This window comes from Falco biarmicus, chromosome 8 (assembly GCF_023638135.1).
Source record: "Falco biarmicus isolate bFalBia1 chromosome 8, bFalBia1.pri, whole genome shotgun sequence".
In the NCBI taxonomy this organism is placed as follows: Eukaryota; Metazoa; Chordata; class Aves; order Falconiformes; family Falconidae; genus Falco; species Falco biarmicus.
Window position 1 is genome coordinate 45,445,588 of NC_079295.1, and position 245,542 is coordinate 45,691,129.

General features: G+C 53.6%; 19 protein-coding genes and 1 long non-coding RNA gene across 30 annotated transcripts; 13 read left to right on the plus strand and 7 right to left on the minus strand.

Annotated features, from left to right (window-relative positions):
- Window positions 1-8,497: 8,497 nt before the first annotated feature.
- On the minus strand, window positions 8,498-17,969 carry LOC130153631 (uncharacterized). The gene is made up of 3 exons (XR_008823464.1): window positions 17,831-17,969; window positions 13,421-13,560; window positions 8,498-12,163 (listed from the first exon to the last, which is right to left on the minus strand). It is a non-coding gene; the product is annotated as an uncharacterized LOC130153631 (long non-coding RNA).
- A 14,353-nt stretch (window positions 17,970-32,322) lies between these two features.
- On the minus strand, window positions 32,323-62,062 carry UBE2D2 (ubiquitin conjugating enzyme E2 D2). 2 transcript variants are annotated; one of them, XM_056348720.1, is made up of 7 exons: window positions 61,756-61,925; window positions 52,103-52,166; window positions 47,584-47,615; window positions 47,415-47,492; window positions 47,228-47,333; window positions 35,441-35,534; window positions 32,323-33,595 (listed from the first exon to the last, which is right to left on the minus strand). In XM_056348720.1, exons 1-7 carry the CDS (start codon window positions 61,777-61,779, stop codon window positions 33,550-33,552), a joined length of 444 nt encoding a protein of 147 aa, XP_056204695.1. In that variant the 5' UTR covers window positions 61,780-61,925; the 3' UTR covers window positions 32,323-33,549. The 2 variants fall into 2 exon arrangements, with proteins under 2 accessions (XP_056204695.1, XP_056204696.1); XM_056348721.1 differs by lacking the exons at window positions 32,323-33,595; window positions 35,441-35,534 and adding an exon at window positions 35,542-36,838 and having other exon boundaries at window positions 61,756-62,062.
- Window positions 62,063-76,456: 14,394 nt separating this feature from the next.
- On the plus strand, window positions 76,457-82,507 carry STING1 (stimulator of interferon response cGAMP interactor 1). Its single transcript, XM_056348726.1, is given in 7 exon segments — window positions 76,457-76,850; window positions 77,188-77,432; window positions 77,841-78,009; window positions 78,876-78,984; window positions 79,142-79,380; window positions 80,992-81,178; window positions 82,036-82,507. Coding segments are annotated over 6 exon segments (1,143 nt in total). The 5' UTR covers window positions 76,457-76,850; the 3' UTR covers window positions 82,230-82,507.
- Window positions 82,508-89,907: 7,400 nt separating this feature from the next.
- SLC35A4 (solute carrier family 35 member A4) lies at window positions 89,908-91,108 on the plus strand. The gene is made up of 3 exons (XM_056348722.1): window positions 89,908-90,041; window positions 90,171-90,269; window positions 90,400-91,108. Exons 1-3 carry the CDS (start codon window positions 90,027-90,029, stop codon window positions 90,595-90,597), a joined length of 312 nt encoding a protein of 103 aa, XP_056204697.1. The 5' UTR covers window positions 89,908-90,026; the 3' UTR covers window positions 90,598-91,108.
- A 67-nt stretch (window positions 91,109-91,175) lies between these two features.
- Window positions 91,176-92,929, plus strand: LOC130153623 (probable UDP-sugar transporter protein SLC35A4). The gene has a single exon (XM_056348714.1). It carries the CDS (start codon window positions 91,182-91,184, stop codon window positions 92,127-92,129), a length of 948 nt encoding a protein of 315 aa, XP_056204689.1. The 5' UTR covers window positions 91,176-91,181; the 3' UTR covers window positions 92,130-92,929.
- A 7,295-nt stretch (window positions 92,930-100,224) lies between these two features.
- CD14 (CD14 molecule) lies at window positions 100,225-105,653 on the minus strand. 3 transcript variants are annotated; one of them, XM_056348707.1, is made up of 2 exons: window positions 103,632-105,653; window positions 100,225-102,649 (listed from the first exon to the last, which is right to left on the minus strand). In XM_056348707.1, exon 2 carries the CDS (start codon window positions 102,637-102,639, stop codon window positions 101,296-101,298), a length of 1,344 nt encoding a protein of 447 aa, XP_056204682.1. In that variant the 5' UTR covers window positions 102,640-102,649; window positions 103,632-105,653; the 3' UTR covers window positions 100,225-101,295. The 3 variants fall into 3 exon arrangements, with proteins under 3 accessions (XP_056204682.1, XP_056204683.1, XP_056204681.1); XM_056348708.1 differs by having other exon boundaries at window positions 103,583-105,653; XM_056348706.1 differs by having other exon boundaries at window positions 103,706-105,651.
- Window positions 105,654-105,726: 73 nt separating this feature from the next.
- On the plus strand, window positions 105,727-113,360 carry TMCO6 (transmembrane and coiled-coil domains 6). 3 transcript variants are annotated; one of them, XM_056348701.1, is made up of 12 exons: window positions 105,727-105,850; window positions 106,342-106,466; window positions 106,714-106,823; window positions 106,962-107,145; window positions 108,388-108,492; window positions 109,159-109,244; window positions 109,808-109,924; window positions 110,615-110,726; window positions 110,811-110,985; window positions 111,125-111,219; window positions 111,816-111,983; window positions 112,423-113,360. In XM_056348701.1, exons 1-12 carry the CDS (start codon window positions 105,766-105,768, stop codon window positions 112,585-112,587), a joined length of 1,527 nt encoding a protein of 508 aa, XP_056204676.1. In that variant the 5' UTR covers window positions 105,727-105,765; the 3' UTR covers window positions 112,588-113,360. The 3 variants fall into 3 exon arrangements, with proteins under 3 accessions (XP_056204676.1, XP_056204677.1, XP_056204678.1); XM_056348703.1 differs by having other exon boundaries at window positions 105,751-105,846; XM_056348702.1 differs by lacking the exon at window positions 109,808-109,924.
- NDUFA2 (NADH:ubiquinone oxidoreductase subunit A2) lies at window positions 112,931-114,404 on the minus strand. Of its 2 annotated transcripts, none has more exons than XM_056348725.1 (3): window positions 114,247-114,404; window positions 114,055-114,156; window positions 112,931-113,124 (listed from the first exon to the last, which is right to left on the minus strand). In XM_056348725.1, the coding sequence occupies exons 1-3, from the start codon at window positions 114,351-114,353 to the stop codon at window positions 113,076-113,078; spliced, it is 258 nt and encodes an 85-aa protein (XP_056204700.1). In that variant the 5' UTR covers window positions 114,354-114,404; the 3' UTR covers window positions 112,931-113,075. The 2 variants fall into 2 exon arrangements, with proteins under 2 accessions (XP_056204700.1, XP_056204698.1); XM_056348723.1 differs by having other exon boundaries at window positions 114,050-114,156.
- Window positions 114,405-114,452: 48 nt separating this feature from the next.
- On the plus strand, window positions 114,453-123,585 carry IK (IK cytokine). Its single transcript, XM_056348697.1, has 20 exons — window positions 114,453-114,567; window positions 115,319-115,385; window positions 115,614-115,706; window positions 116,171-116,230; window positions 116,804-116,971; window positions 117,056-117,170; window positions 117,412-117,482; window positions 117,597-117,643; window positions 117,910-118,073; window positions 118,178-118,286; window positions 118,695-118,734; window positions 119,140-119,359; window positions 119,720-119,738; window positions 120,242-120,319; window positions 120,603-120,684; window positions 121,234-121,291; window positions 121,709-121,797; window positions 122,081-122,189; window positions 122,877-122,911; window positions 123,344-123,585. The coding sequence occupies exons 1-20, from the start codon at window positions 114,552-114,554 to the stop codon at window positions 123,369-123,371; spliced, it is 1,668 nt and encodes a 555-aa protein (XP_056204672.1). The 5' UTR covers window positions 114,453-114,551; the 3' UTR covers window positions 123,372-123,585.
- A 584-nt stretch (window positions 123,586-124,169) lies between these two features.
- On the plus strand, window positions 124,170-126,462 carry WDR55 (WD repeat domain 55). Of its 2 annotated transcripts, none has more exons than XM_056348709.1 (7): window positions 124,170-124,422; window positions 124,531-124,631; window positions 124,700-124,787; window positions 124,935-125,114; window positions 125,232-125,331; window positions 125,437-125,606; window positions 125,749-126,462. In XM_056348709.1, the coding sequence occupies exons 1-7, from the start codon at window positions 124,208-124,210 to the stop codon at window positions 126,104-126,106; spliced, it is 1,212 nt and encodes a 403-aa protein (XP_056204684.1). In that variant the 5' UTR covers window positions 124,170-124,207; the 3' UTR covers window positions 126,107-126,462. The 2 variants fall into 2 exon arrangements, with proteins under 2 accessions (XP_056204684.1, XP_056204685.1); XM_056348710.1 differs by having other exon boundaries at window positions 124,171-124,422; window positions 125,785-126,458.
- Window positions 126,463-132,960: 6,498 nt separating this feature from the next.
- DND1 (DND microRNA-mediated repression inhibitor 1) lies at window positions 132,961-136,899 on the minus strand. Of its 2 annotated transcripts, XM_056348713.1 has the most exons (5): window positions 136,801-136,899; window positions 135,651-135,768; window positions 135,069-135,530; window positions 133,918-134,313; window positions 132,961-133,643 (listed from the first exon to the last, which is right to left on the minus strand). In XM_056348713.1, exons 1-5 carry the CDS (start codon window positions 136,816-136,818, stop codon window positions 133,627-133,629), a joined length of 1,011 nt encoding a protein of 336 aa, XP_056204688.1. In that variant the 5' UTR covers window positions 136,819-136,899; the 3' UTR covers window positions 132,961-133,626. The 2 variants fall into 2 exon arrangements, with proteins under 2 accessions (XP_056204688.1, XP_056204687.1); XM_056348712.1 differs by lacking the exon at window positions 136,801-136,899 and having other exon boundaries at window positions 135,651-136,725.
- A 312-nt stretch (window positions 136,900-137,211) lies between these two features.
- On the minus strand, window positions 137,212-152,088 carry HARS1 (histidyl-tRNA synthetase 1). 2 transcript variants are annotated; one of them, XM_056348704.1, is made up of 13 exons: window positions 151,946-152,088; window positions 151,024-151,113; window positions 148,516-148,635; window positions 148,230-148,325; window positions 147,530-147,655; window positions 145,320-145,427; window positions 143,730-143,828; window positions 141,668-141,761; window positions 141,385-141,512; window positions 141,040-141,282; window positions 139,637-139,753; window positions 138,711-138,857; window positions 137,212-137,722 (listed from the first exon to the last, which is right to left on the minus strand). In XM_056348704.1, the coding sequence occupies exons 1-13, from the start codon at window positions 152,021-152,023 to the stop codon at window positions 137,663-137,665; spliced, it is 1,506 nt and encodes a 501-aa protein (XP_056204679.1). In that variant the 5' UTR covers window positions 152,024-152,088; the 3' UTR covers window positions 137,212-137,662. The 2 variants fall into 2 exon arrangements, with proteins under 2 accessions (XP_056204679.1, XP_056204680.1); XM_056348705.1 differs by lacking the exons at window positions 137,212-137,722; window positions 138,711-138,857 and adding an exon at window positions 140,727-140,891 and having other exon boundaries at window positions 139,643-139,753.
- A 123-nt stretch (window positions 152,089-152,211) lies between these two features.
- LOC130153616 (histidine--tRNA ligase, cytoplasmic-like) lies at window positions 152,212-157,836 on the minus strand. Of its 2 annotated transcripts, XM_056348700.1 has the most exons (12): window positions 157,543-157,836; window positions 157,329-157,448; window positions 156,847-156,942; window positions 155,973-156,098; window positions 155,719-155,826; window positions 155,443-155,541; window positions 155,016-155,109; window positions 154,733-154,860; window positions 154,388-154,630; window positions 153,465-153,581; window positions 153,056-153,202; window positions 152,212-152,815 (listed from the first exon to the last, which is right to left on the minus strand). In XM_056348700.1, the coding sequence occupies exons 1-12, from the start codon at window positions 157,750-157,752 to the stop codon at window positions 152,759-152,761; spliced, it is 1,545 nt and encodes a 514-aa protein (XP_056204675.1). In that variant the 5' UTR covers window positions 157,753-157,836; the 3' UTR covers window positions 152,212-152,758. The 2 variants fall into 2 exon arrangements, with proteins under 2 accessions (XP_056204675.1, XP_056204674.1); XM_056348699.1 differs by having other exon boundaries at window positions 156,847-157,761.
- On the plus strand, window positions 157,814-167,715 carry ZMAT2 (zinc finger matrin-type 2). The gene is made up of 6 exons (XM_056348719.1): window positions 157,814-157,947; window positions 160,934-161,027; window positions 161,540-161,663; window positions 162,819-162,892; window positions 165,184-165,329; window positions 166,862-167,715. Exons 1-6 carry the CDS (start codon window positions 157,930-157,932, stop codon window positions 167,003-167,005), a joined length of 600 nt encoding a protein of 199 aa, XP_056204694.1. The 5' UTR covers window positions 157,814-157,929; the 3' UTR covers window positions 167,006-167,715.
- Window positions 167,716-177,584: 9,869 nt separating this feature from the next.
- On the plus strand, window positions 177,585-183,756 carry LOC130153608 (protocadherin-10-like). The gene is given in 5 exon segments (XM_056348686.1): window positions 177,585-180,683; window positions 181,793-181,851; window positions 181,956-181,977; window positions 181,979-182,045; window positions 182,294-183,756. Coding segments are annotated over 5 exon segments (2,895 nt in total). The 5' UTR covers window positions 177,585-178,196; the 3' UTR covers window positions 182,554-183,756.
- A 12,259-nt stretch (window positions 183,757-196,015) lies between these two features.
- LOC130153612 (protocadherin alpha-2-like) lies at window positions 196,016-204,072 on the plus strand. The gene has a single exon (XM_056348691.1). It carries the CDS (start codon window positions 201,412-201,414, stop codon window positions 204,016-204,018), a length of 2,607 nt encoding a protein of 868 aa, XP_056204666.1. The 5' UTR covers window positions 196,016-201,411; the 3' UTR covers window positions 204,019-204,072.
- Window positions 204,073-208,880: 4,808 nt separating this feature from the next.
- On the plus strand, window positions 208,881-212,201 carry LOC130153815 (protocadherin alpha-2-like). Its single transcript, XM_056349166.1, has one exon. The coding sequence runs from the start codon at window positions 209,622-209,624 to the stop codon at window positions 212,199-212,201; it is 2,580 nt and encodes an 859-aa protein (XP_056205141.1). The 5' UTR covers window positions 208,881-209,621.
- Window positions 212,202-217,991: 5,790 nt separating this feature from the next.
- Window positions 217,992-225,995, plus strand: LOC130153609 (protocadherin alpha-3-like). The gene has a single exon (XM_056348687.1). It carries the CDS (start codon window positions 221,798-221,800, stop codon window positions 224,474-224,476), a length of 2,679 nt encoding a protein of 892 aa, XP_056204662.1. The 5' UTR covers window positions 217,992-221,797; the 3' UTR covers window positions 224,477-225,995.
- A 4,343-nt stretch (window positions 225,996-230,338) lies between these two features.
- On the plus strand, window positions 230,339-233,431 carry LOC130153610 (protocadherin alpha-13-like). The gene has a single exon (XM_056348688.1). It carries the CDS (start codon window positions 230,377-230,379, stop codon window positions 233,050-233,052), a length of 2,676 nt encoding a protein of 891 aa, XP_056204663.1. The 5' UTR covers window positions 230,339-230,376; the 3' UTR covers window positions 233,053-233,431.
- Window positions 233,432-240,194: 6,763 nt separating this feature from the next.
- LOC130153606 (protocadherin alpha-2-like) lies at window positions 240,195-245,202 on the plus strand. The gene has a single exon (XM_056348685.1). The coding sequence runs from the start codon at window positions 241,947-241,949 to the stop codon at window positions 245,094-245,096; it is 3,150 nt and encodes a 1,049-aa protein (XP_056204660.1). The 5' UTR covers window positions 240,195-241,946; the 3' UTR covers window positions 245,097-245,202.
- The last annotated feature ends 340 nt before the right edge of the window (window positions 245,203-245,542 follow it).

Genomic DNA, 245,542 nt, shown 5'->3' on the forward strand with positions numbered 1-245,542 from the left:
GAGGTATCTCCCCACCACCTCCCCATTGCTGGGAGACTTGGTGTCTAGCTGTGCCCGTGTTGGATTGCATCATCCACCCCCAGCCCGGCGTGGGGGTCCCATCCCTTCTCTGGTGCTCCCAGCCCCATGGTTGCTGCAGACCTGCAGGTAGACCAAGGATGTCCCCCCATCCTGCCCCCTCCAGGCCCATGTTCCCCTGATCTGGCAGGGACCCCATTCCCTGGATGGATGCCAGCACAGGCTCCCTCCTCCATCTCCTCCTCCTCCTCTTCCTCCTCCTTCTCCTCCCCCAGGGCATTTCTGCTGGAGCCCCAGCCCTGCAAGGAGAACACAGAGCAGCAGCCATAAATCCTTCCCTGCAGCCCAGGGCTCTGCCAAACTCTCCCTTCCACCCAAATTTATGGAAAAGCAGGTCCCTGCCAGCGAAGCACAGTACAATTGCGAGGTAGAACGGGCAGTGCTTGCTGGCTGCAGAAAGGGCTCCTGCAGCCTCCTCCACTGACAGCCCTTCTCTTTCTCTTCCTCAGGCTGTCACCCTCAGTGGCCTGAGGACAGACACATCCCTGCACAGACAAAGCACTTGCGGCACAACTTGCCTCCCCCCATCCTGCTTCGTCAGGACCCCCAGCCTCCCAGGAGTGCCCCAAGACACAGGCAGGAGCCAGGGAGACCCTCCACAGACAGGCACAGATGAGCCCAAACATGACCTTGTGCCACAACCTTCCCCCTTGTGCCCCTCAGTGCTGCTGGGGGAGGGTGTTCCCAAATGTAGGTGGGGAAAGATGAAGGGTTTGGGGAGGGAGGTGAGAGCCAGAAGCTGAGCATCACCAGGGATTTCATCATAGTAGCAAAGGTCAACCACGTGCCAGCCCCTTCCTCCACTATCACAGCAGAAGTAGAGCTGACAGTAGACCCAAGTATTTGCATTTCCTGATGGCTGTGTGCTGAAATTTGCAGTCTTAATGGTGCATTAATGCTGGCTCCTGCATGTCATTACTTCTGAGAGGGAGAAAAGGCACAGAGCAAAAATTAAAATTCCTCTCAACTCGGCCAGCCTGGCCACTGAGTCCTTTCTCTGGCCGGCCAGCTACATACATGGTTGCAAGCCAGCCCCCAGCCATGAGCCACATGTCTGCAAAAATCCCATTAAAAGACATCATGTCTTTTCTTCATTTATCCTTAAGCCCAGGATGCGCCTTCCAAGTACAGCAGTGCCCGGAGCCTGCACTCCCCTACCCGGCCACCATCGCAGCTGGGCTGCCCCAGGTCCCCCCTGCAAAGGCAGGGATGCTTTGGAGAGGCATCTCCTCAGCTGTCTTCCTGGTTCATGTCCCATGCTGCACAAGTCAGGGAATTCAATATACTTTTTGCCCAAATCAAACTTGGCTGCTGCTTCTTTGCCGCAGCCTGGACATAAATTTCTGGGCCTGAGCTTAAGCGTAAAGCACTTGGAAACCTCTCTGGCCTGAAAGCCCAGGGAAGAGGGGCAGCCAAGGTTTGTGCAGGAGGGAGCAGGAGGGAGCAAGTGCAGCACAGGCACCAGTGCTGCGGGTGGCTGAAAGGAGGGATCAGGCAAGAGGGAACTTCCTAGGTGCTCAGCATGGGCCACAGCAAAGCTTGCCTGCTGGCCATGTTCTCTGCAACACACCTTTTGGGGTGAATTTTGGGGTGTCCAGCATGCCAATGGCCAGCACTCTCTGTGTCCCTCAGGGCTTTGCCTCCCACACTTGTCCAAGCCCGACCCAAGGGCACACCGAAGGAGTTAACAGCCCAGAGCACATGGAGGAGAGCACCCAGGCAGCATCACATCTCCTGTGGCCTTCAGATCTGCAAACTTCTGTGCCCCTACCCACTTCGACTTTGAGATCCACCATTAGCAGAATGCAGTACCTCTATACCTTCTCTTTTGTTTGAGATTCACGAAGGTCTCTCAGCCATCAGCACCGGCCAAGGGTGGGAGAATTAGGCTGAATGTGACTCCACAATCCTTCAAAAACCAACCCCACCCACAGGCTCCCTGGACCCTCCTTCTTGAAAGTGAATGGCCAGAGCTGACCCCAACACATCTGCCCCCCCAGCCCTGCACTGTCCCTCAAGCCAGGGAGGACCATTAGTCACCACCATTAGCCATCTGGGGTGCCTCAGTAGCGGGGGTCTCTTCCCGCATCCACCCCAGCCACTGGGTGACTTTCCCAATGCCCAGCCTGAAATTCTCATTTGCTCTCCTGAAGCTGGTTTCCATCTGCATGGCCAGCCGGCAGCACCCTCCTGCCCGGGCGGGCCTGCCCTGCCTTTCCTGGCTGAAAAAACAAGCCAGTGGTGGAAATACCTTTCGGAAACACCTTTTACAGTTCTTTAGACAGGGCTGCAGTTAACCCCTAAAGGCGCTGGCTGCCATCAGGAAAAACAATTTAATTCCAGCCAAATTATTTCACAGGAAAAGGCTGATTTTGGAGCCTTTTGTAATGCAGATGACTTCAGCATTGCTCCCTTGGACTCTGCCATCTTTTCCTGTTCTCATTGTGCAATGATCCAGTGCTCTAGCATTACCTGGATCAAATGTTTACCCTTGCTCTTCATTCAGCAATTTCAGTTCCTCAGGGTTTCCCCATTGAATTTCCCTGTTTTGCTGGACTGTGGTGCTGTGCCATGGCAGCTCAGGTTCAGGAGTGCTGCTGAAACCCAGCCCCTGCGACCGTCCTCCAGCTATTTTCAAAGGCACCTACGGAGCATTAGGTCACAGCAACGAAAATAGCAGATTCTGGTCCAAATCAGGGTGATGAGCACATTTTGTCCAGCCCTTGCCCTGGTCCCCAAGCATCCGAGCTCCTTGCAGCCAGGAGCACTGTCATGGCTCAGGGCAGGGACACCAGCCACACCATGGGTGCCCATGCCACCTGACCGTGGGGTAGCTTATGAAACCTCTTGCTTTCAAGAGCACTTCTCCCCACCTCAGACCCGCTTGAAAAGTCCAGCACCTGGTCAGGATGAGACCCTCCACAGCTAGCTGGGGACCTCCACTAGGGTCTAGGCACAGCAGGACAGGAGGGACACAACCTTCCACAGCCAGGCAGTTGGGAGGGTTTGGGGCTTCGACACCCCTGGGGAGGTCCTGAGCTGCTTTTGCTCTGCATGAACCACGCAGATGATGTCTGAGAGGGGTGAAGCCAGTGAGCTTGGCCCATTGCAGCTCCTCATGCTTCTTGGGTACCAGTGGCACTGACCTCCACCAGTGTGTCCCACCCCCCTTGGCCACTCCTGGAGACGGCAGCACCAGGACGTGACATTCCCTTCGTTTTATCTTCACACATGGGCAGTTCTCAACAAGTGCTTCGCTCTGCCTGCAGCAAAGGCCAAACTTCCACAACCTGGCACGTAAGCAGGGATGAGGGCAAAGCCAGGCTGAATGCACACGTGTTCCACAATCAGCCGGGAAAAGGGACACCCGGTGCCCAGCACTTGGCTCGAGCCCACCAGCAAGGTCCCCAGGAAGGGACGAACACTGCCTGGAGCTGGAAAACAGGTTCCTTCAAGCAATGCTGTGGCTATGAGGTCAGATTTATGAGTCCCATAGCAGCTGAGTCCTCATCCCAGGAGTGGTGATTTGGTGCTGCTTTGGCCACTGCACACTCCTGGGCCAGTCTAGGGGTGGGCACAGAGACTGTCACAACAAGGACCCTATCTACACATGGCACTTGCAAGTTGTACAAGCTGCCCCGAGCTCTCCAGGCATGAATGACCTCCTGTAAGGGGACTGCCATGTGCCCTAGCAGATGTTCCGTAGAGATCTGGCTGCTGACACTCGCTCCAGTTCACAGATGATCCCAAATACTTCTCTCCAAAATGATCCTGAGGAGGACACCATCTCTGTCCCCTGCTCCCCCCTGGCTGGAACATCTCCTTGTGTTTGGGTTGGTGCTGCCCTGAGAGACTTTCCACTAACTGCTCCCTCCTTCCTGAGGGCTCAGCATCCTCAATGGGTGCTTCAGAGGCAATCAAAAATTGCTATTTTTTGCCTCTGGAAAAATTCAGCAGCGATTCAGAAAAGAGCCTGGGATCCGGGCCATCTGCATTTGACATCAGTTACCACCCATGTCACACATGGCTTGTCTGAGTCCCTAAATCTTCCTGTGCCTCAGACTCCCACCTTTATAAAACAGAGAGGCCATTTCATTAGCTGTCCCACTCTTTAGCATCCCCTTGCAAACCCTCTGGGGCAGAGGCTGCCTCTTGTTGTGGGCACAGGCAACATCCTGGCTGCAGGAATGGAGCCTTCGGGCATCCCATTGTAGTGTGGCAATCTGTCTGCACTTGAGAAATGGTCCTACCCTCATCCAGAGTGGGGGCTGGGCTTCCCCCATGTGATTGCTTGGCACTGCATGGACTGTGGGTTTCCAACAGCTGAGGGATTGCCTAAATGTCCTGATTTGGGAAAGGGGCTCAGCAAGGAGGCAAGGGATGGAGGCTGTCACAGGAAGGAGGGGAAAACGCACTGCCAGCCAGGCTAGGGCTGCAGGGGTGGCAGGTGCCCAGAGGGACTGGTGGCCTTTGGAGAAGTGGGGTTACCCTGCAGCATCCCAGTTGCTCCTGGAACCAGGAGAGCATTTTTAAGGCACTGAGTCACTCCAGACCTTCAAAAAAAACCCCCAAAAAATAACCCAGCATTTCCCTCGGTACATCTGTACCTTTATAAATGGCAGGGCCAGATGATGCGAGGACAGTACTAATAGCCTCACAAACGCTGCTTCAGTTTCATTTCCTTCCCTTTCCTCTCCAGTCTTGGCAGAAAACCATCTCCTCTCGCATCCTCCATGGCCCTTTCCAGTGCCCACAGCTCATGGAGCCCAGACCCATGGTCCTTTGGAGAGCCCCTGCAGCAAAGGCAGAGCAAGACGATGGGTGCTCAGGGTTCATGGGAGCTGGCTGAGGGTACTCACACTGCTCATCTTCCCAAGGGACACCAGACATGCAGAGACCTACATGCCCAAGAGAGCATCTCCCATCTCTTCCCCTGCACCTGTACAAGGCCAGGGGGAGATGCTGGGGCTCCACATGACAGTCAGCAACATCCATCAGGAGTCCCAGGGAAGGGTGCCCAGATGAGCAGTGTGGACTTTGCACCCTGCAGCCAGGCTACAGGGGCTCAGGAGCCCTGGCCTCGTTAGACTTCATGTCATCTTCCCAAAATTCCACCCCCACTCCCTGCTTTGGAAAGGACAAAGGTCTCAACTCCAGCTGAGGCACAGGGAGGTTCAGTGTGTCCTGATGGGATGTGTCAGGGAAGATGGGAAACGCATCTGCCCCCCCTGAAACTGGAAACAAAGTGGGGAACCGCCCGCTAAATTTGGAGCCATCACAGGGAGGGATCAGCAGGCTTCGATGGCAAGGGACTGCCCTGTGGCAAAGCCTTCCTTTCCCAGAAGCTGATCTCCCAGGGCACCAGGGGCCCGTCCCCACCATGGGGACATCCCAGCTGCATGGGGTGGGGGGTGGGGGGGTGGGGGGTGGGGGCAGAGGCAGAGCCCCCTGTCCCTGGTGGAACAGGGATGGAGGAACCGGCAGAGTTGCCATGGAGATTTTCTCCCTAGCAGATGCTCTGGGCAGGTGCAAGAAGAGGCTCTGCCCCCCTCGCTGTGCGGCACAATGCCAGCCGGATCCTGCAGAAACAGGAAGCCTCTGCAACCACCCGCCTGCCAGCCCAACGGCCACCATCGCTGCCACCACTGCCACCAGCCTCCCAGAGAGTAGGCAGGGGCAGCCAGCCCCCCTGCCAGCATCAGTGCAGGGGAAACTGAGTCACCTCCCCAAGCTACTCCAAGGTCCTGGCTTCACCTCCGCTGGCACCAGCCACATGTGACAATGGCACATGTGGGGTGCTTCGACCCACCCTTGGGACCTGGCAGCCCCCATCACTGCCTGCTTTGCCTGTCATCCATCGCTTTCTTGCTGAGAAGACTGGTTGCACGCAGCACTTACCCAAAAGACTATATGATCTACAGGACCACCCCACGCTGCCAGGGTGCTGGCATGATCCCACATGGGAAATCAACCTAAGCCAGCCTGTTCAACCTGCCCACAGGACTGGAGGGGCACAGGGCATCCCAGCAGGAGATGGGTGTTGCCGACCCAGGGTCAAGGTCTGTCAGTGGGGACAGGTGCTCCATGGCTCTGAACCTACCCTGGGAGCCTCCAGCTTTGTGCCACCTTTCCTGCCACTCTCAACCCTTGTCCCTCTCCTTGTCCTTCCAGCTACTCACTGCTTCTTAAAACCGTCTTTTGAAGTTCTTAGTGCCGCTGCATTAGATAGCTAAAAATCCCCTTTCCCCAGCTTTTTCACAAAGGATGCCTGAAAAAACACCTTGCCAGTGCTTTCATCTTAAGGTATGGTTTGAAGCGCAGCTCCTCTGGTGGGACCTTTATTAGGCACTTATTCCAAATCAGGCTCTGGCCAGCCTTGTTTTTCAACTGTTTGCACTGCCAGTTGTAAAGCGGTTGAGGCGAGCAGCGGGAGGGTTTCGAAAGCATTACCCACACAATCAAAAGCTGCTCTATTAAGTAGGTGGTGAGCGTTTCCGTGGTAAGCAAAAGTCGCCGGTTTGTGTACCTAGCGCAAAGGCTGCGTTTCAAAACATGCTCGGGTTGCTCTCCCGCTTGTGCCGAGAACCGAGAAGGAGATAATGGAGGCAGTGTTTGGACATATTTTGGCGCTATCACGGAAACAATGCAAGCCGGCAATCCTCCTGCAGCTGCACGATGGCCGTGGCACCCTCCCAGTGCTGCGGGCTCTTGGGGGGACCACAGGCCTGGTCGTGTTGTGGGGGCTGTTGGGGTAAAGCTGGGCAAAGCCCCCAGCTCTGCAGGTCAATCTCCTCCCCAAAATCCAAAAGGCATTAAGGGCAGCGGGGTACTGCTTCGCCCACTCTGGCAGCCCAGGAGCAGCAGACCTGTTGCAGCAGCACCCAGTTAACTGTGGGTGGTCAGTGTCACTTGCACCCTTCGGACAGGCTCTCGGGGCAGCAGTGCTGGGCGGGTGCAGGTGCAGTCCCTCACAGGTGCCAAGGGGACAGAGCTGTGGTGTCAGTGTCCAGGGGTCACACATGCACCTTCCCAGGGGTCTGCTGGCAGAGGGAGCAAGTATGACAGGAAGCAGCGTGCAGGGTGGGGACCTGGCACAGTGTCACACTAGGCGGCAGGGTGGGGTGCTGGGGTGGGACTGGAGGAGGGGTGCAGTGTCAAGTAGGGGTGTAGAGTGTTGGTGTAGGGTGATGCTGCAGGACAGTGGTGCAGTGTAGGGCAGCAGTGTAGTACCTGCTGCGGCAATGCCCACTATTGGTGCCCTCTGCAGCACAGCACCCAGTAACCAATGTGGTGGATACATCCGGTGTGGTGATGCCTGATGCAGCACAGTGGCCACAGTGATGCCCAGTTTTGTCCCCAGTTCAGTAGCCGGTGCTGCAGCACGTGGTTTGATACCTGGTTCAGTGCTGACTGCAGTGGTACCTGGCACAGTGCTGGGTTCTGTGCAATGCCTGGCCTGTTGCCTGATTCCATGCCCGGTTCTGTGCCTGGTCCAGTGCCCAGTTGTTTGCTCAGTCCGGTGCCCAGTTGAGTGCCTAGTTCAATGCCTTGGCCAGTACCTGGCACAGTGCCTGGGCTGATGCCCAGTTCTGTGCTTGCTCTGGTGCCCAGCTGTTTGCCCAGACTGGTCCCCAGTTCCGTGCATAGTTTGGTGCCTGGTTCTCTGCCTGATTCCGTGCCTGGTTCTCTGCCTGCTCCAGCGCCCAATTGTTTGCCCGGTCCGGTCCTCAGTTCAGTGCCTAGCTCGGTGCCCGGCCCTCTGCCCGGTCCAGTACCCGGCGCGGCGCCCGGCCCGGCTGCGTGCCCGCCCGGTGCGCGGTGTGCGGGGCGCGTCCCGCCGCTGCCGGTGCGGCTCCGCGGCGTAGTCCAGGCCGGCTCTTCGGGGCAGCGCGGCGCGGGCGGCGCGCCAGGCGGGGTGTGCGGTGCCACCGGCGGGGCTCCCCGGGCCGTCGCCGCCGCCGCCTGACATTGGCTGGAAAGTGGAGCAGCGCGGCGGGGACGGTCGATGCGGATCGATCGCGGCGCGGGCGGCACCGCGGCACGGCACGGCACAGCTTGGCACGGCTCGGCACGGCACGGCTCGGCTCGGCACGGCCCCCGGCCCCCCGGGACCCCCCGCTCCGCGTCGCCCCGCAGCCCGCGGGGGCTCCTCCGAGCCCGCCCGCGTCCTCCCCCGGCGCTCCGCGGGAGGGGCCGCGCTAAGGGCGCGGGGGGGGCAGCGGGGGATGCGCGGCCCCCGGGACCGGGCAGGGAGCTTAACGCCGATAGCTCAGCTCCGGGAGTGTCCTGCCAGGCCCGGGAGGACCCCCTGGGGGCTGGGAGTTGGGGGGGCACACGGGCCCCCGGGGTTGCGGGAGCCAGCAGCAAGTTTTGCCGCGGTGATGCTGCCCCGTCACCCGTGTCCTTGTGACCCGGTGGGACGCCGGACAGGTGGGCTCAGCCCTGCCCCCCCCCCCCCCCCGCAGCTCGGGCCGTCCCCTTGCCCACCCGGGTCCTTCCTACCGCGGAAGGCATCAGCCGGGACGTTTTGCTCCAGTTTTGCTCCCATTTGCCCTTCCCCAGTTCGCGGAGCCGTTTCAGACACGGCGGCTGGACCCGGCCCTCCCGCCGGTCTCGGTCTGTGACCCTGGGCCTCGCAGCTCCTTGCAGGTGTCTCCACCACGGGCTACAAAGAGCTCCACGACCGGCCACCGGCGCGGGGACCAGACCCAGAAGGGCTGCGCCCCCGCAGACCCCCACGCTCGGCCCGTCCCTGCCAGCTCCGAGCATCTGCCGTCCCCGGAGCTGGCGGGGGCTCAGCTCCGGCTGCTGCTTCCAGGCTGCTGCTTCCAGGCTGCTGCGCAGGGGATGTTGCCCAAAGTTTCCTGCCTGGCGGCAGGGAAACCTTTCCTCGCGCAGGGAAGCGGGGCGGCTGCGGGCAGCGCACATGCGCCGCAGCCAGCGCAGCCCGCAGGGATGGCTGTGTCCCTGCACTTTGCCTTTGCCAGCCAGCGCCGGGTGTTCGGGGCCAGGGACACGCAGCAGGGCGGAACGGCGGCACCGGGCACGGCAGCAGCAACCCCCTGGCTGCCTCGGGGCGGGGGGATGCGCCCACATCGCGCGGTGCGCGGTGACGGCTGTCCCCGAGCGCTGGAGCAGGGACAGCTACTTTTTCCAAGAGTGCCTGTAATTAATGGCAGAAGGAGCCGACGGGGCGGCTGGGCAGCACTCAGGGAGGGTGTCAGCCTGGGAGCAGGCAGCCCCGCCGACACCCCCTGCCCTGGGCAGGCAGCCCCTCGCTGGGTGACGACGGGACCAAAGTTTCACCGGCTCTGGTTCTTGTCTGACAGTGATTTTAATAATAATGCCGCGGGATCCCCTTGCAGCAGGCACACCGGGGGAGGCTGATTTTCCACTGGTGGGGTGGGGGGAATTAAAGCTAGGGGACTGAAAAGACTTGGTAAGAAAGAAGAAAACCTGCTGAATAAAATGATGAATCGTGCTCCCGGGTTTGGTCTCCTCTGCTTTTTGCCCCTGCGGCACTAGCAGGCTGGCTGGGGAGGAGGTCACACCGTATCTACGGCGCTTTGCATCAGGGGAGGCACAGGCCCATCTTTGCCTAATTTTTTTTTTTAAAGGAAAAGAAAAATCCCTTTATTTGGCAACTCCTGCATGAATCAAGTTAGAATTTCACAGCTATTTAACACCTGGTTACAGCTTTTGCAGCAGAACCGATGATACTCCACGCTCTGCACCTGCTTCGCATCGTGGGCTCTCACCCCTTCCTGCAGGTGGGGATGAGACTTATTTATTTCTCCTTTACCAGGCAGGGATTTAGGCAGGAGGGGCTTTGCATGACTTCGGCAGGGGGGTTCCCCTGGCCCTGCCCAGTGGGGTGAAGCCCCAGCTCTCCCCCCAGCTCGCAGCCATCGCCACCGCTAACCCTGTCCAGCTGCCAGTATGGTCAGGTGGGAATTGACTCAAGTCCTTAAACCCCAAGAGTTAATCAAAGTGCTTTGAATATGTAAATGCTGAGTATTGTTTATCATTGCCTAGAGCTGATACAGCAGTTTTCCTGCTCAAAGCCCTGTTCAGATGGTAGCTCATGAAAATTCACAACAGCCTCGCAAATAGGTGATGGGTATTATTACCCCCGTCTTCCAAATGAGCAGAGCAAACGGAGGAAGAGCCATCAAATGACGTTCCTGGTGGCAGCAGGAATCAGCGATGAAGGCTGGTACAGTGCTCGGGAGGAGGTGGTGGTCTGCCCCACTGGGTGTAAATCGGTGCTCTCCCCTCCACTGCTTGTCTCATTTCCTCCGGCCAAACCGTTTGTCCCTCGCTGCCCAGCCTTCAGACGGCGTTTGGTAATGCAGCCAGCAATGGCTGGGTGTGATGCTCGCTTAAATATACACACTGCAGGCTCTGGGCAGATAAATCTACGCAGGCAAAATGCAATTTTCCATGAGGCTCTTCTGCAAGGTCTCCAATAACAAGCACTCCATCAATTAATAAAACAACATGGTTCACCAGGAATGCACAGGGTATGCAGGGGTCTGCAGGAACAAGCAAGCGGGGAGCCTGACGCCTGTGGAGGTGGATCACCAAGTTGGGCTTGGCAGGGCTCCCCAGACACCTGCACCCTTGGCAGGCAGGGCAGGGGCAGGTGGCCCCAGGGCTGGCTTTCTGCCCTGGCCCTGGCAGTGCCCTGGCTGGGGAAGGCATGGGTTCCCTCATCACTCAGCTCCCCCCTGTAAGGGCACTGAATAGGGAACTGTGGGGCTAGAGACCTCAGCTTGCTTCAAACCCATCCATACCACGGGGATTCATCCCATGGTGCTTCCCACCAGGTTCCTGCAGGCCAACCCATTGATGCCAATGCTTGGAAGAGTTTTCGCTGTCAACATGAGCCGGGTGCCTCTGTGGCTGAGAAGATGCCCCCGTTTTGGCTTCCCCTTGTGCAGGACAGCCAGCCCTGGAGGTCCAGGGCAGCCTCCTGCATCATGAGAGCTGTGCCTGCAGCAGAGCTGCCAACCTCAGGGGAGGCTGGGGGACAGCTGGGAGCAGGACGTGTCTCAGCCAGCCAAATTTAATCCTCCTACGTTAGCAAGGCTTAAAATAGGCTCCCTGCAGCATCGATGAGGGTGGTGGAGTTGGCCTACTCCAGCCCTCCCAAGTATTTTGGGGAAGCAGGGATGGCTGTATTGCAGACAAGCACAGCTGGGAGAAACTGTGCCATGCTGCTAGGGAGTCCTTTGCTAAAGCCATCCAGGGAATTAAACACACCTTGTTGCATCTTCACCCCTCCAACCTCCCACCAACGCAGGCTTCTCTCAGGATGCCACCTCCTCCCTTGACGCTCCTCTACAGCCGTCTCCTGCTGTCTCCCATGGTTGGAAGGCTCCTGCCCCGGCTTATTTTTCCCTGCACCTCATTGAAATGATCCCTTTTGGTCAAGCTCAGCTCACAGTTTGGTAGCAGTCCACTCTCCATCAGCTGTTGCCCCCAGGAGATGCTGTTCTGAGAAGTGGTTGCCCATGCCATGACCTTACTCATGGCATTTCAGCAGCTCTTGGGGGTAGCTGTCCCTGGGGACCAACTCCTACATGGGCAGAAAGCCATGTAGGTGGCCCCACTGGTGGGAGGTGGCAGGGTCCTACTCCTTGTGGTGTCAGGACAGAGAAACCCTTGAAGCCAGGCAGATGAGGTGACACGCTTGAAGAGTTGAGCTGCCAACACTGAAGACATGAAGGTATTACCAAGTGGGCATCTCGTAGAGGGACTCACTCCATGTCCCAAGTACACCAAATGTCTTCTCAGTGCTGGATTCACATTTCTCAACACAAAATGGAGCTGCTGCAGGGCCAGCTCCAGCTGTTGACAACCATCTTATGGTGAGGCGCTCCCAGGCTTCCCTGGGCTTCTGGCTTTGCTTCTGAGACAGCCAGAGAGATGCTTCCCGGGCAGAGCCAAGCTCTTGTGGTCACCAGAAAGCAGCTGGCCATGCTTCCTTATGGGTGCTCCCAATCCCTTGGGAATGGGTATCAGCACTCATGGGACAGTGGACGAGTCTGTCACTAGCCATCACCTTCAATCAGGGAAACAACTGGTGCCAAACAGGAGAGGAAGGATGCACAGGTGGACATAGAAGACATGTATAGAAGAACAGATACAGATTAGCAACATGCTCCGCCTCTCTGGGCCATACATGTATCACCCCAGCATGTACCCAACTGTCTGGAAGAGATGTCCCACTGCAGCCCTGCACAGCTGGAGCTCTGCCCCCCCTGAGCCAGAAGGTCTGTTGTGAGTCAGGATCTAAGCCCAGAAGGTCTGAAAATACTGGAGTGGGAGCCTGTTCCCTCGGGCAGGTCCCAGCACCTCCCTGGGCAGGGCAGGATGGCAGCTTCAGGAGAAAGGGCTCCTGTCTGCACCTTGCCCCCCAGGACCTGGGCTGGGGTGGGGGTGCAGTGGCTTAGCCTATGTGTTGGTGGCTCGTGGGGACCAAGCTTCAGTGGCATTTGTGTGTTAGTGGGAAAATCTTGCTCCAAGACCAGCAGCCGCATTGGCAATGCCTGTGGTCACTGGTGGAGCCCAGCTGCTGGAGCCTGTCCAGCCCCATGGGCTCCGCCTTCCTCCCACCCAGCTCCCTGTCAGGACACTGCCCCACTGCCCCACCAGGGCCAGAGGCCGAGCTCCCCTTGGGCTCTGCCCTCCCTGCCTTGCCCTACTCCTGCCTCCCCAGGCACCTGGAGCCCGGGGATTTAAAGAAACCGTTTTCCCATTTCTCCTTCCTCTGTGCAGCCTCTCTGTGGGCCCACGCACCAGCTGGGCCCCCCACCATGCTACTCCCACCGCCCCTGCTGTGCTCCTGCCTGCACAGCCTGCTCGGCTGCCTGCCGCCTTCCTGCTTTCACCTGGCAGGGCTGAGCTGAGCTCGGGAAGGCAGCAAGCGCAGAAGCAGGAGGAGAAGCCCCGTCTCCCTTTTTGATCACTGCCATCTCCATGGCGGGTCTTCACTTATCTGGTGGAGCACCTCATGAGCTGCCCCTCTTCCCAGTGAACCACCAGTGCAGAGACATCGATGCTGTGGGCATCCCCTCCAGGGCATCCACTGCTCAGCTGAGCCCCCCTACCCTGGGGTTTCCCTTGGCTCTTTACAGGAGCAAAACTTCCTCAGGAAAGGGTGCAGGGGCAGAATGTGCTTTGCTGGGCTTCCCCAGCTGGCTGAGCAGTGAGCCACGAGCATCACACGGTTGCGTCCCAGCCAGCTGACACCCCAGTGTTTGCCACCTTGCAAGGCTTTTCTTTTTCCTCCTCCTCCTTTGGAGGAGACTTCTAGACCTGTAAACTCATTACCTACATGCAGCCCAACTGTGTCCACTCACGTCTGCATCCGTCCCTGCTGAGACGCTGTGGTCCTGCGGCAGCAGCAGAGAAGACCTGCCTATGCTGCTCTGTCTGCCCAGTGTCTCCAGTGTCACCATGTGGACGTGGCTGGCTCTAAAAGAAAACAAAAAACTCAATAGAAGCCATTGATTGTGCATACATGTATGTGGAGGAAGAGTTATTACTGAGAAGTGGCAGCACATCCATTGTTTGAGCCGGCAGGGGTGGCTAGCGGGCAGCCAGGCTGAGCACCACACCAAGTGGTGGTAGATCTGCTCCACAACAATTGCACAACCTCGGTGGTGTCCACCACTCCCCTGCCCCCCTGCCCAGTCCCAGGGGGCTTGCACAGCTCCACACATGGACAGTTGCCCCATTTGTCACAGATCTGAAGGTTGTTACTGGGTGATGAGGGATGATAAAGAGTTTGCAGGAGCTGGAAGAAGTTGGTGAGGGAAGCCAAGGGATGCAGGAGTTCCCTGGACCACAGAAAAAAGGGAAAGGGTGACCGTTTCTCCCTAGCAGCCATAAAGAAGAGGTGATCAGGGGCATTGCTAAGGAGAACGAGTGATGGTGGATATTTACATTTGTGTTCAGAAACTCTGCTGGGACAGGGCAGTTGATATCCCAGGATGGTGCCAAAACACCACCACCCCCACAGGCACCAGCAGGACTTTGTCTAGCTGCAGGTACTGGTGGCAGCCACTCAGCTGGTGGCTGCTGGCACACAGGGAGCACTTGGGATGCTCAGAGGCACCCTGAAATCCACTGCATGAGATGGCATGGGAAAAAAAGAGCATTTTGCCAGTATTTTAAAGGAGGGCATGGGACGGCCTTGTTTGCAATCTCGGTAAATGGGAAGAAGAGTGAGTGGGGTCCTGTTCAATCAAGAGGGGATGGAGAGCTGAGTGGCTTATGCCCATCCAAACACATGAACTCGGTCTTGTCCAATCCCAAGGAAATCTGCCGGAGCCGATGTGTGGGTTGGTAGCAGGAAGACTGCTGCCAGGATGGGCTTCCGCAAGACTTCCTCTCTCATGGCCCTTCGTTAGGGAATTAGAACGTAACGAGATGAATGCAGTGGAGAGGAAACAAATGCCAGGGGAGCTGCTGCTGGGGGAGTTTCAGGGGCTCTGCCCTGGCCCCGTTTGCTCTCATTAGGGAGGTGGAAGGAAACACAGGCAGACTCTGGCAAGCAACCCACAACCTGGGGAAAGCGAGACAGCAGGGTTACCTGGAGCAGCCCTGTGCCCCTGGGAGCACGCCCAGCCAAAGGCCAGCCGAGCCGCCCAACGGGCTGAGCCAGCCGCGGCTGGGGAAGGGCTGAGCCACGAGGCTGCTGGCGGGGAAGGCGAACGAGTGTGCAGCTGCAGGTGCAGCAGGAGTGGGCACAGCGGGCAGCAGCACTTGGGCTCGCAGGCTCCATGCCGGCGCGATGGAGGGTTGATCAGGGAGGTGACAGGCTTGGCACAGGGTATTGGGTGGGTGCTGCTGGCTAGACCTGCATGGGGCCACCTCCAGCCTCAGCACGGGCGGGGGTCCAGCACCTTTCCCAGCCATGGGCACCTTCAGGGTGGTAGGGCTGAGCCCCAAAGAAAATGGGCTGGAAACCTTGTGGGTTGCTCAGAGCCCCCCACCTGGCCCCAGAGCCATCCTCCCATCATGGCCGGCTGGAGGGAGACTGTAGGACATTGCCCTACCCAAGCCCCCCCAGGGACAGCCTGGCCTTTGCCCTTCTGGGATCCAGCCTGGACGCAGCCCCAGCTGCATGCCAGTTCCAGCTCAAGAGTGCTGGCAACTGGCTGGGGAAAATGGTGGAATAGCCCCAGCGGCTCTCCCTGGGGGGCTTTAGGCCCACTGCCCCCCTTCTTCCAGGACCCGGGAGGCTGAATTCCTCCCCATGACACTCCTCCTGCCCTGCCTTCGTTGCTCCCGACCCTGCTGGTCTTTCCAAGCTGAGCAAGGGAAAACACCTGCCCTCCAAACCTGGCTCTCCGTATGTTCCCTGGGCAGGAGCAGGACAGGCAGCAGGGACGGTGCTTTCAGTTCTTCACTATTTTTAATTGCTTTTTCCCAGAAAGGCTGGTGTAGGCTTCGAAAGCCGCTTCCAGCTGGGAGTTTGGAAAGCTGGTTCCAGTTAGGCGCCCAGCACTCGCCACGCTCTGAGCTGTTATTTTTAGAAGGGCTGAAAGTGACGGCCCCACTCCCCAGGCTGCTGCTCGGCTCTGGCCACGGCTCCTGGTAGCCAGTACCTCGGACCCTCAGCTGGGGACGTCTCGGTGGTGTGATTTTATGACTGCCTTTTTTCTAGTGCTTTTTTGGCAGGGGGGGGTGACTTTCATCTCCCCACATCAAGCTGTGCAGCCAGGAAGACCAAAGGCAGAGGATGTGAGCCGTGGTCATCCCTGAAGGGCCAGGGTGCAGAGCAGCATCTTCTGGTTTTAATTAAAAACCATCCGCTGGCAAAGTTGTAAGGCGTGAGCGGTGCCTGGGCTAGGACAAGGCCAGCAGGGAATGGCTCCGGGAGAGCGACCGGCACCAGGACCGCTGGCTGCCTGCAGCACTGCCAGGACCTCCTGTCCCACACCAGGGTCTGCCTCATGCCTGGGTCTGCCCCATGCCAGGGTCTGCCCCACACCTGGGCTCTTCCCTCACCCCTTCCTCTGCTGCCTCTTGCCTCATTACCTCTTCCCAGGGACCCCAGAGCCACTGCTCTGCCATGCCCTGGTCACCCCATCGATGGCCATGCCCCCATGGGGAGCCCTCCCCATGTCCAGCCTCACTGGGGCACTGCTGGGCACTCCAGAGCAGGGCACCCCAGGGGAGCACCTGCCCCCAGCCCTCTCCAACGGGCCCCAGCACTTTGCGACAGGCCCTATCCCTCCACTGTGACCCCCATCCCCCTGCCACAGGGTTTATCCCATCACTATGATCCCCCCAGTCCTCTTCCATGGGCTCACCCCTCTGCCACAACCCTCACCCCTCTTCCATGGGCTCACCCTGTTGCAGTGACTCCTAATCCTCTTCCACATGGCTCATACCATTGCTGTGACCCCCGCAACCCTCTTCCATGAGGCTCATCCCATCACCGTGACTCCCAGCCCTCTTCTGTAGGGCTCAACCCTCTGCACAACCCCCATCCCTCTGCTGTGGGGCTCACCCATCCACCCTGCACACCGCCTCCAAGCCACGCTCACTTCCCCCTGGCAGAGATTTTTATCCTCGCAGCATAACTCCCACCACCAAGACCGGCTCAGCATCTCCTCGCCATAGCTGCCTCTAATCAGCTATATTATCTTCGTCCCCATTATTCACACGCTCGCTGCTGTCGGTCCTCCCAGCCCTGCTGCCCCCCGCACTGCACCCTATCCTGCCGCCCTCCGCCTCCCACAGCAGCCACCTCCAGCCCACCCTCCAGCCCGACTGTCCCCCCCAGCCAGCACCCGGCACCCCTGCTTGCCGGGCCACGGCCAGCTGGTTTCGCCTGCATTTCAGCTTCAGCCTCCCCCTAGGATTCCTAAATCTGATAACAGAGGGGGGGGTGCTGCTTTCAAAGGAGCAGGGTTGACCTTTGCCGCTGCAGTGAGAGCCGCATGGAGGAAAAAAATCGGCTGCGGCGAGAGAGGGGGAGCGAGCGAGCTGCTGTGGTTTTACAATCCCTAAATAACGCCGGGAGCTGAGCTGTAAACACATGGCAGTATTGCCTGAGCGTGTCTGTGCCCCCCTGCTTGAAACCCAGCTTGGAAAATTCTACGACCTTAAGGAAAAAAAAAAAAAAAAAAGAAAGAAAAGAAAACAGCTTTCTCAAAAAAAAAAAAAAGTAATCTCCTGAATTATTTAGCAAACAGTTCCAATACGACAGCTAATTCTGCTGGCAGACGCCGGCTGCCGGAGCCTGGCTCGGGAGATGGCTATCGGCGAGGGCCGGCGCGGCGGGCGCTGGCGGTGGGAGCCGGGTGGTCCCAGCCCAGGGCAGCTCCCGCCCGCCGGGGGGTCCCAGCGGCGCCGCAGCAGTGCAGGGAAGAGCAGGGGTCCCTGCCTGATTTTCACCCTCCCTGCTGGGTTTTCGCATCCCCTTGCTGCTGGCCGGCCGGGGCGAAGGACAGAGCCCCCTCACCCAGCGGACGGAGATGCTCACAGCAGCCCCGCTCCCCCGCTCGTCCCCCAGCGCTGCCCGCAGAGCCAAGAGGAAAACCCGGCTGGGCCGGCGCAGCCGCCTTCTCCGTCACCTGCACAGAGCCACAGCCCGAGCACTCCCTCCTCCAGCAGCCCCAGCCCAGGGTGGGCAGCCCGAAGGGTCACGTCTCCCCAGCCAAAGCCGCCCCACCAGCTCCCCTGTGGCACCCCCATCGCAAGGGAGAGCTGCCACCCCTTTCCCTCTCACCTGTTTCTTCCCAATTGTTTTTTTTCAGAAGCAACTAACACTTTTCTTTGAAGAGCAACAGATGAGCGAGACCCTCCCAGTGCCTTTTATGATGCTAAATTTATTGCCTGGCTTCGCAATTGCCATTTTAATGATGAACGCTCCCACGGCTTTAATGCATCTTGAGTGCTGGCATTAAAAAATGAAGCAGGGGGGGACACGTTGTCTCCAGTCTTCTGGAGGAGAATAAACTCCAGCCCATTTCCTGGTCCTTGCACAAAGTTTTGCCAAATAGATAATGTGTTTTATAATTTTGTGCTGGCGTGGTGCTCTGTTTAGTAAGGGAGGCCCTCTACTGGCACTGGGCTGGCCGGGGAGCCTGTCCCCAAGAGCCAGCTGGTGAACCACAATGGAGGCATCAAGCCTGGAGAGCCACCTCCAGAAGCTGTGCCTGGAGAGTTAAGCCTGGAGAGCCATGTCCAGCAAGCCATCCCCAGGGAACCGCGCAGAGGTGAGCACAGAGGGACCTGAGCCCAAGGGAAGGAGCCAGGGAAATTGAGTCTAGAGAACTGAGTTCAACAAGCTGAGCCTGGGGGACTGAGCCCATGGAGCCGTGATCAGAGACCTGGACCTGGGGAGACATGCATGGCCAGACCAGCCCTGGAGAGCCAAGCCTGGAGGGCCATACCCAGGCAGACAAGCCCATCTCCAGTCCTGCTTCATCCAAAGATGAGCCCCATCCCCGCTGCCCATGCTGGTCCACCAGTGTGGTCAGTGGCTGTGCTCAGTGCTGTGCAAAACCAATGGGAGCACCCCAGCCCTTCCCCTGCAGCTGCTCTAGGTGTGGGGAAAGCCCCCAGGCACTTGCCCCAGGGTTGAGGGCTGGGCGGGATCACATGGGGACAGCTGGGATGCCAGGGGGAGCAACAGCAGCTTGAGCATGGGATGGGTTGGAGCTGCAATAGCTCCCACCTTGTCCTAGATGGGGCTGGCGGCCATTCCCTCTCCACTGGGCATGGAGCCCAGGGGTGACAGCGGGGAGCCACACCATGAGCCCCCATGGTCCTACTTGCTTCTCTGAGAGGGCATCAGGTCCCTGGCTGGAGGAACCCACTCCCTGCCAGAGGACAAGGACAAGGGGGGCTGGCAGTGGGCAGCACTGGCTAGCCACAGCACAGAGGGGCCAGCCACGTACACCCACACCTGGGGACATCAACTGAGGATGTGTACTTTTGTCAGCAGATGCTTCTTTATTTTTTTTTAACGGTGCCTGAAACTCAGCCTGGGTTATCAGTGAGATATTAAATTGCTGTTGGAAGCAACACCAGCGGGGCGGAAAAGCTGTGATGTGCTCTTACCTCTCCCCACAAGGTCGAGCCAGCCAGCCCCGGGGGACGACACGTTTGCCGCGTCCTTCCTGTAACGAGGATCACATGTCAGAGCCGAACGAAGCCTTGAGAAAATTAAACCCGTGAGCTCACTGCTTTCCTGAGCGCAGGCGCCAGCCATCCCTGTGGTCCCAGAGCCTGGCCTGCTGGCTGTGGCGTCCAGGCAGTGGTGCCAGTGCTGGGAAGGTTGCCCACCTCCCTGGGGGCTGGCAGCAGTCCCCGCCAGTGTGCCTGCAGCTGGTGCTGGTGTGGGATGGAGGAGCTTTGAACCCCACGATGCATCACTGGGTGGTGGTGAAGGACCTTCCCATGGGAAGGTCCCATCAGCCCTGGCAGGACACGGCCGGCAAAGTCACCTGAAGGTCTTCAGCCAGATCTCCCCCTGGGACCCAAGTTCTTGCTTGGGCCAAGGGGGTTCAGATCTGGTGGGACAGATACATGGGCAGCCACTTCTTATCCTTGCCAGGGCCATTCCCCACACTTGGAGACGGCCAGGGATATGGGCTGGGTTTCTCCCAGGGCAAGCTGAGTCCTGCTGCATCATTCCTCTGTGACACAGGTGATAGACAGAGTCAGCAAGAGCAATGCAACACTGTCCTCAGCAGAGCCAATATGTGTGTGGAGGTCACCTGCAGAGTCCCCATGGACCCCAAGCAGCCCACACCTCTCAGTGATTTGGGACCAGCACCGACGAAAGGATAACCATGAGCAACACTGACTGGGGAAGCCAGAGGGCCAAGCCTGGGAGTGTGGGAACAGAGGACAGCCAGCCATCGGCCAAGGCAGGGAGAGGACCAGGGAGAGGACCAAGAAGAAGGCCACCTTAGGGCATGGCTGGAAAAAGCCCCAGGGCTGAGCCAGAGCTGTTCCCAGGGCACATGCCGCTCCCCTATCTTTGCTTGCTCTCTCCAGCTCAGGGGAGCAGAAATGCAGCTAATTTCCCCTTCTAGTCACTTGCTACTTCATTACGCTGTTCCTCCTCGCACCAGCCCAGCTCCGTCCCTTGGCTCTGCCCCATTCCAGCCAGCTGGGAAGCACCAGAGCTGGTGTTCCACTGCCACACTGAGCATCCCCACAGGGGACAGGGTTTAAATGCTCTCATCGGCACAGCCCTAGGGATGCAGCCGGCCCCTGGCACATCCTACCCCAGCTTCACTCATGGCCAGAGACCTGGCAGGCAGTGCACACACCTTCCCCTCATCCCTTTCCTTGCCACCACAGGGACCCAGATGTGCCCAGGCTCAGCAGCCACCTCCAAGCCCTCCCCAGGGCCCTGCGGACTCATCCAGCCCCTTGGCAGAGCCCTGCCTGGGCAGGGGCCCCAACCCAGGAGCAGCAGCAAGGCAGGCAGGAGGCGTGCAGGGATGCTCCAGCAGCTGCCGCCAGCATGGCTGGCGGATGCCCTTTGGCCAGCAGCAGCCAAGGTTTTTTTCCAGCCCTGGCCAGAAAAAAAAAACAACCAAGCCCCATAACAAGCTGGCTGTAGCGAAGCGGCGAGGAGGCGGCAGATAAGAGGCTGGAGCCCGTGCTGAGGCCTCACAGAGATGAAAGGCGATTGCAAGCGAGCCTCCCCATCCCCTGCGGACAAAAGAGCTCCTAAAATATTAACGAGGCCCCGTGCCGCCAGGTCCCCTGGCCCCCAACGCCGGCAGGAGCAGGCAGTACCCGAGCTGCCGGCCAAGGGGTCCCCGGGGGATGGAGGCACAGTGGGGAGCAGTGCAGGATGCTCATTAATTACCTTCTGCGCTCGGTGTTAGCAAACCTGCCCCCCGCTTCCCTCGCTACCCCAGAGAGCTGCTGCTGCTCCGACCCTGAGCCGGGGAACTGCTGCCTTCCCACCAGCTCAGCATTTAAAGAGTACATAGCAGGGGGCTGTGCTGGTGAAGGCAGCCCTTTGCTGCCATCTCAGCACCCTCCGGTACGGTCTGGTCCTGACACAGCTTGGGGTGAGCTGGGGCAGCTCACGGAGGTATTTGCACATCAGCTCCATAGTGAGGAAAGGAGCAGGGGAGGACAGGGCTTGGTTCTGCTTTTTTTGCATCTGCATGTGGCTCAGGCAGACCCCGGGCTGGGGGACAGGGTCCCTGGTGTGGGGGAGCAGGGTGTGCGATGGGAACAGCTCAGTCCTGAGTGCCACCCACCCGGCCAGCTGGCACTCACCCTGCACTCAGGACATCCATGCTGCTCCAGGGGCTGCACTTGCCTCCTGCCCAGTTCCCAGTGCAGAGGACCCTGCGCCACCGGCTGTGTCAGCTGCTCCAGCAGCTAACTGTGCCTCAGTTCCAGCCAGTCCCCATGCTCTGAGCCCACAGCACAGCCAAGCCATGCAGCCACAAGCCCAGGTCTGTCCCCAGGTGCCGAGCTTGCTGCCTCTCCTCCTCAGCCCTGGCCTCATAACTTGTGCCTGGGGAGGACAGATGCTCACAGCGTCCTGTGATACTGGCAGCCTGACCCAGCACCCTGGAGCCCCAAGGTGACTGGTGACCCAGTGGCACAACCTGAGCCCCCACAGCCGACCAGATCCATCCTGACTCTGTGGGCCAACTTGGGCAGAGTAAAGACCTTTTGTCAAAGGATGTCAGGCTTCTTTCCGTGGGGAAGGGTGATGTTTCTGCTGCTCCAAATCTGCCGCTGGGTGCTGGAAGGGAGGAGGAGCAAGATAATAACAGCTCCCAGCACTGGGTCCGGAAGCGGGTCCACACACAACCGTCAGATTGGGGGATTTGCATAGCACAGATGGCAGCCCAGGAATTTCAAAGCATCCCCCGTGCCACAGCAGCTGAACGGCTCGGTGGCCTCGTGCAGCTGCCGGAGGCAAGCTGAGCTGCCCTGGGCCGGGCAGCCAAGAGGAGGATACATGGCATGGCATAGCACGCACAGCACAGCATCTCCCTGCCCTAGGAGCGCTGCCCATGGGCCAGGGTGGGCAGCAGGCAGCCATGGGGGGGAGCAAGGGGGCCGCAGCAGCAGAGCAGGGACGTGAGGGCTCCAGTCCCTGCTGGTGAGGAGCTGCACAGAAGGGCTCCTGCAAGGACTGGAGGGCATGACATGTGAGAGACGGTGGGAGCTAAATTTACACCGCCGCGAAGCAAGCTGCCTCCAAGGAGACGTGATCACAGGCTATAAATACCTGCAAGGAAACAACGGGGACAGAGGCGGTGAATTATTCACAGGCACAAGATGGCAGGACACGGAGCAAGCCAGGCCGGGGAGGGGGGAGCTGGCGCCATGGTGGCACCCTAAGCCACAACCCATCCGTGGGGCATGCGGGCAACAGGGCCAAGCCACCCCATGTGTCAGGAACCACCAGCTCCTCAGCAGGGCTGCGAGGGCCCCAGGATGATGCACCAGCCCCAGCTGCACCCAGCCTGGTGCTGTGAAGCCCTGAGGTGCCTCATGCCAGTGGCAGATGGCTGGTGCTGGTCTGCCCAAGCCACCCCTCACGACCAGGCTGCCAGGATGGCTGCTGGAGGCCAGGGTGTGGGGCGGTGCTGGGGGTGGTGAGCAGATCCAGCATTCCCCATCCTGGTCTTGTCTCTGCAAGTGAATGCTGCAGTAAGGTGATGTCTCCTGTTCTCTGTGTGGAGCACACCATGGCCTCCCCTGTACGGCTCAGTGGGTTTCCCAGGAGGTGCTGAGCTGTCACAGCAGCAGGACAAGTGCTCCACACCTCCTAAAGACACCTTGGGGGGTGGGGATTTGGGGCACTGGAGCATCGCAGAGCGCATCTGCTCATTTAGGGAGGGGGAAGCTTGCTTTTTATAATAATAACGAACAATAATTAACAAATAATAATAACAACAGCGATAATTAACTAATAGTAACAACAACCCTAATGAAAGCAGCGTCCCACACCCGAGGCCCCCGGTGCCCGGCCCGCGCCGTCCCCGTCCCCCGGCCTCTGCTGCCACCCCCCGGCAGCGCGGCGCATCGGCGCGGCCCCCCCGCGGGCGCAGGGACGCGGGGTCCCGCCCCAGCCCGGCCCCGCTGCCGGGCGGAGGAGGGGGCGGCGATACCCCGCCCTTACTAGGGGGATATTTTCTATTTTTGGTCCTGCTGGGGGAATAATTCCTATTTTCTGCTGTATTTTTTTTTCCACCCAGATCGAGTGATGCAATGGGCTCACCAGTAGGGTGGAGGGTCGCCAGCTACTGTCCCCCAGCCCCCTCCCCCTTGTCCTCACCTCCCTCTTACCCCGGCCCCCACACGCCCAGCAGCTGGAAAGACTAAATCCGCCCCGACAAACCCCACCTAAATGATAAACGCCCCGTTCCCACGGGGGTGAGGCTGCACCCACCCCACCACCGCCGCCCCAACCCGCCCTTGCTTTCCCTGCAGTGCAGCTGCAGGGGGAGCTTCTGCCCCACGACCCCCCGGGCCCTCGAGGGGGGTGCCTGCAGCATCCCCGGGCCCTTGGCAAAGGTGCGACATCCACGCAGGGTGATACATCCCTGCTTGGAGCCGCAGCCCTGGCCTCCCCACTGCAGGCAGCTGCCCAGGAGCAGGCACCACTGCATCCCCCCTTCTCCTGGGAAACCTCCAGGCAGCAGGGATGTGACACTGACGGGCCCCTGAGGGAACTGGGGAGGGCTGCAAGCCCCAGGGCCAGCACGGGGCAGGGACTTGTGCAACCTCAGCCCCAGCCCACCAAGCAGCTCAGCAAAGGCAGCACCAGATCAGCTTCAGCCCCCCACCCAGGGAGGAGGTGGGCCCATTCTTGGTCCTTCCTGGAGAAGACCTTAAGCTTCCAGCAGCGGTACCCATAGACAGGCAGTCTCAGGGCAGGATGGATGGTTTCTCTTTGGGAACAGTTTCTGGGGTAAGTTTCTTCCCTTGTGTAAAGGCTCGGTCTGGGTCATTTCACTTCAGGGGTAGGTTTAGCTTGGGAGCCAGGAAAGGGGCATGAATTCAGCAGATGCCCTATTTATACCAGAGGTTTGAGGACTCCTGGCCTCATCACCAGCTCCTCTCCCAGCAAACAAAATTGCAGTAAGTCTCATAGGCACAGGCTGAAAGGCAGAGCTAGGAAAAAAAAATAAACAACACACCACAAAAACGCCCACAAACAAAACCCACCAAACCTAGAAACACTGGGCCATTTTTACAGCAGTTGGACAAGCAGATTTTCCCTCGGTGGCTGGACAGCCCCAGGAGACTTCCAGCTCCCCACCAGCCCGGTCCTATAATGCCAATCTATCATGGAAGCCGGTCCCATAGCCTTTGCCAGCTGCCTTCCCACAAGCGAAGCCAAGGGACCCTCTGCAGTCATCAGCTCAACTTTATGAGGAGGAAAGGACCAGGCTCCCCCATCAGTGGGCTGGATTGCCTGCGGGCCATGCCCCTCCTCCAGGCATTCAGCACACCTGCCTTCCTAGGAAGGACACAGGAGCCATGTCCAGGCAGGGGCAGGGTATTTCATCCTCCATGCCCAGCTTACAGCTGGTCTGCAAACCCATGGCAAAAGCAAAGTGGCACCTTCCCACGCCTGCAACCACTGCTCCCATGCCTTCCCCACATGCACCTCACGCCCAGACAGGTTCCATTAGCTACAACCAGAGCAGCAGCCTCGGGTTTGCATTCACCATCTAGCCAGCCCAGCGCGTTGCGATTATGCGGCCTTGGCCCATATCATCTCTGTGCAGGGCACGTGCCCTCAGCATGGGGCTCGAGGAGCTGCTGGCAGAAGGTGCTCCCAGGTCTGCCCCACCAGCTCCTCCATGGGGCTGAGCTAGGGCACCATCAACTCCCAGACACCCAGCCATGGCCACCTCTTCTCTAGAGGCGGCACCGACACAGGGGAGTCTCACAAATAAGCCTCTGAACAAGGAATATGGTTTTCCTTGTGGGTGCCTTACAGAGGCCAGTGTCTTTTGTGAGCAGAGTTACTTGACCAAGGCAAGATTTGACTCGAGAGAAGATTTTAGCATTTACATACAGAGTGTTGATGCTTACTTGTTGTACGTGATCTCAGACTACAGCATTTGAAAAGTTACCCCACAATGAACTCAAAGTCTGCCTGGCAAAAGCCTTTTCTCCAGTGAGGCATCCAACATTGAAATGGAGAAGTTCCTACAGTTTTTTCATCAGCATTTTCCAAGAAAGGATTGCAAGTTGAAACACCAAGTACTTCATGCTGGTATTTAGAGTTACAACAGGAAAAAAAATTACACAGAGCTTTACACAAGTGATAAATCCAACAGGGTCAATCCTAGTCACTAACTCAACAAGATCAACATGCAGCACATGCTGCTGACAGCTCACCAGGGACCAAGGTGCCATGTCTGGGCTATGCACGCAACCTTTATCTCTGCAGCCGAGTTGCCACTTGCACCTGCTTAGTTACAGCAAACAGCCCGAGTATGTCCAGAAGCAGGCTGTCACAACACCATCCTGCATCACCCTGCTCACCCATCTTCACCAACCGTTCTGCCCCATTCCATTTGTTTTCCTGAAGATCCGAGCTGTTATCCTGCAAGGTGTCAGCCACGGCCGATAAAAAGAAAAGGGGGTAAATCAGGGAAGCCACACACAGAATTAACAAGAGGACAGCGGATCAGACATTTCAGAGCACCCTTTCCCCAGCTGAGCAGGGTCAGGTCAACATAAGGCAGCCATGCGACAGCCAAGGCTAAGTCATAAGGTACAATGTTGTTTTTCTGGAAGCTCTGATGACAGAGTTATTTGTCTGCTCAACATGACTCACAACAGGACTGCTGAATTTCCTGGGCTGCTCCCAAGCACAGAGTGAGGACATACATGATGCCCTGCAGAACTGCAATCTTACTGAGCCCCACATTGAACTGGCAATACGAAGACCTCACAAAGAACCGCTGACGGTGTCACTGCATCAATTCACAAAGCTCTAGGTCAAGATTAAGGGAGCGGGGTCACACTCCCAAGCTGAACAAGTTTTAATAAAATGCCGAATGCTGGCTCTAGAGGAGACACAAGGCAGGGAAATCAAGTGTCCCAAGAAGCACAACTACTGAGGGTGCCTCAGGAGCTGAGCAAGGAGAGGATTTAGACACAAAACACCATTTTTAAGGGAAAGGAGGCCAGAAACTTCTGCATGACAACTCCAGGCTCATCTTTGCTCCATCAGACCAAAAAATTAATGCTCTCCCCATCTAGAACACCAACACTGGCACTTTTTCCCCCATCTTGCCACCAGCTACAGTGTCTCAAGGCCAGCTTGTTCCTCTCCCCCAGCCTGATCAGCCCAGGTGCCGCCTCCACCACTGAGAGCAGAGAACAAGACACTGCCTGCTGGAGCCGGAGCCATCTCCTGAGTCACCTCCAGCAGCCGGGGCTGGTGTGACCATGTATGCAGGTAAGAGGGAAGTTACATGCATGGTGTTCATGGCTTCAGGGCACCTCTCATCTTGGTATCACAGGAACCTGGAAAACACGCTTGGAGGAAGAGCTCACACTCCCCAGCAGCCACCGCTGAAACAGGCAAATCCCTGCAGCATGGACACAGATGACCATGCCCGTAGCTTCACACCCTGCCACCTTCCTTCATTCCATGAGCTGGTCCAAGTTTAAGACTGATTTCTGTAATGCAGTCCTGGTTACTCTGCTTTATACTCTCTTCCAGCTTTGCTCTCAGGGGAAGGTATTCCCTAACTACTCTAACATGATGCTTTTCATATTGATCTTGTAACAACAGCCTGAGAGTACACAGGTACACAGCTCCCCTTGGTCTGCTCAGCCCTCTTATCAGTACCAACTTACGAATAATATTGCATAAATCACTATTTAAAAACAAAACCCAAACCAAATAAAAAAAAAAATCCCCAAACTAGGTTTTCTTCTGAAAAAAAAAAATGTCAAAGAACAGCAAGAAAAAAGCCCTAAAAATTTTGCAGACTGTAAATCCACTGTTGTCAAGACCAAAAAGGAGGTGAAGCAAAGCAGGGTCTCACGTCAGGGCAGGGGCACCATGGCACTGCCTGCCTGCCACCAGGCTTTGGAAGCTGTTCCTTCTGTGTTTACCTTCCATTAAGAAAAAATGCTTTTCTATCATGGGCATCATACACCAGTAGTTTTCTAGGGCAGACGTTTAACAGCAATTCTTATGTCAGCTCTGACCAACGATGCTATTCCAAGTCACTCAAGTTCCCTCCATCTGACTGTCCCTGGCTGACCACTTCAGAGAAGCCCCGCTGCCCCCAAACCCTGCATCAGCACCACCTCAGCATCAACTACTTTGGATTGACAAGATCAATTTGGGATAAAAAAAGAAAAGGTTACACAAATGTAAGGACAGAGAGAACACAGTCACAGAAGTCTACTCAAGATAACCAGAGAGGTTATAGAGCCCACACCTCCCTTCAGGAAACTCTTCAGCTGGAAACAAGTGCAGATCAAGCATCACAGCTGCCCATTCTGTTCCCATCTTCGCACACACGCCTGTATTTTGGTCAACTGTTGGAGTTGGAGAAAGAACAGCATCCAGGTGGACTTCCAGTGCTGATAAACATGGTTTCTCTCAGGCAGGCAGGGCAGAGCTGAGAACACTAGGGCGTGTGGTGACCAAATGAACTCAAGTTCCCAGCTTATTCAAAACACCCACTTGCATCTAAACCCTGTGACATCGTCTTCCAACACAATCCTGCACAATTCCATTCTGAACCTGCTCTGCAGGCTCAGTGGCCATCTACAAGAAGCTTGACACCAGCAAAAGCCTTCATCAATGGGAGCTGACCGACTTCACCACAGCTGGGAGCAAGGAAGAAGCACATACAGCTGAGCAACCTGCCAATAAAGCTCTCACCTAGCAACTGGGCAAGAGATTTATCCTTAAGACTAGTATTCATTATAAATACATTTATTCATGAAAGGACAAGAACTGTAAATACATCCAATCCCCACTCAACCCGAGATGTTTTGACTTTTGAACTGTATGTCAAAGAATTGAATACTGCCACACAGGAAGGGGACACCAAGAAGCCACAAGGGCAAGTCCTGAGTTGTGGGAACCCCCGAGCAGCCAAGATGGCTCTGGCCTCCCCCAATGCCACACGTGCCTTCTGCTCTTGCACCAGAGCTGACCCCAGCTTTGCAGAACAGCAAGACCATGGAATCAAGAACACAGGTGCTGGCAGTAGCACTATGGAATCAGCACACCAATAAGCCTGCTATTAAGTCACAACTTCCAACAAGCAGGATGACAGCTGTGGGCTTGGTGAGAGCACACGCATTTCTGCACCAAAAAGTAGGCAGAAGACCACCAAGGCCACACAACAGTGCCTGCAATGCACCACCCACGTTCTGAGAGGAAGCCAGGCTTTGCAGGAAGTTAAAAAAACAAGATGAAGGTGACTGGAGACAGCTGAGCTGAGGACAGCACAGAACTGGATCATCAGGGAGAAGGAAGACAGTAGCCACGAGGAAAGAAAACAAAACCAGCCAAAACCAATAATTTAAATGTGTAAAAGGCACAGGTAAAGCAAAAAAAAGCAATCAAGCCACAGTAAGTTTAAGGGAATTATTTAATGGTGATGAAATTGAACACATTACAACAGTACAGGTAGTGTTAGCATAGACCTAGTCACACACACTTCCAGGTGAGGGCAGGGAGGCAAGGGCTGCAGGAATCCCTCCTGAAGCCTCGCTGTTACTCATGCAGGGGCTGGTCTCCACACATCCAGAAAGCTGGACAGCAGGTTTTGTCCCCATTTTCAACCCTCTATCAGATGCCCTCAATGCACCTCTTGTCCCTGTGCATTTCCTGTAGGAAAACAGCTTCTGCCAACCCCCAAAACAACTACAGCTTCCAACTCTGATCACAGACCTGCTCTAAGTCTACACAAAGGAGCCAAGGAATGGAAGGAAACAATAACGGGGGGGGGGATGAAATTATTTTCTAGTTATCTGTAGAAAACAGAGGTAGGCTTCCCCAACGCTGAAAGGATGAGAGTGAACCGCTCCAAGGTTATTTGTAGAGGACAGCCTTCCTTCTACTCAAGTATACAGTGGGGCTTTTATTCTTGCTGGCAGCAGCTTCCAAGCCCTGCCTGGGCAAGCAGGCATGCCTGGAGCCTGAGCTTGAGCCCAGGGCTCCTCCACCTAGTGTGGACATGCTGAGCACCCTCAGAGATGTTTTGTTGTTATCCTGGCTCATTAGAGCAAGGTGACATATCAGTAAGTTTTAACTGCTTTGAGCAGTCGTTTTCTCCTGCACCTCCCACACGCCCAGGGCTCCTGCCATGCACTCCCCAGCAAGAGCTGCTCAGGGCACAAGGAAATCCCTCTAACTGGGCAAAGCACTTCCCATCATCCTTCCTTTAGGCTTCTGATCTTCTACTGTACATCAGAACTGGGAACAAGAACAGCTCCAGAGCTGTTTTGCTGCTGTGAATAGCAAGATGACTAAGACTGTCAGAAAATACAGCCAGGCATTTCTGTCAGCAACTGCAGCTACTAAAAGCTACGAAAGCCTTGGGCCTTCAGTGGCAAGGGACAGGCTATGGTTTGCTTTACTGAGCACACTAGGGACATAAGATCGTATCTAGCTTAGTCCCACTGTTTTTTCCACATCATTCAATGTGTGCAGAGCGAACAGAAGAGTCTATAGACACTTCAGTAGGCAGCCAGCTTGAAAGCATTCGTACAGCAAGGTAGTAATACAAAAGAAAAAGGAAAAAACACAATTAAACAAAAAAATAAGTCACTCTTGCACTGCCAAAAAGCTATCAAAGAAAAGTAGCAGCACACTCCAAGCAATCAGGTCACCACTACTGATCAGAATCGGCTCCACCCGTCTGTAGGTCCAGGGATGTCAGACTGAGCCACAGTAACATCTAACTGGCAACACCTGCACACCCCTGAGTGGCTATTCAGTACTGAGCTAGAGGAGTTTCTGAAACACATTGGATCATGTTCTCTTGTATGCAAGCACAGCACAGATACACAAGCTCCCCCTGAAAACCTGGGTTACAGGCAATGCACAATACAGTAGGTGCATGTACCGTTCAGTAATGCCAGCTGCTCAGTGGAGGCAGTGGTCATAGAACAGTTACAGGTTGCACGGCTCACTGAACTTGGAGTTATTTGTCCTCTGGTTCACTCTGCATTGGATGGGTGCTGATGAACACAAGTAACATATCCGAGCACAGCATTTCAGCTTTACAGCACTGCCAGAGCTGGAGGAATCTAAGCAGTCCAGCATTTTTTATGTATGTGGTTTTTGTTTTTTTGGTTTTTTTTTTTTTTTTGACTAAAACACATTTGCTTAGCACATGACATGAAAAAAAAAAGGGGGGGGGGGGAAATTGCAGGTACAAGCTGTATCCATAAAAGTCCCAGTGCAAAGAAAGCCATGCGAAGTGGTTACTTTTTTTTTTTCTCCTTTTACTTGATTTAATACTTTTAAGTTAAGACAGGGACTGAAAAAAATTCACGACCTGACAAAGCTCAGAGTTCCTAGAAAGACAACAATCAGAGCCCCTGGCTTCTTGTGCTGTTTTACATTAGAGCATGCACAATACACAGTTTCAAAAGAACAAGTTTCTAGTCCCCAAAAAAGGCTAAGCTGGAGCAGGTTTTAAGTTAAAACCTAGAAACAAAGGTTCCTTCATCTAATTCACAGTACAACCCTCAACAACAAAGAGTCAACTCACAAGGGACAGCATATGTACTCCCTACTTAAAGATCTCCAGACTTGCTTTTATTATGCCACAACTTTTTGTCACACCATCAGCAAGGAAGTCTGAACTGTTTACAAACACTTCACTGCAAGAATGAGAATCATCCCAACACAGGCAGGTGTGTTAACGTATCACCCAAACTGAAGCTGTTGCAACATTCAGGACTCTACTGTTTCAATTCACATATGGCTGTATTGCCCCTGTCACCTAGCGCACCCAACTTCTGCCCCACCAGAAAGGACAAACACCACGCACCCTCAACCTCCACATGTGTCACTGCTCCTTTTTCTCTCTCCTGTACAGACCCTTCAATCTCTTCCAGTAACTACCAATGCCACAACCAAGCCAAGTATGCCGCAAAAACAATTCTCAGGCAGCTCACCTGTAAAGCAATTAAGGGGAATCCCTCCCCACCTCCAAAAAAGCATGCTGCAAGGTTTGCAATCATTCCAACCCACCCTCCCTGTCCTCAGAGCAAGTACGTGGTTACCCCACTGCAAAACGCAGGAGGCCAATTCCACCATCACTGATGCACGTTGTCTCCCTTGGTCACACAGGGTCTAGCAGGAGTGTCAGCCTGTGCGTTAGAAAGCTTAGAAGGTAAGGCCAGACGTGGTTAAAGGTTAACACAAAGCCAGGATACACAAGCAGCCACTAGCTTACACTCTAGTTTGAGCAACGCAACAAGCTTTTATCCCAGGGCTACACAGTGCTTTCTAAACCAGGAAGAACACCAACACCTTGTGGAATGAGAGTGCCAAGAGCTCAGGATGACCCAATACCCAGGCCCATACTCCTGCCCACCATGTCACTCCCCCTCCCCCGTACCCGTCATCCCTGCATTGGCACTCAGCCAGGAAACACCCCCACGTGCTCCATTTCAAGTGAAGCTCTGCTCCACTGCTTTAGAGCTGCTTCTTCCCCAACCAGCAGTGTCACCCTGCTAGAGCAGGGGTCTTCGTGCCTGCTGGAGATGCACACATACCTGGCTTTCGCCTATAGCTTGCTGCAAGAGGACTCCAAGAAACACTGCTAACATTTACATCCAGCGGTGCATACACAAGGACATTGAGAGATGAGACAAGTGGAACAAATTTAGACCAAAAGCAGTGGACATTTATTCCTCATTTGTGCAAGAGTGTAAAGATGCATTTGAAAATGGATGGGACAGACCCCTGTGGCTGGAAAGCTGGAGGCTACAGCCTCTCCTTCGGATGGCTTTGTTTACGATTCTACTAAGAGGAGATAAACTTGTAGACTCACCTATTGTCACACCAAGGATGCTGGCAAATACACTTGTATACAAAGAAAAGTTTCAAACTACATTTTTTCACTAGATTCAAGTGAAGACTTTGTTCAAAAAAGACACATACAAGTACAATTTAAAACTGTATGAACATTTGCAAATGTTTAGTGCAAAGTAATTATGTAAAAGCTACATTTTATGAAAGTTTGTGCTGATGTGTTTGGTAGGTTGTTTGTTGTTGGTTTGTTTTTTTTTTACCCTTTTACATCCATTATTTTAGTTACATAAGGTTTCACTTACCTACAGTACATATGCATTGTGTTAGGTCCCATGCAAGTGGGAGTAATACCATTAGGCTTTGTAAAATATCACTCAAGATTCTCATTTAGTAAACTGCTTATTTGGTTTAACAGTCAAGTTCCTGGCACACCACACATCCTGATTTCATGTAAGTGCTTAAGCTTACGTTTGTCCTGTTCAGGTGCATAGCCTTGTGTGATGCAAACCAAACTGCTTCATGACTTCCAAATGCAACCATTCATGAACGCAAAAGTCTTAGAGAAATCCACCATTAGTTTTAGCCTGTAACAAATTGCTCTTAAAATTAAAAGCCTATTCACACAAAGTTATATGTAATGACTGTAGTAATCAGTTTATTACACAGATTAATCATTCTTGAACGTACAAGCTCCAGGGGAGCAGCTGGGTCTTTAAATACACACAAGTTTTCTGTCAAATGGATTTTTACCCTTACATCCAGAAAGACCTAAGCAGTTAAAAAACTTAAGAAAAATAAGAGCTATTAGCTATGTATTAACTGAGAAACCACATACAAACCAAAAGAAGTATGAAGGAAGGGAGAGTTGAAACAAATCAACATCACTTGATGCACTAATAGCTCCAATCCATTTATATGTTGACCGGTTCAACTTAGACCTTAAACACAGGATGTGGGTACAGTTTCTCTCATTGGTCATAACATTTACCTAAGGTGTAGGTCCTTCAGAATAAAATGAATACAGAAACAGCTTCAAGTTCTTCACCTTGCTTTTCATAACTGTTATGAGTTTAAAAGGATTCCACTTAAAATCCTTCATGGATCACCACCACTGTCCCTAGAACTATGAAATCCACTCTAACTCTCCCATTCACATTTTATTACCCAATTTAAATCAACAAGGAATGCTTTTAGGCTCACAAAGTTATGACTGAAGAACCAGCTTTTCACACACACACTTCTCTGCTAGGAGTCAATGTTGGTACGGGGAAATACAGTATTTCTATTTTGTTGTTCCAAGTATGTACAACACGCAGCACTGCTGTATCAGGTAAACATGTGCACAGGGGAAGATGAGGCGTGGGCTCATAGAAAGCAGTCAAATGGAAATCAAAAGGACTTTCTCTTTCAGAGTTCCCCTATCTTTATTTGTAGAGGTTATCCAATAATTTCTTTAATTACATCGCATACTTCTGAGTCCATTCCCGAGCTATTCTGTTGTACCTGTATGTATAAAAAGAGGATTTACTTAACATAGCATCTGAACAGTATTTCATCTCCAGCAGCCTAGTCTACACATGGCATGAACTTACACTCTGTCCAGTAGTAACATGAGTATGTAAAATTTAAGAGCAAACTGAAATTTCAGGCAATCAGAGGAAAGTAGAAAGCCCACAGTTATTCATGGAAAAGTAGTTAACTAGTTGTATTTACAACAGTAATAGATCTTTGTGATTCAAACCACAAAACAGAGCTAGAACAGGTCTGAGGGAAAAGTATTTTCAGGAAGTTTTACCTGCACCTCCCCCTGCCCCCAGCTGCTGCATCCCTGAGAAAACTATTACTGCAGGTTTTCATTTTGGTATTCTTGAAAAGAAAACAGATTAATACATCCCTCCCACCTCATTACTCTTGTTCCCTTAGAAAGTTTAGTATACCTGTTATCTACCAGGCTGCCAAACCCTGATACAGACTTCTTGTTTCTTGCTACACATTGCATTTGGCTATTTCTATGACTATCAGGGCACAACTATTTCTCCACCAGGATTTTTTTTATTCTGAAGGCACAATATGCTGTTTCCCAAGCCACCTGCAGCTTTTGCACCCAAATACCCTTTATAGTCAGAGCCACTGCTAGAGGAAGCTCAGGATACTTATGTAAAACAAAGCAGTCGTGACTAATAGTACTGTTAAAAGCTTATTTCTGACAACAGAAGGCAAGTTGTTCTTATTCTACAGAACTTGTAGAAAAAAAGCGTAAGACACGTAGCAAGAAGTTCCCTAGTTATATATACCAACTAGGTTCTCGTGCTGGAATTTAGTCTGTAGATAGTGTTCTTTAGCTTGAAGAAACTGACAATCCACTTGCCTTCACGCCACTGTCCAGAGTCTACTCAAGAAGCAAATCCAGTTACGTTTAAGCACAAACTTTCCCTATTTTGTGGAACAGTCAACGTTAGCTGCGTTTTGAAATACGTACTGCTACTCTTGCAGCTCTCATTAAAAGCAGGATGCATGAACTTCTCTAACACTGCTTCTCAAGTATGCAAGAGTATGTAGAGTAAGCAAGTTTGTGGATCATTTTCCCTTCCTATCTTGTTCTCATCAGATGACCATGTAGCTTCAGAAATTAACACTACTGATCAGATCTGGAAGGGAACAGCAAGGTAGAAAAGTGTTTACAACGGTCATTAAGCTGTTGCTTTTAAAGTGCTCATTAGCACTACAGTTCTCTCTGGTCTTGCTGTTTACTTCATAGAAGCCTGAAGTCCTCCCACCCCACCTCTACACCACTTGTTCTTCCCTCAAATGAAGGGGGTATTTTTGTTATTTCTTTCCTTGTATGATCCATCACCAACAGCTAGTATGGCAATGTTCTCCCAACTAGAGTAACTTGTTCTCCCTCTGCTGGTTATGTCGAATTAAAGCAGGCAGTGAAGGCTCCGAAGAGCTGGTCACATTCAACTTAAAGAGCTCCTTATGAAACAAATTCGCTTTGTTCACTTCACATTTTCATTAAATCAAGCAAACATGGAATTAACAGCTACAACGCTAACGAAAGACCATTGTATGGAATGAAAATGCAGTAATAAAATCACAGATGTACAAGGCTTCTACATCCTTCACTTCTACTGGCATATATACCTTTTTCCTACAACAATGCAGTGCTGTTAAGATAGTGATATTACAGAACCCAGGAAAAGAAATCTGTAAAAAGACCAGAGCGAAAAAGGCAAATCAAACTCCACACTTTTCCAAGAAGCAGGTCCTTTTCACCTCCCCTTTACTATTTAAGTGTGGATTCTGCCCTGTCAGGAATGGTCGAAGTTTTTTGGCTTCCATACTCACTTTTCTCTATCTGTTTTGTAGATCCGTGCAATCTCAGGCACTAATGGATCATCTGGATTGGGATCACACAACAGAGAACAGATGGACAAAAGTACTAGGGAGAGAAAAAAAATTGAATTAGAGTTTAAGTGCAGCTGAAGACACCCACAGAAGTCAGCCCGCACACTTGCTTCCCCTCTAGCCATTAGTATTAGCATCAATTTAAAAAAAAAAAAAATGCCAAGGAGCAGCAATCCCACATACTTCAGCCAAGTGATTTTGAACAGAAATCCTTACCATTTAGTAACGCAACTTTGCATGACTACCCATTGTGATATTTAAAAACTTGTTATCTCCTGGATAGCTGTATCTGATTACTGCCTTAAATCATAAGGCAGAAGTGTTGTCTGAAATAGTACCCAAAAGCCTTCTCAGAAAACATCCTTGATTTTGCACTTGAAATTCAGCTTTTCCCTAAACTGGACAGCCTCATTGTTAATTACTTGCAGAAGCACTCATAAGTAGTCAAACAGCAGACAGGTCCAACTGAGATGAAGGAAGCACAAGCTGCTCAGTTACTTAAGAACCGTTTTTAAAAATGCTAGTCTTGCAGAGAATTAAGAGGTTTTATCCAATTATTTTTTGAGCATAAGGAAGGTTGAGATGGATTAAATGTAGAATAGTACTCACAATGAATCAAGAAAGAATAGCTTACTGCACTTATACCAACCACAAGGCCCCAAACTTTAAAGTTTCACTATAAATATATACTGTATATATTCCAGAAGCCACATCCCGCTCATATGATGCCACTCGGCATAGCATCAACCTTTGTCCATATAAGGAGTCAGGAGGCTGCCTGCAAAGCTACAAATAGCACATGCACATTCCTACGTTCACACCAAAGTAGAAGAGATGAGAAGGCACTAAGTAATAAGCAAAGCACATTGGGACAACACTACATGAGGTATGTCAGGGGCATCTTGCCCCCCCCACCCCCTCCCAAGAAATGCTAAACATTCCTTTCTATTGCTTTCTCTCAGCCTGTTTTAATCAAACAGCGCCACTCCATATGTCCCTTCGCCAATGGCAGCAACAGCAGAGTTGTCACAGTGCATCCTCCAAGCAAGTTGGAGATGACAGCAGTTGCAAGTCTGAAAGCACTAAACACAAATCTGTTCAAACTTCCATCGGTTGCTACTGTGCTGTGGAGCAGGCGGCAGAGCTACCACACCAAAAAGACAGCAGCTGAAAAACAAAAGAGAACAGCATGCCTTCCGAAACCCTCTTTTGATGTTAAGATAGGTTAAAACAGAGGCCACAAAACAAAGAACAGCTAGATCAAGCCAAAGAGAAGCAGGTGAACAGATCTGATAATACACTGGAATTGCAGAGGATTTTTGAAGCGGGACAAAAGTAAAAACTTTACTAGGTGTTAACTGAGCTAGTGGCTCCATGATGAGAGCACCAAGCAGCAAGAAACCCAGTTAGCTCAGTTTTCCTACCTACTTCTGTAGACCTTTCACTAATGAATTATCAGTTTCAAGTTAAAAGCTCCTAGAGCAGGTTTAGTAATAAAATGTTCTTGATTTAAGTGAACATATTTCTTGTTCCAGAGTAAAGAACAACCTCTTCCTCCCTCTCCTGATTTTCTACTTAGACTTGTGAAGGAGTTAAGAGCTTAATTATTCTCTACCATCAACTGACACTCAGACCATTTATTCACCCACCTTTCAGAATACAGCTTCAGAGCATGAAGACTTTGATTTCCTGCAGGTGGCACACAGACCACTAGTCCTGAACTGCTGTCCCTTTGCAAGGGACACAGCAGGTTTATTTAGTACCTGTAGGGCTTTCCAACAGCTTCAGCACTTTTTTCCCCCACCATGTACACCAAGTAAAACTCACATTAGTGTTCACTAATGGGAGTGTCTCTGCCACCTCACACCCAGCTAGTGCCAGTCCATTTAGCTTTAAAACAGTAATTTCTCCAGCTATTTTCCTGTAGTTTGTTTCTTTATATTCTGACTCCACTGGTGTCTTCAGGTGGTAGGGATGAGTAGAATAGATAACATCTGTCCCCTTCCTTTAACAGAAGCCACAGGAAACTCAAAGTTTTCTGGTCAGCTATTATAACTACTCCTTCAAGTTTTATCTTAACACAGTTCTTTAACCAAGGACTTACCTTAACAAGATAGCTCAGTCTTTGTCAGCAGAACCAAGCTGCTGGTTTGCCCAGTTCCCTCTGCCTACCTTCTCCAACCACCATAATGACCCCAACACTCAGGGTCCTCGGTGCAAGTTCCTTCTTGCACACATCGCATCAACCTTGCAAAACCATCACCATCTGCTCTAAGCACCAGACAAAGGTGGTGTTCAGCTGCTGGTCAGCATGGGCACCAGGATAACCAGGGTGTTGCAGAGCAACATCAGCCAGCCTGACACTGCCCTCAAGTCAGTTTTGTCTGGCAAGATGCAGGTCTGCTTTGAACAGGACCTCCTTTGCTGAAAGGGAGAGTTAACCTCTGTCCCAGTCCAGGAGTTTTAGTTCTTGGTTTACAGGCTATCAACACAAGTGTATCATTGCTACTTGCTGGCCATTAAAAAAAAAAAATCACATGCCACTAATACTCTTTACTAAAAATGGGCTGTGGTTTGTTATAACTCAATCTTCACATGCTGAATTATGTCAAACTAGCCACTTGAAACAAATTTCTAGATTTCATTCCTCAGCAGTTCACTACTTTTGTAAGCATCACTCCAAAAACACTGAATTAAAGTGAACACAATGACTCTGCTTCAAGCCGTACTGCCACATTCAGCTGCTTTGTTTTATTTTTGTAATTCTTCATTAATCAAAACTATTCTCCATTATGCTTGCTCTTGCTGGTAACTTCACATCTTTCCCTTTTTAGCTGTATAGCCTCAGCAGGAAAAACATGAACTCAGTTACCTAAACTGGTTTAATTTTAATAGCCTGCTGAACCCAGTTATTTGTCCAAAAATAAATTCAGGAAGTTTGTCTCTTGAGGTTTTCCACCAAAAGATTGCATATACGCACATGTTTTAGAGCAACCAACATAACCAGTCTCCAGACCACTACAACACACCCCTTGGAAAAAGGTACCTTCTCATAAAGTTTAAAGAGCCAAGCACATGAGGGAAGAGGAAGTAATCCTTTAAAAGGTCAGTTGTGTATAGTCCTTTGATGCATCAGAGTAACTAATTAAACCAATAATGTGGGGTGCAGAGAGAATCACCAGACCACCTTCTTCTGCAATCAAGTGTTATTGCAATAAGTTTCATAGCAAAGCCTTGATATTTACTAATCAAATGACAACCACATTAGAAGACAAAATAGTTCACAAAAAATCAAGTTCTGTAGTCACAGAATCAGGTTGGATAACTACACAAGACAGGTAAGTGACATTGTTTTGCACCTTGTTCTCATCCTGCATGACAAAAGCCGAAGCTGCTCTAGTGGTATCTGACAGCACCCCTTCTTGAGTCTTTCACTAAAAGAGATATAGTAGTACCAGTGTGTACTCTTCAGAATTTAAGTTTGGATTTTTGTCAGTAAAAGCAAAATAGATGAATTTTACTTCCCATTGATTCAAGGGGTTCACGTACAGTTTTTTCCTCATATCTTCAGTTAAAGCAGTCTAGTCTGCAACAAAACATTAAGCAACTTAAAACACTGTCAAACTCCCTTTCATTCAAAAATTGTTTTTTCTTTAGTTTCAGCAACTACGCAGCCTACTTAACTCCAATACTTCAACTGTGATCCCCATCTACCTCCTGCAGACAACAAAATCAACTTATCCTATAGCAGGCTTCCTACTGCTGTGGACCAGCATGGACCAAGTACTTTACAACGACCAAGGAACTGGGTGAACCAAACTTATCAAGCAAAAGTGTTTCTACAAGTTTAGCTTCCCCATAGAGCAGTGATACAAATGCATTCTCATCAAGCAGAACGATCACTTAACACTTAAAATTAAGAATACTCCAGCAACATACTCTTTGAAGCAAAATGAAGTCTACCAGTGTAACAGAGCACAAGTCTGCTTCCGCTGCAAGACTTCCTTTTGCAGAGCTCATACCACCTCAAAATACAAGGACAATCTTTTGAGGCTCCTCCATACAGAGCATCATGTAATTTACAGCTGTCAACAAGTTTAGCTACAGTTTACCACCACACCATCAAACTCATCTTCTCAGTAGGCTTCTGTGCTGTGTTCTTACACCACTAAGAGTAATCTGCTATTTCTGATGAGCAATTTAATCTTCCTGGGTTTGCCACACCCCAGACTGAATGTGCAGGTAAATGCAAATTCAATGTGTAAACTCCATGCCTGTGTTTGTTTTGCTATGAAGCAGCTCGATCATTAGTCAGGACAACTCATGAAATCAGCTCTCCACCACTAGCCAAATGGGCAATACAGAAAACAGTTTAAACTCCCACCTGCCTACTTGAACATCTATTGGCTCACACTAATCTAAGATGCACATCAAAGCTCCTGGAACTGAGAAGTGAATAGACTCATTTAAAAGCCACAAGACTCCAGCTCCATGTGGAGAGAATAAGCTCCACAGCCAGAAGACAAGACATCTTCCCTATACTGTCACCAGGGGAAGGAAGTCAAAGGTGCCTAGCAATTTATACATGGCAATTAGCTTCTCTTGATGTTAGGGATGACTTTATAACCAAGTGCATCACGCAACTATGACACACCCTGGTATGTCCAGAACACGTAGCTGCAGCTCAAAGTGGTCTTTAGGAGCCAGAAGCAGTTGTGTACAAGCCATGGTGTTTACCACATCTTTACACACATCGTGTTGATGTTCAAGTCATTTGGGTTGATTCCTACAAAAGCTCAACAGTCCAGGTTATCACTGAAAAAACTATTTAAGCTTTGTTAGGGCATGACCTAAGACCCAAAAGCTACACCGTCTGGTTTCTTTTGATATCAGCACTATAAAGGCAAGTGATTGGTTCTGCCCTTTCACCCTGTACCAAGACAGTGACCCCAGTTAACCAAGAAGTGTAAATGCTTTTCACATAGAAGCCTGAGACATGACTGGTAAAGCACAGACTTCCAAAAGAGTGGCAAAAGCAGCTGCTTATTATTTCTACCTTCTCAACGCAGAAGTCATCTTCCAAATGCAAAACTCAAATCATTCCCTTCGTTTGCAAAACCTGAACAGCTCTAATATCCATCACTTCCAGCTGTCCCCTTAACATAGGGTACTAGCCACTACAGGCACTATTATTTAAGTCTAGCTGGAATTGCAAACAAAACTTGCCCCAATAAAGCACTCCTCTATGGGAGCAATGGAACCTCCAGCTGAATTACAGCAGGGAGATAAAAAGCAAGCATCAATTCTTCCAAGGTAATGAGCTACCCAGAAGAAACATCTTATCTGGTGTGTTCCTATTCAAACCGTTGTTTGGTACGGTTATTGCTCTCTAAAGAAGAGCCAATTTAGAATTCATTTAGGAGTAAAGGGTATTCTTGGGCACCAAGCAGCTTAGGTCAAAAGCAAATGAGCGAAAGCCTTAGCTCTCTCCTTGAAGGTCCCTGCCACCCAACTTTTATGTTAAAGGCAAAGAGCACACCACTATCAGTAGCATGAGAAGGAGAGACAAGTAGCTTTTTAAAAAAATAAAACGTTATTCCTGTAAGCAAAACTCCTGCATGGGGCAAAAGGCTTCAGCAGACCCTAAGCCAGTCTTCTCCCACCAAAGGAAGGCCCATTTCTAAGCAAGCATAAAGACTGCACCAACAGAATGTTTGTTGGAAGTACTGAGAAGGTGATGAGTTACTTTGTATGGCAGATTGTCAGGACGCAGGACAATACTTACCCAGTTATCAGTCCTGGCTGAAGTTGCACAGTAGTGTCAAGACCACCATATAATCAAAAAGCTCACGCACTGACAGGATGCGGTCAGGTAAAACCGGGAAGTCTAAATTCTTGGACACCATGCCAGTATCATGAGCTCACAGTAAAGGAAGTAGTCCATCCTGCCTGTTCTGTTCCAGGTGAATGACAAATACTGTGCTAGTCAGTTCTTTCCAAGGAACACAATTTGTCACCCTCCTAGAGACCAGGCCACAGACTCTGACAAACAGTGCTAGTGCTGTGCTTTTTGATCCAGCTCATCCAGCCAACTTTCTGAATACGAAAGTAACAAAGTTTGTCATCTCAGGCTTAATTGAGCCTGGTACTCAGGAGATTATGAAACATCTCTACTAGCATAAATTTGAGCTTTGGACACAATACTGCTGAGGAATTTTTAATCCCATTTCAGAGGCTTTATCCAGCTGTCCTACTTCTTACACCAGCTAGGGTTCCTCCTTTGCTAATCATCAGCCTGACAGCTAAAGCCTACACATCAAAGTCCACTACTTAGATCTGTGCCTCAAAAATAGGAAGAAATCTGACTCCTGGAAGGAGTCTTTGCTTATACAATCACTACTTTTGAGTACGAGGCCCCAGACCCTTGAAACCTTTGAGGCATACAGTTGTCAAAAATTTCATCTGTCTGACAAATGTTAAGCTTGTAACATGAAAACACAACTTAAAACACTACTGTCCACCAAGTTCAAGCACTAACTACCAAGTGACTGGCTTCTGACAGAATGGGCAAGATGCATCTGAGTAAGTTAAAGGGAACTCCAGACTCTGCTCAAGTTACATCCTGTTTCTTAACCATAGTCCCATTTCAAACTCTTCCAGCAATCTTAGGAGAGTCTTACAGGAAGTGTACCTTTAAATCTGAGCAGTTTAAACTTCTTGCTTCAAAGGAACTTGAACTCCTGCTAAGTCAGTTCAACAATTTCTGGTAACAAGAGAAGAAAAGTTAAGTATTGCTCAGTGTATCACATGCTGGTTGAGGTTCAAAGGGATCACTGCACATCATCTTGTCCAACCCCTCTGCTCAAACAGGGCCACCTAGAATAGGTTCCTCATGACCACATCCAGACAGCTTTTGAAGTCTCCACTGTGGGAGATTCCACAACCTCCCAAGGGAAGCTGTGCCAGTGCTCAATTCATCACAGGAAAGGGGAAAAAAAGTGTTTCCTGATGTTCAGAGGAACCCTCCTGTGTTTCAGTTTGTATCCACTGCCTCTTGTCCTGTCACTGGGCACCACTGAGAAAAGTCTGGCCCTCTTCATCTCTACACCCTCCCTTTAAGTGTTTGTATACATTGGTAAGATTCCCCCTGAGCCTCCTCTTCTCCAGGCTGAAGAGCCCCAGCTATCTTGGCCAGTCTTCATAATAGGAGATGCTCCAGTTCCTTCACCATGTTCACAACCCTTCACTGGACTCTCTCCTGTACCTAAACACCTTTCTCATTCTGGGGAGCCCAGCACTAGACACATACTCCAGGTGTGGCCTCCCCATTGCCAAGCAGAGGGTAGGGCCACCTCCCCTGACCACCTCCCCTGACCTGTGGGCAACACTCACTCCTAGTGCAGCCTTCTTTGCAGCACGGGCAAAGCCACACAGAGAGCTGCATTAAAGTTGCAATGCAAGAATGAAAGTTTCCCTTAGAACCTTAACTCAGCACATATGGAGAGACTAATCCATGCTGTGTGACAAAGTCATGCCCCTGCCCCAGTTATCTGGGTAGGCATTACAAGAGGGAAATTAAAAGCCAGAAGGATGATCAGAAACAACCTCCCAATTTTGAAAACTGCACTGTGAAGATCAAGTTTATTTAGGTTGCTGGGTACTTGGGAATTCCCACCCACTAAGTCTTGGTAAAGTGACTCTTGAACATCTGTAAGAGCAGCACCACAACAAATCCACACTGTACTGGGCTCATAAGGGTTTGAACAGTACGAGCTAAACTCATGAATGAATGAGACTGAAGTTACTCACTGCCACTCACCAGGCAGGGTCTTCCAATACACTTCACAAGCTCCATGGTTCATTAGCTATAAAACACAGCAAGGAGAAGAGGGACAGGACTGTGCAAGTTAGCCTGACTTTCAGTGAAGTAGTACTTCAGTTTAGTATTAACTCTTGCATATCCACTCACTAAATTCAAGAGAAAGCACGATTTTCCCCAAAATGGCTGAGAACAGTTATAATTATGTTAAAACACTTTATTCTAAGGTAACAGGGATTCTTATTTATGCAAGCTGAGATTACATTTTCAATTTAATCCTACACATTCTGCTTAAGCTTTGGAGTTTAAGTTAACCACCAAAGTGTGTTTAAGACTGAATAAACCATTTCAAAATACAACAACATGCATTCTTTAAGGAACACTTACTTCAGAATTACCAATATAAGCAAGTTAGCTATTCTACTGAGACAGTGCTGTTCTCCCAATTCTTCAGAACCTGTTTTAACAGGTCTAGGAGGGACAAACATTTAGAAAGACACAAAGTCCAAGATGCTAGTCACCTCTATTATTGTAGCCAAGATCATTTTATCAAGTTGCTTACAGAGAGGAAAACTTCCTTATCTATTCAGCAGTCTGAAATAAAACTGCCCCAATAGCCCTCACACTATTTTACCCAGCAAACAGGGTAGGGACAAGCTCCCAAGCCAGATACTCCTAGTGCCCCCGCGAGCAGCCACCTACCATCCTACAGAGCATGAGGAGCCAAGACCCCTACCTTTACTACTTAACAGGGATGACAAAGTAGCAGTGACATGATTTTTCATAGCCTTTCCACCAAGAAGTAGCACTACAGATAAAAGGATACCCCTTCACCTTTCTTCTTGCAGGTCAGGGTGAAAAACACATTCATGTACTGCATGTTAATTGCAACATAAACATCTAGCCCATGCAAGCTGCTGACAAGGGTGCCTACCAGATGCCTCCGGAGCAGGAAGCTGCGTAGGATAAGCTGTTTCCTAGAAGGGCCATTTCTACTCTTCCCTGATTATCAGTAGATAGAACACAGCTATTAAAAAAAGTGTACTTATTATCTGCTTACAGATTTTAAATTCAAACAGTTTGCTCCCAATAGCATCCCCTTTTAAAAGGTAGCATAATTTAGGAAATACTCTTAAGAAATTTATGTAACAAATACTAAATTCCTGCTTTGGAAGTGATGTAAGCTTCATGCTGAATAACTTATGTCTTAAGTCTTGTTATTCACTTTAAGTTACCTAATCCAACATCTTTTCCTACTAGCAACACATTTACTCTTTGATAAGGCTAATCAAACAGTTAACTATAGACTTTGCTGCTATTTCAGGCTCTCTAATGACACAGTTTTAACCTGACTAAAAACAAGATTTCCACCCTAAAAGATTCAGGTTGCCTTCATGGAATTTATTTACACTTGTTCAAGATGGGAATGCTTCTTACAAGCATCAGCTCTCTCTTCTTAAGTTGAGGTCTGCTTTCTGGCAAGCCATCCCTGTTATTTCTGAGGAGTATTCTGAATTCCTATGGAGTCATCTCAAAGAATTTCTTTTGCTGCCTTTAATTCCCTTAATGAAATGAACACCAAGGGAACTCAGACAAGGTAAGATTGTTTTCTCACTCGTTAGATCTGTATGTTTTGTGCTATAAGTAGGAGTTTATGTATTCACACAAGCTCTTCTGCAATGAGTGAAAAACGATCAGCAGTATAAAGGCACCTCATCTCAGGGAGCATAATCTGGGAGGGAGATGGAGCAACAGAATGGGCTAAGTAGCACAGAATGGCCACATCGATCCCATGACTTAGTCCAGCCAAGCCACAAGGATGCAGTTTGGAGAAGGTAAGAAGTTCAAGGCAGAAAACAGGAGATAAGAGATGTTAAAAGCATATTGCAACAGTATTTGGGTTGCAAAGTTAATGAGGATATAGGAGTGATTAAAGCTGACTACCATTAATAGACAAGTTTACTGATGCCCTTAACTAACCTCTTACATTCTTGCCCAATCTTTTTCCCACTATCCTAATTGCAGGCTATCACTCCACTGCCTATATGGTAATTTTAGGCTCTCTAAAAGAAAAGATACACATTCTCCAATACAACATTCTAACCAGTTATAAAGCAATTTAATCAAAACATAGCAGGTGTCAGTACTTACACTAACTTAGTGCTTTAACAGTCGCCAGTACTCAACTGAAAGAATTTGTAATGAAAGCTGCATCAACCTGACAATCATTTTCCCTTTACTTACACCATTTCTTCAGATCTTTCAACTCACAGTGAAGACTTCCAGCTTCCTGCACTAGCAGATTCACTTCTGTCAAGAGGCAAGTCAACACATTGTTTTGCCTTTCCAACTGTTTCTACAGAGGCAGAAACCTTTAGCTGGACAGAGAAGGTAGGAACTTTTGTGAGTTCAGTAGAAGGGAGGCAATTACGATGTCCAAGGGAAGGGTACCAAGAGTCAGCTGCTGAACCCAAGAGTATCCAGGAACACCACAGGCAGTTGAAGAGAAGAATTACAGGCAACAGGATAGCCTCATAGAGGTGGGACATGATGTGGAAGATACTGTAGTTAAATGCTGCAGTTATCACATATTTAATTACAAAGACTGTGCGAAGCTACAAAATAGAATGGTCAAGACATGGTCCATGCATAGAAGAGACCCAAAATATTCCTCATAGCCATGGCTACATCTACAAACTGCAGATCTACAGTTTCAATAGCCAGAAAAATCAAAATTCAAACCTGAGTCTTCTTTCAAGGTGTTTAATGTAAATAGTAGGCTTTAAACATGAATACTGCTTTACCAGGCAAAGGATATATTCCAGTGCCCCACAACCTAACACAGTTCACACACAGATGTTTTTAGCTAAGCAAAAAACCCCCCAAACTTAAGATAGTGCAAGCTAGTTAAGTTTCAAAACATATTTTAGCCCATGTCATAAAATCCTAGAGCAGTCTGGGTTAGAAGGGACCTTAAAGATCATCTAGTTCCAACCCCCTGCCATGGGCAGGGACACCTTCCATTAGACAAGGCTGCTCAAAGCCCAGTCCAACCTGGTCCTGAGCACTGCCAGGGACGGGGCACCCACAGCTTCTCTAGGCAACCGGTGCCGGTGCCTCACCACCCTCACAGGAAAGGATTTCCTCCTAACATATAATCCAAGTCTACCCTCTTCAAGCTTAAAGCCATTACCCCTTGTCCTATCACTGCATGCCCCTGTATAAAGACCCTCTCCAGCTTTGTGGTCAGCCCCTTTAGGTACTAGAAGCTGCTGTAAGGTCTCCCCAGCGCCTTCTCTTCTCCAGGCTGAACAACCCCAACCCTCTCAGCCTGTCTGCATAGGAGAGGGGCTCCAGCCCTCTGATCACCTTCGTGGCCCCCTCTGGACTTGCTTCAACAGGTTCATGTCCTTCTTAAGTTGTCATTCAAAGATTTTGTTAAAAATGACCGACATGGAGTTCTGATGTTCCCTTGAAAGAGGGACTTTTTTTGGAAGATGACAGAATCAAAGCAGCTTGACCATTGAAAAAGCTGCAACTGTTCCCCTATGTATTTTACTTGGTGTGTATTTTGAACATTGAAGTCTTCCATTTTCACACACTACATTTTTATTTTTTAGTTAAAGTGTTCAGAGTCTGAGGTGAAGTGGCACAACTGTGTTCCAGTGGATCAGAGAAGTTGTACTACACTGAGTAGAGTTGAACAGTGTCCCTATGGCCGCAGGGAAACTGGATGTCCAAAGCATCCTGTGTTCATGAATTGGCTGCAAGCTAGATGTAGAGTCACAAGACTGAAGCAGTGAGCACAGAAATGGTTGACAGCGGGAATGCAGTAGTTTTTACATTCCAAATCCAAATATCAGTAACTCATTTTAGCAGAGTAAAAATTAAATGAGCATTGGAGGTACCTTTTGAAATAGTTAGTGCTGGGGACCACTGTGATCGTAGAATATCAAGACAAATGCTGCCATTACTGTTAATATTTGGATGATAGATTCTTGTTGTAAATGCAACCTGCAGAAGAAAGAAAATTTCAGTATGGGATACACATTACATCACATGGTAATGAATAGATTTATGGTACCAGCCACTCACCTTAGGTGGTTTGAAGGGATAATCTGTTGGGAAGTGAATTGTCAAGAAAAATACTCCACCTTGATAGGGACTGTCATTCTGTTAATGAGAAAGAATCATTGCAGTTTGAGAAGTTACTACAAGAAGACTAGTCATAAAAAGCTATGAACATCAATTCCCTCATACTTACTGGTCCCATTATTGTAGCTTGCCAGTGGAACACTGAAAAAGAGAAAGATTTACTTCAGTTTGTAGAAGCTCAAGTAATGAACTACTTTCTTCCAGACAAAGCAGCAGAGAAGTCTATTTTAAAAACAAAGCCTTCTGAAAGGCTGCAGGGAAGCCAGCCAACGAATTAAACAGACACAGAGCAAAGTACTCAACACTCCACAATCGCTTGGTCCACACTTTGGGATTGCTGTGGTACCCCACATGTGCCCTGCAAAAAAATCCCATTACAATGAAATCTAGACAGTTATAGTCAGCTTTTCAGACCCAACAAATTGTTACTTCAGCTTTGTTGTTTCCAGTGAAGCACCCGAATTAAAGTCCAGTCTCCGATGACTGCCCTCTTGGAACAAGCTACAACAAAAGTACAGTATGAAGTCATACCTTTCCTAGGTAGGATCTCTCCTACACAGATCCTTAGTCAAATGGAGAGTAAGCCTAAAGTTTGCATACACCATATGTAAAGAGGCAAAACCAGTAGTATCTTGACTGAATGTTTAAGCTTAATCTCCACAGACGCCTCAAGATTTCATTAAAGCAGCAGAAAGCAATACAAGTCTTAAGAGAATGCAAGAATGACAAGAGTCTGTCTGCTCGATACTTGGAGCCAGGATGTGCTAGTACACACTTTAGGTTAAATGGAGTCTCACTCATATGCATCTGTCCAAGAGAACATCTTAATCTGGTAATACAGAAGATTCACGAAGAATGTCTTTATGCTGCAGAACACAAGGAAAACAAAGCTGTTACTCTGTATAATGCATGTTAGGAAGTTCTTGGGGCTTGTGTTCTCTAAAGGCCCTACTGCTAGTCCCTGCAAAGAGTACTAGCTTAACAAATTATCTGTGAAACAGTACCACGGGAAGTTTCCCTCTGTATGCATGTCAGCTACATAGTATCTTCAGAACTGGGGAACTGTACAGAAGACTCCTGTTGTTGCTTCAAGACACAGAAGCTGAAGCCACCTGCAGCTGCATACTTCACTTGCAGCTGGTGTCTACAGCTTGCAGGACTACCTGGGTCAAAAGCAATCTTGGCCCACAGTGGGCTACCTGTTCTAATCTAGCATGAGCAGTTTTTAACTACCTGTGGTACAGGCATTACAGCTAGGAACAGCCCTGCCAAGGTAAGGGGAGAAGAATGTTTGGTTAGAGCAACATGTTTGTTACAAAGGGTACTGCAGCTGGTAAAACTCTACATTCAGTGCAGAATCAGCGAATAGAGAGAGCGGTTCATGTGCTCATATGTAGCATTCACTCATTTTAAAAGACTCCTGTGAGGCTGTCTGAACCCTATCACCCATAGCAAGACACTGAGAAACCTAGAGCAAGAGGACAAAGGAACAGCAGAAACCCTGCAGTGGAGATGGCAGGTCACCACAGAAAAGCCACCATGAATTCCCTAGGCATCAGTAGGATGCTGATAAGGTTCACTGTGACTGCAATGGACCTTAACCCAAATACCTCTGCACACTGAAAAGAGAAGCTGATACAACCACATATAGTCTTAAACCCAAGAAAAACCCAGAAAAGAAGAACACTTTCATAGTAGAACTTAACATTTTACAAGCTAGAAGGGCCATTTAGTTGTCTGGATCCATCCCCTGCCCTTCACTCCCACTCAGACTCAAGGAAAGTGCTTGTTTATACTAAGCTTTGAATTCTCACAATATCCAGGACAAGTCTGATGAACTAAGAGATGGATTTGTCATGGAGGGCTTTTTAAAATTGATTCTTTACTTTGAAATCTGCCACTCAAAGTTATTTACAAAGTAAGAGGATTGCTAACTTTCAGTAGCTAAACACAGGTGTACGTCTGGAAGTGAGCTAAGCTACCGCATAGCATTCTGCGGTCCCAAGCATATTTCCAAAACAAAGGCCAGAGGTGGGTGGAAGAGGGCTAAAATTATTAAGAGAAAGAAAATCCTGTCCCCACAGTTAGCAAGGCAGGAATGGCTCCTCACTTTCCAAAGTTTATGAACTATGGGGATGAGAAGCTTATAACTGGGGACAGTTTACATCAGCAGACTAACCACAAGATGCCACTCTGCAAGCACAGTATGTTCTGAGCTTTCAGAAACGTCTTTCTCTCAAGACAATTAAGGCAGACCTAGAACACAGGTATCTCAGAGAAGGCACATTTCCATTGCTGCCACTGCTATCCACTTACATACACCCAAAGGGCTGGTCTCAACAGTGTCTTTCATCAGAGGGCTTTCAGAAAGGTGGCACAGAGGAGAAGAATTGAGTATTACTTTAAAGCTTTCTGTATTCAGTAGTAACTTTCCATTATAAGCACTCAAACTTACATTACCAACTTCACCACCAGACAATCTCCACCTTTGATAGTCTTTGGAAACTACAAAGTAGTTTATCACGGCACAAATCACACTTGCTAATTTAAGGGAAAAAAGCCTCAGCTGGCTCTATGCCCTAGTAATTACTCTTCCATGAAACTACAACCTTCTCCAAAATACTATTTCCAAAGCAGAAATAAGATGTGGAATAGCTAGAAGCTTAATGCTGCTGTTGAAAACCCTCAAAACAAAACACAGCTTTCACTTGTTGGAAAACATTGCTGAACAGTAAGATCTCCACTACTTTCAGTATTTTCGTTCTCAGGTTTCAAGTGCTTTTTTTTAATCTAGTCCTAGATTTCCAAAGGAACATACATTTCTGTACATTTCAGCATTTCTGCATAGTTCACAAATGATTCAGGAAGACCTTGCCAGGTAATTTTTTCCTTTTAGAAAGTATACCTAAGCTTAGAGCTCTTAGCACGTAGATTGAGGGTTTCCCTACCTAAATATCCCCTACTCTCACAAGCTTGGATGCTTTGCTGAACAGCACACTTGTCAGAGAGACCACACTGCACAGCAAGTTCAATGCATGCTATTTAATGGGCATGCCAGTCAATGCCTCCAAGTAGCCTTCTCTACACAGCAGAACCGTGTAAAGAGTTCTTACATAGAAGAGTAGAGAGTTCTTACACAGAAGGCTTCTTACATAGCCTTCTCTACACAGCAGAACTGCTAGAAAGAGTGTAAACACATGCCCTCATCTCAAGCATTTTATAATGCAAGTACCTGAATTTACCCCAGGGCCCATGGTAAAGTTATAAAGCAGGTGGTGAATTTGCAAGTGTTCTTGTCTCATTGCAAATATCCTACTGATCTTGCTCACCTAACCAAGAGTTTAATGCTGCTACAAAAAAAGCAGTTCACCAGAAAGTGTAAAATCCTAGTCAATACAGGTAAGACCGTAAAGCTTGCAAAACCATTGCAGTTTAAAGGCCTCTCACAGAAAGCCACCGTAATGTACAGGGCAACAATTACATTGCCTCATTCACAGCTAATCAAAGCAGACTGGGGAACATTACCTATAACCAAGACAAAGAAGTATCCATACAAACACCATTAAGTCAAATCACACAATGTATCTTGCCCTCCTCCCTAGGCAAAAATGCATGCACAAGGTGACAATACATCTTCTTACTATAAAATTATGTTATACAAAAAAATTCAGGGTAGGACTTTAAAGTAACTGCTTTTTTCTGCTTTAACACAGCTCCTTGAGCTTCAAAAGGACAAAATAAGAACTCCAAATCATGCACCAGGTGAACAATTTTGCATAGGAAACATGACCAGCTGATGTTTCAGCCAAAGAGACTGTCCTAGGCTGCCTTACATGGAACCTGGCAGGGCCAACTGACTTGAGTACAGCTTTCAAACATAACAGTACTATGTGATTTAAGGATGCTCTGCCTGCACTTCCTATCTCATACCTAAGCAGCTATGTCCAAATCAAACCAGAAGCAGGATTTAGACATTTTGATTTTGCTTACTGAGAAAGCCACAAGCAGTATTCCAAACTGTGTGAAATCCTGCCTAAAAATTAAGAAAACTAACATTACTTTATGATTTAAACTTTAATTTACCAACTACTTTTTCCTCTGTTCACTTTTTAACCTCTTATCCCCAAAGACTGCATGTAACACTCTTAAAGTGTTAACTCACTCCTGTGCAAAATACAGTCAGCCCTGATTTTGCTGTGCTAGCATCTAGTATTAGGAACAGACTGTTTTGCTTCTACAGGACCATGTGACCACATCATATACAGTTCAGATATCAAAAAAGTTCAGAAAGCTGTATGCAGCTGCTGGCTGGTTTGGCCACAGACCTGCAGAGTTTATAACTTCACACCCTATGAGAACAGTTAATTCAAAAGGTCTAACTTGGCATGTCTTCAGTGTAGAGTTGCTCAATCAATAAAATGGGAGTAACACAAATCTTCAATGATACATAAGGCAGGTATTCTGTAATATATACAGAAGGGCAACAAATTTATGATTAGCATGTGGAGTAGCATCTAGTACTCTATAAAGAAACAGAAGGGTTCTCCTTGCTAAGGAGCTGGACACCCCGTTTTAGAAGAAAGGAAAAGAGTTAAGAGACTGCAGGTGTCTGATAGCAGCATACTTACTGTCATCACCAACAGGCCCTGCTGAACACTGTGCTGGAGGATCACGTGCCAGATCATTCAACTCCTGAAAAACATGAACAATTTATATAATTTCAAAACCAATCACACCATTGCTAAAAAAAACCAAACCCTGTTGGTGGCACTTTGGCCATCATTCTTGCTCACAAACAGAATGCTCCTATCAGTTTCCTGAAACCACAAGAATGGCAACAGTACAAGACTAATAGCCAGGACCTCAGAAAGCAAAGTTGCATCTTAAATTCAGGAAACACATTTGGCATATGCACTAGTTACCCCTCTAGGTTTCCACAGAGGATTAAGTAACAGCAATCCCCAATCTTTTCAGATTTAAATTCTTTGATAACAGAACTTAAGAAATCGCAAGCACTACCAAGGTGAATATATATTCCACTATCTCCAGGTCAGAGCGCTAAAATGGCCTCAATCCAGCAATTCTCAATATCAGCTGTATTTCATCCCCTGCATTGTAAGGGCTCCCAGGCTGCTCCAGCTATAGTAATCTAGTTTATCATCCAAGCCTGCAGTAGCCTTTATGCAGTATGCAAAACTTCAATAGCCTGTGGTTGTTCCGTTTCCAGATGTGTGCATCTGTGGATACAGGTGGTTAAGTCAAGCGTCAAGTCAAGTTTTCCTCTGAAAAAATCCTATTATGAGTCTCAATTGCTCTGACTGGACAGCTTGAGTCATTCAGAGTATTTCTGAACTATATGCCAAGTTTCAATTTGAAGCAAAATCTCAGCCCAGATCAGAGAGGCCACACATTGTCACCAGTAACTCACATGGGCAATCTGCTCAGGAAGTGGACGTTTAGTGGCAAGTGCAAATAGAGTAAAACTTTAAAGTCAAACTTCGTCTGCTCTATTTCTGGCTCAGCCACTGACCTGCTTTGCATGATGGACCCAAACATACCAACTTTTTTCTGTGCTAGCTCAGTCTAGAAAGCTAAACAAACACCAGACAACCATTACACGGACAACTAAATCTAGCATTCAGGAAACAACATCCTATGCTGTCCCTGGCCCTCTGCACATTCAGCTTTTCACCTCACAGCTTGCAAGGGTTGCAAGCCACAGTCCACAGTGGACTCTCAGATACCAGACTTATCTGAAGTTTTGATAGACAAAACACTTAAGTACAATGACCAAGACAAGCTGACTGCAGGAATGGAAAAAGCTTGCCACTTAACAGCCTTTTGTTATTTACAGGCAATATTTAAGTTCTTGAATAGATGACCTCTAGGAGTTCCAGCTTCTACTTCCCATGGACTGGGTGGGAGGCCACCACTAACCAAACCCTCTTCTACAACACAAGAACACTGCCTTACATCAAACAGGTGAATCTCAGGATTTTCCTCAGTATGCACTCCCCCAGAAGCCTGGCAGTGGAAATAAAGCTTCACATACCCTGAGTACTGGTTTTGCTTGCAGTAGCTCCCAACTTCTAAAGAACCCAGCTGAAAGTCTCCTGACACTCTGCTAGTGCTCCTACCAAGCTTCTTTGCTGACCCAAGCAAACCTTGCCCCCATACTTTGTGGTTCAGCACGAACTTCGGCAGGAGTAGGTACTGAGCATGCAGCACTCGCTCAAGAGCCTACTCCCTCCTGAAGGTGAGGAATACCTCCCAGATACCCTCTGAAGGAGGAAAGCCCTTCACAGTTGTCAGTTACGCATGTAAACTCAGAGCAGCCAACCTCATCCACCTGAGGACTCCCTCCTTACTTCCTGGTTGCAACCATCAGCTAGCACAAAGATCAGTAATGCACTCACTCCCCACCAGCACACTTCACACCACCTGCTGTACACCTCTGTTTTAACTCCAGAACATTAAATGTGTCAAGGAGCATCCTGAGCAATGAAGAATACTGCTCTAACCTAGAGAAGTGCATGTACTACAAAGTTCTCAGATGGCAACAGTCTGAAAAATACAGAGTAGCAGACACCACTGTGTTCTACTTCAGCATCAGCAAACCAAGAGACACCCTGTGCCATCAGTGCAGTGAAGGAACATGCAGCCACTTACACACAACTTCACTGGCACTTGAAGGCCACACCTTCGTAATCAGTCTAGCCACAGCTAAAAAGAATGAAGTGAGTCTCCACATGCACAAATCCAGAAGCATGGGCATGAAAACTTAAAAACAGGAATATACCCACTCTTACTAAAGGTGTATAGAGTATGGTCGACTTCTAAATGCTATTGAACTCCTCTGAAAAAAATAATTTAATGCTACGGTACTCAAAACCCCAAACATCTGTTAAAAAACACCATATATTGAAACCTCTCTTCCTTACCATTTCTCATCCCCTTCACTCCTGTTTTACACCTAAATACAATGCAACAACACTAGATCCTGAAGAAGCACAATTGTAAGAACCCATGTTTTCTGTGTAAGACCACAACCTACTATGAACTGTATTTAAGAACCTAGTACACACCTTCCCTCCTACAAAGGAGAAATAGTTAAAAACACAGGCTGCAGCATGAGCCCATACTCTACCATCTAGTACAGGGGTCCTCAAACTTTTTAACCGGGGGGCCGGCATGTGGATGAAGTGGCAGGCAGTCATCTGCGGCTGCTTGGTTCCCCCCAACCCCTGGCAGGGAGGTTCTGTAAATACTGAGGGCCAGACTGAGGACCCTGGGGGGCTGTATCCAGCCTGCGGGCTGTAGTTTGAGGACCCCTGATCTAGTAGATACACAGCTCTAAAGCTGCCCTGACATTTACCTTATGTCCCACTGCTAAAAAGCGCCACTTAACTGAACTGGATGAAACCCACACCTTCAGTGACAGCACAGTGTAAATCTCACAACATATGCAGAGGCAACTATGAAGTTCAGTTAGTAGCAACCCTGTTTCTCATCAAAATACTATTTCTTTTCAATCTTCAGTTCCAGCTAGAAGGAATACTTCAGTGTTCTGAAGCCATGTGTAGTATCTTACTGGGAAGAGATGACTTACAGGGAACACTCATACCACTTGTCTCAGTGATACAGTTCTCACCCAAAGCAGCATTTCATGTTCTGCTCTATAAATTCAGACTGCAACATCACAGATTAAAAGTACCATGTAAAAAGCAACATATACACTCCTCACGCTTGGAAAAGTCTAGCAACTATTCTCAACTCAAGCCCATGCAGAACAATAGCTCAGGTAACAATGAGGGAGCATAACCTCCACAAGACATCTCTGGAGCACAGCCACTAGCTGCAGTAGACTGGCAGTTGCCTCTGCCCACCGGAGAGGCTAACACATTACCAGATTTCCTGGAGGGCACAGATTATCGCTTTAACAAGCCATTCTCTCCAAGCTGCTGACACACTAGTAATACTCCCACTATGCGCTTGTCAGACCTGCAGAGCCACATTTAAAAACAGGAATGGTAGCTATAGAGAGCTGCATTTATCCAGGTACAAATGGAGGGGAGCATCCACTGCTGCAGCACAGTGCCAAGCCTCTACATCTATCAGAGAGGTTACTTTGCCTTTTGAAAACTTCTGTGCAGTTTTCCAAGGTACTGCTAGCCCAACACCAGACCTAGTGAGGTCTTTGCTTCCAGATGCTGCTGAAGGAGACTGACAACCAGCTAGTTGTAACTCAGAACAAGTTACTCTGGAGTTCACATAAAACTGGAACTCGCAATACATGGAGGATTCAACTACAGCTTAGTATCATCTACAAGCCAGCCATTACTGCATGAATCTGATCCTAAGCTGCAAAGTCTGCTGTGTTTCCCTGCAATCTGGGAAGGCTTGCTGGTCAATGATCCAGTCTGACCTTGGCAGCACTGATTTTGAACCAAAACCTGAAGAAAGCCATAGCTGGTTACCATTTGAGACAGTTTCTGATACTTAAGCACATGTAGAACATTTTGCTTTAGGAACTTAAAAGTGAGGATTCAAGCAGCCTTTGGATGAAGTTTCAGTTTGAGTTACTCAGCTTCCAGGAGGCCACCTCACAAGCTGCCTTCAGCTAGAAAGCCAACTTACAGAATTTAAAGTTTTTGCCATCTCCCCTACAGCAAAATACCCTTGAGGTTGGGCCCACTGCTGCAGATCATGCCATTAACTTCACCCATCTCACAGCTAAAAGTATTAGTTCCTCAGCAAAAAAATGAAGTGGAAGCATGGCACAAAGGTTTCAAGTGTCCTGCCCAAGGCCAAGCTGAATGAAACTACTGTTGCATGCATAAACTAGATATCCCAAAAGCTACTAAACTCGCACATGGAACTGACATTTAAGCTCCAAAAGTAGATTTTATTGTGCTCCTAAGCTCCCAACACTACAAACTACTCAGGGGTTCCAGGAGAGCATTTTAAGGAAGATGGGAGTGTGCTTATGCCACTGAATCCCAAGCTGCACTTCCCAAACCATGAAAAGCATCAGCAGCTAGCGAGGCCTCAGGGCACACAGGGAAGTCAGTGCCTCAAGTCTCACTCAGGCCCACACCACCCTCCTCCCCACAGTCTATTTCCCAGCAGCCATAACATTGCATCTCAAACATGTCTTGATCAAGCATTTCACAAATTGCACAGGAAGTTTTTAAAGCACTACCACACACAAGTGTTTAAAGTCTTACCTTAAAGTTTAACCCTGCACATGTTTAAAGTTATAATTAGTTGTAACTGTAAACTCTAAAGACATTTGTTGCAGTTTGAGTTATTCCTCTAGACAACAATTCCCTCCCCAGTCTAACATAGTACTGGTAAAAGCTGGTCTGGCCAGAATAAGGCTGGTTTTAAGGATTAAGTTAATGCCAATACAGCCTTTAGTAAGAACCATCAACGTAACTAGCAACATCAAGCAAGTAAAGCGCCAGTTATTTCCAGCAATTTTAATGCTTTGGTACACAGCACAGTTTCTCAAATACACTCCAAAACACTTTGTATATGCCTACAAACAGTCAAAGTCCTTTTAGGTTGGACTCCATGATCTTTCCTCTCTACTACGGTTTGAGCTGTTTTCAAAACCTAATTTACTCAGGGACCACATCATTAGCTTGATCATAAGCCTAATTTTTGCTTCAGGTTGCTGCTATAAGCAAAGCAAACTTTTAATTAAACTTCAGCAAGTTTATTTGCCTGAACCCTTCTGTGACAGGCAGTCTAGGGCCATGTTACAAAATCGTGACTTACCCAACCAAAAAACAACTTTCAGCCACTCAACCATGAACTGCTAGCAGCTTTCACCAGAGCACTGCCAAGCAGTACGGAATCAGGGCCAAAGCCAAATCAATAGCACTCTGCCTTACCTCAGCAGCGAGACCATGGCGCAGACAAGCAGCTGCCAGCTACCTGTGCAGGTCTGATGCAGACATTAGGTTAGGCCAGACCCTGCTGCACACTCCCTGGGCCAGCAGGTTCTACCTTTACCTGTTGCTGAAGGTACTGTGTCAGGTGAGGTGCAAGAGCATACATCCATCATGCATTTCATCAGCTGCTCCCTACTTGCCAAACAGTACCTCCGTACAAGGTAGCACTCACACATGCGCACCGTGGTCAGATCACCAATTCCCTACAGCATCTGTCGGTGCTCTCCCAGTCTACAGGACTTTTGTGATTCCAGAGCATCTGCCGTTCTAAGGCTGCTACCCCTATTAACAGAGCATTTTAATCTTCAGAAATATTTTAATCCTTTCCCTTTGACAGAATCTCCTTTCTCAATGCTTGAAGTGGCTCAGATCCACTGACTTTGACTTCTTACAAGGCTCTGCAAAAGTCAGAAGGCAAGCAGTTAAGTGAGTAGCATGAGAAGAGTCAAGCTGCATTAAATACAGGAATAACCAAAGCACAAGTTACAAACAAGCTCTGATGTAACTCACTTTTTTAAAAGCCCAAACATCAAGAAGATCACCAGAGTGATGTATAACTTCCTCCTGGTGTGGAATCCAAGTATTAAAAAGCCAAACTAGCCAACAGAAGCTTAACCAGTAGTCTCTGTACTAGCAACACACAAGATATTTAACACAGATGGGCTGCGCTGGCAGCTCCACAAACACAGCAAGAGGCCGTAACGGAAGAACCAAGTTGTTCCCACTGGCTGTTGTAAAGCAGAACTGGTAGCACAAAAATAACACAAAGTTTGCTCCAGCACAGGTGGCATGCATACAATTCTGTGAACATTGTTTACCTAGCCAATCTATCCAACACATCCCATCCACCACTAGTGTTCATTTTGGCAGAAGTGATACTTGAGCATCTCAGGAGGTCAAGCAGCTCTGGACTACTGGCAAGCCCATTGTCTTCTGCACTTTAACAGGGAAATAGCTGTGGAACATGCAGTTTAGTTCTGCAAAGCATTACCTGTTTTTTGGGCCTCCACGTTATAAGCAGTAATAAGCCACCATTCCTCTGCTGTAAGAAAATGTTTTACTTCAGCAGGGCTGAAGCACAGCATCCAACTGCCCCCCACTGCAGGGTCCATCAAGCAGTTAACATGGGGGAACCCATAAAAGACAATGAACTTTTTACTTGCTCTCCCACTCAAAGCGCTACAAACAGTGCCCGCTACAAACAGTGCCCTCGTTATTCACTTTCAGGTAATGCATTTCCTAAAGATAAGCAACAGATGAGGATGCAGCTGAATCCAAAGTACTTCAGCTTAAATGTTAAAATGGAAACTATTCATTACAGGCCTCCAGTATCACTCCCATCCTACCTCTGGATATCTTCACAATCCATTTCTTCTAAAATATATCCATGATAAAATAGATCAGTTTTATATATATAAAAAATTAACAAGTGTTACACTTCATTGCTATCCCCACACTTCATGAGGACTCTGGCTGGCATGATTTCTTACACATCAAACATTTCTCACAAGGGGAAAAAAAAAGTTCCAAGTTTTAGATTTGCAAGCCAGCAAGCACCTAAGCAAGAATCAAGTCCACCACTGCCTCAAAGATCGTAGCAAATAATACAAGCAGCAATCTGATAGCAGGTCTTAAGTCTGAGCTCTTTCAGAGCATCTGCTTAAAGAACAGCTGCTGCTTCATGCACACTTATCCCAGCTTGAGCCTCTGCACAACCCCAAGAGGAACTGCATCACCAGACACCCTCGGATGAAACGCACAGGCTCTGGCACTACCTCACACATCAGTAACAACAGTACTTACCCAGCTGCAAAAAACTTCTTGTTTACCCCTCTTCCAGCCCAGAAGAGTTCAACATGCAAGAGGCCATTTCAGTAACACTGTATCTAAGGTTTACTCTTGGGATTTTCTGCTTGCTTCGGAGCTCCCATCCTTGTATTATCCAAGGACACAAAAATTTTGGAGAAAGCCTCATAGCCTGTGGTCAAGAACAAAACCACCAAGCACAAGAGCCAGTGGCAAGACTGAGACCTGAACCCAGATGTATCAAGACTTATAAAACTCTCTAAAAATGCCTAAGCAGCAGCTTTCCTTCCCATCCTTTCTTTGTGCTCAAGTCTATTGGGATTATTTCTACTTGATCCACATTCCGCAGGCTTTTGTTCTTGCCACAAGGTGCAACAGCAAAGGTCAGAAACTTGGCTGTTTCCTCATTACCTTGACAGGGATGGTCACTATGCTTAAGATACCACTGCTTTTCCCAGAAATGAGAATAAAAAGATGATGATAGGAACACTCTCCACAGGGTTTAATAGCAGGAGTGTAAACAAGCAGTGATTACTACTTAAGTGAGACAGCCACAGTAACTCAAATTAAGAGTGCTCCTCCTTCCCAGCCTATAGTTTAACTCCCATATAACTTTTAAAGCATCTGGACTACTAGAACAAGCTGATTCATTTCCCTTCATATGCTTCGTAACTTTACGCAGCCCCCATTATCCCTCAGGATTCTTTTATCTTTGAAAAGCAGCACGAAGAGTCGGTCCACAAGCACCTAGCATTAACAAAGGCCCAACACATCTGGCTTCTCTCCTGTCAAAAACCACCGGCCAGCAACAGAAGCGCTGAGTGTTGAATCTTGAACCTCAGCACGCACCAAACTACAACAAAGCAGCTTTCCCTGCTTCACAAGTTACCCAATAGAAGATATACCCTCCCCACAAAAGCCCTGTGCTATCTGCACGTGTCCCCCCACCCACAGCAGTCACATTTACCCTGTGCAGCATTCGCTGCCGTGTCTCCTAGGTCTATTCCGATGGCAAGCACACGTCCCACTCCCAAGGAGGACACATGCTCTTTCAAAACACCTGCAAGGCCACACACATGCCACAGAGCAGTCCTCACAGTGTACTGAGTATCACTAACGTGACAGAATGTTGCAGACAAGCAATACTCAGCTGCAGGCCAACTTCCTTATGTAGCCCCCTACCATACACTTATCTGGAGATTTCAATACACTAAAATTAAAATCCTTTCCTTTCAAGCTCTATTTATTCCACAAGCATACATAAGCTCTCCAGTTTTCTTCTCCACCTTATCTTTAATTCGATCAGTATTACACATGAAGCTTCACAAAAACTTCAAGATAACCTACAATCAAAGCAGAGATGTAAACGCATAAGCCAAACCTGACACACCACACAACAAAACAGAGGCAGCAAACCAATGCTGAATATTAGGTAGCTGGTTCACATCTGGTTTGGGACAAAAACTACATTTACATAGTAACAGAGACTAGAAACTCTACAGGAGGGACTGGCTTCTACACCTGAACCTTGCATGGGGACTCCAAACTGACAGTTACAGGTTTTGCAGGGAAAAGGACAGAAATTCCCTGCCTGACTCGACTCACCAATGTAGTAAAAGTATACTTCCATAATCCGTTGTTTGGGTTTTTTTTTGCCTCCTGGTAAAAGATACTGTGCGAATCCAGCAAAGCATAGTTCTAAGACTACAGGGGCGTCAGCAGCAGCGTTCTTCTAAAATGCTGGGACACCAAGTGCGGTGCAGCTCCTGCTCCGGGAGAAGGCACCTCGCGTGGCTTCCCCTACAAGTCTACTAGATGACTCAGGATGTTCCAACAGAACCAGCTCCTTTAAAACCACAAATCACACTATTTTGACTAGTCTAACATGACAAGTTTACTACGCTTGGCTCACGCTTCAGCACCCGGCACCGAACACGCGGCCCCCGAGGGCGCAGCGGGGCCGCTCGCCACTCCCGGGGAGCGCCGCCAGCGCTTCCCGCGCGGGGCCGCCGGGCCCACGCTGCCCCGCTCCACGCCCGGTGCGGCTCCGGCACCCGCCAAGCGGCGGCGGCCGCTGCCACCCCCGGGCCCGCCGCCGTGCCCCGCCGCCGGCGCCCCCTCGCGGCCCCCGGGCCCGGCCTCCGGGGGCCACGTTGCCTCCGAGGGGCCCGCCCGCCGCGGAGAGCGGCCCCCGGCCCCGCCGCAGCGGGACCCTCCCGGTCGGCGGAGCAAACAAAGCGGCCCGGCAGGCCTCAGCCCCCGGGCCCGCCCCGCCGGGGGAACTTCGCCGCCGCCTGCCCGCGTCCGGCCGCCGCCGGCCCCTCAGCGCGGGCGGGGAGTGGCGTCCGCGGACCCGGGGGGGGGGGGGGGGTACGGGGGGGCCGGGGACCCCGCGCAGCCGGGGCGGCCCCGGCCCAGCCTCCCCCCCCGCGCCAGGCCCGGGCGGCGGCAGCGGCCCGCGCGGGTTATGTAAGGCGAGCCGGGGCCGGGCCGGGGCGGCGGGGCCCTGCCCTTACCTTGTGGATTCTCTTCAGCGCCATTGTGTGCGCGAGGCGGCGAGGAGGAGCGGGCGGGGAGGGGGCAGCCCGCGGGGACTATTTTCCGAGGGGGAGGGGGGGAGGAGGAGCGCGGAGGTGGCGGCGCGGAAGAGGGGGGGGAGGAGAAGGGGGGAGGGGAAGGAGAGAGAGAAGGGGGGGAGGGAAGGAGGAAGGGAAGGGGGCCCCCCCCTGAAGGCGGCGGCGGCGGCCGGCGGCGAGCCGGCCTGGCGGTGCTGCCCGGCGGCGCCGCTGAGCTAGAGCTCGCTGCCGCAGCTCCTACCGCATCCCTCCGCCGCCGCTTTATGCGCTGGCGCCTCCTCGCCGGCCTTCCGCGTATCACTCCGCCGCGGCTCCCCTGCCCCCGCCGCGCTCCGCCGCCCGACGACGGCCCGCACTTGGCGGCACGGAGGCGGCCGCTGCGACGGCGCGGGAAGCGGGGAGCCGAGGGCGGGCTGGAGGAGAGCGGAGGCGGCCGGGTGGGGGAGAGGGAGGACGGAGGAGGACTATTTGTCCTGCGGCCGCCGTGCAGAACTCTCCAGAAGGGGGAGGGGGAGAGCGCGGAAGGATACGGCGGCGCGCGTGACGGAGTGATCTCGCGAGAAAGCGGGATGGGAACGAGTCCCGGCCGCGCCGCCGCTGTGGGGCCGGGCCTGAGGCGCCGGGGCCGGAGCTGAGGCCGGGTGGGACCCTGCGGCCGAGGCGGGACCCTGCGCCCGAGGCGGGAGCTGCTGCTGCCTCTGCGGCGCTCCCCGGCCTGGGAGTCGGTGTCCGGTCCCAGGTGTCCGGGCTGAGGCCGTAGGGAGCCCGAGGCCGCATCGGGGAGGAGGGCCGCCGGCGGCCAACCCCCCCCCGGGAGGCCGGGAGAGCACCCGGGACAGGCGGAGGCCCTGTGGGGACGTGTTAAGTGGCGCTAAGAGCGATGTTGTGACACCTCGTGCCTGGCGCGGTGGCGGGCGGCTCGGCTCAGCTCCCCTCGCCGCGGGTACTGGCACGGGGCTGGGACACCGTAATTCATTTTTAGGCCTGGGAGGGCGCACAGACAAAGTACATCAAGTAGATCACAGAGTGGCTGCATAATAAAGGTTTGAACCATCAAACAGCCTTTTATTTGCATAGCAGAGTATCTCAAATACCAGGCTTACCGAGTGTGCCAAAACCTTCAATGTGTGTACCACGGCCTTCAGTGAAGAACACGAGGGAAGTGACCGAGGGCTTGGCACCCAGCAGGCCAGCAGCATGGAGGGAGGCAAAGACTCCAGCAGCGACAGCATCCAGAGCCCCTGTGGCCAGAGATGGAAGAAATTTCCATCCAGCATCCCCATGGAGAACACCAATACGGGTGAAAATAACGATTATTCTTAGATGACTGAGCAGCTTGTATCAATAAAAGTTCATCAAATAATCCTTCTGATGGCTACCGACAAGCTGAAGGGTTCTGCACGGCATCAGCGAGCCGAACCCTTTAACCACGTCCTGTTTGTGCAATTGCAAGATGAAAGCACAAATGGGTAATCGCCGTAAACAGCCAGCTCAAACAAAAGGGCAACTTCCCTTCAGGTCTGAATCATCAGCAACTGAGTGAACGAAACTGGGAACAGGGCGCTGCTCAGGACAAGGACTTTGTGCGCATGTTCAAACAAGGTACCTCTGGAGGGGAGTTCAGCCTGACAACCAAACTGCCCGCCTGTACATATTCCCATGGGACATCTTGTAAGACTAAGACATTTTAACATCTACATTAAATTGGAGTCTTTTCTGTTGGTCCTGCTTCTCTTCCCATTGTCTGCTTTGCATCATGAATTGGAACTGGATGCTTGCCCCTCTGTCTTGGGCTTGTGGTGCCCAGTGCCTTGTGCTGTCTGGACCCTTCCAAGCTGGCAGTCCTGCTACAGAGTTGAGTAAGAAAAATGCCAAGAGCATTTTTTTAATCAGGTTGGAAGTCATAAGATTTTCTGAGAAGATGTCAGTTTCTGTTCCTTTCCAGGAAAGCCTGGTTTCATATGGATTTCTCTCATTTTTAGTGAATTATGATTTTCTGTTATTGCCTCTCTGTCTTCTCCTTACCTAGTACTGCATCAGGGTTGTTTTCCACAGTTCTCAGCAATCCCATACCTCCTGTGCATCTCTCGGCAGAGAGCAATGAAAGGGTTAAACAGGAAACTTTAGAGGTAAGTAAAATACTCAACTCCAAGCAGTGACAAACAGTTCTGTGCTTGGCGCTCAGCTCCAAAATGTCCCCTGGGGTCAGACTGTCCCTTTGTTAAAGCACCCTTCTGCCATCTAGTCCCTGTAGCCAGCAGAGCTACCTGCAGGATTAATTTGCTTGCTGCTTTTGAATGGGCAAGGTTTGGAAACCCCACACTACTTCTGATGCGTTGGTGATGATGAACTCATGCCTGTTGCTCTCAAACCACCTGCTCTTCCCTCCTGCCTGCATATCTGCTGCTCAGGGCAGAGGTGAGGATCTCTGATACTCCCACCCTGGCCTCACAGAGGCCTGGGGACTGCTGCCCCCCAGCAATAGCTGTGGTCCGTTCTCATGCTGACTTTGCTGCCAGCCTTTCTGCAACAATTCAAGGTTTCTTTTCTGGTGGCTTTAGCATAGGGTGTGTTTTGAATTAATTTCTCTTTCCTCTTCCACATTTGGTATGGAGAAAATAAATCACAGATTCATAAAAATGGTTTCCTGACGTTGGGGGGGGGGGGGGGGGGGTGTCAACTATTTTGGTTCATTTTGTGGCTTCTTGCACTTTTCCCTCTTTTTTGGTGCCTTTTGGGTTGCTGGACACCCTTCAGTTGCAGAAGAGCAGACAACAACCTTGCACTGCTCATTGCTCTGCCACCAGGGAGCCTGCAGCCCTTCCTTGCCACACCAGTCTCCACCAGCACGGGGAGCCAGAAAAGCTCAAATACTACTCCCAAGTAGTCCTGGCCTTTAAGGCTCCCCCCAGTCCTGGGGCAGAGGCAAAAGTCCTTTTCTTCCAGCATTTTCTGTTTTCCTCTCTTATTGCCCAGCCAATGTGGGATCAGTCAGGGGGGTCAGGCTGTCTGACCGGGGTCAGGCAGTCTAAATTCCTGCTTACTAGAAGTGACATCGCAAATTCCTCTTTACTAGGAGGTGCTCCCTTGGTCCCTGAGAGCAGTACGGCCATGATAGCTTTGGACAGGGCTGGAGCTGCAGTCCTACTGGTGACTGCCGGGGACACAAAGGGCTTCCTTCTGCTCAGGCATCTCCGGACGCAACCTTCTCATGTTTATGGGGCCGTTTCCCAAAAACCTTCAAGTCACAGCCTCTAAGGACTTCACTTCTCAGAGGTCTGCACATCAGCCAAGATTAATCTTTTTCCAGTATTCTCAGGAAAAATGCTGGAGTTTGTCCCCAAATTGGAAAATTATTTTTGGTTCACAGTAGCAACAGAAACAGCCCAGATTCTACTTTTTCCTTACCGAGCTTTGAAAAGTTCTCTCTGAGTAGTACAGCATTGTAAAACTCAATCCAGAGAACAAACAATTTTGAACATAAAAAGATAGGAAAATAGTTTTGTTGTGGTTTTAGTACCAGTGATAACTATGATCTGCTATTTCTTACCGGATGGATGTGAATTTCTTTAAGAGATAAGTGGAAGCAGAAAAGTGATGTTCATTGTTGTTAATCACAAGGTCAGTCCTCTTAGAATTGCTGAAAGGCAAATCTCAGTTGCAACTTCTGTAGCTGTAAATGGATAGATGTTAACTTGGCGTAGGCTGCAGGAAATTGAAGGTTAGGACGTGTCTTATCCAGAAGGTATTTTCCTCAAGATTCACAGTTAGGTCTTTGTCTGATGTGGTAGTAGATTAAGTAGCTTTCCACTGAGGCTCAAACATGTCTAAAAATGCCATGAGGTGCAAGAAAGATCAGGCACAAATAAACATTAACGTAAGATCACAGGGAGTAGAACAAGGGAATACCTGACCCTGTTGAGCTCAAGCTCAGGATTTCCCCTCCTGGCATTTCACTCCATCACACTATGGTTTTCGTGTCCTTTGCATTCCCTTCCTCTTTGCTTTCTCTCTTTGCTCAGGTTTTTCGTTTACGTTTCTCCTTCATGGTCCTGGCTGCAGCACTTTATCACCGCCCATCTCCCTGCTGTCTCTTGATTTCTACTTTCTCTAGTTAGGACTTTCTTATCCCGCTGCATTTTTTATCACTTCTCTGCCACATCACCTGCAGCTTCTGCAGCTGTCCTGCAGGTTTCGGTCTCTCCCCACCCCTGCCCAAACATGGAGACAGTGGGATTGACCCATATGCACTTTTCTGTACCCGGCATGAGATCATATCCTGGCCCTGTTCTCCAAAAGGATGTGTGCTGCTCACCAGCACCAGAGAAGATGCTTTGGGCTACATCTGCTATGAAAATTCATGGCTGGTCCCCATCCGTGGTAGCCCTGCTGCAGAGAAAGCATTCCTTGTTAGGCAGATGCTGTCTCACCCTGCCAGTTGCTGCTGGACCCTCATGCAGCACCCCACCACAGCATTTTAGGAGGTGTCCCACCTGCAGCTGCCTGCCTTCTCTCTCTCAAGGAGATAGCTGGTCCTGCAGACCCGGGGCACCGTGGGGTACTGTGGTCTCTCATCCCAAGGGCACCGCTGTGCTCTTCGCTTCTGTTCCAGAGACACACTGAGAGATCTGCTGTCAGTGCCTGCCAACATCATCCCGTGCCAACATCACCCGCTACAAAATAGCAGAGCATCACTGGAAGAGTTAGCTGAGTCCTGCCTTATCCTTGCATGACTCCTGCCTCCATGTGCCTTTCCTTCACCATCTTCCTCTGATCAGCTCTGCTCAACAGGGTCAGGTTGCAGTGCTGTATTAGGGGAAAAAAGCTAGACATGCTTAGGCAAAGGCACAAAAATTTAAAGAAGTGCAAACTTCCCAGCCTAGCTGGCTAAATCTGATTTTTCTAGGCTTTGGTAACCAGTGAGCCCTTTGTTAGAAGGTGAAAAAAGATAACTGTAAAGGAGGACAGCTCTGAAGACACAACTGGAAAAAGGAAAACCCCACACTTTTAACAAGGTTTGGCGCACACCAGTGGGCAAGCCTCAAAGAAAATAGCTCCCAGAAAAACAGACCTGGAGCAGTGGAGAAAGTGAAGTGAAGGGTTAGGGAGAAGAAAGCTCTGCCTCTGCCCCTTGGCAAACAGCAAAGGACCTGCAGCTATGAACTGAGGAGAACTGTGTGTCTCCATAGCTGCTAAATCCTTTGTGTCTAAAAAACAGACACAGAGGCCACCTTTCCCCCTTGTTCATTGGTGTCTTCGGGAGCAGTTGAAGCCCTGGCTGCTGACCTGCAGGCAGAAGAGTTAGTGCAGCAAAGGCTGCTCTCAGCTGTAGGCAGCACAGCTCCTGTCCCACAAGTACTCTGCCCAGCAGTACCACTCAAATGTACAATTTCACATGAATTCTTCCCTGCGTTATACCCTGCAGAGTCATTTACCAATGAGAGTGAGCTGAGGTCCAATCTGGTTCATAGTTATCCATAGAAGCAGAAACTATGGTAATTCCAGTGCAGAAGCTTGCAGATCCTGGGGTGCCGGCCAGGCTAGCAGTTGAAAAAAAAGCCTTTCAGTCTCAGATGGGATTCTTCAGCACCTCAGTTCAAAGTGTTTCTAAAAAAAAAAAAACCTTCTGGACTGAACTTATATACATAAATTGTTGTTTATGTCACATAGAAACACACCTTTTCCGTCTCCTGCTGCAAATCCTAGGCTTGTCCGTACTCAGATGCCAGGGCAACCTGTAAGTCAGCCATAGCATTGTTCCTCTGTTGTTCTCTCCATTAAGAGACCAGCCAGATCAGTATCCGCAGCAACAGTTATCAAGCTGATATGCAGGTTTTCAGCCCAGGTGAAGAGCTCTAGAAATGCTCTTTTTAGTCTTGGCCCAGTCCTGCAGAGTATGTGTCCATGACTGTGTATCAGTGGAACATGGCAGATCACAACCAGGAAGAAAATACGTGGAATTATTCCCATATTAGTTTTGAAATCCGCAGATGAGTCTTACTCCTCTCAAAATTGTTCTCCAAATCAAAACTGAAAATAGGACCTTGGGAAGAGTGAGGGAGCCCCGAGTTTCTGATGGTATATGGCAGGAAGGTGAAACTGGCCACCTGAGCCCAACAGATGTACCCTTTCCATCACTCACTGAGGCAACAGAGTGGCAAGGTCATCTGTCCTGTGGCAGCAGTTATCCCAGGCTTGAACATGACCAAAAGATTGCCAAGTGTAGGAATACAGAAGATAGGATTTCATATAACACATCAATATAAACTCTTACAGTCTAGCATCCTGCTGCACAACAACCTGAAGTCCTAAACTTCAGAAAAGGCAAACAAACAGAAACAACTACACAGCAAAATCCACAAGCTACCACCACCACCTTGTCCACGAGAAAATTTCCGCAGGCAATGCACTGCCGTGGGCTGAATGTATCGTAACTGTAAATCTCAGTGGTACTTCCACCGGTGTCACGGAAGAGGCATGGTGTCCATCTCTAGCTCTCGCATGACTCTGGATATCCCAGACCTGTTGTAACAAGCTTCTCCTAGCAGGACAGAACCCCTCTCCTTGAGTACTATTATGCACTGTAGCCTCTGGCATTGGAGGCAGAAGATACAAATTCACAAATGGCTTTAAATGATCTAACTACAAACCATTGCCGAAAGCAGCAGTCCTGCCCTAGACTCACAAGAAAATGACTAGCTGTTCTCTGACATGCAGTTGTGCTTAAGCTGGATCACGTGATCGAAAAGTAATTTCTACCTTCACCCAGCGTTACTTGGCTTCTAGGGCTGTGATTTGATCTGGTTCTCTTTGAAATCACTCATGCCAATGCAAAGAAACAGGCTGGAGTAAGCCCCACAGCAGAGGACAAAACCATCTCTTTCACTGTCAGCCTTGCCTGGAAATTCACACAATGCAAAGAGGAGCACTGAGGAACTTCCTAAGTTGCATTTCAGGCTGCCTGGAGGCATCTCAGAGAATGTTCTCAAACCTGCCATTCACCAGCAAAGTCTGCTTTGTGAAGGCAGAGCCAACAGCCAAGCCCCAGAGTCCCCTGGTGCTGAGCCCACCTCCTCTGCCTGCAGCACATGCTCACACACCCAGGAGTGTTCTCAGAGCTGAGCCATATTCCTCCTCACCAGCTCTGCCAGGTCTGACATCTCCTTGAGGTACTTCCTTCCTTCCTCTCTCGTTGCCCCCCATTAGCTTTTACTGTGCCTTTTCTCATACTCTCAGTCTCTATTTGGCCCTCTTTAGCCACTCACCGCATTGTCACCTGCCCCTTCTGAAGCTGCCTGGCAGCAGCAGGCTCTGCTGGGGCTTGTGGAGCATCTCTTCCCCACCTTCTTGCCCCTCTTTGACTGTCTGGGTGGCAGATGCCCAAAGTAGCTGCTAGAGCTCCTCACACAAATCCAGCATTTTTCTCTGCCGCAGAGGTGTGCAGAGGGGCTGGATTTGCAGAGGGACCCTAGCTGCAGAAGTCCAGCAGTGGCCAAACAAGTTGGAGGGTCTCTAACAAACCCCACAGTGTCACGTGCCCCCACTTCAAAGAGATCTTCCATTTCTGGGGTCCTTTGCCCTGTGCTGAATGAATCAAGTCCAGGATTGTCACAATTTCAAAACCTCAGAGAAGTAACTTTTAAAGTGACTTGCTCTTGTTCTGTTAGATGTGTTTAAAACCAACTTAGTCTGAAAAACTGTTATTCTTTAAATAAAGCCGGAATTGGGGGTTTGATTTTTTTACTTTAAACTTAATGGATTTTTCTACAGGAAATAAAGGTATTAATGGACATTTCAGTGTAAAAAGATCAAAACCTGAAAAAAGTATTGGCAGGTTTTACAGATTCACAAAGGTCATCTTGCTGTTTTGCTGATGTGGCTTTCCTTTGGTATTTACCACCCCATCTTCTCTCATACTCCAATTTTTCTTTTGAAGGCTTTTGCTGGTTTTGGTGCAAATGTAAACGTAGCTGACCACACAGCTATGAGCCGGGGGCGGGGGGGGGGGGGGCGGGCGTGTCACACTGAGAACCTCAGCCTGCCACCACCACCATGTGGAATGCAGGAGACAAACTTGAATACCAAGACCCCTTGACCAAAATGGTCAAAAGCTCCTCCATCACCCATCAGACTCATCTTCCCCAACTCCCCTCCCTGAGACACGTTTCTGGAGTGAACAATCTCAGCGTCTTGCCCCACTTCAGGCTCATTGGCCATGCTGATCTCAGCAGGAGGCTGTGGGATTCGCATCAGAGGCAGAAAATAAAAGAAAGGGGTAGACCCAGACCTTCAAGCTCAGTTCTAGGCTGGGAAGCTGCTGAGCTCCGCCAGCATTGCAGAGCTCTCTATGGGATATTGACGACAATGACTGGCCAGTTGTGGAATGGTTACACAGTCAAAGAGAAACAACAGGAGTTTTTTGGGCAGAAATCCAGGCCATGCTGACAGCCATAGGTAGGCCCCAAATTGTTCATTCCCATGTTCCCAGCTTGCTAAATGCCTTCTTGGGCAGTTTGGGCTTCCATGGGTATTTGAGTGAGCACCCTAGCCGTGCTAGTCAGCCTGGTCATATCTCCATCATTTGCCACAGTAAATCAGAGACTTCCATGTTATGCCCTGGGTTTACCTGTCAGTGCTGCGAGGATGGGCTCCTGTGAATCTCTCCTCTGGCCTTGAGAGCACCAATAAATCTCCCTTGGATGCATGTCCTGACCAAGAAGGCAACGTATATTTCCTGTAAGTGGCTGAGAGAGGAGGAACAAGGAAAGAATTAGGATATTCACACATGTCATTACACCTGCTTGCATGGAAAGAGAAATCCTGGCACCTGGGTCTGGCTCCATTTTCCACCCAGCCATTGCTCCTTGCTCCAACGCCACGGGCTGCCCTGCTCAGTCCTGCTGCATGCCTGCTGCCCTCCCAGTGCCGCCCAGGCACTGCTGTGCTGGGGGTCCCTGCTCACCCCTGCACCTCCTCATGTGTGTACAACCCTGCCGTGGCTGCCTCCTTCTGCGTGGGAGCTCACAGAAGAGGGCCCTGGGAGCTGCAGGCACAGTGTTCATTCTGCTCCCTGCCACTCTTAATTCCCCAAGTACTTTTTTCAGAGAGACAATTTACCTCCATACCACACGCTCACCTTCTCCTCTTTTCATCCCCAAGTTGTTTTATCCCCCTTTCATCCTCCTCAGCTGTATGAATGGTAGTTTTCTAGGGTCAGCTGCCAGGTCTTCTGTGCCTTTGTAGCACTGCCCCAGGGGGATCTGGCCTCGCTTGGGGTTTCTGTGCTGCCCTGTTGCACAGGATAATTCCGGTAAAGCTGCAAGCCCGCTGCTGCAGAGGAAGGAGGAACACTGTCACTGAAAAGCAGGTTCAGGTGAGGAGCAGCGTTTTCCTCGAGGTCTCACACTGACTTCAGAAGATGCGCTGCTGGCTCCCATGACTCCCGTTCATGGAATCCTGTCCTTGCAAAGACTGTCCCCTCCCTTGCTGCAGAGCTGGAAGTCAGGCTGCATTAGGGCACGAGCAGCTTTCCAGAGGTCCCTAGGACTGCAGCACTGACTAGCCACCTGCTGTCAGCAAGCTTTTGGTGGCTTCATCCCCAAAGCCAGCTTTGCCAGTCCTGCAGGCTGTAAGATACCTGTAAAAAACCCCAAAAGCGACCAAAACATGTACGCATGCACAGCCATTTATTCAGTTGTAATTTCACTTGTTCTCAGCTCAGCCTGGTCAGGTCCCCAGGGGACATGAGATGGGAGGCCAGAGGTGACACAGCCACTTCCCTTTCCTCAGTCTCAGTGCCAGGGTGACAAAGGGCAGTAAAGTACATGACTGTTAGAGGACAGAGGGCAAGAGGTACACATGAGTGCAAGGGGAGGGGTCCCACCAGGAACCCCCCAGGGATCTGTGCTGAGACCTGAGCAGCTCAACACATGTAACCTGAAAGAGTCAGACCTGGAAGGGACCTGGAGGAGCTATTCAAAGCATTTTGACCAGCACAATCAAGTAGAAAATAGCTTTTTTTTAATTTTTTTTTTTTAACAACAACAGAGTATCTGAGATGCTCCAGCCTGGAAAAGACATGGCTGTCATCTGAAGCCACCAGTGATCTGGGGAACAGGAAAGGGCTGGTTGTTCTTGTCTCTCCCAGCACAAGAACAGCGGCACCCCAAACAACGCTAGCCTGTGACAGCTTCAAAACAAGCAAAATGACTTCTCCACCCAATGTGTAATTGGGGACTCAGTGACACAGGAGACTGCAGGTGCTGACAGTTTACAGGGGATCAGTTGAAGACTGTGTAAATCACACATGGATCCACTGACGTTTATTAAACGGACAAAACCCCTCTCTCTTAGGCAGGAAGTTCTGGTGCCACAAAGGAAGGAAGAACCTTAATGGATAAGGGACATGCAGCGCTCGGAGCAGCCTCACAGTCAGGGATGGAGGGGTGGTGCATGCTGCCGTAAGGATTTTAAATTCATTGTTGCTGAGGGGTCACAGCCTGGGGTCAAGGTGAGGCAAAGAATCTCCCAAAGTGGGCACATCCCTGGAAAGGCATTCCATCTGCATGTGGACTTTGTGAGTGAAGATCAGGGCCTTGCATAATCCGGAGATTATGGCAATTACCAAATCCTTTGGACAGGACACCTCCCTGGCTCCCCTGACTATCACCTCTTTTGTCCCACAATGGAACTGCTTTGCTGAACGAGTGAGAGACATGTGCTTGAGAGCTGGAAGAAGCAGGTGGCCTGCTTCCATAAGGTCTTACCTAGCACACAGATGGCTCCTCACTACACCAGAGAGACCGATCCAGTTCACACAGCCCAGTGAAACACAGAATATTGCAAAGCATTTGATTTTTGCTGGGGTGGGCAACAAAGCAAGCCCTGTCAGTGCACCTGAGTGATGCAACTACAGCACTAAAACCACCAACTGCAGCACTTTTTAGCCAAGGGAACAAAGCCACTTTTAACACCAGCCTGGCATCCGAACCCTATCCCTGCAGGCATCCCTGGTGTAAAGCTGTTACTGGGCTGCCTGCCTTTTGGCTGCAGCCAGCAGCTCTACCGCCTTTTGCAGGGCAACAGCACACAACACAAAAATCAGGGGAGTAAGCAAGCACTGATGCAGTGCCCATCCTGCAGCAGGAGCAGGCTCTGTTACACCTGCTACCTGCATGCTCACCAGGAGCAGTCCTTATCCAGGAGATACCAGGGAAAGCACCATTTTCCTGGGCTGGCTTTTGGTTGAGGACATGCCACACCAATCCAGCACCTGCTCCTAACCACCTCCAGCCTTGCACAGGGCCAATGGCCAGGCCCAACTCCTGGGATAGTCCACCTAAAGCACCTCATACAGAGCAGCCAGTGGGTCTCCAGAGGGCAGGGGAGACTTCAAGCAAATTCACAGCATCTGGCTACCTCCAGAGAATCCTACCTCCTATCACTGTGGGATTTTAACATTCTTTTTCCAGGTTACTACAAATTCTCAGACATTTCACTGAGACTCTTCCCTGTCTAAACCAAGTTCTGGCTACAGCTGTCCACTCCACCCATGGCCATCTGGGTCTCAGGAGAAATCCCTTCCCCAGCCCCAACCAGTACACCAAGGCCCTTCTATAAACCAGCCTGTGTTGTGTTATGGGCCAGCTCAGCTCTTTTGGATGCTCCCAAGAGTGGAAGTTGTCTTTCCTTGCCTTTTTAAGCATCTCTGCCAGCTCAGCAAGCAGCTTCATTCTTGCTGTGTTTGGACAGTGACTAAACCATGGATAGCTTGGACAGTGAGCTTGGACCACAAGCTCTTACATCTCTGCCCAGATGTATACAAAGAGAGCAGCTGCTCAGAGGGATGCTGTAGGATCCTCCAGGTGCCCAGAAAGGTGAGGCAGAGCAGGCTGCAGAGACCAGCCAAGATCAGGCACCCAAGTAACACCCAGCCACAGAGCTGCCCCGGCCCTGGCCTGTCTCCACTCAGAGCAGCACAGCAGCAATGGGGAAACCAGCAAGGCCAGGCTGGGCTGGGAGGTTAGTGCTAAACAGTTTGATAAGTCAGTTATCCAGCAAGTGACCAGGGACATCTCAAATAACACAATGAGATGGTTTTGCTGTGATTTGCCTGCATCAGGAGTGTCCCAAGGGTGTGTTGCCAGGACACCGCCCTAGGACAATGCATGGCCTGAGACATGGAGTGTGGGGAAGGTGAGGATGCCCTGTGCATCCAGTAAGCACCGGCTGGTGCACACGCTGCTCTGTGGTTAGTAAAAGGCCATGGCACATGGTGCATGAGGGGTTTACACTGCCTGCCACACTGGTGGTTTAAAAACCTCTATGGTGAGAAACTACTAATCTCAGTGAGGTCTGTGGTGTAGGTGTGCTCTTTGAATGTGTGTGATTTCTTTGCCCAAATGAATGTCAGAGAGGTGTGTCAGCACTACCTGGTTGGAAGTGCCATGGCACTGGTCTGGGAAGGTCACTTGCCAGGTGTTTTTTATGCATCCAAAATCTTTTGGTGTCATCCATGACTTCTTGTTCCCTCCACAAGCAGGGAAAGAGGGGACTTCAATCAAGGACCTGGAAATGCAAATTGTTGGCTAGAGCAGAAGGCCAGGGAGGACAATGCAGGCAGTTTCGGTGCTGCTGCTTCTTACTGGCTGTGCAGAGGTGCCAGGCAGAACTGCACTCTCTGATCCCACGTGAGTTCAGGTGTTGCAGATGCCCAGCCTCTGCTGGAGACACTCAAATCTCATTCCTGGAGTTTAGGTTCGGCTCTTGGACAGGGCACCACAGCTCTGCTCCGAGCTGTGTACCGCGAGCCCAGTCCCATCTGCAGCATGGCAGGGAACCTGCAAAGGCTGCAGGGTGGCTGGGAGGATTGTTCAAGAGCAAAGTGGTGTGAAAGTGATGTGACATGGATGAGAGCATGAGAACTCTCATTTTGTCCCCATCTACAGCTGGCCTGCAAGCTGCAGATGCAATTCCTCTTTGCTTCAATCCTCACCTCCCTCCAGCCTTGTTTTCTGCTTCTGCAGGCTCTGGCAGACAAAATGGCTCTTCCATGCTGCTTTTTTATTGCAGTTAGCACCCTGGCAACAACAGCTGTGTATGAGGCAGGTCTGGGGCTGTGGGGCAAAGGCTGGCTCAGAGCAGAAGTGAGACAGAAATACCCCAGGTGTTAGTGTGCTGAAGGTAGAACTGAAAGCAAGAGGCCAGGCTGCATGGGCAGCAGGGCCACCCAGCTGCTCGGGGACCCACAAGAACAGGGCTGGGGAGCCAGGCATCTTCTGCCACTGCACCACAGGAGCCAGCCAGAGCTGGTCAGTGAAGCTCGCTGGCAGGGACAAGCCAGTGCAGGAGGAGGAAGTGATTCACTTGAAGTTGTAGCCAACCTTTGTTTTGAAGAAACAAACAACTCTGTTTGCTATATCCACACACACAGGCTAGGAACACGGGTCAGATGCCCTGTAAAGTGGGTTTTCTGGGGTTTCTAAGATACCACTGAAACAAACTCTGACAACCTTGAGATGAGCTAGCACACTGCCAGTCTCTATGGGCATCTAGCCCTTCCACCCTCTGGGTTTGCAAACGCATGAATTAAATGTGACCTGTGGGCACATCTGAATCAAGATCCTTATACTGTGTGCCTGCTGCAGCCTGCAGAGACTCCCAGCAAGATGCCTGTGGGTCTGGGGGGACTGTGAGGGTCTCTTGGCAACCTCCCTGCATCCACAAGCATTCCTGGACAGAAAGAAATTGGACCCAGAGCCCCTTCTGGACAGCTACCCCCTTACCCAGTCTGGCTCTACATGGAGGCTGTAGAAGACCATGGTGAAAGCTCTGCTGAAGGGAAGGTTCTCCCTTCATCCACGTGGCCAGTTACCTTCTCCCGTATGGCACCCAGGCTGGTCAGGTGTGATGTGCCCTTTGTAAGTCCCTGCTGGCTGTTCCCTGCTTGTCCTTCAGGTGCTTGACAGTGGTTGCTGGGAGGATTTGCTCCATCATTTTCCCAGGGACAGAGGTGACACTGGGCAGGCTGTAGTTCACCAAGCCCTCCTTCTTCCCCTGCTGGAAGCTGTGTGATGTTTGCCTTCTCCCACAAACCAGGAACTTCCCGACTGCTACAATCTTCCAAAATTATGAGAGAAGAGCCTTGCTGTGGCTCCAGCCACCTCCCCCAGCATCTTCAAGTGCATCCCACCCGGACCCATGGGCTTGGGTATGTGTAGCCTAAGACAATCTTCCCCCAGGGTGGGTAATACCTCACTGCTGCACTCTGCTGCTAGGACAAGGGCCCTGCAAGGCTTGAGGGCAAACCTCAGCAATAACAAGAGAGTCAAAGAAAGCTTTGAGTACCTTGGTGGCTCTGGCTCTGTGGTCACTAGGACCAGGGCTCTGAGAGGCTCGAGGGCCTCACTGGCCAGCAAAAGCCCAGCTGCAGGAAGTCGCTGCTGTGTTGCCAGTGCCCATGGGCACTGCCTCCTGAGCCAGCATCTCCCAGAGCTGCATGGGGTGGGGGGATCCACAGTGCTGTGAGTCACCCTCTTTGCTAGAAGGAATTGCTTCTGTTTTGCCCCTGGAAAACTGCTGCAATTAAAAAATTAAATCTCAATATATTCTGGTTTCCTTCCTCATTCCAGCTCGACTCCACCCCACTATGACCTGAAGATACCTTGGGGCTTTCCAAGGGTGTGAGCTCATGGATGTTGAAACCTGCCACGTCCACCCACTACTGCCCAGTGCCTGGATTTCCTGTGGGCTGAGAGACCTCATGGGTGCCCTGTGTGGGAGGGCTTTAGTGCCTTCTGCAAGCCGCCTGCAGCTTTGATAGCTACTTTCATTTTCATTTTTGTTTTCCTTGGTGCTGGGAACTGTGCCGCTCCATCCGTGGCACAAAAAGCCTATGCAGTGCAGAGGCTCCAGTCTCTGTCTGTGGCAGCAGCCTCCAAAAAGAGCTGTGGCTGCCTGGGCTGGGGCGCAGAGCCCATTAACCGCAGCGCAGGAGACCCAGGCAGCATCCAGTCTCACAGCTGGTAACTGCTCTGGTGAGTACGGCAGGAAAAGCGATGGCCCTGTGGCTGCAGAGCAGCGGGGCTGGCGTACGGTTGACATCGATTTGGGGATGGGGTGGCCAGCCAGGCTCTGTCTTGCCAAGCCCATTTGGGCACGGGGGGCAGCCCCGAGGTGGCCTGGGCAGCACACAAGGGTGCCACCTCAGAAGTGGCTGCATTTCAGGAACTTGCAAAGGAGTGGCTCTGTTGTGTGCTTTGGGGTGCTCAGTGAGCACTGTGTGTGCATGTGTGCCCCACTTCTCCACTCCCTACTGTGCTGCTGTGGTCTCTGGGGACAATAGCTGCTGCTGACCCACTCTCTCTGCCACAGATGTGTCAAGAATCACGGCAGCCAAGCCACTCCACTGCCTTGCTCATCCCCAAGGCCCAGGGAAGGCGAGCGCAGTGTGCCATGTACCTGCTCCTGGCCCTGAATGCCACAGTGCTGTACCTTGCTGAGGAGCCCCTTGTGCCCACCACCCGTGTCTTCACCTTCCACTTTGTGGCTCTGGAGATCAAGGAGCTGCTCAAGGGCACCTGCTACCTGGCTGAGGAGATTTTTCACCTCCAGTCCAGGTGAGCTAGAGCGGTGGTGGCTGTCTCTCCGGCTCCTGGGACCACCCTGGGGACAAGGACACAGCAACCTCTGGGTGTTGGGGGGGGGGGGGGGGGGGGGCGGGGATCTGCTCCTTTTCTCTACTCCCACACCTGTCCTCTGCGGCACAGGGTGTTGGAGACAGCCTCCCCTTGCTGTCCAGGGTGACATTGCATCTGCTCCCCTCTGATGTCCATGGGTGCTGCAAGAGACCCAAGTCCTCTCCTGGCTGAGGGCACCCAGGGTGCACTGAGCAGGGTCCCACAGAGCTCCCTGGCTCTGTACTGCTCTAGAAAGTCAGTGGCACTGGAAGGGAGGTGGGCTGACCAGTGCCCTGTGGGCTGGTCAGCCTTTCGCTTGTCTCCCTCTCCCATCCAGGTACCGCGGAGCCTCTGGAGGGCCCTGAGTGCCTGCCTTCCCCTGCACTGGCATGGGCCCATGCTGCTCATCTGTGGCTCAGCCTGCATGGCTCTTCTCGATGGAGACGGGCAGCAGCTCAGCCTCCACTTCAGCCTGGCCGGCCTGTACCATCTCCTTGTCCTTGCTCTGGGGCTCCATGTAAGACACCAACACCTCTAACCTGGCCAGCTTCCTGAGGAGCACTTCAGCCCTGGGCACGTGGCCCGGCTTTGCACGGCCCCTGCAGTACAGCCATCCACACGCAGCCCTGCAGCGGGAGAAATGCTCTCCTTAGCTCAGCCCTGAAGAGCTGATCTCCTCAGCCCCACATTGCCACACTCGGCAGGAGGGCCAGGCTGCCTTTTAATGAGCACAGCCACCCTGGGGTTCTGGCAGCAGCCCCGCCACAGCCAGAGCCCCGCTGACACAAAAACCAGCTATTTTTAAATCTGTCAGCCAGGCTGATGCTTGAGGGAAAAGGGTAGCCTATGCGGTCTACAAAGGGTTAATTATCAGGCGTGCTGTGGGAGGCAGAGCCAAGCTCTAGGTACCTCTGCAACACTGGAAGGGCTCTGCTTTACCCCAGCAGAGCTGGAAGGGGAGAGGGGTCATGCAGGCTTTGGGGAGGGCAGCCATCAGGTGCCTCTGGGGACTGAACACCCATTTCCATATAAGTGAACACACAGAGCCACTGGTGACCCTGGAAATTCCACCATCAGGTGCAGAGATGTCTCCTCCCACATGTTTGCAGCGCTGGGCAGATGCACAAGTTGCACAGGGACATGCAATCCCAAAGGAGGGTGCAGCCAGAGAAGTGCCTAGCTTGCCCCAGCATCAGCTTCCTTATCCACAGGAGCCCTGCTGCCTGACACGGTGGTGTGAGGGGGCAGCAGCAGGGCTGCTCACTGTCCAGATCTCTTCAGAGAGGGCAGCTGCTCTGCAGTCCCTGTAGAGAACTGACTGCTGCAGAAGAGCCCAGGTGGCTGCTTTCATCCCCACTGGTCTGTCTTTCCTTCCCTCTGCAGAAGTCCTCAGCAGTGGAAATGTCTGAGATGTCTGAGAGGTCCAAGCAGAATGTTGCTCATGGGCTTGCCTGGTTTTATTACGTTGGGTACCTAAAAATAGTCCTGCCACATACGTAGCTGCTCCCCTGCATTATCGTGCCTACAGCTAGAAATAGCTCCTAATAACAATCCTCCCACTTTTACAGTGTTTGCAGGGAAATGGGGAGCAAGGTAGAAAGCATCTCTACTCACGCCAGGCACCTCTGCCCAATGCTGTCTTCCACCAGGGGTGAAAGAGTCAATGGAGGAATTCAACAAGGCCAACTGCAACATGCCAGCATGCAGGGAGACCTGGAAGCTCCACATATTGGTCCCTCTGAGCTGTGAAATCTATGATGACCTGGAGAAAGCTGACAGCAATATCCAGTACCTGACAGACCTCACTGAAACCACCCTGACCCGAGCTGGCACCAAGAACTGGGTCTACAAACACAGCCTCTACACAGTCAGGGATGAAGACAACAAGGTATACTGAGTGCAGAGTCAGAGGAGCAGTTGGCATGCCTCAGCCCAAAGGTCTTCCCGGCCTCACACCCTGGCCGAGAAGTGGCCATAAGGGCAGGACAGTGTCCCTTCTGTGAGACACTCCCAGCTTACAGCAGGCTTCCACGAGATGGAGAGGTCCTATTCGTGGCAGCCAACTGCACCCCTTCCTCTTAGCTGCCTCCTCCCAGGCTCAGCCCTTGCAGGGATGCTGGGCTCACTTAACCGCTCCTGGAGTCGATTTAAGTCCAGAAAACAGCAGAAAACTCAGCAGAAAAACAAAGCATATGTGGGGTACAAGACCTTCCCATCACTTCCCATGAGACAAGTGAATATTTCCTTCTGTTGGGAAGAGGTGCTTGAAAATGTCTGTGTGTCACTATATAAATTGACTCTTGCATTCCCCCAGTCACCTCTTCTCTGGGCTGATGAGCCCTAAATCTCTCCATCTCACATTGCATTCATCTCCTTCCACATCTCCAGACAGATGGGCTCCTGCCCCTGCACCCTTGGAGGAGGGAACACACTGGTCCTGCCAACACGGCTGTGGAAGAAGGCATCAGCAGAGCAATGCTTCTCACCTGGATCCGCCTAATTTGCCTTTTGATGGTGGCTTAGGGCTGAGCCGCTGCTTTTAAAGCCCTGTCTACAGGGACTCCAGAGACTCTTCCCTGGCCCTGCTCCTGGGGAAGTACAGTCAGCATCAGGTTTTTCCCACTACGATGCATGCACTGATGCTGTGTTTCACCTGCCAGTCTCCTGCTGAGTCACTCACCACCAAGTGAGCTCCGGCAGCTCTGCAACCTGGACCCGTCCAGACCCCCTGCATCTTATCAGTAAAATCTGTCCCTCAGCTTGCTGCCCAGTTGCTAGTGAACACGTGCATGGCAGCGATGCCAGCTCCCGTCCTTGGCATCTGCTCTGGGTCATTGTGGCAACTGCCTGCCAAGGCCGGTAGCTCTTCCTGCTGCTCCACATTTACCCAGGGATCCCATCCCTCTTCCTGTTAATACACTTTAGCAAGCTTTCCAGTTTACCCAGTATAAGACTTACTGGCAACACTGCTCCTCCTTGGAATTTTTAAGGACTTAACAAATCCCTCATTTGTTTGATCAGCCTCCTCCTAGCTATGCGTTCATCTTGCCAGCGTTTATCCTCTTCTCTGTTCCACTGCCCATAAGAATGCTCAGATTCCCCTTGTCTAGCAGAAAAGCCACCAAGGTGTGATCAGACACCGGCAAGGTGTGTCTCCATAGGAGACCAAATTCCATAGAGAAAATTACCCCCAGGTGGGGCGCTGGCAAAGCCTGGGGCCCCACAGTGGGAAAGCAGCTCCCCGAGCCCACCCGGCACACGGGGCACGGCTGTACTGGCCAGTGCTGCTGCTCCTTTCCTGCTCAACACAGCGTGGGGGGGTGCTGGTGCCAGAACTGGTGCTCCTGTCCTGGTGGCCTAGCACAAGGCACCAGTGCAGGGCAGGCCAAGGAGCCACCAACGGGTCCTGAGGGCTCTGCCCAGTGCCAGGGTTCCCCAGCAGCCCTTTGCCGGGTGTTCAGCCCTCCTGCCCCCATGTCTTTTACTTCCATCCCTGCAGCTCTGGCACTGCGCAGTGGAGTATGCCACCCCACGGTAGACCCTCTACGCCATGTCCCAGGATGAGTGTGCTGCCTTCAGCCGGGAGGACCGCCTGGAGCAGGCCAAGCTTTTCTACAGGACCTTGGAGGAGATCCTGAAAGGCTCCAAGGAGTGTGCGGGTGCCTACCAGCTCATTGCATACAAGGGTGAGTGAGGAGGACAAGAGGGTAGCATGGCAGCTGTACACTCCCAGCTTCTTGAGTGGCCTCAGATCAGGGCAAATGAGGGGAAGTCAGCAGGATCTGTGCAGCACTTGGCTGATATGCCCACTCAGATGGCCATGGGGGTCCCTGCTGCAGCGGAAGGGGCTGCCTCCTGACACAGAAGGACCTTTTGCTGTGCGTCTCAGAGGAGCAGGGAGGATGCTAGCAGAGGTGGTCTCTGTTGAAGTCTCCAAAGGCACTTCAGACAAGCAGTCTTCCACATGGGCAGCCAGAATGCTCCCTTCAGGGATTAAGTATAACGATGGGCTTTCCAGGGGAAGCAACAGCTCCCTTTGTGGCTGGGGCTGCCAAGTCTCCCCAGCAGTGGGATGGGGGTACAGGTGTGTGCTGGCTCAGTGGCATTCCTCCTGATGGGATGGGAAGGAGCGAGGCTTTCCCTTCTTCCCATCTTCCTTTCATTTCCCTTCTCCTCACCTCCACCAGAGCAGCAGGGCTTGAAAACAGCTTGCTGATGCTTGCCAAAATGAATCTCATTGTTTTACAGAGGAAATTCAGTGCTCTCCCTGATGGGGAGAAGCATTTCTATCCATTGAGGTAGTTCTCATCACAACAAGCACTGCTGGGAACCCAGCACATAGTGCCTGTATTTTACTCTCCTTCCTGCACTGTGTGCTTTAATTTCTTTCTTATGGCATGCTGAAGGGGGGAAGAACGAACCATATTTTGACTTCTTGGGAAATTCTGCATAATTTGGGGCATCTCCCAGAGTTTTCTTCCTGCCCAGACCCCTGCCTCAGGCCGGACCAGTGAAGGTGGGTTTTATCTGTGTTCTGTTCCAGAGTCAGGAGAAGCAGAGACCCACTTCTTGTCCAGAGAGATCCTCTGGCACCTCCAGCAGCAGCGTCACGAGGAATATGCTGTGTAAAAGGGAAACCACCTGCATGCTGCATCCACGACCCTCAGCTCAACAGAGCTCAGCCTCCAGATAAGTGAGCCAGACCTGCCGCAGCCTCTGTGAAGTGACTGCTTCTAAAGCACCAGCACTGCCCAGCCCTGCACCTCCACCCCCGAGGTGCTCCAGACCCCTTCACCAAGCCCCCTCCTCCTGCAGCAGCAATCCCCAACCTCCAGCAGGAACTGCCCATCAAAACCTCCTGTGCATTATATTTACTGGTAAAGCAGCTGACTCAAACCACAGTCCTGTGACATGCTTCCCATTTTCTTTGTCATGTATATCAAATATTAACCAGTGGGTATCTGGGTTCTTTTTATCTGCTTCAATTTATGTCATATAAAGCATCTTCCTCTGGGGCAAGTTGCATTATCCTGAATCTTGGGCACGATGTGCTGTCTGCCCTTGGACATCCTGTGGTGTTGGATGGGGCTTTGGAAATCCCAGCCACAACTTTGTATGTGTGTGCTTGGTCCAACGCACCCAGACAGTGTGGCCTGACTAACCCAGTGGCTTCTGCAGGCACAAGGAGTGTGTGCAGGACCTCCAGGGTACCCTCCAGCCTGATGGACCCACTGTATAGTCATACACAAACATCCTCACTTTCCAACCATTTGGGATGCAGAGGTGGAAGGAGAGGTCAGGCCTGGGCATTCAGTGGTCCCACACCGCAAGAAACCTCCCCGCCTTTGCTCCATCCGGTAATTTCACACTGAGAGCCACCTGCGTTGCCTGCTGATGCCCTTCATGCTCACATTCCTCCCAAGCACTCTGCAGAAGTGTTTCTCCAGCCCCAAAGAACGTGCCAGACTGCCTGCACCTCTGAGAAAGGGGCAGGGAGCAGTCCTGGGACAACTTGCATGGGGTTTTCAACACAAGACATCACATGCTGGGCTGCTCAGCCCTCCATGCCTGGGGGTGAGGTACCCCCAGCCAGCCCAGCAAGCCAGGCCCTTCCTGCCTACTTGGGCCCCTTGCGGTCAGGCAGAAGCAGGGCAGAGGATGTGCAGCGAGTCTGCTCAGCATGGCTCGGAGATGTATGATTTCTTGGCTCTGCCCACCTACCTGCTCCTCCAGGATCTGCCTGGAGATGCCTAGGCTGAAAAAGAGGCCGTTCCCGGGCCAGCCCAATGCCTGGGCACCCCACACAAGGCCACACTTGCTGAAGAGACCCAGCTTTCAAGAGGATGGAACCTGCTTCCAAGGGGCTGCCAGGGCCAAGGAAGTGGCTAAGGAATACAGTCCCTTTGGTGGGCTGCTGCCAGGAGCCTTCCCAGCCAGGAAGGCAGCAAAAACCCAAAGGTGCCCTGTATGACCTGGGCCAGCCACAGGGCCAGCAAGCCAGCCAATCCCTCAGGCAACCCAGCATGAGTGACACAGTGTGTGCCATGGGGCAGGATGGTGACCACAGGGCTTGTTGCTTGCCAGGTTACCAGAGACTGTGGCAGAGCTTTGCTGTGGTGCAGCTCGGCATGGCCAACCCAGACGACAGCACTGCTTCAGCCTTATTTGTTCCACAGGGAACTCCCTGGGCTCATCTCAGAAGCCCAGCCACACCACCCAGTAACCCCCTCTGAGTGGAAGAAGAAAAATCTGGGCATACTGTTTTGAACAGTGGGATGAAAGCTTGGCTGACTGCAGTTTCTGTTGGAAGGAAGGCAGTCTGGAAAACCCTCACCCTATACTCAGCCACCACAGGCCACCAGTGGCTCAGCCATGTGAAGCCTGCGGAGCCCAGTGCTCCCCAGCCACCCAAGGAGACCCGACAGCTCAGCTGGCACACTGAGGCACAGACAGCCTATGACCCAGCTCCTCAACCACCTTTTGAAGCCTCTGGGATTCAAAAGGCCCTGAGGACCTGCTCAGACGCCCAGGCAATATGCAGCCCAGGGCCAGCCAGCACCCAGATGTCCTTCCTCTCACACAGTGCCAATGTAGCAAGGCTCCAGGGATGCCTGAGAGGCCTGTAGGACAGCATTTGCTGGCCCTCACGGGCTGGTACCACTCTCCTGGACTGGAAATGCTCTCTGTGATGAGACCTTCTGCCCTCAGTGTGACCTGAGTAAAGAGGGATCAGCTATAGCTTATTCCTCTCATTTAACTAAAGTCACTCATGAAACAGCTCCAGTTCCTTGTGTCTCTCCCAAGCTTTCCTTCCCAGCATAAAATTGTTGTTACGTGGCAAAGCACCCCAGGGCAAGTATCAGGGCTCCATCTTTTGTGTATATGGAGAACAGAGTGGGAAATGCCTCTCCCCAGCTCTAGCCCAGCAGGCTTTCAGAGATTTGGCTGTACATTTGTCCCGCTGGGACTGGGAGTTGGAACCCATTTCGGGATTCAGTAAAACCTTAATCTGCAGCCTAATCTCTGAGTACTGCATCTGCACAAAAGACAAAAACAGTAGATGAAAGGGCTGTTAAGGGAGGGTTTGTGACAGCAAAGGCCACTACAAAGAGCCAACTCCTCTCAGGCTGCTGGTTTGCAGAGGTGTCAGGGCTCTTTGCTGAGGCCTCCAGGATGTGCTGAGTGCCTGGTGCTGCACTGGCTAGAGCGGGGAGAGCTGTGCTGCTGTAGGTGAGGGACCTCCTGCTCATGGTAGGAGATGCATACCCCTGGGTGCAGGGAGCCAAGCACTGCGCCCGAGGGATCTGGCCCTGGGGCACGGGCAAGTGGATGTGGCTCCTGATCACCCACCTCGTGCTTTGGAGCAGTGTTCCCAAGGGCACCGAGCAAACACTGCAGGCACTGCTGAGATTCAAGGTAAATGTATGGCATCAGGGCTGAGCTCAGCAATATGGAACAGCCAGAAGCAGCTGCATGAGCAGCAAAGCCAATTCCGCTGTAGTCCCTGAGGGCTTCCGCCTCCAAATCCACCGGAGATCCTCATGGGGCACAAACACCTCCTTCCTGGCCCCCTGCTCCCTTCCCATGTGAGTCCTTCTTATCTTGCCCATCACCACCTTCACTCAGGTTTGGCTGAAGAAGGCTGATAAGTTCAGCTTATATTAGCACTGGACAAGTAGAAAGACCGGCACAAACCCAGTGGAAACCTGACAGCACAGCCTTGTTCCAGCAGAAACCGTGCTGCCAGCCAAAGGCTTAACTCCTGCCACTGGTCAAGGGCAGAGCCAGGGCCGAGCAAACAGCAAGGTGAAAGCCTTTGCTAGCAGAGTGAAATCCAGGCAGAGCTGAATCAGAGGCAGGAAAGTCAAGCCTCAGAACAAGTTGAAGCTTGTCACCCAAGCTAGCAAACAGGATAACCAGATTCCCCTTGAGGTCCCCCAACAGCACACATAAGCTCAGTTTTTGCACTAACTGCAGCATCCTACATTAGACGTGACTTAGGTCTCTCCAGCTTCTGGGGCAATTGAAGGTGCCGCAGGGTGTCAGCAGCACAGGTGCAGCCTGGCCCACTGCTGGCATGCACCAGCAGGGCAGTGGCATCCTTCCCGCAGCCCCATGCCCACTGCCATGAGCGGGCAAATGCCCTGGATGTCCCTGGCCATCACACAGTGCTCAGGCACAGCCTTGCTTCAGCAATGCTCCAGTGCCACGGCTGCCAGCAGGAGCCAGGGGTGTGCAAGTGACACGGGCACTACCCCAATCTGGAGCCCAGTGTGCAGGGACCGCCGGGCCCATGAGGGGTGATAAGCAGATTTAAAGGGCATCTTCAACACGTGCCCCTGGAGCACAAGCTGTGGGGGACAGCAGCATGGCCCCAAGCTGACCATCACATGTGTGACGCCTGACACAGTGCTACAACCCCCAGCTATTGCTCACCGCTAAGGCAAGCACAGAGCCACAGAGGGCACCCTTAGCAGTGAGAGGTGGCACTGCTCTTGCCCTACCTTTCCTTCCCTCCACTGCTCCTCCACTCAGGGAAGATGTAAGGGATGAGGAGCTGAGCTTTGCAGCCAGCTCTGCAGTGGGATTGATGGGTCCCAGGCCTCAAAGAGCTAAAAACAAAGCTAGCCACAGCCATCAGTCCCATCAGCAGCAGGGTGGTCTTGCTGAACATTTTTCCCCAACACTCAGACTGCTCCAGAGCCTGAGAAGCTCTCCCCTGCCCTCAGGATGTAGCAGAGGCGTTAGGGAGCAGCATATCCATATGTGAGCCACAGAGAGCAGCAATGCCACCATACCTCAGTAAGGTGAGCTGAGCAGGTCCAAGGTCCATCACCATGCAGTGACAATGAGGTAGGTCCAAGCTCAAGCAGGGAGGTAGGTTCACAGTCAGGGTCCAGGTGAGCAAGGCAGAGAGCCAGCCACAGCATGGCTGTGCCCTCCCTCCAACCAGGCCTGAGGCCAGGGCTGAGCTGGGATGTAGCAAGAAGGAGGCTTCTCACAGCAGTTCCTCACACCTCAGCTCTCTGCCCATCAGCTTTTGTTAGTGCCATTTGGATGTAAATAAGCCCAGCTCCTGTTCATTGCAACTACAGACCTAGCCAGGTCAGCGGTCCTTTCTGAGGCACACATTGGTCTTTTCTCCTTCCGAGTGACCAGAAAACACTATCACTGCCTGTAGTGATGCATCCATCCTGCTTCATACAGCAGACATTTTTTGACCTCAGGGTGGCTGGTATGTGAGTTGTCTCAAAGACCCACTGCAGAGCAGGTGCTTGGGCTTTTGCCATGAACTTAGAAAAACTGATCTTCAGTTCTTCTGCGTGAGATGCATGTGCCTGTTACAACAGTGTCTTTACCCCTGCTCTTGTACATCTTCTCCTTTACCTGGAATGAAAAGACACCAGTGCAGTCTGACGCACTGCACAAATACAGCAATTGTCTGGGTCAGATGGATGGGGAGGATGGAGAGAGTGCTCCCAATTTCTAGCCTTTTGGTTTAGGAATTCTTTTTATGGAACTTGCATTTCTATTACAGCCCAAAATCTCTCTGGATGGATGCGTATATCACTGTACTGGAAGTCCCAGAAATTTTCAGGCTGACTTCAGCTACATGGACCAATATTTAAAGAAGAGAATGGAGCTGAAAGCTGCCTTGCCTTTGCTAGGTTTAGGATGAGAAATGTTTTTGGCTTAGGAGCCATTTCCATCCCACAGGGGCATGGTGGATGGCAGAAGTCAGCAGGAGTGCTGGGCACTCACCACCAGCCTGGCATCAGGCACATGAGCATCCTTTGGGAGGACAAACACATTGCCCATGAGGCTGCAGTCTGCCAAAAGCAGGGCAGCAGCTCTAAGGAGCTGCCTTTCCCAGGTGTTCTTTGGTGGTTTTTTTTGGATCCTACCTCTTTTGCACATAACTCCCTGCTGATGCTGACATCTTTGTGACTCTGGGTTTAAGGCTAAAGGAGAGTTCCTCTGTTATACTGCTGCATTTTGGGGTTGAGAGGTTAGTGTCTATATCATTACCAAAAGCCTGTCCCTGTAAATGACAGTGGCAGCAGGCACCATCATTCAGCTCATCGGAAGCTTGACAAGAGCTAGAAAGATTTACCAGGACTTACTTTTATTTGTATCTGTAAATCTTGTATCCATGTAATTCCCAAAGAGCAAGTCAGTCCGGTTAACTGTGCAGAATACTTTGAGCATGATGATGCTTTACAACAGACTTGTGCAACGGTGGTCACTTCATGAGGCTGAACTAAACCAAATTATCGGCAAACAGGCGTGCATGCCAGCCAGGCAGGGTTGCGTGCCTCAATGGAGAAAAATCCGCACATGGCCTTGCTGCAGAAAAGTGCTTGTGAGGTTGGCACTTTCCCGAGGAAATAGCTACAGCTGAGCAGCAACGACTGTTCAATAGTGCTACGCTGCCCTCAAGTGTTGCTTTTTAGCACCATTCACATTTACGAAGCCAGCCTGCACTTCCCAAGTTTTGTGGTTGTGCTCCAAGACAGACCCTTGCAATCACACCAATTATTTTTTTTTCCTTTCATGCAGTAAAACACCTGCTTGAAAGTGGGCTTGTTTGAAGTGACTGAGGAAAACGGCAGGTTCACGAAGTTCACACTTATCTATGGTTAAATCTTGGCATCCTGCAAAGCAAGGAAACCAGTGACGGTGGGATGCTCACATCTCTTACTTAAACTGGCTATTAATTAACTGCCTCTGCTTCATGCTGCACCTGCTACTGACTGCACAGTCCCTTTCATTTCCTCTTCTCAGTGGGAGCAGTATAATATAAATGGGGAATGTGTCTAAATTAATTTTGAGAGCCAGCAGCCCAACAGCCCAGAAGCCTTCACAGGGCTGTCTTGATGCTCTTGCACGCTTCCTGTATTAGTGCACAGCTCTGAAAATTCACACCTAAAGGTGCAGCATCCATGGGGGTACCATGTACATAAAACCCAACATCCCAATTTTTAACAAAATTGTTACCCAAGCATCTGAAACATGCATTTGTCACAATTCCTGCGGAGTGGCAAGTCCCAGCAGCCTGGGGGCACAGCTGGGCCCTGCCAGCCTTGACAGTGCTTCCTCTGAACCGCAGCTCTGGACTTTCTCTCTCACTCAACTGCCTTCACTCCATGTGGTTCCCTGGCATTTTTCTTTACATATCCCCTCTTCTGACAGCAGCCCCTGCCCACAAGCAGATGACAGCATCTTTGGGAGGCTGTAGGTAGAGGCAAACAGACCAGCAAGGGATTCCCTCAGCCACAGCCCTGTACAACTTGCTGTCACCTCAGCTAGCTTCTGAGCTATGCTGAAAAGCCACAGCAAAGCACTCACAGGCATGAAGCACAAGGGCAGAGGAAGACTAAAGTTTCCATCATCAGGGACCCCCCATTGCTTCCCTCTTCAGCTCAGGAAGCAGGAACAAATGAAAGGCAGTGGCCCTACAGCTGGGCTCAGCCCGCTCCTGGCCCTCTGTGCAGCAGATAAAATGTTCCTGCAGCAACCTCTGCTTGCCAGAACTGTCCCTGTAGGGCTCACAGAAGGCTGTTCCCACACCGTGCTGCAGCTTGTCCCCAGGGCAGCAGCATCCCATCATCACTTCTTTCTTGCACCCCTCACAGGCCCCGCCCCCGCTCATCTTCTGCTGCTCCCTCCTCAGACCTGAACAAACTCAGCGTCAGGGTATGTCGTTCCCACTAGGGTGTGACTGGCACCCCAAGGCAGAGCTTTGCCTGGGTGGGGAAAAGGGGCAGGTGGGGTAATCAGAAGTGCAACAATACGTGGGGCTGCCCCAGTGCCGCAGCCAAACCCCAGCACCACGGCAGCACCCCCTGGGACAGAACCAAGGGAGCTCCCAAACACCGAGCCCAGCTCAGGCAAGTCACTGGGGTCCCCTCTGCCAGCCTGCTGGCCCAGGGCAAGGAGCACACCCTGTGCTGGCCAGGGCGAGCGCCAGCCCGACCCACAGGCCCTGGCAGCGGGGGTCACGTGGAGCGATCCCTCTGAGAACGGGCATGCATGTGCACACCCACCCAGGCCGAAGGCCCCTATGCCCCAGCTAGGCCAGGCCACGCACCCCCTGCGCCTCCCACCTGCTGCTCAGGGCACAGCTGGGCCACAGGCACAAGCAGCTGCCCCCAGCCCCACTCCAGGGCCACTGAGGCCGTTCCCTCCCGCGCACACAGGGCCCAGCGATGCCCTTGGGGTCTCCTTCCCCAGCACCAGGCACCACTCCGTGGGGCAACATTAGCAGCAGACAGAGCCACCCCACACGGCGGGAAGGCAGCCGGGCCCTGAGGAGCCCAGACCGCGGCCGTGAAGCTCGGGGAGCTCTCGCTGCTCTGCGAGACCCGGGAGCGGCCCGGGGGCCAGGGCCGGGCCTCGGGAGGAAGGCGGCAGCCCCCACCGTGATGGCGGCAACCCACCCGCCCCCGCCCCGCCTCAAGATGGCGGCGGTGAGGGGTGCGGCAGTGTCAGGTGACCGCCCACCGCCCAATCAGCGGCGCCTGCGCGGCGAAGATGGCGGACGATAAGGTGAGCGGGGCAGCGGGGCAGCGGCGCGGCGGGAGGGGCTGGGCCAGGGGCTGAGGGGGCGCCGGGTGGGTCCCCGGTGCCGGGGTGCTGCCGAGGCGAGACCGGGCGCAGCTTGCGTGTCTTCCCCAGGACCCGCTGCCCAAGCTGAAGGACCTCGCCTTCCTGAAGGACCAGCTGGAGAGCTTGCAGCGCAGGGTAGAGGACGAGGTCCACGCTGGTGTGGGGCAGGTAACGCGCGGCTCCTGCCGCTCGGCCCGGCCCCCCGGCGTGAGGGGGCTCGGTAAAACCCCCCGCGCTGTGCGTGCCCCGCACAGGCCCGCCCTGCCCAGCAGCCTCCTCACTCTGCTCTTCTCCTCAGGATGGTTCCCTGCTGGCCTCGCCCTTTCTCAAAGGCTTCCTGGCGGGCTACCTGGTAGCCAGACTTCGCTTCTCGGCTGTCCTGGGATTTGTGGCTGGGACCTGCACCGGGATATACGCTGCTCAGAACTACAGCGTTCCCAATGTTGAAAAGACAGTCCGGGACTATTTCAATTCACTGAAAAAGGGTCGGGACTAGTGAAAAGCCCTTTGGCAGCAGCGATTGTAGGAATGGTACTCCTTAGTTACAGGTGCGGAAGTTCCTAGGGCTTTCAGAGGCACGTCACGTACAGCGTTCTTTTCCACTGGAAAAGGGCTTTACGCCACTTCGTTGTGAGACACCAGTGGGTCTGGTTATGGGTATTTATTAGAGCATCGTGGCAGTGGATTACTCTGCTAACTCACAGTGGCTTGGAAGCGCTGGTGGCTGACAGTTTGCCAGCTGCCTTTTCCCCTCATCTCTCTCCCTGTGCCGCTGCAGACTGAAAGGACATGCCTGGGACATGCCATCATGCTCACCACCTGTACGCCCTTCCGCCAAGTGCGTGCTTTGTCTTAGGAACATGCTTTGTGTGGCTTCCTGGGGAGGCTTGTAGTTCTCTTCCTAATGAAAGACAAAACCATTCTCTTCTGCAGCATCATAAATGTAGCAGGTGACATCCTGTTTTAATCAGGCTCATTAAATTCATGGTATTTGGTCTCTTCTTGAATGTTCTAGGGTGCAAGTCTGTCTGGCTTCCTCTGCACTGATAGCAGCTCACCCTTGCTGGCTACTGCCTGAAAATGGTGATGTTTGGTAATGCTGCTGGCTCTACAAACTGGGTGCTGCGGAGGGGGCTGTGGGGACTGATGCTGGTCGCATCCATAGCCATATATGGCTCTCATGCTCCCCTCCTGACCCGATGCAAGGTGGACGGGAGGATCCCCTTCAGCTCCACGTCTGTTGTGGTTCTCGTTGAGCTGACAAAGCTGGTGTTCTCCCTCGTGTTCCTGCTGACCTGGGACCGGGAGCTGCTAGGAGTTACTGTGTCATGGCACCATGTTGCCCCCTTCGCCCTCTCTGCCCTGCTCTATGCTGCCAACAACAACCTGGTGGTTCATATGCAGCTCTTCATGGATCCCAGCACCTACCAGATCTTGAGTAACTTAAAGATCGTCAGTACTGCGCTCCTCTACAGTCTTTTCCTGCGACAAAGACTGAGCATGCGCAAATGGCTGGCTCTTTTCCTGCTGGTGGCTGCTGGGGTGAGCTACAGCTGTGGTGGCCTGCAGGATCCTGGCAGCCCCTCCAAGATGCAGCTGCACATCACGCTGGTGGGTTTGCTGCTGATCTTGGTGTACTGCCTGATATCGGGCTTGTCAGCTGTCTACACGGAAGCCATCCTGAAAACCCAGGCACTGCCTCTCAGCCTTCAGAACCTCTTCCTTTACTTCTTTGGGGTCCTACTCAACTTAATCGGCTACTTCTGGAGCAGCACAGAGGGCAGTTTCTTGGAGGGCTTTTCCTCCTGGGTGCTGGTGATTGTGGTCAGCCAGGCCTTGAACGGTTTGATCATGTCCGTGGTTATGAAGCACAGCAGTAACATCACCAGGCTCTTCGTGATCTCCTGCTCTATCCTGGTCAATGCCCTCCTGTCTGTCACCCTCTTCAATCTGCAGCTCACCCTCCTCTTCTTCGTTGCTGTCTCATGCATTGGCCTTGCTGTTCACTTGTACTATGGGGTGACGTAGCTGCTGCCTTCCTGCCCCTGCATGCTCCAGGGCAGCCTTTACTTGTTCCTCAGGGGTGTTTAGTGTTTGTGCTGGGGCTGGTGTTAGAAGCAGGGTGGTGCCCAGGCCACCGGCCTCCCCACACTGGTGTTCATGGGGAACCATTACTGGTGGGTGCACGCACAACTAGCAGGGACCTCCCAAAGGAGGAGGGCTGAGGAGGGGGGTGCCCTGGCCCTGTTTCCAGGGGGTAAGCTGGGCCCTGCCCCAGCCCAGCCAGGCTTTGTGCCCAGTCTCAAGGGTGGGTCCTGAGCCCCTTGTTCATATGGCGTGTTACATTCTCAGGCTGTTTCCCCCCTCTTCCCCACACCAGAGTGCACCTGCTCTTGTGGCTGTAAATGCTCCAGCTGCAGTTAGCTCCACTGTGCTACAGGCTCATCTGTGTGCAGGCAGCCTTGCATTGGTCTGACACCTTTTTGGCTCTTGTGGATGGTGCTTCCCCCCACTGTCTGCACGAGGCCAGGTGCTGCCGCCTGGAGACCCTCGCACTGTGTCCAGGACTCTCTCCCACCTCTGCAGTTTTCCAGCCCTCTCCTTGCTGCAGCCTCTGGCTGAAGGGCTACTGTCTTCAGGCTCCGTTTCCCCTTCTTGGGCATGGTGTCATTGCCCTGTGTGGAGCAGATGGGGAATGGGGGGATGTGGGAACTGTTTCAGTGGGAAATGGCACCTAGATTTGTACTGATGCTGAGCTGGTGAGCTCCTGGCAGGCAGAAGTCACTGCTGGTTCTGGCCAGGGTTATTAAAGTTACGGTTCAACAGCATGTGTGTGTGTCTGTCCTCCCTGCAGGAAGGCATCTGTTGCACTTGACAGAGGTTTGGGGGCCAGGGGCACATCTGAGACTGACAACACATATTGGTGAGAGGCACCTGCTTTATTCCACATGGCAGCAGCTGGGGGCCACCAGCCCTCCCACTGTGCCTACCTTGCTGCTCCTGCAGGGCTGTACCTGAGCCTATGCTCCTGCAGGCAGGTGCCCAGCAGCAGAGCGTGGTTTTTCCTGTGGGAGCAGAGGGGTGAAGCGCTCCCCTCTCTTCTGATAGCAAGCCCCCTCCCTGGGGCCAGATTTCTGCAGGGATCAGCTCTCAGCAGGCAGGGTGGGAGGCCCTGCCCTGTGTAACTGCTGTAGCTGGGCCTGGCTGGTCCCCTGACATCAGGGCTGGGGCTAGTGGCTCACTCCAGGAGTGGGGGTTGAGGTGGCAGGGGTCTGCAGGGATCCCAGCCTGCCTGCTAGGGCAGCTGTCCCCACCACCCTGGGATGCTGGCTCAGCGTGTCTGTGAGGCAGCATTGGCCAAGTCCAGCTGTTGGGCATCCTGCAGCTGCTGGTTGTGTGCAGCAAGGTCTGCAATGTCCTGCAGCAGCAGCCTGGGCCTGCAGTCCAGGGCATCCCTCTGCTTCTCTGCCAGGCACTGCTGGTCCCGAAGCACCTGTGGGGATGCCTGGCATGGCCCCAGCAGCTTGGAAATGAGTCCCCAGCCCTCCCCTACCACCTGCAGCAGGTGCTGCCTGCAGGCCTGCATCTTCTGCTGGTGACCCTGCAGCAAGGACTTCTGGTCCCACTTGTCCTCCTCCCACCTCCTCTGCACTGCCTCCAGGCTCTGGCCAAGTACAGCCACCTCCTGTTGGCAGTGAGCTGCATCCCACTGCAGGGAACAGGGATGAGGAAAGGGCAGCTCTGGGCTGTCTCTGCTCCCTGGGGTGTCCTACATACGGAGAGCAGTGCCAGGGAAGGAGGGGAACCTGAAGCCCACAATGATAGGCTCTTTTCCTGTGCCCACCTCTCCACTCATCTCCTGGCCCGGCACTGCCCAGTACCTGAGCTCTCGCTGGAGGAGCAGGCAGCGCTGAGCCTGCAGCTGCTGCTTCAGTGCCTTGGGCAGGGCGTACTGGGCCTCCAGCGATGGGCACAGCTGGCACAGGCTCCCAGTCTGGCAGGGAGCAGAGTGGGCTCAGACAGCATCCAGGGACACGGTGCAGAGGGCTGCAGGCCCTGGGCACTGCTCTCGCTCAGGAGCAGCAGGCAGGAACCCAGTGAGCCCCCACTCACCAGTGGCTGTGGCGCTTCGCTTGCCGAGGGCTCTGCCAGCAGACCCTGCCCTGTGCTCGCCAGGGCTCAGCTGCCCCCCGCCCTGGCTGCTCTCACTGGGACACTGTCCCATGGGGGGAGAGGGAAGGGGAATGATCATGACGTGGTGTGGCTGAAAAAAGCAGTTTAAACAAAGGACTGAGGCCTCTTCTAGCCCAAGGGAAGCCTTTCCCCAACATGTGAAGTGATGCTCTGTGCCCACATATCAGCCACCCCGGTGTGGAGTGCATGCCTGTCCCCATGCTCCAGACCTGCTGGCTCCAGGCTGGCAGTGATCAGGGGCTTTTGGGTTCCAGGCTGCTGGCCCAGCACTGTATTCCCTGCAGAGACCCGGTCCTGTGGGAGAAGGAGATGTTATAGGGATGCAACCAGGATTCAAGGCTTCTTCACCTGGGTTGCCCCTGGATGAGGGGTTCATGGCCTGACCTGTGCCCACCTTGGTACTGGGTTGATGCATCTGGCACCTGAGCACCTCTGCTGCTGCCTGCTTCTTCTCCTGCCTTTGGCTCTTTAGCACCTGGAAAAGGGGGCTAGGGGTCCTTGCTGGGCTGATTGAGACCTCCAGGCATAGCACAGCTCCAGGGACACATCCCACCCTCATGATCTCATCTGCCAGCAGGCAGCCCCCAACGCCTGCCCTCAGTGCTGTACAGGAGCTTTAACACCAGGACAGAGCCCAGAACTGATCTGACTGGGGGATATCTGTGCCATCCTGGTCCCATCTGGTGGCCAGGGGCATTCTCCCACCTGCAGCTCCTGCAGGGCTCTCCGCAGCTGGGCCACGGCCACCTTCTGCTCAGGGAGGCCAGCTCTAGCCAGCAGCTCCATCCGTAGCCCTCAGATCTCCCTCCAGCGTGCTGCCACCTCTTGCACAGGGTCCCAGAATGTGGCTGAGATGGTCTTAGCCAGCCCCTTCACCCGCTCAGCCAACCCCAGGGCCGCCAGGATCTCTTCTCTGGAGGTGTCTGGGAGAGCAGCAAGCCCTGGGCAGGGGCCACAGGGGTCCACCAGCACAGGGACATGCCGGTGCCTGGCCCAGGGTCAGGGCTGATGGGGATGAGTGGAGCTGGTGTCCAGCCTCCAGTGACTGCAAGTATCCCTGGGCAGCAGCCAGGGACCAAATGCCAGGCAGGGGGTGGGATGGGGGAAAACCTCAGGGAGGGGGCACCCAGAAGCAGTGTCCCCATCCCTGGTGCTACCTGGCAGCACCACACACGGCAGCAGGAATATCAGGCTGTTCCCCTCCAGTAGCCGCTTGACAATCCAGGGCAGGCAGCCAGTGTCAGGCAGCGGGTGGCCGGTGGCTGGTGCCCTTGTGCATGGGGTGAGAGACAGCCCAGGAGAAGGATGGGGCTGGGACCCATGTGCCAGGCAGCTGAGCCCCAACCCACAGGAGCTCGAGGACAGGTTGGCCATGCTAGGATCAAACCCACATTCCCAAGGGGTGGTGGCAACCCCTTGGCTCCCAGCCATGGGCTCCCACTGGGGTGTCAGGGTCCCTCCTGCTTCGCTTCTGGGTACTGAATCCCCCCAACTCCACAGCAGGCACTATGGGGGTGCCAAAGAGGTGACATGGCTCGGTCCCAGCTCAGAGCCACAGCTCTGGTACGTACAGCTTGGGGCAGAGCCCGGTGGCCCCAGGGGATGCCAGGATCCTGAAGGCTGAGCGCTGGTACCTGCCACCCTCCAGCTCCCACTCCACGGTAAGAGTGAAGAGGCTGCCAGTGCTGGGGAGAGGCCAGCGCAGGAGTTGGGTTGCAGCGGTGCCTGGAAGCAGCCCCAGCACTCCATGGGCCAACCCTTCCCGACCCTGCAGGATATCTGCTGAATCCCTCACCCCTGCATGGCTGAGTGCCCATCTGCAGGGGGCTGCTGCACACACCCCTGGAACAGTGCTGGGATAGCACCAGTTGTGGACACTGGTGGCAGCTTGGGCATCAGACATGGCAATTTCTGTTGCCTCCTCCACTATCCTGGAAGCAGAGGGAGACAAGGGTGAGCGAGGAGGACCATGTCCAACCACCTCCTGCATGCCTGGGCTCCCTGGCTGGGCACCATGCTCCCTGCCCAGCCTCACACTTGACATTGGGGTACCAGCCCCCTAGGAGTACCGGCCCGACCATGGGGCATCAAGTACCTACAGGCCCAGGGCTGTGACATCCATCACTTGCAGGGCTCATCCATCAGGATGGAGCAGGTCCCAGGCTTTGTCATGGGCACAGACCTGGAACAGGGCTGTATTAAGCAGGGGGGCAGAAAGAGGGGGCTGCTGGCATCCCACGCTCACCAGGGACCCAGATTGCTCATAGCTATCTACAAGTAAGGCCTGAGAAGGGAGAGATCTCAAGGTCAGCTCCCAGCTTGGTTGGAAAACACCCAAGCCCTGTGTAGAGCTTGGCAGGTCTCTGGCAGCATCCTGGGGCCAAAGGGCAGGGCCCAGGCTGCTGACAGGGGCTGGCATTACTCCTGTGCCAAGCAAGGACACACTGGGGAGACCTTTAGGTCACAGGGAGCAGTGGTTGGCAGGAAAAGCCCAGCCGTGAGGCAGGCAGGAGGGTGTTAGAGGGCTCCCCTGTTCCCACCGTGTTGCTGGAGCCTGGGAGATGCCCCATGGGCAGCCGAGGCTTCCCATGCCTGGGAAGTCCTGCAAAGAGGTGAGAAAACCTGGGATCCAAAGGTCTCCAGCCCCTTGTCACCCTCCGGCATAGGGGACTGGATGCTAGTACTGGGGCAATATATGCCCCTCGGCAGACCAGGGCCTGGCTGGTGGCAGAGAGGGAATGGGACCCCCACCCCAGGGCACCCTGGCCTGCCCTGCTCCTGCCCTACCTGGACCAGGCTAACAGTCTGCAGGCTCTGTGCATCGCCCCGCAAGGCCTCCAGCTGTTGGAAGATGGTGTTAATCACCTGGGGACAAGCCAGTCAAGCTGGCAGCCATTGGTTCTTGGCAGCTGTGGCTGGGTCTCACACCCATACCAGCTGGAATGGGGTCAGCTGGACAACCCAGGAGCCCAGCAATGTGCGGTTGTACTGTCACCTGTGCCCTACCATGCCCTGTGCCCTCACCTGCCAGACGATACTCTGGAAGGATAGCTGAGTCGCAGGGCCTTGGGGGTCCCACAGCAATAGGGACATGCTGTAGCCAAGGGGAACCAGGGTCAGCTGGGGTCTTGCCAACCCCAAGACCTTCTCCTGGTAGGAGAGACGTAGCCAGCAGAGCAGGGATGGCATGGCACAGACAACATGGTGCAGATGGCCCAGCACAGAGGGCATTGGCATGGATTGGGTAGCACCACACAGGTAGTATGGCATGGGTAGCACAGCACAGGTAGCCCAGTGTGGATGGCATGGTGTAGGTGCACAGCATGCATGGCAGGGCAGGGCACAGCACAGTGGTGCACAGCATGCCACAGAGAGCACAGCACAGGCAGTAAGGCACAGTGTGGCAGCCATGTCCCAGCACCCAAGAGGAAATAGGGAACAGGTGAACAACACCAGCAGAGCCAGACATACAACTCAGCCCCGGGTCCCCATCGCTGCCTGTGGCACCTGAGGAGCTGGAAGAGGTGCCCAGTGTCCCCAGACAGCAGCGGGGTGCCCCAGCCCACAGCTTGGGCCAGCATGTCCCTGGCTCATCTGGCTGGGGACAGGTGTGCAGAAGAAGGACCTGGGGCCCACAATACCTGTCCTGCATCCAAGCAGAAGATGCCATCAACAGTCAAGCAGCTGTCCTGGCACAAGGGAAGGAGAGTGATAATGCTCAGCTTTCCCCTGTCCCAGTCTGACCAGTGCAAGGTAGAGGTGGACTGGGCACACTGGGGTGGAGGTGGCAGGGTGCCATGAAGGACTTTGTATAGGCAGGGTTGGGGGAAGATCCCCACCCTTCCCCTGCTATCTGGTAACCCCTAGGAGCCCCCCACAAGAGAGGGGCCCATAGGGGTGTGGGGCAGGATCAGCTTAAGACCTCAGCACCCATCAGGGTCCCAAGCATGGCAGGTGGCTAGGACAGAGCCCCCTGCTTCCATCTGCTTCCCCAGGGACCCTCATCCCATCGACACCCACATCCCTGCCACTCTCACCTGGACCTCCTTCCCAGCAAAGAGAAGCTGCATGGGGTCTTCACTGCTGCCCACCCAGCTTTCTCCCAGCCCTAAAAACACTGGGAGTGGGGTGGTGCAGGGGGGTCAGCCCCACCTGCCCCAGCTCTGTCTACTCCCTGCAGCCTGCGGCCAGGTCCCAGAGCTTCACATCATCCCCAAGCCCTCTCACTATGACCACGGTCCTCAGAGTCACCAGGGCGGACAGGACACCCTCTCCCCGTCAATACTGCCCAGGACAGGCCCACCAGTGTGGCCAGTGGTCCCAGTGCTACCACAGCTGTGGCTGCCACCCTGGCCCGGTTCCCTGGCATGGGTGTTCAGGCTGAAGGCACTTGGGATGCTGTAGGTGCCTGAAGCTCCATTGCTACCTGCTGCCTGGTGCGGTCCCACAGCTGCTCCTGAGCAGACATCCTGCTTGGCCTGCTGGGACATGGGGCAGCAGGGGAATGAGCCATGTCCTGCCCCATGCACCCAGCACCTGCTGGGAGCTGGACAAACCCCTGGGCATTGCAAAGCCATGCCGCACTGGAGGCAAGGGACAGATCCCTCCAAACCACCCTGTGACGTCCCCCATGATGGCACTCACCTCTCCAGCATCCATGGCCAGCTCAGCAGCAGCAGCCCTTAAGCTGCTGTTTCAGACAGGGCAGGGGATGGGGTTACACGGGAGGATCCTGTTTCCCTGTATTATTAATGGGTGTTGAGCACAGTCATGTGGGCAGAGACGGGCAGAGACAGGCCCAGCCTGGAGGCACCGTGTTCCAGAGGATGAGCCCTGCTGGCCAAGGAGTTAGTGGGACCATGGGAGCCAGGTGGGTGCCTGGACCTGCTCACATCATTAGCATGCTCCTGGCTCCAAGAGGGACATCTTTACAAAGCGGGGATGGGAGATGAGGGACCTCGGACTATCACAAAGGTTTTCTATGCACAAGAAGCAACCACAAACCACAGAATCACATTTACTACTGATCAGTCATACCAAGAAAGCACAAAAGGAAATCCTGAAGCTGAGGATCTCTGGTCTGTAGAAACACAGACTGTTGGAGACAGGAGGTGCCAGGACAGCCCCTGCCCCTTGCACTTGGACAGGACCAGGCACAATGAGGAGATGCACGTGTCCCTCTGTCTGCCACCATTCCCTCTATAGAATGAGATTATAACGCTGCCCCTGCCTCCCTGAGCCCCTGCCTGCCCAAATGTCTTCAGGCACGAGGGTGACACCAGGCTGGACATGAGTTGTCATTGCAAATGGAGCAAGCCACACTGGGGGCTTCATCAGGAGCAGAGCAAGGGGTGAGGTTGTGCTTCACATGGGTGCTGCTAAGGGAAAGTAAATCCTATGATTCAGAGGGACAGGGATTTCTCCTTCTTCATCTATTAGACAGGAGAGAGCAGCTGCTGCTCCCTCTTCCCAGGTCCAGCCAGTAGCACGGCTGAGCGCAAATTCCCAAGATGCAAATACAGACACATGGTGTACACATGTCCACACATGTCAACACAAGCAGAGCAGCGCCTTTGCTAGCACTGTCTAACCACCAACGGTGCTCTCATGAGCACAAGCACACAGGCAGCACGGCCCCATCCCTCCTCTCTAGCTGGTCAGGGCTGATGTGGGCTGGTGGCACAGCCCCACAGCCCCAGCCTTGGCCCAAAGGCAGGTGCACACACGTGTGCCCTCGAACGCATGGCAGACCCCAATGCCATCACAGACCCACAGCTGGACCCTGGGCCCTGTTTAGCCACTCTCCAGCTCCAGCCTTGGGTCTTTCCACACTCTGGTTTCTCATCCACCAGCTAGCCCAGCCGGTGTTTGCTCTCGGGTGACAGGTACACGTGCACAAACAGAACAGAGAGTGAGCTGACACAGAAAATACCCAGGAATAGATTTTAATGAGAAGGCAGGACAGACCATGGGGACAAAGTGCAGGGCTTGGCCAGGCAAGCATTGCCTACCTATGACCAGCCCCCTTCTCCCCCATCCCTGTTTTCCCATGCTTGTTCCTTCCCCACCCACCCACTGTGATCCTCCCTTTGATCCTTCCTGTAAGCATTCCCCAGTAAGGTTTGCATGCCCCCGATCTCCCTCAGCATCACATAATCAATGCTCTCTTTCCTATGAGACATTTCCTGAATCACCTGAAATGCAAAAAAACCTTTTCTTCTTATCACTTAAGAAGTTTCTAGCTAAACCTCTTCAAGGTCACACTTGGGGAGTTCATCCGCCAGTGCCTTGAGAGCTCAGGTCTTGGTTGCTGCCTCTGTTACCTCCCGCTCATTAGCATTTGTGTACGGGGGTGTTTCATTTATTCTTGTTCCTGTCTTTTGTGGGTGTTCTCTTATGCTGAATAGCTGTTAGGCAAACACCCTTGCAAACCAGACATCCTCCCCACCCATGGCCCCAGGTGAGGATAGGTGGAGGGTCAGCAGAGAGGCTGTGGAGGCTGCAAGGGTGTCTGGGCTTGGGGGCACAGGGATACAAGGCTGCGGGGTGCTCTGGATGGGGACCACCAGACCCCAGTCAGGCTTGGGGCATCTGAGTGCTGCCTGCAGTGGTGCAAATATGATAGAGCTGAACTCCTCCTGTCCAGGGCAGATGATTCACAGGGGCAATAGGTGCGTGTTCAGGCTTGAGGAGTCATGGATGGCCATAAGGAAAAACCCTCTGGGAGGGTGCAGTCATGGGACAGAGTATGGCAAGGGGCTTTGCTTGGGGGTTTCCCCAAAACTTGGATGGGCAAAGCCACATCCACCGTGGGATAATGCTGGGAGACAGTCCTGCACCACAGGGGAGTCTGGGCTGAGGGGTCTGAGAGAGCTCCCCACCAGCACTTGAGGGGTCTTGTGAGACTTCCCATGGAACTCCTGGCCTTGCAGCCCCTGGAGCTGAGCCCCTGTGGGGAAGCCCTGGTGGGAATGGTCACATGTCCCCTTCACACTCTGCATCAGGGCCGGATGAGCCTGGGCCTGGATCTGAGCAAGCAGATGACCCCAGCCACACCAAACAGGGCAAGGGCAATGCATACAGGGGCAATCACTGCAGCACTGTTACACTGCAGCACCGAGACCTGCACGTCCTTCACCAGCCTGCCCTGGTAGTGAGGTGGGGAGTGACACGTGTAGTCCTGGGGCCAGCCCTGCCCAAGGTGCCCCATGCTCACCAGTGCCTGGAGCCCCCCGGCCCCGGAGCATGAGCAGTTGTAGGGATTGTTAGCCACAGCCACATCCCGCAGCTGTCCCAAGAGCTTCACCTCATCCCACGGCAGCTCTCTAATCGAGTTATTGTCTAGGTGGAGGGTGTCCAACATGGGACAATTCCTGATGGAGGGGGCAGCCTGCAGCATGTTTTGGCTCAGGAATAGCTTCTTCAGGGAGCTGAGGGAGATGTCTACAGCATGGAGGTGGTTGCAGCTCATGTCCAACACTTCTAGACTGGGAGGCAGAGGTGTGAGGACTTCATCCAAGCCAGTGTTGGACAAGTTAAAAATTTGGAGGGACACTGGCCACTGACAAGAGGCAGACAGGTCTGCCATGAGCTGGTTCTGGCTGAGATCTAGATGCTGGAGCTCATGCAGCAGTTGAATGCTTCTGCACACACCATGGTAGGACGTTAGGTTATTGCGTTGCAGACTCAGTACCTGGAGCTGAGGGAAAGCCCCTTTACAGAAGGCGGGCATCAAGCTCTCATCCCCAAGGCTGTTTTGTGCCATGTTCAGGTACCGCAGAGCTCTGAACACCCTTCCGATGCCACAGGGCAGGCTGGTGACATGGGACCCAGTGACAGCCAGCTCCTGTAGGGTCTCCAGCCAGCTGCTCAGACTAGAGAAGTCCTGCTCACGGCCTGTCAGTGGGGCAGATGTCACGTTGTGGAAGTGCAGGGACAATATGGGCAAGTTCTGGCCATCCATTTTATCCCAGTTGCCTCTCCCATCGAAAATGCAGTTCTCAAACACCAGTTCTTGCACCTGGGTGTAGGAGAAGAACCTCAGGACTTGGGCAAGGAGTACCTCAGGCACCAGGAGATCACCAACAATTATTTTCCTGATGACAAGGGAGCCCAGCATGTCAATGGCGGAGGGGTCCAGGTTTCTGATGGGGAAGTCTACATATGTCTTCAGCTCTCCCCCGTAAAACTCCACGACAGAGGCTGGGAGGCACCGGATGATGCTGCTTAGGCTTTCCTGGGACAGGCTGTAGCACACACAGTGCTCCTGAGTGCGATTGAAGAAGCACCTGCCTTCTGCCTCCAACAGCCACAGCCACAGGACAGGGAGAACAGCCACATTCATGGTGAACAACCTAAAAAGGAGGAGAGCAACGGTGAAAGGCAGAACTGTTGTGGAAGCTGAGTGGACCGTTCAGATCTAGCCAGCTGGAGGGCTGGTTTGGGCAGGTTCAGCCCTGGAGAGCCACCCCTCAGGGACACAGTGCTGCCCTCATGCCTCCTGTCCAGCTGCCCTTTGTGTGGGTTCAACGCACACCATCGGCACCTGCCTGGCTACTCAGCCCTGACTCAGGACAAAGTCCAAATCAGCAGTGAAACACCCCAGAGCTACACCTGTCACTGCTCCTCGGCACAGAGCCCGTGGCACTGGTGTTTCCCCACCCCAAAAGCAGGGTTTCAGCAAGGCAGGGTGGCTCCTCCTGAGGCAGCAGCCGCTGGGCTCTGCGCTTTCCTGCCGGTGCTGCCTTGCTGCAGACTCCCACTCCTAAGCAACCAGGAAATCCCACAGATGAGGAGAAACTAGAAATGTTGAGTTGCAGACAGTAAGCCTGATATATCCGTCTGACCACAGGATGTGAGAGCCACAGCTCTGATTCTCTGTGCAGCTTGCTCTGTAATCTGGGACAGGAAATGGCAACAGAGGACTTCATATTTTCCTTTTTCTCAGCCAGTGACATGATTCATTACCAGCCTCCAAAGGGACAGTAGAAAATAATTTCTGAGGGTCTGTAAGCATTCCTGTCAGCACCAAGTACTGCTTTGCTGTCCAGCTGATGGGAGAGTCTATCACCAGATTGCAAAAAAGCAGCAAGCAAAAATTAAAGGCTTCTAAGAACGTGCTGACTCAACTCTGCCCGAGCACCCAGGCAGGGCAGCGGTGAAGAGTCTTTGGGGGTCTACAGCCCAGCCTCCTGCTTCGAGCAGGTCTGTTGCCAGCAGTAGCCCTGATCAGCCACAGCTCTTTCTGGCCTCACCTCAGAAACCTGTGGGGACAGAGGTCTCCCTACCTCTCTGTACCGTCACGGGGCTGCACCACGCTCCCAGGGAGAAGCTCACCTCCAGCACTTGCAGAAAGTCCCTCTCCCGGGGGTGGCAGCACAAAGCAGGGGTGCGTTTGTCCAGTGACTCACCAGCCAGCTCACACCAAAACGTTTCCTTGCCCCAAAGCTGCTTCCTCTAGCTGCTGCCAAATCCAGGGCTTAGGTGCCAAAGGCTATGCAAGTGCTCAACTCTCTCCTGCGCCTGATCCTCCCCTGCCTCCAGCTGGGGGAGACCTCGGTGCCTGCAGGTGTCTTAAAGCTGCCGTTGGAGCTTCTGCAGCCCGTCCTGCTTCTGCTTATTAGATCGACGGGGTCGGGGCTAGTGGGGACCTGGAGGCAGGCTCCCAGGCACTGCCTTGCTCCCACTGCGTGACTTCCCGAGCAGCACGGGGCTGGCTGTGCCACAGGAAGCAGCATGCCACGCAGCAACCACCCAAGTCACTTCTGCTTCGCTTCTCTGCAGCAAGGGCTCTTGCGGCTGCCTGTGGCTGCAGGCTGGGAAGGATTTTGGTCTAAGTAGCAATGCTGCTCGCTTTCCTAGGAAGGATGAGGTAAGACAGTGTAAGACAGGGCCCTAAATGCACCCTCAGGACCAGCCTAAACACACCTTTGCTTCCAGATGCTCCGGGTTTGTTGTGCCTCAGAGCTGACTGCGTGCTGAGCACCCTGCAGGAAGTAATGCAGAGGGGTACAAGACTGTCATACTGGTATCCAGACCACCCCAAGATGCCTGTGTCCCATTTAGGATGGGGACAGGACAAATTCCCATCCAGTGTGTGCTAAGCTCAAAGCTGCAAAAGGCACTTTTTCACCCAAGGTCAGCTTCCTTGGCAAGCTGGCTAGTTTGCCTGGCCAAGGAACTCACATCACTTGCCCTGTGCTCCTTTGGCAGGTGGTGGCTGTGCCTACACCAAAATAGTAACACTCCTTGTCAGCAAGTGGAAAGTACCAGGCATTTGGAAAGATCTGTCAGGGATTTTTTTCTTCCCTGGGGATTTCTCTGCCTGTGTTGAATTTCAGGGAGGGTTTCAGAAAGGCAATGTAACTGTATGGCTAGAAGATGCAACTCCCAGTTTGTGGATGTTAATGCAGCATCACAGAGAGACACTATCAGTGTGACAACAGCTGGGGCTGGAGCTGCCTGTCCCCCGCACCCTGGCACGCTGCTGCCAGGCTGGGTGAAGGGAAGGTCTCCTTCTGGTCGTTACATCTACTACAGCTCATTTTCTTGTTCCTGGTGTCTCAGGTGGCATGCTGCACTGCTTTGCTGCCTTTCCTTAAGCAATTCCTTGTGCAGAGGATTTCAGCAATTCCGTGATTCATCGCCTCCATCCTCGGGTTACACAAAACTGCTGCTGTGTGTACAGTGGAGGAATCAGCTTTCCGAGTTCTCCTCACCACTCCTTTTGATGAGGCCGGTGGCCCTGTCTGGGCCTGGTGCCTTTTGATTGCTCATTCCTGGCCACCACCAGTAAATTCCCCAAAATGCCTTTCTGTGGAGAAGCAAGCTCTTCAGCCAGCCGCACCCCACTTCAAAGCCACGTGGTTTTGGAATGATCTTTCGGGTGATGACTTTCTTGTTCTCATCGCCACCATGGAAGATCCCAGGATACCGAGACCTGTTGTCTTGACGTTTCTGGGAGTCTCTGGCCTTTTTCGGCTTCCACAGACAAGCAGGCCAGCCCGGGGGGCTGAGCCTTGCCCGAGCCCGGCGGCCGCTGGCTCTGGGTTCGTCCCCTGCCCGGTTTGTGTCGCTGCGCGCAGGCCCCGCGCCCCGGTGCTGCAGCCCCGCCAGGGCCGGTGCCCGCGGCGGGTGTCACCGTGTGCTCCGGCCACCCAGCCGGCAGCTCGGCCTGCCCCGGCCGCGCTCCCCTGCAGCTGCGGCAGCAGCGCGGCGTGGGGTGCCCGGCACTGCCCCTGCCCCACCGAGGGCTGGTCCCGCTCCTCCTGTGCTGCGAGCGGGGGGGACCGGCCCCGAGGCTCCCCGGGCGGATACGCCGGCCGGGCCCTCTGGGGCACAGCACGCCCCGGGCCTAGCTGCCGGGGGCTGCTCACCGCCCCCGCGATCCGGCCCTGCCCGCCGCCCCGCCCCGGGCCCGGCCTCCGCCCGCCCCGCCTCTCCCGGGCCTCCTCCTCCTCCTGCCGCCGCCATGTGGGGCCGGCGGCGGCGCGGGGCCGGGCCGAGCGGCCGCGGTGCGGAGGAGCTGCGGGCCCGGCGGCGGGAGCGAGAGGCAGGTCCGCGGCGGGCCCGGGCCCTGGGCCCAGGTCTCGGGGCCGGGCGGGTTCATGGGTGGCGGGGCCCCAGGTGGGAGCCCCCATGGCGGCCACGTCCGCCCCACAGCGGGGCCCGAACGGGCCCCGGCACCTGCGGGCTCCCGGCGCGCTCGGGGAGCCCCGTTACGGCCCCTTTGTTTGCAGCCCGGCTGGGGATCCCGCCCTGGCTGCCCCGTGTCCTCGGCCGCCTCCCTGTGCTTTGGGGTCTCCGGGGTCTCGCCTATGCAGAACCAGGCTTGACCCCCGCCCGCGGGGCCGCCCCGGCCCCCCCGGCCCCCGCCCCGCCGGCTGGCCCGGCCGTGGCTCCCTGCGTGCCCGACCCGCAGCCCTGCGGCCGCTGCCGCCCTCGCTGGCTCACTGGGGGTCTGGCAGTTCCCCTGTCAGGGCTCTGTGGTGGGGTGGAAAAGCTTTTTGACCCAGGCAGGCGGTGATGGGGACCGATTCAATCGCAGCTCTCAGGAAAGCCCGGCGGCAGGAGCAGCTGGTCAGCAAGCGGCTTCTGCGGGAGGACGTTGCAGCAGAGGAGGGTGGACAGGATGGAGCGGTGGTTGTGCCGGACCCTCTCTCAGTGGATGAGGTGAAGAGTGGGATGTTGTTCTCCATGCTGATGGAGGTCCCTGGAGTCTTCCCCAGCCTCTGGGGCATGCGGAGGAGCCTGGGTGGAGGTGGGTTTGGGAATGTTTTCTGAGTTGCTGCCAGGCATGGTGAGAAGCAATAAGGTTCTTTGTGACCATCTTTGCACCCTGGGTTTCTTTGCCTCCAGGATTAACGAGATGAAATTGTAACGTGGCTTTATGTTCACTCATCTTTTAATTTTCGGATAGGTTCTTGAGCTGCTCAGAGACGTGCAGAGGGGCTCAGAGGACAGGAAAAAATCGCTCAGCCGCCTCCGCTGGGCTCTGCAGAACAAGGAGACTCAGCAGAAGTTTGTCAGGTCAGCCCAAGTCTGGCACTGCATGGCTGTTATCAAGTGCATGTCCAGAGTGGCCCTGTGGCCCAGTCATGTGGGTGAGCGGGTGTGTGGCCAGGGGTGGGGAGGCAGGAGGTGACAGTGCCCTTTGGATTCCACCAGGCTGGATGGCAGCATCCGGACACTCATCGGGCTCTTCACCAGCAGCCTGGCTGACATGCAGATGGAGGCAGCCCGCTGTCTCCATGAGCTGTCCCACTCCAGTGACCCTGATGTGGCTGAGGCATGTCTGCCAGTGACCTCCTATCTCCTTACCTACCTCTCTGGACACAGTGTTGAGCTCACAGTAAGATCCATGCTTGCGTTTGCCGGGGCTTATACTTCTGTAGTAGTTGGGTGTTGATCTCTTTTGGCTAGTCTTAGGCTAACATGGCTTGCATAGGAGTGCTGGTGGGAAGGGGCCCTCTGGAAGTCTCTAGTACAACCTTCCCCTTGGAGCAGAACTGTCCCCAGTGCTAACCCAGGGCAGTGAGATGCAGTGAGGCTTTGTCTTGTCAGGTTTTGCAAATACAGAGAGCCCTTTCGCTGTGCCCTGTCCTGACACCAAGAGAAATTTGGCTCCATTGTGTTTGCACCTCTTTCCAGGTAGCTTCATGTTGCTCTTAAATGCTGCCAAAGCTCGCCTGGGCCAGAGCAAACCCTCCTGCCGCAGCCTAGGATGCAGTGGTTTGCCCCATTTGTAACGGGTGCTTCCTCTTCAGCTCCATGCTCTCTTTGGGGAAGTGGGGATTGCAGGCTGTGGCAGTTGTCCTCCATCATCAGATGTGTGGTCCAGCCTCTCAGCACCAGATGGGCCTGCACAAGGGGGTGCCTTGGTGTCTGTGTGGTGAGTAAAGCAGAAATACTAGATGCAGGTCAGTTTAAGTGTTATAAAAGATCTTGGAGAGGTGAAAGAAATGAGCAGCTGCAGGCTGGGATGCGGGAGCAGGTACTTTGTCAGCTTACTTTCAACAAGCAACAAGCAGGCAGGCTTTCATCCAGGCTGGAAGGAAGAGCACTTGTGGCTCCAAGCTGTGCAGTTTGATCCGGGCAAATGAGCGAACAGTTGGAGTAGCTCTGGAGCGCCTGTGTGTCTCGACTTGTGCAGCACGCTGTGCACCTTTGAGAAGCAGACAGGATCAGAACTCAGGAACAAGATGGGGAGTAATCCCAAGGTGATGATCACATTTTAATGTAGCACGAAGAGAGTCTCCAGAATACTGTGGAATTAGAGAGGTCTCAGGGAAGCGTCGTAGCAATAATTAGAAGACTGAAAAACCTCCAAAGCAGAAGGGATCAGATCCCAGCCTCAGCCAGATAGAAAAAGGGTAAATTGAAGCTGATACAGCTGGAATGGGGGTAGCTGGAGTGTCCAGCAGTATCCATCCATGTTTGCCCCTCTGAAGAACAGCTTATGCCCTGCTCAGGGGAAGTGTGTGCCCCAGTCCCTGGAGTGCAAGGATCTAGAGGCCTTGCTGGCTGCCCAGGCTGGCCAGAGTCCTGCTGTGGAGTGCGGAAGAGGTGACCTCCTCTCTCGGGTGTATTTCAGGAGCTGTGTTTGTACACACTGGGGAACCTGGTAGTAGAAAGTGAAGCTGTGAGGAAGCAGATTCTGCCTCAGGGCATCATTCCAGTGCTGACATCCTGCATCCAGGTGGGTGAAATAGCTCAGCCATATTCTTCCCTTGCTCTGCCCCAGAAAGGCACCTTTTCTTATGCCCTTTAAGACACTGGCTGACAGCACTTGAGTTATCAGCCTTCCTTCCAGCTGTGGCCACAGGCAGAGACCCTCTTCAGAGTGCTCTTCCCTTGAGAGTGAGGGTCTCTCATGGATGCTCCTGCACTCCATTTTTGGGGCTCAGGTCACCACCTTGTGCTCTCCTCCACCTGAATCCCTCACATCTGTAACTGCGGCTTGCTGTTAAGTGGTCTGTAACATGGGGAGCTGCAGGCTTCTCCCCTCTGCCCAGCTTGGGTCCAGCAAGCATACGAGGCCAATGCAGTGAGCAGAGCTGTTGTTTGCAGATCTGAATGCTCAAAGCTGCACTGCTGCTGCGTTTGGGCTCCTGGATCCCTACAGCTGCAGCCCATGTGAGTGTGGGGAGGGGGGACAGCTCAGCTTTGGTGTGGCCACGGGTTGCTGTATCACTGCCAGTCTGCTGCTGTGTCCCCTCTTCTCCAGGCATGGAGAGACTGCGCCACGCAGCTGCTTGGTTGGGTCTTACAAAGAGGTATCACCCCTCTCACCAGCACAGCGGCTGGCACCCTGGCGTCCCCTGGCTCTGTCATGTGGGATTAGCTTTGTTCTGTTTGATTGCAGTCCCCACACGAGGCTGTGTTGGAAGGTTTGGGCTACGTCCTCTCGCAGCTCCTCCAAGCCAAGGAAGCCCCCACAGAGATCATACCGTGAGTCCAAGCCTCTTAACCCTGCATCAGGATAGGCCCTGGGGTCTGGCGTGGTATTTGCATGCCAGGGACAACAACGCCTATCCCATCCCTGTGATACTAATAGTTCAGAGCAGAATCCTACCAGAGCTACAGAGGTTTTGTTGCAGATCAGGGTGCAGGACTTTACTCTTTTCCCTCAGCCTCATCTGAACAGACAGCTGTGGTATTTCAGTAAAGGACAGTGCTGAGCAGGGTAGGCTTACAGGGAAATTCTGACTGTATTCCTCCTGCGAAGGAAAAAATCAGCCTGACAGTCCCTAGTGCCAAAAATGTGACCCCAGCCAAGGTGGCCTGAGCGTCCCCAGGCCCTGCCACAGACAGAGCTTGTGCTAGGCCTTAGTGGGGCCTGAGACTGTAGCCTTTTAATAGTCTCTTCAAGGTGCGTTTTTGGAGCACACAGCCCCCACAACAGGGGAGAGCAGCTCCCTGCTCAGTGACCAGGGCTAGTGTCTCCCTGTCACTTGTCTGTCCTGCTTGTGCTCTGGCCTGTGCCTCCATTAACTCTGCTGTTCTGACCCTAGCTTGGTTCTGGACTCTGTTCTCCCCCAGTACATGCTTCGACTGGTTTGCTCTGGCCTCCAGGCTGGGGTAGGAGTGGCTGTGGAGTTTGCATGGTGCCTCCACTACATCGTTTGTAGGTAAACACACTTTTCTCCTCATTTTGAGTTCCCTTGGGGCAGCCAAACAGAAAGGCACAAAGGCTCAGGGTCCAGTGAGGGGACCTGGATTGCCTCCGTTGCCCCTTTCCCTTGGGCAAGCAATTTCCCTGCTATCCTGGGCATTCCCACTCTTGTATCTGAGCACACACATGCTGTTTGCAGCATCACTGGGATCCTTTACAGGGTAGTAACAGGTTATGAACCTGAGGAGGGAGTTCCTAGTCCTCTGAACCCCCCCCAGTTGCCTCTCCATATCTGGAGTTGTCCCCCACACTGCTGAAGGCAAGTTCCCTCAATCCTCATGCTTCTGGGGTTGGCCCAGTGACACCTGGCAGGGCTGGCTGCTGTCAACAATCTGCCTGCCTTGGTGCGGCTGCTGCAGTGCAGTGCTCTTTCAGCAGCCCCAGCAGAAAGAAACGTGTGGGTACCAAAGAAGGATCCAGGGCTGTTACTTCCAGACCTGCAGAGATAATTCCAGCAGATCTGTTTTCTATGGGCTTTTAAACTTTCTTGTCTGCTCAGAAGCAAGCTGCTAGTTAAACGTGAAACAAGCCCTGTGGTGGTTCAGGAGAGCACTCTGAATTTCCAGGCCCCATTGTTTGGCGGGGGCTGCAGCAGTTTTCCCTCTCTGAGTGCCAAGAGCAAGCATGCTGTCCCTTCCTTTTGCAGCCATGCAGCCAATGCGGTGCTGCTGTCGCTGGGGGCCTTGCCAGCCCTCACCTCACTCTTGTTCGACCTGGCTTCTGAAATCCCCCAAGATGCTCCTGAGGGCCTGGAGCTGGTAAGATGTGGGCAGGGTGCTAGCCATTCTTCGCATTGCTGTGGAGATGCGGTCTGGTTAGAGGGCTGTTTCCCATCGTTGCAGCTCGTCTGTCCAGTGCTGCGGTGTCTCAGCAATCTGCTCGCAGAGGAGACGGGCTATGAGGTCCAGATCCAGGACGAGCGCCTGCTCATCGCCCTCTTCCTCGTCCTTCAGTGCTTCCTCCAGCAGCACCCGTTCATCGTACAGGAGTGTCTGTGGCTGCTGAACAACCTCACGGGTGAGTGTCCTGTGGGGCTGTCAGCAGAGGCAGAGCTACTGCTGGGACCTGCCTTGATGGCTGCCAGACTTGTGATGTCTTGTCTATAGAGACCTCTGAAACTGGTTTTATTGACACATTCCTTCTCTGCCCACCCTAGCGGACAAGCCCTTCTTCTGCTCTGCTCTGCTTTCCCTGGACTTGCTCCCAGCCCTGCTGCAGCTCCTGCCCTGCTCCCAGATGGCCAGTGTGTTGGTAAGATCTCACCTCGTGCCCCAGGGCTGGGGGGAAGCACTGGACTTACCAGGAACACGAATCCCCGCCGCCCCCCCCCCCCAGTGATAAAGCTGGAGGATGACTTGGGGCAGTAGCAACAGCTTGGTGGAAGGTCTTGTGTTGTGGTAGTGTCAACATCCACCTCCCCTCAAGTCGCTATGTCTGTATTTACCCTTGACAGAGTCTTGTCCTGGCAGAAGAGGGGTCCCAAGGTAGATGTTAACTTGAGACCAGGCCTGCTGGCACCTGGAGCAGGCCTGGGGAGGCTGCTGCCAACTTTAGGGAAGACCCCAAAGTTTTAGGGGGTCCTGGGGGGATGCTTTGACAAGGGGTGCATGGTACAGCTGTGTTTGCTTGGCACAGGGATGACCAGCACCTTGGGGTGGGGATGGAGGTGGCTTTTAAAGAGCACTCAAAATCCAGCCAGCTGGTGGGCACATAGCTTTGGGGAAGCGCCTGGCAGGACTTCCACGGAGGATGTGGGGAGTTCTGTGGAGCTCTCCTAAGCCTGTCAGGAATTGGCCCACTAACAAAGTGTTCATTGCTCATTCCCCTCTCATGGCTTCTCTATCCAGGTCCTGACAGTTCTGTGCAATATAGCAGAGAAGGGGCCAGCCTACTGCCAGCAGCTGCACTGGCAGCCTGCCCTGCCCCTGCTGCTGCCTACCCTCACACTGCCCGACCCTGAAGTGGTGGGGCAGTGCCTTGAGCTGCTGCACCTCCTCTTCCTGCACTGGCCAGAGGTAAGAGAGGGGAGTGCCTGCCCCAGAATCAAGCATGAGATTTTAAAGCTGGTGATGATTACTATTATTGCTTAAATAATACTGCCTTCAGTCATTGGCAGGCTAGTCCCCTCCCCCTCAGCACCAGACACATGCCTGTAGGGAGCCACTTGTGTGATGCAGAGGGTAGAAGCCCTTCTTAGGTCTCTGGGGAAGCTCCTTTTCATTGACAGTGAGTGTTTTTTGGGCAGGTTGTTTGTATCCTTTTGAGGTTATTATGCAGGGATTCTTTTGGTTCAGTTGTACTTCAAATTGACCTGGCTTGGGACTTTAGTGTCTGATAGTGCTCTGGGGAGTTTCTTCAACCTCATTCCCTGGGCTGTACAGTGGTGTACACGACAAGCTGTAGCAGCTACTCAGATGGCAGCCAGCCAGCTCTCACCCCTCTCCTGTCACCCAGGCTGCTGCTGACTTCCTCAGGCAAGGGGGACACCATGCCCTTGAGCAGCACCAGAGCACCCCAGAACTTCAGGAGCGGGCACGAGCGCTGCTGGACATGATCGGGCAGCCCCTGGGAGCCTCTGCCTTCAGTCCCTGCCATGCCACACTGTCTGCCTTCTCCTAGGCCACACCACCTCCTTTCCCTGCACTCCAAGGAATAGTAAACATTGTTCACCCTGTGCCCTGCTTTCCCAAGGGCTAATTAGGGGTCTAACTGCCAGTTATGCCCCAGCGCTAGCTGCACGGGGATGCTGGTCCTTGGCCAAGATACAGCTGTTTCAGTCCTTTTCACCACCTCATAGCTACCAGCAGGCTGCCCTGTGCCTCCCCAGAACTTGGCGCAGGGGCAGAGCTGAGCTGCAACCCAGCCAGACGGGCTCTTGGTGCGAAAAGATGATGCATAAATGCTGCTGGATCGGCTGTTCCCCCCAGCATTTCTTTTCGGCTTTATACTCAACATGTGAAGCTCAGGGTAAGCACGTTGCATTTATGTAATTGATAAGTTAAAGATACACATTTTACATTAAAGATTATTAGTCAAGTCTTCGGCACATGCGTGTTTACTGTCTTTACACCTTGCTTTTCACAATGTTCTCCAAGGCCTTGGCCACTTCATCCACAGTAAGGTTGTTCAGCGGCACACTTTTCTCCTTGCCAAACTCTGCAGGAAAGATAGAGGGTAAGAGAAGGGTCAGGTGCCTCAGTCTTTTTCTGGTGCAAAGACAACTCAAAGCTCTACTTCAGGTTTCCCAGGTGGCACTGGCATCCACAGCCCAGGCTCCCATCACCACCCTTTTGCATCCACCGCTCCCCAGTGAGCCTCCCTGTGCCTAAGCTACTGTTTCCACCTTCTCTTTATTCTCAGCCTTTCCACTGGAAATAAACCAATGTAGCCTACCACGTTTCCTTGCCTCTTTTTATTAACTTCTGCTGCACAGCAGCTGGACAGAGGCCATGGCCACATTCCAAAGCAAGCTGGTGGCCTTCAGCCTGCTCACATCAAGATGCTAACCAACACTTCAGTAAAATAATGCTGAAAAACTGCCTATTCCTACAGCAGCCCCTACGCAGGGGTGTATTTCCCTGCAACATACAGATAGAAGACAGGCACTATACCAACTGCTCTACTGGCCTGTGTGCTTGCACTGGGAAACTTGTGCTTAAAGAGTCATTTAATCTCTTTGACAAAAAGTTTCTGAATTTTTTTTTGTCCAGGCCAGGTGGCTTTTAGGAAGAAAACAAGGCCTTTACAGGGGAGCTTTTTCTACTCCCTTTTTGGCATTTTGCTAAAGATGCCGTAAAAACAAGCTAAAACCAGAAATGTATTTCTGTATGGGCATCCTCCAGGGGTGGGAGATGACAGCCACAAGCTGGCAAGCCACCTTCTGAACGGCGGGTCCCTTTTTTTGCCTCCCACCGGGTCACGCAGCCGTAATGCTCTCCGGAGTCAGCCCCCACCTTGCCCCCGGGGCAGCCGCCTGCCTCCGCCGCTGTCCCCCCTCGTGTCCCCACCTGCCTCCCCGCTGCGGGCCGCGAGGCCTGGTGCTCGCCCCCTGCCGCTGCTGCCCGGCGGGCCCCCTACTCACCGTACCGGGCCCAGAGCTTGGGCTGGACGCCGGAGCACTCGCGGATCAGGATGGGGAAGTCGGGGTTCGCCTTCTTCAGCGCCACGTAGTGCTGCTCGATGAACTCCCTACGGAGAGAGGAAGGAACGGCAGATCCCCGCCGGGATGGGGCTGGCTGGGGGCGGGCCGATGCCTGACTCCCGGTGCCGCTGGCTCACCTGACGCCGCGGCTGCCCGCGGAGCTCTGGCAGAGGTGGATGCGGAGCTCCCGCAGGCTGCGGCCCAGCCCGCCCCCGATGCCCCTCACTGCCGCCGCCGCCGCCATCTTCTCTCTGACCCTGACAACAACATGGGGGCGTGGCTGCGGCGCCCGCCAATCGCGGTGCCCGCTGGTCGTCACCTCCGCCAATCACAGCGCCCGGCGCGGGGGTTCTGGGAAGGGAGCAGCGGTGACGTGGGGCGGCGGAGCGGAGCGGAGCGGAGCGCGGCCGAGGAGCGGGGTTGGGCGGCGGAGCGGGGCGCGATGCCGGAGCGCGACAGTGAGCGGGGCGGGGGGGCTGCGGGACACCGGGGGGCTCCGGGACGTGCCGGGGGACAGGGCATCGGGCCCTCGGGCGGGGGGTGCCGCGGTACGCAGGGCAGCGGCCCTGGCGGGGGAGGGGCGGCAGTGTAGGCCCACCCTGGCCTTGGGGTAGCGACAGGGGCGGGGAAGCGGAGGTTCCCTCGGGGGGGCACAGGCACGGGCACATCCCCAGCCTGGTGACGGGAGCAGCCCGGCGCAGGGAAGGTGTGCGGTGACGGCCTTAAGAGGCTGAGGCGGGGGACATCCTGGGAGGGGACCCCGGGACAGCCCGGCGGGAGGGGTGATGCTCGGGGGACTGCGCGGGGGCTTACCCTAGGGTACGCTCACGGCACTGGGACATTTCTGGGAGCGGAGGGGATGTACAGTCAGTCCTGGGGCGTGCAGGGGACGGGACACCCCCGAGGAGGTACGGAGGCCACGTCCTGGGGGAAGCAGAACATCCACCGAGAGGCTGCGGAGTCGGGCTAGGGGGTGGCACAGTCTTGTGGTGGGCAGCGACACCAGGACCCGTTCATGCCATGTGCCCTGGCAAGGCCACCCCAGGGTGTTAGCGGCCTGGGCTTGGCAGAGGAGCAGGGTGGTGGGTGACTGCTGCGCCCATCCCTGGTTTTGAGCAGGGATGGGGGCTGGGAGGATTGTGGAGGTCGGAGAGGGGCTGAACCCACTGCAGGCAGGCTCTGAGGGCTTTCTTTTCGCCTGTCCCCCAGATGAACCGTTCTCCAACCCCCTGGCCCCTGATGGCCACGATGTGGATGACTCGCATTCCTTCCACCAGTGAGTATGAAAGTGGGGTGCAGGGGCAGAACTGGAGCAGGACTGTGGGGCCCAAGGCTGGTTCCCCCATCTAGAGGCTGGGAGTGACTCGTGTAATGCAGCCTTTGGGCTCCCTCCACGGGGACCCTGTGTCTAGCTCCATTGCTGGAAAACCCTCTGTCTCTTCGGAAGCCATTGGGCTGTCAAAGCTTGTTGGGGGATTGTTTCTGTTTCCTCTCTTCCTTGCAGGTCTAAGCTAACCAATGAAGACTTCAGAAAGCTTCTCATGACCCCGCGGGCTGCGCCAACATCTGCGCCACCATCCAAATCTCGCCACCATGAGTGAGTAGGACTCTACACTGTGGGACAAAGCATGTCCGCTTTCCCTCTGGGGCTCTGTTCCTGCCTGACTTTCTGTCTCTCCTCCTGCGCTTTGCAGTGGGTTTATCTAAAGGGGCTTTTGCTAGTGAGCGTGCAAACAGGGCCTGAGGAGCAGACCTTGGCCTTGCTTTGTGCTTGGCTCCATGTAAGCTATATATGTGTGTGTTAAGAGGAGAATCAAGTGGGTCAGGCCTGCTGTAAACAATAGAGCAAGTCTTGCATGACTGTTAAGACACTTTGTGCAGGAGGCAGGTTTTGTTCTGTGAATATCAGTGCTTTTCCTTCCTTTCCCTGCTGATAGAGTGGAACTAGGGACAAATGGGCCTGTACTGTTCCCATCTTTGAGCCTCCTGTGTCTGGGGGACTGTTCTGTCTAGCTGCCTGTGTTTTCATGGTTCTACGTGTGGTTTCTTGCTGTTTTCTAGGATGCCCCGGGAGTACAATGAAGATGAAGACCCAGCTGCTCGCAGGAGGAAGAAGAAAAGGTAAATGGAGAAAGCAATGCATCAGGGATTGTCTTCATAAATCTTGTCCCTCCCATTGAAGCAGCTGCTGAGCTCCTGGGCTACCAAAGAGGACCCTGAGGGGCCTGGATTATTTGGGGGGTTTGAAGCTGAGCAGACTGAGGAAGATTCAGACTGAGTGACTGTCACTGCTTGTGGAAACAGATGTGGGAGGGTGGCAGCAGGTTGTGGGGGTGAAGCTTCACCTCTGAAAGAAGCAGGAGAGGCTCTGCAGGTGTCTGGCAGAGCAGGGCAGTGCTGGGACATCTGCACACAGGTGACTGTCTTTTGGGGCACATCTGCACAGCAGGACTGCGCTTGACCTCTTCCCCTTGGAAGGGAGGACTGAGCTCCTCTTTACTTAACCTCAGTACAGCAGTTTCATCTTGTCTGGTGTCCTCCAGGCATGTTGTATCCCATGGTGCTTTATTACATTTTTGGGGAAGGGGTTGGGACCAGGACAGGTATGTGTGGGGCCTCGGGGGCTGTTATTTGACCAGTGCATCAAAAGTGTGGACGTGTCATGCTAACACTGAGCTGTTTTTCCAACCCCAGCTATTACGCAAAGCTGCGCCAGCAGGAGATAGAACGTGAGAGGGAGTTGGCTGAGAAGTACAGGGATCGAGCCAAGGAGAGGAGAGATGGTGTGAACAAGGACTACGAGGAAACGGAGCTGATCAGCACAACTGCCAACTACAGGGCTGTGGGTCCAACAGCAGAGGCGTATGTGAACCTGCAGCATGGCCTTGTCTTGCCAGCCTGCTCCAGAGGGACTGTCCTGTAACTGGCTCCGTTTTTGTTGCACAGGGATAAATCTGCTGCAGAGAAGAGAAGACAGTTGATCCAGGAGTCCAAGTTCTTGGGTGGTGACATGGAGCACACTCACTTGGTGAAGGGTCTGGACTTTGCGCTGTTGCAGAAGGTGAGCACAGATGTCACTGTGCTGCTGCCCTTCTACCCTGTCTGCTCGCACAGGTAGAGAGGGTGGGCAGAGGGTAGTAGCTGCCACTTAAAGGGTGCTTCCGTCTTGTCAGCATGGGTTTCTCTCTGGGAAAGATTTATTAAGGACTGGGGAGCTGGTGGAAGTGGGTGTACTGGTTCTCATGGGCAACAGTGGCACAGATTGGTCTGGTCTGTAATGCATGGATTTACTCTGTGGCCAGGTACGGGCTGAGATTGCCAGCAAGGAGAAGGAAGAGGAGGAAATGATGGAGAAGCCCCAGAAAGAAACGAAGTGAGTGGTTGAGGATTTTGCACTCTCCTGTGTACAGCTGCCTCCCAGGAAGGGGGGTGCAGAGGATGCAGGCACTTATCATAATGCTTCTGTTTCTTTTCTGTTTCTGTTCAGGAAAGACGAAGATCCTGAAAACAAAATTGAATTTAAGACCCGGCTGGGTAAGACTGTGTGGATGTGGCTATTCCCTACCTTGTGTTGTGCTGTGAATGTGGGAGAGATCCTGGAGGGTGAATGGAGAAATGAAAACCTTTAGTCATTGGAGGGGGGAGAATCTGAAGTGTAGGCATTCTGAATTTGAGGGCTGGAGGAAGCGTGTCTCTTACGTGGTGGTTTTGATGTTTCTGATAAACCAAATATGCTTCTCTATGGGTGTGTCCATTGCTTTTGTAAAAGCAGCTCTCCCATGCGTTTACTTCCTCTTCAGGTCGCAACATCTACCGCATTCTGTTCAAGAACAAGGCCTATGAGCGGAATGAGCTGTTCCTGCCAGGGAGGATGGCCTATGTGGTAGATCTGGATGATGAGTATGCTGACACCGACATCCCAACCACTCTGATCCGGAGCAAGGCTGACTGCCCCACCATGGAGGTACCCAGACAGTGTCCAGGTTGCTTGACCACATTGGTCTGAATTGGCGAGAGCGAGTCTTGCCAGGAGGGAATCAGACAATTCCTTGGGGACTTCTCTTTCAGGCGCAGACCACACTGACCACCAATGACATTGTCATCAGCAAACTGACGCAGATCCTCTCCTATCTCAGGCAAGGGACCCGCAACAAGAAGCTCAAGAAGAAAGACAAAGGTAGGAGCTGAAGGGAGCCAAGTGGTAGGACTTAATGCTTGAAGATATCCAGAGAGAATAAGATGCGTTTTGATTTGCTGCATTCCCCTGTACCATGAGGACAGCTTCTCAAGCAGTGCCCTGAAGGCAGGCTGTTCTGTGGCAGGACCACAGGGGACTGGCTGCAAGGGGTGCCTTGTGCTGCTCTACTCTTCCTGGTTAAGGCTCAGTTTCTTGGGGAAATGTCCCCTGTTAGGGAGGGATAAAATGGCTTCCTGAGGGAGCTAGACGTGATGTGGTAACCAAAGAGGAAGTCAGGACATCCTCCAAGCCTGCCACTCTTGGGGCTTGGAGACCAGATTGTGGACAGGGAACAATGCAGGAAGCAGAGTGGATGAAGTGCCTCTCACTGCTGTTGTGTCCTTGCAGGGAAGCTGGATGAGAAGAAGCCCCCTGAAGCTGATATGAAGTAAGTGCCCCCCTGCCTAGGCTATGGGATCACAGCTGTCTGCCTTGAGATATGTCTTTTTGGCCCACCACATTTGGAGAGGGCTGGGTTTAGTGCTTCTGGAGTGAGCTGCCTTTGGACCTATGGTTTGTGGGACAAGGCTGGAGGCAAGCTCTGATTTTGACTTCAGGATTGAGGCAGGCAAGGGTTTTCTGTTGTTCTGGACCACAAGGAGCAGGTCCAGGCAGCAGAAGAGAGCCGAAAGGCAGTGGTACTTCTGACAGATGTGGAAGCCAGTTCTAGTGGGCATCCTTAGCTCTCTGTGTTGGCACTGCATGACCCTTTATCAGATTCCAGTTCAAAGGGAGGTGGTTGCAGTCTCTTTTCTTGAAGCACCCGTAACTGCAGGTTCTTTCCTTCTTCTAGTATCTTTGAAGACATTGGGGATTATGTGCCCTCTACCGCAAAGATGCCACGGGAGAAGGAGCGGGAGAGGTACCGCGAGAGGGAGCGTGACAGGGACCGGGAGCGTGACAGAGACAGAGAACGTGACAGGGAGCGAGAGAGGGACAGGGAGCGGGACCGGGAGCGGGAGGAGGAAAAGAAGAGGCACAGCTACTTTGAGAAGCCCAAGGCTGATGATGAGGTGAGCCTTGGTTTGTGAAGCCTGGACTGCCCCACCTGATCTCTTCCCTTTGGGGAATGCAGCTGTTGGGTTGGTGGGGTCACACTGGTGGCTTTGGGGATCTCTGGTCATGCTCCCACACATACTAGTGTTCAGCTCTTGCTCAGCTTTGTCCCTCCAGCCAGGGGCTGGTAGGTGGCTCTGTGCTTGTCCTCTCCTTTAGCAAGTAAGGCAGGACTAGCACAAGCCAGTAGTTTTTGTGGTTCATCCCTGTGTGCTTGCCACAAAGAGTCTTAAAGTGGAGCTGTGAGTCATGCAGCACTGTCACTTGCCTGCTTTCAGCCCTCCTGGTGACATGGTATCTCTCCCTCTTCTTTGCAGCCTGCAGACATCGACAAAGGTGAGTCAGGTGGTTTGGACACTTGAATGAGGCTGGATGTTTGAGTGAGGCTGTACAGGGTTGCAGATTTCAAAACTGCTTGGCTTGCTGTCCTGCATGAGTCGCGTGCTCTAGAGACTACTGTGACAGGGTGAATTGCTTGCTGTGAGGGTTTTGGGGTGAAGAGTCTTGCACATACAGGCAGCTGCGTGCCAGCCTGGGTTGAGTGTGTGTGCAGATCTTTCCCTGGCAGCAGACTAGTTCAGACAACCTTATGCTGGCTGTAAATGGAGGAGGATTCAGGGTCTCATAGGATCAGCCTGCCTTTTCTGTGCTTGAACTGTTTTGCTGCTCCTCAGTGTTCTCCTGGCTCCTCCTCTTCTACCTCATATGCAGCCCATCCTTCTGCTTGTTACCCCATCCCAATGAATGGGTCCTGCAGAAGGGGGCTCTGCCCATCCCAGTGTGTATTGCGGTGATCTGTTCCTACCCCAAAACTCAACTTGCTGCACTCTCTACTCCAGGACCCGGCTCAGCCAAGGAGCTCATCAAGTCCATCAACGAGAAGTTTGCTGGAGCTGCTGGCTGGGAAGGAGCAGAGTCATATCCTTGTTACTGTCTGTGCCAGCTTGGTTGATTGCAAGGATGGGCTTCCCTTGCAGGCAGGCCTTGCCCAAGCATGGCCATGTGGCTGTCCTCCCTCACTTGGGAGGGCTCTTCCTCCTGTAGCAGAGAAATGCCGCCCAAACCATGCAGATCATATGCAGAACGTAAGCTCTGCAGCATCCAGTTCAGTTGTGCTGAGGCAGGAGATGGCTCTTTGGCTGGCTGTGCTCAGCCCTTAGCTGTAAGGCTACATGGTAGTGCTTTCCTTGACCATTGTCACATTGAAGAAGCCAGAAGACAAGAAGCAGCTGGGGGACTTCTTTGGCATGTCAAACAGCTACGCCGAGTGCTACCCTGCTACGTAAGGAAGCAGCAAGAAGCTGTGGGTTGGGAGTAGGGTGTGCAAAGGAGCACAAGAGCTGTTCTCTGGCAGCAAGAACGCGAACGTCAGTCCCACTACTTGTTGGAAGGAGTGGGCCTGACTTTGGGGTTGCATCCTACTGTTACAATGCTCCCCCAAGTCCTTGGTTCTGACAGACCTGCCTTTTTCTTAGCTGGTCTCTGCTATAAATGGCTACCTGGAGTCAGCTACCCCTCAATGCTAGGGGAGAGGGTGAGCGGGCTGGGAGTCTGCCGTGTTCCCTGGTAATTCATGTGCTTGTTGAGCTCTGGCCACAAAGTAGTCCCTTGGCAGAAGAGGAACAGCTTTCAGCCTGCCATCATCTTGTAAACATTTGCAGCCTTGGATGCCCTTGTGGTACAGCTCACCTGCAGGCCTTGCAGCTGGAGGAACTTCTCTCTGGTCCAGGAACTGAGTGTTTTCAGTCTGAGGCCACAAGAGGTGGCTCCCACCAGCCTGGCTGCAAGGCCGTGTCCCATGGACGCACTCTTTGCTTGCTTTTCTTTACAGAATGGATGATATGGCTGTGGACAGCGATGAAGAGGTGGACTACAGCAAAATGGATCAGGTATGCCATCACCAGCTTTTAGGACCGGCCAGCGAAGTAGACATTGGTGCAGGCTGAGAGGATCCCACTGGAGAGAAGCAGGCTTGTGCAGAGGGGTTGTGTGCCCCAGGGCTGGGTGTTGAATGTGTTTCGGAGTTTGCTCATCTGCTCTGTGCCTGGGGCTGGATGGGATCCATCGTCACAGGGAGAAAATGTGCAACTGGCACTTGACCAAGAGGTGCTGGGGAGGTGTGCTAGTCTGTCTCAGCTCCCTCTTCCACAGAATCTCCTGTCTGGGGCTTCTCGGGGAGGGGATTTCTGAGCCAAGGCTAGACTGGGGGCTGATGGAGAGACAGATCTTGGCTGGGTGCACAGGGCTGCATGAGAAGCCCTGGCCAGTGTCAGCTAAGGAGCTGCTCTGGGTTCTTTTTGCTGCAGGGTAACAAGAAAGGACCTCTGGGCCGCTGGGACTTTGACACCCAGGAGGAGTACAGTGAATACATGAACAACAAAGAGGCTCTGCCCAAGTGAGTGCGGCCCTTACGAAGGGCTGAGCAAGGATTCTGTGTGCGGGTGGCCGTGCTGGCCAAACGTGCGCCCTGGGGGTTGCCTGATGAGGACCTGAAGAGGAGCTGTGGATCCTGGGTCTTTGCTCTTAGTATCACTCTTGAGGACCCCTGCTCAGCCGCTGCTTTCAGGGGCCCGAGCCAATGCTGGAGTACAGGCTTATGGCTGGGGCAGATGTGTCCGTTCCCCCGGCAGGCCGTGGATCCCCAGCAAGCACTGAGCTCTGTTGTGTTCCTTCCCCAGGGCAGCCTTCCAGTATGGGATCAAGATGTCTGAGGGACGCAAAACCCGTCGTTTCAAGGAGACAAATGACAAGGCAGAACTGGACCGACAGTGGAAGAAGATCAGTGCGGTGAGTGCTGGTACTGGCGTGTTGTCAGCTCAGAGCCTAAACAGACAGCATAGCCCAGGAGAGCTCCCACCTTATCCTTCCCTTGCTGTCCTAGTCACAGCTTTTCAGCTCAGCCTGTGTCCTGGCAGCTGGGCACCGCTGGTGTGCGTGTGCACCAGGGCTGGCTCTCTAGAAGAGGCTCCTTGCAAGAACATTGGCTGAATACTCAGGGCTTCAGGACTGCAGAGGCATCTGGAGCTGCATTTGGAGCTGTTGCCTTGGGAGCAGTCCCCATCAGGGGCTTTTTGCTCTGAGCTCTGCAGCAGATGAGCGTGTCCAAAGCTGGCAGCTCAGAGCCATCTAAAGAGGCTGGGGGGGACAGGGCATATTTAGTGGTTCCCTGTTTTATAACCAGCAGAGCTGGGGGTTGTCCTGGCAGGGTGAGCTGGCTATGGGCACCCCGGTGGTATGGGATGGGCCAGGGGAAGGTGAGAAGAAATGGTCTTTGGTGGCCAAAATGGAGCAAAGGAGGAAGAGGCCAAGCTTCTCCAGACTTTGGGCAGTTTGTGGACAACTGTAACTCGCCTTAGCTTGCTCTGGCATGGCTACAGCTCTCCCTGGGTGTATCTTGCACCCTACAGACCCTCTGCTGCGATTATGGGCAGCCAGGTACCCTGAGGGTAACTGGACTTTGTGCTTTCTCTACAGATCATCGAGAAGAGGAAGAAGTTGGAGGCTGATGGGTTAGTGACATTTCTGCTCTTGGCAGAGCTGCAGTGTGGTACTGGGGCCTGGCTGTCTCCTGCCACCTCCCGCAGGGGCTGCAGGGGGCAGGGACCTCCCTGCCAGCCCTTGGCAGAGTGGCTGGGAGTGGAGAACACTTGGTCCCATGGGGGTGCTCCTGTCCTGCTCTGTTCAGCTAAACCTGCTGGGCACCTCTCCCCTGGGCCATAGGTGGTGGGTGCTGAGCAGACCCCAGGACCGTCTTGAGGCTCTCCCTTGGTCAGGTGGTTTTGCCCCAGCTGGCTGGGTGTCCCAAGGAGCTGTTGGGGGGGCCCCCTCACACTGGTCTGTGGGGTGAAACTGTGGAGCTCAGGGTCGAGCTCTGGATGGGAGGGTGACAGAGCTGTCTGCCCTGCATCCTCACCGTTGTCCTGCCCCTCTGTGTCTTCCAGGGTTGAGGTGAAACGTCCCAAGTACTGATGCAGTTCCTGGAAGCCTGGTCTGTTTTCCCCGAGCTGGCTGGCGTGCTGCCCTTGTCCCCCACGCTGTCCCCTCTCTGCTCTGGGCGGGGCAGCACAGCACCCCCAGCCTCGTGCTGTGGGGTGTGCCGAGGCGCTCTCCTCCAGTGTTGGTTGTATAGCCTGTGACGTGTAAATGTTGTAGCTGTAATAAAACTGCATTAAATTTGCATAAATACCCGTTTGTGTGGAAGGAGAGGAAGCTGTGTTCTGATTAGCAGAGGTGCCACCTCCTGAGCCCCCCCACCCCCGCCTTGGGTCGTTTATTGGGGGAGCGTTCTGGGGTGTGGGGCAGCAGCCTCTGTCAAGACCTGGATAAAATTTGCAAATGGGCCTGTTTGAGGGAAATGAGCCCGCTCCACTGCCCGTGCCTCAGACTTGCCGCGGCCGGGGGCAGGTGGGGCTGGCGGCCAGCAGAGCTCGTCGCCAGGGTCTGGGGACATGGACCAGCCCCTGTGGGTCCGGACGGGGACGTTGCGGGTGGCCCCTGGCTGGGCGGGGGCCGGGGGCAGGACGTCGCGGGGCCCTGCCCACCCGAGATCCTAAAACTACCGGAGCAGTGCCGGGCAGCCGGGGCGAGAAGCGGAGGAGCCTGCGGGGAGAGCAGGAGGAGCTGCCGGGCGAGTCCCGGCGGTACGGGCCACGGGGGCCCGCGGGATCGAGCCCCTCGCGGCCGGTGGCGCCGGGCTGGGGCGGGCCCGCGCGTGACGCGGCGGGGCGGGGCCGTGCGCCGGAGCGGGGCGGAGCACGCGGGGGGCGGGGCCACGCGGAGCACGCGGCGCGCAGGCCCAAGCCGCCATGGCGGCGCCGGGAGAGGGGAGCGCGGGCGGCGTTAGCGCGGCCCGGGCCCAGTGCCCCGCTTCCCCGCAGGGCGGCCCGGGGCCGGCGGGGCGGGAGCCGCGGCTGCGGGACACCCCCGAGGACATCTGCTTCGAGGCGACGGCCAACGCCATCGCCCTGCACCCGGCCCGGCCTCTGCTGGCGGCGGGGGACGTGGACGGCGACGTCTACCTGTGAGTGGGGCCGTGGGGGCCCAGCTGGGGCTGGGGGCGGGTCCCGGCGATGGGAGCCGCGGGGCACCGGCCGTCGAGGCTCCCTGCGAGCCCGGCCCGGCCCCGCAGGTACTCGTACTCCTGCACCGAGGGGGAGAACCGGCAGCTCTGGTCTTCGGGGCATCACCTCAAGTCGTGCCGCGACGTGGCCTTCTCCCAGGACGGGCAGAGTGAGTGCGGGGGGCGGGGGGGTGGCAGCGGGGGGCGCCGGGGCCGGCCGGCTGACACGGCTTTCCAGAGCTTTTCACCGTGTCCAAGGACAAGTCCATCCACATGCTGACGGTGGAGGAAGGACGGCTGGAAACGCGCTTCCCCAAAGCCCACGGGTAGGTCAGCACGGGTGGCTCGTCCCGGCTCTGTCCCCATCCCTCTCCGGCCACAGCCATGCGGGTGGAGGCTGGAGCATCGTCTGGTGGCCGTTCACTTGCGATGTGAGCCATGACTGTGCCGGCGTGGGGCTGGGGTCTCTGCAGCTCGGCCCTCAACTGCGTGCTGCCCATTGATAACCACGTCTTTGCCACGGGTGATGATGCTGGCGCGCTGAAGGTGTGGGACCTGCGCAAGGGGGATGCCATCTTGGAGGCCCGTCAGCAGGAGGAGTACATCAGCGCCATGGCTGTGGATGGGAATGGGAAGATCCTGCTGACCGCCAGGTACTTGGAGCTCTGGGGCCAAGCTCTGCCATGCCCTTGTGGGCCTCCCCTTAGAGCTGGGGGAGGCACACCGTGCCGTGCCCCTTGCTCACAGCGTGCCCATTCCATCCCCCGCAGCGGTGATGGCACCCTGGGCGTCTTCAACGTGAAGAGGCGGCGCTTTGAGCTGCTCTCAGAGCCACAGAATGGGGACCTGACATCTGTCGTGCTGCTGAAGGTTGGCACCTGGCGCTGCCACAGAGCAGGGTCCAGCGGATCCCTCTCCACGAGCGAGCTGGGTTCCCTGCTGTGCCTCTGCCTTACTGCCCTCCGGCTTGCCTAGAGGGGGAAGAAAGTGGCATGTGGCTCCAGTGAAGGCACCATCTACCTCTTCAACTGGGACGGCTTTGGGGCTGCCAGTGACCGCTTCGCTCTGAGGGCCGAGTCTGTTGACTGCATGGTCCCAATCACAGACAGCATCGTCTGCGTGGGGTCCCTGGATGGAGTCATCAGGTCAGGGGGTGGGGGGTGTGGAGGGGGGTGGGGGGGTGTGGAGGGGGTGGGGGGGCTGGAGGGGGTGGGATGACATCGGCCTGGTTAGGGCCAAGGGACCCCTTCCCTTCTGACATGGGCAGATGGGCTGGTGGTGGAGCAGGCCCTGCAGGGTCCCCACCAGCCCCCCTGTCCCCAGGGCAGTGAACGTCCTGCCGAACCGGGTGCTGGGCTGTGTTGGGCAGCACCTGGGGGAGCCCATCGAGCAGCTGGCGGTGGCCCCGGGTGGGCAGCTCCTGGCCAGCTGCGCCCATGACCAGAAGGTCAAGTTCTGGGACGTCTCAGCCCTGGGAGGGCTGGTGGTGGACGACTACCGAAAGAAGAAGAAGAAGGGAGGGCCGCTGCGGGCCCTCAGCAGCAAAGCGGTGGGTGGTGGGGAGGACTTCTTCGCCGACCTGCAGGATGAGGCCGGGCCAGAGGCAGCAGCAGCAGGGACCGACAGTGATGGTGACAGTGACTGAGGGGCCGGGGACGCCCTGGGAGCAGGGCACAGCCGTGTGGGTGGGCGCTGCCACCACTGTCTGCAGGTGGGGGGGTTGCCCCACCGTGGGTCCCTGGTACCACCAGGGTGGGCAGCACATACGGGGTGTCAGACACCTGGGGGGAAAGAATGCGGGGGTGGCCCCAGGATGGGGGGCAGGCTGGGAATGGTATGGCTGAGGGTCCCAGGGGAGGGGGGGTGTTTCTGACATAGGGGAGACCCCAGTATGTGGGAGGTCCTTGGTGGGAGGACTTGGCTGGGGGTTCCTGGTGAGAGGCACTGGCAGGGGGTCGTGGCTGACGGTCCTTGGGGTGGAGGGGGCCCAGGGATGGGGGCATGTGACTGAGGGTCCCTGGTGGAGGGGTTTGGGGGGCGTCATGACTGAGGATCCCTGGTGGCTGGGAGGGGGCTGAGATATCTGGGTACCTGGGGGCAGGGGGGCTCTGAGGTACAGGGGAGACATGGCGGGGGGGGGGGGGGGGGGGCGGCTCTGGGTTATCGGGGGGACATGGCTGGGGAACCCTGCTGGGGATAGAGCTGGGGGGCAGGGGAATGTGTGTGTGTGGCTACAGCTGGGGTTTGCTGGTGTATTTGGGGGTGCTGGGCTGGGGAGGAGGCAAGGCAGGGCGTTGCTTAGGGGGTAGGGGGTGTGACATGGGCTTCTGGGGTGCCTGGCCTGGGCAAACGGGTCTTCATCCCTTCCTGAGGGCCTGCCTGGCCCCTGCTGTGCCTGCACTGCTGTCCAAACCGGTGCATCAATTAGCCTTTGTTAATTACTTTAGACATCAGCTCTATTACAAATAAACCCAGTGCCTTTCAGTTCCTAGCGCCTTGTGCCGATGCTTTGGCTCATTCCCACTTCCCTGGCACGCCTGGGCATGTCCAGGACCCTGCAGGGCACTGGGGATTGGGGGGGCCAGGGGGGAGAGCACCCTGCACTGGGGTGTTGTGACTTGTGGCTGGCGTTGGGAGGGAGCCAGGGCTCTTGCCCAGGTGGTGGGGGATGCCCAGCCTGGCAGAACAGCCAGCGCTGGCTGATCCCTGCTGGGCTGGGTGGCTGGTGGCCTGGGAGAGGCTGCAGGCAGCATGGACCAGGGCAGGGGCCCGACACCCCCCTCCCACTGCCATGGGGAAGCCTGTGGGCTGGGTGACATCTGTGCCCACGGTGTGGCCTCGGCCAGATGCAGCACTTTCCCCACAGCCCCTTGGCACAGCATCATGCCACCTTCGAGCAGTGCCCTGGGCAGGGGAACCACATGTGCCCAGCAGTTGGGCATCTCCAGGCACCTCCAGCGAGGTGGTCACTGCCAGCACCCAGCTCTCCTGCTCTCCCCCCCTCCCTCGCAGCCCACCCCTCAGTGGCATTGACCTCAACCCTGCAAGGGTCTGGCACACGTGGGGAAGAGCACGGTGCTAGTGTGAGCAGTGAGAGCAGCCAGCGGCATTTCAATGCCAACATCAAGCCCAACCTGTCCTGGCGTGAGGCAGGGACCTTGGGAGACCACAGGTTAGGGGGTGGCAGAGGGTGGCCCATGTGTCTCACTGCTGGCTGACTGGCAGCACGGACCAGGAGAAAGGGGCACGGGCGCGCAGGGCTGCAGCATTCCCACGCTGGCTTGTACCTCCCACAGCCTGTCAGTCCTGGCTGAGGGCATGGCCACCTTGGCCTGGGGACCCCTGACTGTGTCCTTGGTGGCAATGAGGCACCTGAGTGGCAAAAGCCCACTGAAACCCCCAGCATTGCTGTGCTGGTTGTGGCTGGGCTGCAGTAGTACTTAGTATGAGGCTGTGCTTTGGATTTGTGCTAAAAACAGAGTTGGTAACACAGGGATGTTATAGTTACTGCTGAGCAGCGCTTGCACGGAGCCAAGGGCTTTTCTGCTGTTCACCCACCCCACAGCGAGCAGGCTGGGGGGACACAAGGAGCTGGGAGAGAACACGGCTCGGACAGCTGACCCCAGCTGAGCCGGGGGATATCCCAGACCATATGGTGTCATGCTCAGCATATAAAGGTGGGGAGCTAGAAGGAAGGGGGAATGTTTGGAGTGATGGTGTTTGTCTTCTCACATCCCTGTCACACTTGACAAGAGCCCTGCTGTCCTGGGGATGGCTGAGCACCTGCCTGCGTGGGGAGTGGGGAATTAATTCCTTGCTTTGCTTTGCTTGCGTGTACAGTTGCTTTGCTCACTTGTACGGTTTTTGCTTTACCTATTCAACTGCATTTATCTCAAACCACAAGTTTTCTCGCTTTTTCCAATTCTGTCTCCCATCCTGGTGGGGGGAGTGAGAAAGCTGCCAGGGGGCCAAGGGACCACACTTGTCCGGGCTTGTTGGTGCCGAATGCAGAAGTCAGTGGCAAGCAGCAGGGTTTGACTTGAACACTGTGCTTATCTTGCAAAATAGTCATGATGGGTTGTGGTCTAACGCTGATATTGACTGAATGATGCCCGGGATTAGGCAGGGACCTCACAGCCCCACGTGGCTGCAGCAAAACCAGAAAGACCCCCCCATATGTCTGCACTGCACTCCCTGCCCGTGCTGAGCCATCGGGCCCTGCTAGCCTTCCAGAACTGAGAAGCCTTGCGAAGGGCCAGCCGGCACACAGTAGCTGACAGTCCCACCTCGCCAGGGGTATAGAAGTGGCATTTAGAATCATCCGTTCTGAGGATGAGAGCTCCAGCCACCGGGCGGGTGGGCAGCCCTGGGCTTCCTTCCTCCCCAGGCAGGGATGCTGCTTCAGTTAAGACTCACGCTTCTGACTACATCAGATGTTACCTGGGAAAGTATCATTAACAAAAGGGCTGAACTGTTTAACTCGAGCTCCATTTTTGCAGTAAGTGTATTTTTTTACAGCAGTTCCAGATTTTTTTGTATCTTGCCTTAATCATCTATCTCTTTGACTTGGTGAAGCTGTCTCGGTGAAAGTCCTTGAGAGGGCTGACAGGCAACCATTGACTTTGGTCAGTGGCCATGCACGTAATCCTTTAGACCTAAACTGTTGACCAACTCTGGGACTAGGATTGGATCCAGCTGCACCCAGGCTCCTCTCTGAGAAGGCATTAGAAAGCAAGGGGGTCCTTTCTGAATCTTGTGACTCAATGGTATGGCTTCGCCCCCCCTTAGCCATGCATCAGACTCATACCTGTACTGACAGTAAACTGTCATCATGGACAGGGTTGCCGTGGATGAACTGCTGCAAAAACTTAAGTGTACACCATCCCAAGTGGGGATAGAATGGGCCCAAAAATACTGGAAAGCTGAGGAGGGCCAAAGTGGTAGGGCAGACAGAACAATGTAGAAGTGAGCAGAGCAAAACATTAAAAGAGGTAAAGGCAAAGGCTTTTGTGCCTGCAGGTACTCCAAATGCCAGATCACACCCGAGATCAAGGACTCCCCTAGACCACTCTGGAGTGCCCCAAGGACTGCTGAATTTTGTTTGTTGGGCATTTCTATTTCTAATCCTCATACTTATCTGGAACCCAAAATTTAATATGGCCACAGCTAAGAAACCTGTGATATTGTTTGGGGCCATAGCTGAAGTAACTTGTGTGTATTAAGATGTTGATTTGAAACTTACTCCAGGCTTAACTGTACTTGCTGCTGTTGTTCTGTTTGTACTATTGATTGTTAAGTCACAACTGGAGTTCTGATCAACATGAGCCTATTATGTTTGAGTAGTTTTAGGAAGATACATGTAAGTTTAGTATGTATATGTGTGGTAATAATAATAGTTGCAAGAAATAATCATAATGACAGATTTTTTAAAAATAAAAAGGGTATCCCTGCTACCAGTAATAATATGACCTATGCCGTGATACAGGGATTTTGTAAAATGATGAGTTGGAGACAACGCACGCCTTGCATGTCAATGCCAACTACCTGAGGAAGAAATTCCTATTTTTGTAATTCCATTAAACATATCAGAAGCCCTTTTAAAACTATGGGAAACAAATCGCACTGTAAGGGAAGTTAGTGTGATCCCTGTGGTGCCTGCTCTCCTTTACTGATGGCCCACCAATTTGACATATGAAGATATATGGCATAAAAATTGCTCTGTGTACTCCGCAACCATGAACAATTCACCAACCCATGTATCGTGTACCCTCACTCCATGGATGACCAATCTGGATCATAGACCACACTGGGGAACTCCGATTACTTTCAAACACTTTGGTGCCATTAACGTGGAATGGTGCTTGGAGTTCCCTGCAAGATGTGGTACAGGTTGTCCCATTGGCAGCAAAGAGGCCTCTTGCATTTGGTCTTCAGCTGCACGAAAACAAAATGCCAAATGGCTCAAGAGCCCTCTGAATACCTGGGCTCCGACTCCTGTTGAGAGTCGGAACTGCACAGTTGTTCTAAATGGCACCAACATAAACGAACACCCCTGGGCGTGGATGGCTGCTGGCAAATATTATGCTCTAAGGACAATCTGTTTATGCCGTAACTGTAGTGCCCCCATTCCCAGTAAATGCAACCAGCCCAGCTGCAACCCCTCTCTCAACCAGACCTCTGTAGGTACGTGGGCGATACGGAATGGACGAAAATGTCACTTCCCACTGAATCATTATCATCGTGGCCACTGGAGTGTGGGAACTTTTAATGCCACATGTAGTTAAGTTCTGATTCCTGCACCACTGTTTGGGCTTGCTCTGACGGCAGAACCTGTGACTATATTGAGCTCTTCTGGGATAACTTATTGTACTTTAGGACTCCCTAGTTTATGCCCTTTATATGCTTTTGATTATGTTCAAGGGTTAGCTGATAGAGCAGGGCACAGAAACCAAGAGCAGCGTACTGCCTCCTGTGCCATGGCTAAGTTATTATACCCCAGGAATGGAAGTAAATTCAGCAGTGAAATCATTTGGGGGGTTTTGGACACAGATAGTTTACAATCAACTATATAGACAGAATTTGACAGGGCAAGTGGAATCTTTGTCAAACTGAACAAGAATATTTGTAAGTGCAATAGATGCACAATTGCAAGGGACTGCTAAAATAGTTTTACAGAATAAATTAACACTAGATATGGTATTATGAAATAGACAAGGTCTTTGTGGGTGGCTGAATACCACCCATCCCAAGGAAACCTGTTGTGTGTCAATTACGAATGTGGCTGCTACCTTGTATCATGCCACAAACCAAATGTGAAAAATTGCAGCCCAGACCCAGGAGCTCCGTGAGCAGATGAAACCGAGACATGACAGTGGCAACAGACTGGGTGGATTTCAAAGGTTTTCAGTTGGCTTGGATTAGAATTAGTGGATGGATTCAGAATCTAATCCTGCATGCGTTAATGTTTATCATACTGATTGTTATTGTTAGTATTGCATTGCCTTGTGTGAAATCTACAAATCTCTGACTCTGGTCAACGGCTGCAGGCATAATCCTTTAGACCTAAACTATTGACCAAGTCTATTACTAGGACTGATCAGCTGCACCTAGACTCCTCTGAGAAGCGTGTTTAGAGAGCAAGGCGGTCCTTGGTGGGAAGAAAAGACCTGGCTGCTTCGGGAGCTGGGGTGACCCTTCTTCCAGCCCCGCTCCTGGGCACGCACAGCCTCCCATGTTGCCCCGAGCTACGACACGTCCCCAGGGCCAGCATAGCCCCTGAGGTCTTTGGGGTACCTCAGACAGCACTGGTAGATCTCTGGGGGGCACAGACACTCACATGGAGGTCCCAGAGGAAGGCGTCACCAGAAAAGGCACACTGAAGCTCCTGCAGTGCAACAAGAAACTCTCTGAAGACACCAAAATTCACTTGGAGGCTCTTGCAGGTGCACAGACAGAGATGGTGAGGGTACTGGTGTGCATCAGGAGGGACAGGCAGATCTCTGGGAAGTAGAAGAAAAGCACCTGGCAGCACCTGGGGGTGCATCAAAAGGCACTCAATCCTCTCTGGGGATCACCAAAAGCAGTAAGGATACCACTTAGGTGCTGCCAAAGGGACTTGGTGGGTCCAGGTGTGTGCCAGAAGGTACCGGTAGAGCTCTGGGAAGCACAGATAGGTGTGCAGGCCATGCAAGTTGCACCAAATGGACTGAGCCCCATGGGCCACATCCCAAAGCTCTGGGAAGCACTTGGGCACTGCAAACAGCACTGGTTCATCAGTATTGAGTGCAGAATGACTGTTGGAGGACACCTGAAGGCACTGCAGAGTCTGTTGTGCTGCAGTGCAAGGCACCTGGAGGCACCTGGGCAGCATAGAAAGACATGTGGAGTCCCTTAAGTGCATCAGAAGGCACCTGGGACCATAACAAGCCCCAAAAGGCCCTTGGAGACCACTGGTGGCAAACAGCAAAGCACCCAGGTCCTTTGCACAGAAAGGACTACTAGAGCTCTGCGCTCAGGAGGCACCCAGGTATGCCCTGAAACACACTTGGAAGCCCCGCAGAGCTCATCAGAAATCACTTTTACATCACTGAGCATGCTGAAAGGTGCTTGGAGGCCCCAGAGAAAAGCATGATGGTGTTATGATGTCCCAGAGGTGCACCCCCAAAGACCACTGGGGCATCATCAAGGGGGGCCTGGAGGAGCCTGGGGCACACCAAAAGGCAGGCAGAAAGACTCCCATGACCCCAGTGAGAAGCTGGGGACACAAAGCTCTGGGTGCCAGGGGCTGCTGCTTCCTACAGGAGTGACCGCTGTTTCCAGGGGCCCAGCAGGCTTTGGCTCCGGAGCCTGGAAGCTACAGGATGGATCCAAGTCCCACACTGTCCCTTCTCCTGCCACTGGAGAAGACAGGCTGCCTGGTGTGGGGGGAGAGCATCGAGCAGGTGCTGGAGAGGCAGGGAGCCAAGGATGTGGGAGCAGAAGACAACACAACACAGCCAGTCCCTTCCAGGCTACTTTAATACCAAGTGAACAGCATGCGGCCGGACCTCCTGGTCTCACGGAATCATTCATGTGCAGCCAGTAACCCCACAGCTACTTCCCCGCAGCCCAAAGAGCCCTGCGCCCCCCAGAGCCTGCAGGCACTCCCCTCATTAGAAACAGCTCCATCAGCCCACGGAATGTCCCCTGTCCACCAGGACAGTCCCCACGTGTGGCCTCGTCCTCACCTGAGGCTGTTCCTCAGGAACCAGGCATGCCAGCAGAGGTGAGATGGCCCCCAGAGGTGCCCAGGTGGCCCCCACTGTCCCCTCTCCCTAGCCACTGCTGGCAGTCTTTCCTAGCAGCTTCTCCTTCTCCCAAGACCTGCACCAGGCCTGTCTCCACCACAGCAGAACAACACAAACCAATGTAAAAGCCAAACTGGGCAGGTAAACCTTTGTCCCCAAAAAACAGAACGAACCCCAAAGGCTGGCAGGGGACAGGCAGCTGTCACAGACCAGAGCAGCAGGCCTATCCTCCACACCCAGCTCTCAAAACAAACTCAAACAAACTGAAAGCCTGGAACAGGACCGGGTCCCCAGCAGGGCTCACACACTGCTCCTGCAGCTGGCGACACTGAGGCTGGCAGCTCAGGTTCAGCTCCTGGTTTGGGCAGGACACAGCTGCCTATGTCAGCTGGCTCTCTGCAGCGGAGAAGAAAGCATCAGGCTCTGTGCAGTGCTGCAGGGAGCAGCACCCCAAAACCCCCTCCCCTTGTATCCCCTGCTGCCAGCCACAAATCCCACCCGGAGCTCAGAGCCACTGGGGTCACATCCAGCAAAGGAGTGACTCCTTCAGCCCTGCCCGCCAGGCTGGCTCCCCCCATGCACTAGAAGCACCATAGCTCCACACTCCCAGAGACACTCCAGGACTTTGGGAAAGGCAGGGGGTTGGCACTGGCACCGCTCAAAGACTCACCTAGCATCTGAAGAATGCGCAGCGCCGCTGCAGCCTTCGCCTCCTCGTGCCTGCTCCTGCCTGGCCCATTCTGCCAGACCCACGTGAACCCACTGAAGGGCACAGAACACCCTGGGATCACCACTTGGCACCAGAACCTCAGCCACCCACTGGGGTCTGCCTGGACACACTTGGTGAGGAACATGGGGGTCCCCCGGTACTGCCTCCAGCACAGCGTGTTCAGGCGGTCCACTGCGCTGCACAGCAGCGGAGACAGGGGTGCCTGCGTGGGGACTCCCAGGCACTTGTCCCCTTGGACCTGGCTGAATGATGGCTTCTCCCTGCATGACTGCAGTTTCTTCTTCAGGTCGGGGTTCAGCCAATCCACCCTCACATATGGGCCACTGAGCCTGTTCCCTAGGAGAGATGGGCAGCAGCTGGCAGATGTTCAGACACTAGCCATCCAGTACCACCCACCCCCCACCCTGTCCTGTCCCCCACCACTTGGCACAGCGACACCCTGCCCACGGGTGGTCTGGCACCGACCCACACTGTATGAACTGCACAGGACCCTTTCCCCTGCCTGCACAACCACTCACACAGCCGCAGGATGGTTGCTTCTCCACCCCCGGCTGCTGCCAAGGTGGCCTTGGGGCTGCAAAGCTCAGGGAATTTTAGGGGCAGCCTGATTTTAGGGACAGGTGCAAAGACGTCAAAGCCAAGCACTTCTCTGCTGGGGCAGAACCAGGTACAAACCAGGACTCTGGAGGTTCTGGTTCTGTCTGGGAAACACATCCCATCACAGGGCTGTGCAACCGCAGGACGGGGCACTGAGGGGTAGGGCATATCCCCGAGGAGGGTTTAATAACTTGGTCAACACTCTGCATGCACTGGGCTGGTATTGGTGATGCTCCTGCTCTGAGCAGGCAGCTGCCTGATGACCTCCAGCAGCCCCTTTACCTCAGCACCACTTGGTCTGCAAAAGGGCTGCCGGGGATCCGGACCACTGAGGACAACGGGCCTCCCATGGGACACAGGGAGAGAACAGGGGATGTCTCAGGGCTGAAATCACCTCACAGCTGAGTCTGGAGGTGGGATCGGTCCTTCCTTAGAGATACCAGGAAGACCAGCATCCCAAGCAGCGTCCCACAGCACCCCAACCTCCCACTTACCTTCCATCAGGGTTTTCTTGGCCATGGCAGCAGCCTGGTGTGAGCTGTATTTCAGCACAGCAAGCTGTGCCCATTTCTGGCAGGGGCTGGTATGCAGGGTGACCTTGAGAACCCCCTCCGTGACCTGCCGCAGCATGGCCTCCACCTCCTTCCGGCTCACCGAGGTGGCCAGGCCATCCACGCTCAGCTCGCACTTATCCGTGCTCTTGCACACCATGATGGCACAGCCCTCCCGCACCTCAAAGTTGTTGAGGGCAGCGATGGCCTCTTTGGCGCTGCGCCGGCTACTGTACTTGGCGTAGGCAAAGCCCCGGTTCAGCCCACTGAAGGTCATCATGAGGCGGAACTCGTAGAGCTTCCCCGCGCTCTGGAAGAGTGGGATCAGTGTGTTCTCATATATGTCCTGCGGCAGCTTCCCAATGAACACTTCCGTGCCCGCTGGTGGTGCGTCGCCCACCCAGCCTGCAGGCACACAGCAACACAGTGCACGTGGGTGAGATCCACCTCACCTCCGTGCCCGCCAGGCACCCTACGTGCTGTGCTCCCAGGGCACCATGGTACTGAGATATTCTTCTCACATACCTGGAGGGGGGCCACCATACCGCCTCTGCCCGTTGGTCTGCACCAGGTTGATGCCGGTTTCTTTCGCCCAGGCAAGCAGGGCCATCTTGTTGGCCTTATTAACACTGGTAATCCATGCCTGAAGAGGGAGATGATACTGGGGCTTGCTGGGGCAAAGAGTTTCCAGCCTCCCAACTAGGGGCATCCCAAACCCACGAAGCAACTGCAAGGCCTAGCACCGACCGGCACGTGGAGAAGCAAACACTGAACCCCTCTGCCCTGAGGAAACCTGAGGGGCCTCTCAACACTGCACATCCAAGGAGTACCATGCCCACTGCCCAAGCCTGCTCCACGTGACTAAGTCCAGCAACTTCAGCAGAGCACAAGGACACCAGCAGCTCCCCTGTGGCTGCCTGCAAGGGCTCTGAGAGCCAAGGCCCAGATGGCTGCTCACTGGTGCTGCAAGAAGGGGCTGGAGCATGGAGTCAAGGTGACCATCAGGCCGTGAGATCCCACACAGGCTGGGACCCCAAGACAGCCAACTCTCTTCTACCAGCATCTCCTCAAGCTTCTGAGGCCATCACAGAGGGTTTGGAGACACCATCTGTGTGCCAATGCCATCAGGGTTTAGCTCACTAAGGTCTCATCAGGGCCTGTGAAACCGTGCCTTCACCTCGCCCATCACCCCCGCATCCCCAGGCACCTCTCCCCCTCCAAGGGGTTTCATCTTTCCTGAAGACAAAAACCCACCTTTGGATGACAGTGGGGGTCAAACCGAGGCAATCTTGCTGTGAGGAGCAGGAAGGCCAACAGCATCCCCCGCCACGGCCCTGGGCTCCCAGGGCCGGGTCCCAGCACAGGGCACCACCTGGCCCCCCCGGTACCGGGGGCTGCGGGGGGCGCCAGGGCTCTGGGGGAGGCATGACAGGGCCGAGCCCAGCTCAGGCCCCACCGATGCGGTGCCAACACCCCCCCGGTCTCCAAGCGGCACGGGCTGCCCCGGGCCACCGCGGCGGGCGAGGGGCCGGACCGGGCTGGGGGCCGCACCACCCGCCCGCGGGTCCCACAGCCGGGGCTCGGGGGCTCCGGCCCCCGCCCGACAGCACCGAGGGGAGCCGTGCCCCGCACCGCGGCTCCCCTCGCCTCCGGGCCGCCCCCCAAGGGCGCTCACCGTCTCCACCGTCTCCATCGCCGCTGCTCCTCCTCGCCGCCCGGCCCGCGGCTCTGGAAGGTTCCAGCGCCGCCGCTCCGCCCCCCACGCCACGGCTGCCCCGCCCCGGGCAGCGCGGGAGGGACCCGCCGGCAGCGCCCGCCCCGCTCCCGCCGCCCGGCCACGGGAGGGAGCCCCGGGCTTAAAGCTGCCGCCTACGGGGAGAGGGAGCCGGGGAGGGCGGCTCAAGTCGCCCCCGGGCGGCCTCGCTGGCTGGCGGGTCTCTGCTCTGCCCAGGGCGCAGGGGCCGGCAGCGAGGGGGGCGCATCGCAGCTGAAGAAACGTCCCCCCGCCCCCTCCAGGGCAGCTCTCGCCCCACAGCAGCCGAGCAAACCCCTGCCCCGGGTGGGAAGTAGGGACAGGAGCCACGGCCTGGGAGGGACAGATTTATTGTGTTTCTGGGAGCAGCGCCTTTACATTTTACCTTGGATAAGGTCACCTCCCCGCAGCCAGAGCAGCGAGATGGGGTGGGATGATTATTCAAAGCGACGGGAACAAGAAGCTGTAGCCAAGACCCCGGGGCCTGCTGACAGGACCGGGCTCCATGTGTCACCACAGTGACAGCGGATGGGAGGCCAGCATTTGCCAGAGCCACTTGCAAAACATCTTTGCAGCGAAGTACTAGAGAGTCAGGGCGTGTCCCAGGGCTTGGTGCTGCCTCTCTGCTCCCACCAGGAAAGGAGGGGCATGAGACAAGAATAAATACAACTTTCAAAAGCCCCCCCAACCCCGTGCCCACTGCTGCGTGGCCTGGTGAAGGCATTTACAGAAGGAAATCTGTCATCCAGAATCCAACAAACAAGCAGACATGTCCAGAAGGGATTTAAGGCTGGCTCGTTCGCATCCTGATCTCCTCAACCAGGCTCTCCCTGCGAACGTTGACCTGCACAGGGGGAGCACAAAGTTGCTTCAATACAACACAAGCAGCTTGACATAGCACAACCTTCTCTGATGCCCAAGGGATGGCCTGCACGTTTGTGGCCCTGTCTCTTGGGAGATCACAGCAGTGCTGGCAGCAGTCCCTCTGTGAGGACTGAGTGGGCTGCAGCACTTGTGGAGCTGAATCTGTGAGCGCAAGAACCTGCCTGCAACCCTGCCAAGCACTTTCCTGCCCAATCATCAGGAGTAATACTCTTCCCACTGTTTCCTACTGGTTCCAGAGCCAGGACCAGTATGTAGATCAGTGCTGGTCCTGCACCCTGGATGGAAAGCACAAGCAGCCATACAGCCCACTGAATTGCCCCTCCATGTTCCAGGCTCCTGAACTGAGGAATAGCTAGGGATTCAAGGAGGCCACACAACTGGAAACTCTCCAGAACTGGAGACAACCATGCTTCATGGCTCCAGGAAACCGCATGGCGTAAGGAACCGGAACATGAGCTGTTACAGAAGTTCCTGAGGAGACCACTGCTTGAAAAGATCAATGAGCAAGCCATACTGAGAACCTGTTATAAGGGGTCTCGGTGGCAGGCTGACATGAGGGCATGTGCTCCACAGCAAGTCAAGATGGGCTGAGGAAACTCGCCTCGCCCAGTCTCCAAAAGTGCACCCACAAGGCCACCACCATCAGTCTACAGGCTTCACCTCAAGTCTGTCAGCCCTGGTTTGTACCTCTCTGCCTACAGCGTGGAGAGCTTTCCCTATGCCACACCTTCTGTATGAGCAGCTTTGTTATGCCTTGGAGGCTTTTCACATCAGGTGGAAGTGCCTTACTCCTCTGATCTCCCCTTTGGGCACTACACTGAAAATGTGGGCCAGCAAAGCCACCTTGCTGTGCACACCCTGACGGCACTGCTTCAGAGCACAGCACAGATGGGTCTGGAGGGCTGGGATCAAGTAGCCAATTCCCCTCACGCCATGATGAGCCTCACCTCCTCCCTGGTTGCCACGACCCGCAGCTTGACAACTCCATCCTTGAGCTCCTGCTCACCCACAATGGCCACAAGAGGGATGCCCGTGTCCTCACAGTACTGCAGCTGATTCAGCAGCTTGGGATTCTTCTTGTACAGCACCTCTGCCTGGAAGAGAACCAGAGCATACCACCATGATCAGCAATGACCTGTCTCTCAGCAGACTGGCTCAGCAATGCCTGGTTGGGGGAGTGCAAACTGCCATCTGGTGAGTGTGGTGGTGCATGGTGGAGGAGAAGATGGGCTAATGGAGAAGGCTGGGCATTACAGCTAATAAGTAATGCAACTCAGCTCAAAGATACTCACAAGCCACTGCTTATCCTCAGGAAATAGCAGGTCATTAGTTCTAGTCCATGTCAGACCAGGGCCAAACATCTGTGGTGTCCCTACAGGGTCAGGAGCCCGGCAGAGCACCCAGGCACTCTCCTCCATTCAGCCATCACGGGAGTCTGCCCGCAGCAGGCAGGGAGCAGGGCCCTGCCACACAGCTTGCCTTCAGCCTGCAGAAAACAGCCCAGGCTCCTCCCTGGCCTCACTCTCCCCTCCTTGAAAGGCTCCATAGGGTTTTTTTGCTTTTTATTGGAAGTGGCATGGTATCCCTGGTGCCACGCAGCAGGGGCTGGAGTGTGGCCTGCTTTGGGAATCTGTCCTGAGATAACAGAGTAGCCACTGCAGTGTTACAGAGATAACCAAGCCATGCTGCCCAGCCCTTCCTGGAAAACACCTGACTCAGGACACTGAGAAAAGGCAGGCTCCATTCAGGAGGGCAGTCTGCTGCCCACCTTCTCCCCGTGACTCCTTCCTCCCAAAGCAAAGCCAGATCTCATCCATTCCTTGCACACAGTGCAGGCCAGGCAGCCCCTGACTTTGCTATCACCTGGTCATACCTTGATTCCAGCATCCCACAGCTCAGAGATGAGCTTCAGCCGCTCTTCAAGGAGCTTCTTCTGGGCAGAGGCCACCAGCACCTGTGTCTCTGTTGTCCTGATCTTTTCCTCAGAGGCCTAAAGAGGGGACAAGACTCAAAAGATGCCATGGACATAACAGAGATATCCGATACCCTACAAGCAGGATGGGTCACCACCCCAGGGCCATCAATTTAGCGGTGAAGACGACCAGGCTCAGTGGGATGAACAGCATAAACTCAGTAGATTCAGGGAGGCCCCCCCCCCCCCCCCCCATTGAAGCAGAATCATCTTCTGCAGCTGTTCTATGACAGGGGATTAACAGAGCCTCCCTCCTGTGCTGCAGGTATGTGCAGATTAAGACACGCTGAGAATGAGCAATTTCCCTGCCAGCTTCTTCCTGGAGGCTGTCCCTCCATACCAGGGGCCTCCCAGAAATCTGCTCCAAGCAGATCCAAGAAGCTGGATAGAGGCAGTTGCCTATTCTACAGCTGAGCTAGCAACTGTGGGTTAGATTAACAGCAGCAAGCTGAGATGCTGCAGCACTGTCAGGAGCTACCTGCTCCCATGGCAGATGCTGGATATTGAAAGCAGCATTTTCCTGCTGCCCCTTTCGCTGAAGGGAGAAGCCTTTAAAAGGTCACCTGCAGAGAAACAAACCTAGCCAGAACTGCAGGTGGTAGGGAAGAATACATTCTCCATTTAGAAATCCCAGTTGTGTCTAGATGCTAAGAGAGGACTCCACACAACAGGTCTCTGGGGGACAGAAACATGCAGCAGTGTTTTGCAAGCCTACAGAGACCTATTTAACATCAATTGAATGGGACAGAGGACAACACATTGGTACAGCAACCCTAAGGAGGGAGGAACAGGAGAAAAAAACCAAAACAATCAAAAGGATCTGGGACACTTTGAACATTTGTTCCCCATCTGGTCTCTGTAGCACCTTGGGCAGGAAGACTAGGTGTGGGGGGCTGCCACCTCGCCAGCCTTGCAGAGCAGAGCTGCCTTGCCAAGGAGCATGTGGCGTCACGCGATGGCTAATGCAGTGGGGAACACTAAGGCACCTGACCTGGGTATCTGGCACTGCTGAGGATTAAAGTGCCCCCTCCAGCTGCAGCTGAACAAGCCGTGTCTGAGGGCTGCTGGAAGAAGGGTCTTGTCTCCAGTGCGAGTCACAGAGACCATCCTCCCAAGCCAGAGAAAATTGGAGCTTATATCCCGGTTCTGACTCCTGCTGCAGAGCACAGTAGAGGCCCAGCTGGCTTCTCCATCAAAGACTGCAGCAAGGAAAACTCACCAGCATCTGCTGGACTGGGGGTACATGGGGAAGATGTAAATTCTTGCTCTTTCTCCATGCTTAGTTGAGCACCAAAGGCACCTACCTGCACTCTCTGCTCTAGGATGGAGAAGATCCGCTCAATCCCAATGCTGACTCCCACGCAGGGCACCTTCCGTCCCTTGGGATCAAACATCCCCACCAGCCCGTCATAGCGACCACCTCCAGCCACGCTCCCAACGCTGACTGGCTCCTCCACATGGTCATTCTCCTGCTGCAGCAGGACGGCCTCAAAGATCACCCCCGTGTAATAGTCCAGACCCCGCGCCAGGCTCAGGTCAAAAGAGATCTGTAGGACACAAGGGAAGCCCCGTCACTGTGTGCACTCGGGGGGCCCAGGCTGCCCAGCCACGAGGGCAGCCCCCCCCCTCCTGCCTCTGCACCCCCTCACCTGCCCTGTGATGCCAAACAGGGTCAGGTACTCAAACAGCAGCTTCATGTCCCCCAGCCCCTCCTTGGCCAGCTTGTTCTGTGACAACTTGGGGTCCTGGAGAAGCCGCTCGATCAGGTCCAGGCCACCTGTGGGAACGAGCTGTGCCTCACGTCTGCCAGTGCAGCAGCACCCGCAGCGATGGGCCTGGCCAGCCTCGTGCGCGCCTCGCACCGCTCCGCCGCTGGCCCTCCCTGCCTGGCCTGGATGAACAAGGCCAAGGGCTCCAACCCACAGCGCTCACCGTGAAGCTGGACATATTCCCCGATGCGATCTGCAGCCTCGGGAGAGAGCCCCTTCTCTCCTACCATCTCGCTCCTCACTTCTTCCCACGGCATCTGTGAGGGGAGAGATGAACATCAGCCACTGCTCCAGGGATGTGGTCTCTCCTGGGGAAGGTCTCTGCTGGTTCTGCCCAATACAGGTGACCATCTGCCCTGAACAGATCTCTACACAGCAGAACCCCATCAGTGTCAGCATGGTTAAGAGGTGCACGAGAGAAGCAGCATATCAAATGCTCTCAGACCACGGCCATATATATAGTCACAGCTCCATTTCTTGTACCTCTGCACAGTCTGTTTGTATGCCAACGCTGCAGTCAGCAAAGCCGTCCCCCAGGCCAAATACTTTGGTTTTGATTTCTGGCCAGAACTGAACATCCATACTGTAAAAGCACCAAGTTTGAGAGATGTCTTGCTGCTGTGGTTTCCCTGGTTAGGTACTCTAGTCATAAATACTAGTCAAGAAAGTGTTGCTGGTCATGGCTACCACCTGGAAAGGTGTGAGGACATGCAAAAGCCCAATGTAAGCAGAACACACTGCAGTTTTCTCACCGACAGAAGGGTCAAAGAGAAGTAGAGTCTTGATCACATGCAGCTGCACCGAGATAAATCACAGTATTTCCATATGAAACCAAGGCAATTATCCCATTCTAAAAAAAATCAAATCCTCCCTTCCTATTGCTTTTCCATGCACACACAGCCCCAAAACCTACACTTTGGTCATGCCTTTGCAATAGCTGTCACTACTAACAGGACTGTAAGTGAGCCCTTCCTCTAGCTGATTTCATTCAATCATCACACGAGGCCTCCAAAGGAAAATGCTGTTCATCCTTGAACAAAGCAACACAAATACAAGACAACGTACAAGGGTGCTTTGTTAAGGGTTTTATAAGAAGGTTAGGAGCCCTCCTTTAAGGAGTCAGCCCACAGTGTCCCCCACATGACTGAACATACACAGAAATTCACCTCCAAATTCTACTGTGAATCCTGAGTGAAGAAAAGTGAATTTTTAAATTACACTTAATTTTAAGGTTCCTCTTCCCTAGCCATTTAGCGGAGGACTATATATACATGTATATACTGATCTCCAGCATCTTTATATCTGACTAGGGCCTACAGTCAAGACAATCAGCTGCAAAGAAAAAGCTGTACCTAACACAGGCACCTTTCCCTCTTCCCAAGGGGCCATATAAGGGCCTGAATCCCTTACAGATCTTCACAACAGCCAGTGCTCTTGAGACAGCTTGCTGAGCGCAGTCCTATGGGTACCTGCTGCCTTGTTGCCCTGATCATGCTGAAACAGCCTGGCCAGCAACATGCACATGCTGTAGAGTCTGTGGCATGATCATGAACAGCACCAGCTTGCAGGACAGTATTTAAGAATAGGGTCCTGGACAACACAACAACTCTAGCAGCCTACCCACCTGTGGATTTCCATTTAACTCCACTCTGTCACCTGCAAGCCAACCATCTTACAGACTATCATTTATGATTGCACTTCTCTACTCCTGCATTACCACAGAGATTTACTGTTTATGTCATGTTTGCCATGCAGCTGAACCAGATGATCTTTTGAAATCCCTTCCAAACTGGGCTGCTTTATGATTCCAGGACACAACTGCGATTCCTCACAGCACCCAACTGAACCTGATATATTTTAAAAGGCTTTTCAATGTGCTGGCCCAGACTGGGGGCAGGCTTTCATGATCCTGGTTCATAAGCAGCAGCACCTTAATAAGGCTAAGGTTTGGGATGTTGAACCTCCCACATGAAAAGCTTTTTTCCTTCCCTCCTTTCCATTTGTCAGGACCTCGTGGGATACTGGAGAAGAAAGCACAGAATCCAGTTTGCCTATGTGACTGTGCCCTATGTGCCTCACCTCCAGAGAAAGACAGAAATCAGAACTCAAAGTTGATCAGCATTTTCCAGCCAGTTCTCATGGACCATGGTAAGAGCAGCCCAGAGGGACAGAGACTCACTGAAACTCCAGCAGCAGCAGTTGCAGCCCAGGGCTCCAGCCCGTACCTTATCCAGTTTGTCAACACTGGAGCAGATCGTTCGGAACTTGCTGTCTGGGACACCGCAAACTGCAAACATCCCATCAAGGATGCGCCGATCGTTGACCTGAGGGAGAGGGACCAAGTCATTAACTATGAACTCAAATAGATGCTTCAGCTGTGTACAGTTTCTCTCATCTGTAGTTTTAAGCATGAAAGTGAAACTAGCAGATAACTGCCAAGATTTTTTGTTGTTTGCAGTTTCTGTCTCTTCCCATTCCTGTGGAGCTAAGCTGTCTCTCTGCCCACAGCAGACCAGCTACCACAACTGACTCCTACAAAGCCTAGGTAGAGCTATCACATTCTCCTTCTAGAGCTACAGACACCTCCACGCAACAGAAGAAAAAACATCAAGGTCTCTGAGTCCTCTCATGTGGACATGTAAATACAGCTCAGGAAAAGATCACGGACAAAGGAGATTAAATCAGTGCATTACCCTGCTCTCTCACTGTAAGAACAAAAGGACATCTGGTTATGTTAAAACATCAGTAAGGAATTATTTATTTTGTTATAGTATAGTGAATTCCATAGTTTAATTATGCTTTGTAATAGTAGGTAACTGAGGCCAAAGGCTCACCTGGATTCAACATTTCGAGAACATTTACAATTAAATTAGACAGAAACAAAATATGCTTGGGAGCTTGTAATCTTCCAGCATCAACATGAAACAGACAGTGGCTCACGGAAGACAAGAATAACTGCAAGCAGGTTATTCTGCTGTTCCCCACTGCAAGGGTGTGTTCTCATTCTCAAAGGCATCCGCTTTCACCACAGCCCAGACACATGGTAGCTGGGCAGGCTGTTCCTGTGCACAGCTCTTCAGCTCATCCCAGACAAGTTCAAGGTCTAACTGCCCCACTAACCAGTGGGGGCTGCACACAGGAATGCAACACTGAGCTTGCACTGCTCAGCTCCCCTGCAGAGCCCAGCAACAACTCGGCTCTGGGTCCCCCTCAAAGACCCCACCACCCTCCGGCACACTGGGCACTCCTACCCATCACTCTCCTACTGGTGTAGACCCTTCCCCATCCTGCCTAATCTGCACATCCAGCACCATTCACAGCCACACCAAGGTAACAGCCATTTTCAAGCAAATAGCAAGCTCAACCTATAGCAGGGCATGACCCTTCCTGAAAAGGCCTCAGCCCCAGAAAGGACCCAGGGGGAAGGCAGAAGTCTGTGAACACCACAGCGCACATACTGAGTGACTGTCCCTACTAAGGGGGAGCTGGGGCAAGGGCAGGGATCCTGGGCCAGCACCTGTGTTTTACTGCAGGCAGGGAACATGACCCGGCTGCTGGACATTTTGCAGGGGACCGTAGTTAGTCCTAGAGAGAACTCTGCTAACTGCAGCCTCAGGAAACCTCCTTGCATTCCCAGCTAAAGGCAAATCTGAGCTGAGGTCCAGCCTTTTAGCATATACACCATGAGGAGCCGGGATGAACTTCTGGATCAGACCTTAGCGGGCACTGAGTAGCAACAGGTGCTGCTGCATAAAACTGCAGAAACAATGACCACTGCTTCCCACCATGGCACAGAGAAACCCACCCAGTCTCACCTTAATGAGAAAGTCCCCAAGCTGCAGGTCCCTCAGGATCTCGTGCACGATCTTCAGGCACTCAGCATCGGGAATCATGGGGTCAAACTGGCCGGCGATGTCAAAATCCTGGGGCACAGGAAAAAGCAATTAAGCACCACTGGCACGGCTGCAGCAATACAGCTTCAACTCCGCCAACAAGTTTCTCTACAAAAAGCATCAGTAACCTGACATAAGGGAGCACTAGCCCTTGCCAATAGGATGCAGAAAGGATGGAATGTGGGTTATGACCCTCTTTTAGCAAAGGTAGTAGTGTGCTCATGTCCACTGCATTGCAAAGAGTTTGTATACTGCATTGTGGCCAGCACAGACAGTTTGCAAGACACCGTTCTGCTCCTCCCTGCTTTCTGCTTCTGGAGTTGCATGACCTGCTCCCTGCCTCTGACACAGCAGTTTACTATGTGATACACTTTGAAACAGCGATCTTTGAAAACAATAAAGAGGAGACAGCAGAGCAATCAAACAGTAAATAAATAGAACAAAGGAACCAGGAAAGGAGGAGAAAACTGCTTATTATTTGGTACGACCTAAATGCCAAATGTTTCACCTTGATTCTTAGGAATTAGTGTTCCTTTTCTTAATACACATGCCAATCAAGTTAATGATCAGGGAAGAAGACAAGAGAAGTGATCTCAGTGGAGGCAAACCAAAGCTTCAACTGCCAAGACAGACAAAGAAATCGGAAAGCCTGAGTGGTCTCCACCAGAGACTACCAGATGAACTAGCACACAGAACTAAAGCCCAACAGCAAGATGTTTTAATAGGCTGGTACCTCATGACTGGAAAATAACAAAGATAATATCAATGTTCAGAGAAAAATAAAACACAGAAGTAACAAGAGACCTCTTATTTGACTCCCATTTATGAATCCCAAATGCAAGGCCTTTTAATGAGATTTTGAGCACAAAACAATTTTAATTAAGTGGATAGATTTCAACAAGGCTTCACCAAGCTTCCAAAATAAATTGGTGCAATGGATTAGGAAAAAGATCACATCAAATAATCCCATTAGCTGAGTGCAAGAAAGGCTGATGCAATCCTCACGGAAGTTGAGCAAGGTCTGGTACAATCAGGAAAGTGCTGCTACCACTCTATGTGGCACAGGTGAAATAGAGACCGGTGAATTATATTTGAGAAAAGATGCAGAAAAAGCTACTAGGCAGAGCAAAGAGGCAAAGCATCTCCCAGGAGAGAAGGTAACAGAGCTTTATTTATGTGGCCTGAGGGGAAGATTTCTTTTAAGTATTTCACAAATGTTTATCTGACAAAGGGGAAGAATCCAAATCAAGGGATGACGGCTACCATTTAAAAGAGCTGCACTGGCACAAGGTGAAGTAAATAATCAGACAGAAGTAAGTTTAGCCTGGATATTATAAGACTATTTCTAGCTATCCTAGGAGTAAGATCTTGAGTAAGTCTTTCAGGAGAGACAGCAGGCAAAGACCCCAAGCTGCCTGGAAATAGGAATTCACCAAGCTAGAGCTGGCAGGTATCCATAGGGGTTGTGTGATAAAACAGGAATGTTCTCAAACAGGAATTTGTTTGCAATATGAGGCCTGGGAACTGTGTTAGTACACCGGAACATAAGCCATTCCTCCGGGCTACCACACTCATCTGAGAAAGCCACAAAGGAAATTGCTTTCTTACCTCTTCTATAATTTGACCTCTGGGTTTTCCCCTTCCTTTGAAATAAAGACTGACTATGCATGGGACAGAAGTACCATATGCTACAGCTGAGTCACATGCTCACCTGGTTCATGTGTCCTGCTGACACTTCCAGGAGTTCAACAGTTGCAATTTGGGATCAGAAGGAAATTCTTCCTCTCCACCAGGCTGGCAAGCACTGTGGGATGGAGCAAGGAGCTGCCCTCCTCCACAGTGCACAGCAGGCCACATACCTGGGCACCTGGGAGCTGTATCACAAAGTTCTCTTGACACACCAGCAGCCTGTGTCACAGCCACTGTCCTCACTCTCCCACTCTCAAAATGGTTTTCATATCCATAAGGGGATGCTAGGGAGATTAGAGGATCCTCCTGAGCTTTCCACAGCCCAGGGAAGGCTGCTGCAGGGTAACACAGCCTTGCTCCTGTTTTCATGGTGTTATGTCCCCACAGGTGCTGCCCAGCCTACAACCTCATTCAGCAGCATCCCTGTCAATGGCCAAACTCACACACTGGTAGAACTCCCTGTAGCGGCCCCTGGTCATGGCTGGGTTGTCTCGCCTGTACACCTTAGCGATGTGGTAACGCTTAATATTGGTGATCTTGTTCATAGCCAAATAGCGAGCAAAGGGCACCTGAGACAGTAGAGTCAAGGATGGGAACGGATTTGGATCACCCCACCCCATTATCAGTCACCAGCAGCGCTGGGTCCCTACTATCTCCCCAACACCCAGCACAGTGTGGTGCACACCCCTGGGGCGAAGCAGCTGCCAAGAGACAGCTGGGCTCACCACAGCTCCCCAGGGTCTCCACAACTGTCCAAGACATGGCCCATACATGCTGCCATTAAGTGTCCCCACAGGCATCTTCCAGCACCACCTTTGGCTGAATCTCAAGTTTCACGTGGGCTGTGTACCACAGCAGCCTAGCGTGGGTACCCTGCTGTAAGAGAAACCCCACTCAACACAGATCTTCCTTACCTCCACGTACAAGTGTTACTTCACTGAACAGAAGCATTGTACAGTAAATAACTGAGTGGGGGTTCTGCACCCACTGAACCACACTGCCTGCTCACGCCCTCCCTGTCGGTACAGGGTCAGAGCCAAGAGACTGTCCTCCCTCCTCTTCCCTCACCCTCTGGACAGCACCGCCCCAGAAGGAGGGCAGCAAAGGTGACAAGACCCCTCAGCGCTGGCTGTGGCAGGATACTGTCAGGTCGTAGCGCAGAGACAGCAGCTCCCCTCCTTGATCTTTCAGATCGTAAATGAGCTTCGAGTCTTCACCGTACTTCCCTGTCAGTGTCTCCTACAACAAAAGGACACACGAACAAACAGCATCTTCAGTGACAGGGGATCAGCCCTAGAGCACACAGAAAACAAGGAGAGAAAGGGAGGACACTAGGAGGTGTAAGATGAAAACTCAGCTCTCAACACATCACAGGCTTTCAACTGCAGTATCTTCCTCAGCTCAGCCAACTTGCTGTGTCCTCACTCACCTTCAACTCAAACACCGGCGTATCAATGACTTCTGCTCCATGGCGCTTGAAGCAAGTGATGATCGCATTGAAGACTCTCTCGCGAATGGCCATTTGCTTGGGACTGTAGTCCCGTGTGCCCTGGGAATAGGAAAAGATAAAAAGATTCCTGGGATAAGGAGAAGAGCAGCAAAGGATGTAGGGCAAGGCCTCAAGGACAAGAGTCCAAGCACCGTTAGCCTGATGAATGGAGCCTGTTAGAACTTGTAAGGCATAAGCCCTGGGAACAAAGGAACAAGTTAACCACAGGCTCTTGAGCCATAGCGGTTGAGATGACAACCAGACAGACAAAGAAGAACAAACAGCAAGATAAGGGAATGGGTAGTGCTGATGAGGAACTTTGTTATTCACAAAAGTCACTAGGAAAAAAAAAACCCTAATCTTAGAATAGAGAATGTTGCTAGGATAAGATAAACTTATCGGTACCTATTGTTTAAATGATGTGTCTTAGAAGATAACCAATCAGTGTAGTTCACGCTTAAGATTTAACCAATCAGTGTGTAACATGCAGAAGGTAGAAACATATATAAATATAAGAGAATCACTAATAATTCCACATCTTGCTTGCATCAAGCTACGTCCTGTCTCTTCATTCACCACAAAAGGACACACTGAGTTAGAGGCACACAGTAGGACAGACGTGAGAGGCAATGTGAAGCTATCGTATTGCTAGCAAAACCAGAGATCAAGTCCAGACTCCAGATATCGGGAGAGGCAGTAAAAAGCAGCACCAAAAACCACTAGAATACATCAGGACACAGCTCAATCTGCCACGGTCTGCAGAGGTAAATTTAAGTCAGGAGTTTTACAATACAGGAGACAAAGGAGCCGACACAGATCTAACAGTCAGGGAGTTCAGTGCTTCTGAGCATGACAGCACAGCCAGGATCTGTCCACAGCTCTGATTCAGACATATTAGCCAGACCTCTGCACAATGAGCCACCCTGAGAGGTGGAATCAGAGGAAAGGTACACTTTGAAGCTGTGGAACAGCCAGCTGCTCTACTATGTCTAAACATACATAAAGAGATATCATCTTCTCAAAGTGCAATACCTGTGAAGTGCCCATCTACTGTTCACTGGGATGTGCTCCCTTTTAATTTCTTTGCTGTTAAGAGTCACTGAATTATTTCGATGGCATAATTGAAATTTAGCTTTAGGCTCTCAACAACACATAAATCACTGTTAATTAACTAGACCTTCCACTTCCATTTTCTAGGGACTGGCAGTTAGGCAGGAGGAAGCAGGGAGCTGGCACTTCGTGACACCCCACCTGCAGGTCGCACAGCAAAGAGCAGCTTTCAACAGTACGCTGACATGGCTGAAACAGGCTGGACACCCAAGCCGTTTCCCTGGCACTCACAGAGCTCCAAAATCCTCTCTCCGCATCTTTAAACAGTGAAAAACCCTTCCACTTTCCAGACCTCACACCACAATTACATTTACCAAAACATAAAATAAAGGAAATGGATAACGGAGAGTTTCGAGACATTTCCTAGTCAGTGGCATTAACATAACCTGTTTTATTTGTCAGCAACACTCACAGCTGTCTCCCCCACCCAGCATGGAAGCACAGCTGGTCTCCAGTCAGCTGCTAGTGATGAAACATTCAGGTTACAAAAAATTTCAGCATAAATTGCATTACGGACACTATTCTCAGATGCCTGGAGACTAAAAAGCTACCCCTGAAGGAAGGGTCCTTCTTCAAGAGAACAGAAATGTCAGCTGCTGGCCAGACCTGCTCAGTAAATGGGATTACCCACCCCCACAGACTAAGGCAAGATCAAAAGCCACGAGACCTTTCTTGCTCCCCACATTTCAACATGTGCTGAACGTTCCTGGCAAACACTGCTGGGCCTCTGGGTTTCTCTGGCTGGCTTCTGCTTTGCAGCTTCTCCACAACGGGCCTTGCACCATCAGAGCTGCACTTCCCAGGACTCCGTGCTCACCCAGCCTACCAGGCAGCTTCAGCCACCCTGTCCGGGTCAACAGGGAACAGGACCAGTCAGAGGATCCTCAATCCATGAGAGACAATGTCTGCAGGTACTAGTGGGGTCAGCGCTATAAAAGCTGAAAAGCCCTAGCCCTAAACTCATTGGGGCAACGGAAGTCACGACCTTACTTCAAATACTGCAATCCAAGAATACAGGAGACCTCTCATGCTGGGCAGCTACAATAAAGCTTGACCAAAAGGGAATTTAATTTCCTGACCACAGCAGCTAATGGGTGGCTTGCCACAAAAGCACAAAAAAGCCTTTAAGTTAGCAGGGTATCTGGGTTAGATGCCGTCACAGACATCTTCACCCCTCTCCCCCCTGCTGCTAAAAGCAAAAAGGGAAACAGAAATGAGGACAGGTGAGTCTGTGCTGAGCCTCTGCACACAGCGGTGCGTGGGGCAGGCTCTGTGCATGCACAAGAGTGGGCTGTGCGTACAGAGGGGCATGCAAGTGCGTGTGCTGGGGGAGCTTACCTTTGGGGTCTTGAGCACAAACTTCTGTTTCCCCTCATCTCCCCCTAGCTGCGCCTTCATCTCCAGCAGTTTTGCCACCTCCTTCGCGATCTAGGGAGGGACCGGGGAGGGAGCTGAGGGTAAGCTTACCTGCCAAGTCCAGCCCGTAAGCTTTCCCCAGTACCTTCAGCCTCAGCATTACTTCAGCCAGTACATCCAGACTTCTCGACCTCAATACATCCACTATCCCCAGTCTTGCACAGCAACAAGAGGAGCACTCCCTGCTCCTCTCCAGGACTCACCAGTTCGGCCAAGCACCCCAATCTCAGCACCCCCAACAGCCCCCCATTCTCTGGCTTCCACAACCTCCACTGCCCTCAGCACCTGCCTCCCCAGCCCCCACACCTCTCACCCTGTGCACCGCCTCAGGCCCAGCACCCCCAGCTCCTGCCACGCATGCCCCAGCATCAGGAGCCTCCAGCATCCTCCTCTCCAATCTACCACCAGTATCGCCAGTTCCCACTTCATCTCCCACAGCCTCTCCCCAGGCACCTCATCCTTCCGCCCAGCACTCCCATCCCCCGCCACACTCCTCCCAGTGCCACTGCCCCAGCCCAGCAACCCCTTTACCAGTACTCCCAGTTCCCCACAGCACCTTCCCCCTAAGCACAGCAACCCCAACCGCACCCCGATCACTTCTGCAACCGCTACACCTGTACCCCCAGTTCCCCCCAACCTCTGCTTCCCCATCCTAACGCCCCCCGCGCCCCACTCGCCTCTCCCCGGGCCGCCTCCCCCCGCCCCAGTCACACCAGCCCGCCGCTCCCGGCCCTACCCCAGCACCCCGCCCCCAGGCACCCCCGCGCCGCGCCGCCCCAGCCCCGCACCCGACGGCCCCCAACCCCTCCCCAGCCCCGCACCCGACGCCGGGGCCCCCCCGCACCTCGTCGGGATCGGCCTTGTCCTGCTTGAGCCGCCGCACCGCCTCCGCCTGCGCCCGCACCGCCGCCTCCTCCGCCATTGCCGGCCCGCGCCTGCGCGCTGCGCCTCGCCCTACGGCGCCTGCGCTGCCACTGCGCCTGCGCGCTGCGTGCCACTGCGCCTGCGCGCCGCCCACCCATTGCCACAGCAACGCCCGCGCCCTGCCGCACCGCGAAGCCAAAATAAGGGCCCGACGGTGGGTTTTTGCGTTTTGTTTGTTTTTTTAATATATAAAAATATAGAGCCCCCCCCTCCCCGCGCTCGCCCAGCCGGAGCCTGGCCGCGCAGCTGCGCCAGGCCGCACCCCAGCAGCAGCCCCGAGCCCGGCTGTGGGGCAGCCCCGTGCAGGCTGCAGAGGGGCGCGGGTGGCCTTCGGCTGCCACCCTCCCTGTTCTGAGCCTGCGGGCACCCGGCACACCACGGCTTCCCCCCCGGCCGCCACTGCTCAGCCTGATCCTGCTTGAGCTGCACCACATCCATCGTGCCCGTGCCGTCCCCTACGGTGGATGGAAGTGGCCGTACAGCTACAGGTACTGCAGTATTAGGAACCCACAAGGTTGACCCATCCTGCAGAGCAGTTAACCAGAAGGTTAACCTGGTGACTGCACTGTCCATATCCTTTCCAAGCAGATACTCTCTGTTAACACTGCCTCAGCCCAGGCAGATGAGCCTCTGGTTAAGATGGTCACCAGACCAGTGGAAAGTGAATAGCTAAGGGTGCTGGGGGGTCCCGGTTGTACAGCAGTTCAACCAAGCAGCACTGGCCAGAAAAGTCCTAGGGCTCCAGCCGCCTCCTGATCTCGTCAACAAGCTTTTCTCTTGGGATATCAACCTACAAAGCAAACAGAGAGGAGGAAATAACAGCACTGGAACCCTGAGCAGAGCATGGCTCAATCTGGCCCTAGGGGTTTGCTGTGGATACCAACACAGCTTGTGACTGGCTTTCTAGAGCAGTCACCTGACAGATCTGTGCTACAGTTCCCCAAAGGAACAACATCACTGAGGGAAAACCTTTCGGTAATCTAGATTTTTGGAAGCACTTTTGAAACCTGGTGTAAAAATGCATTCTCACCTCCTCTCTTGTTGCGACATTTCGCAGCTTGATGACTCCATCTGTCAGCTCTTGCTCTCCTACAATAGCAGCAAGGGGAATCCCTGTGTCCTCACAATACTGCAGCTGCTTCAGCAGTTTAGGATCCTTCTTGTACAGCATCTCTGCCTAGGAGGGAGTAGAAAGGGTGAATCATTAATGCAAAATTTGCTCTGATGGATCTTGGAACAAAACAGCCAACACCAAAACCTGCAGCAAGCAGTTGCCTTTAGCGTTCTCAGCTGTTCTCCCTCTCTGCCTGTGCAATCTCAGACAGGCCCAGATCTTGAGGAGACAAACAACTAATGGAGTTGGCCTTGCTGTGCTACAGCTCCCTTCAGGCTCTCCCTTCCTCACCCATAGCAGTGCCAAGCCCATGTCCTTACTTTACCTTGATCCCTGCATCCCACAGCTCGCAGATGAGCTTCAGTCTTGCAGCAAGTAAGTGTTTCTGAGGTGTAGCCACCAGCACTTGTGTCTCAGTTGTTCGAACTTTCTCCCCAGAAGCCTGCAGGGACAGACACACTCATGGGAGTGACTGGCTCTAAGGGAATCTGCAGCTCACAACAGAAGTTTGTCTTCAGATCTCAACTTAGCTCCCCAAAACAAGTATACTTAAAAGCTAACCATGACCATTCACTGAATGTTACTCAGCAAGGCTAACCTTCCAGAAGCTAAAAGTGTGCGCAGATAAGACAACCTGGGCACATTTAATGACTGCTCCAGAGAATATGCCTTGTGACATGCTACTTTGTTGTGTCCTGCTGTTCCCGTGGGACCTTGGCCTTCCTCCATCCCAGGTGGGACCTGGACAGCTTTCCAATGTCTCCTTTGATTCCTTAGGTACAAACACATCGCCTCAACCCCACTTGCTATGAATCACAAGCTCAGAACTATACACAGAGTGATTAATTTCCTCACAGGCTTTCCTAGGGTACTCAGTACAGAACAAGTGCAACAGCTGTTACCAATCCCAGGGACAGAAATCACAATCTCAGGGACAGAAAACTTCACAGGTGAGAGACAAGAACAAAGTGACTGGAGCACAAAGTTCAGAGCCAGTACCAGAGCTCTGGGGCTGTCTTTAATACTTCCTTGGTGTCTGCTATGAAATGCTGGCCTCACCTGCCCATACCTGCATCCTTATGGGCCGCAAGAAAGGGCTCTGTCTCCTGTGCATGGACATTCAGCCATGAGAGGAACCACATTCTACCCCCAAAATTCTTTTCCCTCAAACAATGGAGCTGTAGAGCTCTATAATAGGCAATAGCTGGCTCCTAGAGCCCTCTCCCATGCACTGCCTGCAGCACCTACCTGCACTCTCTGCTCTAGGATGGAGAAGATCCGCTCAATCCCAATGCTGACTCCCACGCAGGGCACCTTCCGTCCTTTGGGATCAAACATCCCCACCAGCCCGTCATAGCGACCACCTCCAGCCACGCTCCCAACGCTGACTGGCTCCTCCACATGGTCATTCTCCTGCTGCAGCAGGACGGCCTCAAAGATCACCCCCGTGTAATAGTCCAGACCCCGCGCCAGGCTCAGGTCAAAAGAGATCTGTAGGACACAAGGGAAGCCCCGTCACTGCGTGCACTCGGGGGGCCCAGGCTGCCCAGCCACGAGGGCAGCCCCCCCCCTCCTGCCTCTGCACCCCCTCACCTGCCCTGTGATGCCAAACAGGGTCAGGTACTCAAACAGCAGCTTCATGTCCCCCAGCCCCTCCTTGGCCAGCTTGTTCTGTGACAACTTGGGGTCCTGGAGAAGCCGCTCGATCAGGTCCAGGCCACCTGTGGGAACGAGCTGTGCCTCACGTCTGCCAGTGCAGCAGCACCCGCAGCGATGGGCCTGGCCAGCCTCGTGCGCGCCTCGCACCGCTCCGCCGCTGGCCCTCCCTGCCTGGCCTAGAAGAACAAGGCCAAGGGCTCCAACCCACAGCGCTCACCGTGAAGCTGGACATACTCCCCGATGCGATCTGCAGCCTCGGGAGAGAGCCCCTTCTCTCCTACCATCTCGCTCCTCACTTCTTCCCACGGCATCTGTGAGGGGAAGAATATGTATTCCTGCAGGACATTCTCATCACCCACTGTCTCCACCAGCCCATGTATTCACAACAGGTGCAGGAAGACAGCAGTCAGCAATCTCATTAATGATCCACGTCTCTCTCACAGGAACTGTTAACAGAAACCACTGGAAACACCAGGCTTTACCCTTAACCACGCCCAAGAGCAAGAGCTCCCCAAATCCTTTACAAACACTAGTGGCTCAGCTGCTGTGAACCTTTTTATGGTAAGAATAGCCACAATACTGCCCAGCCCAAGATACCCACCTCTTAAGACTGGAAGTGATCTCCCCATGAGCACAATACTTACTCTGTCCAGCTTGTCCACAGTAGAGCACGTAGTTAAAAACTTGCTCTCTGGGATGCCACAGACAGCAAACACACCATTCAAAATCCGACGGTCATTGACCTGGGTTGGGAGAGGCACACTTAGCTCAGGGGACGCCCACTGCAACACCGTTTCTTCTTGTCCCAGAGGTGCGGGACGCTGCAGCTGTTGGCGTTCCCTGGTGCCTTTTCACCAGTGCCTCAATCCCATGGGAGGCGAAGGCACACAGGTATGAAACCCACTTGGCTCTGATCTCACCTTTATGAGAAAGTCCCCAAGTTGCAGGTCACTCAGGATCTCGTGCACAATCTTTAGGCACTCGGCATCGGGAATCATTGGGTCGAACTGCCCAGCGATGTCAAAATCCTGGGGAAAGAAGCAGCAGAGGCTCCTGGCACAGCTGAGGCGCTTCAGCTCCGCAAGGCACGCCACACAGCCCTGCAGCAGCTGAGAACAGTCGCAGCGCCCCACATGGTCTCGGCTCCTCGCATGGCAGCAGCCACAACACTCACGCACTGGTAGAACTCCCTGTAGCGGCCCCTGGTCGTTGCTGGGTTGTCCCGCCTGTACACCTTAGCGATGTGGTAACGCTTCATGTTGGTGATCTTGTTCATAGCCAAATAGCGAGCGAAAGGCACCTGGAGGGCCAAGGAGTTAAGGACAAGAACGTGGAAAATCCCTGCGCTGCAGAAAGCTAAACCTCAAAGCTCCCAGTCTCCCTTTCTCTTTGCCAGCCGCTCCACGATCTCCAGGGAGATCATCAGCCCAGGCTGACGATGAACCACGCTGTGCTCCTCCGACACTAGGACAACCCCATTTTCCTTCTTCTGAACCACAGTACATCAACACCTCGCAAACACCAACCTTTGCTAGGTCATTCTTCCCTCTTAAGGTGCAATCAGAGAGAATTCAACACACAGCACAGGCATATGGACATTAAAGAGAAGAGCTCTTTAGTGAGACATGGAGACGGATATGGCCTGCAATGGACACCTGCTGCATACCCACAGCAAACAGGACTGCTCTCAGAGCTACCAAGGTACTGGAAAGGTGGGATGGGCAGGACAGGAATGCAGAGGTGGGGACTGTAACTGGGAGGAGGCGAAACCAGTACAGTGGCGCATACTAGTGCATATCCACTACTCACGGAAGAACAGGCTGCTTTGTTGCAGATTCTGGACTGGCTGTGTGGTGGTTTGAGGTGAGGTCACACCAACAGCAGCCACAGTGGCTGGGTGCCCACTGCTCGGTGGGAAGGGGGTTTCCATTGCCCTGATGGGATTTGCAGGCAGGGCAGGGCAAGAGCAACCCAACAAGGCAGAGGTGGTAGGACCAGGGCATGGCACCTTCCCCTCCACCAGAGCTGCTGGGACAAGTGCAGGATACAGTCAGGTCATAGCGCAGAGCCAGCAGCTCCCCTCCCTGGTCTTGCAGCTCATAGATGAGCTTGGCGTCCTCTCCGTACTTCCCCATCAGTGTCTCCTGGTGAGAGGGGAAGGGGCTGGTGGGGCAGCAAAGGAGCAGGGTGGCTCTGGGGCACAGGGTCCCTTGGGATGGGGGACAGAGCACGGAGTCTGGCCCCCCACCCCATCCCAGGAGTCGAGCAGAGATCGCCAGGGAGGGCATGACACATCCCCCCTCCAGCTCCCTCTGACATGGGGCAAAAGCAGGGTCCACATTCACGTCCCCCCACGCCGTGGGGACCCAAGAGGGACTGGTCACACTTGCCTGTGCCCCCCGCCATGACCCACACGGGGGGACCTCCCAGCCCTGCCCCAACCCTGCCCCTTCAGCCCCAGGGAAAAGGGACGCTCCCCAGTCTCGCAGAGGAGGGGGAGAGGGGGAGGTATGTCCCGGCGCCACCTCACCCGCAGCTCCAGCACGGGAGTGTCGATGGCGGCCGCCCCGTGCCGCTTGAAGCATGCCACCACGGCGGCGAGCAGCCGGTCGCGGAGCGCCGTGCGGGCGGGGGGGTGGTCGCGGGTGCCCTGGCCCGGGACGGAGAGCGGCCGTCAAAGGCGGGGCGGGTGAAAGGGGAGAGCGGCCGGTAACCGCCGACACAGCCCCCACTCCCGCCGTTACCTTGGGCGTTTTCAGAGCCAGGCCCCGCCCGCCGGTGGCCGAGCCCGCCGCCGGCCGCACCTGCCGATGCAGCAGGCCGCAGTCACCGACCGGACGAGGCGGCCAGGACCGGGAGAAGCTCACCGGGCCCGCAGCGAGACACGGCAGCCCGAGGCGAGGGCCCGCGGGCAGCCAGCGCCCAGCAGCGGCGAGCGGCCCCAGCCGCAGCATAGCCGGTCGCGGGGAGCGTGGCAGCGGGCGGGCCACGTGATCGCCCAGCGCCGCCGCCTCGCGGCACTCTAAGCCAGAGCGGCGGGCACTCGTTGGTACTTGGGCGGACTGCCTCGCTTTACGGCCCGGGCGCCATCGCGCGACAGTTTCTGTTCCCTTGTCGCCCTCACCCTCGACATGGCGTCGGGCAGCGGGGTAGGTGCTGGCGGCCGCTGAGCCGTCCCTGTCGCTTTCTTTTGCTCGGTAGGCCCTGGGCCGTGCCGAGGCTGGAGCCGCGACGGCTGGGGCCGCTCGGGAGGGGCAGGTGGCGGGAAGGGCAGCGCCGCTGGGGCTGGGCCGCGCTCGGGACCTGCTTGCTAGGCCGTGGGGTGAGGGACCCCTCGACTGGGGACGGAGTGGGGTTGGGTATGCCCGGGTGGGCAGGAGCATGTGGGGAGGCCACGTCCCTGATTTTTGCACTGCTGAGCTCTCCGTGTGTGGGCGGTGGGAGTTCTGGGACTCGCCGAGAGGCCCCGATTCCTTCAGGGCTAGGAGGGGGGGACCTCGCGCCGATCTTCCCTTGCTGAGGCCAGGCCTCCCCCGTGGGAGCCCCTGTTCCAGCCGGGTGGCGTGACTAGATCCGAACCTGCCCCAATCCCCAGAGGGGGGGTGCCCACCTACCTTCAGTTTCCCGGGGGGGATCAGCCCATCACAGCGGTCCCCTGGGGCTGGGCAATAGCTCGTGCAGGCAGCCTCCTGCTCCTGTTCCCTCTCTTGACCTGCCCTGTTGCTTCTCGGCTCCTCTGGGAAAGGGTTGCCTGTTTCCTGCCTGGCTCTCACGCTGTCCTGCTGAAGTTGTTGCTGACTGCTCTGCATGGAGAAACTGCCCTTTCTGTGACGCTGATTCTGAAATCTCCAGTGGTTCCTCTGTAACTTGGTTATTTTATTGGCGTTGCTGGTTTGTGTAGTGTGGCAATGAGGTCTTTCTGCCTTTATGGATCCCACAGGATTTGCTGTTAGGAATGCTGAGATCAGATGCCATTGGTGTAGCCTGACTGGAGAGCCAGACTGGTTTAAACACCTCCAGTAATACCTCAGGCAGCTGTCAGCACTGGGGGAGGCTGTGTTTTCCTGCCTTTCTTGGCCAGTCTTTCCTTCACTTGAAGCCGCCGGCTGAGAAGTGAGCAGTGCTGAGAGGGGTCAAGAGCAGATTATCTGCCTGGGCGTGAGATGGGGCCTGTGGTTCATTCTCAGCTGCTGGTGGTTGTGTTCCTGTTAGATTGAGCCAGATTTGAGAGTCCTTTGGTGAGCTTTGATGCTCATATGGGGCAGATCACTTGTTGTCTGACTCTGGAGGGAACAGGAAGCTTTGGGGCACTTCTGGCTTTTAATTATTTTTACTTATTTCATCAATACTTTCTGTCACCCAAAGCAGTTTTTAGATAAAGATTTTAGGGCTTACTGCCACCCCTGCCTCCACCAGACCAATTAAGAAGAGTTCCTTCAGATAATTTCTAGCCAGGGTCTTGTTACACAGTTGGGTTTGATTTCTTTGCCTGTCCCTGGACAAGAGAGGTTGGTAAAAGAGCAGCAAAAGACATTTCCTTTTATTACAACAGAAGAGTGAAGCAGCAAGTAAATTGCTTCCTCTCCAGACTCTCACCAGCTATGATTTGTGATAATACACTGGTATGCAGGAATGTCTAGATTCTGGAAAATACCCCCAAATGTTAATTTACAGTCGGTGATATTTTCTTTTCTTTGGCTCAGGGTGGTTAATAAAACCTGTTATGACATGCTTAAAGTGCTTAAGAAGCTCTGGGAATAAATGAGAATTTTTCTATACCTCCCTAGGGCTTTTTCATTCCTATCAGTAGTTGTTTGTTCCATTTGAAGGATTGCCAGAGGAGAAAACATTAAATGATTGCTGCTGCTATAGCTTCAAATGGGATTTATTTCCTTTGGATTGTGATTGGATTCTTGATTTGGCTGAACGGAGAAGGCAGTGAGGTGTGAGGGGGTTCCTTCCTTCCCAGAGGTGTTTTAAAACACATCCATGCTTTTTCTGATATGAAACTGAGAGCCTCTCACTGCAGTGCCAAGTTAAATGCAGCTTCTAACCACAGGAGAGTTATCTTCTCAAGAAAGTAACAAGTGTCTGAGTTACAAGCTGTGACCGATACCAGGTGCAGTGGCCTTAACTGCAGATGGGGCAGACACTGGGAAGAGGCTGTGCTCATTTGGTGAGAGTAGACATGAAAGGAAGTGGGATTCTTGTCCTGTGACCTCTGCCCTCAGTGTTGGTGACTAGGTAAAAATCCCCCTGAAAAGAATAGTCTTTTGTGTCTATAGTGCCAGCTTCACCTGAATTCAGCTCCTCTTCATGCAATTTATCCTGTTGCTGCTAGTGTAGAGTGCTGTGGGGAGCTGCCGAAGGGCCGGTCTGCCTCAGAGGTGTTTCTTCCCTTCTCTGCATGTCAACAGCATGAAGCTGCAGGAGCAGGACAGCTTACCTTGCATTTGGTGCAGGTGCTTCCCTGATATCTCCACACCCTACCTTGACAGATGGAGTTTCAGAGGTTTTTTTCTGAATTGCTTGTACACGTGTCTCACTTGAAAAACCCATACTAGTTCCTATGATTTCATAGCAAACTTGGTGCTTTGATTCCTGCAATGTGTAGACATGCTGCTGAGAGTAGGCATACACAGCCTTCCGTGCTCCTGCGTTTTAATCAAACTCTTTATAGCTGGTGTTGTGTTTCACAGCTTCCTCATCTGATATTTGCAACTTGGGTTTAATTGACTTTTGGAAGAAGTATGTGTGATCTGCTAATGACTGTGCTGTGTTTGCCAGGTGGCACTTCTGAGGTCTTAGGTCAATCAATTTAAATGCCATTTGTATCTGATTTTTAAACCAAAAGCCTGGGTGATCATCTCAGGAACTATTAAGATAAACTCATTACTTTTCTCAGTACTTTGAAATCCTTCTAGAAGAAGTAGGTGTAGGCCTGCTGAGTGTTATTATCTTAAGCTGCATCTTTAATTCCTAGGTATGAAAACAGAGGATATAGGGATATAATGTAGTGCCCCTAATTTACTGCTGTGGATGCACAGGCCAAGTGATTCCACCTCTTTCCCCAGTCTCCCCTCAGAGGTAGTGAAACTATATTATAAATGTTAATACACTTTGTTTCCTTCTCAGACTAAGAACTTGGACTTCCGCCGAAAGTGGGACAAAGATGAATATGAGAAACTTGCAGAAAAGCGGCTCACAGAAGAGAGAGAAAAGAAAGATGGTGCGTAGTGTACTGACTCCAGGCAAACTTTGCTCATTTGGCAGCGAGTCACCCAAACCCTTTGAGTCTGAGAGGAAGAGAACAGCTAGAAGTGAAATCCTGAAGGGAAATAGCAGCAGTTCAAGGCTGCTTCCTCCGATCCTTTTTCCTCCACTTGCCACTGAATATATGTTTTTGTCAAAAGTAATTACTGAGAACCTTTTCCTCTATCTGCCTGTTCTTTGGGAAGGAAGAGGAGCAATCAGCCCTTGGAAACAAGGACCTCTCAGAATACGACCCAAGTCAGAGCTGGAGGTAGCTCACAGACCTACCTGGTTCTAATAGGAACCAGGAAATAGTGAGGAGGAAATTATATCCTTTACTGACTTACGAAAAAAAAAAAGGTGCACTTTCTGCATGAATCAAGTAATTCCCAGGTCATGGCAGGTCCCTCTTCAAGGGCAACATGAAATCCAACATGTCGAACTTGACCATCTTTTGGTAAATGCTTTGCTTTTTTGTTTATATTTTAGGCAAACCAGCTCAGCCTGTCAAAAGGGAACTTCTGCGGCACCGAGACTACAAAGTGGACCTGGAGTCGAAGCTGGGGAAAACCATTGTTATCACCAAAACTACCCCTCAGTCAGAGATGGGAGGGTAGGTTGTGGTCTTTTTGTTAGTCTCAGAATTTTGGTGGTGGGACTGGGGGTCTGTTACACAGCAGGGAGCCCTTACAGTGCACCAGGTGGATTTCCCCCTGTGTTTTGAGCCTGGTGCAGTGGTGCTGCACTGTATTACACCTAAACTGGGTCTTCTCAGGTAACATATAGAAGAGATGGCAGCTGGCTGAGCTCCTTCTGACATTATTTCTTGATATTGGTGTTGCCCAGCTGTAGAAACAACTGAGGCAGATCTCTGCTGTCCACTTGAGTTTCTTTAGCCAGAAGGCCTGTTTGCAGTGAGAGCCTATCTGCTGTTGATTTGAGTTTCTGATCTGGATATATGTGTGCTGGGAATGGGAGAAACATCCAGATACCTGTCCTTAGGAATGGTGTTTGGCCACTGTTTGTGTGGATTGTGTTTGACCAAAGGCTGAAAGGATTCTTAGCTCACCCTAAGCCGTCAAGAGCTTGAAAAGAATGCACTGAGTTTGTGTCATCTCAAGGGTAAGCCTGTTAGTGTCTCACTGTCGTAGCCTAATAGCCAGCAGTGCCAGGAAGATGCACAGCCCTGAACAGCATCCAGGGATGGAAGTGCAGACCCTGGCTGGATTTTTGCAACAGCTCTTAAGATGGGCAGAAAGCCCTGCTATATAAATCAGGGAGTTGTTCCTGTGAGGTGATAGGGCCAGGAGGACTCACCTTTCAACCAGGTGAGAGCCTTCAGTAGGCTGCAGTCCAGAAACCAGGGCTGCATGGCCAGCGCTGCCTTGGAGGAGGGCAGTCGAGCCCTGCAGTGTCACAGAGTCCATCCCACCCTGTCGGTTTTGGACTGGAAGGGGAAGATGCTGCGGCTCACATATTTATTACAGATCAGCTCATAATTTGGTTTCTGTCATTTGTCAGAGTGTTGTCAGCATAAGAGTTGGTACCTCCAGTGTTAACCCAGGCAGCTCTGTCAGTCAGGTGTGCTCTTGCACATTTCTTTTCACTGGAGCTCTCCATAATGGAAGTAGCTTCCCTCTTGATGTGGAGAAAGGACCCATATGTCAAGCAATATGCAGATTACACATTGTCGATTATCTCAAATAGTAGTTCTGTGAGATGAGGTTTGTCTCATGCTTTGGAGTTAATTTTTTCTCTCTCCTGCCAGATACTACTGTAACGTATGCGACTGCGTGGTGAAAGACTCCATTAACTTCTTGGATCACATCAATGGCAAAAAACGTAAGGAGAATTTTTCTGCCTTGTTGGAGGGCTGCTGCAGTGCTGTGGGCTGTTCCCTCCGTGCACCACCAGTGCCTGAGGGCTGGATGCTTATACATGTATGAAAGTGTGCTTTGGAGATCAGGATGTAGGCAGTGTTTGCTCGTGAGAGCTGTGGAGGTGCTGCCTTTATCTCCTGGCACCTTCCAGGTTGCTGGACCATTTTTATGGAATAAGCCCAGAAGAAACAGTGATCAGTGACTCTGGTTAGGTTGGTCATGTTTTTCCCTCTCAGAGTGCCTGTGCTGCAAGAAGCCCAGAGTCAGCAAATCCTGATGTCTCCTCTGCAAATCTGGAAGGAGGCTTTTTTCGCAGCACCAAGGCTTTAAAGAAGTTCTTAGATAAGTAAAAGGTATGGGACTAGCCCATTTTTGGATTGGAAGCTTCTCTTTGTAGAATTTGAGTATGAAGCTCAAAACTAGCTAGCCCCTGAGCTCCAGAGTACGGATAGAGTTGACAAGGATGGAGGCTGTGGTTTGATGAGGATGAGGATGAGTGGGAATAGGAGTGGGGCAGTTTGACCCTGGAGTTTAGCAGTGTGGTGATGTTACTGTCCTGTACCTATCTGTGGTTCTTCTCTCCATTGCTGTAATGATGCAGTCAACCTAGGCCAAGATAAAGGCAAGAGAAAATAATTCCTGGTTTATCAGTCTGTTCCATTACTGTGTTTAACTTGAAAAAGAGGACTGTACCCTCGTTGAGCTGACTCTCATTTCACAAATGTGGGTGCTGCTTCTCCTTGACATGTTCAGACAGTGGGGAAAGTGGAGAAAGTAAAGGAGCAGCAGGACGCACTGACACACTCCTGCGATGTTGTTCTGCTCCTGAAGGTGATTTGGCTCCCTGTGGAAGTCAAGGAATGGCCCTTTTACAAAAAGGCAAACCAGACCTGCACACTTGGCTGTTTGAACCGTTAAGACATGTGTGTGTGTGTGAGAAGAGGACCTGAGGGCCAGTTTTCTGTAGCTAGGAAAAGAAAAGCCAACGTGTTAAAGCCCTGTGCTTTTATGTGAATGGGAGGAGGATACTGAAATGCCTTGTTTGCCATGTTGGGAGATCAGTAGTAAGTCTGTATGAGAGCATCTGGAATCAAAAATCCTGGCATGACTTTGTGCATGGGCCTGAGATGAAGAGTTAAGCTGGGGTTGGAAAGTGGCTTCAGTGTAATATGATTTACAGAATAAGTTTGGGAGCTTTTGATCCAGTCTGTAAATCTGGCTGAAACCTGCTTGTTCTTGGTAGCTCTCTTACTCGTTCTTGGTGTGTAGGTTGAGCTTCCAAGGACTGATGCATCCCTGGGACAATGTGCATGGCTGCTGGAGACAACAGCCTGTTTGGATTCACCAGGCAGTGCGGGCTGGACACATTGCAGGGGGGGGCCCTTCAACCTAGGCTTACTCATGAGCAGTAACCTGGGAATCTGCTCTAAAGAGCCACTGAATCAGAGGCCTGGCTTAAGATTTCATGTCTCTGCTTTAGCTAGAAATGTCCTGTGTAATCAGGATCTCTGAGTGAGTGCCACTGATGACTTGTTTAGCTTCTCCCACAGCTGAGTGATGCCAGCCTGTCAGTTTTATTCCGGCTCCTCTTTCCACACTCCAACCCTTTTTTTTCCCCCCCGTCTAAGATTAAATTTCCTGAAGTGTCAGAACATCAACATGATGGGGAGCATCCTAACAAGGAACCTTAAAAGAATAGGCTGCATTCTCCTTCTTGTTACAAGTGATGCACGGATTGTTGTAGTCACTGGCTTGTTTAGGTTATGTTGTCTCTAAAGCCCATCCACTCTGACATAAGAAATCCCAGTCTGTGTAGGAATATGGGATCAGATGAGGACACAAAGTGTGTGCCTCTCTGTGAGAGGAGGCACTGCTGTGTCACACTCCCCGGGCTGGCTCTGGGTTACCTGGCACGTTCGTGGTGAGATATGGTGTGGAGTCCCTGAGGGCTGGGCTATACCAGGCTCTGCCACTCGGGAGTATGGGGGGACAGTGCTGCTCCCTGCACTTGGAGTGGTGGGCAGCCCGCGAGTCAGTGCAGTTAGGTCAGGTTGGAGCACTGAGCCTTGTGGGTGTATGGCCATGTGCGTGAGTGTAGTCTGGCCTGGAAGCTGCTTTGAGAGGATGGATCATGGGCAGGAAGATGCTGCTGTACTGAAATGCTTAAATTGGCATTGGGGACAGGGACTATGTGCAGACTGTCAAAGGCTCCAAGTATTGCTGCACATGGCTGATTCCACTCCTGTTCTCTAGACCAGAGAAATCTGGGCATGTCCATGCGGGTGGAGCGTTCCACACTGGATCAGGTGAAGAAACGCTTTGAGGTGAACAAAAAGAAGATGGAGGAGAAGCAGAAAGATTATGACTTTGAGGAGAGGATGAAGGAACTCCGCGAGGAGGTGAGTCTGGGCAATGACTGATGAAGCAAAGCTCCCTGGAAACATTTTTTGTGAGGAAATCAACCCTCGTTCCTAATCTTGTTCCACGGAAGCCTTGTTGTTGGTATCATGGGCTTATCTGCTGCTGTGAGTGGGTTTTGTTTCTTCATTGTTTGCTTTTTAAAAAGTTTGCTGCTGCTGTCCCTGGAAACCTTTTTCCCCTATTTCTGTGTGAGGATAACTTCTGATGCTTCAGGTTTCCACTGAGAGCAGCACAAACCTGACAGTGGACCCATTTTTTGTCTCCTATTGGCTGTGTTTGAACTTGTGTGCTCTGATAAACAGACCTGTGTCTTTGTCCCTTATCTTTCATGGTTCTTAGGATTGCTGTGATCCTCCACGTGGCACATTGCTTCTGTGTAGCCTCCCTGAATGTGGAAGGACTTCATGAGCATTGTGCTGTGGTGTGAGATGTGCATAGAGGCAGTGAAAGACAGCAGATTCCTCTCAAACCTGGGCTTAAGTGTCAACTCCCTGACATGAAGATCAAGTTTATTTGAAAACCTGACAAAGTTCTGACAGTTGAGGAGCTTCCATGGGTGCTTCTCCTCCATCAGCAGTCGCATAACAATGAAATGTTAAATATTGGGGCCTGTTTGGGTGTCTCTGCTCAAGCCCTAAGCTTTGCTTCACTGCAGAGGTGCTCTGTTGGGGTGCACACAGAGCAGCCCTGTGCTCTGCTCTCGAGCAGTCTTTGGTGCTGCTGAGCCTGATCTGTTTGGGGGAGGCAGAAGACGGGTGCCTTGGCAGGGCAGGGAGTGCTGTGGGTTGAAAAGTTACTGCTAGTCGATGTATGGCAACAAAGAAAGCAGCAGCAACTTTAGGTGTAGGTTTCTGCAGGGCATGGCTGTCTTCGGTAGCTGCAGTGCAGCGGGCGGTGATGGGAATGGCAGGAGCAGTTGCTAAGTTGGGAGCCGAAGCCATGCTTCTGTGTCACCCGGTACAAGCCTGGCGCTGTTCCAGGGCTTGTGATCCTTGCAGAGCAAAACACTTTGATTAGAGCAGCACAAACTCTTTGATGCCAAAACCCCCCAAAGCCGCTCAGAGCTTCAGCTTCTGTTCCAGTGAGCAGCTGTCACTCTGCCAAGCTGAAAGCCAACAGACAGCAACATTCAGCATCACGGTCACTGGAATGGGGCATTGTATGAGGGAAAGGCCTGCTGCTTTAAAAACAGCTCCTTCTTGCCTCAGTGTTGATTCCAGACGAAACTTCTGAAGTTTGTTTGGAAGAGAGCATTCCTTAACGCTTATTTTTGGCTACATTTTGTGTGTGTGACTCTGCTCTTGGGTTGGTAGGTAGAGTGGTCTGGAAACAGTGGGAAGCCTCCTCCTCAGAGACTGCAGACCAGGATTTCTGCTGGCTATTTTACTTCCTCAGACACGGCTTGGGTGCTGTTGGTAGGACTTGGGTTAACTGTGCTGTGCCAGGTGTCTCAAAAGCTTACTTGGCTCTGGAGGTTCAAATTGTTTTGCTGTTCTGTCCCTTGCTGCAGGAGGAGAAAGCCAAAGCCTACAAGAAGGAGAAGCAGAGAGAGAAGAAAAGGCGGGCAGAGGAAGATTTGACATTTGAAGAGGATGATGAAATGGCAGCTGTGATGGGTTTCTCTGGTTTTGGTTCAACCAAAAAGAATCACTGAGCAGCTCTGGACTCTCCTCTTTCTTGAAACAGATTGTTTTTACCAGGGGACTCTGGATAACTCTTAAAAAGACTTGATTGAGGACTTGTATGTAAATCTCCCAGTAGAAGTTGGCTGGAGGAGTCAAAAAGCGATTCCATGCTCTACCTGTGCTACAGAACGAGCTCCACCTGTCATTAGCTTCCTATCTCCTTCTGTGTCCTAGATCTGGCTGCTCATCACTGCTCTGTGGCCTTGTGCGTGCAGGGAAGTGTTCTGCTGGGTACGTTTGTGTGTCAATAAAGTGCAACAGTTCTTTACAGGTGGCCTGGTTCAGGATTAATCTAGTTGTCAACCAGGCATTGTTGTTCTGGGCCCTAGTTTTTCTAGTTGTCAGTTGGGCTGTGTGTTTGAGACATGGAGTGATTCAGTTTCTTTTTGGATCACATAACTGAAGGAAATGTGCCACAACAAGCGGTGTTGAGTGGTACAACTGCATCTTTATGGCTTGTGCTGATCAGAGCTGGTGGCTGCATGGAGCCTGGGTTGCCGAAACTTTTCTGTGTATTTTATCTGCAAGGGATACCTCCCCGCTTTTCTTTGTGTTTCATCCCATAACTTTGGTATCTTTAAGGCAGGGGAGAAATTCCTCCCCACAACTGATCTAGGATAAAGCGAATGAAAGAAAGGTGTGTGCAATTTTCCAGAAATAAATGGATCATTTTAATGGGTCCTTTGGTGAGAGTTTGATTCCTTCTTTGTTTCGAGAGCTTCTGCTTCCCACCTCCCAAGCTGTGCAGAGCTGGTGGTGGCAAAGGCAAGGTTTGTTGCCCCCTTCTGTCATAGCTCTGACGGTTGCCCTATGCAGACAGTTGACATCATTCTTGGCTTTTTTAAGTAATTATGGAGACGGCTGTAACAATGTGGAAAGGGGAAGGGAAAGGGAGGACAGCACTGGGGACCTGCATTTCCAGCAGGTGATCCAAAAGCAGGCTGGGCTGCATTCCAGATTTTACCAGCTTTAGTATATTAGGGGCCATTTTTTTCCTGTCTACTGGCTATCAGTGTCTTTTCACCTCTGCCCTTCCCTAAATCCACTTCATTTCTGCTTTTATTTGCCTCAGTCAAACCTTGTGTGACTCATTTCCGTCTACAGTTAGGATTTATATCTTGCGTGGCTGGGTTTTCATAGCTCTGTCTCACTCTCCTCTCTGTTTATGTATATTGATGAAATCCTTGCTCTTGCCCTTCTCTGTACTCGTATGAAATTTCCAACCCAAGGAAGGCTGCAGTGTGTTTAGCCTGCTCTTTCTAATACATCTAGAACAAATCCTGTAATGTTGTGCTGCTGTTTTAATTCCTTAATCTTAGACTGCTGACAGCTTCATTGCCTCAGGTCTTTCCGCTTCAATTCAGATTATAATCCCCGTTGAAGATGCTATTGAAATGATATATAGCCAGTCAGATACAACTGTCCTTGGAGGTTTGACCCTTTTAACTTGGCAATCCTTTGACTTCGGCAAACGCTCTCTGAGCACACGAGCTGCAAGGGCAACTTTCATTCCAGCCACGTACCTAGCGCTGTTCAGACTGCAGCACGTGGCTCTGGCTGAATGGGAGAGAGGAGACGCTTGTGCCTTTGTGCCCTCCGGGGTGCGAAAGGGATGCTGCCGTGGTTTCATATGCATTAAAAGTTTAGGACGTTTCAGAGAAGATTTAGCAGCAGCCATTTTATCCCAGCCACCAGCTCTGCAGACAACCAGAGCCTTGCTGCAGCCTGAATTTGGTTTGCGCTGCTGGGGAAGGGGCGGAGGCTGCCCTGCACCCTCCCTCTGTCCTGGATTGTGACCTTGGAGCCAGTGGATGCTGCCTTGGTTTCCCTACAGAGCATCCTGCCGTTCTTGTCCATTCTGGTGCACCTGAGGGGTGAGGTTTGAAATGGGCAGCACCCGAAAAACCTTCCCAGGTAGGTGGCTCTGTTTGTGCAGCCTCTCGCTGCTGGCTGGAGCCTGCCCAGGCCTGTGCCCGCTTTCCCAGGGCCTGCTGCTCTTGGTCCCTGCAAGATGGGGAGGAAACCCCTCTGCCATACAGCAGCATGGGAGAGGGCTTTTATTACCGAGATTCCTCTTTGTTAAAAAGCCTGTCGTACCTGCACTCCGTCTGGAGGCCATCTGCATCCTCTGGGCTTAAGCCCCAGCCCCAGCATCTCCACGCTGCTGCTGCCTGGGCCCAGCACTGGGGAGTGCAACTCTTTGTCTCGGCGGCTTGCTGGGAGCAGTGGTGTGTGCGGCAGCAGATACAAGCTCTTGCTGGACTCCCAGCAGCGGGAGCTGCCTCTAGCCAAGGATGAAAAGCTGGTTTCATGGGAGGAAATAGTATTTAGAGAAGAGACAGATAACATTCCCTGCACCCACCGCATTAACCCTTTGCTTCCACCGCTGCTTAGTGCTGCTGTGGGGTGTTAACCCTTTGCTCATGGCCCCCAACGCTGGAGCAGTGGTTCTCCATGAGTCTTCGCTAGCACTCGCCATCTCCGTGCTGAGTTGTAAAGGCTGTTGGTGCTGAATGTGCCCGTGTGGGTCAGGGCTTGGGGATTTAATTGGAGAGAGGGAGCCCCAGCCCTGCAGCTCTCCTTGCTTTCCCCCACCAGCAAACAGGGCTGGGGTGCTCTGTGCCTCTTGCCTAAAGGGGATGCAGCCCTTCCACGAGTTAAAACTGGCATCTGGTCGGGTAAGGAGGGGTGTTTCTCATGGTTCCCACATCAAGGCTGGGGTATCCTGCCTGGTCTCACCATGAAAGTGTTTTGAGGTGCCTGGAGCTAGCTTGGTCATTGTTCTCAGTGCCTGGGCAGAGGGAGGACTCTGCCCCTGTCACAGTGCAGTTCCTCACTGTGTGCAGCTTGGAGGACCTGTAGGAGGCATCTCCCAGTTCAGCAGACCTGCCTGCACCCCGTCTGTCCCAGCTGGGCTGGGGACCATGCTCAGCCTGCTACAGCCCCTTCCCATTGAACATTGATGGCAATGCTTTGGAGAAGCACTTGGGTGGCACAGCAGACCCTAGAGCAAACAGAAATCTCTCTTGTTCCCACCACTTCTCTCCCCCACCACTTCACTCCCAGCTGCTGTCTTCCCTGGCCTCATCCTGGGAGGGAGGGCTGAAGCCTCATGGAGGGGGGGGGCTGAGCGCAAACATCCAGCTGCTTTTCCCCTTTCCTTCCTTCAGAGGGACCCGGGAGGCTCTCGGGCAACCTGCAGCCTTGCCCTCTCCTGCTGGCCCACCTTCCTCACTCTCTTCCGGTCCTGCTGTGGACTAGAGCAGCAGCAGCTGGATCCAGCCCAGCATTCCTACTGTCCCGGTAAAATGGCTGAGATCAGGGACCTGGAGCAATTCTGGAGAAGGGGTCCCAGCCTGGCCCTGTGTGTTACTCTGCCTTGGCCAGCTGAATCATTACCTGCTTCAGTGACTTTATTAGCAAAAAGACCCAGCTTTTTAGCAATTTACACCAGCTTTACATCCCTCCCTCCCAAAAGAGAGGTTTAAGAGCTTGGCAGGAGCTCCAGTCCTCCCACTGCTGAGGCCATAAGCTACCGTTGCCCCACTTAGGCAGCCACTCTTGCCATTTGCCGTCATTAAGCTAAAAAACATCCATAGGCGATATCCCCAGAAGCCCCTGCTTCTGCTTCGCTCTGACCCGGTACAGCAGTGCCAGGGGATGTACCACCAAAGCCCCGCTCCGCTGGGGATGGGCTGTGAGGCTCCTGGGTCCCCCAAGCCTGTCAGATGACCTGCTGCTGCAGCACCATCCCACACAGCCCTGGAGCCAGCACTGCTGCTGCCCCCAGCTCTGCAGACACCCGGTTTACTAAGTGCCACCCCGGTCAGGCAACCCTTGGCCCAACCTGTAACCTGTGCTCATGCCGAGGGACAAGGTGGCTGCAGGGGAGAGCCTGATCTGTGCAAGGGCTGGTTGGAGCTGGGAAGGGATGGAAGGCTGGGTTAGGGGAAGGTAAAGACTTGGGGGGGGGGTGTGGGGTGTTGTCCCTGGGCTGGGAGGTGTTTGCATCCCATCTGGAGCTTGGATGGGAAACATGGACACCCATTTTTCAAGAAGGGCCAAGGAGGGAGTGGGGGCACCTACAGTGAAGTGGTGCCTGGCCTGGAGGACTCAGCAAGTGCATCTTTGTTCATTCATTTAGGGCTCAGCCAGGTCAGGCCACAGATGAGGCAGGAGGGAACAAACAGTGCTTTTGAGTGTTCCAAACTGGGAGGAAGGAGACAGCCCCAGTGGCTCCCCCCATCCCTGTTGGAACTGCTGCCACAGCCACATTGGGCTGGAGGGTTGCTGGAAGAATGGATGGTTTTCTGCTGGGCTTGGTGGTTGGGCTCCTGAGCAAAGGGGAGGTATTTCTTTGTCACAAGTAAAGTAAAAAAACATTATCAGCCACAGAATAAACAGCTCCAGGCTGCAGAAGGATCAGGGAGAGGGCGAGATGGGGAGGGTGATGGGGAGGAGCAGAGGGAGCACAGGGACAGGGCATCACAGGAGGTTTTTTGGGGACTTGTGATCTCTGAGCAAATTTCTACTGTTTGCTGCATACCAGCGGCACCATTTCACCAACTTGTGCCTGCCTCCCTGTCACCAGCTTCGCGGTGCAGAGCGCCTGGGGAGGTCAGGGCCGCTCTGTGGAGGGCTGTGGGAATATGGTCCCTGCTCGAGAGCGGAGAGCTTGTGATCTGCCAGGCAGCCGGGGAGCCCCGGGGGCACTGCCATGGCTTTGTTCCTCCCTCTCTTTCTTTTCCACCTTCAGATTTTTTTTTTCCCCCACTGTTTCCAGCCTGCTGTGTATGCAGCACTCCCTCCCCCTTTCCACCCACAGTTCCTGTCTTGATTTTCCTTCCCCTCTACAAATATGTGTTCCTTAGGGCTTCTTCTCCTCCTCCCTGTCCAGCTCCCCCCATCAGCACTGCCTCCCCAAACATGGTCTTTTTTTCCTCCCTTGCCCCCTCTCCCTGTTTTCCCACAGGCCCTTCTCACCCCTTCCCCTGCCCGCTCCTCTCCCCTTCCCTCCAGCCACTCAGGCTCCCGTTCACTCACTCTCGTCTCCCCTTCTCTGACAGTTTGGGGGAAATCTGTCTGTGTCAACACACAAATTCCATTATTTATTGGCTGAGCAGAGCGAGGTCCTACACTCGTCTGTAATTGTCTGTAGATCAAAGCGCCTGCTGATGGCAGCTTTGCCTTCTTGCAGCAGAACACCACCCCCAGCTTCACGCTCCCCATCCTCCCGGGGGAGTCGGGTGTGTGCGTGTCGACACCCTCGATGACTGATCTCCCAGACGGAGAGGAAAGAAGTAGGGCTGGTGGGGGAGAAAAGGGAGACCTGGAGGATCTACAAAGCTCCTGGGAGCAGGTGGGGATGTTGGGGGGTGTCTCAGGGGGCCACACAATCCCCAGCAGGGTCTAGGGGAGGGTGGGAAGGTAAAGGTGGTCCCTTCTTGGGAATGGGGAAAGAGAAATAAAGTGATGTGGGGGACAGAGAAGCAGAAAACATCCCCATATCTTTCCAGGACTAGAAGAATTGGAATTTCTTCTCCAGAAATGCATCCCCAGAGATCCAGGATGGCTCCATACAAGCAGATGGCTAAACCCCAGAAACGGGGACAAAGGAGAATGTGCCTTTTTCTACCTTTTCCTTCTGAAACCACCAACCTAGCCCAGGGATGTGGGACTTCAAAATGAAATGTGGGCATCCATTTGCTGTTTGGGTGTTGTTGCAAAGAGATGTGTGTGGGGAGAGGAAACATCCACCCCAGCTCCTGCCGCTTGGCCTCTTGGCTGGGGTCTCAACTCCAACATTTCCCCCTGCTGTTTAGCACGTTGCTAGAGGAGAGGAGAGGAGAGGCCAAGGGAAGCTGTTAGCCTTGTGTTTGGGTTGTGTTAGGGTTATAGCCCCTTCCCTGGAGCTCTGTGGAAGCTGACAAGGTACTCCCTTGTGGCTACAGGACCTTCTTATAGGAAGGAGCAGGTCACATTGGTCACATTTCTTGTAGGACCACCCACATGGAGGGGACAGCTGCAGTGATTTCTCTGCTGGAGGAGGTGAGGTGAACTGGAATCCCTCTCGCCAGAGCCAGTCTTCCCACTTCATCAAGATACACTGGGGAACTTGGGCTTGGCAAACACATCAGCTGTTCCACATGGATCTGCAAACACCAAAAGACATAGACACCATCAACAGTTCTGACACCTTGATCCGCTCTCACTGCCCAGTGTGTGAAGCTGGCTCAAGCCGTGGGTCTGCAAGCCTTTAACTGTCCTGTCATCCTTGTGACACCTCCCTGGCTCTACCATCAAACCTCCTCCAGCTTCTTTTTGCACAGAGTTCAGACAGTTTCACTTACACTTCTCCCTGTAACATATTTTCCCAAGCCTTAAATCAGTTTTTTAATCTTCTTTCAAAACTTCAGGCGCAGGCGCTGTGCACAATATTCCAAGATCAGTCACACTGGTGCCTGACAGAGGCGAGGTGTTACCTCCTCTCTTCCAAGGCCTCTGCTTTTCCCCCCATGCAAGCAACACACCACTGCCCACCTTTACTTTCCTGCTTAGTGACCCCCCTTTCTTCTCAGTCCTTCCCGGAGGAAAGGAGGCATTCCCACAGGACATCTTAGGGGAGAGTCTCTAAAAGGATGCCCACGGCAGCATGAGGCCCAGCTCTTAGGATAATAGGGAGACAGCTCTTCTTCTTCTTTGAGTCCAAGGTTTACTTTCCTGCTTAGTGACCCCCCTTTCTTCTCAGTCCTTCCCGGAGGAAAGGAGGCATTCCCACAGGACATCTTAGGGGAGAGTCTCTAAAAGGATGCCCACGGCAGCATGAGGCCCAGCTCTTAGGATAATAGGGAGACAGCTCTTCTTCTTCTTTGAAGGTCTCTTTCTTCAAGAAGGACAAGCCACCAGCTGTGAAAGCAGCTCCCTTTGCAGGCTTGAGTTTGCAAAAAAAAAAAACCCTGACTGAAACAGGAGCAGAGACCTTGGCTGCTGGAGCTGCTAGTGAAGTTTGTGTCCTACAGGGAGCCAGAACTGGCTCACCTAGAAGCTGAGCAGGACTGGCCCTCCCATGTCCTGAAAATGCTCAGACATAGACGATGGCTACAGAGGGTCTGCTCAGAGCTGAGCCTGTGTCTCAGCCTCCATCTGCCCCAGGCAGAGGGGTTGTGCACTTGTTCCCATGTGTTGCTGGCCAGAGGAATCCAGTGTACTGAACCAGTATTGGCCCTTGCATTGGTCACCACATCTTCTTCTCACCTACAAACCACATGGGACTTCAGGAAAACTTTACTGACATCCTCTGAGTCTAAACCTGCCTGGTGCAAAAGGTCTACCTGCACTGCTGCCAAGGAATACAAGGGTGCTGAGCAACTCAAGCACCTTGCAGGACAGAGCTCATGGACCAAGACTTCCAGTGCAAATGGAGCTCCAGCATCCTTCATTGCTCCATACCCCACCTCTGGACAAGGCGTCTGTGAAAAGAAATGGCTCCTTGACAAGCGCGGGACCCACAATCTCTTGAAACCAAGGCTCTCCGGGCAGTGAACTCCCTCATCTTGGTGACCACTTCCCCTCTGCTTAGTTTGGGTTGCTACAGATTGGGGCTTTCCAAATCACACAAAGTTTTTAATCCGTCAGGACCTCTGGAGGTCCCTGGTGCATCCCTGCTCAGAGCAAGGCCAGTAGATCGGGGTGCTCAGGAGGATCTCCAAGGATGACAATTCCTGCCACAGTCTGGTCCCTGCACCAGTGTTTTACCAGCCTTGCAGTGAAGATTTTTTCCCTAATGCCTAATAAGAATTTCCCTTCTCCAACTCATGTTCGTAGCTTCTCATCGTGTCCTTGTGCTCCTCTGAAAGGAGATGGGGCATGTTTCATGTTTTGCATCCCAGCACCCAAGGGCAGGCAGAGTGCCCCACCAGCCCTGATAAAACACACCAAGACGGCCACTATCCCTTTCAGGGCACCACTTTGTCCTCCCAAGGGAAGACAGCCAGAGCTTCAGAAGGGAAGGAGCACTGATCAGGGCATCCTGCTGCACAGAGCTTTGCAGCTTCAAAGAGAGAGCCCCTAGCACCTGACCCCGCACAAGCAACCAGGGACTGACTTACCAGCCGCGGGGCCAGGGCTGCTCTCATCTTCACTCAGGAGACCCCCGCCTCCCACTGTGGTTGCCCTCTTGGGCACTGCAAACTATAACTGCTCTTGCTTTAAGCAAGAAAGGAGCAGCCACATGCACGGCTGGGCAGACGGGCGCCTTGGGGAGGTGGGGGAAGGGACGTGTGTTCTGGCAGGGACAGCTTTTCTTACGGACCCTTCTGCTGCCCCAGAATGCAGTGGACAGGAAAATGGAGTGATGGTGGTGGCTGGGCAAGGTTTGTTGCCTGCAGGCAGCTGGGTGAGTCCCCCAACCCTTTGCTCTCTGCGTGGCTTTTCCAAGGCGGCTCAACCTGCGGCATCTCCTGCTACATCGCACCCTGATCTCTCTGGCTGGCCTTGCCAAGGCACATCAGTGCTGACCTGCGGCAACCGGCCACCCGCCTGCCTATGCCAAGACATCTCAGAGACACACACACCCCCCTCCTTCTTCTAGCTTCCAGCGTCTTCCAAAAACAAGCTTCTAGCTGCGTCCTGATTCCTTATCCCAAGAGAACAGGGCTGGCAGCTGAACACTCCCCTGCATCACAAGAGGGGACTTAAGATCTGCAGGACATAAAGTGGGGTGCTAGCTGGAGTGCTAGACTGTCCCCATGTCATCTCCCCCATCCTGCTGTTCACCCTCCTCTGCTATGTTGCTCCAAACAAGGCTCTTTTTTGCATCCCACATCCCTCTGCAGCACCCCCAACCACCCTCAGCCTGTGCTATTTCCTTCAGGGAAGGGATCCTCGAAACAAGCCTGTACCCACTCTCAAGCCCCCCACTTTTGACCTTGGTCCCCTGGAATCGTGGGGGCTGGGGGGAGGCAGGAATGGACCCCAGGGTTGGGGGAGGCAGGAAAAGGAACAGGATGGGACTATCCTGTGACGTCCCTCGGGGTGGGGGGAAGCAGGTGAGGGGGGACACGAGGATGGATCTCCCCCCAAGGAAGCAAGCAGCCATGGAGAGCTGGGCAGGGGGAGTAGGGCAGGGGCCGCCAAGCAGGAAAAGGGCAGGCAGGACCGGGCAGGGGGCGGGGGGCACGGATCCTGCCGGAATAGGTTGCACCTGTTGGGGGGCGGGGGGCATGAATATTTTTATCTGAATCAAACAAAAGGGCGAGAGTCTCTCTGAGGATTTCCCACAACGCTCTTCATCAGGGACGGGGGAGGACTGAAGGGAAACGAAACCCTCGAAAATCTCTGTGTCCAGTGTGGTTAGTTCGTTCGTTCCTCCACCCCCACGCCCCCCCCACCACCCCCCCGATCCTCCCTCTGGCCTGGCCAGCCCTTGGGGGACTCCCGGAGCAGCCCTGCCCCAGCCTTCCCACCTCCGGGGTCCCAGCCCCGGGTAGGGCTGGGCGGTGAGGCAGGGCGCGGGGGGGGTCAGATCGGGGATGGGGGGGGGTGGTGGGATGAGAAAGAAACGAGGGGGAGATGACTACGACGCCGCCAGGGGTGGCCCTGGCGTGGGAGACGGTGCGGGGGGCCGGGCCGGCCGTGATCGGCGCTTCCCACGCACCCCGGGCGTCACTTACCGGGAGCCGTCCCGATTCCACCTGCGAGCGGCCGGGCCCACGCGTGACCCGTCCGCACCGCTCCCTCCCGCGGCGCCCCCCGCCCCTACCCGCGCCCCCCCCGCTAAGCGGCCGCCCCACGAGCGCGGCACGTCCCGCGTGGGTCGTGCTGCCCTCCCAGGGACCAAACCCCCTTTCCGCAGCCCGACGAGCCCCTCCAGCCTCGCCGCCTCTCGCGCCCTCTGGTCGCCCCTGCAGCCTGCCTCCCCCGCGGGTCCCCGGGAGGGGGGGAGCGTTGAAGCCGGCGGTTCCCTTCTCACCGGGGACCGTGAGGCAGAGACAAAGGCGGTGAAATATCACTGCACAGCTAAAGCCGCTCCGAGCCCCGCCGAGCCCTTAACTAGATCGTTAGAGGATTATCCGCGCCCTAAGCAGCCGCGGGGCGGGGGGGGGAGGCGGCCGCCCCGTCCCGTTACCGAGCGCCCCCGGGGACGGCGCCGGTGGGAGGCGCCGCGCGGAGCTGCCCGGGCACGACGGCGGCTGGAGACGGGTCTGCGGGGAGAACGGATCGGCCAGCGGAGGGACCGCGATCGGTACCGGGCCGGGGCGGAGGGGGGGCGCAGGGGGCTCCGTCTGCCGCCCTGCGGGGGCCGGTGGGGAACCGGAGGCTCGGTCCGAGCCCGCCCCCACCTCGTCTTCCGCGGGGGTCGGAAAGTTTGTGCCCGTGGGGGGAGCTGGGGGGTGGGGGGAAAAGGTCCTCGGGTCTCTGGCGGGATCGTACCCCCAGAGCACGAGGGGGCTGACAGCGGGCTGTCCGGTGGGGGAGCGGGATTAGCGGCGCGGTGCTGTGGGCAGGCGGGGTGTCGGGGGTGGGAGCAGGCGGGGAAGGAGGGGAAGGGAGGGGGTCTTTCTGTGCCTCCGCACTGATGGGCTCAGCTTTATCCAGGGCTGTAATCCCCCCTGCTCCGGTAATTAAAAACTCCGCATTACAAGGAAAACGGTGTGCAGGGAAATGTAATCAAGTCTGGAGGGGCTTAACCATCTGGTAAAGGTTAGGACCAGCGCGGCGGGGGACGTGGCCGGGGGATTTGGCAGCCGCCGCGATCCGGGCTCCTCTTAATCTACCGCGGGGACGAGCGCAGCATCTGCGGGGTTATACCGGTGCCCTCGGCAGCGATCGGTCTCACGGGAGCTTCCACCGCCGTTAACGGGACCTCCCCGGAGCGAGCCCCCTCCCCAGGTGCGTCCGTCTCCGGTAGACCTATTCTGGCTATTCTGGTGTGGCACCGCGGCCCGGATTGCATCCCGTCCCCGCGCCCAGCAGGCCAGCAGGGAAAGGGTTAAGTGGCCGCCGGTGGCCGCGGCTCGGCCCCCCCTGCTCCAGGCAGGGCCCCCACTCCGCCGCCCCCGGGGGCCCGAAACTCCTTGGAAGTGCGAGGGGCGAGCGAAGGCGAGGGGGGGACGCGGGGGCGCGGGTGGGACCCCGCGCCCCCGACAGCGCTGTGGGGCCATGGGTGCCTGGGCAGGCTCCGGGCGGGGGCAGCTTTTCCTCCGCTGCCTCCTGTTCCTCCTGCTGGCCGGGCCCCCGGCACCGCGCCCGGCGGGTGGGCAGCTGCGCTACACCGTGCCGGAGGAGCTGGAGCACGGAGCCTTCGTGGCCAACCTGGGTGAGGACCTGGGGCTGGACGTGTCCACGCTGTCAGCGCGGCGGTTCCGCATCGTGTCACGGGCCGGGGCCAGGCAGCACCTGGAGGTGAACCTGGAGAACGGGATCCTCTTTGTGAACGAGAGGATTGACCGGGAGGAGGTGTGCGAGGCCGGGGGGACCTGCCTGCTCCACCTGCAGCTCCTCGTCGAAAGCCCTCTGGAGCTGTACCGCATCGAGGTGGAGGTGCTGGACATCAATGACCATGCGCCCACCTTCCCCTGGCAAGAGTATGTGCTGGAGGTGGCTGAATCCGCTGTGCTTGGTGCCCGCTTCCCACTGGAGAGTGCCCAGGATCCTGATGTGGGTACCAATTCGGTGCACACCTATCGGCTCAGCCCCAACAGTTTCTTTTCGCTTGAGGTGCAGACACGCAGTGATGCCAGCAAGTTTGCAGAGCTGGTGCTGGAGCGTGCCCTTGACCGCGAGCAGCAACCCGCGCACCGGGTGCTGCTCACTGCTCTCGATGGCGGTGTCCCCGAGCGCTCAGGCACAGCTCATATCCTCGTCATGGTGCTGGATGCAAATGACAATGTGCCTGCCTTTGACCAGCCCTCCTATAGTGTGAGTCTTCCTGAAGATGCCCCTGCTGGAACCCTGGTCATCCAGCTCAATGCCACTGACCTGGATGAGGGCCCCAACGGGGAGATTGAGTACTCCTTCAGTGGGCATGCACCCCCGCGCGTCCGGGAGCTCTTCCACATAGAGCCCCAGAGTGGGCAGGTGCTGCTGAAGGGCCCTCTGGACTATGAGCGGGCAAGCCTCCACGAGCTCTACGTGCAAGCCAAGGACCGTGGACCCTCAGCTGTGGCCGTGCACTGCCGGGTACTTGTGCACCTCCTTGATGTGAATGACAATGCACCAGAGGTGACCCTCACCTCTGTGTCCACACCCGTGCTAGAGGATGCCCCACCAGGCACTGTCATTGCTGTCATCAGCGTTCTGGACCGGGACTCTGGGGACAATGGGCGTGTGAGCTGTGAGGTCAGCCCTGATGTACCATTTGAGCTCCGTTCTTCCTTCCGCAACTACTACACGCTGGTCACCACACAGGCACTGGATAGGGAGGTTGTGCCTGAGTATAATGTAAGCATCACAGCACGGGACATGGGCTCTCCAGCGCTGCTGACACGCAGCACCCTCACCGTCCCAGTGTCCGATGTGAACGACAATGCCCCACGCTTCCTCCAGCCTTCCTACAGCGTCTACGTGATGGAGAACAATGCACCAGGTGCCTCCATCTGCTCTGTCAGTGCACTGGACCCTGACTGCCAACAAAACGCCTATCTGTCCTACTCCATTGCTGATGAGCACATCCATGGCATGCCTGTGGGCACCTATGTGTCCATCAACTCAGACAGTGGGCACATGTATGCCCTGCGCTCCCTCGATTACGAGCAGATCCGCAGCTTCCAGATCCAGGTGCAAGCACAGGATGCGGGTTTCCCCCCACTCAGTGCCAATGTCACCGTCCACATCTTTGTGCTGGACCAGAATGACAATGCTCCAGTCATCATTTCCCCTATGCCACGCAATGGTTCCGTGGCCACCGAGCTGGTGCCGCGATCAGCCAGGCCTGGCTACCTTGTGGGCACGGTGTCCGCAGTGGATGCAGATGCGGGGCTGAACTCCCGCCTCTCCTACCAGCTCCTTCAGGCCACTGACTTCACCCTCTTCAGTGTGGCACCAGACACTGGCGAGCTGCGCACCCTCCGCTCTTTTCTGGAACAGGATGCAACCCAGCAGCGGCTGGTGGTGCAGGTGCGGGATGGTGGGCAGCCAGCTCTCTCTGCCACCGTGTCCCTCCTGCTTTCTGTGGTGGAGACCATGCCTCAGACTCTCTCCGACTTCAGCGAGTTCAGCCTCCCCCCTGAGGCCTCCTCATCCTCCCCAGTCACTCTCTACCTCCTTGTCTCCCTGGGCTCCATCTCTTTCACCTTCCTCCTTGCCATCCTCATCCTCACAGCCATTCGGTGCCGCAGAGAGCAGCACTCCTGCCAAGGTGACAGCTGCTCACTGTCCCGCTGCCACTGCTGCCCCAGGTCCAGATCCTCCTCTGATGGCCTGAAGACATCCAACCTGATGGTGCAGCCCCCTGCAGGGACCACAGCTGCCACCTGCCTTGATGTGCCTGGGACTGGCCCCCCAGGCTACTGCTACAAGGTCTGCCTTGGTCCTGAGTCTGCCCAGAGTGACTTCATGTTCCTCAAACCCTGCAGCCCCCCACGGAACAACGAGAAGGACCCCAGTAAGCGGTCCCAGCTGGGCCACCAGCTTCAGGTCTCCAAGCAGGTAACACTGTGCCTGGCAGTGTTTATCGGCACTCTGCGGGTCCCCCCAGACCCTTCCCTCAGCCTCTGCCATGAGAGAAACCAGGCACGGATTTTCCCAGAGAATAACTCGTGCCTTTGACCAATGCGGGAATTAGGAGCTGTCAGGCAGTGGGAAACTCCACCACTTCCTGACAGGGCTAGCTGAGGTGAGAGGAAATCCCTTCCCGCCACCTTTTGCACCCATCATAGGCAATGGAGGTGCTGCAGTGCTCTGGGGAGCAGGTGGGGTGGTGGGGGTGGCATCTCCTTTGTGTGGGTGAGCAGTTCACACTGCAAAAGCCTGATTGCAGTGTCCCACTGCTTCAGCCGGGGCTGCTCCTGGTCTTGCCAGCACTGCTCATGTCCCCAGTTCTGGCACCTAGGCCTGGCCTGTGCTGCAGCAGGCTGTGCTGCCAGGGAGGGGGGTGGGGTCTTTGGGGTGGGATTTTGATGTCAACATTTGTTAGGTATTGAAATGAGGAATGCCTAATTTTCCCGATGAAAGACTCTTTCATCGAAACACGATTACAAGGATGGAGAGTGATGAGGCGTCTAATCCACTTACGTTTGACTTTAATAAAACAGCCCTTCCAAGGAGAGCCCAAGATTCGCTGCCAAGAGGCTCTCCCCACATGTCTCCTCGAACTGCTGGACTCACTTCTCTAATATGTTAATGGGATTTCCCCCTAGTTGTTTGCAATCCCCCTGGGACATCGCGTATGCAGCCAAATTCCGTACCTCTCACCCTTTGGTGCCTGAGACCTGGGCTCACACCTGCAAAAAAGGCTTTTTAAAATTAACAGAAATAGGAGAAGCCCCTCTCCCTCCCCGGAAGGACAGACTTTGACATTTAAACTCCCAGACGCCCCAATATCTCAGGAGGGTGGGGAAGGTCCAGAACTGAGGCTGGTTCAACACTGCCTCAGTTTCCTTAAAATCGGAACATGTTGCTTGCTTCTCCACAAAGGGCATGGAGAAAGAGGCAATGGGGGTCCTGCATCCCTGGCTACTGAAGCCTTGTGCTGGCAGGTCTGGGCTGCTTAACAGAGGGTCCCAATAACCACCCTTGCCCTTCCCTGTGTTTTCCAGATCAAGCAGCCCAACACGGACTGGCTGCCTCCAAGCACACAGCAACCTGCCCTGAAGAGGTACCAAATCCAGCACTGCAGGAACAGAGGGAGCAGGTGGAAGGGGGCTGTGGGGACAGGGATGTTATCTCTGATGCAGCTTTGAGTTGGTCTCTTCTCTTTAGCTCCCAGAGCCTGGAGGACATGGGGGGAAATCCGCAGAGCCCTCCAGAAGGAGCATGAGAGGCTGTGCACACTGGTGACCCCTGTCTCTGGTTAGTATTGGGGCACCGGGGCTGGGAAAACCAGACCTTCTTGTCACTTGGTGGAGGTGCTGTGGGGGGAACACATCCCTGTTACTAGCAGCGGTAGAGGTTTGTGGGGTGGAAAGGGTGTCCAGGCTCAGAGGGGAGGTCAGTGACATATGGGCACAGGCTTGCATGCTGGGACATGGATGTTACTGTCTCACTGAGCTATGGGTGTGACCTCCCCTGAGCCAGTCTTATGCTCATCTTTCCTCCAGAGTTTCAGAAGGCTTCAACAGGCACGAACAGCATCTGGACACCCCAGTACAGCCCCTTGTACCCAGGGCACATCGAAGCCCTGGATTATCAGCACAATGTCTATATCCCTGGCACGCCCACCCTACTCTCCAGTAAAGACGGGCCCCTCTTCCTGAGCCGGGAGAACAAGAACAGCTTCTCCACCTTTGGCAAGAGGAAAAAGATGACAACTTACAGTGACATGCATGACAGTGTGGTTATCAACAATGACCTGAAATAGTGACCAGCACTGGGCCTGGGTGGCTCTGCCCAAAGCCCTGGGAATCATTCGCATTATTTCAGCTGCTAGGTCCACCCACAGCACACTCCATGTATGGACCACTCTGGACTTTGTGGGGCTGCTGGGATAGTGGCTCACCAGAGTGTGGGGAAAGGATTTAAGGACAAAAGACTGAAAAGTGATGGGGGGGGGGGGCAGGAGGGCATTACTCCCATCTCATTCTGCAGAGCTATGTTGGCAGTAAGTGCTATGGGGAGTCATATAACCAGATTTAAGCAAATATGCCTTGAGTTTACCTATTCCCATGTCCCCTTAGGGGTTGTCCATCTCTGTAAACATTGTCACTTCTTTGTCTTGTTTGGCTGTGTGAATGTATTGAGCTGCATGTCTGTATTTCTGTCCCAATAGGCATGGAAAATGTATGCAGACCAAGCCTGGTTCAGTCAAGCCTGACCTTATGTACTGGGACAGAGACCGTTTCTCTGTCCCTGAGATCCAGTGGGATGTGTTGCATGACCAGAGCAGCCATTGGTGTCTGTCTTCTCCAGGAAATGAGTGCAAACCCCAGCCATTTTGGGTGCTGCCCTTCAAACCATGACCCAACACTTGCAGGGCTGGAGACCCAAAGCCTAGAATACAGGACCAGTCTTTGCTTCAGGAACAGCATGGGCTGGAGGACACACAGGTTGGATGGCCAGAAGAGCTGAAAGCTTAAGCAGCTGAGAGATGAACAAGGTGAGGCCCTGCTGGATAACTCTCTTAGTTCAAGGCAACATCATCTGAACAAAAGACAGTTTCAAGCCATTGGAGAGGGCCCCAGTGCAGGTGACAGTCCTCCTCCTTCCTCCCCCTGCCCTCACCTGGATCTCTGTTTTCCCCAAGTCCTGAACACCTGGGGAACCCCTGCACTGAGGGACACACCTGCACAGGACAGATACCTCCTGCTGTGCCCTGCTTCTCTTTGAGGACTTTTAGCTGGCTGTCAAGAGCCCTCCAGGGCAGAACTCCAGCCCCAGAACAGTCTCTCCCCTACCCTGCCCAGCCTACACCTGTCCACCCAGTCTGTTTGCCACCATTGCCAATTGCTCCTGTCATGGGACAGTTCATTTCCAATCCATCTGTGCAGAACATGACAGCTTTTTCTAAACCAGGTTTGTTTCATGATGTCTGATTTGTACCAATAAATTGTATTTTAATAGCTCACCCTGGCTGCTGGCTGTCCCTGAGCTGCATATGACAGCAGGAATTGCTGTCAGCTCTTGGAGCAGAGCTCTTGGCTCCAGGAGATGTGTCCCCCTCTGGCCTCCTTAGTTGTTGGAGCATCCCAGAAGAGCTCACTTTATTCACTTCACCTGGATACTGGGGGCTCAAGGTCCCCTTCCCTCTTTCCCTGGATGCGGGAGAACTTTAGGGTCCTGTCCAGGAGAAGCTGTGTGCTGGAGATGTCATGCAGCATCTTGCTCTATGCTCCAGCTTGGGCAGAGACTCTGCAGGGATTGGCAGCAAGGTATGGGCATAAGGAGCTTTGAACTGCTGGGGAGAGGGGCTGGATCTGGCAGTAATGGTTTGCTGTTGGTATTGTGCATTGCTTTCTATGGTTCACTTAAGCTTTCCCCTGGATGCTCTCCACCCACCAGCTTGTCTCGGGAGTCACAGAGATAATCTGGATGTGTGCCAGGTGTAGGGACCAACTGCCTGGGAACAGGCCAGTCAGTATCAGCTGGTGGGATGGCTCTCAACTTGATGTGGGAAGTGGTTCAGCTTTGGGTGAAGCCCTGAGATGGCCACACCATGGCTGTCCTTCTCTTACCCCCTGCTTACTCAGCGACTGGCTTGGGGAGGCTGCAATGCGGCTTTTGGGATTAACCCAGAAAAGCCCTTGTCTACAAGTGGGCAACGTGCTTGTGCTCTTTAGTGGAAGCAGGAGGCAGGGAGCACTCAAAGCAGCCCCCTGGGAGCCAGCGACTCAGGAGGACAGTGTCTTTGGACATGAAAGGGACCTGGCTGCTTCTGGTGACTTCAGTCCCAGCTCACATGTGCCTGGCTGTGAGTAGATGAAATATTCCCTGTCCCAATTAGTTGGTAGGATGAGGGATCTTATGCTGAGTGCATTCTTCAATAGCCTCTGCAGAGGGTAAAAAAAAAACCAAAACCAGACAGCCACTGCCTGAGACCTCTGTAGAGCGTTAGCCTGTTTTACTCCTTCAAAAGAACAAGAGAGTTATGCAAAGTGATATAATAAAATTAATAATTGCCTTCAAGAAGTAACAAAAGCGTCAAATAGATCAGATTCCCTGTGGGGCAGCAAGCAGCTCCCTCTCCTGGATTATCTCTGGCGATATCTTCCCTGCCATTTTCAGGTGAAGCTGGTCAGGCATTAGGAGAGGGCTGCAGCACCTCTCCTGTGAGCCCTCAGCCGTTCAGCCACAGCCCCTTTGCAGCAGAGCCAAGCCATTAGCTATATTTTAGCTTACAGAGCAAAAGCACCTGGTACATGTACTTCATGGTATCCAGGAACTAAATGAACACATGGATCTGGCATTTTTTATCAGATTCCCAAGTGTGGCTTCCCATAGGGAAATTGGTCTCAAAATTGATCCCCAAAGCCACAGGTATTTGAAAGTGATGCTTTACATTTTTGTCTTCGGAAATTCTTGGGGTGGAGCAGCCAAGCAGCCAGCTTTTGCCACCTCCCCACAAGTGTGTCACTCTCCAGTGTATTTTCTTGGCATTTTTTTAACCCCTACTACCACGGCTCAACTGATGTCCAGTAAATTGCCTCCCTCTCCATTACTCCTGGCCATCCCCAGCACAAGAGATGAGATAGATACGCACACGTCTGTGCCTCTTGCTGATCCCCAGGTTTGCATGTTCAGGTCAGGCCTTTTCCAAAAGAGATTTGAGGGTCAATACAAAGCCCACCTAGCGTCCTGACACCCCACGTTCCCTGATGATCTCCTTTTACTTAGTTGAAGGAAATCCTGGGCTGACAAGAGCTCAGTTTCAATCTTTTCTCTCAATCAACACATTGATAAAAAGGAAAATAAAAAGGAGCTTGCTTTAGCAGAGAGAGGATTTGCTTAAACCTAATTCAGCCACACTACTACCCCTTCTTCAAAGGGCATGCCTGGTCAGAATCGTCCATCTAATAGATGAGATCTCTTCTGAAGAGCTCCCATAGGTACAGGGTGTCATTAAAAATGCAAGGTCTTTGCCCTATAACCAGTTATTTTTACAACTCTTCCTGTGCTTACAGTCCTGCACAGTTCATGAGCATTAGCAAGGTTCTGTAGTGTGGTAATGCACTGGGCATGAGAGCTGCTTTGGAGACATACTAAACAGAACACTCTCTGTATGCCCCTCTCATATATTCCAGCTCTCTCAGAGATCCAGAGGCATATCTGGCTTTCAGGGACCTGCCAGCCAGTGTGAGATTTGCTTCTACAACAACGGGAAAGCTGCCATGTGGTGCACTTGGCTGAAAAACGCTGCAGGCCATGCTAGGCAGGCCCATAGTGCTTCTGGGCAACAGCACAAATAGGGTTTTTTCATGCTCTTGCTATTGTTGAAGAGACTCTTTGGATAGACTTATCTCTCTGTAATGACTTGAAAATATGTACCAGAGAGACAAAATTAATCCAGAGGTAGAGAGAAAAGAGGACAAAGAGGAAGACCTAGAGGGGCTGGTGCTCAGCTCTACTTTGGTCTGCCATGCATGAAGTCAAGTAGCAGCTGGTGAAGCTCCCAGAAACCTTAGCAGGGACACAGCACTGGCATACAGTCAGGTTAGGCTGGGTAGAGCCAGGGATACAGGCAGTTTCAGCTCCCCAGAGTGGTCAGTATCAGCAGGACAGCGCTAAAATCCATGGGGACCACTGGAGTCTGCTCATTGACCTTGGAGAGTCCTGATTCCAGCCTGAAGTCTGTGGCACTTAGTGGCTAATTACAGTCTCCAAAGATGGCAGGGCTTTGTTTTCTTCTCTTCTCACTTGCAGATGATGCCAGAACAAACACACCTTAATTTAGCCAAGACGGGGTCAAGGTCCATCCTGATTTCTTTTCAAATTGCCTCAGTGTCTTAAATACCTCCCTGCACTCACTGTACAGAACTGCCTGCTGTTCTTGGCTGGATCGCCTCCTCCTGCTTCCTTTTTGAGCTCAGTAGATATTTTGTAGAAATAAATATCCTTTAGTTTTTGTCATAATAATTTAGCCTCTGCCACACTGAAAAATGGTCTGCATGGTTGTCACGTGCTGATTTTGCCTGCTCCTTTGCACCTCTTTTTTTCTTACTGCTCTGAAAAAATCAGTTGCCAACTCCTCCACAGAGATCAGATGAAGAAACAGGCTGGGGCTAAGTGAAGCTTTTGCCTCCCTGGTTTGCCTATAATGTGTTTTCAATCTAAGTGGTGGAAATGTCACTGACTCTGTTTGCAGTGTTCACTCAAGTGAAATTAATGCTTCCTGTTAGTGATAATATGACTTAATCAGCTTAATTATTGTGAGACATAAGTAGACACCTTTGTGCATTGAATAACTTACAACATACTGGACCAAAAAGCACGAATGAAGGCTTTGAAAATAAATTAAATATGACCTCTAGTGCAGTCTGCACTTTGACTAATGATTTGCCTCCTATGAAATTTAATGATTTACAAATCTTACATTTGAATAAATGATACATTTTTGCATGTTTTAAACAATAGCAGTGATTTTTATTTCAGCATTCGGAATTCAAAGTGTTTCTCCAATGCCAGGAAGCAGGGCAAACAAGTTCATGTTAAACGGATTGAAAAATAAAACATTTGTGCAGTCAACCATCAGAAATACATCCAGAGGAACTGCAGGCATTTGTGATAAGATATTTATTTTAATTCATTGCTAGGAATATCTGCAACAACAGGTGAAAAAATGCATCAGAAGAAATGAAGAGAGCGCAAAGATTCCCAGAAGGTTCACTAAGGTCTTCATATTAAATCCGCTCATTTCAATAATGTCTACAACAGAAAATATCATTAAATAGCTCCAGAAATGTCTTATCATACATTTTGCCTGCACAGAAAACAGATCATACTTATACTTTTTGCTTACCTAAAAAGAAGTGGGAAAAGCAACCATCAATCAAGAAAATTATTACGAGCATTAGTAGGATTTATGATAGGCTGGGATGCAGAGACTCTGTGATAGCAGACTGCACGTGAAATAGAAAAATTGGGGTTAAATTGCTATGTGAACCCAGAGAAAAGAGGAGCTGTCTGAATTTGTTCTGTTCCATTGCAATGAGTCACTGAATTTCTCTATCCAAATCTTCCCCTAAAAAGCACTGGAAATCATTGTGGCGCAAAGACAGATCTCTACAGGGTTTTTTTCAGCCCAAGTCTATCTGAAATTCAGAGGTTAGAGTCTAGCATCACAGGGAAGCCTGACTAGTCTGATGAGTCTCCTCTTAAGTCCATGTTCATATTTGCTGGTGTTTTAACTAAAAGCAAATATTTTTCATACTGACAAGGGTGAGAGCTGAGGGCTCTAGGCTTTATTTTTCTGTTAAAGAGCTGCTGTTCTTTTGCACCCGGTTTATCACTGCTCTTGTGCTGCAGTTTTTCAGTCTGTATTGACTAAATCTCCAAAGTTCCCCTAAGTACAGATACTCCATCCAGGTATCTAAATGTAAGGAGTTTGACCTGAGGCCGAATCCCACCTGTAGGATCCCTGTTGTCCCCAATCTCCTTCTTGATCTTTCTTTAATATCATTTACCAGAAGTGGAGATAAAGCCCTATGTGCCCAGCACCTGTCTGTCAGTGGCATTTTATCAGAGACCAGAGGAACATATTTGGTATTTGCTTTGAGTCTCCTCTAGAAGACCAAACTCAGGAATGTAATCCTGAAATCAGACCCTGAAACTAAAGCTTAATTTTTCTATTGCCAGGAAATGCAATGTTATATTCATTTTGCTTACCTAAACCATCTTTTCTTCCCCTTAGTTTCCCTGTGCAAAATAATCTGGTAGTTGTCCCAGTATGTAAGGAGATCTACAGCTGGGGTTCAACTTTTTCCCATGTTCCCCAAGAGTCCTCTGGTCTGGTTGTGCCACATGACATGAGCCACTTGACTTCCCCAGTGCCTGTCAGATGACACTTACCATGATGGTTGTATTCCTTTGATATCTGAACAGACTTCAGCATGCTCCTACTGTAGTTGCAGGGTCCACCCTCATGCCCTCTTTTCTGCCACTCTTTTGGCTCAAGTTTTATATCTGTTATAGTTTACTGGTGAGGATGGATCAAATCTGACCCTGCTGTGAACAGAAAGCAGACCCAGTCACTTCCAGGCATCCCTTTCAGCCTCAGTCATCTTGTGAAACAATGAAGATCCCATGCTGCAAACTGCCAAAGCCCCAGTAAAAACTGTGCTCTGTCCATGTTACCCACATGCTGCACAGCACCACCAGCACTCAGCTGGGATGAAACCATCCTATCTGCTGCTGCTTGTGTCTACTGAGCCATTTTGTGTGCAGTGTTGTGGTGTCTGAAAACCAGGGTGAATTTACACCTGATATCCCAGCTGACCAGCAAGACACTTCCAGTCTTGCAAGGGAGGAACTAGAAGATCATGTCTGCTCCTTCTGTCTTGGAGACCATCAGGGATGAGTTACAGACTTTGGTTTAATGTTATATCGTCTTTTAAAAGATGAAAAAAAATATTAAAACTTGGATCTGAGCTGCAGGGACAAATCACAGCACAGAGCCTGGGAACAAAATGGGGACAGTCCTGTCTTCCCTCAACCCTTCCTTATCTAGTAAAGCACTGTCTGTCTGCTAAAGGAATTAAGAAGGAAGACCACTCTGGCAGCCACTTGTGAAAAGCTTGATTCTGTTGGCATTGAAAATTGTCCTCACAAAGAACATCTATATGCATACAGTAAATGGAGGTGTAGTGGGAAATGAGTCCAGCAAAAAAATCATGGAAGTTTTTGTTGTCTGAAGGTGGAATTCAAGTGAAAAGGAGTGGGGGGGAAGAAGAAAGAAAAATGAAACAGTCTTCTCTCTGTATAGATTGCATTTCTGGAGAAGTTCTGAATCTTGCAAGGCATAACAGTTGTCTGCTCAGAGGTTCGTTCCCCAGGGACTTTGCCTGGGATAGTTTCATCCATTTATCCCTGACTCCTGGCATCTGCATAACATGCTCACAGAAGAGAGTTATTAGTTTAATTTTCTTGTGAATTACAGCAGAGGCAGAGAGAATTAGGAAAGACTTTTTTTATTGTTATTATTATCATTACTTTTTGTTTTCCAGTTGAGAGATTGTAAATGAGGCTATTCATCCTGCTAACATCAGTAGGGACCCAAACCCAAGCCTTTCTGGGGTAATTGGTTTCTGATGAGCAATCACTTGTAAAACCAATAACAAAAGAAAGAAGTGAAATATAAATTCTCCCTTTACATGCCGAGCTTTTCATTAGGATTGTGTCTGGTTTCTTTCTGGAATTCAGTGGAAAAGCCAAGAAATGGTAAACAAGGCAGTGGACTAGGAGACTATGTTAGCAAAAAATTGGGAGAACAGCATTTGCCTGACATCCTTGGGAACAAATAAAGCAGCTGCAGAATCCCTCAATCTACAGCTTTCTAGTAAGACCTTTGGCCAAACTAAGGCCTTGGGCAGCAACCAGAGACAGCAGATCTCATAAGCATGTGTTTTCATGTGGAGCGGGCCTGAGTGTGCACCGGCCCAAAAGAGACCAAAACGTTGAGGAAAGGAAAAAAATTAGAGACCAGGGAAAGGTGTGCATGCTGCCACCAGGGTGGCTGATGGAAATTTGCAGTTCCTGGTATCTTGCAGTTGGCAAAACACAGTGGACTGTGTGTTATCTGGATTTGTTACAAGGGCTGAGACTGAGAGTCAGGCTTCTGGGGTTTTTTTTGTTTGTTTGTTTGTTTTTAACACCAGTTCCAAGTGAAAAGGCTGCTAATCTGCACTAGCTTTTGTTTTCCTCATGAACGTCATTGGTGCTTAAGGCCTGATTTATTTATTTATTTGTTTGTTTGTTTGTTTATTTAATTTTGGTGGCAAATTATGTCCCAATCTAGATGCAGCTTTTAGTGTTTTCTAGGTTGGGGTTGTGGGGCTGTCATTCATTGGCTTAACTGGATTGCTTGCTGCTTTACAGTGGATTTTTTTCAGTAAAATCTTTTGGTATGCATACTGCTGGTTATTGCCTTAAAGATGAGTAGAGAACAGCAGGCTTGACAAAGACAGAGAATGTTTTTAAGCTCATGTACATAAAAAGGCTTCCAAAACAAGAATGATGCAGACACATCTCTAAGAAAACAAACCAAGCAAAACTCTTCAAACAAATCCACTTTTTCAGCTTGCAAATGCTGAAAGCTGATCCCAAAGAATCAAACACGGGGAGTAAAATCAGTTATAGGACACAGTCCTGGGCAACCTGCTTTGAGCTGAGGGGAGTGGACTAGATGTTGTCCAGAGACGTCTTCCAAATGCAACTATTCTGTGATTCTGTGATTACATGTTTTTCCTTTCTTTAACCTAAAAGAGATGGACATGTTGCTGTGGCCACAGAGAGAAAAGAGACAATTTGGACATTTCCCTTTTTGCATTACATTTGCTTACAACATATAGCCCAATGCAATATTCTGCACAGCTATCAAGAAAACCAGTTTGTTTCACTCATTTGGAACCGAGATTCCAGGAGCCTAGCAAGGCCTGGATGTACCCTGTACTAACCATGCCTTGCTACTGGTTGCACACCAGCCAGGCTCTGCTGACTGCCCCAGCTTTTTGAACTCCCACCTCAAACATAGGCAACCTCGTAATTTTGGTACTGCTTGAGCAGAAGTGTCTTTCCCTGACAATGCCCAGGATCATTCATCTAACCTTAAACATCAGAAGTCTGGGGAATATAAGGCATTGAGAAGAGCTTTTGCTAAGTTTTTGCTAAGACTGTGGTATGACCTAGGAGAGGTGGAAGAGGACCAGCTGGTCCTATCAGTTTTCCAAACTGCCCAGGCCTTTGGGAATCACTGATGACAATTCACCTCTTTCTGCTGGCAATGTGGGCAGAGGTTTGTACTGGATTTGCAGCTTAGAGAAAGCTTGTGCAAAGGGAAGCTTGTGCCTTCCTGTCAAATTGTACAAGGACAACCCCCAGTGCCTAACCCTGCACCCTCATCACTACCAGTACCTGCTTAAAAATCTGTACCAGCAGAAGCAGAGTCTGCATGCGGGTAATGAACATTTTTTTCCTGCTTTGAATAGTGGCTCCCTCCACCCTGATTCCCCACCTCTTTCTCTCTTCCCCAAACACTTCTACATGCCTTTGCTCTGGGGAGGGCTGAGTTCTCGTCTGCATGTATATCTGGCTGATCTTTCAGAGCATGCTTCCATTTTGTCTTTATGGATGTGTCCTCCAAGTGATGAACAGTACAGCTGAGCTTTTCACTCTAAAGGCAATTATGGTGGAATAAGGGAAAAAAATGAGGAAGTTAATCCTTCTGGCTTTGCTTATTTTGTTAGAAGGTTCTACTTTGCAAGTTTGTTATTTTGGATATGCCTTATATTTCCCTTTTTTGAGTTTGTTAATGAGGAAGTCATCACTGAAAATTAGCAAAACAGCAACAGATCATTTCATTACACATTCCTTTAAAATGTGTGTGTTATTTTAAAAGATTTGCTCACTGTGGTGACAATTTGTCAGGGGGACAAACTGATAAGTAATTGAAGAACACTTATCAGCGCAGAAAACAATTTTGTTGCTGTTGTGGGTTTTCCTCATTCTCTGCTTTATTCTGTGACCTGGCCTAGGAAACTCATTGAGGACATATGTGTTTGGGAGGTCTGTGAAAGAAAAAAGAAGATGGCCTTCAGGACCTGCACAGCAGATGTGCAGGAAAGGAAAGTGAAAGAAAAACCTACGGTGTATGGTGAGAGATTTGTCCGATTTAACGGTCTGTAAGAATTTCTGCTGTGCGATATTTGTAGTTGTTGTTACAGAAAGAAGGAAGAAAGATGGGCAGAACACTGAAAACTGGATAAACCAGCCACTATCTGACCAGGAACCCTGTACCAGTGTTGGAATTTCCCTTCATTCCCTTTCTGGTGGGCATTTCAGGAAATCTGTGTTATTAGGGGAACCTATGGGTAGGAAAGAAAATTGCTGGGGGAGCAGGGTGTGAGGTTTTACATGGTTTCTGCCTGAAATTACAAAGACCTCCATCTCTGATAGCCCACACACACCCCCCTCACATTATGCTCACTGGCCATCTTAACACAAGATCCCCCACTTTTACAACCTGATTCTCCTTTCTGTGGCAAGCCATCATTTCACACAATTCTCCCTACTGCAGAGCAAGGAAGAAAGAATTCTTTTTCCTGCAAGTGCATAATTGTCTTACTTTATTTACAGAGGCTGAAATGAAGAAAACTCACCCCTGCACTAAATCTGTTGGGCATGGGAAGCATGGTGAATGCAAGGAAGTGGAATTATATTGTAAATGTCAGGAGCTATGAAAAATGTAACAGACTTTAATATTCTTCTGCTGTTATTGCTGAGAGCGTCTCTCACCTGCATTCACAGAAGTGCCTTTTACTGAGCCCAGCTGCCACTGAGCAGAAAAGATTGCCATGCTTCCTATTTCTTTTTTAAAACCACACTATGGCATGCATCCTAATAATAAATGCACTTTCCCTTCAGACTCTAACAATTAACCTTCAGCTTCAAGACTTAATTTAAGCCCTTAGCCTTTAGGGTTAACCTTTATATCATGCTCCACTAAACTGCAGCCCCAAATGTCCAGCTGCTTATACCTTACAAGTTATTTCTACATTCCAGATTATAACCACAGCCCCTACCTTTCGTGATACCTAATGCTAGCTGGTGCTGAGCCAGCCACTTGGATGCTGCTCTGAAGATGTAAAACATTAACCATGCATCCCTTCATAGTTCACCTTCCCGTGGGGTTGTGTTTCAAGGTAAGTGGTTTGTGTAAGATCCCTCAGAGACCTGCATTTAGTTTATTCAGTAGTATAAACAACCTGTTGCTTTTGTGCTTCTCCCTACAGAGCAAAGAAAAGCCCATTTTATACATTAAAATTGAACGCAGTGTTGCTGAAAGGTCTGTGATGGCTTTTTCTGGAGCTTAAAGCATCGTCATTAGTTCCAGGACAGGTCTCACAGGGCGTAAGCAGTTTCTCCCTGTACATCCCCTTCCTCTCTTAAGACCCTGTGTCAGGGAGGAAGGTGTGGGGTCACTGGCCCTCAGCTCTGCCTGTCTCGCTGCCCGTACTGCCCAAGGCTGGGGGAGGTTCGTGTCAAAGGCAGTATTGCTTTTCTTCATGGGGTTCTTTTAATTTCGCCTCCATACAGCGATTCCCACAATTCAGAAAGCATCTCCGGGAGGGATAACCTGGATCTCCGCCACCCAGTTAGCATAACCCTTGGAAATAAAGGGTTTAAGTTCCAACTCCTGCTGTTTTACTAGGAGTCACAACATGTCGCTCCCTGCCAGGCACCCACGCGGCGGACTGCCAACGGGCGAGGTGGCTTCCAGCCCCGCCGTGGGGAGCAGCATCGGAGGGCCCCGACGGCTCGTCTGTGCTGTGCCCGCGGGGAGCGGGGCGGCCCCGGCAGCACGCAGCGCCGGTTCCCTCCGGGACACGGGGCTGGGAGGACCGAACCCGGGCTAGCACCAGACCTGGTTCGGTTCCTGTACGCTTATAGGCAGGATTGGAGTAGGGGGCGGTGCGGGGCGAAGGACGGGCTTCAGCCTTTCCCTCCTTGTCAGGTCGGTGCTAGTAAGGCACAAAAAGGGGCCGTGGAAGATAAGAGAGCAGCTCCCCCACATCGGGATTTGAGCAATCAGGAAATATAATCTGAGCTGGAAAGTGCCCGAGCATCTGTTGCGTTATTAATAAATTGTATGCAATCTGTCCGGGATGAACCTCGGGACAGAGGCGAACCATCTGCTCCCAAGCGGGAGCTCTAATGGTGTCTGGGGAAAGAACTTAGCAAATGAAAGGCGATGGGATCGGGCAGCCGAGCTCCCCGGGATGCCTGGTCTCCGCACAATTCTTCCAGGGGGGTACAACATGGGGGCTCCACCCCCCGGGACAGGATCCCGCACGAATGTGCGGAGAACTGGGATTCAGGCCGGGCATGGGCACCATCTCTCTAGCCTCGCAGGCTCGGCCAGCTCCCGGGGAACTTGCGCCTGCCTTCGAGATCCCGCACCCCCGGGGGGGAGGAAGCTGATCTCGTCCGCCTTTCCCCTGGGTCGGTGCTAACTGCCGCCCATAAATATTACTCTCCACGTTTTATCCTGCACCTCTAACGGTACCTGGTGTGTTTTCCCGGAGCAGCTGGCGAGCTTTCCCAGCTCAGCCCCTCCCAGGGCCGGGCAGCCGAGGGGGCGGGCTGGCTGTAACAGCGCAGCTGCCTGTGGGGCTCCGCAGCGGTGCGGGCAGGGCCGCTACCCTTCAGCCCGCCGGCGGGCCTCGGTGCCCGCTATCACCCGGGAAAACGGGTTTGTGAGGTGCTGCGGACACCTCGCTGTCAGCTGCGTTAATTGAGGGCGGTGGGGGGCGCAGAGGGGTTGTCAACGAGCCTCATCACGGGGTGAATAGCAAAAACGGGTATTGCAGGAGGGCGTCTCCCCTTGCCCGCCCTCGGGGGGGGTGGGGGGTGTTGGTGTCTGTGTGTGAGCAGACGCGCCTTGCCGTAGCGGAGGAACCCGGGGTCGGGCAGCCCGGGGGCACCGTACCCCTGAAACACTGAAGACGTGAGAAAGCCCAGACGGCCCATAAACCCCGCTGGGAGTAACCCCGGCCGACAACCTGGGCAGCTGGGGGTGAAGCACGGAGCGGCGGCGGGGAGGGCGAGGGCCTGGCTCCTCACAGCCCCACCCGGCCGCGGCTGGGAACGGGCAAGCCCGGCGCTTCCCCCATCTACGGGGATGAGTGAGGGGCCAGGCCCGCGCGGCGCGACGGCTGCTGCGGGGCAGCCCTGCCCCGGACCGACCGCCCCGCTGCGGCTCCGGCCCGCACCGCCGCGGCGGCAGCAGCAGCAAAGGCCGCCGGTACTTCCGGCGGCGGGGCGGAAGCGGAGTGCCCCGCGGTCGGCCGGTGGCTCCGTTCCCTGCCGGGGACGGGCGCGCTGCCTTGGGAGCGGTTTGGAAGTGGCTGGGGGTTTTACTGTTTATTATATTTTTTTAATGCGCTTTCCGAGTGGGACGGCTATTCGCTTCCCGCGGAGGGCGGCGGGAGGGCTGCGCCGAGCCGAGCCGTTCCCCGGGCGAGCAGCGCCTGGCTCAGGGTGCTGGGCCCGCAGGAGGCGCTGGGCTTGGCGGGGAGAGCCGGGCAGCAGGAGGCCTGCGGGGGGCTCCCCCGGACCCCGCCGCGGCTCCCGTCACCGCCTGGGCAGCGGGGGGTGGGGGGGGAACGGCACACGGCAGCGGGCACCGCCGGCAGCTTTCTGAGAGGGGCCAGGGGACGGAGGCTCCCACTCTGCCAGTGTCCTGAAGGACAGAGGTGGAAACGGGCGGATTTGCTGTCCGTTCCCTGCTCTCCGAGCCTGCCCCCCTTATATTCGGCGGCTGCCGAAGGGAATGTGCAGAAGCGGGGACTGAACCCCGCGGCGGTGCGTGCTCCGGCCGCTGAGCGACCAGGTGACCCCCCCTTCCCGGCCTCTCCGCCGGCATCGCCCAGGGCGGAGCGCCCCGCTGAAGGACCGGTGGGACTCCGTACGGGCGGTCCCTCTCCCGGTGATTAGGGCACTACTGAATGGTGGGGGAGACTGGTCTAAAAGCTTTCGGTCTCAGGAAGGCTTTGAAACCAGACCTCGGCTTTTCTGTGCCCTGCTCTAACTGCTGAACTGCATTAGAGACGTGAAGGACCCGCTTCGTAGGAAACCAAACTCGACAGCGTGAGCTCGGAGCTCGCTTGCCTCTCAGGAGGGGACGGGCTCTTCTTTCCGCATCCCTGTCGATGGGGACAGTCGCCCTGAGCGGGATGATCTGGAGCTGCAGTGCGGCACTTTCCATCTCGAGGATGGTTAAAGCTGGAAGCGCCCTGTGTCATGGGAGCGATTCTGCCGGAGCTGCTGCTTTTCTGTTTCTTGACGATTCTCCTCTACTTGTCTCAAAGTGTAACTGAAGTCATGCTTTGAGTTCAGTGGACGTCGAACTAGAGCTTTCCAAATATGCCAGGAAAAGTCTTGCCCGTCTCTACTGTCTAAAGAACGGCAGAAAAAGCGAACCTTTCGGCTGGTGTTTGCCATTCGGCTGTACGTGTTTATCTAGGAATCCAGTGTTGACTTCATGAGCTCTGATGGATAAACTGAACTTGGGATGTCGAAACTCGTGGGATTTTTTTGCAGCAGTTTAACTAGGCTTCCACTCCTTCCTGTCTAATGAAAGAGGCTCAGGGTAATGCTCAGACAGTTGATGAGCTTTCAAGGTGTAAAGGTGAGTAGTTCTTACTGATTTTTCTGTACAGATTCTTTCTTGATGTGGATCACCACTCCTCATGTCTTACTGCTTAGTGAGAGGCACAGGGAATACTCTGAGACTGACCAAAATTGGAGTAGCTAAACTAAGCCTTCCACAAACCTGGAGCTTTTTTCAGGATCATCTCAGCTTTTTCTTATGACCTTTGTAGCTTCTTGCTATAAATGCAGGTGTTATAAAAGACATCTTAGTTGTACATCTGTGATAGCATTAAAGTGCTTAAGGATTTGCCAATGCCACCCACTATCCTACTGTTACTCGGGTAGTAGCTGGATTTCATCAGAATGCGAGAATCTCGCATGCACTGGATTTGAGTAAGCAAGAAACAACTCTTCCAACATGTAGGTTATATTGGATTCTTTAACTATTTTTTTACATGTAGAAACACTTTGATTCTTCACTAAAGCTCAGATCACGGACCATTTATTCAAGCTTCTGCTTGGTGGAGATAGAAACGATGCTGACAAGTGTTCAGACCACAGGAAAAAGGACACCGTGTCCTGTATGCTTGACATCAGTGCTTGTCATCTCGTTAACAGCTTTTTTACTGATTTAAAACATTCTAATACATTTTACAGCAAACTTAACTTAGATCCTAGCACAGCCCTAAGATACTTGAAAATAAAATGGTGCTCTTTTTACTGACATCAACATTATACTTTCATCCCTATTAATATGGCATGAAATATTTCTCCAGTGAAGATGTACTTATTCTAGGTAAGTGGATTAACTTAGCAAGCTGATAAGTGGAGAGTGGGTGTGTGTGTGGAACAAAACCAAAACCTATTCTGATTAAACACTTCTCATCCTGGATGCACATGGAGCGAGCATGATGAACTGATTGATGGAAGATGTTCCAGCATCTCTTCCTATGCAAAAGTCAAGACAGTGATCTCTACCCAAACCTTTATTTTCTTCAGCTACACGAATTAAAACAAACTGATGGAAAACTCGAGGAAACTCAGAAGCCAGAAACTTGTCTCCAGATTAACTTGGCAAAAATTGTGCTTTGTAGAATCTTACTTTTCCATCCTCTGTTATCAAAAATATCAATTCTGTTGTGTGCACCTGGAAAAAGTCAACAAATGGTGTTCTGCTTGGTAGGATAGATTTGTTTCTGTCCATTTACATGTGGTCTATAGTAATAATTCTGTGAGACTGCAGAAAATCCCTGTGGAGACCTAAACAACAGGACAAAACCTGTGTGGGTGTTACAAATGCAATAGAGATGTGCTAATGGCCTTAATAAGTCAGTCCCCAGCAGCAGCAGTGTCTGCCAAAGGTCCTTTCTGCTGTTTACTGTGGGTTGCTCTGCTCAAGAGCAGCGGTGGAGGGAAAGGCAACTCTTCAAAGGCTAAACTTCCACAAGGATTTGGGATATGAAATATGATCAGTCTGTCTTCCTTGGGGAGAAAACACTGTCACTGGTTGAGATGAGGAAATGCAGGTAAGTTACAAAGACGCAGTAGGAAGAGTTAATCTTTGTGTTTTGATGGCATAGGCCATATAAAAATGGCATCAAGGATGGATCTGGAATCAAGACGTCATTGCTGTCAACAGAAAGCCTGACTACCTTCAGCAACAGATTTCCATATAAACCAGCAGCACTGTGGAGATCAGGCAGCAGGAATACAAAAAGGTCAGTAGGCACAATCATGTTCAATAATCTTCTGAATCGTGGTCTGTGTACATGAGCTGCAGAGGTAATGGCAGAAGTTACTCTCATCCTTAACCCAGCTGTGGGAAATGTGGTGGCTGCAAGACTTGGTGTGCTGCACCTGGCTGCCTGCGGGAGTTCAGGGCAGGTGATGGTGAATGTGAATGAGGGTGGACGAGAGCTCTGTGGGCAGGTGGTGGATTTTGCCCTGAAGGTTCAAATAGTTTTTGAAATCCTCCCACAGCCATGCACCTGGCTTTGCTAAGGTGGGAGATGGTAACTTTGTCTTCTTTAAAAAAAAAAATGTATTACTGTTGTGGTGGAGACCTGTCTGGGTACTGTGGCAGCGAACTTCTGAGTGGCATGGAGTAGAGCTTGGGGCACCTACCATGGGAAGGGTGACTGAGTAGGGAAGAGTCTTCCCTGAGGAAGTGAAGATGCTGTGTAGAACATGGACTGTGTCATTAGTGAACTGGAGAATGTCTGTTTAGCTGGAGACCTCATTTTCCAGTGCTTGGGATAGAGAATTAAAGTAGAAAAACTTGGGATGGTGCCTGGCGCACAAGATTGTTTACCTGGGATCCTCTCAGGACTTCCAGAAGTCCTGCATATCCTCGCACTTTGGCAAAACTTGTGTTTCAGTATGGCAGAATGGGATCCTTTGGTTATTCTCTCTCCTGTTATGAAGAACTGGCTTCCAGTGTGGGTGATGGCTTTTCCAGTCTTCTGTGCTGAGGTTGACACTGAAAGAATGTCCGTAGTTTTCAGGTGTCACTCCTGCTTCCCTTGTGATAAAGTGCATAAGGGACCACTGTGCACTGTCCAGTGATACCAAGGCTTTAGCAGAACGTGGGTCATTTTTTCCCATCCATCTTCCCCAGAAAGCACTGATAACACAAAGGGGAATTGTCCTTTTTAGAATCAGAACCACTTCCCTTCTCCTGAAAACCTTTTCTGAAGAAGCAACCAGTGATGCTACAGGTAAGTCGCTCATGAATTTGAGAGACGGCTGTACTTTTGTTCCTGTTTCGTTATGGTATCTTTATCTTGGACGGACTGAATGTTGCCTGGATTGGGAGTTGGACTCGATAATCCTTATTGGGACCCTTACAACTTAAGATACTCTATGATTGGAGCACGAAAGCAGCACTGCCTGCTGTCATTCCTTTCTTGCCGCTCCCAGGCACAGTGTGAACAAGTGACAGAGAGTATGGATAGAGGAAGGACCCTAATGCGTTTCTTGGAGTGGTTGTATTGAGAGTCAAGGGGATGTTCTCAGTGGTAGTGCCATGGTTTTAACTCCGTTGTGAATTTTGCATGCTGAGGGGTAAGAGGTATTATGTGGGGACTAATGCGCCCATGTACTGAGGTTCTTGCTGTGTTGTGCTGAAAGAGCATGCCTGACTGAAAGAAGCAAATACCTTACATGGATCATGCAGATGGAAATAGACTGTAGGGAATCAGGAAGGGTGTTCCTTGTCTGAAGAGATGGAAGTGGAACAAGACTAGGGAATAGGAATGAGAGCTCATGCCAAAGGGCACGTCCGTGCTTCATGGTGAGAGTGACGTAGTCATACAGAAAACTTGTTGGTTAAGCAGACAAAGCAGAGTCGAAGAGAGGAGCAGAACAGAAGGGGAAGCAGAACAGGGAAGAGGAGACACAGAGAGAGGAAAGAAGAGAAGGAATGAAGGAACAGTGCAGAGAAAAAAGCAAATGAAACCAAAGTAAAGCAATAGAAAGAAGAGAGAGAAAAGAAACAAATAAATTCGTTTACTAGCATGTCACCAACGCTATTGCTGCACACAGAAATGTGGTGGGGGAGAGAAAGGAGGAAAGGAAGGAGACAAGATGACAAGAGGAAAAAAGGAAGAAACCATGAAGGAGATGAACAGGATGCACCAGATCATCTTATTGAAGGATCCGGGAGATCCAGAAAAGAAAAAGGCAAAGAAGGACTGTATGCAATGAGAAACCAGGGAAAGAAGAGGCGATAGACCGGATTTACATAACGCAAATATGTCGCCTCTAGACACAAAACGGAGCTGGTACCTAACAGCCTACCTGTTGGTTAGAGTACCGCACTCTGGAGCTCCTGTCCTCTAATTACCCTGATGGCTCCGACTTAAACAATCGCCGCCGCGACGCCGGAGGCAACTTGCGATGTGCGAAGAAAAGAGAAGAAAAAGGGGCATAAAGAATAGGGCACGGCAGGACGACAAGAAAAAAAAAGAAGGGAGAGAAGGCAAAGAAGGAAGAGGAGAGAAGAAAGCATAAGTTGGAAAGAAAAAATAGAGAAGAATGGAAGATAATAAAAAAATAAAGTAGGAAAGAAACGAAGAACGAGACAAAAAGAAATAACGGAAGGTAAAAGAAAGAGAAAAGAAGGGGAAAAAACGAGAAAAAGGAAGAAGGAGCAAATAATGAAAAAGAAAGGGGGCGGGGAAAGAGAGAGGAGTAGACGAGCGGGTCCGCGGTCGCTGTCGGGGAGCGTGCGAGGCGGCGGAGCAGCACACGGTGTCGCTGCAGGCTCAGGAACGGCGGCGGAGCGGCGCGGCGGCTCCGCCCCGGTGCGGCGGAGAGCCCGGCTGTGAGCGCGGGGGGGGCGGTGCGGTCAGCAGAGCGGGCGCGTCCGGGCGGCGGCGGGGAGCCGTGCGGGGCCCGTGCGGGAAGGGCGGCGGGTGCGATGGGCGTGTGGTGGGCGCCCGCGGTGCGGGTGCTGGTGCTGCAGGCGGCCTGGGCGCTGGGCGGCGGGCAGGTGCGCTACTCGGTGCCGGAGGAAGCCAAGGCCGGGACGGTGGTGGGCCGCCTGGCGCAGGACCTGGGCCTGGAGGCGGGCGAGGCGGAGGCGCGGCGGCTGCGGCTGGTGGCGCAGGGCCGGCGGGCGAGCGTGGAGGTGAGCGGGGCGAGCGGGGCGCTGGTGGTGAGCTCGCGGCTGGACCGGGAGGAGCTGTGCGGGAAGAGCGCGCCGTGCGCCCTGCGCCTGGAGGTGCTGGTGGAGCGGCCGCTGCGCGTCTTCCACGTGGAGCTGGAGGTCACCGACATCAACGACAACGCCCCGCTCTTCCCCGCCGCCCGCAAAAACCTCAGTTTATCGGAGAACTCCCCCGCCGGGTCCCGGTTCCCGCTGGAGGGCGCGTCGGATGCAGATATCGGAGCCAACGCGCAGCTCTCCTATGCGCTCAGCCCCAACGAGCATTTCGCTCTGGATTTGCATCGCAGTGAAGAGTACCGAGAATCTCTGTTCCTGGTTCTTGCGAAACCGCTGGACCGCGAGTCGGTGGCTGTGCACCGTCTGGTGCTGACGGCGAGTGACGGGGGCCGGCCGCCGCTGACGGGCACGGTGGAGCTGGTTATCTCGGTACTGGACGCCAACGACAACGCGCCCCAGTTCAACCAGTCGGTATATAAAGCGCAGCTGCCGGAGAGCGCTACCGAGGGGACGCTGGTGGCGCGGGTGAACGCCACGGATCCGGACGAGGGAAGCAACAGGGAAATGACTTTTACATCAAACAATGTTTTTCCCCTAAAGGGGTTAAATTTTTTTATTTTAAATCCGAAGTCGGGTGAGATCCGTCTGACGGGCGCCCTGGACTTTGAAGACGTCCGTTCATACGAGATCCAGGTTGAAGCAACAGACAAAGGGACGCCGCCGCTGTCGGGTCACTGCAAGGTGGTGGTGGAGGTGCTGGACGTGAACGACAACGCGCCGGAGGTGTGGGTGACGTCGCTGTCGGTGCCGGTGCCGGAGGACGCGGCGGTGGGGACGGTGGTGGCGCTGCTGAGCGTGTCGGACCGGGACTCGGGGGCGAACGGTCGCGTGCGGTGCGCGGTGTGGCCGGCGTCGCCGTTCGGGCTGGTGGCGACGTTCGCGGGCTCGTACTCGCTGGTGCTGCGGGAGGCGCTGGACCGCGAGCGGGTGGCGGAGTACGAGGTGGAGGTGCGGGCGGAGGACGGCGGGGCGCCGCCGCTGCGCGCCAGCCGCGGGGTGCGCGTGCCGGTGTCGGACGTGAACGACAACGCGCCGGCGTTCGCGCAGGCCGTGTACACGGTGCTGGCGCGGGAGAACAACGCGGCGGGCGCGGAGCTGGCGCGGCTGTGGGCGCGGGACCCGGACGAGGCGGGCAACGGGCGCGTGAGCTACTCGGTGGCGGAGGGCGGCGGCGGCGCGGTGTCGGGCGGGGTGTGGCGGTCGGCGTCGAGCTACGTGTCGGTGGACGCGGAGAGCGGTCGGCTGTGGGCGCTGCAGCCGCTGGACTACGAGGAGCTGCAGGTGCTGCAGTTCGAGGTGCGGGCGGTGGACGCGGGGGAGCCGCCGCTGTGCGGCAACGCGACGGTGCAGCTCTTCGTGGTGGACGAGAACGACAACGCGCCGGCGCTGCTGCCTCCTGCCGGCGGCGGGCCGGGCCCCGGGGCCGCGGGCGAGGCGGCGTCGGGGCCGGGCTCGGGGGCGCTGTGGGCGTGGGCGGCGTGGGGGGCGCCGGCGGGGCAGGTGGTGGCGAAGATCCGCGCGGTGGACGCGGACTCGGGCTACAACGCGTGGCTGCGCTACGAGCTGTGGGAGCCGCGGGGGAAGGGCCCGTTCCGCGTGGGGCTGTACAGCGGCGAGGTGAGCACGGCGCGGGCGCTGGAGGAGGCGGACGGCCCGCGGCAGCGGCTGGTCATCGTGGTGCGGGACCACGGGGAGCCGGCGCGCTCGGTCACGGCCACGCTGAGCGTGTCGCTGGTGGAGGGCGCCGAGGCGGCGCTGGCGGCCGCGGGCTCGTCGGGGCCGGGGCCGGGGCTGCGTGCGGCGGCGGGCGCGGAGGGCGGCGCGGCGGCGGCGGCGGCGGCGTCGACGAACGTGTGGCTGGTGGTGGCCATCTGCGCGGTGTCGAGCCTGTTCCTGCTGGCCGTGGTGCTGTACGGGGCGTCGCGGTGGGCGCCGCGGGCGGCCGTGCTGTCGGGGCCCGGGCCGGCGACGCTGGTGTGCGCCAGCGAGGTGGGGAGCTGGTCGTACTCGCAGCGCCAGAGCCGGAGCCTGTGCGTGACGGACGGCGCGGGCAAGAGCGACCTGATGGTTTTCAGCCCCAACTTCCCGCCGCCGCCCGGCCCCGCGGCGAAGGAGACGCAGCCGGAGCCGCCCGCTCTGCTGGACACGGTCAGTGCCCCCCCCTTCCCCGCCCCTTCCCGCGACGCCCCTGCCCCTCTGTCGCCCTTGTTGCCCGCCCCCCTGGCCGGCGGTGGCGGTGGCCATGCTCAGCCCCCGATGCCCGAGGGTGGTGGTCGCTGGGCAGGTGCTGGAGGCTCCTGACGGGACCGTTGCACCTGCCTTTGTGTCCTTGCCGGAGCCCCTTGACTCTTGGGGTACGGGAGGAATGAAGATCTGGCTGCACCCTGCAGCAGTTCTTGTCCACAGCTGAGGTTTGCTCATCAGCGTTTGGGTTTTTCTGTCAGAGGCTGGAATGAACGCCATTGCTGTTTAGAGCTGTTGCGACATGACCTTTAGGAAGAGTATTGCTCCCAGGGCTGCCCCATTTCCATCTGAGCTGGCTGAGGCATTCCCGAGCATGAAGAGTCCGCAGTAGAGCATCTGCCCCATATTGTGTGTGTGATGCCTTTCTGTGTTCTTTATGCATTTCCCAGAGTGGGGAATGTAGGATGCCTAGAGGAAAGCACGGGGCAGGATGGCCATAAAGGATTTTTTTAAAGATGATTGTTTCCCAGGCTCCAAGGGCCTGGAGATGGAGGCCATCTGGATCTTGAGACAGTGTGTGTTACTGAGATGCCCACAATGTCCTTGTGGTGTGTTGTCCTTGGCTGGATGCCAGGTGCCTCCTCGAACTACTGTGTCATTCCTATCTACAGTCAAACACAGGGAGAAAACGAGCTGAATAAACCCCACTTGTGGTCCAAGATAAGGAGTCAGCAGTAAAGTATCTGCCTGACACTGTGTGTGTGTGATGCCTTCATATGTTCTTAATGTTGCTGTCATTGATGGGAAGGGTAAGCAAAAGTAGGTTTGAGCCTTGAGGTGACAAAGGAAACTATTTCATGTCCCAGAAGTGAATGTGGCAGTGGCACTGAGTAGGGCCTGTCCTTGTCAATATCAAAAGTCGCACATGTGGAATCCAAGGAAAGCAAAAGGTGTTATTTTCTACCTCCAGTCAGCAGGGGATGTTCAGCCACTTCCCAGGAAGCAGGCCCTCATTCGGAGTAGTGGTTGCTCGGTGAGAGAAATATCATAACTAATGCCCCACCATCGTCCTCCTTTCTGTTAGCTTTTATATCTGAGCAAGCATCATATGATATGGAATATGCCATTGGTCACTTTGGGTCATGTGCCCTGGATATGTCCCCTCACAAGATCTTGCCCACCTGTAGCCTTCTGGTGAGAGTGTGGGGAAAGGTTGGAGAGACAGCTTTGGTGCTGTGCAAACACTGCTCAGCAGTAGTCAAAACAGTGGTGTTTTACCACTGCCTTTCTATCTACCAACAGAAGCACAGCATTATAAGGGCTGCTATGAGGCTCAGCCAGACCCAATAGAGTTGTCTGAAGTTCTGAAGATGCCACACCATAGTGTCCCTGGTGCTGCTGCCTGCCTGACATAGGCAAAGTGTTGGTAAGAGGCGATGAAATGCAGACTGCTGAATGTTGTCTGATGAACATTTTCACTGCTGTCTTGGGAAGGGTGCTGTGGGAGGTTAGTGCTTCAACCTCTGTCCTTGTGTGCTGTTTGGCATCTATAGTAGCTTCCGCACTGCTGATGCTGCCATGATGGTTCCGTGGTCATCCTCAGTCAGGATTTGTAAGGGCACGTGATGAGGTGGATGTAACCTTTGTGGTCTTGACTTCCCCTGCTTGTGCAGTTGCACATTGGCTTTGGTAGGAACGTGTGTGTGTGGTGTGCCATTGCATGCACGGCTCATTCTGATGTGTGCATGTTCAGAGAAAAGCCTGCAGAGCAGCCCAGCTCTGGTTTTAGGTGGCACAAATTCCCCCACCCGGTTGACATGGTGAGATTGCTTGCGCTTCAGCCTCTGGTGTGGTTCTGTCCAAGAATAAGATCTGTGTGGAGTGGGATCAGAGGTGTCAGAGCTCTGATCGCAGAATCCTTAAGAACTCCATTTCTATATGAAATTGCTGAAAAAGCACAAAGCATCCAGGCAGATTGCATCTGCTGTCCTTGTGTAATAGTGGTCATCTACAGGAGTTTCCACAGCCATTGATGTTGCCGTGTTGGTTCCTCGATCCTCCTCAGGCAGGATTTTAACAGGGAGGTAAGGAGGTGTGTGTGACCTTTGGGTGCTCAACTTTCCCTGCTCGTCTGGTCTCAGCAGAGATGGTGTGTCCTCTTGCCAGTGTTGACTCATTCTGATACGTGCACATAGACACGAAACCCTGCACAGCAGCACAGCAGCACAGCTCTGGTGTTGTGTCGTGGAAATTCTCCCACCCAACTGGTATTTTGGGTGTGCTTGCGTTTCAGCCTTTGGTGTGGTTCTCTCAAGGAATAAAATCCCTGCAGAGTGGGATCTGAGGTGTCCCAGCTGTAATCACAGACACTCTAAAAACGTGCAGCTCTGTGGTGTTCCCATTGGAGATTGCTGAGAAGGGGCAAAAGGCTTCCAGGTGCAGTTCATGTGTCTGGGAAGAGTCTGCCAGGCACTGTGTGGCTTTGCATTCCTCCATAGTTTCTTTCTGCCAGTTGTGAGGGAAGGTGAGGATGTGCAAAGGCCTGGGTTGTGCTCATAGTGGGGTTTAGAGCTGGGGCGTGTTGTTGGGTTAGAGCAGTATCTGGGTCTTGTAGTTGTGATCCTGCTAGTGGCACCGAGCAGGGCCTGGTCATGTGTTAAGGGTGAGGGTGACTTTGAGCGGGGAAGAGGGTTGCCTGGGGGGAATGGAGATGCTGGGTTGAACACGGCCTGTGTCGTTGTGGGAGGACTGGAGAATGTCTGCTCAGCCCTGGAGATGACATTTGCCATGGCACGGGACAGAGTATATTCCAGTAGAAATCCTTGAGAAGACTCCCAGCACACTCTGCTACTTTCCCACAACCTTCTTGGGACCTCCAGAAGTTCCACATATGGTAAGGCACTGGTGATCTTTGTGGTATTACTGATTGTTAAGTCATGTGATAGACATGCCTTTAGTTCCTTTCTTTTGACATGGAATGTTACTGCTCAAGTGGAAAATTTTGCACATTTTGGTCACGGAGCCACCCTTCACCGAATGTGTCTGTGTTATCTTTCTGCTCTGAATCTTGCTAGGCAGGAGAAGAAGTTCTCTCTCTATTCAAGATGTGTGCAGTCCTTGGGTTTCAGTACAGTGAAATGGGTCCCTTTGGTTTTCTTCTCTGCTCTTACCAAAACCTCCCACCCTTTTGTGTTTTTCTTCTCTCTCATTGGCAGTGTGTTGGTAATGGTTGGTGAGATGCAGCCTGCTGAGTTCTGCAGCTGTCAGTCAGGTTGCAGATATTTCAGTGGTTGGCCATCAGTGTAAGATGTTGCTTTTCCCACTCTCTGGAGCCGAGGTTGACATTCACAAAATGTTCTTGGCTTTCACGTCTCCCTCTTGCTTCCGCTGTGATAGCAGTACATAATGGAGCACTACCCACCACTGAGTGGTTTCAAGGCTTTTGGAGAACTATAGTAGTTTCTTTCTTGACAGAAATCACTGTTAATTGTAAGATAAAATGTCTCTCAGAGCCAGCTGGCCTGTCCTGAAAATGTTTCTTTTCCAGAAGAAGCAACCACGAATTCTACAGGTGAGTTTCTTGTACCTAAAGAGGCTGTGTTTGAGATATTGTACTTTTGTTCCCGTTCAGCCGTGGTACCTTCACGTTGGGTCAACCAAATGTGTCCTGGATCGTAATGCCTATAGGTTTGGACAGCAAAGCACCGCCACCTGCTTTTGTTCCTGCTTCTGCTGCTTGCAGGAACAGCATGAGCTGATGGCAGAAGGACAGATGGGGAGGACCCCAGTGCGTTTCTGGGAGTGGATGTGTTTAGCATAGATGGGATTTCATATCCAAACCTCTGTGGTCTTCCCTTCGTGGCGTTTGTTTGGCTGAGTGACGCATGGCTCACATTAATGATGGAGTTCATGGGTACCAAGGTTCTTGGAGTGTTGTTCTGGCAGTGCGTGCCTGCCTGCAAGAAGAGGCAAGGGCTTGACATGTGGTGAGCAGCTGGAAAAAATAGCTCTTCATCGAGGTGCAGGGAGAGTGCTTGGGAGCTGTGGTTGCGCCATGCCTTTTCAGCTTTCTTGGAGGATTGGTTGCTGGGCTGGATTTCCCGAAGGGAAGACTGCCCTGGATTTCCTGAACTCTTTGGAGCCTGTTTCATGAAGGTCTGAGTACCTTGGCCTTGGGCTTTTGTCTCTGATGGCGGTGGATTGTGTTCTGATGTGGCAGAGCTGTTCTTTGCCATGTGATGGCCTTGCTGTGTTGTTCGCTGGATCCTTGAAAGGACTGTATGCAAGGAAGAAGCAAGCATGTAAGAGGGAAAGAAGAGAAAGAATGGAAAGAAGGAAGAGATGGTATGGGAGATGACCAGCATCACCGCCGTTATCTCTGCATGCCGAATGGAGGTGAGGAGCTCGGCATCCTGGGTGCTCCAAGGCGCTGTGCAAGGCTTGATGAAAGGTGGTGAGGAAGAGGAATGGGAGCTCATGCCTGAGAGGGCATGTCCGTGCTGCATGGGGTGAGGGTGGTGTAGTCATCTAGAAAAGATGTTGGTGAAGGAGCCAAGGAAGAGACAAAGAGAGGACAGGGACGAGAAGGTGGAAGAAGAGCAGGAAGGAAGGAAAAATGTAGAGAAAGTGAAGGAAACGAGAACGAAGCAAGCAACAGAGAGAAAGAAGATAAAGGATGATAAGATGGATGAGTTTATTAGCATGCCCGATCGCTCTGGATTGCCGGACACAGAAAGGCGGGGAGGGACATAAAGGGAGAGATAACGAAAGGAGGAAAGAGCGGAAGAGAGGAAGTGAGTAAGGAAGGAAGAAAGATGACAAAGACGGGAATGATGAAGAAACCATTTAAGCAGATGACCAGGGCGCGCCGATGTTACCTTGCAGGAGTATCGCAGAAGGAAGGTGAAAGAGGAGGAAGGAAACTATGGGAGTAAAAAGCAAGGAAGAAAGGAAGGGCTGATGAGAAGATGTCCAGGACGGGACGACAACACCTGTAGACGCTGAACGGCTTCGGTCCCTAACAGCCTCCGCCTTGGTTAGTGTCCCTCTCTCCGGCACCGGTGGCCGGTAATTAGCGCTGATGGTCCGCAATTAGCGCGGACGGCCCCGGCATTGAGGGCCACCGCCGCGGCGGTGAGGCGACTGGCGGTGTGCCAGCGTGGGGTAAAGGAGGGAGCATGGTGGAAAAAGAAGGGAAAGGGGCGTAAAGGAAAGGGCACGGAAGGCAAGAACGAAAAGGATAAGGGAGAGAAGGAGGAGGCGGAAGAGGCGGAAGGAGAAAAGAGCAGAAAGAGAAGAAAGGAACGAGGCAAGAGAAGGGAAGAAAAGGAATTGTGGGAAGAAAGAAGGGGACCGTACGAAATGAAACGTCAGAAGGAGGAGGAAGAGGAGGAAGGCAGGCATGCAAGCCAAAGGCAGGCAGTGAGGAGACGGACAGCAAGAGGAAGAGGCGGGGGGAGCAGCCGAGCGAGCGGTGGGAGGTGGCCGGCGCGGGTCCGCGGTCGCTGTCGGGGAGCGTGCGAGGCGGCGGAGCAGCACACGGTGTCGCTGCAGGCTCAGGAACGGCGGCGGAGCGGCGCGGCGGCTCCGCCCCGGTGCGGCGGAGAGCCCGGCTGTGAGCGCGGGGGGGGCGGCGCGGCGCGGTGCGGTCAGCAGAGCGGGCGCGTCCGGGCGGCGGCGGGGAGCCGTGCGGGGCCCGTGCGGGAAGGGCGGCGGGTGCGATGGGCGTGTGGTGGGCGCCCGCGGTGCGGGTGCTGGTGCTGCAGGCGGCCTGGGCGCTGGGCGGCGGGCAGGTGCGCTACTCGGTGCCGGAGGAAGCCAAGGCCGGGACGGTGGTGGGCCGCCTGGCGCAGGACCTGGGCCTGGAGGCGGGCGAGGCGGAGGCGCGGCGGCTGCGGCTGGTGGCGCAGGGCCGGCGGGCGAGCGTGGAGGTGAGCGGGGCGAGCGGGGCGCTGGTGGTGAGCTCGCGGCTGGACCGGGAGGAGCTGTGCGGGAAGAGCGCGCCGTGCGCCCTGCGCCTGGAGGTGCTGGTGGAGCGGCCGCTGCGCGTCTTCCACGTGGAGCTGGAGGTCACCGACATCAACGACAACGCCCCGCTCTTCCCCGCCGCCCGCAAAAACCTCAGTTTACCGGAGAACTCCCCCGCCGGGTCCCGGTTCCCGCTGGAGGGCGCGTCGGATGCAGATATCGGAGCCAACGCGCAGCTCTCCTATGCGCTCAGCCCCAACGAGCATTTCGTCGTGGAAGTGAAATCCAAAGACGAAAAGAAGATCTCCGTTATCCTAGTATTAACGAAACCGCTGGACCGCGAGTCGGTGGCTGTGCACCGTCTGGTGCTGACGGCGAGTGACGGGGGCCGGCCGCCGCTGACGGGCACGGTGGAGCTGGTGATCTCGGTGCTGGACGCCAACGACAACGCGCCCCAGTTCAACCAGTCGGTATATAAAGCGCAGCTGCCGGAGAGCGCTGCTCCGGGAACTGTGTTTTTCAAGCTAACGGCGACAGACAAAGATGAGGGGATAAATGGAGAGATATATTATTCGTTTATCGATGCGATTTCGTCCAGAATTCAGGACATTTTTATAATTGATGGAAAAGAGGGGGTTATACGGACTGCCCGTGCCCTGGATTTCGAGGACGTTCAGTCGTATGACCTGGAGATCGAAGCGAGAGACAAAGGGACGCCGCCGCTGTCGGGTCACTGCAGCGTGGAGCTGGAGGTGCTGGACGTGAACGACAACGCGCCGGAGGTGTGGGTGACGTCGCTGTCGGTGCCGGTGCCGGAGGACGCGGCGGTGGGGACGGTGGTGGCGCTGCTGAGCGTGTCGGACCGGGACTCGGGGGCGAACGGTCGCGTGCGGTGCGCGGTGTGGCCGGCGTCGCCGTTCGGGCTGGTGGCGACGTTCGCGGGCTCGTACTCGCTGGTGCTGCGGGAGGCGCTGGACCGCGAGCGGGTGGCGGAGTACGAGGTGGAGGTGCGGGCGGAGGACGGCGGGGCGCCGCCGCTGCGCGCCAGCCGCGGGGTGCGCGTGCCGGTGTCGGACGTGAACGACAACGCGCCGGCGTTCGCGCAGGCCGTGTACACGGTGCTGGCGCGGGAGAACAACGCGGCGGGCGCGGAGCTGGCGCGGCTGTGGGCGCGGGACCCGGACGAGGCGGGCAACGGGCGCGTGAGCTACTCGGTGGCGGAGGGCGGCGGCGGCGCGGTGTCGGGCGGGGTGTGGCGGTCGGCGTCGAGCTACGTGTCGGTGGACGCGGAGAGCGGTCGGCTGTGGGCGCTGCAGCCGCTGGACTACGAGGAGCTGCAGGTGCTGCAGTTCGAGGTGCGGGCGGTGGACGCGGGGGAGCCGCCGCTGTGCGGCAACGCGACGGTGCAGCTCTTCGTGGTGGACGAGAACGACAACGCGCCGGCGCTGCTGCCTCCTGCCGGCGGCGGGCCGGGCCCCGGGGCCGCGGGCGAGGCGGCGTCGGGGCCGGGCTCGGGGGCGCTGTGGGCGTGGGCGGCGTGGGGGGCGCCGGCGGGGCAGGTGGTGGCGAAGATCCGCGCGGTGGACGCGGACTCGGGCTACAACGCGTGGCTGCGCTACGAGCTGTGGGAGCCGCGGGGGAAGGGCCCGTTCCGCGTGGGGCTGTACAGCGGCGAGGTGAGCACGGCGCGGGCGCTGGAGGAGGCGGACGGCCCGCGGCAGCGGCTGGTCATCGTGGTGCGGGACCACGGGGAGCCGGCGCGCTCGGTCACGGCCACGCTGAGCGTGTCGCTGGTGGAGGGCGCCGAGGCGGCGCTGGCGGCCGCGGGCTCGTCGGGGCCGGGGCTGCGTGCGGCGGCGGGCGCGGAGGGCGGCGCGGCGGCGGCGGCGGCGGCGTCGACGAACGTGTGGCTGGTGGTGGCCATCTGCGCGGTGTCGAGCCTGTTCCTGCTGGCCGTGGTGCTGTACGGGGCGTCGCGGTGGGCGCCGCGGGCGGCCGTGCTGTCGGGGCCCGGGCCGGCGACGCTGGTGTGCGCCAGCGAGGTGGGGAGCTGGTCGTACTCGCAGCGCCAGAGCCGGAGCCTGTGCGTGACGGACGGCGCGGGCAAGAGCGACCTGATGGTTTTCAGCCCCAACTTCCCGCCGCCGCCCGGCCCCGCGGCGAAGGAGACGCAGCCGGAGCCGCCCGCTCTGCTGGACACGGTCAGTGCCCCCCCCTTCCCCGCCCCTTCCCGCGACGCCCCTGCCCCTCTGTCGCCCTTGTTGCCCGCCCCCCTGGCCGGCGGTGGCGGTGGCCATGCTCAGCCCCCGGTGCCCGAGGGTGGTGGTCGCTGAGCAGGTGCTGGAGGCTCCTGACGGGACCGTTGCACCTGCCTTTGTGTCCTTGCCGGAGCCCCTTGACTCTTGGGGTACGGGAGGAGTGAAGATCTGGCCGCACCCTGCAGCAGTTCTTGTCCACAGCTGAGGTTTGCTCATCAGCGTTTGGGTTTTTCTGTCAGAGGCTGGAGTGAACGCCATTGCTGTTTAGAGCTGTTGCGACATGACCTTTAGGAAGAGTATTGCTCCCAGGGCTGCCCCATTTCTATCTGAGCTGGCTGAGGCATTGCCGAGCATGAAGAGTCCGCAGTAGAGCATCTGCCCCATATTGTGTGTGTGATGCCTTTCTGTGTTCTTTATGCATTTCCCAGAGTGGGGAATGTAGGATGCCTAGAGGAAAGCACGGGGCAGGATGGCCATAAAGGATTTTTTTAAAGATGATTGTTTCCCAGGCTCCAAGGGCCTGGAGATGGAGGCCATCTGGATCTTGAGACAGTGTGTTTTACTGAGATGCCCACAATGTCCTTGTGGTGTGTTGTCCTTGGCTGGATGCCAGGTGCCTCCTCGAACTACTGTGTCATTCCTATCTACAGTCAAACACAGGGAGAAAATGAGCTGAAAAAACCCCACTTGTGGTCCAAGATAAGGAGTCAGCAGTAAAGTATCTGCCTGACACTGTGTGTGTGTGATGCCTTCATATGTTCTTAATGTTGCTGTCATTGATGGGAAGGGTAAGCAAAAGTAGGTTTGAGCCTTGAGGTGAGAAAGGAAACTATTTCATGTCCCAGAAGTGAGTGTGGCAGTGGCACTGAGTAGGGCCTGTCTCTGTCCGTGTCAGAAGTTGCACTTGTGGAATCCAAGGAAAGCAAAAGGAGTTATTCTCTATCTCCAGTCAGCAGGTGATGTTCAGCCATTCCCAGGAAGCAGGCCCTCCAGTAGGGGTAGTGGTTGCTCTGTAAGACAATTGTTGTAAGGAACGAATGCCCCACCATCGTCCTCCTTTCTGTTAGCTTTTATATCTGAGCAAACATCATATGGTATGGAATATGCCTTTGGTCACTTCTGGTCAGCTGCCCTGGCTTTGTCCCCTCCTGAGATCTTGCTGACCTCTGGTGGTGATTGTTCCCCAGGCACTATTTATTCCTTATTTCTATTGTTGGCTACTGATCATGCTGGTAACAGCTGTGGTTTCTTGTGGAAAACTCTGTCCTCCTCCTCTTTGTTTCGCCTTTGCAAGAGAGGTGATGCCAGGTGTCATCTCCCAGGTATGTGAAGTTTCCATCTGTGAGGCTGAAGTATTACAAAACATGAAAGCTCAGTGGCCGAGTGTGTCTTCCACTGTGTGTATGATATCATTGCTATGGTTTTTATGGTGCTTCCATTGGTGGGAACGGTTGTGGATATGTGTTCCTGGCTGGAGAAGTGGCGTGGCATACACATCAACCTCCTCAACCAAATTCTCCTATGCAGTAGATACGATTTGCTTTATTGGTGAGCTCCTCAACAATGTGCGTTGGTCTCTCTCAGCATGAAATCAATGTCCTTTGCTATTAGAGCTGTCCCAACATGACCTCAACAAAGACTGTTGCTCTCAGGTGTGTAACATTTCCATCTGAAATTGCCAAAGCATTGCCAGTCCTGAAGGGCCTGCTGCAGAGAGTTTGCTGGACACAGTGTATGTGATACCATTTGTATGCCTTTTATGGTGCTGTCATTGATGGGAAGGGGAAGCAAAAGTTGGACTGAACCTTGGGGTGGGAAAGAAACAGTGGCATGTCACAGAGGTGCATGTGGCAGTGACACTGAGAAGGGCCTGGCTTTCTTATGAAACCCTCTGTCCTCCTCCTCTTTCATTCTGCGTTGCAAGAGACATGATGCAGGGTGACAGCTGGGCCTTCCAGGTTTTCTCTCCCGGTGGTGTAATTTCTTGATTTTGTTTGGCTCTCCAGGGTAATTTTAAAAGTCAGAAAGGAAATAGGGACTTTTGCTATGGTTTTCTTCCAAGTATGTTGTTACTGTAGTTTGTGGTGCAAAGTGTTCAGGCAGAGGCGTGTGACCCAAGACAGGTGTTAGAAACGGGCATTTTCTCTTCCTGCTGCCCCTTTCTGCCAGGTTGTGGACTGCATTGCTGGCCGGTGAAATGTCATGTCATACTGTGGCCCGTTTTGATGTTCTTTCAACGTTTGATCAGCAGTGGCAACCTTAAAGAACCCATGTAAAACCTTGTTTTCAACCAAAAAAACAAACATCCCCAGACTGTCCTACCCCCTTCGAGAACATCCATCACAGTGCTGTGCTTGTTCAGCATTTTGGTTGCTCTCTTACTGCATGAAGTCAATACCCACTGCCATTAGAGCTGTCCCGATATCATGGGTTTATGAAAGGCAGGTCCCGCTTGACTGACCTGATCTCCTTCTCTGACAACATGTCCTGCCTAGTGGGTGAGGCAAAGGCTGTGGGTGTTGTCTACCTGGGCTTTAGTAAAGCCTTTGATCTTGTTTCCCACAGCATTCTCCTGGAGAAACTGGCTGCTCGTGGCTTGGGTGGGTGTACTCTTTGCTGGGTAAAAGGCTGGCTGTCTGGCCAAGCCCAAAGAGGGGTGTTGAATGGATTTAAAACGAGTTTGGGGCTGGTCACAAGTGGTGTTCCCCAGGGTTCAGTACTGGGAGGGGGGCAGTTCTGTTTAACCTCTTTATCAGTGGTCTGTGTGACGGGATCAGGTTAAGTTTGCAGATGACAGCAAGCTGGGCAAAAGTGTGTATCTGGTTGAGGGTAGGAAGGCTCTGCAGAGGGATCCAGACAGGTTGGGCCAGTGGGCTGAGGCCCATTGTATGGGGTTCAACAAGGCTCAGTGCCAAGTCCTGCACTTGGGTCACAACAACCCTCGCAACACTGCAGGCTGTGGGAAGAGTGGCTGCAAAGCATCCCAGAGGAAAAGAACCTGGGAGCGTTGTTTGACGGCCGGCTGTATATGAACTGGCAGTGTGCCCAGGTGGCCCAGAAGGGCCCTAGCATCCTGGCTTGTATCAGAAATAGTGTGGCCATCAGGACAAGGGAAATGATTGCGCCCCTGTACTCGGCACTGATGAGGCTGCAGCTTGAATAACAGTGTTCAGTTTTGGGCCCCTCACTGTGAGAATGACATTGAGGTGCCAGAGTGAGTCCGAAGAAGAGCAATGAAGCTGGGGAAGGGTCAAGCCCAAGTCTTATGAGGAGCGGCTGAGGGAACTGGCATTGTTTGGTTTGGAGAAAAGGTGGCTTGGGAGACCTCTACAACTACCTGAGAGGAGGTTGTAGCAAGCTGAGTGTGGGTCTCTTTTTCTCAAGCAGCAAGTGATAGGATGAGAGTAAATGGCCTTAAGTAGTGCCAGAGGAGGTTTAGATTGCATATTAGGAAACAATTCTTCTCCTAAGAGTTGGTCAAGCATTGGAACAGGCTGCCCAGGGGAGTGGTTGTGTCACTGTCCCTGGAAGTATCTAAAAGATGTGGTGCTTAGAGACATGGTTTAGTGCTGGACTTGGCAGTGTTAGGTTAATGATTTGACTCGGTGGTGTCTAGGGTCTTTTGCAACACAAATGATTCTATGATCATCTTTGGAAATAGTATTGCTTGGCGGTGTGTAAGATTTCCATCTGAGACTGCTAAAGCATTGTGAAACACGAAGGGCAAGCTGCAGAGAGTCTGCTGGACACGGTGTATATGACACCGTCTGTATGCTTTTCCATGGTACTCTCACTTACAAAAAGGGTCTGCAAAGCTGGGCTGAAAGGAAACTGGCATGTTTGTGGCCATGACTGTGGCAGTGGTGCTGAGTGGGGCCTGGGCGTCTCCTGATGCGAAGGGTGATCTTGAGCAGTGGGAAGACTTGCCTGAGGGAACTGGAAGTTTGATGTTCTCCATGCTGTTCCTGACAGGTGAGAAGTCATCTGCCATATGCAGCTTTGGTCACTTGCTTTTAATGGGGAACGGTGTTGGTCAAGCAGAAGCTTTTTCAAATTTGATCAGATTTGGCCAGCCTTCTCTGAATCTCTCTTTGGTTACCTCTTGTGGGAGAAGAGAATGGAGAATGTCTGATCATTCCTGACGGGAGATGAGAGAGACGTATGAGAGGAGGATAGAGAATGTCTGAAGAGAGCTGTATGTGAGGAGGATGGAGAATGTCTGATCTGACAGGAGGTAAGAGAGCAACTGGGTCTTACAAAGGAAAGTAAGAAAGATAAACACGGCTATCTAGTCAAAAGGTGTTTAATGATTATGGCTTTTGTTGACTGCTGGTGATGCTGGTAGCAACTGTGGTTTGTTTTGGAAAACTTTGCCCTTTTCCTCTTTGTCTCTCCTTTGCAGGAGAGGTGATGCCAGTTGGTATCTCCCAGGTGTGTGATGCATCTGAGATGGGTGAAGCATTGCCAGACATGAAGGGTCACTTATAGAGAGTCGCCTGAACCCTGGGTATATGATACCATGTGTATGGGTTTTATGGTGCTTTCATTGATACGAATGGTTGTGGATGTGCATTCCTGGCTGATGAAGTGGAATGACATACACTGGCTTGTTAATTATGTTCTTTACATTTTTACATCAGCAGCCACATGTATACAGAAGCCCTGGAAACCTTCTTTTCAACAAGACCCCACAGCCAGCAGAGAAAGAAACAGAACCTCTAATAACAAACACCCAAACCGGAATTCTCCTATGGAAGCAATATGATCCGTTACAGGGGAGTGCTTGTCAGCGTGTGGTTGGTTGTATCAGTGTTATGAAATCTTACCGTTGCCATTTAGAGTGGTTCCAACATCACCTTTGGTAGGGCAGAGGCTGCTGGACTTGCTGTCTCTGATAATATCTGTATGGGGTTTTTATGGTGCTCCCATTGCTGGGAAGGGTCTACAATATCTGGTATGAGCCCTGGAGTGGTAAAAAGAAACAGTGGCATGTTGCAGAGGGGAATGTGGCAGTGGTCCAGTGTAGGGCCTGGTCATCCCTTGCTGTGAAGGCTGACCTTGAGAAATGGGAAGACATGTCTGAGGGAATTGGAAATCCTTGGGAATACCATGGGCCATGTCTTGCAGTGGTCCCCTAGTCACTATTTACTGCCCTATTAGCATTGCTGACTGCTGATCATGCTGGTGTCATGTGTGGTTTCTTATCAAAAACTCTGTCCTCTTCTTTGATTCTCTTCTGCAAGAGCTGTGATGCAAGATGACAACTGGGACGTCAGTGTTGTCTCTTTTGGTTGGCCCACCCACATCACTGTGAAAATAGGGAAGGTATTGGGGACTTTTACGATGTTCTTTATCCAAGTATGTTGTTACTCTGCCTGGTAGGATGAGGTGTTTAGGAAGAGGAATGTGATGAAGGAAGGTGTTTCCTTTTTCTTTTCCTGCCCTTCTGAACTGGATTGTGGGCTTGTGTTCTTGGCCAGGCAGGTAGTGTGACCATACACAGGCCTGCTTTGATCTTACTTTAATGTTTCCACCAGCAGCCATATCCTTACAAAACCCCTGGAAATCCTCTTTTTTAGAGAAAAACAAAAAACAAGCCAATCCATACTCAACACAAATTTTTCCAGTGCAGTAGATCTCATTGGTGACACTGATGTGTTCATCAGCATTTGGGTTGCTCTTTCACAGCACAAAATCAATGCCCTTGGCCTTTAGAGTTCTTCTTAGATCACCTCTATAACTAGTATTGCTCCCAGGTACGTAATACCTCTGCCTGTGTTTGGTGAAGCCACAGGAGCGTGTGGCATGTGGTGGAGGTGAATGTGGCAGTGGCGCTGAGTAGGGCCTGGCCATGTCCTGATGTGTAGGGTAATCTTGAGCAGTGGGAAGACTTGCCTGAATTGGAAATCCTTGGGAAGACCATGGGCTATGTTGTAAGAGAGAGTGGGATGTGAAGTGCTTGTCTTGAGAACACGTGCCCCAGAGTGGGGAATGGAGGATGCCTAGAGGGTTAGAAAGTGAGCAGAGTGTTCTGGCCTGGGATCCTTTCCCAGGCTGTAAAGGTCTGAAGCGGGAGGCCTTCCTGATCATGAGGTAGTGTGTGGTATTGAAGTGTCCACAGGATCCTTTGAGTTGATGAGTATCTCCCAGCAGACAGTCCCTTGTGCTGCTGCCCGCCTGAGGTAGGCAATGTGTTGTTAAAGAGGGGGTGACATGCAGGCTGCTGAACACTTTCTGCTGAGCTTCTTGATTGCAGTTTTGGGGAATGAATTTTGAGAGGGTAACTCTTCAATCTGCTGTCATTGTGTAATGGTGGGCATCTACAGGACCTTCCACAGGCTTTGATGTTGCTGTAATGGTTCCTTTGTCCTCCTCGTGCAGGATTTGTAAAGGGCATGTGAGGATGTGGGTGTAATCTTTGTGCTCTCGACTTTGCCTACGTGTGCACTCACACACCTGACCTCGGTAGAGATCGTGTGTCCTGTTGTCACGCACGGCTCATTCTGATGTCTGGGACATGCACGCTAAACCCTGCAGAGCAGCCCAGCTCTGGTTTTCTATAGTACAAACTCTCCCCCAAGTTCACATTGTGAGTGCACTTGCACTACAGCGTTGTGTGTTGTTCTTTCAAAGAATGAAGTCCATGCAGACTGGGATGAGAGCTGTCACAACTCTAATGACAGAATCCGTAAGACTCAGTTATGTCCTGCTCTGTGCTGCCTCCATGTGAGATTGCTGAAAAGGCACTGAGCATTCAGGACGAAGCTTACGCAGCTGGGAAGAGTCTGCCAGCAGTGAGGGGCTTTGCATCACTTGGTTCTTTGTGGCAGTCGTGAGGGAAGGTGAGGATGTGCTAAGGCCTGCGTCATGCATATAGGAGGGTGTGTTGTATTGTGGCAGTGATTCTGTGAGTGGCACCAGGTAGGGGCTGGGCATGCATCAGTATGAGGGTGACCTTAGACAGGGAAGAGTTTTGCTTGAGGGAAATGGAGTCGCTGGGAGGACCATAAACTGTGCCATTGGGGAAAGTATTGAGAATGTTTGCTTAGGTGAAGAACCCATTTCCCAGGGCATGAGACAGAAGATGACAGTAGAAAACATCAATAAGATGCTTTGCAGTCAGTGCTAATTGCCTGGGATCCTCTCAGGGCCTCCAGATGTTCTGCATATCCTTGTGCCCTGTTGTTCTCCTCTTGTGTTTCAATACAACATAGAATGGGATTCTTTGGTTCTCTTCTCTGCTGTTATCAGGAACTTTCACCCTTTTGTTTTTCTGTCTCTCACATTGGCAGCGTATTGGTAACAGTGGAGATGAAATGCTGAATTCTAGCAGCTGTCAGATGGTGGCAGATACTTGGGTAATTTTCCATCAGTGCCGAGAATGGCTTTTTCAATCCCCTGAGCTGAGCTTGACGCTAGGAGAATGTCTGTAGCTTTCTGGTGTCCCTCCTACTTCCCCTGTGATCACAGTGCATAAGGGAGCACTGTGCACTGCCCAGTGATTTCAAGGCTTTTGCAGAATGTGGCTCGTTATGTCCCATCCACCTTCCAGAGAAATCTCTCATGATGTTAAGCCAAAGTGCCCCTTAGAACCAGTTCCTCTCCCCTAAACATGTTTCTTTTCTGAAGAAGCAACCAGTGATGCTACAGGTAAGTCACTCGTGAGTTTGAGAGACAGCTGTACTTCTGTTCCTGTATAGGCATGGTATCTTCATGTTGGATGGACTGAATGTTGGATGGATTGGGAGCTGGACTCGGTGATTGCTTTGATTGGAGCAGCAAAGCAGCACTGCCTACTGTCATTCCTTTCTTGCTGGTTCTGGGCACAGAGTGAGCAAGTGACAGAGAGTACAGATGGAGGAGCGACCTTAAAGCGTTTCTCGGAGTGGATGTGTTGGGCATCGAGGGGATGTTCTAATGAAAATGCCATGGTTTTAACTTTGTGGCTTTTGACAGGTGGGTCGTGCTAATGAGCGAGAGGTATTCCATGGGGACTAATGCCCCTGGGTGCCGAGGTTCTTGCTGTGTTGTGCTGGCAGAGCATGCCAGCCTGAAAGGAGAAGCAAGAGCTTGACTTTCAGCGTGGATGTGGAAAATGAGGCCAGAAGAACAGCTCTTCATCAAGGTGTATGAAGAATGCTTGGGAGCCGTGTTTGCCCCATGCTTTTTCAGCTTTCTTGGAGAATTAGTATACTGGGCTCTGATGGGTTTGAGTTGCCGAGAGAGAGAGTCCCCCGGGTTGTTTGGGCTCACTGGAGCCTTTCTGCAGAGATGTCGAAGTACCTGAGCGTTGAGCTTGTGCTTCAGATGGTGGTGGATTTTCTTCCATGAGAGGACAGGGGCTGTGGAGTGTGGCCTTCTTCCAGAACGGGAGGTGCAGGGGCAGTCTGTCTTCAGGAGACTGGAAGAAAGCAGGAAGGTTGTTCTGGTCTGGAGAGGTGGAAGTCGTCAGGGAAGAGGAGTGAGAGCTCATGCCAAAGGTCAAGTCCGTGCTCGATGTGGAGGGTGGTGTAATCATACAGGAAACTTGTTGGTTAAGGAGGCAAAGCAGAGTCAAAGAGAGAAGGAGAAGAGAAGGGAGGGAGGGTCAGGACAACAAAAAGAAGACAAACAGAAAAGAGTGGAAGGAAGGAAGGAAGGAACAGTGCCAAGCAAGAAGAGCAAGCAATAGCCAAGCATGCAAAGGAAAGAAGAGCGGGAGTAAGGAGGAAAGGATTAGCGAGTTTATTAACATGTCACCAAGGCTATTGCTGTGCCCAGAAATGCGTTGAGCAGAGAACGGAGGAAAGGAAGAAGGAGTGAGAAGTGGAAACCAGAAAGAAATAAAGGAAGATGCTAGGAAGAAATGGAGCAAGGCAGTAATTGAGGAAGGAAGATGACAAGGAGGAGAAAGAAATAAAGAACCGATAAAGTAGATGACTAGCACACACCGACCTTCCCTGTAGACTCCGACGGAGTTAGTCCCTAACAGCCTCCGCCTTGGTTAGTGTCCCTATCTCCGGCACCGGTGGCCGGTAATTAGCGCTGATGATCCGCAATTAGCGCGGACGGCCCCGGCATTGAGGGCCACCGCTGCGGCGGTGAGGGGACTGGTGATGAGCCAGCGTGGGGTAAAGGAGGGGGCATGGTGGAAAAAGAAGGGAAAGGGGCGTAAAGGAAAGGGCACGGAAGGCAAGAACGAAAAGGATAAGGGAGAGGAGGAGGAGGCGGAACGGGGGAAGGAGAAAAGAGCAGAAAGAGAAGAAAGGAACGAGGCAAGAGAAGGGAAGAAAAGGAATTGTGGGAAGAAAGAAGGGGACCGTACGAAATGAAGCGGCAGAAAGAGGAGGAAGAGGAGGAAGGCAGGCATGCAAGCCAAAGGCAGGCAGTGAGGAGACGGACAGCAAGAGGAAGAGGCGGGGGGAGCAGCCGAGCGAGCGGTGGGAGGTGGCCGGCGCGGGTCCGCGGTCGCTGTCGGGGAGCGTGCGAGGCGGCGGAGCAGCACACGGTGTCGCTGCAGGCTCAGGAACGGCGGCGGAGCGGCGCGGCGGCTCCGCCCCGGTGCGGCGGAGAGCCCGGCTGTGAGCGCGGGGGGGGCGGCGCGGCGCGGCGCGGTGCGGTCAGCAGAGCGGGCGCGTCCGGGCGGCGGCGGGGAGCCGTGCGGGGCCCGTGCGGGAAGGGCGGCGGGTGCGATGGGCGTGTGGTGGGCGCCCGCGGTGCGGGTGCTGGTGCTGCAGGCGGCCTGGGCGCTGGGCGGCGGGCAGGTGCGCTACTCGGTGCCGGAGGAAGCCAAGGCCGGGACGGTGGTGGGCCGCCTGGCGCAGGACCTGGGCCTGGAGGCGGGCGAGGCGGAGGCGCGGCGGCTGCGGCTGGTGGCGCAGGGCCGGCGGGCGAGCGTGGAGGTGAGCGGGGCGAGCGGGGCGCTGGTGGTGAGCTCGCGGCTGGACCGGGAGGAGCTGTGCGGGAAGAGCGCGCCGTGCGCCCTGCGCCTGGAGGTGCTGGTGGAGCGGCCGCTGCGCGTCTTCCACGTGGAGCTGGAGGTCACCGACATCAACGACAACGCCCCGCTCTTCCCCGCCGCCCGCAAAAACCTCAGCATCGCAGAATTCACCACGCTGCCGGGGTCCCGGTTCCCGCTGGAGGGCGCGTCGGATGCAGATATCGGAGCCAACGCGCAGCTCTCCTATGCGCTCAGCCCCAACGAGCACTTTACGCTCGATGTTAAGTCCTCTGATGAAAATAGGAAATCCCTGTTCCTGGTTCTGGTGAAACCGCTGGACCGCGAGTCGGTGGCTGTGCACCGTCTGGTGCTGACGGCGAGTGACGGGGGCCGGCCGCCGCTGACGGGCACGGTGGAGCTGGTGATTTCGGTGCTGGACGCCAACGACAACGCGCCCCAGTTCAACCAGTCGGTGTATAAAGCGCAGCTGCCGGAAAGCGCTACCGAGGGGACGCTGGTGGCGCGGGTGAACGCCACGGATCCGGACGACGGAATCAATAAGGACTTTTCTTACAGCATCGCCAGTTTGGATCCTGCCGGTAACAGAGACCTTTTCACCATTGATCCGAAGACGGGCGAGATCCGTCTGACGGGCGCCCTGGACTTTGAAGACGTGCATTTACACGAGATACAAATCGAAGCGAGAGACAAAGGGACGCCGCCGCTGTCGGGTCACTGCAGCGTGGAGCTGGAGGTGCTGGACGTGAACGACAACGAGCCGGAGGTGTGGGTGACGTCGCTGTCGGTGCCGGTGCCGGAGGACGCGGCGGTGGGGACGGTGGTGGCGCTGCTGAGCGTGTCGGACCGGGACTCGGGGGCGAACGGTCGCGTGCGGTGCGCGGTGTGGCCGGCGTCGCCGTTCGGGCTGGTGGCGACGTTCGCGGGCTCGTACTCGCTGGTGCTGCGGGAGGCGCTGGACCGCGAGCGGGTGGCGGAGTACGAGGTGGAGGTGCGGGCGGAGGACGGCGGGGCGCCGCCGCTGCGCGCCAGCCGCGGGGTGCGCGTGCCGGTGTCGGACGTGAACGACAACGCGCCGGCGTTCGCGCAGGCCGTGTACACGGTGCTGGCGCGGGAGAACAACGCGGCGGGCGCGGAGCTGGCGCGGCTGTGGGCGCGGGACCCGGACGAGGCGGGCAACGGGCGCGTGAGCTACTCGGTGGCGGAGGGCGGCGGCGGCGCGGTGTCGGGCGGGGTGTGGCGGTCGGCGTCGAGCTACGTGTCGGTGGACGCGGAGAGCGGTCGGCTGTGGGCGCTGCAGCCGCTGGACTACGAGGAGCTGCAGGTGCTGCAGTTCGAGGTGCGGGCGGTGGACGCGGGGGAGCCGCCGCTGTGCGGCAACGCGACGGTGCAGCTCTTCGTGGTGGACGAGAACGACAACGCGCCGGCGCTGCTGCCTCCTGCCGGCGGCGGGCCGGGCCCCGGGGCCGCGGGCGAGGCGGCGTCGGGGCCGGGCTCGGGGGCGCTGTGGGCGTGGGCGGCGTGGGGGGCGCCGGCGGGGCAGGTGGTGGCGAAGATCCGCGCGGTGGACGCGGACTCGGGCTACAACGCGTGGCTGCGCTACGAGCTGTGGGAGCCGCGGGGGAAGGGCCCGTTCCGCGTGGGGCTGTACAGCGGCGAGGTGAGCACGGCGCGGGCGCTGGAGGAGGCGGACGGCCCGCGGCAGCGGCTGGTCATCGTGGTGCGGGACCACGGGGAGCCGGCGCGCTCGGTCACGGCCACGCTGAGCGTGTCGCTGGTGGAGGGCGCCGAGGCGGCGCTGGCGGCCGCGGGCTCGTCGGGGCCGGGGCCGGGGCTGCGTGCGGCGGCGGGCGCGGAGGGCGACGCGGCGGCGGCGGCGGCGGCGTCGACGAACGTGTGGCTGGTGGTGGCCATCTGCGCGGTGTCGAGCCTGTTCCTGCTGGCCGTGGTGCTGTACGGGGCGTCGCGGTGGGCGCCGCGGGCGGCCGTGCTGTCGGGGCCCGGGCCGGCGACGCTGGTGTGCGCCAGCGAGGTGGGGAGCTGGTCGTACTCGCAGCGCCAGAGCCGGAGCCTGTGCGTGACGGACGGCGCGGGCAAGAGCGACCTGATGGTTTTCAGCCCCAACTTCCCGCCGCCGCCCGGCCCCGCGGCGAAGGAGACGCAGCCGGAGCCGCCCGCTCTGCTGGACACGGTCAGTGCCCCCCCCCTTCCCCGCCCCTTCCCGCGACGCCCCTGCCCCTCTGTCGCCCTTGTCGCCCGCCCCCCTGGCCGGCGGTGGCGGTGGCCGTGCTCAGCCCCCGGTGCCCGAGGGTGGTGGTCGCTGGGCAGGTGCTGGAGGCTCCTGACGGGACCGTTGCACCTGCCTTTGTGTCCTTGCCGGAGCCCCTTGACTCTTGGGGTACGGGAGGAATGAAGATCTGGCCGCACCCTGCAGCAGTTCTTGTCCACAGCTGAGGTTTGCTCATCAGCGTTTGGGTTTTTCTGTCAGAGGCTGGAATGAACGCCATTGCTGTTTAGAGCTGTTGCGACATGACCTTTAGGAAGAGTATTGCTCCCAGGGCTGCCCCATTTCCATCTGAGCTGGCTGAGGCATTGCCGAGCATGAAGAGTCCGCAGTAGAGCATCTGCCCCATATTGTGTGTGTGATGCCTTTCTGTGTTCTTTATGCATTTCCCAGAGTGGGGAATGTAGGATGCCTAGAGGAAAGCACGGGGCAGGATGGCCATAAAGGATTTTTTTAAAGATGATTGTTTCCCAGGCTCCAAGGGCCTGGAGATGGAGGCCATCTGGATCTTGAGACAGTGTGTGTTACTGAGATGCCCACAATGTCCTTGTGGTGTGTTGTCCTTGGCTGGATGCCAGGTGCCTCCTCGAACTACTGTGTCATTCCTATCTACAGTCAAACACAGGGAGAAAACGAGCTGAATAAACCCCACTTGTGGTCCAAGATAAGGAGTCAGCAGTAAAGTATCTGCCTGACACTGTGTGTGTGTGATGCCTTCATATGTTCTTAATGTTGCTGTCATTGATGGGAAGGGTAAGCAAAAGTAGGTTTGAGCCTTGAGGTGACAAAGGAAACTATTTCATGTCCCAGAAGTGAATGTGGCAGTGGCACTGAGTAGGGCCTGTCCTTGTCAATATCAAAAGTCGCACATGTGGAATCCAAGGAAAGCAAAAGGTGTTATTTTCTACCTCCAGTCAGCAGGGGATGTTCAGCCACTTCCCAGGAAGCAGGCCCTCATTCGGAGTAGTGGTTGCTCGGTGAGAGAAATATCATAACTAATGCCCCACCATCGTCCTCCTTTCTGTTAGCTTTTATATCTGAGCAAGCATCATATGATATGGAATATGCCATTGGTCACTTTGGGTCATGTGCCCTGGATATGTCCCCTCACAAGATCTTGCCCACCTGTAGCCTTCTGGTGAGAGTGTGGGGAAAGGTTGGAGAGACAGCTTTGGTGCTGTGCAAACACTGCTCAGCAGTAGTCAAAACAGTGGTGTTTTACCACTGCCTTTCTATCTACCAACAGAAGCACAGCATTATAAGGGCTGCTATGAGGCTCAGCCAGACCCAATAGAGTTGTCTGAAGTTCTGAAGATGCCACACCATAGTGTCCCTGGTGCTGCTGCCTGCCTGACATAGGCAAAGTGTTGGTAAGAGGCGATGAAATGCAGACTGCTGAATGTTGTCTGATGAACATTTTCACTGCTGTCTTGGGAAGGGTGTTGTGGGAGGTTAGTGCTTCAACCTGCTGTCCTTGTGTGCTGTTTTTCATCTATAAGTAGATTCCGCACCGCTGATGCTGCCATGATGGTTCCGTGGTCATCCTCAGTCAGGATTTGTAAGGGCACATGATGAGGTGGATGTAACCTTTGTGGTCTTGACTTCCCCTGCTTGTGCAGTTGCACATTGGCTTTGGTAGGAACGTGTGTGTGTGGTATGCCATTGCATATGCACACGCACAGCTCATTCTGATGTGTGCATGTTCAGAGAAAAGCCTGCAGAGCAGCCCAGCTCTGGTTTTAGGTGGCACAAATTCCCCCACCCGGTTGACATGGTGAGATTGCTTGCGCTTCAGCCTCTGGTGTGGTTCTGTCCAAGAATAAGATCTGTGTGGAGTGGGATCAGAGGTGTCAGAGCTCTGATCGCAGAATCCTTAAGAACTCCATTTCTATATGAAATTGCTGAAAAAGCACAAAGCATCCAGGCAGATTCCATCTGCTGTCCTTGTGTAATAGCGGTCATCTACAGGAGTTTCCACAGCCATTGATGTTGCCGTGTTGGTTCCTCGATCCTCCTCAGGCAGGATTTTAACAGGGAGGTAAGGAGGTGTGTGTGACCTTTGGGTGCTCAACTTTCCCTGCTCGTCTGGTCTCAGCAGAGATGGTGTGTCCTCTTGCCAGTGTTGACTCATTCTGATACGTGCACATAGACACGAAACCCTGCACAGCAGCACAGCAGCACAGCTCTGGTGTTGTGTCGTGGAAATTCTCCCACCCAACTGGTATTTTGGGTGTGCTTGCGTTTCAGCCTTTGGTGTGGTTCTCTCGAGGAATAAAATCCCTGCAGAGTGGGATCTGAGGTGTCCCAGCTGTAATCACAGACACTCTAAAAATGTGCAGCTCTGTGGTGTTCCCATTGGAGATTGCTGAGAAGGGGCAAAAGGCTTCCGGGTGCAGTTCATGTGTCTGGGAAGAGTCTGCCAGGCACTGTGTGGCTTTGCATTCCTCCATAGTTTCTTTCTGCCAGTTGTGAGGGAAGGTGAGGATGTGCAAAAGCCTGGGTTGTGCTCAGAGTGGGGTTTAGAGCTGGGGCGTGTTGTTGGGTTAGAGCAGTATCTGGGTCTTGTAGTTGTGATCCTGCTAGTGGCACCGAGCAGGGCCTGGTCATGTGTTAAGGGTGAGGGTGACTTTGAGCGGGGAAGAGGGTTGCCTGGGGGGAATGGAGATGCTGGGTTGAACACGGCCTGTGTCATTGTGGGAGGACTGGAGAATGTCTGCTCAGCCCTGGAGATGACATTTGCCATGGCACGGGACAGAGTATATTCCAGAAGAAATCCTTGAGAAGACTCCCAGCACACACTGCTACTTTCCCACAACCTTCTTGGGACCTCCAGAAGTTCCACATATGGTAAGGCACTGGTGATCTTTGTGGTATTACTGATTGTTAAGTCATGTGATAGACATGCCTTTAGTTCCTTTCTTTTGACATGGAATGTTACTGCTCAAGTGGAAAATTTTGCACATTTTGGTCACGGAGCCACCCTTCACCGAATATCTCTGTGTTATCTTTCTGCTCTGAGTCTTGCTAAGCAGGGGAAGAAGTTCTCTCTCTATTCAAGATGTTGGCAGTCCTTTGGTTTCAGTACAGTGGAATGGGTCTGGTTTCCTTCTCTGCTCTTACCAAAACCTCCCACCCTTTTGTGTTTTTCTTCTCTCTCATTGGCAGTGTGTTGGTAATGGTTGGTGAGATGCAGCCTGCTGAGTTCTGCAGCTGTCAGTCAGGTTGCAGATATTTCAGTGGTTGGCCATCAGTGTAAGATGTTGCTTTTCCCACTCTCTGGAGCCGAGGTTGACATTCACAAAATGTTCTTGGCTTTCACGTCTCCCTCTTGCTTCCGCTGTGATAGCAGTACATAATGGAGCACTGCGCACTGTTGAGTGGTTTCAAAGCTTTTAGAGAACTATAGTAGTTTCTTTCTTGACAGAAATCACTGTTAATTTTAAGGTAAAATGTCTCTCAGAGCCAGCTGGCCTGTCCTGAAAATGTTTCTTTTCCAGAAGAAGCAACCACGAATTCTACAGGTGAGTTTCTTGTACCTAAAGAGGCTGTATTTGAGATACTGTACTTCTGTTCCCGTTCAGTCGTGGTACCTTCATGTTGGGTCAACCAAATGTGTCCTGGATCGTAATGCCTATAGGTTTGGACAGCAAAGCACCGCCACCTGCTTTTGTTCCTGCTTCTGCTGCTTGCAGGAACAGCATGAGCTGATGGCAGAAGGACAGATGGGGAGGACCCCAGTGCATTTCTGGGAGTGGATGTGTTTAGCATAGATGGGATTTCATATCCAAACCTCTGTGGTCTTCCCTTCGTGGCGTTTGTTTGGCTGAGTGACGCATGGCTCACATTAATGATGGAGTTCATGGGTACCAAGGTTCTTGGAGTGTTGTTCTGGCAGTGCGTGCCTGCCTGCAAGAAGAGGCAAGGGCTTGACATGTGGTGAGAAGCTGGAAAAAGTAGCTCTTCATCGGGGTGCAGGGAGAGTGCTTGGGAGCTGTGGTTGCGCCATGCCTTTTCAGCTTTCTTGGAGGATTGGTTGCTGGGCTGGATTTCCCGAAGGGAAGACTGCCCTGGATTTCCTGAACTCTTTGGAGCCTGTTTCATGAAGGTCTGAGTACCTTGGCCTTGGGCTTTTGTCTCTGATGGCGGTGGATTGTGTTCTGATGTGGCAGAGCTGTTCTTTGCCATGTGATGGCCTTGCTGTGTTGTTTGCTGGTTCCTTGAGAGGACTGGGGGCTGCAAAGTATGTCCTCCTTCCTGAAGGTGAGAGGTGGTGAAGGGGAAGCCCCCCTGTCTTGCGTAGACTGGAGGAAAGCAGGAATGACGTTCCCCACCCGGATGGCTGGCAGGCAGAAGGGAAGAGTCATGAGAGCTCTTGCGAAAAGGCATGTTCATCCTTGATATCGAGCGCGGTGTAGGCATGTAGAAAACATTTTGTTAAAGGCAAAAATGAAAAGAAGAAACAAATATGGAAGCAGCAATGTGGAAGCAAGGGTAGGGCAGGTCAGGTAAAAAAAAAGAAACAGGAGGAGATGGAAAAGCAGACGAAAAAGAAAAAAGATGAAGAGAGAAGTGAGAAAGGAGGGAGAGGAAAGACTGTATGCAAGGAAGAAGCAAGCATGTAAAGAGAGAAGGAAGAAAAGAATGGAAAGGAGGAAGAGATGGTATGGGAGATGACCAGCATCACCGCCGTTATCTCTGCATGCCGAATGGAGGTGAGGAGCTCGGCATCCTGGGTGCTCCAAGGCGCTGTGCAAGGCTTGATGAAAGGTGGAGGAAGAGGAGTGGGAGCTCATGCCTTAGGGCATGTCCGTGCTGCATGGGGTGAGGGTGGTGTAGTCATCTAGAAAAGATGTTGGTGAAGGAGCCAAGGAAGAGACAAAGAGAGGACAGGGACGAGAAGGTGGAAGAAGAGCAGGAAGGAAGGAAAAATGTAGAGAAAGTGAAGGAAACGAGAACAAAGCAAGCAACAGAGAGAAAGAAGATAAAGGATGATAAGATGGATGAGTTTATTAGCATGCCCGATCGCTCTGGATTGCTGGACACAGAAAGGCGGGGAGGGAGATAAAGGGAGAGATAACGAAAGGAGGAAAGAGCGGAAGAGAGGAAGTGAGTAAGGAAGAAAGATGACAAAGACGAGAGTGATGAAGAAACCTTAAAGCAGATGACCAGGGCGCGCCGATGTTACCTTGCAGGAGTATCGCAGAAGGAAGGTGAAAGAGGAGGAAGGAAACTATGGGAGTAAAAAGCAAGGAAGAAGGGAAGGGCTGATGAGAAGATGTCCAGCACGGGACGACATCACCTGTAGACGCTGAACGGCTTCGGTCCCTAACAGCCTCCGCCTTGGTTAGTGTCCCTCTCTCCGGCACCGGTGGCCGGTAATTAGCGCTGATGGTCCGCAATTAGCGCTGATGGCCCCGGCATTGAGGGCCACCGCCGCGGCGGTGAGGGGACTGGCGATGTGCCAGCGTGGGGTAAAGGAGGGAGCATGGTGGAAAAAGAAGGGAAAGGGGAGTAAAGGAAAGGGCACGGAAGGCAAGAACGAAAAGGATAAGGGAGAGAAGGAGGAGGCGGAAGAGGCGGAAGGAGAAAAGAGCAGAAAGAGAAGAAAGGAACGAGGCAAGAGAAGGGAAGAAAAGGAATTGTGGGAAGAAAGAAGGGGACCGTACGAAATGAAACGTCAGAAAGAGGAGGAAGAGGAGGAAGGCAGGCATGCAAGCCAAAGGCAGGCAGTGAGGAGACGGACAGCAAGAGGAAGAGGCGGGGGGAGCAGCCGAGCGAGCGGTGGGAGGTGGCCGGCGCGGGTCCGCGGTCGCTGTCGGGGAGCGTGCGAGGCGGCGGAGCAGCACACGGTGTCGCTGCAGGCTCAGGAACGGCGGCGGAGCGGCGCGGCGGCTCCGCCCCGGTGCGGCGGAGAGCCCGGCTGTGAGCGCGGGGGGGGCGGCGCGGCGCGGTGCAGTCAGCAGAGCCGGCGCGTCCGGGCGGCGGGCGGGGAGCCGTGCGGGGCCCGTGCGGGAAGGGCGGCGGGTGCGATGGGCGTGTGGTGGGCGCCCGCGGTGCGGGTGCTGGTGCTGCAGGCGGCCTGGGCGCTGGGCGGCGGGCAGGTGCGCTACTCGGTGCCGGAGGAAGCCAAGGCCGGGACGGTGGTGGGCCGCCTGGCGCAGGACCTGGGCCTGGAGGCGGGCGAGGCGGAGGCGCGGCGGCTGCGGCTGGTGGCGCAGGGCCGGCGGGCGAGCGTGGAGGTGAGCGGGGCGAGCGGGGCGCTGGTGGTGAGCTCGCGGCTGGACCGGGAGGAGCTGTGCGGGAAGAGCGCGCCGTGCGCCCTGCGCCTGGAGGTGCTGGTGGAGCGGCCGCTGCGCGTCTTCCACGTGGAGCTGGAGGTCACCGACATCAACGACAACGCCCCGCTCTTCCCCGCCGCCCGCAAAAACCTCAGTTTACCGGAGAACTCCCCCGCCGAATCCCGGTTCCCGCTGGAGGGCGCGTCGGATGCAGATATCGGAGCCAACGCGCAGCTCTCCTATGCGCTCAGCCCCAACGAGCACTTTACGCTCGATGTTAAGTCCTCTGATGAAAATAGGAAATCCCTGTTCCTGGTTCTGGTGAAACCGCTGGACCGCGAGTCGGTGGCTGTGCACCGTCTGGTGCTGACGGCGAGTGACGGGGGCCGGCCGCCGCTGACGGGCACGGTGGAGCTGGTGATCTCGGTGCTGGACGCCAACGACAATGCGCCCCAGTTCAACCAGTCGGTGTATAAAGCGCAGCTGCCGGAGAGCGCTACCGAGGGGACGCTGGTGGCGCGGGTGAACGCCACGGATCCGGACGACGGAATCAATAAGGACTTTTCTTACAGCATCGTCAGTTTGGATCCTGCCGGTAACGGAGACCTTTTCACCATTGATCCGAAGACGGGCGAGATCCGTCTGACGGGCGCCCTGGACTTTGAAGACGTGCATTTACACGAGATACAAATCGAAGCGAGAGACAAAGGTTCCCTCCCATTGTCGGGTCACTGCAGCGTGGAGCTGGAGGTGCTGGACGTGAACGACAACGCGCCGGAGGTGTGGGTGACGTCGCTGTCGGTGCCGGTGCCGGAGGACGCGGCGGTGGGGACGGTGGTGGCGCTGCTGAGCGTGTCGGACCGGGACTCGGGGGCGAACGGTCGCGTGCGGTGCGCGGTGTGGCCGGCGTCGCCGTTCGGGCTGGTGGCGACGTTCGCGGGCTCGTACTCGCTGGTGCTGCGGGAGGCGCTGGACCGCGAGCGGGTGGCGGAGTACGAGGTGGAGGTGCGGGCGGAGGACGGCGGGGCGCCGCCGCTGCGCGCCAGCCGCGGGGTGCGCGTGCCGGTGTCGGACGTGAACGACAACGCGCCGGCGTTCGCGCAGGCCGTGTACACGGTGCTGGCGCGGGAGAACAACGCGGCGGGCGCGGAGCTGGCGCGGCTGTGGGCGCGGGACCCGGACGAGGCGGGCAACGGGCGCGTGAGCTACTCGGTGGCGGAGGGCGGCGGCGGCGCGGTGTCGGGCGGGGTGTGGCGGGCGGCGTCGAGCTACGTGTCGGTGGACGCGGAGAGCGGTCGGCTGTGGGCGCTGCAGCCGCTGGACTACGAGGAGCTGCAGGTGCTGCAGTTCGAGGTGCGGGCGGTGGACGCGGGGGAGCCGCCGCTGTGCGGCAACGCGACGGTGCAGCTCTTCGTGGTGGACGAGAACGACAACGCGCCGGCGCTGCTGCCTCCTGCCGGCGGCGGGCCAGGCCCCGGGGCCGCGGGCGAGGCGGCGTCGGGGCCGGGCTCGGGGGCGCTGTGGGCGTGGGCGGCGTGGGGGGCGCCGGCGGGGCAGGTGGTGGCGAAGATCCGCGCGGTGGACGCGGACTCGGGCTACAACGCGTGGCTGCGCTACGAGCTGTGGGAGCCGCGGGGGAAGGGCCCGTTCCGCGTGGGGCTGTACAGCGGCGAGGTGAGCACGGCGCGGGCGCTGGAGGAGGCGGACGGCCCGCGGCAGCGGCTGGTCATCGTGGTGCGGGACCACGGGGAGCCGGCGCGCTCGGTCACGGCCACGCTGAGCGTGTCGCTGGTGGAGGGCGCCGAGGCGGCGCTGGCGGCCGCGGGCTCGTCGGGGCCGGGGCCGGGGCTGCGTGCGGCGGCGGGCGCGGAGGGCGACGCGGCGGCGGCGGCGGCGGCGTCGACGAACGTGTGGCTGGTGGTGGCCATCTGCGCGGTGTCGAGCCTGTTCCTGCTGGCCGTGGTGCTGTACGGGGCGTCGCGGTGGGCGCCGCGGGCGGCCGTGCTGTCGGGGCCCGGGCCGGCGACGCTGGTGTGCGCCAGCGAGGTGGGGAGCTGGTCGTACTCGCAGCGCCAGAGCCGGAGCCTGTGCGTGACGGACGGCGCGGGCAAGAGCGACCTGATGGTTTTCAGCCCCAACTTCCCGCCGCCGCCCGGCCCCGCGGCGAAGGAGACGCAGCCGGAGCCGCCCGCTCTGCTGGACACGGTCAGTGCCCCCCCCTTCCCCGCCCCTTCCCGCGACGCCCCTGCCCCTCTGTCGCCCTTGTTGCCCCCCCCCCCTGGCCGGCGGTGGCGGTGGCCGTGCTCAGCCCCCGGTGCCCGAGGGTGGTGGTCGCTGGGCAGGTGCTGGAGGCTCCTGACGGGACCGTTGCACCTGCCTTTGTGTCCTTGCCGGAGCCCCTTGACTCTTGGGGTACGGGAGGAATGAAGATCTGGCCGCACCCTGCAGCAGTTCTTGTCCACAGCTGAGGTTTGCTCATCAGCGTTTGGGTTTTTCTGTCAGAGGCTGGAATGAACGCCATTGCTGTTTAGAGCTGTTGCGACATGACCTTTAGGAAGAGTATTGCTCCCAGGGCTGCCCCATTTCCATCTGAGCTGGCTGAGGCATTGCCGAGCATGAAGAGTCCGCAGTAGAGCATCTGCCCAATATTGTGTGTGTGATGCTTTTCTGTGTTCTTTATGGTGCTGTCATTGATGGGAAGGGTAAGCCAAAGTAGGTTTGAGCCCTGAGGTGGGAAAGGAAGCTGTGTCATGTTCCAGAGATGAACGTGGTAGTGACATGAGTAGGGCCTGGACCGTGTCCTGACGTGAAGGAGGACCTTGTGTAGTGGGAAGACTTGCCTGCAGGAAATAGTAATCCTTGGGAAGACTGTAGGCTATGTTATAAGATGATAAGTATGGGAGATGATGTGTTTGTCTTGATAATGCATTTCCCAGAGTGGGGAATGTAGGATGCTTAGAGGAAAGCACGGGGTAGGATGGCCATAAAGGATTCTTTTAAAGATGATTGTTTCCCAGGCTCCAAGGGCCTGGAGATGGAGGCCATCTGGATCTTGAGACAGTGTGTGTTACTGAGATGCCCTCAATGTCCTTGTGGTGTGTTGTCCTTGGCTGGATGCCAGGTGCCTCCCCCCAACCTGAGCTGCTGTATCATTTGTATCATTCCACTCTTTAGACAAACACGGGGAAAAAATAAGCTGAAAAAAACCCGCTTGTGATCCAAGATAAGGAGTCAGTGGTAAAGTATCTGCCTGACACTGGGAGTGTGATGACGTCATATGATCTTAATGTTACTGTCATTGATGGGAAGGGTAAGTAAAAGTAGGTTTGAGCCTTGAGGTGGGAAAGGAAACGGTGTCATGTCCCAGAGGTTAATGTGGCAGTGGCACTGAGTAGGGCCTGTCTCTGTCCGTGTCAGAAGTTGCACTTGTGGAATCTAAGGAAAGCAAAAGGAGTTATTCTCTATCTCCAGTCAGCAGGTGATGTTCAGCCATTCCCAGGAAGCAGGCCCTCCAGCAGGGGTAGTGGTTGCTCTGTAAGACAATTGTTGTAAGGAACGAATGCCCCACCATCGTCCTCCTTTCTGTTAGCTTTTATATCTGAGCAAACATCATATGGTATGGAATATGCCTTTGGTCACTTCTGGTCAGCTGCCCTGGCTTTGTCCCCTCCTGAGATCTTGCTGACCTCTGGTGGTGATTGTTCCCCAGGCACTATTTATTCCTTATTTCTATTGTTGGCTACTGATCATGCTGGTAACAGCTGTGGTTTCTTGTGGAAAACTCTGTCCTCCTCCTCTTTGTTTCGCCTTTGCAAGAGAGGTGATGCCAGGTGTCATCTCCCAGGTATGTGAAGTTTCCATCTGTGAGGCTGAAGTATTACAAAACATGAAAGCTCAGTGGCCGAGTGTGTCTTCCACTGTGTGTATGATATCATTGCTATGGTTTTTATGGTGCTTCCATTGGTGGGAACGGTTGTGGATATGTGTTCCTGGCTGGAGAAGTGGCGTGGCATACACATCAACCTCCTCAACCAAATTCTCCTATGCAGTAGATACGATTTGCTTTATTGGTGAGCTCCTCAACAATGTGCGTTGGTCTCTCTCAGCATGAAATCAATGTCCTTTGCTATTAGAGCTGTCCCAACATGACCTCAACAAAGACTGTTGCTCTCAGGTGTGTAACATTTCCATCTGAAATTGCCAAAGCATTGCCAGTCCTGAAGGGCCTGCTGCAGAGAGTTTGCTGGACACAGTGTATGTGATACCATTTGTATGCCTTTTATGGTGCTGTCATTGATGGGAAGGGGAAGCAAAAGTTGGACTGAACCTTGGGGTGGGAAAGAAACAGTGGCATGTCACAGAGGTGCATGTGGCAGTGACACTGAGAAGGGCCTGGCTTTCTTATGAAACCCTCTGTCCTCCTCCTCTTTCATTCTGCGTTGCAAGAGACATGATGCAGGGTGACAGCTGGGCCTTCCAGGTTTTCTCTCCCGGTGGTGTAATTTCTTGATTTTGTTTGGCTCTCCAGGGTAATTTTAAAAGTCAGAAAGGAAATAGGGACTTTTGCTATGGTTTTCTTCCAAGTATGTTGTTACTGTAGTTTGTGGTGCAAAGTGTTCAGGCAGAGGCGTGTGACCCAAGACAGGTGTTAGAAACGGGCATTTTCTCTTCCTGCTGCCCCTTTCTGCCAGGTTGTGGACTGCATTGCTGGCCGGTGAAATGTCATGTCATACTGTGGCCCGTTTTGATGTTCTTTCAACGTTTGATCAGCAGTGGCAACCTTAAAGAACCCATGTAAAACCTTGTTTTCAACCAAAAAAACAAACATCCCCAGACTGTCCTACCCCCTTCGAGAACATCCATCACAGTGCTGTGCTTGTTCAGCATTTTGGTTGCTCTCTTACTGCATGAAGTCAATACCCACTGCCATTAGAGCTGTCCCGATATCATGGGTTTATGAAAGGCAGGTCCCGCTTGACTGACCTGATCTCCTTCTCTGACAACATGTCCTGCCTAGTGGGTGAGGCAAAGGCTGTGGGTGTTGTCTACCTGGGCTTTAGTAAAGCCTTTGATCTTGTTTCCCACAGCATTCTCCTGGAGAAACTGGCTGCTCGTGGCTTGGGTGGGTGTACTCTTTGCTGGGTAAAAGGCTGGCTGTCTGGCCAAGCCCAAAGAGGGGTGTTGAATGGATTTAAAACGAGTTTGGGGCTGGTCACAAGTGGTGTTCCCCAGGGTTCAGTACTGGGAGGGGGGCAGTTCTGTTTAACCTCTTTATCAGTGGTCTGTGTGACGGGATCAGGTTAAGTTTGCAGATGACAGCAAGCTGGGCAAAAGTGTGTATCTGGTTGAGGGTAGGAAGGCTCTGCAGAGGGATCCAGACAGGTTGGGCCAGTGGGCTGAGGCCCATTGTATGGGGTTCAACAAGGCTCAGTGCCAAGTCCTGCACTTGGGTCACAACAACCCTCGCAACACTGCAGGCTGTGGGAAGAGTGGCTGCAAAGCATCCCAGAGGAAAAGAACCTGGGAGCGTTGTTTGACGGCCGGCTGTATATGAACTGGCAGTGTGCCCAGGTGGCCCAGAAGGGCCCTAGCATCCTGGCTTGTATCAGAAATAGTGTGGCCATCAGGACAAGGGAAATGATTGCGCCCCTGTACTCGGCACTGATGAGGCTGCAGCTTGAATAACAGTGTTCAGTTTTGGGCCCCTCACTGTGAGAATGACATTGAGGTGCCAGAGTGAGTCCGAAGAAGAGCAATGAAGCTGGGGAAGGGTCAAGCCCAAGTCTTATGAGGAGCGGCTGAGGGAACTGGCATTGTTTGGTTTGGAGAAAAGGTGGCTTGGGAGACCTCTACAACTACCTGAGAGGAGGTTGTAGCAAGCTGAGTGTGGGTCTCTTTTTCTCAAGCAGCAAGTGATAGGATGAGAGTAAATGGCCTTAAGTAGTGCCAGAGGAGGTTTAGATTGCATATTAGGAAACAATTCTTCTCCTAAGAGTTGGTCAAGCATTGGAACAGGCTGCCCAGGGGAGTGGTTGTGTCACTGTCCCTGGAAGTATCTAAAAGATGTGGTGCTTAGAGACATGGTTTAGTGCTGGACTTGGCAGTGTTAGGTTAATGATTTGACTCGGTGGTGTCTAGGGTCTTTTGCAACACAAATGATTCTATGATCATCTTTGGAAATAGTATTGCTTGGCGGTGTGTAAGATTTCCATCTGAGACTGCTAAAGCATTGTGAAACACGAAGGGCAAGCTGCAGAGAGTCTGCTGGACACGGTGTATATGACACCGTCTGTATGCTTTTCCATGGTACTCTCACTTACAAAAAAGGTCTGCAAAGCTGGGCTGAAAGGAAACTGGCATGTTTGTGGCCATGACTGTGGCAGTGGTGCTGAGTGGGGCCTGGGCGTCTCCTGATGCGAAGGGTGATCTTGAGCAGTGGGAAGACTTGCCTGAGGGAACTGGAAGTTTGATGTTCTCCATGCTGTTCCTGACAGGTGAGAAGTCATCTGCCATATGCAGCTTTGGTCACTTGCTTTTAATGGGGAATGGTGTTGGTCAAGCAGAAGCTTTTTCAAATTTGATCAGATTTGGCCAGCCTTCTCTGAATCTCTCTTTGGTTACCTCTTGTGGGAGAAGAGGATGGAGAATGTCTGATCATTCCTGACAGGAGATAAGAATATGAGAGGAGGATAGAGAATGTCTGAAGAGAGCTGTATGTGAGGAGGATGGAGAATGTCTGATCTGACAGGAGGTAAGAGAGCAACTGGGTCTTACAAAGGAAAGTAAGAAAGATAAACATGGATATCTAGCTAAAAGGTTTTTACATGCTTGTAATGATGTATAGCTATGCAAATGCATTAATGGTTTCCACCCTGAGCCTGGTGGTACATAGAGCTGGAATTTGTATCTGGGCTCAAAGATATAAATATGACCTTCTCTGCACAATTAAGTGTCTCTGGTTGCACCACAACCTGAGTCTGTGCATTCACATGCCAAAATATTTGCCCCCAAAATGGGGTTTGAGTAGGCGACTCATGGAGCCGGAACCAGTGGCGTGGCCCGACTGAACCAGCATCCATGGAAATTTTAACTTTATGCACCCGCGACCTGCAATGAAGGTGAGCTGTCAGGAACCATGGGAGGGAAGTTATTCCGAGATCAGCAGCACAGCCTGGACCTATTGCAACAGCCGCTCAGAAATGAGCTGTGATGGGTCCACAGATAGTGACTTTGTTAGGATGGATCCATCACAAAGTGCCAGACTTTCTGCCTGATGGCACTTTGCAAATTACTGCCTGACAAGCAGTTGGCAGACGATTGTATGCTGCTGCTGCAGAGGGGGACTCTGTGACGGGAAAGCATTTATCAACTTGGTGGCAAATCCTGACTACTCTTCACCAAGTGTTGACTAATTCTACTAACAGTGCTAAACCAGGGGAAGCTGTAAACTCCACTGATAGCGTGACTCTTCTCAACACACTGTCAATGATGGCGACTCTGTCCTCACCTCCCCTGCCCCCAAAGCTACCATCGCCAGTTGCAGTGACCCTCACAGCACAGGACCAAGTGCAGGAACAGGACAACTCAGACAACGATTCCATTGACACTATGAAACCTTTTGATCCAGGTCCTGTAGATGCAGAAAAGGAACCAGACCTTTTTCGTCCACCCACCCCCGCCACAAGTGGACTGTGTTTTTGGGGAGGGTGAAAGGGTGTCCAGGGTATCAGTGGCCTAAATGCAAGCGGGAAGCGATTAAGCGAGGGGATTTGAGAGTCATAATGGCATGTCCCAAATTTTATCGGCCAAATCAGTCTCCAGATTGGCAGCCTGTGCAATATGAGGCTTTAAAGAGTTAAGAAAAGCAGTGCAGGAAGGGGGGCTTCATAGTACATTCACTATCTCCCTTCTTGAAGCGATGGCAGAGTCTTATACACTCACGCCGCATGATTGGAGGTCATTGCTTCATATGGTACTAACTCTGACGCAGTATATGATGTGGTTATCTGATTTTTGTGAGCTGTGTGTAGTGGCCTTGATTGAAAACCTAAATCAGGGAATTGCTGTTAGCTATGAGCAGTTGGCTGGAGAAAATAATTATGCCGCTTTTGTGACTTAGGCAGGGTATCCCAGGGACACCTATTTGCAAATTAAGGAGGTGGCTATTAAGGCAGTCCGGAAAATACCAGAAACTGGGTATACCTCTAGCGAGTCATTTGCCACAGTCTTGCAGGGTCCTAGAGAGTCATACACTACCTTTATTGATCGGCTTCAAAATATTTTGCAACAACAAGTCGAGAATGAGGAAGCTCGAGGCTTACTTTGAAAGCAACTAGCATATGATAATGCCAATGAAGACTGCAAATGGGCATTGCAGCCCCTTCGCATCACAACCCTATGCTGTCAGACATGATAAGATCATGTCAAAATATAGGGACCGCAGGACATGTTAAACAACCCCACCATGTGTCAAGTGTTCCTAACACAGACTTCACAGCAGACTGTAATTCTCAGGTTGAGTTCTGGAATGCAGCATATTTTTGCTTCTCTAATCTCTTCTGTAGGTACAGCACACACTCTTAATAAGTTAGGCTGCTGGCTTGCTAAAGAAAGTAATATTACAAGCACTGCTCTTTCTGGCTTATTAGCAGATGTTGATTCTGTCCATCATGTGTCGCTATAGAACCAAGCTGCTATTGATTTTTGTATTGTTAGCACAGGGACATGGGTGTGAAGACTTCGATGGGATGTGTTGCATGAATCTGAGTGACCACTCTGAATCAACTCACCAAAGCATACAAAACTTAGAAGTCTAAACAAAAATCTGCAGCAGAGCAAGGGGTGGGATGCCTTTGGTCTCTTCTCATGACTGGGAAACTTCAGGCAGTGGATCAAAAGTATTGCAGAATTTATTATAATTGCCTTAACTGTCTTATTGATGTTTGGCTTCTGTCTCCCATGCCTTTTTTCCTGGGTTCAGCGTTTAGTTAACTGTAACACAAATCAGGTCATGCTTACCCAGCTACACACAACCTTTGCCTTGTTGCAGTTAACAATAAAAAAAGGTGGAGACATGGGAGAGGAGGGTGGAGAATGTCTGAAAAGAGATGTTTGTGAGGAGGATGGAGAATGTCTGATCTGACAGGAGATGAGAACAACTGGGTCTTACAAAGGAAATTAAGAAAGATAAACATGGATATCTAGCCAAAAGGTGTTTACATGCTTGTAATGATATATAGCTATATAACTGCATGAACGACCTGAGCCTGGTGGTATATAGAGCTGGAATTTTTATCTGGGCTCAAAGATATAAGTATGACCTTCTCTGCACAATAAAGTGTCTCTGGTTGCAACACAGTCTAAGACCATGCCTTCATACGTCACAACCTCTCTGCTCTCATTCTTGCCAGGGAGCAGAAGTGCCCTACATACTCAAGAAATCAGCAACACTTGCGTTTCAATACATTGGAATGGGATCCTATGGTTCTCTTCTCCTCTCATAGAAAATTATATGTCCCTTATTTTCTTCTTTCACATCGACAATATGTTGGTAACAGTGGAGGAGATGAAATGCTGAATTTTGGCAGCTGTCAGGTGGCAGAGTTTCAGGCACTTGGGTGTCAGTGTGGAGGGTGGTTTCCCAGTCTTTGAACTGAAACTAACTTTAAGAAAATAGCCTTAGCTTTCTGGTGTCCCTCCTACTTCCCCTGTGATCACAGTGCATAAGGGAGCACTGTGCACTGCCCAGTGATATCAAGGCTTTTGCAGAATGTGGCTCGTTATGTCCCATCCACCTTCCAGAGAAATCTCTCATGATGTTAAGCCAAAGTGCCCCTTAGAACCAGTTCCTCTCCCCTAAACATGTTTCTTTTATGAAGAAGCAACCAGTGATGCTACAGGTAAGTCACTCGTGAGTTTGAGAGACAGCTGTACTTCTGTTCCTGTATAGGCATAGTATCTTCATGGTGGATGGATTGGGAGCTGGACTCGGTGATTGCTTTGATTGGAGCAGCAAAGCAGCACTGCCTACTGTCATTCCTTTCTTGCTGGTTCTGGGCACAGTGTGAGCAAGTGACAGAGAGTACAGATGGAGGAGCGACCTTAAAGCGTTTCTCGGAGTGGATGTGTTGGGCATCGAGGGGATGTTCTAATGAAAATGCCATGGTTTTAACTTTGTGGCTTTTGACAGGTGGGTCGTGCTAATGAGTGAGAGGTATTCCATGGGGACTAATGCCCCTGGGTGCCGAGGTTCTTGCTGTGTTGTGCTGGCAGAGCATGCCAGCCTGAAAGGAGAAGCAAGAGCTTGACTTTCAGCGTGGATGTGGAAAATGAGGCCAGAAGAACAGCTCTTCATCAAGGTGTATGAAGAATGCTTGGGAGCCGTGTTTGCCCCATGCTTTTTCAGCTTTCTTGGAGAATTAGTATACTGGGCTCTGATGGGTTTGAGTTGCCGAGAGAGAGAGTCCCCCGGGTTGTTTGGGCTCACTGGAGCCTTTCTGCAGAGATGTCGAAGTACCTGAGCGTTGAGCTTGTGCTTCAGATGGTGGTGGATTTTCTTCCATGAGAGGACAGGGGCTGTGGAGTGTGGCCTTCTTCCAGAACGGGAGGTGCAGGAGCAGTCTGTCTTCAGGAGACTGGAAGAAAGCGGGAAGGTTGTTCTGGTCTGGAGAGGTGGAAGTCGTCAGGGAAGAGGAGTGAGAGCTCATGCCAAAGGTCAAGTCCGTGCTCGATGTGGAGGGTGGTGTAATCATACAGGAAACTTGTTGGTTAAGGAGGCAAAGCAGAGTCAAAGAGAGAAGGAGAAGAGAAGGGAGGGAGGGTCAGGACAACAAAAAGAAGACAAACAGAAAAGAGTGGAAGGAAGGAAGGAAGGAACAGTGCCAAGCAAGAAGAGCAAGCAATAGCCAAGCATGCAAAAGAAAGAAGAGCGGGAGTAAGGAGGAAAGGATTAGCGAGTTTATTAACATGTCACCAAGGCTATTGCTGTGCCCAGAAATGCGTTGAGCAGAGAACGGAGGAAAGGAAGAAGGAGTGAGAAGTGGAAACCAGAAAGAAATAAAGGAAGATGCTAGGAAGAAATGGAGCAAGGCAGTAATTGAGGAAGGAAGATGACGAGGAGAAAGAAAGAACCGATAAAGTAGATGACTAGCACACACCGACCTTCCCTGTAGACTCCGACGGAGTTAGTCCCTAACAGCCTCCGCCTTGGTTAGTGTCCCTCTCTCCGGCACCGGTGGCCGGTAATTAGCGCTGATGATCCGCAATTAGCGCGGACGGCCCCGGCATTGAGGGCCACCGCCGCGGCGGTGAGGGGACTGGCGATGTGCCAGCGTGGGGTAAAGGAGGGGGCATGGTGGAAAAAGAAGGGAAAGGGGCGTAAAGAAAAGGGCACGGAAGGCAAGAACGAAACGGATAAGGGAGAGAAGGAGGAGGCGGAAGAGGCGGAAGGAGAAAAGAGCAGAAAGAGAAGAAAGGAACGAGGCAAGAGAAGGGAAGAAAAGGAATTGTGGGAAGAAAGAAGGGGACCGTACGAAATGAAACGTCAGAAAGAGGAGGAAGAGGAGGAAGGCAGGCATGCAAGCCAAAGGCAGGCAGTGAGGAGACGGACAGCAAGAGGAAGAGGCGGGGGGAGCAGCCGAGCGAGCGGTGGGAGGTGGCCGGCGCGGGTCCGCGGTCGCTGTCGGGGAGCGTGCGAGGCGGCGGAGCAGCACACGGTGTCGCTGCAGGCTCAGGAACGGCGGCGGAGCGGCGCGGCGGCTCCGCCCCGGTGCGGCGGAGAGCCCGGCTGTGAGCGCGGGGGGGGCGGCGCGGCGCGGTGCGGTCAGCAGAGCCGGCGCGTCCGGGCGGCGGCGGGGAGCCGTGCGGGGCGGGCGGCGGGTGCGATGGGCGTGTGGTGGGCGCCCGCGGTGCGGGTGCTGGTGCTGCAGGCGGCCTGGGCGCTGGGCGGCGGGCAGGTGCGCTACTCGGTGCCGGAGGAAGCCAAGGCCGGGACGGTGGTGGGCCGCCTGGCGCAGGACCTGGGCCTGGAGGCGGGCGAGGCGGAGGCGCGGCGGCTGCGGCTGGTGGCGCAGGGCCGGCGGGCGAGCGTGGAGGTGAGCGGGGCGAGCGGGGCGCTGGTGGTGAGCTCGCGGCTGGACCGGGAGGAGCTGTGCGGGAAGAGCGCGCCGTGCGCCCTGCGCCTGGAGGTGCTGGTGGAGCGGCCGCTGCGCGTCTTCCACGTGGAGCTGGAGGTCACCGACATCAACGACAACGCCCCGCTCTTCCCCGCCGCCCGCAAAAACCTCAGCATCGCAGAATTCACCACGCTGCCGGGGTCCCGGTTCCCGCTGGAGGGCGCGTCGGATGCAGATATCGGAGCCAACGCGCAGCTCTCCTATGCGCTCAGCCCCAACGAGCATTTCGCTCTGGATTTGCATCGCAGTGAAGAGTACCGAGAATCTCTGTTCCTGGTTCTTGCGAAACCGCTGGACCGCGAGTCGGTGGCTGTGCACCGTCTGGTGCTGACGGCGAGTGACGGGGGCCGGCCGCCGCTGACGGGCACGGTGGAGCTGGTTATCTCGGTACTGGACGCCAACGACAACGCGCCCCAGTTCAACCAGTCGGTATATAAAGCGCAGCTGCCGGAGAGCGCTACCGAGGGGACGCTGGTGGCGCGGGTGAACGCCACGGATCCGGACGAGGGAAGCAACAGGGAAATGACTTTTACATCAAACAATGTTTTTCCCCTAAAGGGGTTAAATTTTTTTATTTTAAATCCGAAGTCGGGTGAGATCCGTCTGACGGGCGCCCTGGACTTTGAAGACGTCCGTTCATACGAGATCCAGGTTGAAGCAACAGACAAAGGGACGCCGCCGCTGTCGGGTCACTGCAAGGTGGTGGTGGAGGTGCTGGACGTGAACGACAACGCGCCGGAGGTGTGGGTGACGTCGCTGTCGGTGCCGGTGCCGGAGGACGCGGCGGTGGGGACGGTGGTGGCGCTGCTGAGCGTGTCGGACCGGGACTCGGGGGCGAACGGTCGCGTGCGGTGCGCGGTGTGGCCGGCGTCGCCGTTCGGGCTGGTGGCGACGTTCGCGGGCTCGTACTCGCTGGTGCTGCGGGAGGCGCTGGACCGCGAGCGGGTGGCGGAGTACGAGGTGGAGGTGCGGGCGGAGGACGGCGGGGCGCCGCCGCTGCGCGCCAGCCGCGGGGTGCGCGTGCCGGTGTCGGACGTGAACGACAACGCGCCGGCGTTCGCGCAGGCCGTGTACACGGTGCTGGCGCGGGAGAACAACGCGGCGGGCGCGGAGCTGGCGCGGCTGTGGGCGCGGGACCCGGACGAGGCGGGCAACGGGCGCGTGAGCTACTCGGTGGCGGAGGGCGGCGGCGGCGCGGTGTCGGGCGGGGTGTGGCGGTCGGCGTCGAGCTACGTGTCGGTGGACGCGGAGAGCGGTCGGCTGTGGGCGCTGCAGCCGCTGGACTACGAGGAGCTGCAGGTGCTGCAGTTCGAGGTGCGGGCGGTGGACGCGGGGGAGCCGCCGCTGTGCGGCAACGCGACGGTGCAGCTCTTCGTGGTGGACGAGAACGACAACGCGCCGGCGCTGCTGCCTCCTGCCGGCGGCGGGCCGGGCCCCGGGGCCGCGGGCGAGGCGGCGTCGGGGCCGGGCTCGGGGGCGCTGTGGGCGTGGGCGGCGTGGGGGGCGCCGGCGGGGCAGGTGGTGGCGAAGATCCGCGCGGTGGACGCGGACTCGGGCTACAACGCGTGGCTGCGCTACGAGCTGTGGGAGCCGCGGGGGAAGGGCCCGTTCCGCGTGGGGCTGTACAGCGGCGAGGTGAGCACGGCGCGGGCGCTGGAGGAGGCGGACGGCCCGCGGCAGCGGCTGGTCATCGTGGTGCGGGACCACGGGGAGCCGGCGCGCTCGGTCACGGCCACGCTGAGCGTGTCGCTGGTGGAGGGCGCCGAGGCGGCGCTGGCGGCCGCGGGCTCGTCGGGGCCGGGGCCGGGGCTGCGTGCGGCGGCGGGCGCGGAGGGCGGCGCGGCGGCGGCGGCGGCGGCGTCGACGAACGTGTGGCTGGTGGTGGCCATCTGCGCGGTGTCGAGCCTGTTCCTGCTGGCCGTGGTGCTGTACGGGGCGTCGCGGTGGGCGCCGCGGGCGGCCGTGCTGTCGGGGCCCGGGCCGGCGACGCTGGTGTGCGCCAGCGAGGTGGGGAGCTGGTCGTACTCGCAGCGCCAGAGCCGGAGCCTGTGCGTGACGGACGGCGCGGGCAAGAGCGACCTGATGGTTTTCAGCCCCAACTTCCCGCCGCCGCCCGGCCCCGCGGCGAAGGAGACGCAGCCGGAGCCGCCCGCTCTGCTGGACACGGTCAGTGCCCCCCCCTTCCCCGCCCCTTCCCGCGACGCCCCTGCCCCTCTGTCGCCCTTGTTGCCCGCCCCCCTGGCCGGCGGTGGCGGTGGCCATGCTCAGCCCCCGATGCCCGAGGGTGGTGGTCGCTGAGCAGGTGCTGGAGGCTCCTGACGGGACCGTTGCACCTGCCTTTGTGTCCTTGCCGGAGCCCCTTGACTCTTGGGGTACGGGAGGAATGAAGATCTGGCCGCACCCTGCAGCAGTTCTTGTCCACAGCTGAGGTTTGCTCATCAGCGTTTGGGTTTTTCTGTCAGAGGCTGGAATGAACGCCATTGCTGTTTAGAGCTGTTGCGACATGGCCTTTGGGAAGAGTATTGCTCCCAGGGCTGCCCCATTTCCATCTGAGCTGGCTGAGGCATTCCCGAGCATGAAGAGTCCGCAGTAGAGCATCTGCCCCATATTGTGTGTGTGATGCCTTTCTGTGTTCTTTATGCATTTCCCAGAGTGGGGAATGTAGGATGCCTAGAGGAAAGCACGGGGCAGGATGGCCATAAAGGATTTTTTTAAAGATGATTGTTTCCCAGGCTCCAAGGGCC

Coding starts and splice junctions, on each gene's coding strand:
- UBE2D2 (XM_056348720.1), bottom strand. CDS start 61,779: ATGGCGCTGAAGAGAATCCACAAG. Junction 47,334..47,414: donor ATCCCTTCAAACCACCTAAG/GTGAGTGGCTGG, acceptor TTTCTTCTGCAG/GTTGCATTTACAACAAGAAT. Junction 33,596..35,440: donor TACAAAACAGATAGAGAAAA/GTGAGTATGGAA, acceptor TTATACATACAG/GTACAACAGAATAGCTCGGG.
- SLC35A4 (XM_056348722.1), top strand. Junction 90,270..90,399: donor TCCACGCTGGTGTGGGGCAG/GTAACGCGCGGC, acceptor TCTTCTCCTCAG/GATGGTTCCCTGCTGGCCTC.
- LOC130153623 (XM_056348714.1), top strand. CDS start 91,182: ATGGTGATGTTTGGTAATGCTGCTGGCTCTACAAACTGGGTGCTGCGG.
- CD14 (XM_056348707.1), bottom strand. CDS start 102,639: ATGAATGTGGCTGTTCTCCCTGTCCTGTGGCTGTGGCTGTTGGAGGCA.
- TMCO6 (XM_056348701.1), top strand. CDS start 105,766: ATGTGGGGCCGGCGGCGGCGCGGGGCCGGGCCGAGCGGCCGCGGTGCG. Junction 106,824..106,961: donor ACTCAGCAGAAGTTTGTCAG/GTCAGCCCAAGT, acceptor GGATTCCACCAG/GCTGGATGGCAGCATCCGGA. Junction 110,727..110,810: donor CTCCTGAGGGCCTGGAGCTG/GTAAGATGTGGG, acceptor CCATCGTTGCAG/CTCGTCTGTCCAGTGCTGCG.
- NDUFA2 (XM_056348723.1), bottom strand. CDS start 114,353: ATGGCGGCGGCGGCGGCAGTGAGGGGCATCGGGGGCGGGCTGGGCCGC. Junction 114,157..114,246: donor GCGGGCAGCCGCGGCGTCAG/GTGAGCCAGCGG, acceptor CTCTCTCCGTAG/GGAGTTCATCGAGCAGCACT. Junction 113,125..114,049: donor CAAGCTCTGGGCCCGGTACG/GTGAGTAGGGGG, acceptor TCTTTCCTGCAG/AGTTTGGCAAGGAGAAAAGT.
- IK (XM_056348697.1), top strand. Junction 118,735..119,139: donor CCCCCTGAAGCTGATATGAA/GTAAGTGCCCCC, acceptor TCCTTCTTCTAG/TATCTTTGAAGACATTGGGG. Junction 122,912..123,343: donor AAGAAGTTGGAGGCTGATGG/GTTAGTGACATT, acceptor TGTGTCTTCCAG/GGTTGAGGTGAAACGTCCCA.
- WDR55 (XM_056348709.1), top strand. CDS start 124,208: ATGGCGGCGCCGGGAGAGGGGAGCGCGGGCGGCGTTAGCGCGGCCCGG. Junction 124,423..124,530: donor GTGGACGGCGACGTCTACCT/GTGAGTGGGGCC, acceptor CCGGCCCCGCAG/GTACTCGTACTCCTGCACCG. Junction 124,632..124,699: donor CTTCTCCCAGGACGGGCAGA/GTGAGTGCGGGG, acceptor ACGGCTTTCCAG/AGCTTTTCACCGTGTCCAAG.
- DND1 (XM_056348712.1), bottom strand. CDS start 135,834: ATGCCCCTAGTTGGGAGGCTGGAAACTCTTTGCCCCAGCAAGCCCCAG. Junction 135,531..135,650: donor GTATGGTGGCCCCCCTCCAG/GTATGTGAGAAG, acceptor GTGTGCCTGCAG/GCTGGGTGGGCGACGCACCA. Junction 134,314..135,068: donor CAAGAAAACCCTGATGGAAG/GTAAGTGGGAGG, acceptor CATCTCTCCTAG/GGAACAGGCTCAGTGGCCCA.
- HARS1 (XM_056348704.1), bottom strand. CDS start 152,023: ATGGCGGAGGAGGCGGCGGTGCGGGCGCAGGCGGAGGCGGTGCGGCGG. Junction 147,656..148,229: donor CTCTGCGCTACGACCTGACA/GTATCCTGCCAC, acceptor CTACTGTCTCAG/GTGCCCTTTGCTCGCTATTT. Junction 141,762..143,729: donor GTGTTGACAAACTGGATAAG/GTACGGGCTGGA, acceptor CTCCCCTCACAG/ATGCCGTGGGAAGAAGTGAG.
- LOC130153616 (XM_056348699.1), bottom strand. CDS start 157,752: ATGCTGCGGCTGGGGCCGCTCGCCGCTGCTGGGCGCTGGCTGCCCGCG. Junction 155,542..155,718: donor TTGGGGACTTTCTCATAAAG/GTGAGATCAGAG, acceptor CTCCCAACCCAG/GTCAATGACCGTCGGATTTT. Junction 154,861..155,015: donor GGAGTATGTCCAGCTTCACG/GTGAGCGCTGTG, acceptor TCGTTCCCACAG/GTGGCCTGGACCTGATCGAG.
- ZMAT2 (XM_056348719.1), top strand. Junction 162,893..165,183: donor TCACATCAATGGCAAAAAAC/GTAAGGAGAATT, acceptor CCTGTTCTCTAG/ACCAGAGAAATCTGGGCATG. Junction 165,330..166,861: donor TGAAGGAACTCCGCGAGGAG/GTGAGTCTGGGC, acceptor CCCTTGCTGCAG/GAGGAGAAAGCCAAAGCCTA.
- LOC130153612 (XM_056348691.1), top strand. CDS start 201,412: ATGGGCGTGTGGTGGGCGCCCGCGGTGCGGGTGCTGGTGCTGCAGGCG.
- LOC130153815 (XM_056349166.1), top strand. CDS start 209,622: ATGGGCGTGTGGTGGGCGCCCGCGGTGCGGGTGCTGGTGCTGCAGGCG.
- LOC130153609 (XM_056348687.1), top strand. CDS start 221,798: ATGGGCGTGTGGTGGGCGCCCGCGGTGCGGGTGCTGGTGCTGCAGGCG.
- LOC130153610 (XM_056348688.1), top strand. CDS start 230,377: ATGGGCGTGTGGTGGGCGCCCGCGGTGCGGGTGCTGGTGCTGCAGGCG.
- LOC130153606 (XM_056348685.1), top strand. CDS start 241,947: ATGTGCCAGCGTGGGGTAAAGGAGGGGGCATGGTGGAAAAAGAAGGGA.